This window comes from Mastacembelus armatus, chromosome 9 (genome assembly GCF_900324485.2).
Source record: "Mastacembelus armatus chromosome 9, fMasArm1.2, whole genome shotgun sequence".
Taxonomy (NCBI): Eukaryota; Metazoa; Chordata; class Actinopteri; order Synbranchiformes; family Mastacembelidae; genus Mastacembelus; species Mastacembelus armatus.
In genome coordinates, this window is record NC_046641.1 from 6,085,603 (window position 1) to 6,325,748 (window position 240,146).

Below are 240,146 nucleotides of genomic sequence, written 5' to 3' on the forward strand. Positions count from 1 at the left end.
TAGCCATCACCAGTTTGTCGGTTTGTATCTGGAAGTCCCACAGGATCTTAGCTCGGTCATTCTCCCTTACCTTTGGAGGCGTGTCCCATTTTGACCTTGGGACCTCCAGCCCATACTCGGCACAGATGTTCCTGTACACTACGCCGGCCACTTGGTTATGGCGTTCCATGTACGCTCTGCCTGCTAGCATCTTACAACCTGCTGTTATGTGCTGGATTGTCTCAGGGGCATCTTTGCACAGCCTGCACCTGGGGTCCTGCCTGGTGTGGTAGACCCCGGCCTCTATCGATCTTGTGCTCAGGGCCTGTTCTTGTGCTGCTACGATCAGTGCCTCTGTGCTGTCTTTCAGTCCAGCTTTTTCCAGCCACCAGTAGGACTTTTCGATATCAGCCACTTCTTGTATCTGTCGGTGGTACATGCCGTGCAGGGGTTTGTCCTGCCATGATGGTTCTCGCTTTTCTTCCTCTGCATCGGGCTTCTGTTGCCTGAGATATTCACTAAGTATTCCATCGCTTGGGGCCATCTTCCTGATGTACTCATGGATCCTTGCTGTTTCATCTTGGATGGTGGCTCTGACGCTCACCAGTCCCCAGCCTCCTTCGTTCCTCTTAGTGTAGTGTACATACTTTTCCTCCTTTTCTGGCATAAATGCAGTGAATTGGGCAAACATCAGTCAGTGTGGAAACACTGCTCAGTTACTGCATCTGCCACTTGGTGGTCAATTTGAAATAATATAGTTGGTGTTGTGTATGCTGTCATATTGCATTAAAATCAACAGCAGCTAGAATGTGCAAAATATCTTAATAATAAATTGTTTTTCCCTATTCTATCACCATATTCATTACTGAATGAAAACTGGAGCTCCTTGTTACAGACCAAGAAAAGGCGTTCTACAGATGATGTCAGTAGAGATACAGGATTTGTATATGCAAATGGATGTGTCTTTACCTGACATTCTCATTGAGATGTAGGGTTTAATCAATAAGGAGAATAGTCTCATGAGAGGGACAGTTTATTGAAAACAGAATATCAGACTCAATGTGATATGTGCTTGGTAAGTACAACATACAATATAATACAACATCCTTTGAATGCAAAACAATTGAGCATTGCAAATACATGAAAAGCAGCACCAGTAGGTCTAGCTCACTTTGCAAGCACCTGCAGCAATCCTGTGTGAGCACACATGTTTAAACATTGGAGCAGTAATTAGCAATAAACTATAATGTATTGCTCAGTTCAGTGTTCATTTCTGGTTAAGCAGTTTCTTAAAAGTACATCTTCTAAAATCATCATAGAGTTATGTTGTATCTTAACAAAACTGTCCAACCTTGAGAGCTGGTTTTGGTAATAATAAAAGTCTTTTCATTCATTTTCTAGTGCCCCAGACTATAACTGTAGGTACTGACAATATTATACATGTTCACCATTTGAATTTGATTTCTAGAAGATTGTTTTTATTATAAGACATTTGTATTATTTTCATTATTTTATTTTATTTTAAATTATGCATTTAAAATTGATTTTAAATTAAAAAAAGATTTTTGCACACTGGGTGACAATGTCACATTTACCCTTACATTATTTATCAAGACTTCACTGAAGCTATTTTGAGAGACCATGTTTGGTCCATGTTTGTGCAGCTACACATAAACAGATATCCTGAATGTGTGTTGCATATCATTTTATATATTTTTGATACAGGATTTGTAAATGTCTAGTATTGTATTTGCTCTGTAATATAGAGACATGATATGTTAATTGTAAGGCAAAAATACCTGTGGATATATTTCTTTTTTTCACTCATACTGTATAAAGGAAGTGAGTCTTTAGGTTTTTGATTAGTAACAAAAATATAGTTTTCTGTATACAAAATTAAATATTTCAAAGTGAAATGCTTTATTTTAGCTTTTGGTTCTCCCCATGGGTTTGACTGTCCCCATTGTGTTCATTCCCATTACCTTCATTTTTTTGCAGAATTTTCTTGTAAAAACACATGTGAAATCAGTGTTCAGGATGGTGGTTTCTAAAGCAGTGCTTGAGCGTTTTTATTGTCCTCTTGGCAAATCTCACCTTCCCTCGTTTCTTCAATGAGGCCGTGTACTGATTGGACTTGAGTTTAGAGTAATAGTCTGAAAACTTGTTGAAGAGGATGGATATGGGTAGGCCATTGAGTATGATTCCAAAAGCGATGCAGATGAAAGCAAAGAGACGACCCAGTACGGTCTCTGGGTAGACGTCTCCATATCCCACAGTGGAGATGCTGACCTGTAGCGGAGTGAGAAGAACATGAATCACAAATCAAACCAGCAGCAAAGTGGTTAGAAATGTAGGGGGACTAGGTTTGAAACATTGTAAACAAATGTTATAAGACCACTGGCTCTACCAAAGCCTGATCAAATTCCAGTCACAATGCAAATTTTACAACATTAAGTCACCACTTTTATTGTAGTCTTTGGGAATAGGTGGTGGTGCAGACAAGATGTTAGGGGTAATCTGGCGTGTCACACCCAAACTGTCAGGATGTCCTTGTTTCATGACCCCCTGCCTAAAGAGTTTTGTTAAAACTGATTCATACTTTTATGAGATTTCCTGCTAACAAACTGCAGCTAAATGTAACCAGAAGTGGGTGTGATTTAGAGATGACACATAATTTTTCTACTTCTGTTTATATGAATGCAGCAGGAACTGGTAGTGGTGAGTAGTCCTCACAGCCTTCTTTACTATAACCATTAATATAATTACAAGGATTATCATTCCTCTTCCCTGGATTAAAAGTTAGAATCTACCACTTGGTCAAAGGGGGAGAGGAATCATCTGTTAATAGGTATATTCAAGGCAACAAAGCAATCTGATGGCCTAATTGTATTTTGTAAGTCAGGCAGTGCTGGAGTGTACTCTAATAGTATTACACAATTAACGCACCATTCAGGGACAATGTCAGCATTAAGGTAATTCAGGGACAGCCCACTTTATTTTACTTACATAAATACGTTACTTAGGTTTGTTACTTTTGTTACTAGAGTCTTGTCCTCCTATTCCATGCTACAAAGATGTACTCACAGCTGCCCACCACCATGCATGAGGAATGCTGGTGAAGTTTGTGTGTGGCATGTCATGCTCCACAGTGTAGACCATGGCAGAGAAGCTGAAGATGCCCATGGCGATGAAGAGGAAGAGGCAGCCCACCTGCTGGTAGCACTGACGTAGAGTGAAGCCAAAGGCCCGCAGACCTGTGGAGTGTCGCGCCAGCTTCAAGATACGAAAGATTCGCATGAGTCTCATGATCCTCAACACTTGTCCCAGCTTCCCCACCTGGCCCACTGCCTGCATGTCGACCTCGTGTTTCATGTAGTTCTCCTCCTTGTCAAAGAACTCCAGGACAGCCTGCAGATACTGGGGCAGGATAGCAACCAGGTCCACGGTGTTGAGCACACTCCTGCTGAAGGCCTTGAGGTCAGGAGTGGATACCAGACGAAGCAGGTACTCCATGGTGAAGAAGGCAATGCACATGGACTCCACATATTCCCAGTATGTCTTACCACTGAGCTGACCTGTGGGAGTTCTGTATTGCATCTCCTCAACTGTGTTAAGAGTCATGGCCACCAGTGAGATCAGGACAAACAAGCTGGAAGCCACAGCCATCAGCTTGGCTTTGATGGATGAAAATGGCTTCTCCATCAGGTTCCAGATAGCTCGGCGCCTCTGGCCTATGAACATGTCATGAAAGAGCTCCTCATTTTCCTCGATCTCCACCTCTGCTTCCAGCTCCCGTTGGATCTTCAGCTGCTCGTTCAGCTCATCCTGCCTCTCTTCGAAGGAGATGCGACAGCAGCGGTGAGTGTTCTTGATCCTGACACCCCAATAATTGATCTCCTCCAGGAAGTTGCGGGGACATAATTCATCCTTGATCCAGAGCACACCAGTCCTGTAGAAATTGAAGATACTGTAGAAGACATCTGGATCCCTGTCAAAGAAGTACTCATTGTTGGTCACTGTGTAGTCATCGCATAGGTCCAGCTTCATGTTGTGGTCAGTGTAGGTGGCCAATCGTCCTATTCTGGTCTTGGGGTACTTGGCAGCCATCTTGTAGGATATCTGGTAGGGTTTCCCCCCAACATTGATGTTGATCATATAATTCTTCTTTGAAGATGATGTCTGCTTGGAAAGGTTGTATGGAGCAGTTTCATCATCTTCATCCTCATACTCGGCATAAATGTCGTAGATGTCCTTTCTCAGCTCCTGCATGGAGTTCCATGTCTTCACACAGCTTTCCTTGGCAAGTGGGTAAACAATCTCAGAGGGTCTCCGATTAATGTCCGAATCTGTGACTTTGTAGTTGGGGAAGAGGCTCTGTCTCCTACTCCATAAATTGACTATATTGCTACTGCTCCCCATGTTGATCCCCTCAGGCTACAAAGCAATCCGAGTACTCAGACCAGCCCAGCATAACTGCTGTCTAATACCCCCTTTACCTAAGCATGGACCAGGATGCCTCATGACCCCATTAATGTTGCTGACTGAGAGGATCCGTGTGCTTACAGGACATCTAAATACCATTATCCCCTGCTGAACTGCCTGGCTGACATGGCATTGGCTGTGTGGGCATAGCTCAACATATTCCTATCATGAATTCACCTACAATTAATCCTTGTTTACAAATATTTATATATAAACCTCAATATTAGTAATTTAAGGGGACTAATTATTTCTCATGAAATGTATGAATACAGTGCCATGCATTCATATTACTCAAGGAAGTCATATTGGAAAACTACAATAATATGCAGTGCATGTCTTTTGTTATGGCCATGTTCCCAGTGACTTATGTGTAAGACTATGTGATTGTTTTTCTAAATTACAATCCTTACAAATTTTTACTTTAATCAAAATCTTTTTTTTTTTTTGACAACTCTCCATAAACTGTTAATTTTCCTTGTTATTTTGCAGTGGTTTAATATTCCTAAACCAAAGGGGGACAAAGGAAGGCTGGAGGATATATAAACTTGGATAAAGACTTTAAGCCTACTTCCTACTTGGAGGGGGGGGGGGGGGCTGGATTGTTTAGAGAAGTCAGTCAAGGCCACATGTGGTTGGCTCTGAATTTTTGTTTCTACATTAAAATTAAAGAGAAACATCTGATTTAAGGCTTTGATATGTCATAACACATTATCTTAACAGTGTAGTGATCAAACCAGATGAGATGTCTATTCACAAGAAGTCTGATATATAACATAACTTTGCTTGGGACTAAATCCTATTACTGGATATCAGATCATTGTCTTGCTGATTAACATTGCTGGTGGACCAAAGATGGCGTTCTGTAAGGCCACTAGCTGATAACCTGATGAGCCATACAGTATATTAGCCTTTATTTAACTGCATGGTGCCAGCTATTGCGGACTATTTAAAACAATTAAACAATTAGGGATTTATGTTGTTAAAGCACTGGCATTTAAATAGAGCTACCAGAATTAAGGTAGTCTTATTAGTGTAGTGTGTGAAAAGAACAGGAGGTGATTGGATTTGTTGGACTGGATTTGTCGTGTAAATCACAGAATCAGCTGGAAAGAAGTAGCTAAAGAAAAAAAACTGAAATGTTAATATATATACAGTATATTCATTCATCCATCCATTATCTATACCCGCTTATTCCTAACCAGGGTCAGAGGGATCTGCTGGAGCCTATCTTTGGGTGAAATGCAGGGGTACACCCTGGACAGGTCACCAGTATAATTAATATATATATATATATATGAAATACACATTATATACACTGAGTGATGTTTGTAAGTACTGTGGCTATTAATTTCCCTTCTATAGAAAGAGTATGTTATTTTTGAGGAAGGGAATAACATACCTCTTGGTCACAAACAAATAAATGTACCTTTACTTAATTCAATACATCCAGAGGTTTGGTTTCTTACACTGGTATGGCCTACTGGTGGTGTATGTTATAAAAAATGACATTGTTTTGTAAATGACATTACTGAGTTAGTTTGCTGTGTTTATGATTCTTTTGTACTTGTGCTGCTGTTACGGTATTTTTAACATAACCTAGAGAGATAGTTCAGTGGTTTAATCATCGTAGTGGACTCACTGGCTTTGGCTCAGCAAAAGTTATATTGTCTTGCTTTAAATTTCAGTTGATAATGTTATTATGGACAGATGTTAAGTCTTTAAGATGTAATTAAATATTACTTATAATGAGTCAAAAAAATGTCAACACTAAATACAATGATAATGGTCTAATGGACAACAACTTAACTTAGCTTAACTTAGTATTTACTGTGTGGCAGCAGAAAGTTTTTGGTGTTTTTTCCACAATAATCTTTAATCAATATTTAGTTCCAGTAAGATAAGCATCGCTATGACAAACATAATGAGCAGAAAAAAACAATCAGTCTTGCTTTTTGGTGCATTCAATGTATTTAACAATGACAGCCCCCAGTGCAGTTCACAGGGCTCATATACATCTCACTACAGTTATTATTGTGCAGGTAAAAGAAGCAAGTGCTTACTTTTATTCACTATTTTCCCTGTATTGCACAACACTGTAAAGACTCAAAATTTGACTCCATTGTAAATATTTCCAATTGTAAATCACATAGAGCTACAATGACGTATAAGATGGTTAATCTTAATTGTGTGCACCTTTTTGTAAATATAGGCATGACGGTACCAGTATATTTTATTTGTTTATGGTAAAATTATAGCAGATTTAATGCAAATTCTGATAATACACCAGCTGCTACTTGACCAGCAGCACGTGTCAGTCAGTAAGTCCCATAAAATACCACATGCACTTAGAATAAACTCATGTACTTTCAAAGATCACGCAAATATGACGTCTGTATTGGATTAAGGACACATCTGCTTTCATTCTTGAATACTTTCTGACTGAGATCATTTGCACCCATGTAGTAATAATTTCCCGCCAGTGCCTGTTCAGCAGTGGCACCTGTAAGCTCCGTATGAGCATGTGTCACTGTGAATATGATTCGACTGACAGATATTGTCAGTATAAATGTGTAATACCGTCACAGAAAGCATTCAAGAGAAGAGTAAGATTTGATTGTGTGGATACTGTTTAACAAACTACACTATTAAATTTGGTGAGACTGCATCTCTCTCCTTGCCATAAGAACTATTGGCAAACTACATTTACATTGTAAATTTTTATTAATTAAAAAATTATGTTGTTTTACATTACAGTGATAAATAGTAATTGTATTTAAATTATACCTTAATCAACTCAAAGTAAAAATGCATGAATGAAATCAGTTAAATTATGAAATAATTTTAAATAATATAAATAATGATAAGTCCCACATGTGGCAGGGCAGTGTGAATCTTGTATATCAGCTGACCCTCCTGGATTTTAAAATAGACACAATATCTCCAGTGCTGAATAAGGATTAGTAATGCTGGACAGTTTGTAAAATATCTTCTGGTGTGTCTACCTGCTCTGTACTGGTGCTACGTGTTCCTCCTGTGTGATTTCAGTATGTACATTACTGAACACATTTAACTTCTCAGAATAAACTACAGATACAAGGATGTCGCACAGCAGGGCCTGACAACACTGAGAGCTGCGTCAAGTTAGTTACACCAGACCAGAGATTATGCGATTATGTGAAAATAAAAGCATTTTAGATAGATTCAAAACAATATGAGTTGAACTGATTACATAGTTAATGCTGAGGGTGTAAACTAAACTGTCAGGTCAGATGATTTGCTTGTGGGTTTCTTTTATTACTTTGGGAGGGAAAGAAGGTGGGCTTTATGGTGAGGTGGACCCTTCTCTTTTGTATGTGCTTTGCAGTATATCTGAAGGCACTTCGGTGCTCCTTATGTATTATTACTTTATAGCTGCTCGTATTAAAACAATGCTATCTTGTTAAAATATACTAACATTGCCTTGCTTTTGTAATACGCCTGAAGCCATTCTTACGCAGTAAAACTCTCATGTCTTATTTTGAAAAACAGAAGCGGAAGTCCGCTGTGCACTAGCCTGGTCCTCTAAGAAAACGCTGTTTTTAAAGGGAAACCAAGGTTGTTGAGGTCTGTGGTGGGCAGAGCAGGTTGAAGGTAGGTGAAAACTCATTTTTGTGTGCTGTCCCTTCCAGCAGTGTCGTTGTTTTCCTTCTCCAAACGTCTCTCGTCGAGCAGCGTGTCGCTTTGGCTAGCGGAAATCAAGTTGCGGACAAGTGTGAAGTCAAGACAACTGTAAAGTGCAGCTAACGAGCTAGCTAGGTGGAAGCTAACCGGCTAACGGCGCTGTTACCCGGTGCAGCCGAGCACACCGCTGAAGTCAGCGATGCTGCTCCGTGTGTTTGGTGACAGTGGTCGACTGTGGAGCAGTGGATAAACACAATTCTGTTTTCTTGTAATTACTCGTCACAGTTGTGTCGAGCCTTACAAGTGCAGAGTGTCTGCTCTGACTGATGGGGTGGGGGTGTAATGTCCCCTCCATCCACACAAAAACAGTCCAGTTTTGGATTAACTTGTCCTGGCTCTCATGTCATAGTCCTTATACTGTAACTGTACCTGTCCAACATCTGCAAAGTCTTTCAGATCTTTATAATATGCTATAAGTTTAGCTACGTGCTCTGTGGACATTGTGGGTTTATTTTGCTTTGGTAAAAACTAGAAATAGTCTCTGCCATCTCTACAGCTTGGTACATCCTTAACTGCACAGACACAAAATTAACCTTTTGTCAACTGACATAAAAACACTGAAGCAGTTTCATTTGTAAGTATTTATGAGCTTCTTGTAATGTAATTTTCAAGCCAAGTTATTTTCTTTGAGGTAAAGAACAATACACTGTTACAGTCTTACGATCTGATGATTTATTTCATTATATGTAATGACACAAATGTGTTTGCAGAGCCAAAGGTGAGATCTTTACATATGTTGTTGTGTTCATCCAGCCATCAACCATTAAAAATAGTTATTTTATATCAATTGACTAATCATTTAAATTCGAACTAATAGAGTGAAGTAAGGATTTTAAGTTGTTTTTTCTGAAAGTGATAAATGGTGTAACATGATTCCTTAAGGCACCATCTTGCCTGGCCTGTGTCACCATTACTATAGAAATACATGCATACACAACAGTGCACATCAGCGCTCATGTTTTTGTGCCTGCTGTGGGTGAGCTTTTTGTATGGGTGACCTGATGGCTGGGTATCTTCTTGCTGTGATTTACGAGCTTCACTGTGTGGTCCAAACAGCATAAATCAACCAGGACTTTGAGCATTGTGGCCTTTGCTCAGAGCGCCACGTTGCACAGCACTTCGAAAGCCTCTTGCAGACCCTCTACTGCTGACTGTGTACATTCAGAAGAGGAAGCAATTGTCATGTAGATCAAATCATATGAGGAAACAGCTACACTGTCCAGAAGAGCAACATGGATGAATGAAACGATGCTCTGCATGCACACACAAAAAAGAAGAGAGTTTGAATAAAGGGCATAGATTGGAAATAGAACAAAACATGAAATGTAATGTAGACTTCAATTGCATGTGGTGGAGTGTGGGGGGACAAGAGAACAGAAATGACCACAAGTGTAGATGCAAATACATTTTAGTTTCTAATACAGTTTTACCTCAGTAGGAAGGAAAAGTGAATACTACTATTCATTGTTTTGTAAAAGTCAGCAGATATTCAGGCTGGCTCAGTGTTTTTATTTTGGAAACAAAATATTTCCCAGAACAACCTATGAGGACCCTGTGAAACTTATTTTAGTGGATAGAGAAGACAAAAGAGAGATTAATTGTAAGGGCAGTAGTAGACTCTAAACAAGCTGATTAACAAAAGCTATTGAACTGCTGTCAAATTTGAAGCTGAGAGCAAATGTCCAGAGACTCCCTGTGACTCAGCGTCTGTTTGTTTAACGATGGCCATGCAGATGGAGGAGCTTGTGTGGCAGATGGGGGTGGTCATTGGGGCGGGTGACTCATTGTCTTCTGGAGTATGTGGGTGTCAATAATAGGCATTATGTCAGTAAGCAGTCTACTTTAACCTTTAACCCCGCAAAACCTTTCCCTTAAAAATGTATCCATATTCCTGGTGACTTCTCAAACTCATGTGCTGGTGCAGTTCGTGGAAATAGAAATCAATCAGTGTCCAACAGTGATGTGGATTATTAAGTACAATCTTTTCAGTAGTGCTGCCTTTCAGTTCCTACTAAGAACAGATTGGCTTCTGTGATCAGTACCAACCCCCTTGCCCTTCCTTGTCAACAAACCTTTTCTCCATTTTCTCTATAAGAGCTCACAAATCTGACTTAAAAACATCAGAACCTGCTTTTGTCCCCTTACCATTTGTTTCTTCGAACAGTCATAGGCTGTAAAATTTGAGAAGCTGGAATCAGTGAATCTTGATATTTTTTGTGTATAAAATGCCTTAATGTGACTAATGCGTCATCAGATAGTTTCCAATTAATTTTCTGTCACATGATTAATTAACTAATCATTGCCACTATGACAGTCTCAAAAATGAATATATTTCCAAATAAAGCTGAAAGTGTCACAATAAGTGATGAAAAATTAAAAATAATAGGCAAAGCTGATTCCACTAATTCCAATGAGAGCAAGGATGAAAACTGCTGGATCCTTAAATGTCACTGTTTCATACATTCCTAGAGTATCTATACAAATATAAAATTTCTATTTGTATCAGAAATGATTTTAAGGTATTACATTTCTTTTGGAACGTTTAGTTGGATTTATTTACAACAAGTTAATCTTAGCACACTGTATATTCCCTCTGTGCAAAAATCACTGTTGTAACTGTAAACCATGTCAAACGATTCAGCCTGTATTGTCCCACACTTCCATCCACCAAAGAGCTGACCTTGGCCTCATACACACAAGAGAGTTAGTACATTTAACAACATTATCTTGGCTGTTTCTTCTGTCATTTAGGGGGACTATGGAGACTTTTTAATATATTTTCAGAACAAACAGTACAAATGGGTTGCATAGTGTGTTTGACTTTACTGTAAACAGGTCGGATGTTTAGGAGAAATTCATCCAAAAGGTTATGTTTCCAGTTTGTGCCACTAACTAAAGTGACACACCAACCATGAGCCTGATTTAACATGAACCAGCACCAGTTTCAATAATTTTTACATTAGAAACATTTGTATTACAAGCTTAGGAGAACACTCTTTACTCAAATGTGTGCTTCTCTCTGTAACATACCAATCAATTATTTATGTCCTATTTGTACATGCATGGCTTACAACGTACATGCATGTCAGTTGGCTGTTACACAGTGGATTTTCTCATGTGGAAGTGCAACGTGTAACAGGAGATGTGATATAGCTGGTCTTTGTTGCTTTTTATTCTTTGATGTCAGCTTTGGATATCAACCAGGTGGATCCAAATGTAATGATACAGCTGCACTACATGCTGTGTATTGATAGAGGCACAAGTGGCACTGTGCCTCAGTGTAGGAATCAGTCACTGAAACAGACAATTAGGTAAATTCAAGGAACATACACACTTAGAAAATTATAACTTACACCCCATTACGTTATTTGCATGTGATTGCAGTACAAATGTTTGTCTGACTGTGTATTTTCCATCTATTGAACCTGCATCATATATACATGCAATACCTCCTTCCTCTCAGGTTGCTGGTGGGTGCAGGGACCTGAGGAGCAGAAGAGCTGTGCCATTCCCCCTTTTGTCCTCTCATGTCCTCCCCTGTGTGTATCCCTGTGCGATAGTGAACCCACACCCCCACCAGCCCCTGACCTGATCCCTCCTGTCCCACCTCCCTACCTCCAGCCCAAAGCCTTCCTCTCAACCCATGCTTGGGACAAAGCCGACACACTGCCAGCCCAATGACTGCCTGGATCGTCTTACCTGTCAGCCTGTCCGCCTTCTCCATCACGGGAATATGGATAGTGTGAGTTACAGGAAAAACCTGTCTGTGTTTTGTGTGCTGTCATATTGAAACATAATGTGTCAACATGATCAGCACCTACAAAGAGAATTTGAAAAGAAGAATATGTTGATGTAAAAATATGTATTGATATATCCACACTGACAACTAGTGTTTGAGCACTGAATCACCATTTATCATAAGCCAGTCTGGTGAGTCTGTTTGTTTCCTCATTGTTTGACACTTGACATTTCTGGTTCTGAATTATAGCGTGTTCTTCACCCCACAGATATGCCATGGCTGTGATGAATCACCATGTTTGTCCAGTGGAGAACTGGTGAGAGATTTTATTCTGCTGAGCTGAGGAAACTGCCTCAAAACTTCTTTTTTTTTTTTAATTTCAAAACTGAACGTGGTTTGATTTCACAGCTACCACAACTGAACTCATTGTGTCATTGTGTCACTGCTGCAGGTCTTACAACGTAACATGCACAGAGGAGCTGCCTCGACCAGGTTTCCCCAAGACATGCTGCACCATCCAGGACATCCCCCTCATCAGGTCTGCTGTTCCACCTCTCCTCCCCTCTGTGTTTCAGGCCTTTGTTTCTGCAGAGTATAAAAGCACTTTTGTGTCAGCGAAGGCCCTGAGGCATGAATTAGCACCTTGTTACGTTGTGTCTCTGACAGTCATTAACCCACGCTTTGCATAAACTGCTTTTGTGTAATCCACAAATAAGCCTCTAACCGCAGGCAAGTACAAAAGCTGTCTTGTAAAAAGGCATCATGAGACTCACAGTTCACATATTAAATTATACTCTGTAGCTGTTCCTGTGTATGATGTGTGTCTGTGTCTGTGTCTGTGTAGGCAGAAATATTAATGGTACTGTATACCTCCTCGTTCTAATATAGAGTTGTTTTGTTTCCATATCATACAGTAAATGTGGCTCCTACCCTCCTGAAAGCTGCCTGTTCAGCCTGATCGGCAACATGGGAGCCTTCATGGGTAAGACTTTGATTTTACTGAATTCAAAACCACACACACACACTGTGAACAGGGTACTTTAAAAGGATTGATTCCATTGGCATGTCTCTACTGTAAATATGAAGTTATAGCTGAGAGGTGGAGGTGGAGGTGGAGGTGGAGGTGGAGGTGGAGGTGGAACTATCCCAGGTAAAGCTCACTGTTAAATTAAAAACAATGCGGTTTTGGAGGGAGGCTATGTGATGAATTATTTCTGGGTTGAGAGTCGTGACGTCTTGATGTCTCCGTGAGGTTGCCAGTAGAGACTTCAGGAAGTGACGTCATCCAGAGAAGAGAAATGAGAAATAACTCCTCCATAAAACCACGACCTGCCATTTTTACACTTTTACCCTTTGGTTTTAATAAAGATTTGACAAACAAGGTAATTACTGTGAATTAAGCTTTGGAGGTTCAACTGGCAGTTTACTGAACTTTAGACATAAGCAGGTTTGCGGTTTCCACACTTTATACTAAGCTAGCTGTCTCCTGGCTGAAGCTTCATATTTAGCATACAAATATGAGTGGTACCAATCATAGATCAAGCATATTTCAAAAATGTGAAATTATTCCTTTTAAAAATATATCCAATTTGTTGATTATCATCTTGTCCATTACATTGTGGTGTAAGGGGGGGTATCAAAAGCAAACATTGTTAGTATCATTCTAATCTTGGTGGTTGAATCTGATTATATGCAGCCCACAGTTCAGAGGAACTAATACTGCTGTTTTCTGTGCTTTAATCAAAGCACAATTAATGGCTCAAGCTGAGGAGAAAGGTGTTTCTGTCCATTGTGTGTGGTTCCCAAAGACATAAGCCCGGCCTCCAGGAGATCCAGAGGAGCTTGAAATAGCCTGTGCTCTCTAATCAATAATAAATGCGGTTTTCCTTCCACTTCCCCCACTCCCTCTCCCCTGCACATACCCTCCATGGCCTTCCTACAGCACAACTCCTGTCTTGTTTGTCACCACACTGTTCTGCCCCAATTTTGTGTTTCAGTTTTCCAGTCCTAATGGACTTTGTTTCTTATCTTACAGTTTAGTTTCTATATTTCCGTTGGTCCTTTTTTTTTTTTTCTCCTCAATGTACTGTATAATCTGTCTGGATGATTTAGTTCTGACCGTTGACTTCCTTCCTGTTGGTGGCTTGTAATGTTGATCTGACTCACTGTTTAAGGACAGACAACATCATCAGGGTTTATATAGTGTTCACTGACGTTAATATGGCAAGAGTATTGTCCGTTATGCCAGCAGAGATGTCGTAATTGACAGAACACCCCTGGTTTGCGAGCAGTCAGAACTAATCAGCTAGTCGTCATATCAGCAGGGTGGGTGCAGTCACATGTCTGTTCATCAGCTGTAGACAAAACTATAAACAAACAAGACCACCATGTTTAAACAAGGATTTTGAAATCTGAGAAAAAAGTCAAAATATGTAATACCCTCACAGTGTTGTAATTCAGTACAGAAGCAATGACCAGTTCCTTTTCCATTTTATAACTTCATTATCTGAATTATGTAAACCATGATCTGTTTTTCACCAGCCTACAAAGACTCATATCAAAAGGCTTTTGCAGTGGCACCGTGCAGTATTACTTGTATTGTAAGTGTGCATGTCTTTGCTTGTGTCCTGCAGTGGTGATGGTGTGCTTTCTGCGGTATGCCCAGGTGATTGAACACAACCACCACTGCTGGGTTAACACTAGTGCTCTGGTGGCCGGCTGCACCAACGCTGTGGGGCTGGTCATGGTGGGCAACTTCCAGGTAAACATCAGCACATAATCCATAGTCACTTAATTCAGATTTTAGGGACATTTTGTTTCTTTGTTGACCTCTGACAGCACATCCTCATCTGACAGGTTGATCACGCCAAATCTCTGCATTATGTTGGAGCCGGGGTGGCATTTCCAGCGGGGCTGCTGTTTGTGTGCCTGCAGTGTGTGCTCACTTACCGAGTGGCTGTGACTGCTCTCGACTACTGGATGGCCCATTTCCGGGTGGCTCTGGCCGTGGGCGCTATGGTCTCCCTCACCCTCAGTATCCTTTACACGCTAGTGTGACATCCTTCAGAGGTAATTTTTAGGATGAAAATGTTTGGTTTATTATGACTTCTTATAAACATATATAATCAACTGACCTTTTGCACAACAGACATTTTGACATTATACAACAAAAGCAGGATGCTAATAATGACCGCCTCAGCCAGTTCAAGGGACCTGATATTGTCTGTGCACACTAGACTGGGACTGAGCCATCATTAAGATTATTGATTACCAAAGTTCCTTCAACTCAGTGTGTAAACACCTTTTTATAGATCTGCTAGTGAAGGACTCACAGGAAAATAGCTACCATTGCTGTTGTACAGACATGAGTTTCTCATGTGGTGGTGTTCCAAATAAAGCAATAGGGAGTTGAGCTTGGATGTGTGACTGCCTGGTCTTTTTTGTGCTGCTCTGTTATCCCTGTAATGGCTCCATCTTCCATCCTGAGATCAGTGCACTAAATCCAATCAGGTAGTAGCATTCAGATAAAACACCAGTGACAGTATTCTGCTCCTTATCTACTAGCCTTGAGACAGTCCTGCACAAATATATGTTTGTCCTTCAGCACCGAGACAGGGCAACAAGGCCATGATTAAATCTGTCTGGGCCCCTTCTGCATTCTAGTGAAACCAACAGAAGGGTCTGTCCCATCTACCTCTGACGTCCACAACTCTTTCCTCCACAACGTCTTGTCCTTTGTTCCTCCTTATTATCTATAAGATAATGTTGGTGTGTTACTGATGAACATACTACATTCTGTCATTCTGTATGTAAACCACCTGTCCAGTAAAGCTGCACCCATGATTAAGGAGGTTGTGATAGATCATTTTAATCCAAGCTAAAAAACGTTTATTCTATCATTCCTGTGGCACTATAGATTGTGTTAAATAGGAAAATGGGCTCTGCTTGTCTTCTTCATACGTGTACCCGAGATGTTTGTCCTCCTTAACTTGCCCTCCTCCCAGGCGGCATCTTCTTCATCCACGAGAGCTTCGTCCTGCAGCACGCAGCAGCTATCTGTGAGTGGGTCTTCACCGTGGACATCCTGGTCTTCTACGGCACCTTCACCTATGAGTTTGGCACCGTCACCAGCGAAACCATGATGGCAGGCTTGCAGCAGAGTCAGCACCATGGCTCAGGAGTTATCATGGGCCCCAGGGGCCGGGGTTCGACTCTAGGTGGGGCGACCAAAGGCCTGAAGTCCCCAGGAGGAAGCAGCACATCCACACATCTCAACTGTACCCCAGAGAGCATAGCCATGTTGTAGCTGTGCATCACAGCCCAAAGGTCTGAAATGCCAGATGCTTGATGGGCTCTCCCGGGAAGGTAAGACGAGCGAGGCAGCATGTGGGGGTAGAGAGGAGGTTCTGATCACTGAACCTATACCAGGTTATACTGTCATATTTTTTTCCAATGTTGGTGCAAGCTCCTACAGTCAGATGTCCTGTTGCATTTCTGTAGCGATTCTGGAAGCAGGGCTGGCTGTATGGAGTCAGTTTGAGTACTGTAACCATGAATGGCTTTTGGCCGGTTCGTCACTAGAGTAGGACATTTGAAGAATGAGAGGTTTTTAACTAATTGTTCATCACTGGTGTCTTGGTAGAAAAAGAAAGTTCCTCAAACCTTCAGAGTTTTCCCTCCTCCCCCAAATGCTCCTTCATGAACTGTCCAATGCTTCGCGCAGCCCACCTGTTTTGGCCTTTTGCTTCTCTCTGCACGGCACACTTTTTGAATGGGAGAATAAACATTTATGTTGGCATTTAAGTAGAAAATATCGAATGTTTGAGAAATTAATAGTTACTTATGTATTTTTTACAGGCTGTAGGTATATGGCCTTTTTAATCAATCAAGCATCAATTGTGTCAAATGAGAAAATGGCAGAAGTCCAGAATTTAAACTAACCATTTGATTTAGTTGCACAGATGGTTTGAATGCAAATGTTGGTGTTTTTAATAATAGTTTCATGAATTAAGTATGTATGTATGTCAAACCACTATTGTTCTCAATGCAACAATTCATTTCATTGACGCTGAGTGCAGGATAGCTGCATATAAACCACTGTTGTGTTGTAACAGTTAGAACCACGTGCATCTCAGTCACTTTTAACTTGAGGTTGTTTGTTATTGTCCCACATGATGCATGACATGATGATTTCTCCCTAACATTGACATTTCATGCTACTGTACCTTTTATTTCAACAATTTTCCTTTCCCAGGCAATAATCAATCATTTGAGGATTTACACTCCCCTGGAGTGAATAATGCCTTTTCTGTGTGTTGGATTTGAACACATGGCTCCTTTTGCATTTACAATAATGACATTTAAAATCTTATAGTAAAAGTGGATGTTTGGAGGTAAAACTATAATTGACCTCACACATTCACAGAATAACACAGTTCTTGTTCATACACTGATTTGATTCCAGGCTGGACCCCTGGAGGCCTTATTTGAGTTTTCTGTTAATAGTGATGTGAAACTTTTTTATTGGCTGTTCACAGGATTTAACTGAGAGGTCAGTAGATGCTAGTAGACCTTGTGCCATAAACCCCATGACGTTACAATGGTGTCAGTTCTCAACTAGACCATACCACACAGGTTTTAGACTGAAATGAAAATGTGTAATAGATTTTGTATGATTTCCAGTTGCAATAAAAATTATAATTACAGTTTTGAGCCAGACTGCCACAAACAACCACTGTTCAACGGAAAGCTTACTAATGCTACCCAGTTTTAATTTTTTGAGTGAGTGAGCTATTTCCCTGTGGTCCATTTGAGATGTTTCATAACACACAGACAGTATTCTGCCCTCTATGTAGTGTTAATACTTGTCTAACCACTGGATGCCAGCAATACACATTTCTAAAGGGTCACATCACCTACCTCTTTATATTTTGTGGGTTTGATGTTGTTGAAAGACTAGAGTACCAACATGTTCTCCCTCTCCCAATGGTGTAAGGTACAGAGTGTTTAATGACAGGACAGTGGATTTGCTGTTACATGAAATGCGCAGTGTGGTGTTGGGTGAATTTTCTTTACTTTTCATGCAGATTATTTAACTTCCCATGTTTTCTGGGATGGCAGCAATCTTGTCTATTTCTGCAACTCTTTGCCAAAAAAAAAAAAAAGACTGTACTTCTCTGGAGTTTTGGTTGGTTCCCTGTGTCAGCGGAAGATGTATGAGTGCACTGTTTTAGCCTTATCCCTCGTACTGTGCCAGGGAAACATGTTTAAATCGTTTTGTTTTGTTTTTTAAACTTGTGTTGAGCTGTAGTCTATTTCACCACACTGTAACCAAGTCACAAAGTGACTACAAATGGCAGCTTGTTTGAGCCCTCACATGAAAGTTGGATTTATTCAGTAACAGCATGAATTCTACAAAACCATCTTCCATAAGCCAAACTTTTACAGCCTTTTTCTGTCGGTGTGCACTTCATTAAACTTCAGTCATATGGTGTGTATGTTTGTCAGAGTCTGATATTGAAACAGGCTGCCTGAACTGTACATCAACACAGAAACTATAAAAATATATTAGTATCATTTTCTTGATTTGAAAAATATGTAAAATAATGGTAATGGATGACAAGAGAAATCTCCAAAAACATGTTGACACAGATTTTGTTTCCTTTTATAAATTCTGTAAATATGTATGATTTGTCAATCATTTAGGTATTTTCATTTGAAAGAGATTTATATTGAAATATGAAATAAAAATGATAAATTATTAGCAGATGGTTAGAGTGGTCTCTTATTTAAATCTGCCTTTCTTTCATTATAAACTGCAAAATTGTTAGTAATTATAAGCTACAAAACATATGTGAAGAAGTATGTGCCAGTAGAAAATGAATTGGAATAATTCGTAATTGAATGTGAATTGCTCAGCTTGAGTTACTACGCCGATAAACTGAATCTGAAAAGCTGCATTTGAAGTTGATTTTTTTTTTTTACTGAATTCCAGTAAGCTTGAAACTGAAATGGTGTTCACATCCAGTTTATGCAAATGACATAACTATATCTCTCCAACTCATTTTCTATGGAAACATCCTTCTGTATTTACCAGGCAGGGACAGTCTAATATAAAAATGCATATTAAGAAGTGTAGAATAAAGTGTTTCAGACTTGCACCAGAGACCACAGGTCAGGATATCTTGACCTCTGCCGTTTCAGTTTTGACATTACTTCTCTTAACCTGTCTTTAACGAATGTCCAAAATATATGGAAGCATACACAGGACTATTCATAGTATATATTTGCTGCATCATTGACATTCTCCCACATAATAAACATTACTTTAGTGGTAAAAAAAAACAGTTACAAAAGGCTGACTCTCATTTACAATATGTTCCAGTCTGTAAATAATTGATGTTAATTAACACAAATGTGGGTCTTTTGTGTGTATTCAAAGCCCAAATATAGGAAAAAAAGAATAGAGATTGAACCGAAATGCTGTCAACAGCAAAGACATCTTACATTACACTAATTAACTAATCAAAAAAAAAAAGCATTGGTCCAACTTACAGATAAGTGACTTCAATTTTCAGTGACCTGATCACTTCTTCTGCATTTGCACTTTAATGGAAATTACAGAAATTGCACTGTCACTCTACCTGGAGTGATCACGCATTTTATTCCAGGATGGTCACCCCCATCACTGGCCATATGGTTATACCAGATAAATGAAGTCTAAATTAGGTATTTATTATTACACATTTGTAATAGTGGGTTTATTTAGACTTTATTTATTTAGGATTTGCCAACTATGCCTTTAATAGTTCTGTAGTCCTTTTTGCCAATTGGTAGATCTTGTAAATGCCAGACATCCCTGATATTTCTAACTCATGGCTAAAAATATGAGGCAGAGAAAGATGTTATTTCCTGTCCCTGTGATTAGAATTACAATGTGTACAAAATAGCATGAATGCAGCAATATACATTTCCTGAATGTATCGTTTTCCCCTATATTTTTAGTCGAATAAAACGGTGCCACAAACTTGTACTATCATGTCATGTGTACATGGCACCATGTAGGTCCTCCAGCCTGTGCTCCCTCTGTTTTCTTCTTTCCTAGTGGACAAACAAAATTATTCATTTAGGGACTGATGCCATAAAAGATGAGGAACAATTGCACACTGGATTTATGTTTACAAACCTTGTCTTTCTTAAACTCCTCATATTCTGGATTGTCAGTTGGTAATTCAAGTCGGCACAGTGGACAGGAGTTAGTCTACGATTTAAAACAACAAACAAACAAAAACAGAATCATTTTGGCACTTTTGTTGCAACATATTGTAGAACCAGACTTTCAAATTCACACACTTTACCTTGCCCAGCCAGGGCAGTATACATCCTGAGTGGAAAAGGTGTTTGCAAGGCATTTCTCGAACCGTCTCCTGTTCCTCGAACTCCAGCAAACACACGGGACACTTAAGACCTTTGTCTGTGAGAAACAAGAAAGGTTTGCAGAATATGCCTTTACTGCAGCTGTATTCTTCACATCCACACAATGAGGGCCCACCAACTTTCCCTCAGCCTGTCTGTAAGCATGAGCTCTCCTTCTGCTATCATCAGTGTGTTGCACTAGATAAGTCAAACAGTTTTCATTTAATGTCTATCACCTGCTTGTTCTGGAGAAATGATGACCACAGTGAGGGTCTGAACAGCAGTTTTGGCAGCTGGAGGCGGGAGACGCTGATCCCAGTCCGACAAGTCGAGCACCCCTGAGTCAAGTAAGTCCAAGCCCTGCATTAAAGACCTAAACACGAAGTCCATCGGTCTCTCAGACTGTAGAGCATTACAGAGTAAAGCCTGACTTGTCTCTGCAGTGTGTTCAGCCTCACCTGGCCAGTTCCAGCAGTGCATTCTGGCGATACTGCTCCTCAGGGTTGGTGGGCTCGCAGTCGTGTTCATCGAAGTAGGATGCCATTCTGGTCCAGCTGAGTCCTCTGTAGATGAAGACACCTGGCAGACATATGGACATGCCGCTGAGGGGTTCACCCAGGACACATGAAGAGAAGGGACACCCCCACTAACAAGTGTGTTCTCCTTCATGCTTCTTCTGCAGTTTTCACCAAATTAAACGTAACAGGACCTTTTGAATACTGCAGGTATTGTTTAGCCATTAGTTTTCTCAGCCACAGCTGAGGAAGAAATGTGAGAGAACACACGTTCAATCCTATCGGCAGTAACATCACATCCCCACTTGTCTATAAAAGCTAATATGTTGATATTTAATATGAAGTTAAAATAGGACTCGGTTAAAGGACTACACATAGCAATAATAATAATAGCAATAACAATTGTTTCGCATTATACCTAAAAATGTATTCGTACCAAATACCAGTTTAAAAGTTCCGCTTATAAAAAAATGTTTGACCAAATAACCGGAACAAAAATGCAAATATGCTCAATAAGGGTTCAGTCTGTAATGAAGGACACACTCGAGGTTACTCTGAGCCGGCGGAGTGTTTGCTGCAGCCTCCATAGTCTCTAACCTGGACGAACAAAGTCACAAAAGTATAAAGTCACTTTTATCCAGCTCGACTCACCTGAGTGTTAGCGACAATAAACACTTGTCATTCTTCCGGGTATGACGTCGTTAACCACGTGGCTCTTTGCCCAATCACACTGTGGTTTCGCTACCTCTTTTTCGTTTGTGTCAATGTTGCGTTATCGCCGCCCACCGGTGAGGAGGTGTAACTGCGTCATGAACCTACTGACTGGACAGAAACAGCTTTTGACACAAACACCTGCTTTACTGTCATGTCTTTAGCCTGCCAGGCTGAAACAGAAGCACCACTGTACAAACTGATCGTTCTTCTAATCTTTATTCAAACTACAAAACCAACATTACCTTTGCCTTAATGTCTGTAGTATTTGTGCAATCAAAATCTCCTCTCATTTAATCTCCGATTAGGAAGAGAATGAAGGAGGTCCACAGATGAAACCGATGAGGAATACATTTTGATACCAAAAACAGACTTTATTGTGTAATCAGATGAGAGGTGAGGAATCTCACTATTCAGAACTACTGACATTTGAAGTGAAAAGAAAAAAAGGTGAACAGACACAAAAACAACTCAAAGAAGGTATGGCTTTGGTTAAATAACTCTCTACTAAACTGATTTGAAAAGAGAACTGTTGCATGATCTCTTAAATAGAGCGAGTATAGATTTAAGGCTTTAGAACTCCCTGAACAAGACAAAAGGCCCAATATATCTGCTGCATGTCCCGACTAACAACGTTCACGCCCAGCCTGGTGGTCATACAGTAGGTGCTACTCAGACGCTGAGGGAAATGAGTCATCTTAGTCCTATGATTTATTAGGACCACCAGGCTCTCATCTTAACAACCTGCATTTTTCAGTGGACTCACATGACTAAAAACTTGAAAATGTAACTTTGGACTATTGACCTGCTACCAGCATTTTGCTGATTTTGCCAGTGATACTAGACGTGATAGTGACAGAATGGCACAGACAGCCTGTTACTTCAAAAACACGTAATGATGCTGAGATGCAAAGCTGTTAATGCACAGTTGCAAAGAGTTAGTGGAATATCACAGGCAAAGTTCACATATTCTTCTGTATGGCATATTTCTTATTTTAAAACAGTGAACATTCATCAGCTTCTCAAAACAGTAACAACACCAAAAGTATCCTCACTTCGCCTTCCCACCAGCCCTCTCCCTATTGAAACGACTGGTTATTAAACATGTCGACACCTCGCTTACAATGTAGCTGCATTGAATATTTACAAAAAACTCTCAAGATGTACTCAGAAACAGTAGTGGTAGTTTAAAAGTAGCATAACATGCTGCCAATATCTCTGTGTGGCTCCACTACAGTGAGACACCTGCAATAAACTGTTTCCAGATTGTTGTTGCTTTTCTTCAGTGAAAAGACAAAGGAATGACTTGGCAGCAGAAAAACATGAGGTTTGTTCAAGCATGTAACTCAGCATGAACACTGCAGCTGGGGGTGGATGGCTATATGCTGAAGGTCTTCAATGAAAATGTCCTTTGGCTAAAAATACATGTGCTTGAGATTCTGATTCTCTATAAAACTGATGCATTCAGCTGGATTTATCTATAAAAGAAACCAGCTGTTTTCTTGGTTCTTGAGTGTGTCTGGAGACACTATTAGTTTCACACATACAAAATAATTGCTCAATATCTGCTCTGTCCATTTTATACTGTGGGAAAATATTTAAAAGCCTTTTACCCTCATCTTTTGTAAAAATAGTTTATATCGTAATTCGAAAAATAACAGGTGATCTATTCCCTGGTATACTTTTCAGATTTGTATATATTTCTTTCAATGGTTTCTAAAATGACACACTCAACCAGTGAGCAACAATGTCAGACACACAAACATGTTCATGGATTTCTACAGTGTAAGATTTCACCACCTTCTATAAAGATAAGAAAACACAATTATGTGATCCACAAAAAAAGAATGGCAGCCCTAAGCCAATGGGAAATATTCAAATTCTGCTGAAGGAAAACCTTTAGTCTTCTGCACATCAGTGTTTATCCTTCTAATGTCATTTTTTGTGTTGTAAAATCTCCTGCGTTGTTTGAGTGTCAAGCATATCTGCATCCCACTGTGGGCTAGAGACCAAATGCAAAAAGCTTCAAATTTAATCTGCTGTCAATGTAAAAAAGGAGACCTGATCCATACACATTTCCAACATCATCAGAAAACTTTCTTCGATACAAACATAATTCCTTTTCACCCCACCTCTACTAAAGATGCTTTAGATGCTTATCCAAGCCCTGACCCACACACGGTACCATGAAACTCCCTAACTGAACAGCTTGACGAAGCAGCCGTGGCAGTAGGGCTTGTCGTTTTGCTCTTTAAAGGTGCCTTTGTTGAGCTGTTTCAAGCAGAAGGCACAGACAAAGTGCTCAGGGTGGAACTTCTTGGACATGGCTGTGATACAGCGGCCTGTGATGGGCTTCTGACAGCCGGAGCACAGGGAACCACGACGCTCATGGTAGTGCACTTCACAGTAGGGCTGGCTGTCATGCTCAAAGAAACTTCCATTGACAAATGGGGTGAAGCACTCCTGTAAGACACAGGCAGATGGAGATGCTCTTATTCTGATCATATTCAACGTCTCACTCCAGACATAAAAAGACCGAGAATCAAAAAACCCAACAGAAATAAAGGATACAAACCCTGCAAACAAAGCACTCAGGATGCCAGAGGCAGTTCAGCGCTGAGATGTAATTTTCCAGGATGGCTCTGGCACAGCCGCCACATTTTGGTGCAAACATATCAAAGTAATCCTTCCTGCAATAAGCTTTTCCATCCTTTTCATGAAAACCTTCACACCGACAGACAACAGATTCCAATCAATGCTTAAACACAAACCAAGTATTTTATAATTACTACTATGAATGTCAATATACTGAGCAATTATTCTCCATAAAGAAATCACAATACCCTCTGGGCCAAAGAAGGATCCGCACTGGGCGCAGAAGAAGTGTTCAGGATGCCACGTCCTATCCAGCGCAGTCACAACTTTCTGCACAGACGTGACAACAGACACGACCACATCTATTGCTGGTTGACTGTAACCTACAACATGCATGACCACACATTTATCCAACAACAACTCACATCGAGTATGGGCCCGTTGCAGTAATAGCATCGTGGGGAGAACAGGTTATGGTAATCCTTCTCACAGTAGGGCTGTCCATCACGCTCAAAAAAGTTCCTGGAGCCGATTTCGTCTTGACAGTGGGTGCACACAAAGTGCTCAGGGTGCCATGTACGACCCATAGCAGTCACCACCTAGGCACACCGAACAGTGGACTGAGCTTTAACATGTTCATGATCATGATTATACATTTATATTGTAGGTACATTATCTTAAGAGAAGCATCTGACCTGTCCCACAATTGGCTTACAGCAGGCACCGCAGACTCCTTTAGCTACTGTCTGCACACCAAGTTTGTTGAGGTCTGACTGCAGACTGCCAAGCATGTTGTCCAGTTTGTTAACCTGTGTTGGGGGTGCACCAGGAACAGCACCCTTCCCTTGGGCCATAATCTGAAATGGTTCAATTATGAAAACAGTTATGTTTTGAAGATGCAAACAGAAAAAAAAAAATGAACTATGCAACGTTCAGATTAAAGATAATCATGGAAAAACAGAAGGGATAAGAGACACGGGTTCATGCCTGCGCTGGAGGGAAGAATGGGTCATACTCTGTTTGGCAGGCAACAGACACCAGGACTTTGGGTGGAACCAGCTCCACTGGTGAAGGTCGGGTAAGGATTTCAAGAACAGGAGGAGGGGGCTCTGGTTTGGGGGCAGGGGGTTCCTGGACTGGGGCTGGTGAAGAGGAGACTGTTATAATCTGCCGAGGTGGAGGTTCCTGGATGCGGGAAGGTTGTGGAGGGGGAGAGGGAGGTGGTGGAGGAGGTGGTGGTGGTGGAGGTGGTGGTATAGGGACCGGGGGCTGCTGCAGTGATCGCCTAAGTTCTTCTACAATAGGAGGGCGACGAGCAGCAGGGGGAGAGAGAGGTGGGAGCACCTTCCTCACAGGGACAGGTGACTCTGGGGGAATTATGATCTAAAGAAGAAGAGATAAGCACAGACAGGATCGAGCAGACAGAGAGGAAAAGGTGCAGAGCATTACAGGTGAAATTAGGTGGGAAAGGAATAAGTGGAAAAACGTTTGAGCACACTGAAGCCAACCTTGTCAACCTCACTGCCGGCCCCATTAGGACGGAAACGCTGGGGTTTGGATGTGATGATGACACCCTCGGTCAGCCAGTCATCTGACTGTTTTCGCCGTCGCTCTGAGCGGCTAATCCCGAGCTTTCCCTGAAGCTCCTCTATGAGCCGGTCCTGAGAGCTGTTCTTGTTGACAATGATGGGTCCCATCTTCCTGCGCAGGTGACCATCTCGGTACATTGGGTGCACGTTGGGAGTCTCCTTAGTGCGTCTAATCACCGATTTTATCTAAGGAGGATGGTGAGCAGCTTATCATATGTCCACAACAGTCCTAAACCAGCAGAGCTGTGCGGCAGCAGGTGAGTCACATTAGTTAGGACTCTTAAATCAGGATGCAGTGGTCAGAGTCACACTTCATGCACTTCTCACACGATTATGTCAGAGGCCTTTAAAACCCTGTTGTCGCCATCCAGGACCCGCCCACCCAGCACACCACCACAACGCGTTACGTCCTTCCTACACAACTGATCCCCAAGGTAACAGGCAGTCAGAGGACAGTACGCCATGTGCCATGTAAGGGTCGGCAACATCACACAGTGAGTTACTTGTGTAATCATAGCAGTAGGGCTGCAAATGATTAATGATGTAACTGTGTCAGGTCTGCAGGACACTGCTAATCAAGCCATGATTTACTGAATACTAACAACACAATAGTTATTTTGTTAAAATGACAAAAGGCTCTAGATGATCTATTGAGAATTATTGGGAATATTGAGATTTGTTATGTTTCAGCTTTTGAACAAGGCATGGGAAAAACCCTCAAAGCAGACACCAGTTTATAAAGAAGCATCAGTCTCACAAGCAAAGGCAAAAAGTTAAATATGAGCACAAACAGGATATTTTGCATCAGCCAAGAGCTGAGATGCGTACATGTCCAGATGCAGAGACCCTGTCTATGCTGGGAGTCTGCAGCAGGGGCAGGTCCAGAGAAACGTCAGGGGTCCCGGGGCAGGAAGACGGGGTCATGGACTCATCCATCCAGCTGGCCTCTGTCAGTGGAGTCAGGCTGCCATCTGTGTACAGCCTCTCAGTGCACGGAGTCATGGTGCCATCCAGTCCATCGTGGAAGGACATGGACAGCTCCTCATCAGCCCAGTCCAGCTCTCCGTTTCCATCCATGCCACCATCCACTGAGCCGTCTGTGATGGTGTTAGCAGCACTGGTGAAAGTGTCAGGCTGCACAGTGTTTCTGTCCATGGGCAGGATGAGCTCTTCATGCACCTCCTGCATTCCTCTGCCCAGGCACTGTGTCTCCATTGCCAGCTGTGGCTCCTCCACATGTGCTGTGCTGTGATTTTGTGAAAAACTCATTGCGAGCAGTTTGTCTAGTGCCTCATCCAGGGAAGGCTCTAACATGGGGGGTTGCTGTCCAGCGATGGGGCTGGCTCTCTTCGCGGAGGGTGCTGGCTCCAACAGCCGTGTGCTGGGGCTAGTGAGGGCCAGTGGACAGGAGGCTGTTAACAAAGACACTGGAGAGTGTGAGGGTGTGTATGAGGAAGCAAGTGCAGAAGGTGGACACAGAGAGACAGCAGCGGGAGGGGTGAGGCTTTTCGAAAGTGGTGGATTGGAGAAATTCAAATCCAGGTCATTAAAAGAAGCATACCCCTTGCTCACAGTCTCAGCAGAACAAGAGAGTTTAGCAGTAGCTGAGGGTGAGACCCGCTCTACAGATGGACTAGGAGACTTGGAGGACTTGTGGTCTAGGACAGTGTTAACTGAGGTAAGTGATGGGGTAGTGGTGGTATTGGAAGGACTTGGGCTGTTTCTCATCAAGTTGGAGTTAGAGCAAGCGGACTGAGAGAGGACTAGCAGGGACTTGGTTTGGGATGACAGCATGGATGCAGAGACATCTATGACAGAGTCCAGGTCTAGGTCACTGGCTGCGGACAATGAGGACAGAGGGGTGTGGGGAGCAAGACGGCTTGGACGGGACACTGACACGCCCCCGTCTCCTCCATCCTCATCTATATGCAGCTCTAAACCAGCAGGTAAAGAGAAGAAAGGAGAGGCACAGGCAGATGGCTGGGAGAGACTAAGGAAAGGAGAAGCCACTGGGGTGATGGAGGAAGAGACTGGGGGATGAGGAGAGCTGGAAGATGCTCCTGCTGGGTCCAGCAGAGAGCGCAGAGAACTAGGCTAGAGAAGAGAGAAATGTGAGAGTAAGCAGAGAAAGAGGACAGGAAAAATAACTGGGAAAATGACAGCACAAGTTACACAAGACCTCCTAAAGTGACATCTTTCCCAATTTTATTTATGCTGCTCTTTACCTTAAAGTCAGACAAAGACGCCATCAGCTCATCCAGCTCTCTTGTAGCACAGGAAGCCGAAATTCTGGTCTGCTGCTGAGAGGACGTGTCCAAATCGCTGTGATGAGTGGAAGGGCTGGAAAACACATTTTATAATTTGAACTATGTGAAAAACTGAAACAGTAGAACTGAAAAACATATTGAACAAATCAGTTATTTAAACTTTTCTTTTAAGCTCGTTTCATTCTTCATACATCCACGTCCAATTTTTGTGTTGATACAAGTGCAACAGCATGAATGTATTTAAGGAAGGACAGAGAGTGTCTGTCTCCCTTTAATCCATCGTGTCTGTTTTGCCTTCCAATCTGCTCATTTTCAGCTTAATGCCATTCAACCATTCACATAGACGCATGTAAAGTTGTAGCATGAAGACTGACTATACCTGGGTGAAGGCACTGAGCCCTCCAGCTCATCCAGCAGGCTCTCCACAGTGGGTCGGCTCTCCTCCAACCTTGTCCCATTCCTCTTGGACTTTTCCTGAGTGGGAGGGCTTACCATGATTTCAGGGGTGCTACCGTTCTCGTAGTGGGTGATGCTGCAGGATGGTAAAGGTGGAGCTGCCTCCTCTGTGGACACATAACCGTACAACTAACTCTGCTCACTACAAACAAAGCTCACAAAGCAGAGGACTTTGTGTCTACCTGTGGTCGGGAACGAAGGTGAGCTCTGCTGCACAGCGTTGAGTTCCAGCAGCAGCCTGTCGAGCTCCGACAGGTTACTTCCCAGGGCAGAGGTCATGGCTGCTGTTGACGAGTCAGATGACTTCTGTTTGTTTGGAAAACTGAAAGGACAGAAAAGGACAGAAATTTGCAATATAACACACAATTCAGTTGTCCTGCTATGATGCTAATTAATAAGTGGTGGAGGTAAAGCACATGAAAGCATTGTAATAGGGCAAAACAAGTGAAGAAGCCTAAACACTGACAATCATTGAACAATATTAAAGTAAAGGAAATGCATTTAAGCGAAATGAACACTGACTGTAAAAATATCTCTGGATTATTTAGAAAAAATCTCCACAGGGCCTGTTAATACGAAGAACAATATAAGGGGTTTGGAAAGCTACCTGTAGACGTGGTCCTCTTCAATGTGAGACAGCGGAGAGCTGCTACTGTCCCTGGACCACGAGCTCTTCTGGGCTGAACCTAATGACTACAGAGGATACATAAGTCACATTAACCAAAAGTGACAACCAGTGGTTTTCTTAGACATGTTGTGATTTTTATATTGATATAATTTGTTTGCCTTTTCCCCTTTTCTCTGTTTGTTAAACGTTCTCCATAGAAAACCTGGAATAATGAGTTAGGTCGCCCTACAGTGACCTCGTGTGACATGACATACCTGCTGAGAGGAGTGGTGGGAGTCCGACTGATCCACCAGGGAACCATTCAGAGCCTCAGCTGAGGGAGGGGGAGGGACTGGAGGTGGAAGTGACACATCCTGGTAAGAGTGTCCACCGGTGGGGATGGAGTAGGGGGTCTCGTCAGGTAAGAACACAGGTCGCGTTGAGATGTGGGATGTGGTGGATTCCAGGTCTGCCAGCAACGCGTCTGAAAAATATGACATTTATGGCTTATGGACTGATAGGGTTAGAAATCATTTATTATGTAACAATGCTGTACTGGTCAAATAAATAAATAAAATGTTGCAGCTGCTCTTAGTAATTCATTACACCATGTTTTACTTTCATTTATATAACAAGGCAGTTCAACCTATCGCACATGGCTGGACTGGAGACCAGTTAATTCTTTACTGGGACTGGCGAGTGCTTGGATGTAATAAGCGAACAATGGCAGCGAGTCTGAGCCAGTTTCTCATTCCAAGCTGTCATCACATAAAGCTGTCAGGAGTAAGGCTAGGTCCGGTCACCATCACGGCATAAACCCGCTTCATAAAATAACCTTCTGAAATGTCAAGCATACTTTTTCCATCAGTCCACACTATAAATACAACCTTGCTGACAATGGCAGATACCCGTGTATGAGCTTGATTACACTTTATCTGCTTCTGCTTCTCTGACTAGTGTGAACTTTATGAAACATACTGATGCCAACAAAGAAGCAGACACACAGAAGGCCTTTCTGAATCCTGTCCAGGGTTGAGGGGGTACACTGTCACCCTGGAGAGTGTCCCGAGTTAGGAACGCAGGAACAAAATAGACTCTTACATCACACGATCCATCCATCCTCAGCCTGTCCAGAACAGACTGAGATCACCGGCTGTCCCACTACAGAGGCCTGGACCTGTTAACAGTCTGTTTCAAGGAATCACGTCACATTTAAGCTTATTTATATATGGCTCAGACTCTGCCATTGTTCAGACTTATATATACTATAACTTATAGCTTATATATGTATATAAGCTATAAGTTATAGTGCAAGAAAGGCAGAGTAGAAAATTTGGACACTTTGGAAATACAATGCTACACCGTTTTTCTGCTGTCATCTACGTAATGCAGCTTCCACAAATACTCCATCATTTATACACAAAGTTAGTCCTTCAGAAAGTCATAAAAAGTAAATATTTAACACAATGTAAAATCTTAATCTTATTTATACAGCATGAACCAACACTGCCTACATACTAGTCACCATAAAATACATAAACATGTTTATGGAATGGAGGAATTAAGTTTTATTCTTCACCTTTGTAAACACAAAAATATCTACCTCAAAAAGCCTTTACAATTTTGTATAATCCTATAAACATACAACTGGTAAATCAAAGTAATCTAGCCACTCAACATGTAGCTGTTAAATCATTAGAAGCTCTTACTTACTTATCATTAGAAGGCAATACTTTTCCAAATTGTTCTATCTGTAATATCCTCCAGGCAGGCTCATGTGCGTGTGTGTGCATCCATCAGTAGTTCATAGACAGTGTGACAGCAACAGGGAGTGTTAACATGCTGCCGGTCTACTGGGAGGAGTGTGGGAGTGGTCTGAGGGCCCAAACTGAGTGTCGGTGTTCATTCAACAACATCATCCTTTCAGTGCTACACTATCTTAATAACCAATACTGATAAATTACCTTGTCGGTGCCCTCTCATTCACAAATCTGCATTTACCGAATGAATACGACCGTCAGGATTGTACCTTCAAATGTCTGACAATTATGTACAACTGATTAAATATTCAACTACGATGAACCAGGATACATCGAAAGGCTAAGTGAACCCTCACACATCACAACATTACTTCTGCTGTTTTAGGTCTCGACTCTTCGCCGTAATGTTCAGTCCAAAGGGAGATCCTGCCTAGAATTAAATGTTTAAGTCATGCAGGTTGACATAAACCACAAGGGAGCACAGCCTATTTAAAGCAGGAAGTTCAGTGAGTGGCCCATGTCTGTGCAAATGTGCTGAAATATCATGACCAGCTCAAAATAATCTGCACCTGGTGCTGACACGTGAAACAGGGTCTTACTGAAGTTGACTTTGTCACTCATAAAACAAAGCCTCCAGACAGAAAAATACCACAACTGCTTTTGGGTCAAAGGTCAGTTAACTAGAATACAGTGTCAGATTTGGATTCAAGTTTCACCTATAAAGGATCTTTAAAAAAAATGCCTCAAGACTTACTAATTATGGTAATGTGTTTCCTAGAAAGGCTTTCATGGCCTTGACAGAGAGCACAGCTTGAGACGGGGCCAGGTTTTTGAGAGTCCCTCTATAATAGTGCCTGTGCACTTATTATATCCCCTCCCACCTGCTGATACCACACATCTATGACTCAGGTCCAGTAACTCCACTACAGATCTTCACAGGGGACATCCAAAAAAAAAAAAAAAATGGTGAAATGAACAGCTATCGTTTGTTTCAAATACCCTCGGGAAAGTATTACAAGCTTTTGTTTGCAGAATAACATATCAGTCCCAGTCTTTTCATGATCGACTGGTCTTGAGTCTGGACTGGGAGCTGTCCTGGTCATATTAGTTTGAAGAAAACATAAATTAGAGAGGAACCAAAGGGTCAAATAATCAAGGCACTGAACTCATTTTTCAAGCAAAACTACGAAATATTCTCTAGTTCATAAAAGTGTATTTCTCACTTTTTAAAAAACTGTGTGTGTGTGTGTGAGAACTGTTTAAATTTTGCTACATTAAAGTACAAGGACAAACTCCAAACTTTCCAGCTTCTGTCTTTTTATGGCCTTTGACTAAGCAACTTACATTACACACGCTCCTTTCTTTGTGACCATTACAGGCGACTCTTTTAATTTAACTCAGGTCATAGAAGACTCAAAATTGAAGATGTTATTGAAATTTTCTTGCTTCCCTAATTTTTCTGAGGAGGGCAGCACAGTCTGTGACAAGTTTGGTCCATGAAGAGTTAGCAACATTAAGAATGCAAACATGCACTGTAAGCCAAGTTACAGACTAATCTTTTCCATTCCAGACAGGGGGTAGGAGCCACAATGGACAAAGTCCAATTCTGCTCTAACAGCCTCCTGACTCAATAAGCCATTGTACAGGGTCTGGAGGAATAAAGCTGTCATCACACAGAAAATGACACTGACACTAATAATTCAAGATTATTCATCAAAATTAATCAAACTTCAGCCAAACAAAATACAGATGAACTTTTAGCAGCAGCTCACTCTGTCAGGGTAACCATCTGTGGTCACAGTGTTGTAACTAATCTACAATATGAGCAACAAACACCTCTGAATTTGTGTGGATAGTGCAGACATTCTTGTGCCAATGGGTACGTGTACAGTCTTGCCTGTGCACACCCCCTCCTCCTGCAGTGTTTATCAGATGGGAGTGAAGGTGCACAGGGAATTCCACACATTCCTCCGTCCGTTTTGGACACAGGGATAGTGGGTCTTGGAGAGGTACATGTAGGTGCCCTAATCTAATCAAAACATCTTTTGACATCCAACCTGTCTCAACTGGAGTCAAAATGATGCTCTGAAATAAAATCTACTCAAACAGACCACACATTCTTCCAATACCACAGGATTCTACGTAGAAAGCTGGTGAGGAATGTGCTTCAATACAGAACACCATCTGTAAGTCCACGAAATAAAAATAATGTGTTGACAATTGCAGGAACCATTCCACTGTAACTACAGGATGCTTTGAATTCCAGGATAAGGAAGATGTTGGTGTTTTTACTGCCCTTTTCCTACAGAGCCTGGAGTACAGTGCAGGCATACAGGCACTGAAGAAATCACAGGCGTCTAATCTTTTCTATTAACACGTGGGCAACGGCGAAGGGCCATCAGGGTCCGCAGCTCACCTGTTTATAGCTGGGGAGCAAAAGAGCAGAACTGCCCACAGCCCCAAGCTGAAACCCTACCCCATCAGGCCAACCCAACACGATATTTATATCAAACAAGATGGGCAGGGGCCAAGAGAGGGGGTGGAGGGTGAGATGCCAGTGAGACAGGCAGGGAAGGTTAGGTAGAAACCAAGGACAGTAGCACAGAAAATCAGAATGCACGGGAGAAATTGAACATTCGAAGATGAATGACATTTAAATAAATGTCAGGCCTTACAGCTCAGGGATCGTATGACACTGGCACTGTACAGACAAAGGATGAATGAGTGTAACAGAATATGTTCAGAAATACAGAAGCATCTTAGGGTGATTACTTCAAAATAAACATACCTAAAAATACCCGGCCAAGCGGCCCCATATCTGAAAGATGACACTCCCCTTGAGAGGGAGCGCTGGGCCAAAATAAAAGTAGTTCCCCACAGAGCAGTAAATCAGAAGACAAGGGAAATGTCTGATGTAACAACCAGTCAGCGAGGACACATTCATAGTCCTGCAGTGTGAGGACTGTATGTCAGTGATGATGGTCTTTTGTGCCATAAGAGAGTGTAATTTAGTAGGAAGGGAAAAAGCCTCAGAGAAAGGATGCCTTGTCCCTCTTGTGCTGAAACAACCAGCTGTGCTCCAGACTGGTAAACATCCCATAGAAGAGCAGGACATTAAACAGTCATCCTGGTGGGTTCAGTCACTGGGTGATGAACCAGTCTGTCTTTTAGCCAATAAGGCTGGGGGTCATTTTACATTTTTTGCATGTGTGATGATCAGTTTATCATTTTTAGGTACCTGACTTTATAATTAAATAGAAACAAATTTTACTGCCCTGTTCTCGTTAATATGAGAAACCAGTGGGCAAAACTCAAAGCACAGAAGTGCTTTCACACAAAAAGAGTTGATTACCATAAAAAAATAGAAGTGAGATTTCCTGTGTTGTTTACACCCCCTGAAGTTCTCCTGCCTTTGAACATAGCCTCGGGTGTCCACAGCTTCACTAATGTAAGAAGGAGCCAGCAGGGGCTCGGATTCCTGCTACATTACCCAGACCTGTCAGGAAAATAATCAGCACTGTTCTCTGAGCCACGTTACAAGGCCAGGGAGAGGAGGAAGGTGCAAGTGAAGCAACAACAGGGCACAACAGCGTTTAATAGTGAAAATGTTGTTGCAGCAGCACGACCACAGGCTGAAGGCCCTGTACCAGTGTTTGTTGGCCTTCAGCACTGACTCTGCTCATTGTTTTTCTCTACTGTTTCCTCAGGATGTGGGGCAGGGGCTGTTGCCTAAGCAATGAGGTCAGCCATGTAGCTCTCTCTTCCCCAGACCAGGGACAGGATGGGCGTGGGACTTGGGAGTAAGACTGATTTACAGCTGGGAGCTTCCCCATAGCCGAGCGGGCGAGCCCACTGGTTAGGGTCGGTATTCACTAACCTTGCAGCTCTCGTGGGGTGATGATAGCTAGACTGGTAACACTAACTCTCCCCTGCCGACACACTGGGACACACAAACCACTAAAGACCTTCTAAGATGTTTTGGTATGCTGTTCAAATGCTGTAAACATTGTTGCTTATATCTCAGCCAAAGTTTGCTCCTGCCTGGAGAATAAGACCCTCCATCTGCAAGGTGAACAGCTAAAACAGAGCAAACCCAACGGCACTGCTGTGTGTTTACGAGAATCATGCTTTTCAGGCGCTGCTGCTTCAGCCCACATGGCCACCTCCTGTAAACACACATGGGTGTCTGCAAAAGCTATGTGGCTCAGACTGCTCTGAGGCGTGTCTGCTTCTTTGTAATACATAGTGCCTGTTCTCTGCAGTATTCCCTTTCAGATTATTGCAATAATAGGCCATGTTTGTACACTGGTGGTTACTGCATACTTTTCCTTCTTTAATCTATCTCTGTTCAATCAAGGCAAGTCCTTCACAGAAGCATCACGACATCTGACTATTACCAGATACACTATCATCTATAATCATCTGTTGTTGGTTTTGTATTCTGTTGCTGAAACACCACTCTAAACAAATTACTTCAAATCTTCTGTCACATTCTGAAAACTGACCTAACAACACAGTCTTGATTTGATCTGGTCTAGATGAACCCATAAATTCTCCCCTCGAGCTGAATCTAGTTTCACATAGTTCGGCTGGTCATACTTTCATTACGTGTACTGTAAAGTATGTACTACTAATCTGTAATTATTAGATAATATGATTATGGTTATCACCTAAAATATTTTAAAGACTAAACCTAGATTTTGTGAGCTATGAGCCTAAAGATTTGTTAAAATTCAGAAAGTGTCTGCCATGGACTTCATTTGTTGGTAAAGAACAAAAACCCAATTAGTTGGGAGTCTATCCTTCTACCTTTAGTCATTACACTCCAGCATATGTCTGCATGTCTGTTTTAATCCGTTTTCTTCAGTGTTAAGCTGCAGACATGAAGCAGGGCCTCCAACGCCCAGTATAGTCAGTCTGTCTGTATCTCACATGATCGTGTGAAATTAAAGTGGTGGCTTCAAAACCCCACAAACACGAAACACAGAAGCAGAACAGAAAACAAAACAGACAAGATGCTGTCGTGTGGTTTAAAGATCACATCTGGGTGAGGACTTCTCCCTTGGGCCACATCTGTAACAACAGTGAGGCGGCAGGCCTGGCTGCCACCTGGCCTGGACTCTAAGAGACTGCCTGGAGAAAACCTCTGGAAAACTCTGACTCAGAAATACAAACTAGAAGAGTGCTCACACTCTGCTGAGGGAATCCCCTTCCTCGAGAGGTAAGCAACACAGGCGGATCAATACAGAAAGAGTCTGATCAGGTTTCCAAACAGCTACATGTAAACCTGTCAGTCATCAATGACCCTCAGCAGCAGGCAGGACCTGTGGGGGCATTTTAGCTGGGGGTTTACTGGAAGTACAGCAAACCACAATCACCGACTATTTACAAAACATGTTTTTTTGTTTTTTCTTGCAAATTTTAGAGAGCACGTGGGAGGGGTTTGCCACATGATGCATGCAAAAATGCATTACAGTAGAGCAGATGAAAACCATTTAACTTCATGGTTCTGTGATTGTCAGGCTACCAGACCTCAAGGCTGAAAGACATTTCTAACAATCTCAAAATGTCTGCAATTACCAGAGGATTCATGTTCGAAGAAGACAGACTGAAACCGACAGTCGTTCCTCTGGTGGCAGCAGGCACGGAGCTGAACGCAGTGGTAGGAGGTGAGTCATGACCCAGAGAGTATTTGGCCTTGGACCGACACCGAGTGATGTTCAACATTCCTCAACTGCCTCGCCCCCTCCTTCAGCCCGCTGTTCACGCTGCCTCTCAACCAACAATCAGCCCTTTCAATGGCCCATGGCCACTACAGCATCCAACGTGCCCCGGAGGAATTCTCACTATAGGCCAAGCTCAAAATGTGGCCCACCTCGTCTCTCCACTTACACAATGACAAACGCATTTTATTACCTTTCAGCTTCAGGATATCAGCACAGTGTGAGCAAAGTAAATATAGTAAAGTGACCAGCTGGTGAAAACTGTAACAACAGAATTAGAAGTTTAGAGGGTCAGTGCCAAAGGTCAGAGACCAGTGAACTCTGGTTAGTGAGGCACAAGAAGTAGATAGAGACAGACCGTATGAAGCTACATGTACTGGGTATATGTTACTGTCATTAATGTAGCACAACCAGAAAAATAAGGGCCAGTTTTGATAACTAGTTTCAGTAACTAAAGTAGGAGGATTTCCAGTTCATCTCAGATTAAAGTGCTGTGAGTTAAACATCTTCAACACTTTGAAATGCTATTGAAATAGTTTTGAAGATCTGAAATGATCATCTCTAATATAAAGGTCAGATCAAAAAACAGCCATCACTGTGTTGAAAATATGTTTTAGTTGCCGTCCCAACTTATAGATACTGGTCAATGTCAATGACGCACAATAACATGCTGCAGCACCAACAATCAGTAAACTTAACACTAATTTAAAAACAGCAATCAATGAAAAAAATCTAATTGCATGTGAATGTCACTGTTCCCAGGAATATTATCTGTTCTCTTTACATGTTAGTTAATCATCCTGTACATTATACATTTAAAATGTATTTTGGACTTAAGATTTTATTTGGCCAAATATACAACATACAGTGTTGTGTTGTATGTTGTATATACATATATTCCTTTTATACCTTGTTGCTTCCTCTCTGGTGGTTGCTGTAAAACTATAAAACTCCCTGACAGCAGGCGGCCAAACAGCCAAAAAAATGATCTGAAAGTCTGACTGTGTAATGATAACAGATCAGTCAGTGAATTTTCTATTTATACATATTTCACAGACCAAAGGTAGTTCATGTCTTTTAAAGGCAATTCTAAATCTGAAAGTAAAATAATAAGTAGGACAAGTGACTCTGGACCCCCCCACCTGTTGAAGGTGCATACACAGCAGCAGACAGACACTGGCATTATTTTATTCCTACTGAACATACAGATCCTGCCCTGTAGCAGAAATCAACAGGATAATACAGCACAGAGTCGGGAGTCTACCAGCAAATACAGTCACAAGTCAGAAACTACACGTCTAAGACATTTGATGTTTTATCATCTGTTCAGTTTCCATGGAGTGTTTTCTTTCTATTTAACTCAGGCCCCACGTCTTTTACAGTCAGTGGCACATCAGTCAGGGCTGTGAATGGGAGCTGTAGCAGCTGAATGAGGAGGCCTGTTGACTCCAGCACTTCAAAGCTGGAGTGAGCAGCCTGGGGGTAGAAGTTGAGGAGGTAATGTTAAAGCTCGGTGTGAAGATGTCAGCCAAACATCATCATCATCATCATCATCTCCTCCTCCTCCTCCTCCTCCTCGTCCTGACACACACACACACACACTGGTCAGCCCACGCTGCCTCCAGTGAAAGGTATCATTACCAGACACGCTACCACAGACAGGCAGAGTTTAAGGAGGAGGAGGTGGGAAAGACTAACGGCCGCTAAGTTACTACGATGCGTATTTACCAACAAAGTGCGTAAAAAGTGCAAAGTGGCGGACAGTCACTGTGCAGAAACAGGTCTGGCAGACTGGTGCTCGCTCCTCTAAAACAAGGTGACTGCACAGGCCCACAAACGGTGTTTTCAACATGAAATCTCGTCGTAACGTTGAGTCCTCCACCCCGCTGCCCGCTCCTCACTGAGGGCTGACAGAAAACACGGACACCTCTACAAACACCACCTCACCACTTACCTAAGTCGTCCATGGTGGCTGCCTGGCGTCGGCCGCGTCGCCTTTATGTCCGCCGAACTCCTGGACTTGTCGAAGTGCTGATTTTCCCCTCTGAACTTCCCAGGCTGCTGCCCTGGAAGTTGCTCAGGATCTGTCGTGCATGCGCCGCAGTGTGTGCATGTGGACTTAACCAAGCGCGCACCCGGCCCAGCGCTGTGGTGAGCGACATCTAGTGGCCACAAGCTGGAAATACCCAGAGCCAGGAGTGTTGTCATTGTACACACGGAACAATCAACTACTTTGGAAAAACAGACAGACTATCAGAGCTGTTGATCATAAAAATAATTGTCTGTTGCGGCCTGACAGTTCTTCCATGCTTGAACAATATTACCCTACCTTGAATTTTTAAAAACAAGACAAACACAACTTCAAAACAAATTACTTCCAGTGGTACAAACCTCTAATTAATTTGTGATTAATCAGAACATTTAGACCCAAATTATATAAACTCCATGCGCTTTAGAGGCATATGGAGGTCTGAGGCCTATGGCAAGTTGCCTGCTTTGTTTATGTAATCCAGATTGATCATTGCTGTTTTTAATATTTAGTGTTCATTTTAATGATTGCTGTTGCTGCAGCATGTTACTGTGCATCATTGTCATTTACTAATATCTGTAAATTGGAGAGTGTCAACAAAAACTTTTAAAACGACTATCAAGACTGGTTGCTTTTTGATCAATCACTTTTCTTTGACCATTTCAAATCTTCAAAACTGTTTTGATGGCATATGAAAGAGCTAATGATTTAAAACCATAACAAACCGAGTGTTTGAATTCCCAAAGATGTTTAACTCATAGCCATTTAATCTGAGAAGAGCAGGAAATCCTCCTACTTGAGTTACTGAAACTAGCTACCAAAATTGACAATTATTTTATGGTTGCCCTACATCAGGGGTCTCCAACTTCAGTCCTTGAGGTCCACTGTGCTTGTTTTCCAACCATCCCTGCCCCAACAGTTTCTGATTGGCTGAACACCTGATCCAAATAATCAGCAGCGGGAAGGGCACGGATAGATGGAAAACAAGCAGGACAGTGGACTTCGAGGACTGGAGTTGGAGACCTCCACCCTACATCAATGACAGTAACTACATTAATATATAGGCAGTTATGAACAGGTACTTAAAACGTGACTGTGTATGTGAAGCTATGTAATAATATGACCAGAACTTTGAAAATACATGTTGATAACATACACTTTGTACTTTCAGGTTCTAACCTTAAACATTGGAGCTAAAGTGAATATTAGTACCAAACAGGAATGGTGGGATTTGTGTTTATTTATGCAATTTGTTGCTACATGACTTGTAGCATCTTCACTTTATTCAAAAACATGACCATCCTCATCATAATCATGAAAAACAAGAGTAAACATTGAAGACACATGACAATGTACTGATTAAATTATAGTTCATAAAACACCTTAGAATGACCATGGTTGTCATGCCATCCTCCAGAGACAATACACTAAACAAAAAGAAGTAAAACAGATTTTCAGTGGAAACATGTACATCCATGCCATTCATTCACACAGTCTCATAAAAAACTTCAATAAATATTCAATTAATGATAAATGAAAAGAGATTTAATTTTGTCTCTTTGTCTAATTTTCTCTCATATAAAAAATAATACACCATTCTAAAATGTCATTTTATGTTTATCTCCACTGTTGTGCTAAAAAATACAGGTCAGGATAATTGTCAAAACTCTACTGATTTCAGCTTCTTCTCCTCCTTCTCAGTAAGTGGCTGCTGGGACAGGATTTTGTCATGCAGGCGGTGGTGTTTCCCTATACCAAGCTTTGGCAGGCCCCGGTTCAGGCCTTCCAAGAGCACACATGCCTTGCACAGAGCCTGGCTGGAGATGTAGCCACAGCGGCTGCAGGTCCCCTGGACAGGCATCTTCACGCCCTCTCGCACAGAAAGGTTCTCCCCAGAGTGGATTATATCCATGATGACGCTTGGCCTTATACTTTCCAGGTCTTTTAAAAAGGTCCTTGCATAGCCGCGATAAGCATTTGGAGAGTAGATACATTCAGTGGAAAAGTAGTCCAACTTCTTAAAGTAGGCATATAGAACAATCTCTTTCTCATACGCATATTTGAGAGGCTTACAGCGTGGCACGACGCCTTCACCCTCACTGGCTGTGGAGATGGCAGTGCAGCGGCGCAGACGGGCTATGTCGCCTCGCAAGATGTTCATCAAAACTGTTTCTGCCACGTCATCAGCATTGTGACCTGTGTGGAAAACATAAAATTTATTTAACAGGTGATTTTAACAAAACATTTATTCTTTGACAGCAACTCTTCTAATCTCACTTTAATATTGCCATTTGGATTTGACCTGTACATATCTTGTCCACTTTCAGCATGATGGCTCCTCTGTCTAGCGCCTGCCTTCTGAACACTCCACAGAAGGTGCAGTTATTTTTCAGTCCCACCTGCTTCACAATAGCATCCATAGTCCAGCCATACAGCTCTTCATATGACACAATCTTCAGTGGAAGTTCATATTGCTGCTGATTCCTCTTTACTGTCTCCAAAGAGTCATCTCTGTAACCAGTGATTCCCTCATCCACTGAGAGAAGCATAAGCTCTAGGCCATAGTCGTATCGTTCATTTAGGAGCTTCATTACATGTGCAAGAACTGTGGAGTCCTTTCCTCCTGACGCAGCGATCCCTACTGTCTCCCCAGGTTTGAACAGCTTTGCTGCCAGGATGGTCTGATGCACCTCCTCCTCAAAGGCCCAAAAGAAGCAAGCCTTACACAGCGAGTGGCTGGTTTTTGGACGTTTTAGCACGGCACGTTTTTCAGCACAGCTGCTGCACAGGACAGGCATCTTGAATAAGCTGGAATAAGTTTATTGAACAAAGTTAAAAACTAGTTCACCAAATTTCATTTTGGTTTAGTCTGTTTTAAATTTGAGTCTGTTTGTTCAGCTTTTGAATCTTCAGTCTAATATGAATAAATTTGTACTTTGTTAGAAAAACTGACGAGGTTCATTTATCTTTGGCTCTAAAGTTAAACTTAGGTCAATGCAAAGATTCAATACGAACTTATTAACCTAAAACTCACACAACTGTTTTATATAACACATGAAAACCACAGATATGTCATTTAATTAGCATGAGCTATATCCGCAGGATTATCTGAATGAAATAACGTAAATACGGTCAACATATTTCTCAGGTCTAGCCTAGCTAAGCTAAGCTAGGCTAGGCTAGGCTAGGCTAGGCTAGGCTAAGTGGTCACATTTATATTTCAGATGTTTTCATACCGAATTTCCGAAGGACCGAGGTCTGAACTGAGAACTTCGGAAACACGTACACTCGAAAAATACTTAAAAAGTAGAAATTCTCACTCAAACAGTCTGAACATTATAAGACTGATAATAAAACAGCGTTTTTGTGTCGCTACCGCTCCTTTACACGACAGCAGGAAGTGACACCAGGCGTCAGCCCCTGCTGCGCCACCTACTGGTCGGAGTTGGCCAGTGCACATGAAACTGTAGTACTGACAGCTCTGAAAGGTTTTTATGGTACTTTGATCCACCTTTCAAATCATTCACCATTACCTGACATAACTTTGAATAACATGTTAAGATGTGAAAGAAAAAAAACACACACAAACAAAAAAAGCACACACATGTAAGCAATAGGGATTTATTATTTAGCTTCAACGACTGTCACTACTGCACAGCTGCAACGTATATCAAAATGCTGTAGGGTGGAAATGAAGGGCAAAGGAGCTTCTGTGGGAGTGGAGTAAGGCAGAGGGAGGTCAGGGTTCACAGCAGTAAAGAGTCACAAGCTTAGTTGACTGGGTGGAAAGCACCCCGCTGATGCCACCGCATGTCTCTGATGCGCCGGACTGACTGGATCTGAGGAAACTGGGCTCCGAACTCAGTGCTGTCCTTGTACTCCCCCTTTTCAAACAGACACTGATAGCCTCTGTAGCCTGGATACTGATAGCCCACCCATCTAGAGCACCAGAAGCACAGAAGGAGAAAACAGACAACAGATAGGGGTCAGAGGGCAGAGTTATGAAACAGGTAGCAACTATTTTCAGTATCACACAGCATCTGCCAGGAGGATGGACTCACGTGCCGCTCTGAACCCGAACGGAGGAGACCTTCTCCTGGTAGCCGTGTGCATGAAAGCTGGGGACATCATCGTCTATGATTTCTATCTTCTTTCCTGCAAAGCTGGGGTTTTCATAAAGGACGATCTTGTGCTCCTGGCTGTCCTGAGAGAAGAGTAAAGCATTAAAGCAGAGTGATGTGTTAAGCAGCTGATGGGATGACTGATGGGATATGTCACTGTAAAAATGTGCTTTTGTACCACTTTAATCGGGCGGAATGCAGCAATGGTGTCACTACGCCTGCTGTTGGTCCAGGAATCCCAGCGAGGATACTCCCCCTTCTCAAACACATACTGCTCCCCCTTACAGTTGGCCTGCTCGTATCCCACCCATCTGAGACGGCAGAGGAGAAAGACACACAGGGCTGTGCTTGGTGTGGGGCCAAAGCAGCAAAGACAGCTAGTGAAATAATGTGGAGCGCTTTTTTTCCTGTCTGGTTTTGTCAGTGACGTCCCATATTTATTCACAGAGTCAGTCCCTCTTCCTCTGTCTGTTGAATTATTTTCTAGTTTTCTGTGTGTTTCTGACCCACACTCACGGTCCACACAGCACCAGTATCGAGCCCACTTTCTCGAAGCCCGCCTCCTGGAGGTTGTTACACAGACTAGTCAGCTCATGGCAGCGTCCCTGGAAGTTTTCCTGCTCATAGATAACCAGCTGTGCATCAGTGGGAGAAAAGAAGAGAAAACAGATATTTTTTAAACACACCGAATGTAAGTTACTGATCTAAAATTATGTAAGTCCGATGTTTAGATAATGCAAGGATGTTGTACATTGTACATTTGAAGTGAAACAGCTCTGTGCTTTTCTGTTGCATTTTCTCTGACCTTAAATGCACTGGTGCCCGGCTGCTGCTGCTTGGGTGCAGGGTTCTGGTGGTCTGTGGCCATAGTGAACAGATCAGCAAGACTGAAACTGAAAGGAAGCACAGCCAAAATGATAATGTTATTGTTTCTGGTAAATATTTGAGGAGGTCTAAATGATACATGTATACAAAAGTGCCATTCACAAATGTACGAACTTGAAATTCATAACCTGCACACACGTACAGAACTATAAGAAAACATCATGGTATATAGTTTGCAGAGATGAAGCCTAAATCCTACTGGCATGAGAGAAACAAATACTGATGAAAATATAAATGCAAACTTTATAAAATACAACATGACAGACATGGAGCTCTTACCAGTACCTGTCTGTGCCAGTCTGTTTGTGATGCCACGATGAGCTCAATATATATGGGACGCCCATGGGTGGACACTCTGCCAACAGCACCCACAGAGTCCAAGCCAGCCTGCAGATCGGCCTGCCATAGGCCCAGCAGACTGAAATGAGGGGTTACAGTGTAGCCTCCCCCCACCCTGGGGTGTCACACTCCCACAAAGTTATTTCATTAGTTGTCACTTTTGTCCAGTCAGTCATTGTTTGATATCCACATGATTCAGCACAAACAGTGCCAAGAGTCCCACATCTACAATGAGTTAGAGACACAGAGAGAAGGATTGTTAAATGATGGGGTTTACTGTGCTGGAGAGATTGAATAACTGATATGAATGACAGTTTAAGAGCCACAAAATATTTACACAAGTGCACTTTTATTTTCAGTATTTCATTTCTAGAAAAGCGTATCACTGTTAAATCTGAAAATCAGTTGTAGCTGGTGTTTGCAAAGACAAAACAAAGCAACTCCTAAAGTTGGATTCAAGTAAAAGCACCCATATCACATTTATTCCCATTGGCAGAAAAAAAATGTCAGTGACAAAACATTTTATTTAATTTTTACAATGTCAGTGGCAGAAAATAATTCCAATTTTAAGGTACTTGTACTTAACTAGAGTATTTCCTGTTTAAGCTACTTTCTACTTCTACTCCAAAGAAAGAAATCTTACAGTTTTTAGTTCACTATAGTTTTTTGATATTTGTAGTTATTAGTTACATCACAGATTAGCATTAAAAATAAAGATGAAATAAAGCACATTGTTAAAGATAGAGACCTCTTCACTTATGAGCTCTTTAAATAAAACAATGTCTTGAAGGGCACATTTCAGATGTCTCTGTGCTGTAAACAGCCCAGACAAAGACTCTCACTTCCACTAAGCACAACAGTAAAATTCTGTTTGTGTACAGACATCAAACAGTATAGCCAATATACTAATCAGTCACTGAGGACACTTTAGTAAAGATTCCTGATAATATATCTGTATTTTCAGACTTTTACTTCACTATATTGTTACTTTTACTTGAGCATTAATGCATCTTCCGCCACAGCAAAATGGTATTTTCTCTTTTATATAATTTAAATGACCTTGCATCTGCAAATTTAATGCGAATGAGAAGCATGAGACACTCTGAAAACAACTATTCTTAACACAGAGCATTGTGTTAGTTTATGTTGTGGCCACGTTCCCCTCATATGCTGCTCCTGTGCTGCCTACAATTCAAAGTATTCAAAGTATATATTGTTAAACAGACATACAGTGCAAGTCCTGGATGGAGACTATGAGGAACATAAAAACCACCAAACAGTAAGAGGGTTGGTCCATCGTCATTAATTCACAGCCACCAAGGGTTTCATGAAGTGTTCACGGTTTGATGATGCGTTCAATTGCTGTTTTATCATTTAATGAATCTCACTGAAGGCACACTGAGGAATATGCTTTTATAAGACAGATGGTCAGGTTAAAAACCAGGTCTCTAAATTTAGTGGTGAAAGATGTTCTGCTGAAACTAGACAGTCAATGTTTTGTTTTTTCATTTCATTTCAGTTCATTTCATTTGTGACGTGTAGGACTGAAAGGGACTCTACATCCAAGAAACACACAGCATGAATAATTAAAACATATCAGAAATCCATTGAAGCTAGAACTTGACCCCAAAGTGAACCCATCTAAGGGTGATTGTTGTTAATGTGTACAGATGCTACAGATGTGTTTTCTGGTGTGGACTAAAGGCTTCGTCTTAATAACATTATGTGGGGGATGATTTCTAATTTTGAATATTACTTCAACATTTGCTAAATAGTAGCTTGCATGTGAACTTTTATTTAATATTAAAATATAATCACCTCACCTATGCAGAAGGAATCTATTTAGATTGTGAAACATAGATCTGCACCCATGATCATCAGACTTTATGATCTTTTGGTGAACATGCACCATTAGGATCATTAACCACCAAATGCAATGATGACTATGGAAGGGAATGTGGTGCACTCGGTTTTAATAGCAAGCCCACATACAGTATGACATCATTTCTATTGCTGTTAAGCTGAAACGTATCCACATATTCACTAAATAAGTCATGTGCTCCTAAAGCTGGATGAGCTGTCTGACTAAACCTGGAAAACACAAGCAGTAAAAGTGGCACATGTGCCTCGAAAGTAAATTCAGTCCTAAGCACATCTGGAGTTTGCCTTGAGGAAAAATATCTGTCAAATGTATACTACATTATTTCCACATAGATGTCAGTTTTACATCTCTGATAGTGGGTTTTCCAGATCTTTAGTATCTCAGTTAAAGCCATTTTTTATCTTGACTTAAGAAGCAAAACATCACCAACAAACGGGGCCAATTCCAGGTCAATCAACTTTTATTTGCCTCACTGGGCACAAGCAGAGTTTGCCATGGTTAGGTTAAGGCAGAGGGCAGGCACTGTCTGCAGTGTGGGGGAGGCTGTGGGGTACAGGTGAGAAGGTAAGGATCCTGCTCAGCTGGCTCCAGCTGTGGCAGGTGGGGCAGGAGGTGCTGGGGCAGGATCAGGCTTGGGTCTGGGGCCAGGAGCTGGATCTGGGTCAGGAACAATGAAACAGCCCCTCTTGTGCCACTGCATGTCCCGCACACGTCGGACAGACTGGATCTGGGGTGCAGGGGCCTCCCAGTCGTTCCAATGCTTGAACTCTCCTCTCTCAAAAATAAACTGGCGCCCCCTGTAGCCTGGGTACATGTAGCCGACCCATCTGTGAGAGGGGAAATCAGACAACTCTGATACTTATCATAGAATATTCCCAAAGTAGTTGGCAGAAGATTTATTTGCTTGGAGTTGGATATATTAAACAGATAAAAACGAGAGTGAACTGCAGATGAAATGTCGATGTAGGGAGGATCTTACGTTCCATTAAAAGCCTTGACACTTGCTACACGATCCTGAAAACCATGACCCCACAAACTGGGCACATCATCATCAATAATCTCCATCTTTCTGCCAGTAAATCCAGGGTTTTCATACAGGTGTAGCTTGTGTTCAGCACTGTCCTATAGAATAGAAACAGACACATGAATACTTCCTCAACTGTCTGCAGTAGTTGTTGATTTGATAAAACAACAACACATCGTGTCTAGGGAGATAAAAAATATGTGAAAGTAATGTATGGGTAGTTTATATTGTGTCTTGAGAACTTTGTAGGATCATGAGTCAGGTTTGATGATTGAGACTAGTTACCCACCACTTTGAGTGGCCTTAGGGACAAGATGGAGTAGCTGTTCTGACTGTTGGTCCAGGTGTCCCAGCGAGGATACTCGCCTTTCTCCAGAATAAACTGCTCCCCTGTGAACCCATGCCGATCATAACCCACCCAGCTGAGACCAGACAGGAGAACACAGGTGAGGAGATGAGTTTAGCTGACACCATGTCAAACATGACCGCATTAAGTAGCAAACTACTTGTACTATCTATGTTCTTTAAATGAACTTGAAGACATGAGTTAAAGTCTCTAAGTGAGTATTACTTACGGTCCTGACTCAACTATCACAGATCCAACCTTCTCCAGTCCTTTCCCTGTCACGTCTTTACACTCCGCAGAAAACTCCGCCTTGCAGCCCTGGAAGTTCTCAAACTCAAACAGCACCACCTTAATCACATAGAAAGATCTGCATGTTATTAACAGTGCACCAACACAGGATCTTCATGAAGTGGCGTACAGTGCACTGTCCACTAAGTACACAGACTGGGCTGCCCCTGGAGTGAACACAGTATGCATGGAAGTGATGTTTAAATGTGAGCCAGTAAGCAATTATTCTCTGATCAAACCAGGCTTTCATCTCAGGACAGAAGCTGTTGAAATACCTTATATGTGGCTCCAGCTCCTCCCTGGCTCTTCCCAGCAGCCAGCTGCTCAGGGGCACTCTGCTGCTCTGACATCCTCCTGATCCACTGCTCCTCCACTTTGGCAGCAGCACACAGAGAGATGTAAAGCATCATCCATCATGCATATACACATGGGCACAGTTACAGTGTGCACATGGGGAAAGGTCAATGTCTTTGTTCCTGTGTATAATTCAACCTTGATAAGGAGTACTGTTTGCATCATGACCTAAGGTAGCAATAATTTGCATAATATTCTGTTTACATTATGTAAAACACATCTGTAATACAATAATAAGGATTTTGGCTTTATTTTTGAAAAGTATACAGTCCTTCATCAGCTTACATTGCTATCCATGATACTAAAATCCTCCAAACATGGGTTTGAGTGATGCAGCACCATGCAAAGAAATAAATACACCACTGCTATTGATTCCTGTTTCCAGAAAGAGGCTTTTACCTGGTTATGGCTGCTAGGAAGTGGTAGTGTCCCTCTTTCTCTGTGCCACTTGGTGTTTGGTACGGTTGAGCCATTAGAGGGCAGGGATGGGGGGGGGGGCGGTATTTATGGTTTATTTCTGGCCACAACAGCAGAAAAGGAGGAGCTGTTGATACAGCAAGTCTGTCGCTCACATTGTGTCCATAACGCTGCCTCTCAATAGGCAGCTGCGTTGGCACACGCTCCGTGCCGGTCTGCCTGGCTGCCAGAGAGCACTGTGTGCGGGCACAGGGAAAGAGAGCCAAGAGGATTCAACAAACAGCCCCACTCAGCACAAACACACACAAACATACACACACTTTTGGACTACACCTGATCTCAACCACAGAATTCTTCCTTAGACCTTTCGTGCAAATTTAGGTTAGTACAATCAGCAAGATCAAATACATTTACTCACAGGTTTGACAAATGAACCCAAGTAACTTTTACTACATTCACCAATGGGAGTGTGATTTGATCAAAAATTATGAGCAACTCTCCAATCACAGAAAATGATTTATTTTAATGTTCACAAGTGTCAGCTAAGCCAAGCAAATACTAGGCAGAGGCTGTATCTCAAATCAAGTAAATTTTATTAAGAATTTATTCACTTTAGGACACCGGTCAGTACAACGCAGTGCAATATACACCTTTATTTTCAAATAAAAAAAGGAACAAAGAATGACATAAAAAATAAACCCTCAAATGTTATGACAAAGTAAAACATCCATGTACATAGCAGACCAACAATACAGGAGACATGGTCACCAAGAGGGGGCAGAGGTCAGTGCTGTAGTGCATCAAGTGACAAAGTGCTGTATAGACGTGCAGAGCGAGTGGGTGGATGGCAAACACAAGGAGGAAGGTTACAGTTAAACTGTAGAGCACGTGCAAATAGTCTAATTTGTTCTGAGTATTATAAAGGGGAGAGTGTTTAAACAATGTAGTGAACAATCCATCCCTCCATTGGAGTAGTGTAAACCAACACCCTGACACTCTGAGCCAGTCAGTTTGAGCAAATCCTGGCGTGACAGCAAAGATTGTGCAAGCACATGAATGGGGACAAAATAGAGGCAAAAATTGCACATTCATTGGAGAACCATTGTCCAAACATGATTGACAAGTGTGTGAGGGCTAGAAGGTCAAAGTATGGCTTTTAATGGATGCTTACAGCTACAATCGTTTAATATATTAAAAGGGGGGAAGACTGATTAGTGTTTCTATAAAAAAAAAATCAAGATTGTATTTGTGCTGAATAGGAGTGTGACTGACTGAGACAGACAGACGCAAAGTCACTTGGCCAAAAGTCCCCTGTTGATCTTCCATAAAGACAAACAGACACTTAGACAAAGACATACAGACCAGTATGCAATACATGTGACACTGTTAGGTTATGGAGTAAAGGCTGCGGAGCCTCTACTGTAGTGATTCATCAACATTTTCAAAACTAGCTCTCTGTCTTTGTTAAATCAACAGTAATACAAATATAATATCCCCTGATTACACTTACTAACATGATATACATTCCAGCTGACAATCAAGTCAGTGGGGATTTGTTCTCTACGTTCAAAAATCATTAGCGTCTGAAATGTTATCCTCTGGCAATGCTTGTGTGACTTCGATGAACACACAAGTACAGTGCAGTAAGGAAACTAAATGCAAACATCTTTTGGAGGAGAGGCTGGATTGTCTTCCAGCATCTGATTAAACATGTCCAGGAGAAAGAGGCATTGTGGTCCCACAAATTAACCATTTCCTAACAGGAAATAACAGCCGATAACCTTCCCCATCAGCGATTCCTGGTCCCTATTAAAGTGTTCATGTGAAGTCTGTCCTGCTGCAGCATGACAGAGCACTTGCACAGTGTCAAGCATGAAATGGATAAAGCAGAGCAGCCTGATGTTTTTTTTCTCCTTGCTCTTGTTTTTCTTTTTCCATAAGACAGAGACACTCCATAAAAAGGCACCATGCACATTTATCGACCCAGACGGGAAGAGAACACAAAAATAAATAGAAAACAAATAGATCAGCAGCTGTAGATTCACCTCTCCAACACTCTGGGTCAAACATTAAGGCTTCTGTTTCATATAGATTCATCTGTTAAGGCAACCTTGAGGGGAGAAGAAAAGGATCGCTGTAAGAAAATGGCTATACTGAGCTTGTGTTTTTATGAATACACAGTAAAAGAGGGAGAGAACACTTACTCTATCTCACCTTATTTACTTAGCTTTCAGTTTCATATTGACTCAAGCGCTTCTTGGACTTCAGCTCTTTCAACCACTGGGGTGAGTTCTCCTCACTACACAGATAAGAGACAGCATTAAAGAGTTAAATGCACAAACACCGCCTGCAGACAAATTAGCTTCTTTCCAACTAGTGTCTCACCCATTTTCTTTCCCACCAGGTGTGGGCAATACACGCGCTGCCCGTGGAAGGAAGGGGGACTTGGGGGAGCGAGAGAGCTGTGAAGGAGATGGAGTAGAGCCATCAACCTGACTGTCAGAGTCGCCCCTCTTCTTCAGCTGTGCCTGACAACCAGAGTGGGACAATTTAAGCAACTTTAGTAAGGTTAGTAAGGTTAGCAAAGCCAACTACTCAGAAACACTGTAACAGTGACTGATTATTAGCATCAGAAAGGACAAATTAAGCTACAACTCAAAAGCTCAGGTAAACTCAACCATTAAAGCTGAAGGGTCCATGCCAGGGAACATGGCGATCCTCTGTGGCTGTGAGGCCACAGCAGGGCTGAAGTCAGCTACTCTGCTTTGCTCCTCAGAGTCCGAGTCATCATCCTTATTCTCGACCTTCACCTCTGTCAGAGGGGAGAATACAAATATTATCAGATGTGGCCGTGCAGTATAGTCAGGTAAAAGGGGGATGTGAGATGATGTGGTTAAACATTCAGTTCTCCATTTCTGAAAAAGAACTGAATCATCAAAATAATTTCCACATACATTTAGTGTATAATGAAAAACATGGTCCTGTGATAGAAAATTATTTTATCAATATTTAAGTTGGTTTTGTTTGGTATAAAGAAAACAGACACAAGGACTGAAGTTCTAGGCAACATACTAACCTGTGGAGTCTCGGTAAAGCCACTCCTCATCGGTTCCTGTCGCTCCCTCTGCCACACTCTGACGGACAGCTCTAGAGGGCCGTGTCCGCGGGGCTCGTTTCTTCCCCAGCTGGGCTCTGGAGCGAAGAGCACTAGTGTCTAACAGAGTGGTCGGAACCTGGACATGGAGACCCAGAGAGAAAATACATAAGCTGCTGGAACATACAGCAACATCATAAACAACATCAGACATTACAGACCAGTTAAGGCACAGGTGGGGATATACAAAAATAAAACTGGGGTTAATTCAGGTGACACTCACATCAGGGAAGGGACTCTCAGATGAGGATGAGGGAGGGAGGCCATCAGGAGTCTCAGTTTCCAACTGTGAACCATGTTCATCTGGCGTGTGTGGGGGGGTGGGCTTCCTTGGAGAAGGGCTGAGGTTGCTTTCTGAGCTGGGAGTGGCAGGAGTGAGGCTGTAATAAGAAACGTCAGGAAACACCTCTGACAACTCAGTAGTTACCGTAACAATCAAACAGAGTGTGAGTCATATGATTTCTTTTGTTCATGTCAAGACTGTAGTGAGTTAGGATTTAGATGACACACAAGTGCTTCATATAAAAACATAAATGTAAAATGGTAAATGTAAATAAATGTAAAAACAAATGTAATTAATGTAACTAATTTTTGCACACATTGGAATTGACTTGCTATCCATCCTTATCAGTGTAGGTTAATGTTGTGAAGTTATATTCTGACCACAGGAGGTCGCCACTGATACAAAAGAGTCTGTATAACAGTCCACCGCTAGAATTGTTTTATTAAAATTATATCAACAATTCTACACAGAGACTCAACAAAGAATTTATCTTGCTTTAAAGACAGCTTTCTGTGGCACTGAAGTATCACTCTTGATCAGGGTGTGGATATACAGGCAATCAATGCAATGCCTGATTAATCGCATTGTTATATGTATCAATATCAATAATGAATTCAAAAGTAGTGTTTATTTTAAAAGTACTGCTATATGAAAAAAGAGCAATAAAATTTGGTGTGCAAACACTTTAAACAAGTAATGTGCTTTTTAACAGCAGTATTTCCTTTGCACAGTAGCAGTTAAATAAAATATTTCTTGTAAATCTCAAAACCAAAGCTATTTGCCACTGCCAGGGCATTCATGTTTTATCCTGTTATAGAAAAACAAGTTACCCACAGAGTTCAGAGTCACAGTCGTAACATTTGTGTTTATCTGCCAGTTCTTTTCTTTTCCAATTGCAGAAATCTTACGCCCACCCCAAATGCTCTCATTGGTTGAGACGTGTGATGACGCTCATCCCAAGCCAGTACTGATCAAGATGCAGTTCCTTATCAGAGCATCCACACTTAAGATGGTCACTTCCAAAAAGACTAATTTCACACATAGCCATTAGTCTGGACAGAAGTACGTCCACGTTGTTGGTTTACTTTAACCTTGGACATCACACTTACACTCTAATGCATTACACTCAACTGCACAATCTCATAATAACAATTTCTTATAGTTTCTGGTGATGTAGCTGTGTTTGCTGGGCTTTTTCTTATGCAGTGGACAGTTTGATTTTTATGCTCAAGTATTTATTTTATTTCACTCACAATTTCTCAGGAGTGGTCTTGTATCCTTAATCTCTGCACACATCTACAGTACCTCAAATATTCTTACATATGCATATGCATATAACACCATATTCTGTGTATGTCCATATTTTAATCATTGTCAGCTTAGAAAGAGGCTCTTACTAAATGTTGTGTGCATGTAAACACACTGAACACGTGCAAAAGCATCACACCTCTAAATAGCAGGGAGAGAGTGTATGTTTACCTGTCATCGGTGCGCAGTCCTGTCTCCCAGGTCCCGTACTGACTGTCGGTCTCATGGACTAAAGTCTCTGAGTCCTTCCCTTCCTCTTCACCTCTGACACGCTGCTTCTGCTGCACCTGGAGGATAAAGGGCAGGAGGGAGAGGCGAGTAATGAACGTAGAGGACTTACACTGGATCCCATGTAACAGACTATACGGAGACTATACAAAAGTAGCTGTCACTTGACACTCAACATCTTTAGTGGACCAGAACAGGGTCAGAACCCCTAATTCGTTTATTTTAAAATGTGTGCACAGTCCATTTATATCTTTATTGCAACGTTGAGCTAAAATTTTGCTTAACTGACACAACAGTAATATATTATAATCAATAATAAAGTGCACTTCTCAGTTAATCTATGTCATATGCTGCGAATAGATCCTGTCCAGTAGGATGCACAATGAAAGGTGAAGGGATGAGTTAATGGAGACAGGAGCAGAGCGGGACAAAGACTGAGATGGCTGGGTGGGTGTGTTTGCTATCTACTGAACCATGCCTCTTTTAATGAGGCTGGTACAGAGGACATACTGTCTCAAAACCACACAGAGGCACGCCTGCACATGAACCGGTAACCCTGGCCTATATAGGGGGGAAAAAAAAAACAAAACAATAGAAAATCCTTCTGTCTTTCAAAGCTGCCTCAGGGGTGGACAGAGAAATGTGATACACCTGGCTCTGTAATTGCACAGGTTCCTAGACTGAGAGCATTTCACTTATGTTTATATGAGCAGCAACTGTATCAATCAATCTTAGAGCTTCATGAAAGCTATCCTTGTTTTCTTTGTGTATGTCAAGCACTGATAACAGGAGTAAGGCAAAACGATTGCAAGACAGTGAGGTAGTGACATGTGATGTGAGCTAGAGTTGAGAACGTGAGAAGTTTTGATTGAAGGAGCATGACACAGTTGAAGAGACTGAGGAAAAACAGCGGTGCAGGATGTCATTCATCGGCTGAGCCTTTCCTGAGTGGAAAAAGGAAAACAGAGAACAGTTTGAATGGTTTCAACATGCTCCTCGCCCCTGAGAAAGCTCCTGTAGTTAAGGGCACCCCCTTCTCAAGGACCTACAGCATTCGTACTTTTCAAGTAGGCATCGCGGGGTCACACTGCTTACTCTTAAATACACAAACTTGTGAGTCCTGCTTCCACTGACAACAATGAACAGCCACAGCAGCAACCACATACTGCACTTATCTTAGGGTTATTTGACAGGGCAAGTGATTCATTTACTGTGACAGCAACAGAAATAATAGATCGATATCTATTATTACAAGCAATGGTAACAAAAGCCTACAGATCATGACTAAATGTGTCATGGATGATTTAACCCTCTGGGTACTACCGGACCCCTGGCTAAAGGTCTAACTCTATATATGAGCAGTGGTCTGCGGTAGGCTCTGAAGGGTTTAGGGGCCTAGCATGGGACATCACTGAGCATAACATGTAATTGCACCATTTTTGGTTCAGTTCTAACTGAAGACCTAGGTATTACGTCATACATCTCTCTTATACCTGCCACTATACATTGTTATTACTCTTTTTGAGTTTTTGTAGATTCCTGGTGGTAAAAATTCTTTCCCTATGTGTGCGTGTGTTACTCAACACACCCAGAACACAGCCACACCTGATCAGCAAAGAGGACGAACATTGCCTTTGCTGGAACATGTTGACGAGAGGCGCCATTATTCTGCAGCCCAAAGCAGAAGCCTTGTAGAGGCTCATTTATAATCTCATACCATTTATTAGTCAGAAAACCTTTAAGCACTAAGACCGTTCAATTGCTCGGCTGAATAGCAACTCAGGTGTGGGCTCTGGCATCAAACACAAAAGTGGAGAACATGGTTGGTGAAGGAGGCCTACCGAACCAACAGGTTGAGTAGCAATGATTTATAGATGTCAGGAGCAAGGCTTTTCTTTAATAACATTAACTATAGCCAGTTTCCCCTAGACAGGAAGGGTGTGTTGGGGGAAACAACTTAACAAAGAGCGGATGAATGGAAGGATGGAGGAGAGAAAGGGCTGATCACTAAATAAGGTTAACTGATAATCTGAGGAGGAAGGTTGGAACAAGGCTGTGGAAACTTCGACATATTAATGTACTGACCACACATAACCTGACGACACACTCACACAGGATGGAGTGGTCTGTGAATTCCTCCCATCTGGAAAGTGAGTAATTGCATCGCTGTTGCCTGACAAGGAAAGGTCTCTGCTACAAAGCACCTAACAGGTCATACTGGTCACATGCCGAAAAACCGTGCACTGCTACTGAAGATATAGTACTGTAAGTGTGTTTAAATGAACATGCACATGCTTACAGCCCAGTTAGTGACCCTGTAGGAATGTGTGTCCATCTCAGGACTCCTATCCTATCCCTAAGTCATTCTAGTCAAAATGGATTCTCTAATCTATAATCAGACCAAGAAAACCATACAAGTTTAAAACAAAATGTTAAGGTAGTTCTATACTTTAGTACTGGAGCTAACACTACTATCAAAGTGAGGTTGATCATGATCATGACATGAGCTTGTCCACGCAATAATAAATAGGATCTGATGTGACCACCAGAAATAAAGTGGCTACTAACAATTATTATTTCATTGAAAACATTATACACTCTCCAGCTTCCACTCATGATCTAATCAATCTGGATGGGATAGAGTGGGAAAATATTCTTGGGAGTGTAGTCATGCACGCAGCAGTAATCAATATAAATATCCACCAAATATTCAAAACACCTGCTCCCACAAGCTATTCTCATGTCAACAAACAGACAATTATAGTGATATAGTTCTTACACTAAGACAACCTCTGGCAGAAAAACTGAACAGAGTTGTGTTATTCTTTCATTACATAAGCCGTACATACAGACAAGGGTTTAGGACTGTATAAAGCATTTATTCACAACGTAGGGAAAGAATGTAAAAACCTGACTTGGCTTAAGACTCGGGCAGTGCTGAAGCTAACTTACAGGATTATTCTGATTACTTTCAGTCTGGGGTTTGTTTTCCTGATTTTTGCCAACATGACAATTGCTTGAGTTCATATTTTGGTCAGGTACCTAAATCCACTGTTAGATGTATCTCTGTTTTTGTCAATACAATCACACACAGAAGTTGTATATCATGTTACAAGCAGTGACAATCACACCCTTACCATGACTTCTCAATTATAATCATACATTTCATATTTTTTTTTAGTAATTCTCACATATTTCCTTACACTCTGTTAGCTACCAGCTTTGTCCATGCTCAGTTTAAAAAAAAAAAAAAAAAAACTTAATTTGTGCACTGACACATTTAAGTGTGTTTACAAGTCTTACACAGCACAAATGCATGTGTGAAAAAAAGTTTTTGGGTTCTTCACTATCCAGTCTTAAGTCAATAAACTGAACTAAGTGAAGCCACATAACACATGAACTGTCAGCAGATTAGCTGAATGAGCTTTTAACAAGAAAATGTGTGGAATAAAAAAAATGAATTACATTTAACATTAATTTGAGTTGAACTCATTTAGATATTTTATGACTTACTACTGGTGGTTTCCATGCTTAATGCTTGTACTGACATGCATCCACACATCATGACACCAGGAGGATGATAGAGTTACAGCTTATATTTAGATAACAACTGGCATTAACAAATACCATGTCAGACTATGTAAATTATACAGATATATTGTCATTTTGCAAAGTAATTTGAAATTATGAGCGATTGAGACGTTCTCTGTGAGAGTCAGCAGGGAAACTCTACATTTCAAAGACTAAAAGGAATTCAAAATATAAAGAAAAACTGGTTAACTCCATTGGCTGAATTTCTGGTAGTGCTGCCATTTGACACCGCTTCATACCAAAAAGCATACAAACAATGTAAACAATAGGATTAATCACTTTCAGATGTCATACATAACTACTATTAACAACTATAATGACAGCTAAAGCTATTCAAAGAAACCTAATATCAATTAAAGAACTGTAGTCACGCACATGAGAGCCACAGGACAGGCAGTTCTGACAAGGTATAAAACTAAACAAGAAACTTAAATGTGGCAGAGATGAGGCAGGTTTCTGTAGTATTAAACGGCTCAGAAAGAAATGTCTACCTGGCCACTGTCCATCCATTTCAACTCACTCTTTACTGTCACTACACCACTTACAGCCAGCGCTGTGGGAAGGCACGCAGCTCTCAGCAACCACAATCACAGCTGGTGATATAAAAGACTAACTAAGGCATGTCAACAGATGTCATATCTACAACTTGTGAGTCATGAGGGGCTGCATGGCAGTTCAGCAAACAGGCGTAACCTAAAGATAGGAACAACGTCAATGTTTCGTGGATTTCTAAATCTGCCCTTTACATAATGCATAAAACCTAGTTACTATGGAAGAAAGTGACGGGAAGCCAAGGAATCCCAATTTTTGCATTTGCAATTTCTTCTTTTCTTCTTCTTTTTGCCAATGCAAATACTGTGATTCATTTTTAGAAGTTATACTGCTAGAGACAATGATAAAAGAATGACCTGACGAACCAGTATAACAACAGCTTTTCTAGACAAAGAGACAAAGAAAAAAGGCTTAGTTTGGGCCAACAACATTAGATGAAGAAGTGATGAAAGCACAGTCAGGAAGAGGAGAAACAGGAGCGGCTGTGCATAATATGACAAATGATAGGTTCTTGAAATGTTTGGCTAGAAACCAAATAGTTTATGAAGGAGCAGCTGTGACATGACAAAACTGCGCAGACATTGCTGCAAAATGACCTGAATTCCACTTTATGTAACTGCAACACACAATTAATAAGTCTACTGAGCTTATGGACATAATAAACACTGGCTGAATTGGTCAAATAATCAGACTGGTTGATAGCTCACTGTTATTATTACTATTTGTTTGCCTGTATTTTAAATGTGTGTGTAATCTTACAGCAGTGGGGGTGTTGGGTGCAGTGCGCCTGCGTAAGGACAGACGCTGCTGGCTGCGCAGTGAGAACCTGCGGATGGATTCCCTGCTGCGCGAGGCCAAGGAGCGCAGGGAGCTGGTTCTCTTGAAGTCCCCGGTGTCGTCCTCTGCCCTGCCTCCTCTCTCCATCGAATTGGATAAAAAGCTGAGTGCCCCGTGAAGGGAGCGGCGAACATTTCCCACCCATCCAGACACCTGAGAGTGAGCCACTGACAGCTTGTCCCCCAGATACTCCATCACTACCCAGTACTGGCAAGATCTGCTGTGTCAGAATAAAGTCTGAACTGAGCTGTGCCTCTTGTTATCACAGCAGCAGGAAATCATTAGAGTCTAGTTATTGCTGGGGAGGTGGCAGTCCAGGGACAGTGGCATAAGTATTCACTGCTGCTGGGTCAATACTGCAGCAGTGAGGAACAACAACAAAGCTCAGCTGGTTCGATGTGGTGATGTTGGTGGTGTTTACTGCTTACAGCACTGCAGCACAGAGAACACCAATAAGTCCCTGACTGTTACGGGGCCGAGCTGCTTCTCAATTTCACTTCTAAATGGCCTTTCTACAGTGCAATCCCACGGGAGCTGTCAGGACTCTGTTTCAACTCATCACTGTCAAGGCTCCAGACTGGCGGCCTTAAGTGAATTGTGAAGCTTTCTAATGTCTATTTCGATGAACACGCAAAATGCTAGCTATGATATGCCTGGCACAACAGCCAAGTGGACAAGTCAAGGTTATGTGAGGCTAACACTTACGATTAGTTACACAGGGCACCACTCAGTGAGACAGCCTGAAAAACTGCTGCGATGTCTACCAACAGGTTTCTCAGCCATGTTTCCCAGGCTTCAAGTACGCAAAGTACAAGCAAATATTCAAGTGCAGAAGTCACGAACAATAAGAAAATTAGACTCAGAAGCTCAACTTATGATTTATGTTTGGCACAGCATTCAATTATCCAACTACGTCATATAGGTCAACTGTGTTAATAATCCAGAGTAGGAGAATGTTTTTCTTTACATAATACTATGTGACACCTCTGTCAATCCTCTAGGTGTGAGCTTCTTTGTCCTGACCTCAGACTTGATTACAGCCGACCTGACAGCTTTTCCAGAGCTGATGTTGATCTGTTTCTCCTAATACAAGGCCCAGCTTATAAGTTGAAGAAACTGTCCATCCAAAAAGGCTGCATCCCAGTGGTTTGTAGTGCCAGAAGGTAGTATTATGCTATCTTCTGGCAAAAAGCTACGAGGAGAAATGGTGCAGGACAGCTGGTGTCAAAAGGAAAGGTGCTGTTGTCATTCATATTCCATAAGGAAAACCAGAGGGCAATCAACGCTGTGCCAAGCAGAAGGAAACAGGAGAGAGTACTGTGGTGAGGAAGTCATATCCAGAGGAGAAACGAGGAACAGAGGGAAAATGTTTTTCTTCTTGCCTTTTTCTACAGGTATGGGCAGGTAGCAGAAAATGCGTCAGCAGTGCTGGTCTCTGTACTCACCGCTACAGAACTCACCGTCAAGGAGAAACTGGGTGGAGAGTGTGCGAGTCAGGGGGAGAGAAAGTGAGAGAGAGAGAGAGAATGGGAGGTCCCTGATTCAGAATGGGAGGGAGAGGGGAGGGTGATATATGTTCTGCGGTGCTCTGTCACTCCAGTGTGATTCAGTTTCAGGGCAAGACACTAAAGTATTACAGCCAGTATTACAGCGGGAAAAGAGAGGCAGAATAAAAATGAAAGTAAGAAAAGTCATATTAAGCTATTAAGTACCATCTTTATTGCAAACAGAAAGAGAAAGCTAGAGAGAGAAAGTGAGGATGACAAAGTGACATTATCAACTCGGAATGTACAAGTGAGTGAGCATGTTAAAGAGAAAACTATAAATAGATAATTAGATATGCATGATGATGAGAAAACAGGTGCAGCCCTTCCAAAGAATTGAGACTGTAATGTCGCTCATCCACCAGTTTGTTAGCGAAGTGTAGCCAAAAGCAAGAATCACAGCAAATGTTTGCTTGCTTAAATCTGACTCAGTCAGACTGATGCAAACAGCATAAAGTGACTTCTGACTTCCTGATACATTCTACCAACTTCAACAGATCTTATAATGTGGTGCCAGTGATCAGGTACCCTAAATAAAGCCATGGTGCCACTTCAGACACACTTCAGGGAGTTGACGTCAGAGCAAATTTGGACACAGGGGCTCACAAAGGCTGAAACCCTGTCACTATGTGCCCCCTACAGGTAATCTGATTAATTTTTCTTTAAAGTGGCATGCTTCTTTGAGTCAGCTGCAAAGGTCTTGGTTCCCAACAGCACCCAAACTCCTACCTTAGTTTTTTTTTTTTTTTTCAAGTTCAAGGTAACGCATCTTGAAAAATGAATTACTTCTTTGTGGAATCTTTGCAGATGGGAAAGGTGACTTTACTACTTGACATGAGTTTTACAAACTATTATTTTTCTATTAATATTGTGCATTATCTCAGGATTCATGCAATCAGTTTATTAATCCATTAGTCTGTCAACAAAACAATTAGATGATAATTAAGAAAAACTCTCAAATGTGAGGAGTTTGCCTTTTATAGCCTTGTAAGTATCTCTGGGTTTTGGACTGTTGGTTTTTAAAAATGTCACCTTTGCCCGACTAAACAATAATCATGTATTCAAAATGAAATACTGGTTCATTAGTCCACAAAAAAATGCTTCTTATTTGGAGCCATACTCAACAAAGAAATTTAAAGTCACCTACAAATATGTAATACCTTACCAAAATGAATGAACTCATTTTCACAGTATTTTCTCACCACCAGATATGGCTGGCATGCTTGGAAGTACTCAATTTCCACTGGTGTCAATAAAAGAAGGAAATAAAGAAAAGAACATAGAAAGAAATTCTAGAGGTCTAACACAAAAGCAATATAACAAAATGGATTTTACTACTGTCCCAGAGTTTCCTAACGCTATACATCACCTAATGGAAGTGACTCACAGCTGCTCATGACTTCCCTTCTCCTGCTGACATCATCAGTCTGTGCACAGCCCGAGCCAGAAACCACACAAAGGACATGATACAGGATGGAGTACATACAATATACTGCACACGATAACTACCTACTGTACACATTCGGCATTATTAGGACGAAAGCGTTAACAGAAATACGTGGAGTAAGAGAGTTGTGCTCTCACTTACCCAGAGGCAGTGTTGAGTCAAGCAGCATGACCACATGTACAGCACAGCTCTCAGCCTGCTGCCCATCTCTGCTCTGTCCTGCTCACCAGCCTCAAAACCTCCAACTAATGATGTCACCACTCAGCTATTATCTCATCTGTGTGGGTCTGATGATGCTTTCACCAGTAATACAAGTTAAGGAAATTAATCATGTCTGATGCCTGCTGAAACTGGATTTTTGCATTCAACATTATTTGTAATTTCTGTAAATCTTGAAGACAAATTCTCCCATAGACTTAAATACCCATTTTCTAGAATTCATATATTTTTGAACATATTTGTGGTGGTACTGTTCTAGCTTTATAATATACTGATTATATCACCTGAATGCTATATAATTTTTAAGATACAGTAAAAGAAAAAGTATCATTAAAACAGCTGAAACAATTATTTACTTAGTTGATGGTTACAAAGTAAACCAGAAGAACGGTATTGTGTATTTACTATTTTTATTTTGCCATCCTATCACTTCTTTCTTCGGGTCATTTGTACCATTAGAGAACAAAGTCTTTAATCCAGTGCACCTCCCACCATGTGCAATATTTTCTAAGCTGTAAAAAGCCTCATGTCGCCCTCCTTGGAACAGAATGCATTCTCCATAGATTAAACCAGTGTAATAAACTCCACTAAGGCCAGATTTTAAAGCTGCCCAGCAGTTCCCATGTCAGCCTGCAGATCACTGAAATTCAGCTGCTTTGAACCAAAAAACATGTGCACTCGCAAAGACGACAGAGGACAACAGACAATTACAAACTGAAACACAACCACTAGATGGTGGTAGTGATCTTAAACTCCCGATGACTTAATCTGAGCATTATTAGCATGGCACAATATGCTGTACTTCTGGGCAGGGCTTAAACCTGGGACTACAAGTTCAGCTCAATGCAAAGAGTCAACTGAACCCAATGCTGTTCATCTGATATAGAGTACTGAACATGACTCAATGCAAATGATTTAAGTGTGTTTGTGAAACGTGTAGTAGCAAGTACGCAGACAGATTTCAAAATCTAAACAAGTTGATATAAACTACAAGGTTAAAATTTAAGAATGACAGGTGTATACAAATGTGTATAGAAATTGCACAGAGGCACGCAGTCACTAAAATAGTACATGTTTGCGAGGCTGTGGGACACATGATCATTACAGGCCATTTCACTTCACAGCTTTCCTTTAGCCATGATGACAGGTTTGAAATAAATGAGCAATGTACTCATTAACCATTTGTCTAATTCAATCCTGAATTACAGGTCTGAGAACGTTTTCAGCCACCATTTCCCTAGACATGACGTGGGAAGGGAGGAGCTGAGTGTAGGAGTCCGTGCCATCAACATTAGTCAGACTCTTTACTGCTCAAAGTACAGCAGTTTTCAGCTGTCAATGTTCAGTCAACTAACTGCATTCCACTTTCCACTGTATTTGAATAAGACACACATGATATTGCTCATACTCAAGTGCACACCGATGCACTCTGTACGGGGCTGTGAGAGAAACAGACCAAACAAATACACTGATTGTTAACAAAGGGCACATGGCCACTGATCAAACAGAAGCAATGACTTGTGGAGCAGTTTTAAATTTCATTAAGTTAGCCTACAGCTTTTCTGGAACACAGTTTACTGATGCACAGATGGGTCTGCAGTCTGACTCACCCAGCTGTGGCGGTCCTGCTCTCTGTGAGCGCTGCGACTCCTCATCCTGGGAAGGCTTCCCTCCACAGCACTGCCTGAAGGAGCTGATCGCCGCGACACACTGCGAGACCGCATCCTGTTTGGTGTCTAATAGTACATACAGGGACTGTAGTGAACTCCTCACCTTCATCACCTAATACATCTCTGAAAGTTCATTTTGATTATACAGTGTTATAATCTACTTTTAATTTGCTAAAAAACAACATGTCAAACTCTTTAAAGGAGTTAAACTGTAGTACTTTTTACATAAAAATTGTCTGTCTCTTTGACTAACCTGGGATCCCTGTGACCTCCTATGGTTCTGGACTTCTCCCCTGCTGCCTTGAGGATGTGGCTCTCTAGGGAACCAGATCTGCTCTTGAAATGCATTGCTGGAGAATCCACCAGAGGAGCTACGAGTTACGGCCTCAGGATAAGAACTCAGGTGAAGCGGCTCATCCAACACAGTAGACCGGTGTCTCTGTGGAGCCAGCAGTCGCTCTTCATGTCTAACGAGGAGTTGCTCTGGGCTGAGTTTGTTGGTATGTTTTCTGAGTTCATCTATAGGCTTGTCCACAGACATGTCAACAGGTTGCAGCACCCATGGGTCCTGAGGAGATGTTGTCCATAATGGGCTTGAGAAACCTACTGAGGGCACTTTCCAAATAGCATCTCTCTCTGATGTAGGCTGTAATTTAGCTCCAAACCCTGAGTCTACTCCCTGAATACCAGAACCAGAAAAGAAGTCTTTACTAGGGGAGAGCTGTGTTTGAGATGTGAAAGCATCTATGTCTAGGATGGCAGGTTTATAAGACTCTTCTGCTCTGGGAGACGGCTCCCTCCATCGAGTAGCTGGGTCACTGTGTGGAGAAGTGGCCTTCGAGACCGTTTCATTTCTGAACACAGAGTCCAGATCCACCACTTGAGGCCTTAGAGGTGATGACTCCAACTTCGCCCTCTCCTGCTCCTCTTTCTTCTGCTTCTCTTTCAGGCGCTGTCTCTCTGCTTCCTGCTGTTTGGCAACCAGTCTCATTTTCTCTGCCTCCTCCCTTTCCATCTTCTCCCTCAGTCTGCGTTTCTCAAGCTCAATAATTTGTTGTCTTTCTATCTCTGCCTGCTTTAGCTTTTCCAACTCCAACAGCTGTTTCTTCTCCATTTCTTTTATTCTCTCAAGCTCCTCCTTCTTCTGCCTTTCTTTCTCCAGTTCTCGTTGTCTCAGCCTCTGGTTTTCTAGTTCCTGTCTCTCAATATCTAGTTGTCTCTGTCTGTCCCTATCTAAATCTCTTTGTCTCTGTCTCTCCAGCTCTCTCTGCTTTTCCCTCTCAATCTCCTTCTGATGCTCCTTCTCAATCTCCCTTTGTCTTTCCCTTTCTTTTTCAAGCTCTTTCAGTTTTAACATTTCCTGTTCAATTGCCATCTGTCTAATTTTCTCTGCTGCCTTTCTCTCATTCTTCTCTCTAAGCCTCTGCTTCTCCAGCTCGATAATCTGCTGTCTCTCCATTTCTTTCTGCTTCTGTTTTTGAAAGTCTAAGAGCTGCTGTCTCTCCAACTCTTTAATTCTCTCCAGCTCCTCCATTTTCTGTTTTTCCTTTTGGATTTCCAGCAGATGTCTCTCCTTGTCCAGCTCCCTCTGTCTCTCTTCCTCCCTTTGTTTTTGCCTCTCCCTTTCCTGCTCTCGCAGTTTCTCTCTTTCAGCCTCTCTCTGTCTCTCCAATGCTTGTTGTTTTTCTCTCTCAAGTTGCTGTTGCCTCTCTCTTTCCTGTTCTCTTTGTTTATCTCTCTCTAATTCTTGAAATTTCTGTTTTTCAAGCTCTATCTGTTGCTGCCTTTCCAGTGCAAGTTGTTTCTCATTCTCAAAGGCTTTCTGTCTTTGCCTTTCAAATTCTCTTTGCATCTCTCTCTCCTTCTTTCGTGCATATTCTAAACGTGCTTGCTTCTCTAGTTCAAGCCGTCTCTGTATTTCCCTTTCAGGCTCTTTCATTGTAGCCTGCTGTCTTTCTGTCACCTTATACGGGTCTCTTTTCTTTTCATCTTCCATAATTTCCTCTGTCATCTCTGCATTCAAAGCTGATCTGATCTCCCTGTGTGACAAGGGGTTCCTCATCAGCGACTCCTCAGCCTGATCTTGAGATTTAAGGGTTTTTTCAAAAGCTTGATCTAAAGACGGATTTCTCCTAAAAGAAAGAATCTTCCCTTGAGAGCTGAAAAAGGCAGATCTCATAGTGAAATCATCAAAGAGCGCAGTCATGTCTCCCATATTTGCTTCTGTGGTTATAGGAGAAACTGGCTCCTGTAATTGTCCCGTCAAAGCAAAATAGGTTGCCCTGGGTTTTGGCTGATCTTCTGCCTGCAGAATTTTCAAACGTTTAGGTGCTGCAGTCACTTCCTCCTGCTCTGCCAGTTTCTGTCTGTCTTTGTCCAAAGCCACATCCCTTTGTGATTCCTTTGGTGTCCCTTTCTCCATATCTGCATCTTGGTCGAGATCTGCTGTGCTCCACTTCTGCAAAGCTCCAACTCTCAGATACCGTGGATTCTGTTCTGGTGTCACAGCCAAAGCTGCTTCTCCTTGTGCTGGACCGATCCTCTCTGCCACCAGCCTGCTCCCTTCTGAGCGTCTGGAGCGTAGTGTCATGGCCTTGTCCTCCCACTGAGCTGATGGGACGTTCTCACTCACTGCCCTGTTCTCTTCGACTGCCTGCACTGTGTCAAGGGCGTGTACGAACCGCAAAGGGCTTGACGGTGATATGGGCTCCTTGTAGGTGATGGTGACTAGAGTTCCGTCATGCTCACTACTTCCACTCTTAAACGACGGGCTGCTGAGCAAATCCTTGGTCTTCTTTATGGGCTTGGCCTCGTCTGCCATTAGAACAATGTGCCTCTCCACAACATTTTCAAACAAGGACGCTCGCACTGTTTGCATTTCACCACTGGGACTACTTTCTTTGGAAATGGCACCAAACCACTGTCCTGCCTCAGGCCCCGAGGGCATGGAGGCCTTTTTGAGCTGCTCCTGGAAATCTTTTAAATCCACAAATGCCTTCTTGTCACTGGGGGTGATTGCTGGCTCCTCAGTCTGAGAATTAACAGATATAATGAGAATTGTTAATTGATAACAGTAAAACTTGTAACTTGACTATTAAATAATCATGGTTTTCTCTCAAACTTTTTCACCAAATAACACACCATGTAACAATAACCAAAAATCTGAACTGAAAATGTCTTTACTATAAAACCTGAGGTGAGAACAAATGTGCCTTGACAACACATCAGGAGAAAGTGCAGCAAACAAAGAGGCTCAATTGAACAACTGTCAGTATAAAAGCGGTATCCCCTTGTTCTATGCTGGCCTCATAACAGAGGGTGTGGTGCAGAGGTGGTAATCAAAGCCTCTCTGTGCTGACCTTTTCCCAGTAATCTCTTCTATGCCAGTTCCATAAGCGGCAGCCACCAGGGATGGTTAATGTGCTGGTTGTCTTAGGTTTCACAGTTTTGTACATGTGTGCCAGTGACAATTTCTTTTTGCTGTGGTGCCCTATTTCCTCTAGGGAAATTTACCTCAGAATGCACACAGAGGTCGACAGAAAATGTTAGCTGTCTTTTCTGCAAAAAGTATTTCACAATGATTTTCCTATTCCCAAATAAATTCAGAGTAGTAACTATATAGGTGGATACACAATTAGGCTCATCCTATTGACTAGCATCTAGTCCACACCATATCATTCAGATGATTTCTGTTAATAGTGTGCAATTGTTCATAAGCCCTTACTCTTTTCTTATTTTTGATACATGTCTTGGATTTTATTTTGGAAAATAATGACAACAAACATACTGAAATGTAACTCTGTTACTCTGTTTATAGCATGTGAAAACTTTTTCCAGCACCAAGCTGCAACACAGCTTCTCATTGTCATTCTCATTTGCCTGCTAAACATAACCTGAAACAGAAACCAGTTTCTATCAAGCTTCGTCCCTCTCTTACCCTCCACTGAGGATCTTTGCTGATATCATGGCGGTCTGTTGCCTCACTGAGGGAAACACTGTCCAGGTCTGGTGACCTCTCAGATGAAAACCTGATGAACATACATCACACGAGACAAAAGCCATGCATGACAATGGAACACAATGGACAAAGACGTGGGACAAAAGCAAACTGAGGAGACATTTAGAACAGTTCTTACCTTTTAGTTAGGTCGAGGGGCAAGGGACGTGGCTTCAGGGCTGGTTTCAAAACAGGACTTGAGGTTGGTGCTGTATCCTCTGTCAGCCTCTTGATGAGCTGTTTAACACCAACTGGTGGCTCGGTTTCAGGGACCGGCTGCACTGGAGAGAGAAGATCGGACCCTTGGCCTGTGGGACCTGCCACAGGAGAGGAGGATAAATCGAGAAGGAGACTAATGCGCGACTTGATGCTAGGCCCTGGCTTACTGTTGTCAGCCTCTTCTATAGTGATTTCTTCTGCCGTTTTAGTGCTTTGGTCTGACATGGCAGAGTTATCTATACCTTCAGTACTTTGTGGTATGGTTATCTCCTGCTCTCTCTTCTGTGGCAGTGCCTTTTCCTCTGGAGTGTTCTCCTTAGTGTCTGTCTTAGGAGTTTTACGGTGCAGAGAAAGACCGATAGACTCAAATTTGGATGTAAGATCAGCTGAAAGTGGTCGTCTCTCAGGCAAACGGGGGGCAGGAATTGGTCTCTCTGTCTTGGTTGGACTATCAAGGAAAACGGCTGACACAGGTCTGGGCCTAGAGCTTCTGGGCTGGGGTCGCAGTGGGACAGGCTTAGCTTTTCCCTTTTCTTCTCCCTCCTCCTGCTCTACCTGAAGGAGAAATCCCATGGACTTTGCTCTGGTAATGGAGGCCCCACCTTTGCTGGGTGTCATTTTGTCTCTCACATCTTCCTTTTTAGTGGTTCCAGACAACTCTGCAACTGGGGGTTTTTTAAGGCTCTTGGAATAGGCCAGGTTTGATGTACCAGCTTTCTGCCTCGCAGCTGGCACGGGAGGAATAGGTTTGCTGGGGTCTCCAGGGTCAAGAGGAGTGGCAGGTTTAAATGGCTGGACCACAGGCTTGGTTGTTTGTCCATTGTTCAACTTATTAGATGTTTTAAAGGTGGTAGGGGAAGGACGGGCGGGGTTGGTTGACACTGGCCTGGGTTTGCCACTGGCAACTGTTTGCTGTGGTTTTGGACTGTATGGAAGCTCTGGTTTACATCCAGCAGGGCGAGTGGACTCTGGTCGAGGTATAGTTTGGGGCTTTGGGGCAAGTATAGGCTTAATAGAGGGGTTCTTATCCACCACAAAAGGTTTGGGAGTGAGTCGTGGCTTGGGGGCTGGGACAGGTTTGTTAGCTTCTGGAGTGACGATATGAGACTGGCTGATGGAAGGGATCTCAATGAGGCTCTTATTGCTGGAGTCCATTAGTGGACTCAGGTGAAGATGTCCTCCTGCCACTGTCCTCCCTACCTCCCCAGTCTGTACCTCCACCTGAGCAGCCATCCTCCTCAGGAGCACCTTTAAATAAAAAGAAAAGACTCTCTCATGAATAATCTAACCACACCTGATCTCTGCTCATTATCACTTTTGATGTACTGTAAGAGTGTGACATCAAAACAAAATCAACTCATAATTAGCTGCACGGTACTAACTCTAACTCTAACTCACTATCTAGCCATTACTGTGGACTTTGTTATGGGAGTGCCATTCACCAAATGAGTGAGAAAGATATTTGCACAAGATTATTGATCACTTGGGCAGGTTAGAGCATGTGTGCTGATAACCACTGACTGTGTCATCCATATCCACACTGATAACAAAATGTCTTATCCACAGAAGACACTTTGACGTAACACAAGAGAAGCACAGGAGTGATTGTCTATACAGTAAAGGCCTTTTACAGATCAGACATTTTGCCTTATCATAGCAGATAAAGCACTGGTGGATATAATGACATTAACAATGGCTTGGGTCCATTTAAGTGTACTAGTAAGCCAACAAAATATTTCCACCAGCCAGAAACAAAACTAACCAAGAGGTAGTAATTACTTATACTATACATTATGCCTGTGAGTTTTCTGCAACAACATAAAAATGTCCTGACGTGAAAAGGACTACTGTTTCAGGATTAGTTACACATTAAGTGACGTTACAATAGGTTTTAAATGTATTTTACATACATTTTATTTATTTAAATAAACTGATCAAATGAATTAATGGAAAATGTACTGGTGTATCAGAGATCAGCACTAACTACCTTTGAAGGTGGATCCTGAAACGGGGTGGGGCTGGACAACCTTCGTGTTGTAATACTGGCAAATCAGGCTTCAAGTTTGGGGATTCCACTGCAAACTTACACCAGACTGCCATTAAAGATTTAGCTCCACCCATAATGAACTTTTCTATGTTTATCTTAAACAGACTCTTCAGACTAAAGGAGGTATAGTGATAAATAAGAGATAAATGGGGTCATCTGGCTCTGATCTTTTGACACACTATGACAATCAGTACTATCAGTTTCCACTGTGAGGAAAAAAATATATATATATATAACTCAAGCACATCTGTGTTATCCCTTTAAGAGGCTCCTCTCTTCACATCTGCTAATGCTTTCCACATGTTGCTATGTTGAAATACTTTGCAATACAGACCAGTTCAGAAAAATAACATGCTGGATGAAGCTGCTATGAATAATCCCAGCATATCTTACCTGACCAGATGTCAACCGTCTGCTGTAGAGCTCTGGCGTTTGTTGTAACCGAGCAGAGATATCATATCAGACAGGAGAGTGTAGGTGAAGAAACCTAAGAGAAACACAGTCTCTATCAACATGTGTTTCACTCCTCAGGGCTGCTGCACTTAAGATTTTGGTAGACAAATCACAGCAGAGCTACTGTGGGACTGTCCTAAACCTCCTTTATTGTGCTGTTCTCACGCTTCCACGCAGAAACAAAAAGATGACAATGTTTACAATGACGCAGACTTGAGTAAACATAGTCACACCCATACATTTGCCCTGAGCCATATGTCCAGACATAAAAAAAAAAAACAACAACAACAAAATGCACTAGGAAAGACATTAACTGAATTCTGGTATACGTTCATGTATCCTGTTGTTACGTTTGTATCATGCTCTGGATCACTAGTCTCCCCCAGTCATTCACACGTAACATAGAAAAACGTATGTAAATCCATCTGCACATGCCGTGAATACTGTTAACACTGCTGTTTACTGTCATTTTATGTACGTAACATGACTTAACATGTTTATTCTTATTCTGTGCATCCCATTACCTACATCATCTGCTAAGTTATACACCAACTACTTGATTAATTATTGATTCAGATTCTGTAAATTTTCTGCACAAATATGGAATATGAGAAAAACTAGTAACAGAAAGATGCTGAGATGGTGCAGTGATTTGTGCTCATCTCGCCAAAATCACAAAGTTGAAAACTTGAACTTTAGATGTTGACAGGAAACGCCTTCGCTAAGAGGAATGCTAAACATTCGCTGTGATGGTGGGTCCAACTACACAGCAGGGATCAGGGCTGCCTTATATAGTCTTATACATTCAAGTATCATACACAAAACCCATTAACAAAAGCCAAAAACAGACAAGATGCAAGGTTTGTACTTTTGATAGCGTTGCCCATGTGCATGCTAAATTATTAAAAACACATGTCATTGATTTCTAGCAGGAAGTACATACAGAAATATAGCAGGGACTAAAGTAAGCCAGCATGGTGTTTGTTGTGTTTTGGCTCAGTAACCAGCAAAAGATGGGCAGTCAGTAACCTGGCTCAGCCAGTTACACAGAGAAAACGTCCTAACACAGATAACAGACTACTTAATGTAAATCCATGTATTATCAAATAAAAGAAGAAGCAGCGTTTTTCTCAAGTGAGGCCTCACATATTGTTTTTAACAAAACTTTAGATTACAAGCCACAACATAGCAGTGCACCACCTACTGCTGGCTAAGTTCCTACTAAAGTTGTCAGCAGAGTTCAATGAGCCTGTAACATCACTCAGCACTGAAAGGAAAATGATCCAGTAACGACTTTATGTTTTCTGTCAAGGACCGAGTTAGACACAGAGGAGAGCACAACATGGATGTGTGGACCCAAACAGCATAATAAACACATCATTACTGGCACAGATCAGCCGCAACTAAATGCGAACACGGTCACTGCAGTAGATGAACCTTAATAACTACGATGCATTGTTTCTATAACAGTCCATGGCATTAAAATCAGTCTGTCCCAGTCTCAAGTTTGCAACAAGTGTTATCTCTCCCTCCTGTCCTGTCTGCTCACCTCGCTTTACCTCGTATCGGACAGTACCCGGTCCGGTTTAGCTCGGTCCAGAGCCGGCCTGCACTGAATTGCATCAAACCTGTGCACAGGTAGTGACTGAGGATGGTGCACCCGGAGCAAACAGAGCTCAAGCTGTCTAAACATTACGCAGACTTCTCATCAAATGAAAGCAGACGCAACAGCTCTCTGGCTAGCAGCCGTCGGCTAACAATTCAAGAGGCTGACCTCGCTAAGTGGAAACAGTGACCGGACCGAACCGGACACAACTTACCAAATGGGAAACTCAGTCGTCTTTTCTCTGGGTGAAACGACTTGAACTGCGATATATTTAGCCAACTTGCAAAACAATTACGAGCCTGCAGGTGGTTACTACAGCGGCTAGCAGGGCAGCTAAGTTAGCTGGCTCACTCGGCTAGCCCGCTGACTGTCCCGTCTCAGGTTGCAGTGTTGTTGACAGGCTGGACCAGACGGAGCTGAACAAGCCGTCTGACTGGTTTGTCAAGCCGGACAGCACCGCCTGTGTGCCCCCGTGTTACTTTCAAAATAAATATAACACGGCCCTAACAGGCAGAAATGTGTGAGCCAAAGTGGCACTACAGAGGCAGCACCCAGGGGTGTACTTCAGTATACATGAGACAAGAGGCTGTTTTAATCCGCAAGACTTTTCTCTACCCAAGTGTCTGATTTAAACCCTTATTTTATTAGTGCATGTTACTCAGCTTCCGGGTGGATGCTGACCTGAGTGTGAACAACTTGATTTAGGCTGATGCTGGACTGAAAACGAGATAATGTGATTGGAAGAGAATTATCCAATCTCAGATATACACATTTAATTGATTATTTCTAGGTTGAAAATAAACACACTCTCGGGTTTAAAACTGCACAGACTAAGATTAGGGCGAATTCAAAATTGAATGAGACTATCACTCTCATATAAACAAAGAAACCCATGTAACTCGTGTATTTCAATAAATCTATGCATTTAAATAAAGTCTGACTAAACCTATAGCCTGGTATTTGTCAAGCAGTCTATATAAAACACACTGGTCCAGTAGCTGAAATAACTTTATAACTTGTTTGAATAATGCACATCAGGCTTGGTAGGACTGCCCTCAGCTGGAGAAAACTTAATACTGCAACACTGAGCCATCAGCCACTTTACTACTGTGATTGTGACTCCTAGCGTTTGACCTTAGAAAACATTTATTACGGTCCAAGGCATGAGCAGCTTGCAGAATTAAACAGTCAGTTCCTTGATTGTGCATAATTGTTTATTCATTTCAACAGACTAGTTATGCTCACTAGCCTATATATTTGCCCAAAATTAAAGGTGAATATAGAGCCCTCAGGCAAAACATTCTCAATCCACCTTTCTTCAGGTTTGACAAGCTTTCTTTAAATGTCAGCAGTTCTCTAACTTCACACATTTCAACACTGAGATTAAACTGGGGAATTAACGTTAAAGGTTAGTAAATGCTCCACAACAGAAGATGACCAAGAAGAAACTGAATGAGAAGAAAGTGTGTTTTTGTTCTAATCAGGCAGAATATACTGGAGCTCTGTTGAAACAACAGACCTGATCTCTTTAATACAACACTGTGTTTTCACCTCCCCACAATGGCATCAGAACATTACGTATTAGCGGTGTAATTACAAAATACTGGGGCACAGATCTCAAAGAGGGAGTCCCCAAAATCCATCTGCTTCAAGGGTGATGAAGTACTACCCAAAGATATTACCTGTGAAAAACACTGGAGAAAAAAAAAAAACTGTTTCCATCTGTTTAGATGTAATTTCCACATTGATAATGTCTGAGCACCAAATGTCTTGGAAAGATTTAAAGGTGCAACATACCTGCAGCTGGCTGACTGCTACTCTAGTAGAAAGCACCATAGAATTATCTTATCCATATTACACATGGGTTCTAGATGCAATGCACAGATCTACTTTGGACAAGTCACACATCATACAGCAGCTGCTGTGATGCAAGTCAGATATCTGGAAGCCATGAAAAGCCTGAAGCACATATAATATGAGAGCCACAGCTTGTTACTCCTTTCCTTCCATAGCATCTGAGCTACATTACCCATAACTTTCAGTATGACATGGGGTTGCTGCAAAGCTTTGACCTAGTTGTACAACAAAAATTGATGTAAAGTAAACAGAATAATATATGGTGGATCAAGCCAACGGAACAACAGCTAAAGCAGCATGAACTTTGGCTACTAACTAAAACCTTAGCTTATAGTTCCATAAACAATCTGCATGGAAGTCAAAAAAGCAGTGGGAATATCAACCCAAGAAACAAGATGATTAAATGAACTTCAGTGTTGTCTACTTTGTGTGAACCATGGATGTGCTGAACAGAAGTTTCTGCTTTTTCTTTTTCTTCTTTCCTCCTTTCTCATCTGAAAGAGAAGACACCAAGGATGAGTGCAAATCTGTGAACAGACACCATGGCTTTAGACAGAAATATCAACATTGAATCCACTTTCTACAGTTAATTCAAAGATCCAGACCTGGGCCAACCATGGGTTGTGGAGGAGAAGCTGGACCACTATCCAGCTGCAGAAGTGCTTTCTCAAAGGCCTGGCTGAATGAGTTCTGAAAGCTGGGCACTGGGACACGGTCCGACCCATCACTCTCTCCATCACTGTCTGCTGCTGGGGGAGCTAGCAGCTTATCTGCATGGCACAAGACAACACTGACTTCACGAACCGATTCTGTTTAACGGCCATTTAAAAAAGAAAACTGGTTTTACAGGCTGCAGGAAGTTTACCAATGCACCTATCAATGTGTGGGTGAACTTATCACCACTGCTCCTACACAAGCAACACAGTATACAGATTCACAACACAAACATGAGAACATTCTACTGCCAGTGCAGTAATTCTTGAACAGAGAACCGTACTGCTTCATAAACTGCAGCCTCACAGACTATTTTAGAGAAGCATGGTGACAGTTTGTGTTATGTTTTACTGATGTAAGGCTCAATGTAATGACAAATTATAACAGTTCTCCCTTTCTGATATTTTAGCAAACCTGTTAAAAATACCAACAAAATTGAGTGCTTTTATTCAGCTAACGAGGTGGACTGATTCTTTTGCCACTACATTAGCTGTTCCAGTGAATTCTGGGGTTGGTAAGCAGCTGCAGCTCATTATAAGAAGCCAGCATGCAGTTTTCTGTATGTGTACAGTAAACCCCCAAAATTCACGGGCATTATGTTCCTAGAGCACCCGCGAATTGTGAGAAACTGCAAATTTCGGGTGTGGTTAAAAAAAACAAAACAAACTCAAACTCAGTTTTATACATTAGTGACCTAAATTAATAAATTATAGTTTTTAATAATTTAGCATTAAAACATGAAAAATTATATATTGCCACAAAAAAAAAAGACATTAAAAATTGAGGAAGATAATTGCAGCTTCAGTGAAATTGCGGGGGTTTCCCCGAACAATTATTACTTAGGGTCTAAGGAAAAATCTGCAAACGACTGAGGCCACAAACTCTAAATCGCGAATTCGCGGGGATATACTGTATTCGATTTTTAAACATTTTGTGCACATTTATCTCATTAATACAGGTATTAAAATGTTTTGCCTCCATTAAAATTACACAAATAGCTACAAATTTAAACCTTAGAGTCAATGGAGATTAATTCTGTTTAGGGTTTTTATTTCATGAGAGGTTGTCAGGCTAAACAAATACAAAATTACAGTCAACTTCTAATAAAACATTGCAGGTGTTTGAATCAGCACTATTTTTAGGATTTTAAATTAAGATATCATGTTACTATGTTAACATGTCAAACTGTGTGATGCCTAGTCACAGCATCTACACTACCTTTCTTTGGAGTGATCCTGGGCCCAGCATCAACTCTGGCCTTCCCATCTCTTAGCATCTATACAAGACACAGCCAGGGTCACACCATGTCTAGTATGCAACTTATGTGCCACAACATTAGCACTTCAGTTACCTTATATGTTACCATTAAGAAAAGAGCTGTTTCAATCAGTAGCTGTGTGTATGTGTACACACCTGTGCAAAGGACATGCAGTGGGAGTCGTCCTCCACACTACCCACAACGGGTGAAGGGCTTTGCCCATTCAAACTCGGGAATCTCATCACATCTAAGGCAACAGAGGAAATACTACTAATTCACATCTCACATCGTAAGCCATGAAGAGCTGATGAGAGTAAAATATGGGAAATTGAAGTAAACTGAAAAGGAAGAAGGTGCTCCTACCAGAGGAAGGACTGCTGCTCAGGGGTGAATGAGGGACACAAGTGAAGTCAGGCTGGGTCGGGAGACTGCTGCTGTGAGGTGGAGAACCAAATGCTGGGAAATGCTGAAGGTTCTCCAATCCAATGTGCACCTCAGGATCTGTGGGGAGATGTGAGTGCAAATATATTGTCATGGAGTCCTGGATAATCATTTATAGCTGGCATTAAGAACTGCTCAGCTGTACTTACATTTTCCCTGCTTTTTATTTTCCTCTATTTCAATTCGCTTCTCTCTGCGCTTCTCGTCCCTCGCTTTCTTCTGCCTCAAGCGCTTCCTTTTCTCCAAGTCATCTAAAAGGTTGCAGAGACATTTTCTATGAAATCTGTGCTGAAATTGTAAATTCACATCATAAAAGCAAGAAAAGCGCTCTGACCTGCAAACATGTCCAGAGTTTCTTTAGACAGGATTGGTGGCTGTAGGGCTAATTCACAAATGCTGAACTCGCATGTGAGTGGCAGATGAGCCAGGTAGCGATGCCGACGGCGAATATCCTGCAAAAAAAAACAATATAATAGAAATCATTCAAAGCAATAATAGTGTGTGCCATTGTCAAAGCACTAATGCTAAAAAATTTACATTGTTCAGAAAACAAAAACAATTCTATATTTAAGCTTGAAGTACACTAACTATTAAAGTATCCACTATGGCTACAATAAAAATGTATGAACATTATAATATTGATTTGTGTTTCTTTGTTTTCTAACCTCAGTGACTGTGTGTCCCACTATCTCTACCACTGTACCAGTAATAGAGTCAGGACTGGCCTCCAAGCTGCCATATTCGCGCAACAGGCAGCGTACATTCACAGGATGCAGGAACATCTGCTGGCAGTCATCAGCTGGATCAAGAAACATGCCAGAAGAAGGAAAGGGTGAAAAGAAAATGTCTGAGCCAGTACTGAAACTCAAAACATGAGGAAAGAAACAGGCCAGAAAGCCAGGAAAAATAAACTTTGTGCCACTTTTTAATGGTCAAAAACAAGGACATTCTGGATTGTTGTGATGACTAATGCATACAAGGTTGCCCAACTTTTAATACTTAAATAGAATTTGTCCCAGGTCTTGGAAGTTTACAATTCACAATTTCTGCAAAGTAACATTTCCCTCTCAGCAGCCAAGCTGGACACAAGTTCAACTTCAGAGTTTGGTGGGCAGAGCAAACCCTACAAAGGGCCAGAGTGCAGGGAAATCACCAACCTTGGTAGAAATAATAGTAAGGTCCATGCACCACACTGGTTGAGGGGCGGCCTGGCTGCGCCTGGTTGGCAGGGCTTTCCTCATCAGACTGGGGCTCTGGGACTGAATCCATCAAAGCCTCCGGGGCTTCTTCCAGCACACACTGCAGAATGCCTTCAGGAAAACCTGGCAGCTCTGCAGCAGCATCCCCTTGGGCCTCTGCAACCTCATCATCAAATGCAGAGGAGTACTGCAGCACAGGCTGGGAACAAAAAAACACAGAGGTACCTCTTAACAACCATATGTACAATCAGGCATACCATATAAAAATTAATTATGGGAACCAAGTACCAAGTAAAATAATTTGATCCTATCACCTTTCAGACATAATAGAGAACAAAAAAAGTGTAGCAGAAACCATGCATTTTCAGTCTCACCTTGGCACAGGTGATGTTAGTCACAACTTCCTCTGCATGAGAAGAAGGTTCTTCCAGAATAAGAGAAGACAAGTCAAGGCTGTCTCCTGCATTTGCTTTCTTCTGCTTCAGAAGCATTTCCTCTCGCTCCTAACCACAAAGATCTGCAGTTAGTTAAATGCTCAGTTTGCAGCTTGCACGGTTATACTCTTAGTATAGAGACATACAAGAGAAAATGTATTGGTTTTACTCTCATTAGCATGGTAATAGCCCATTTTTAGCTATATAAGTGTTTTTTCATAATTATTTTCATGCCAGCTTTACTTAATTTTTTGTTCACTAGCTACTGCCTATTCATTTACAACTGCAGATAAAATAACCTAAATGTCTACCACATAGCTTTGGTTACCTGCAAGAGACAAAGGGCACTCTGTATGAAGCAGCCTTGTGTGTCGTCCTCCTGGCTAAGCTGAGCCTGCAGGGCTGCCTTCTCCTCGGCTACTAAGCTCAGGACCTGTGCTGGGGAGGTCAGCAGCAGCTTGGAGTATGGGCTAAGACATGCGTCTAGGAAACATACAATAACACAGGCTTAATGACAATGGAAAGGAAACTTCAAAACCATCCTGTCACCTTAATTATTACACATGTATACCACTGAAAATTATAAAGCGGAAACACCTCTCCTGTAGTCCTATCTACAAGACACAATAGTGACTCATTCTGTAAAATAAACCAAATTCTTCTGGGACATAAAATATATGTAAAAACTGCCATTCAGTTTAATTACTATAAAACATTCTAATGACAAAAACGCTAATATAGAAAAATATCCTTCACTCACCTCCAAAGCGAACAGGCTCTTCCACCTTCACCCACTGAGAGCTAGGCATGGCTACCAGAGCCCCCTTTTCCCTCTGCATCAGGCGCATGGTGATTACATCACCAATAGCATGCTGCCTGGTCTCCATAGCAACCACACTGCAATAAGAACTTGAACGTTAGAAGCACGAATCTTTAAAAGTCAATGAGGTGAACGTCTTTTACGTGTCAGTTACCTCTTGAGGTCAGCAGTGTGAACGGCCTCATAGCAGATGGGACACTTGGACCAGCTCTTGTCACTAAGAGACAGGTAATGCAGCATGCATGGCCAGCAGAAGATGTGGCCACAACGGGTGATGCGAGCCGCCACAGGAGGGTAGAGGCAGATGGGGCAAGACGGCACCTCGTGACTGTAGATGCGCTGCATACAGACACAAAAGGGTAATCAATATGTGCATTACTATTTAAAAGAATGGGGCCTTGATTATACTGGTAGCACAGCGCCACAGATGACGAGCACTTACCACTTGCTGCACACAGTCCCAGTTAACCAGAGTGTCTGGATCAGTGAAGTGAGCCTTGTAGTCCTGGTCATCAGTCACAACAAACTGGCAACTGAAACACACAAAGCTGTGTTGACCACCATTGTTCAGCCTCTATGTTATGTTATTAACAGTATGAGGGGATGCTTACTTGGCCTGCAGAAAAAGCTCCTTGTTGAAGGGCTTATGCTTGTGGCCCCATTTGTTTCGGCGGCCCCAACAGGAGTGACCTCCATCTCCAACACCACCATTACTTCCACGGGGTTCAAAGGTGAAGTTCAACAGGTGGTTCAAGCTTATCTTTTTCGGTCCAGCAAACTGAGCCGGGCTAAACTCGGCCCGGCGTGTTTCTGCTACCTGGAAAAGCAAGAATGACGAAGTAGTATTCTTTTTAATGCATTGCTTCTTCACAGAGTTCAAAAAGTCACTTATATTTTTTTTAATTACTCAGCAGAAATATTTTATATGTCAAAGAAAATGTTTTAACCAGTATATACAACGCTGCCCTTTTAAAACCAACCTCCTCACGTCGTCCTCCACCTGTAACTCCATACTGTCGTCCTCCACCTCTCTGAGGGGGTCTCTTGTCAAAATTCTTGCTTTTCTGTGAATTGGTACGGCGAGGGCCTGGGAAACTGTCGGTTTTAGGAAACGAGGGCTCACGCTTGCGGCTGTACCGCTTAGAGCCTCCATTATTTTTGCCTTCTAAAATTGAAGTAAAAGCATGGGTTAGTTACAGGAATACAGAAACATCATCATTCAATATAAACATCTGCATTTTGCAGCTGTCTGCATGCATGTTGTTAAAAAATTCACTCTAGCTGGTGATGTGCTTGGCAAGCGACCTGTATGTGGATTGTGCATTTCCAGTTTCAAAGTGAGGTGTTCACCATTTGTTGAAACCACAATCAAATATACATCTTTAAGAAAAGTTTTATTAATCCCCAAAGGGAAACTCTGGCTATTCGTTCTTAATGATCATATTTAGACATTCTTCACTAGCAAAGGAAGAGTATTTTACTCACAAAGTCAACACACAGGGACATAAAAAGTATATATAAAGTTAATTTATTCAGACAAAAAAAGTTGTAAACAGGAATGATAAACAACCAGCAGAAGGTAAGTGTATATTTATGCACCAGATGACTGTTAAACTGTGTCGATGTGTCTTTGCATCCATACAAATGATAACTGTGGTGCTTAATAAATACGTGGGCTGTGTGGAAACAGATACAGCTCTGGGTGGTTTTGACAGCGTCAGCCCCAACAGATAAACACCCTGTGCACTACTGCTAGGCCCCAGCAGGCCACAAAGCGTCGAGCGTGTTCAGCCTCAAGAGCAAACATTGAGTTTGGCAAACATTAAGTGGCATTTGTGCTGTCGACTGCGGGGTTTTCACCTGTTTTGGGTTTAGATTCGCCCGGTGTGGGGCCTGTGGAGCTGGAGCGGGGCGGAACCTTGGTGCTGGTGCTGCTGTTGGGGTTTTTCTCCATGTCTGTCTCCGTGCAGTGAGCGGTGCTGAGGCCGAGGTCCGGGCAGAGAGCCGCCGAGCTCTCTAGCATCAAACAGAAAAACGGAGGAGGAAAACAGGCTGCTGTGAGTGCGGGTCAGGCGACGAAGGCCCTGATTCATTTCTGTCAAACGCGGAGACCCCATCACGGCGACATTTTGACAAACAAACCCGAGAAAAAATATAAGAGACACGATTTCGGCGTCTCAAGTTATGGAGGTTGTTGAAAGTGAGGACGAAAGCTCACCAACACGGGGCCAAGACCCCAGAGTTTAACTTTTTTCTCGCTGAGTAAAACAATAAGCCCTTAACAAGGCGTTAAATGTTTTCCAAAGGTTGGAAAACGTCACAATAAAAAGATTTTAGCCAAAAAATATATCCGCTAAAACGAGCTTGCACTAATGGCGACGGGTCGCCAGACAAGAACCTGAGAGACCCGGATGTTGCCTATACTGCCTGCAAATCTTATTTCGCAGAGACCCAGCTAGGTATTGTGGGAAATGTAGTGTGTGAGCTACCCTGCAATTTCACTTCGAGAGTACCATGGGTAAAAAAAACAGGCTGAATTTCATATTTTTAAGAGTCAGTGTCAATGCCACTAAAGTAGAGAAGCTAATGCTCACTGAATTTACGTAACAGTGCTATTTTTGACTAAAAATATAAATACTCAGAGTTGTGGGGTCCAGACAAGATTAGACTTTAGCTAGTTAATTAACAGTTAGTGGTGCAATATACTGAGACTAGGTCAGCGTTGTACTCTGGTCTTGAAGACATTACATGACACTACACTGAGCCTCAATGTAGGTATCTGTCCATTTTAATAAAACATGTTTACCAACTGTACACCATTACACTGTCTAATATTTTAATGGTCTACACAAGTGTGTGCAAAAGTTCATTTTGTGGACACCATGACAAATACATTAGATTCAAAAATAGCCCTCCAATTTCAAAACAAAATACAGATGAGCATGATACATAGTATAAATATAAAACACACTCATCAAAATATATAAACTGCCTCTTCAGAATTAGGCCATAGTCATGTTTTGCAATATCAGCAGTGTTATTTACAGTGACACTTAAAACAACTAAGAGATAGTAATTTACTATTAACATTAGCTATGAGGATCAAATGCAGACAAGCAGTCCACCCTGCCAACCCAAACTATTTATGGGACAAACATGAAATAATGTGTCTGTTTAAGACAGAAAGTTTTCTTCAGTAAAAAAATGCACTGAGCAGCTGCGACAAACTATGTTTCCTCAATAGTATATGCTTCATATCTTCCTTTGTGTCAGTCCTGTAGCAAAAAAGTCAGAAACAAACAACTACATAGCTGCTGTTTCTTTCACTGCACGTTTTGAGGTTACTCCTCTTCATCTTCCTCACTTTCTGGTTCATCTTCAATTGTATCCTTATTTCCTCGAGTTAATGAGCAGCTCAGAATTGCTTTGTGAACCTGCCGTTTTTCTTCTGCAAATGAAAACAAAGAGCTGAGATCAGTCAAATGACACCTTTCTTTGTCAAATTTGAATCCAGTTTCCAGGAAAGACTGTAATGCAAAGTTCAAATGGATCTTATGTTAACCTCCTGTGAGATTTATGTTCAGCATTGGTAAACATTTAAAGTTGATAGCATTTTATTATTGAAGAGATGAAAAACCAGATAAGCAAACAAATTATTTAATGAACAACCAACTATAATTGCAGAGTTCAGTATGAGTAATTTTAGATTTAAATTAAATCCCATACCTTCGTTTTTACATTTGGGGAGCATTTGATGGAGCTGCCGGGTGTTGTATTGGACCAGAAACTTCTGGCATGTCCTAATAGTTCCTGGGAAAAAAATGAAATCATTCCTGTTCAAATAATAAACTGAAAACTATGTCTGAGAATTTATGAAATAAATGTGGACATTTTTCTTACCTCCCACATGCAAACAGTTCAGAAAACATGGGATTTTCTGTCTGTGCGTTTCAACGCTGGTAATAAAAGGCAACGCAGACCAGAGGAGTTTGTAACACCTTTTCGGGAATCTCAGGAATACTATTCCAGTGTGGGCATTTAGATATTTTACTAAAAAACAGGCACGACAGACGACATGGAATTGCTGTTAATACATCAATGCAGGAGAGTAATATCAATCAGATTCATTATACATAAAAGATTTTTTTTTTTAAAACAGCACAAAGTAAAACAAACCGGGACCATTATGATGAGGGAACATTTTGTATAGTTTTAGTGTATTTTCTGATATCTATACTTTTATTTTGACCCCATACCAGAGAATCTGATGCTGCAGAGCGCTGCTCCATAGTCTCCGTGTATGCGGGCCACCGCTGCCTTCACCGCCGACGCTATAGCTCGGTCATCCAGCAGCAACAGGCGGCTCCGGTCTGACACGATGACTTCGCACAGTAAATACCTGTCGACAAAAGAGGTACCGTCAGAAATGCCCTGTCGACACATAAATCATAAGCAAATGGTACGCAAAGAGCACGTTTTACCTAGACTTTAGTCGCACCATGACGGCTGCTGTCTTCTTCCGTGGGAACTTCCGTCAACAAAACTGTCTGCTTCCCAGAGGGGCCCACTTGCGCCACACGCTGGGCACTAGTAGCGGTGCTGTACTCGCTAAAATCAGTACGAATTCATCAACACACCCAGACTGTTCTCCCAGCCGTGGACCAAACCCTAGGAGGCTAACATCACCCCACAACATAGAAGGAGTCGCAGATAACAGCTTGTCGTTTGGGAGAAAACTAACAGGAAACGGGAAGGCCTGGGCGTTAAACTATTCTTGCCCCTCGGTAACTATGACAACCGCCATCGTTCTCAGCCAATCATAATCTCTGGTTTGCACGTCGCGTACACGTTTAACGCCATCTTGAAAATACACCCGCAGTCTGAAGCACAACAAGTATTTTCATCAGAGCCGCAGGGTCCGGTATGAACGGTCCTCGAAATACACCGGCGCAAACAGTCAGCAAGGGACACACAAACGCAGACACCAGCCCGGAGAAGGACACCAGGGAGCGAAAGACCGGGGGAGGAATGCTGAAGAAACTGAAGTCGAGACGCAGTCAGACGGATAAGTGGCCCGCGATCACGGAGGATGAACTCCGGGCTCTGGGAAAAGATATTACCCCGGACCACGTCCTGGGTCTCCGGGCTGTCACGGAAGGTAAGTTGTGATACTGAACGGAGTCTTTAATCTCGGTGAAATCCCCTGCTCCACGGGGCATCGTTTACTCAATGCTAACTGTGGCTAAGTACTCAGTTATTAAATAAGGTTAGCTAGGTCTACTAGGTGTGATAAATGTGACCAGTGTTAAAGTAGGCCACAGTCAGGCCACTAGTTGTTTTGAGTTGGCCCATCCATATTCTCATTGTTTACCAAACATAATATGTTCCCAGAGGCGTAGCTAAGAATTTGGGATCCCCAGAAGGAACATTGTCCTCAGGACTGAATGGTGTTAAAAAGAGCAGCAAAACTATATATGAAGTTATATATGTTTTTCATACACTTAATGACAGCTTAATATATGATGTTGATACAGGCTTTATTTTAATGTTCTCTTTAATAATAGCCGGTTAAGCTGATAATCATTATTAATCCATTTAGTAACCAAGGACAGGCCAAGATTAAACCTGGGTTAAAGTGCTCTCCCAAAGCTGGTGTCCATTACAGAGATAATTTGCCAGGTAGGAAGGTGCACCATGAGTTTCTGTAGTTCCAACAGCTCCAACATAGTGAAAAGCCTCGTCTTTACTGGAGCACTTAGCATCTTTTTCACTTTCTTTAATTTTTTTTAAAATTTTTTTAGAATCTGAATCACAATCAACTTTATCAGCTCAGTATAGTTAGGCACACAAGGAATTTGACTCCTGGACAGCAGCTCTCAATGTGCTTCATAATCAGAAGAACTAAAAACAGGGGAGAAAAAAAACTGTTATAAAAGAATAAAGCTAGAAATATACTGTTCAGCATTATTATACATTTAAATTTAAGCCAATAAACTTATTGCCACACACTACATGGTTACAAAGCCAGCGTATTACAGTGGTTGCCTGTCTCCCAACATTAAGCAAGCAAAATAGATATTTTCATACAACTTTGTTTCTGAGCTGTTGAAATTGTCATCACCTTCCACTGTAATAGTGACTGTACTGCTTAAACCCTCTGAGTCTTAGTCCAGGGTCTGTCACCAGACACTGTGTCTACTACAGTTGCAGCCAAAGCTTAATGTCTCCCATTGTTCTTGGCCTTTTCCCGGACCAGGCGAACAATGGCGCTACTTCCCTTCAGTCTCACTACACTTAGCTGAAAAGCTGGGGGCCTGTGCTATAGCATTAGTCACAGATACTGCAAGGTGCAGGAACCAGAAAAAGGATAGTGAAACCCTAGCTGCTCATCAAGCACTATCTCAGTTCTCTGAGTACGGGCAAGCCGTTGTACTTCAAAGTATTTAGTGACTTGTCACAAAATTCATCATATTGAACTAGTAAGTCTAAAAAACACCAAAGATTAACTTTGTGGGAAACTGGACAGAAGAACTATTGTTACCTTGCTGTCAGATAATAAACTCATCTGTAAATGTTTCTCTTGACATGAACTCTCACTTCTAACGTCTTTATTTATTACTACAGACTATCTTTGCAAACCTGAAGACAATATCTACAACATTGATTTTACACGTTTCAAAATCAGAGATCTGGAAACAGGGACAGTGCTGTTTGAGATTGCCAAACCTCCTAACAGTGGTAAGTGATGTATTAACTTTTGATACTCCACCAGGCTTAATATTTGTAAATTATCTGACATACTCAAATGAAATGCTAAAATTATGAGTTCCCTTATAGATCCAACTATTCATAAAGTTTTGCTCAGACATATTTAGTTCTTTCACAAGATATTTTTTCTTGTACAGCCAAAGTTCCATGAATTAGTTAAATGTTATTTCCCAGGTTACACACACTGTCACACCTTGCTGTTAACCTTTTCTAAGATGGCCATTTTAAAGACGTATCAACACAGATAAAGTGGTGATGTGCCATCATAGCCTCTAGTTGTTGTACAGTCAACAAAGTACTGTTTCACCAAGCATGAGAACGTCGGTTTTCCTCAGGGGGATGCTGTATATTTGCTGTATCTGGTTTGCTTTCATCTCCAGCTATATTTATTTAAGGAAACACAAAGTCTCACGAATGGAAAGAACACTTCAGCAGTCTTGACATTTTTATTGCTTCCTTTTTCCTTGGAACACATACAGTTGCTTCAGAAAATATCAAGATCCTTTTTTGCACTTTGTGGTGTGGATTTTAATTTGACATTACTCTTTCATACCACTCTATATCAGTGCACTCAGTTTTGTTTTTCTGAATAGCTTGTGGATGAATTATGTAAGTAATTTTTTCAACTTTTAAACAGATACTGTAATGTGTATCTTTCAGGAAATATGATAAATTATGCAGCTATATGTGCTTCCACTTGTAATGTTTCCCATTCTGTTCATATTGGATGGCAGACAGCTTAACGTGTTTCCTGTATTAGGTCCAATGGAGAGTGAAGAGGAAGGTGGAGATGTAGACATCAGTGCAGGACGTTTTGTCAGATACCAGTTTACACCAGCCTTCCTAAAACTGCGCACTGTTGGCGCAACGTACGTAAACCCTTTCACTGCATACCAGTCAGCTTTTTGTGCCGTTGGTCTCCTTATAGTCGTTTGTAAATTTTGTCACTCTTCTTTGTGTTTCACAAATACAGTGTGGAGTTCACAGTGGGCAACCGGCCCATTAACAGCTTTCGTATGATTGAGCGCCATTACTTCCAGGGACGGCTACTGAAAAACTTTGATTTTGACTTCGGATTTTGCATTCCTAACAGCCGCAATACATGTGAACACATTTATGAATTTCCCCAGCTTCCAGACGACCTCAGTGAGTTCTAGCCTATTTTAGTCAGCCATTCATGCTAATGGGTCAATATTATTCACAATAATTCACATTTTAAAATTTGTTCCTTTGTTTATCTTCCCATTCTAGTTCAACAAATGGTGGCACATCCTTATGAGACCAGATCAGACAGTTTCTATTTTGTGGACAACAAACTCATCATGCACAACAAGGCAGACTATGCCTACAATGGTGGTCTGTAATACCTGAATGGAAAGATTTGTGCAATACCTCCAAGGGAATGGTTTGTTAGATTGCAACCGTCCAAATGGGTGGGGTGGGAGAGAATTTTTTTTTTTTTTTTTTTTTTTTTTGTCTTTATGAACACTCCTGTGAATGTGACAACATTCTTGAAAATCAGTGGACCACATCTGCCTTCATATGAAATAGTCAGTCCATTCATCAGTACCTCATAGAGCTCAGTTTCTGGGACTCAGAGGAATGTTCTGTTAAATATTTCTGTGTTGAATTTGACTGAAACCTTTTTGTTCCATCTCTTGCTTTGTCATACAAGGATCATGTTACTGCTTGAACACTTTGCCTTAAGTTTCTTGCCGTCTCTGCTGGAAAGGGACAGTCTAAGTCAGAGACCTCTCATGGCAAAGCCCATAGTTTGTGTTAGTTATAACTACATTTCCTTAACTATATAGATGTTATCAGTTGATCTTTATTTGAACTACCTTTGGCAAGTGACAATTGTGTTTCCTGTGTGGAAAAGCGAGCATTAACTAGCCGGTTTACAGTATTGTTAGTTGTAGATGATGATGTAGCACTAATTGACATTGTTTGAGAGTCTTTACATATCCAAGTACTATATCAGTTGTTCATGTCAGATATTTAAGCTTGTTTCCATTTTGTATTGTACATTGGTAGGTCTCCTTAGTAGGAAATTTTAAAGTTCAAAACAGCATGTGCTCTCTTACGATTTCAGGTGTCATATTCATCCTGCTAAAATCATTTACATTTACATCTTGATACATATTGGTTTATATGGCCTTCACTCATGTGTCATCAAAGTTTCATCCCTTGAGGTCAGTCTTTTTAGTTAATTTGGCATAACAGCACTGTGAATCCCAGTCACCAACTGTTTGGTATACTTATTAACCTGGTTATTGAGTGTATCTTCTGCTGCTCTGCGCTCAGGTTCTCAGTCTACCAATGAATTACCATAGTAGTGCACAACATGACAGTACAGAGTGATGTAGCTTGATATATTTTTAATGAGGCAGTAGGGAAGATACAAACATTGACTGGTTTCTATTCATGGAAGCCCTGTTAAAAGGACCATACTTGTGGTTTGCATATTTTAAGCTATTTACTACAAATTGCATGTTTCCAGTCTGCTTTACAATCAAATGCAATTTTGCATCAGCCTTGCAAAAATCCCACTTGAGCTTCTGATGGACAATTGTTGATAATTTATCAGAGAGGTGTTGAAGCTCTGGCCATTTAGGAGGCTGCCATGCTGTTAAATTGTTTTGCATATAACCTGATGTATAAGTTGCTGTTTAGCTGATTCTGATGTTGAATGTCTGTAATTTACTGAACACGGTAACAGACACTGCTTGCAGTGTCATTTCCAGTCTAAATAAATTTATATCTTTTTGATTTTGCCATTGTGCATGCAATACTGGAAATCACTGGCTACCTAAAAGACAGGGAGTAATTCTAAAATGATCAGTACTGCTCTAACAGTAGTATATATGTAATTTGCAGTAAATCAGCCAAATTATGTAAAACCACTTGAGTATGAAAAAAATAATTTTTTTGATGCTTAAATGATCTGGACCTCCTTTTACTGTGCATTGTAACATTGATTCCACGTGCCTTTTGTCTAGGTGCTCATTGTGTGTGTGTGTGTGTGTGTTTTAATTTATGAGAGCCTAGTGCTTCAGCCACCTGCAAGGCAAACTGATCTTTCTCCAAACCGAGGAGGTGAAGGGAAGACATTTCAGCTCGTCACTGAGTCAGGCTGTCTGATGGAGACATCATGCAGAGTTTCTCAGTACTGCCATGTGTGAGATGGGATGTCTTAAAACACGTGTTAAGACATTTTATATACTCATCATGTTCACGCTCATAAAGAATGAATGTTTTACAGTGACAACCTATTACAAAGCCCAATGAATGACCTTAAGACATGTGATATCAGGCATACACTTTGACAGCCATAGCCATACAGCCTTGGTTGTTTTGTCAGCTGGACTCGGTGAATGTAGCTCAGTAGGACTTCTGGTTAGCAGCACTGGTGGTGTATCAGCTGAGAAGACTAATATGTTTCACCATATTGTATCAGTCAGTGGTATTGGATCTTAAATTATGACGATCTGAATGCCTTGAGAAGTGGGTACACTTTGTATATCTGCACAAAAAGACTAAATAACTAACCCTAAAATGTTATGGATCCTGTTGCATGGACTCCTTTTTTTATATTGATTGATATTTCAAATGATACTTTCATGTTGTAACAGATTTATTGTAAATAAAAATGGCTGATTGTAAAACATTCACATTGAAAACGTACTGCTTATTACATTAAATTGGATTTACAAAACATTTATTTTTCTTCATATCTGCTCTTGTTTTAAAATTCCTCTTAAGTCGATCGATAATAGCACGTAATACATTTTTGACCACACAGTTAATCTCTTGACGAACAGACTACGTTACCCAGAATCCTCAGCTTAAAACACAACACCAGCAACACGTGTTTTATCATGGCGGCTCCCTCTGGAAAGACGGTTGATGTTTCTGAGTCGAGCAGCAGCAGCAGCGACGACGACGAGGAGGAGAAGAGGAGGTGTCAGGAGGCGGTGTGGGAGACACGGATTGACAAGAACCAAGGTTCAGCTGTTTCATGTGTTTGGACAGAGAAATAAACCAGTAACTTTATTTCTTCCCAGGAAGATAAACAGACAAACACGACATTAGCCTGATGAAAGCCACGCTCCTGTTTCTAAGTTAGACAAGGGGCGATGGTTGGAGCTGCATGACTGACAGAAATAGAAATATTAGTAAACATTCATGGGTCTGTAAGTTAACCTCTACTTCTGCTTTTTAACTTTAAGCCCCTCTGCCCCTAACCCTGCTGGTCCACAGTGTCACATTACTTCATCACATGTGTTTTATTTCTTTTGTTTGCTGCTGCTTTCTTTCTTTAGATGAGGACAGCAGTGGGAAACAGTCCAAACGGTGCGTATCCTCCTCATAATAACCACAGCCACTGTGTAGGAGGCAGCAATAATAATAATAAGCTCTGTATGTTCAGCACTGGTACCTTAGATACTCAGCTTTTTAGCTTCAGATATGAAGGTGTGTGAAGCTAAATGTACTCCTGTCCTAACCAGCTGATAGATATTAAGACTTGATGAATGGTAGATGAAATGTAAACTCAAAAGCTTGAAAGATGGTCTTGCTGTGCGACAGTGTTGTTGTAGCTGACCATGAACATGACGGCAACGAGCTCCAGGTCACCCAAGGGTTTCGAACACACGTCGCTAAAAAGCTGGGGCATCTCCTGGACAGGTAGTTTATGCTTTAAGCATTTCGACTGATGTATGGTTTCACCTCGTGAAGATGCACGTGTCTCATACATGCTGTGTGTGTTACTGTCAGTTACGTTACAGAGATGCAGACAGAAACGTCATCTTGTGTGGCATCAGTAAAATATGGTGATGATGATGATGAAGGTAAAGTTTCTTTTTTTTTTTTGTTGTGGACTGAATTGATGGGAATTTAGCTTCACCACTTTGCACACAAGCCTATCCAGGTCTTTTTCTTCTTCTTCTTCTTTCAGGATTTCGTTTGTTTTCCACTTCAGTCCCAGGACAGACAGCTCAGGATACTCCAGCCCCTGTCAAGCGTCGGCCTGTTCCCAGCTCAAGGTTCTTCGTCTTTTAGATTTTCTAAAATGTTTTGGTTTTTATACTGCTGGATGTAACCGTCTACCTTTATCTGTCCCTCACAGCGATAGTGACAGCGAGATAGAAATGAGGCTGAGAGAGGCAGCGGTCTCTGTCAAAGATCTCTTCCCCCTGTCAGCACAGTCGTCTACGCTGTCACCTCCCACAGCAGAGCCTCCCTGCCCGGAAAAAATAAAGAACAAGAAAAACGTGGCAGAGGGAGAAGAGAGCCAAGAAAAAGTGAAGCAAAAGAAAAGGAGGAAGCGGGATCAAGAAGAGGCGGTGCATGCAGACTCTGCAGATTCACTTCTTAATTCTCAAAGCAATGGTGTGCATGGTAACACAGAGAAGGAGCACACGCATATCAAAGTAAAACGGAAAAAGAAAAAGAAGGAAACAGGGAAAATCTTTTAACTAAATTTGTTATGACTCATCTTTTGCTGTTGAATGGGTTGTTTGTCCATGTTTGTTACAAGCTTGAAATCATTGGATGGTGAAATATTTTCAAGAAACTGTAGAAAGCATTTTTTTTTTTTATTAAAAATCTTTTAATACCATTGTCAGTGGTTTTTCTTGAAACAGTTTTTACTTTGTCATTAAAAAAACACTCATAGGAGTTTGAAAAAAGCTTCAAGGCTGTGAGTTAAATAATGACAGCAACATGCATTATCTCAAGTTTCAAGTGAATTTCCACTTTCTGATTATAATAAAACATTACTTTAGTAAAAAGTAACATTTCCATCTTGATTTTCAGTTGATTGTCTATCGAGGGCAAGTCTTCTCTAATGTTGATCCTTGTTCGTATTACAGTGGCATAGGGTGTTTGAGTCAGTCTGTCAAACATCGAAGCTGAGCTGTCTCCGTGGCCCCTGACTCCAGGTTTCTCTGGAGTGGCATCTGTCCATGTCCACCTCACCCTCCACACTCCTGAGCCCAGCTGACAGTGAGGAGACTATGTTGCCAGAGCACCTCTACTGTGCAGTAGAGACCATTTGTGTAGGAATGTATGAGCTAATGTCTGTTGGTGAAGGTGATAGGAGGTGAGACTGATGGCTTGTTGTTGTCTGAGAGGCAGGGTACAGCTCCAGGCTGTCTGAAGAAGCTATTAAAAAAACAATTAGATCAGTTTATCTGCGCTAAAAAGTTGGTAGCCAAACTGTTTTGATGACTCACAGCCAATGAACAATTAGATTCTATTAAATAAAGCTGAGTCAAAATTATTAAAAGGTATCATATAAATGGCATAGGAAGCATATTATATATTATACAGAGAATAACTGGGTTAGGAACACACTGTAGTCAATATGCTGCTGAAATATAAACACACCACTAAAGGAAAGAAAAAATAATATTCCATCAGGGATCTGCATTCATAGGCTTTTTGGACAATACATAATCTTTTAAAGCTGGTTTGCAGACAACCTATAAATCTATAGATAGTTTACATGTGTTGCACCAAAAATATATTTTAATTAATTTCCAGCTTTCTGAGTAGGCTGATGATGTGTTTTCCCCCACAGACTTACAGCTGCATTAACACATTCCTGCTTGTGTCATGCTGAACAATAATGTGGCTCTGAAACTGTCAAAAAGTATTTATAAGTTGGAGGCCTCTTTGGATTTGTCCTAACTAGACATGACATTGACTATGATGTCGACATACAGTTGTAGTAGGTTGTACTGTAGGTCTGAAGGAGTGAAGCTGTATTCACAGTTTTCTACCTGGCACAGGTGTGTGTGGTTGCAGGTGTAGAGAGCCTTCCTGTAAAGGTGGGTCTTCTGGCTCCTCGTGATCTGCTGTTAGAATCTAAACAAAACAGTAATGAAGAATGGGTGCAACCTAAAAGGGATTATTTGTGTCCTAACAGACAGACCCATGTACCTGTCTGACAGCGGTGAGGCTGGTCAGAGTCCCCAGGCTGCTGCTGTCAGTGATGACCATGGCCTGAGACAGCAAGCTGGATGAGTGGTACTGAGGCGACTCTGACTTGTACACTGAAATGAGGTCCAGATGAATGAATCATACTCAACATAACATAATAAACTCATGTCATTTTGTAGTTGTAGTCTTACTGTGACAGGGCAGCTGTGCCATGGTTGCCATAAAAGGACTGGCACCCATGTGACTCTGCAGCTGCTGCGATATTGGCTGCTGGGGAGAGCCGTGAAGCTGCTGCTGGAATGAGATTGGCTGGAGAGTGGTGAAACCAGCTCCCACATTGTTTATGACGGGCACAGTCTGAGGCTGTGTGGAGGCTAAACCTGTGAACCAACATGCAAAGACACTGATCTCCAAACTTACTGTTTTAATTCTTACACAGAAAAGAAAGGAATCTAGAGAGCCAGTGTTACCGATGAGAAGTGAGGACTCCCCCAGGCTCATGACACTGGGCAGTGAGGCCATGATGAGACCCTGCGAAGATGCGGGGGAGGCAGACAGACTGTGCAGAGAGGTCAGAGTGCTCACTGGGGGCAGGGGGCCACCACCGGACACCTGGGACCAGAAGACAACATGATTGTGGTAGCAGCCCTGGATACAGGTGGTCTACATTATACACTAATGAGGAATCATGACACATGCTCTCACTGGCTTGGGGTTGTGGTTATCGAGGAGTGTGTGGCTGGGCTCCAGCTGGACGGGGCTGACCACCAGTCGTCCTGCTCTCTCACCTCCGCTACCTCTGGCTGAGCTCATGGTGTCACATGGTATTTGCTGGCTGTATTTCACACCTGTAAAACAACAGAAATCAGTTCCCACCACACTGACTGATACTTCACACATACATGGAAGCGTGTATATGAATATGAGCAGTGCAGTCATGTCTGTAGGTGTGGGCTGGTTTATCACCAACGGATCAAAAAGACAAGAAAGGCTAGTGATCCGACATAGGCAAGTCGTGACAGAGCACTCCCTCCCTCAGACAGAATTTTATTTCATTCTTAAATTCCACTTTGTCTTTTAACTCCGTTCATGCTCGGCTGGAGGTTGTTAGGGTATTACCATGCTCAGGACTTGGTGGAAGGTTGGGGTTAGAAGATGAGATGGACTGGTTGGTGAAAGGCGTGTCGAGGGCCAGTTTGTGACGGAAGGCCTCTTCTTTGCGGCGGTTAGCGAACCAGTTGTACACCCGGACTTCGGTTACCAAGTTGGAACCAAGTCCTGCCAGCTGGGAGGGCGACACTCCCCTCTGGAGACACTCTGCCCTAAGAGACACAGAGCACACTGGTACATGGCTTTACATTTGACAGGAGTTTTGGAGATTTTTTTCCCCAAAATATTGTGTTAGATCAGTGACCTGAAGTTATTTAACATGGCACAGACAGACACACCAGGGAAGTTAGTTACTCTAAAAGCACAAACTGAACAAAGTTAAGAGTTGGAGGTGATTTTTGTGTTTCTGTTTTTGTCTAAGGCCTTTTTGCTCAGTTGGAGAAAGTTGGTGTCAAGTATTTAAATCAAAATGTGAGGAGTTGTGCGGTTGTTTATGCTGCACTGTTCTGACTGCATCTACACAGTCGTGATGTGTTTTTAACTGTGTAGTCTTTGTCACCGATCAGAAACTTTGATTATTGCTTATGTAGTCACCAGATCTCACCTGTTACACTCCTCCACCAACCCCTCCCTCTCCTCCTTGCTGGGGTTCTTCTGTCGTTCGTAGGCATGGAAGAGGATCTGCAGGGACGCTGGACCCCACTTGAACCTGTTCCTCCGTCCTTTCCTGGTGTCTTCTCCTTGCTCCTCCACAGATGCAAGGCCGTGTTTGGCATTGGTAAATTCTAGAAGGAAATTATGTTGTTCATGATGTTCACTGTTTCTTGCGTTACTTTTTTATCTCAGTATCCCAGAGAACTGATGCATGATGAATATCTGAACTCAGAAATTAGGATCTTTGCAGCTCCACAGCTGCTTGTGTACTCACGCTGGCTGATCTCACACTGCTTCTTGACGTACCAGGTGTACAGAGCAGCTCTCTTCTGGTTCTTCATGGGTGTGCCTTTGTTGAGGTGCTGGGAGAGGTGGGACTGGTTGAGTCCAGTGGACTCCACCACCTCTCTCTGAGGGAGGTTGTGCTGCTGCATGTAGCTTTTCACCATTTTTGCAACATGCCAGGGGTCTTCCCTATTCAAGACACACATATGTTTCACTTGAACTTGCCTGCTCCGTATTTTTGTGCCTTTCTACTTATTTGACTAAAGTGTATCACTTGTTCTTCTCCAGTATTTTTATGGTAATCCTGACAGGTAGTAAGTGCTTAACAGGCACAGTTTGTCTCAACGTCAGACATAAAACATGGCCACTGAGAGGGAAGTAGAGAGACGCTTATTGACAGAGAGAGATAAGGTAAAGGACATGGGGGCAAAGTCCAACCCTCTCAGATCACTAAAGGCGACACTGTGTAAAAGGTTTGTGAAACCTAGTTTAACACTTTCTGTCAAGACGGGAGCAGTAAAAATACACAATTGGAAAAACATCTTTAACTTTAACTCATTTAAATTCACCCCACAGATGTTTTAGAGGTATTGTATTAGTTAGTAAAATGTAATGTAGCTCCTTTTCAAGGATTTTTAAAAAGTTAATAATTTAGTATGTTGTCCAATAAATGTACTGTGCATCCAAATATTCAAAATCAGGTCTTAAAACTGAAGGGAAAAATATTACTGATGTGTTGTGCAAACACAGCCTCACATGACCCGCTCCATTAATCTTCACCAATGCATGTAGCTTATTTATTAAGAAATTGCCAGAGAATAATGATGGGGTGGGTAATTAGTAACTAGCAAAGGAGGAACCCTCTTTAAATTCCCCTCAGAAGCCAGACTGCAGAGAGAGAGAGACAGACAGAGAAGCAGGAGAAGGAGGGAGGAATGGTAAAGACAGGGGAATCAAGTTTAAGAAGAATAATAAGGAATAGAGAAGTTTGCAGGTAAACTGTTGTTTCAAATCTCAGTTGCTCAGTTTTGACAGTGTACAGTTGAGATTGTTGTGTGAGTAGCGTTTAGTGAGAGATTAAGGTGATTTTTGCTGTTGTGGATCTGGGATCTACTTACTGCAGTAGCTGGTCGACTTCAGTCCTCAGTCTGGCCGTCTCCTCTGGGGCAAGCTTCTCAAGCTCTCGGAATATAGGCGGTGGGAAATCCATTTCTCCTTCCTCTGAGCTCTCTCCATCCACCCTCTCTCCCCGCTCTGTGCTCGCACTCAACCTGTCCCTCTCCAGTTCACCCATGGCTTGGACCAGGATTTCCTGGGACAGTCCAGACCCCAGCAGGGCCCAGATCAGCTGCTCTTGCAGGGCGGTCAGACGGCTTGGCCTCGCTTTGCCTGCCCCAGGCTTCTCCTCTCCCTCCATTAGTCTGGTGCCTTGCCTCGCTACTGGCTCACAAACAAACACTGCTATCATGTGCACTACTACACTCAAATGGCAGCCAGTCAGCCAGCGTTGGGCCTCATTATGTCTGCAGTGCCTCTTCAGCTTAAGAGAACTCGTACTTTCATTTTCCCCTGTGTTGAATTTCGTCCCGATGTGTCCTGAGCTGCCTGGTTTTAGCTCTCCACCTGCTGTTTTGCTTTCAAAGGTCAATTTTCCTTTTTTTTTAACCTTCCTCCTCTTCACCCCCTCCTCCTTACATGCGCCCTGTGAACTTTGTCCTCGCTCCCTCAGTCCCCAACAGTGACCAAAGTGCAATTTAAAAACAATAAATAAATGTGAGGCGATGTTGCAGCTGAAAGCAGTGCTCCAGAGGCTACAGCACACTTCTCATAGCAGACAGACAAAGTCAAGTAAAGAAAGGGGGAACATTTTGAGGTGCGCGTACGTGTGTGTATATTTCTGATTTCACAGTTAATCAGATTTTTGTGAAATACAGAATAGCTGTTCCAAAGATGTTCTAAACTTTAGTGTTGAGACATGAAGTTAAAAATGTTTAATCATGATGATTTTAGGCCAATGTTTTACATTATAAAGGCACAGACTAACATTAGATTAACTAGCAGAGACATGGCACTAGAGGGCGCTGTTGGGTCATGTACACATGAGAACCCAGTTTCGGGACACACCATTACACCCAAGTTACTCAGTGTATTTGTGCTGAGGTTTAGTTCCATCACTTGGCGTGAGATTAACAGAGAGGTTAAAGGTCAGCAGTGTTAGTGTATGTGACTGGTTGGTATACGTATGCATGTATGTAATCCACACAGTAGGTAACGTGGTGGTGGAAGACGTACAGAGTCTCTGTTTAAGTAAAAGTACCAAGACCACAATGTAAATATACTCCATTACAAGTACCATAACATACATTTACTTAAGTAAAGGTATAGAAGTAATATCACAAAATATACTTAAAGTATCAAGTCTGTGTTATATTATTATATATATATGCTGCTGTTTGATTGTAAACACTACAAATGTATTTGAAAATAGAATTTTATACTTTTAGTTGTTGATATGGATCAAGGTTAAATGACTAGCTGTTTAAAATATCTGTAAAGTGTAACTTGTAAGATTCACAAGATAAATCTGAGGCATGAGATGATTAGTGGGACAGAAAGGAAACATTTTTTAAAGTGCTGTAACACAAATCTGTATTTGTTTTCAGAGCCTCTAACTTTAGCTTTTATATTGAAATAGTTGAGTGGGCCTTATTGAAATGAAAACATCTGAGAGGTCTAGAGGGAAAATGCTTAGCAGAACTGCTAACAACTCATAGACACATGAACCAGACACTGCTTTAATAAGCACAAGAATAAAATGGAATCACTCCAGATGCTGTAAGTACAAGTACCTCAAAATTGTACTTAAAGTAAAGGACTTGAATAAATTGGTAAAATTAATGATTTATCCATTGTGTCATTAATCTTTATATTTTGCTATTCTCAGATTATTTGGTATGAATTTGTATGTGTATGTGGGATCACTGATGGGTGCTACATAAACAAACTACTCTAATGACCAATATGTTATTAATTTATGCTCCACCTTGTCACACATTGATATTCTGTGTTTATCACATCGTCTTGTCTTTGTTACTGCTCATCTCCACAAAATCTATCTTTCTGTTACTTTCATGACTTTGTACTGAGGACTAGGCAAACTGAGTGTCATGGACTGCAACTATAAATGCAGTTGACTGACAAAAAGGTTGTGACTGCAGTTGTTCTTCAAAACTCAGAGACAAGTGACATTGAATTCAACATTTTCTGCTGTAACTCTTAAATGCCCCTATTTTGAGCTAGATTTTGCGATCAACATATCCATGATTTCTCAGTCCCTGATCTACCTTCCTGTTTTTTGTCAAAGTACATTTACAGGAATGATAAGTTGGAAGCAGACTGGAAAGGAAAGAGGGCAAACTGAATGGGAGAAAACCTTTGAGAGTTAATGTAGCCCTTTATCTTTTCTTTTCTCTCACTTTTTCAGCCTAAAACATTCACTTTCTCTGCCTGGATCACCTTATACCATTCTCAGGTTCAGCCTATCAGCACCTTTTTGTGTAGAGCTCGTGTTACTCCACCCCACCCTTGGGAAGATGGCATTATACTGTATTTGGAAGGGTAACAGAGCTCCCTCTATCTCCCTGAGACATGCCACTGACCTGTAATTAAGTCCCATTGTACTATTCAGAGGAAACTCCTCACCAAAACAGACAGAGGGCAGTGTGTGTGGATTTCCAACAGCTCAGATACCACTGTGAGTAATGCTCCACCACACAAGCTTTTTTATCAAAAAGGACCACATGCAGCACACATTAGAGCTTGCATTTTCCCTCTCCAGAGAACTCAAAGCTATGTTGATTGGTAATGAGATACAACCCATACTGTCCATCCCTCATTAGTGAGCCATTGCTGGCTGCTTCTGCCTGTGTTCTCACTACTAGCTCTCATTTTGTCTCTGCCTCGGTGTCCCCCCAACACACAACCACCACCTCCACCCCCATACCCAACACTGCCATTCAACCCGATTGATCATGCATGCAGAAATTTAACACACCCCTTAATTCCTGTCCAAATCGCCCCGTCCCACTTCCAGACCTTCCTCTGTTCATCTGGAGAGGATTGACTAAGCCTGCGTGGCAGCAGGACACTGGCTGCGGCACTCAATGAGGATAAATCGTGTTAAAGAGAACAATCACAAATCTAAACCTGTGCCCAAACATAGGGCATTTACACACCATCAGCACCATACATTTCTTACTCTTGTGTGTGTCAGCATGCGCTAAAGTCTTGAAATCTCATGGTGCAAACTTTGCACCTAACTCTGAGCCTCAGGTAGGACAGCATCTGTTTCGCCCCTGCTGTAAGTCATTGCCCTTGTATGAATTGCACAGGCTACTGATTGGCCTTAACATTAGTTACCAGGTCACATGTTGAGTTGGAGCTGAGAAGATTAGCCCGAGCTGGCTTTGGTACTAATTAAATACTTAAACCCCAGCAATGAATGAGCACACAGCACACAAATGTCCTGTTGTTCCCCAGTGCATGAGCCAGTTTGCAGTATGGAAGGTGTATTAACACAGACAAAAACTGATACAGATCAGCTTTTCACAGATATTTACTCAAAAAGTAGAATAAACCAGCTGACAAATGTGAAATGTGAATTGTAAGTCATCTTTCAAGCTCCTGAGACAGATTATTATATGAATGTTACAGGAATAGTGCGACTCTATATTTGAGAAATTGGGCTACACTTTGATATAATATCATTTAAACATAGTACTGGAAGTGAGGATTGATCACTAATTTCCTAACAACTGTTGGCCAATAGTTGTGAAACTGATTCACATTGTTGTTTGACTATTGCCCTCCACACACAAACTAATGTTAGAGAAGCCTACACCTCACTCTGTTAGGAGTGTCTGTATTATTGTATAACAGATTAAATTAATGGCACATGCTATTAAATTCCTGACAAAAAATAATTACAGTTCACATTTACTTTTTCCACCCTTTGACGTTCACTCACACATTTTACCTGTAACTGATATTTAAGTTTTGAAGCCTAGTTAAGACATTATTACAGATCAGATCTCCTAAGTAAATATTGTTAGCACTTTTTCTGAACTACAACGGGATTTGCATCAAGTTAGTCAGATTTACCCAGAATGTGACAGGACGTTCATGGATTGTACCTTCATAATAAAGGCTTCTTTTGTCATTGTAAAAAGCACATGGGTGTAGTTATAAAACCTAAAGCGATGAGAATCAATTTCAGTGTCAGATTTTATGCTTTTGTTTAGTTACATGCTTTTTTTTTTTTTGTCACTATGGTTGTTTTGCAAGTACGCTGTAACTTTCATTTCAGTGAGTTAAAGATAACCTTTTTTCTAATGACAATTTTTGGACAGCTCTGATTTTTTATCATATATGAAATCTCAGAAAACAATTTTTGGATTTTGTTGAAACTTAAATTTATTTTCCTTAGACTATATCAAATTTTGCTTCAGTTGAAGTTAGTGACATCTGTCGTATGTCGACATATGACATATGTCGACATAAAAGAATATGCAGTGAGTTACTTGTTTTATAAATTAACCTCAAGGACCACAACATAAGGCATTTTTAATTAGTTTTAAGTCCTGCAGCCAAAAAATGCAGGATTGAAAAGTCAACCCAGGAAAAAGTACAGGGAACAGAGAACAAGCAAATAGTTATAGGTTCATTTATCAGCAATGAAGAGCAGTGAAAATGTGATTTCATATGTAACTGTCGCAGGGCAGCACTTTGCATTGGTTTTATAGGCTACTTTATATTGTTTCATAGCATTTACCTAATTTTCACTAAAACTGAAACTTAAAAGGTTGTAACTGAATTTGCATTATTATTCTTTTAAATATTTATAGATGTTTTTATTTTATGTACATGGCAAAATCTAAGAAACCTTTAATACATGTGGTTGTAAGCAGATATAAATGTTGACTAACATATTTGTAAACAACTATAACAGATTCTGTGGGCGTCCACATGTGAAGGCTGAGATATAAACAACGGACAGGCCTATAAAAATGACAGGACAAATTAATTGTTGACAAATGCTTTTTTATTAACAAATACACAAAAATATCTCTGTATGCGCTCACAGCTACATTACAGCATGTTATAATCCATTTGCAAACACTACCTATACCTGGCTAAAAGATTATGTCTGGTTAGTTGCAATTTGAGTAGTTATATTTGTTTTGCACCTGCTTTTACTAGTTTCGTATTTTTCCTCTTTTTGTATCTCTTAATACTCGTTCTCTTGGGGCCCCTGGGCTGGTGCCCGGTACAGGCTAATTAATCCACCCATGCCACCGGGCATTTATTTCGAAAGGCCGCACCGGAAGCGGTGTGGGTGATGTCTGTGTCTGGGTGGTGGGATGAGAGAGAGGGAGACAGCAGCCGGGACTGACGGACTGGAGGAGGTGGAGGAGGAGGTGGAGTCTGTCCCAGCCTGCATCTGTCCCGCTCCCCTCTCTGTCACCCCGGGCCAAACCCGCCCAGCTCCTCTCACTCACTCTCCGCCTGTTTTTACCGCACGGCTCGGCCCGGACACTCACTCACATACACGCACACACACACATACACGCACACACGCAGCGAGGAGACGGAATGGAGACGGAAGGGAGCCAGAGCAGCCTGTCCACCGCGGACTCCCCTCACGACCCCTGGTAATGAAACTTTTTCTTTTTAAACACTTTGGTCCAGCTGAGGAACAAACCTGGCTGTCTGCGAGCAGACCCACGCACCTCCACACTGGGAGCCTTCATTTAACTCATACCCTGAAAATCTGCCAGGCTTTCAACCTCTCAGCGACAACTCACGCAAACATGAAACTCACCGAACTCTTCTTTAATGAAAACATAAATATTTTCTGTCTTTTCCCCCTCACAGCAAAATGTTCATAGGTGGACTCAGCTGGCAAACTACACAAGGTAAATCTTTTCTCATAAAATGCTAATAAGTCTGTAAAAATCCTTAGAGAATCACACACAAAAATCCTGTTTTTCTGAAGATGTGTGTGTGTGTTTGCTTATATTGAATTTGTTTGTTTTCTCTGCTTTTGAGCTCTACATATGAAACCTGCTCCAGCATGAATGCCCCCATTCAGAAGCACCATAAGACAAATAGATTATTTTAGGATGTAATAAGATGGGAACATTTGCTTGGAATTACTGTGTATGTATATATACTAAAATGTAGAAAGAAATTCTATATATATAATCTATCTATATATATATATATATATATATATACACACACACATTAGGTATATATATATATAATTTCTTTGTGTCCTGATCACTTTATGCATCTACACATTTAGTTCCTGCACTGTGGTGAAGGAAATCTCAGCAGAGTGAGAACTCAGGAGCCAAACTGTTTGCTCACTTGTTAACCCTCTTGATTCATTAATTGCTGCATCCTCTTCGCACCTTGTTTTGTTTCCCAGAGGGTCTGAAGGAGTACTTCAGCAAGTACGGCGAGGTGAAGGAGTGTATGGTGATGCGAGATCCGGTTACTAAGCGCTCGAGGTGAGCGAGGGAGCTGTGAGCCCGGCTCCTGTGCTGGAGCTGAAAGTTTATCTGACCTATGTGATTCTTTGCTGCTCGTATCATTACATGTTGACATTGGTTTCTGTGTCATTAATAACACCCCCACCCCACCCCCATCCCCTGATGTCTGCAGAGGGTTTGGATTCGTCACCTTTGTTGATCAGGCTGGCGTGGATAAAGTTTTGGCCCAAACCAGGCACGAGTTGGACTCCAAAACAGTGAGTTCTCTGTATTTACTTCCCACCACCAGCTAATCCCATCACTCCAGTGTTTGATTAGTGGATTTTCCAATAATCCGCCTGAGGGGTGTAACATTGCTACATTTTAGTGTGTTTACTAAGGTTCCACCATGCTGCTATTTTTCTCAAACCGTGTCTGTGTCCGCTGCCACACCTCAGATGTGAGCACTGTCCATGATAAACATCAGTAGTCGACAGTGGAGACACATGGGAGGCTGTGCTCTCTCTTCGCTCTTCAGCCAAACAGGCAAGAAAATGTCACCCAGTGTCAATTTCCATAGAAACAAGGGGAACCAGACAGGGTTGCATTCACTGCCAATCTTTGATTTGGTCTCTAGACAGAGTGAACTCAAACTTTCTTTCTGATTTTTTTTTTTTCTGTTTGTATTGACCCCAAAAAAAGTTTGTCAATGTTGCGAGCGAATGCAGTCTGAAACCGTCAAGGTGTGAAAGCAGCAACAAACAAACAAGCTTCCTGTTGATTTCAGTAGGAATGAAACTGTGAGGGTAGTGATGTTAAAGTCAGTGTGACGCATTCAGGCCTGTCCACCTGTGTGACTTGTAACTTAAAATGTATTAATCGCCTGTGTTGCAGTGTGTGTGTGTGTGTGTGTGTGTGTGTGTGTGTGTGTCTCTTTTTGTCAGTAATGAATGTGGGCTGGTCTGGGAACAATGTGGCCCGTTGGTCGCCATAGGGACCACTGCCCCCGCCTCTCTCCTCAGTGGGAGTGGTGATGGCTGCGGGTTAGTCACTGTATTGAAATGAGGGGAGGCTATTTCTTTTTTTCCCCTTTTGTGCTCTGAGCGATGCACCTTCTCAAGTATTTGGAAGATAAGTGCAGGTGCTGAACAGGGAAGTAGAGAAGAAAAAAGCAAGTTGTTTGCTGCAGAACGGAAATGAGAATTTGTTTTGTTAATTTGAATCTAAAACGCGTGAGGCTGGAAGTTGTGTGACAGAAAAGTCAAATTGAATTCAGTTTCTGGTGTGTTTTCGGTTTCCCCAGTGCCCTACTGCTATAGTGTCACTTGTAGGCATGACAGCTATGACAAGTAGCGCCATCATGGTTGGACGCCACTAACTCACCATGGGGTTTGTTTCCATAGTGACTCCCTCCCCAGCAGTTGAAGAATGGCTCTGTCACAAAAGAAAAAAAAGAAGATAACAATGCACATCATTTACAATCATTTCTTAGATACCAGAAATCAAGACAGCATGAACAGCCACACTCAGGTCATGATACTGATGGTTTATTGTCATACTTTATCCTTTCTCCTCCTCTGATAAGCATCTTATTAAGTTTATTCACACAGACTCCCTTTTTAATCTGACTCTTCCTCTCATGTTGTTTGTGTGTTGGTTCCACACAGCCCCGTAGGCCGTGTCAGGGGCCCTTCTGGCTGGCAGTTGGATAGGTGGCTTTTTGGTGGGAGCTGTGGCAGCTGCAGAGCATGTGTGTTTGGTGTGGAGAGGGCTCAGTGATCAGCCACAGGGGTTGGATGGTGAGTTGAGTAGGCCCTTTAGGCTGCTCACCCTGCCCCCCTCTTTCCTCTTTCTCTCCTGCAGGCAGGTTATCCTGTTAGCGAGAGGAGAGAAAAGTTCTCCAGTGGCAACAGAAAGAATGTGCCATGCTGTGACCGACTGAACCGCTGCGGCACTCGAATTAACAGAGCTTTGCAAAGCCGAGAGGCTGAAGAACAAATACAGTGCTGCAGAGGAATTTATTGGTACTTATTGTGTGGAAGGACAGATGCGACCCGGTTTTGACCAGTATAGGGAGGCAGGTTATACTGTGATTTATGGATGCTGCTCTGTTAGTCGCCCCTCTGGGTGCCCTCTCGGCCTCCTGCTATATGTGAAGTTAGTGACGGCCGATGCAAACTGCACCTTTGTGGGACAACGTTTCCATTCAGTTACAGCTCCAAGGCGCACAGTGGAGGGGTTTATAACAAAGTCACGCAGCTCTTTCCCATGTTGCATCAGGCACACTCATAGGCCCCGTTAAGCATTTCCATGCTGGGGGAAGGATAACCCCATCTGTGGTTGGTATGACTCTCCTAAGTATAATAGGATTGGAAGACAACAAGCTTGAGTATCTTAGAGATGTTGCTGCCCAATCGCCATGTTGCGTTAAGTGTGTTCCCAGTTCAGGCTGTGACAGGCAGCTCGCTTGGCCAACTGTTGCATAGCTGGGGTGTAGCTGGTCAAAGGGGATTGGCCTAATTTCATAAACCTCGTCAGCTTCTTCCGTTACCTTTCTATGAGCGCACAGAGGTCTCTGATCAATGCTTCACATCTTTAAATATGAGATTTTTTTCTTTTTGCTTTTTTATTCAAAGATCACTTTTACTGATGTTTAATGACATTTAAAACAGATACAGAGATGATGGATCTTATATAACTGCTTCCTCTGCACATCGAAAACTCCAAAATCTGTGAATATATCAAACATTTAACTGCTGCGCACAAGATATCTCCTACTTCACTAAAAAAGTCAGTTATTAGTGTTTGTGCAGTGTAGACTTCAGGTTTCCACGTCCTACTTGTATATGTTTCATTTTGGACCATGATTAGCTCCAAACTCTTTAACAAGAGTCACAAATCCTGCTCGTATATACAGAACAGATCTTCAGTAAGTACAACGAAACACCCTCTCCAGCAGATTAATGTGGAAAAAAAAAAACCTAATCTGCCAGTGAAGCTAGAACATCCAAGTGACGGAACAATAACCAAAACACATTTTTCAGCAGAGGGAGAATTTAAATACATCTTTTGCTATGATCATCTTTTTTTTTTTTTCCCATGAAAGAAACGGTCTTCATTAATAAAACCACTTTATCTGTTTAATGTGCACAATTTCCTCCCCACGGATGTGCTGAGTGCTGCCATGTGTTTGATTTTGTTTGTGTGTGTGTCTGTTTGTTTTTGAATGTGCACAGGAGTGTTGGACATCAGGAGGGTTGGTGACCGGAGGTGACTATCAGAGTAGTCTAGCCGTCATAGAAACTAAACAGTAGACTCTGCATCTGATCCTCCAGTCTTAGCCTATAGTCTTCTCACTCTGCTCTCTAGAACAGAAAGAAAATAATAAAAAGAAGAAAACAACTTGCGGTTTTGTCAACTCTCATTAGAAACAACACTGTTACCCTTACTCTGGTAAACGCATGTGGTTTACCATAGAGGCTCTAGCTCTTACTCTAGTTCAACTCTACCCTCTCATGGTTACGGACTAATCTTAGCGCTGTACTGTCTCACCATCTGTTAGTGTAACAGCAGTACAGTGTGGAGTAGTCTAGTTGTTCTCTAGCTGTATTAGACCAGTATAGACTAATATAGAGGTCTCAAATTTCAGATTTACAGCCTGTCTATGATTACATCCTCATGGCATGGTGTGGTTCTTTCTTTACTCTTAACCTTGGTAATATTCAGTGGGCTTGGACACATTATATATCAAATTCCTATTGTTTTAAATTTTTTTTCATAGTTGTAGTCATCAAAAGAGGTATAATGCAAAATAAAGGTTAAGCTTGTCCTTCTTCCTGGATGTAAATGTAAGGAACTGCAGGGCAGAGGACGATCCGGATCACCTGAAACAGTACAGGGTGATGAGTGGTCCCTGTTGTTGTCATCACTTCCGTCCAAAGCTGAGGGAGTTAAAAAAAAAAACAAACAAACACAAACAAACAAAATTGGGTGGATTTGCTGTCAGTGTGGTGTGATTGACAGCTCCCTGTCCTCTGTCCCGTCCTCCTCTCCCTCCCCGTCCCTCTATTTCACCCACTTTCTGACGTGCTTGTCCTTCCTCTCGGGGTCCACTCGGCGAGGTGAGGTGTGTTTGTGATTGTAGTGCCTCTGTGAGATTCCAGGAGATCACATGTCACATGGTAGTGACGAGAGAGGCAGGGGTTCACTGGACATTCTCAGGATTTGCACCTGAGTACAGCTGCACACACATGCACACACACACACACACACACACACACACACACACACACACATATAAGATGTGTAAATATATCAAACATGCAGTTGTTGCACACCATTCACACTTAGGAAGGAAGCACACATACAAAGAGGCCTGTAGAATAAATCAAACTGAGGTTCTTGTCAGTAGTGGCACAAACCTACACTGACAGTAAAGTGATTTGAAAATGCAGAGCAGGCAGTCGTCTAAATTCAACTTATACACATTTGTTAAAGATGTTTCTCCCTGTTGGTCCCCCAATCGGATGAGTGACAGAAAATAAATTCACATCAATTTGGGTAAGATTAGCTGGTTTCATCTTCTCAAATATGAGCATGTGCTTTATCATTATTATTATTATCATTAGTAACTGAATATCTGAATTTTGCACTGCATTGCAAAAAGAAAACACGGAGTATTATAAAGGACCTTTTTTATTGTTTCATTTCACAGCCAAATGATACATCAGTTAATTACAAAAATAAATAGAATATTGAAAATCAGCACTATCTGCAACCCTAAATGTAATATAATATAAGTTTTTGTAATGTGAATTAAAATAACAAACTGATGGACAGAAATTGTGTGAAAATAAGGAATTTTAAATGATAGATTGGCAATTAAATGAGAAATAAAATGTTTCTAATAAACCCTTTCCAAATTGTAAACAGAGGAAGATGAAATGTTGTCTAAAACTGGCAAAAGTAGATTTGAACTCAGAAACAGTCTGAACAGGTGACATTCGATACCAATGGTACTTGTTTAGACAATTTCAGATATAAACTCATTTAAGTTTTTTTTCATATACTGGTCATAATTTACCCTGATGGGTAGCACAGGTTCACATTATAAGACACACATACACAACAACATACAGCAGTGTTGTGATCTCAGTGTGTTGATGTCACAATAGAGTGAACATTTAGATTTTGCTCCATGGTTTTTAATGATGTCATTCTGTTTCCCAATAGATTGACCTGAGTACAATAGGCCTTAAAAACAGGTGTCTTTGGCATCATTGCTTTGATTTAGGACTGGTGAATACATTGTGCAGGGCCAGGAGGATAACATGGATATATGACACCTTCATTGCTGAGTTGTTAAAGAAAGAAAGCTGAAGGTGTGATGTTAGAGCGCATTAAAGAAAGGCGACAGGCTGCTGGGTCACCTGTACCATAACACATGACACTTACCAGCCCTCTGTTTCTATGTATTCTCTCCTGTAGATCGATCCAAAGGTTGCATTTCCTCGAAGAGCTCAGCCCAAGGTGCGTCCCGTCGTCTTCTTCTCCTTCTGTTAGTTGTGTGTAATTGTTTGCAGCAGGTTAGCGTGTGTTGACTGTTTCAGGCTCTTATTTGGGCAAATGCCTGGTAATATGATGAACATGAGCAGCACTGAGCTGTTACGAGATCATGTTTTAACAAAAACTTTCACAACTTTAGAATCACACAGTATTGTTAAACCCACCCAAAAATCTGTATCATATTTCAAGTACACTCTGTCCCGATCTGAGGCAGCTTGTCTTAACAACAATTCACAGAGAAACAAAACGACGAGCTTCATGAGGCAAATCGGCACAAATAAATTCTGGTAGTGATACAGTACCATATAACATTTACCTAAACACAACAGATTGGCAGAAATGGCTGTGTCATTTGGTGTTGCATTGGCCCTGGTGACCCATTAAATGTCCCATGTGGAAACTGTGTGAACAAAACATGACACGGTAAAAATAACAAAATTATCTTTACATAGAATTAACAACATAAATCACTGAAAATGTTTTTATTTAGATGTTTATACATGTCCCATAATGTGATGCATCATAGAATAAAAAAGTTTTTTAAGAGTTGTATCTATAGAAATGAAAGAAAAAGGTGGTGAGTACTGGCACAGAAACAAATAAATTAAATAAAAAGTAAATCATACAATAAAAGTCATGAAAAATATTTGTATATTCTATTGTTTGTATATTTGTATGCTGTTTAATGTTGGTGTACTGTAACGTAACTTTTACATATCTGCAGTGTTATGGGTCTGTTTGCCCTCTGACCATCTGAAACTGATGTAGGTAACATTAAGAAATAAGAAATAACATGTGTTGTACATGTATACCCAACTTCAAAAATAATGTTACAAATATAATCTTGATGATGTGCGTCTCTATTTAAGATAATTACAGTTTGAGGTCACGATGTTTGGCCATGTTTTTTTTGTTTTTTTTTTCATAACGGGGCATGTGATCCTCTAACAGTGCACACATGCATAGACAGCTGTGTTCAATAATGTTTTGAGAACAGTAATAAATTTAACTAGTTGATTAATCCGTTAGTTCATCAAAAGAAAATTAATCACCAGCTTTTTGATAACCAATGAATAGTTTATATAGTCATTTTCAAATGTTTGATGGTTCCACCTTTGCAAATGTGGTCTTAAAATGTTTATTGTGGGTTTTGGAACTAACAAATCTTAAATCTTAAATGTCGTTTTAAACTACCATAATAAAAACAGAATTTCATTAAATATGTATAAAAAGATAACTGTCTACACAAAACATTTGTTCAGCATTTCCTTTCTTCCTCTTGCAGTTGGTGACTCGAACCAAGAAGATCTTTGTGGGAGGCCTGTCAGTGAACACAACTATCGAGGATGTCAAGCAGTACTTTGACCAGTTCGGGAAGGTAAGTTATTTCTAAGAGTTGTCAATGTCGATGTGGTTGACGATGAAAAAACTGCAAGGTGGCTCGGGACCCAAAGCGAGGACTGCTTTGTCAGTTACTGTGGATTCGCACAAGTTTGTCTGGTGGCATCAGTGTAGAAACAAACCGATGGCTTAGAAACACGTAGAACCAAGTCCCACCAGCTCTGCCAAGTCTGATTCACCACAAATTCTCTGAGAAAAACTTCACTTGGAGTCGCTGCCGCTGCCTGGAAGAGAAGGAGTTACTGCGGGAAGAGGAGGGTGAGAAAGGAGGGAGAGAAAAGGCTTGAAGAGGGGAGGAAGGGGGAAATAACGAGGCTGAGAGGGTCCGGGAGCAGCAGACGAAGTTCTGGAGACGACAAGAGGGAGCAGGGGGAGGGAGGTGTGGGGAGAAAAGTTTTGTGGTGAGTGTATGGTGATGGTGAGGAAGGAGGGGGGGGATTATCAGAATCTGAATTAATCTGATGTAACAGCTGCTCCTACCCACAACCCCCTCCTGGCCCGTTACCGTGGTGACCTGGCTTGCCCATTGTCCCCAAGTAATTCTGTGGGTTAGGGGTTTTGTTCTGAAGGAGGAGGGATGAGAGTGTGTGTGTGGGGTGGGGGTTAACTCAGGAGTTTCGTAACAATAAATACAAGTTGATTAATGCTCAAAATCCTCCAAACGTGTCTCCTAACCTTTATATAATTTCCCCAATGTTTGTGTTTTGTTAATATATTTCTACATAAAGTTTGGCCCAAGTTTCTTATATTGTGGGGACCCTGAAAGGCATGAGGCAAAGAATAGATGATGGATAAAGACACCGACAAGGGAGGGAGGGCCTGATTGAGAGAGGCTCGCAGAAGCATAAGAACTGGGAACTGGGGCAAAGATGGGGTGTGTGGAGGGGATTTACGAGGGCAATTATGCCTCGGTACAAAGCTAGACAAATATTTTGTTAGTTGGTTCAGAAGGTATTTGCATACTGGAAGTTTCTGGGTTGTTCGCACTCCTCAATGTGTCCTCTAATATGAACCTGTACATCAGTAATATGTGTGATTACTTCTTCATGAGGTTTGGTTCAAAACAAACAACCAAAAAAAACCATCCAGACTATTTCAACACATTGTAGGTGGACAGTCTGCACCACAAGCCCCTAAAACTTCAGACATGTGAAGGCTCCGTTCTGCGGTTTCGTTTCTGACTGTGTGGTACTTTACTTTCAGATCCAAAGGTTTGGCCTCGAGTTTCTCTTTGCTCCCTCCGCAATCATAACGTTTAGATGAATTTTGCCGGTAGAGATATCGAGGGATGGATGGTGAAATGTAGGCTCCAGCCATCCATGGAAGTTCCTGATTAGACTGCCTCACTGGACCTTTTGTGTCCCATCCTGGTGAGGACAAAGGAACGCGGAGAGGGATGGGCAGGGGATAACAGGAAAGATGAGAGATGGGGAAAAAAAGGAAAAGAAGGAATATTGTCCAGTGGTACGCCATTAAAATGCCCCGCGTTTGAAATATTGAGCAATGATGTGCGATGGACTCAGCTAGCAGCGGAGTGTGTGCCGTTTCAGTTTATGTTGGGATTCTGTAGGTTTTTCTGTTTGCCTTGTTAAATCAGAGTTTTGAAGCCTTCACAGCTGATCATTTAATATTTTGGCACTGCAAAAAGTTTTCAGTGTTGAGCTTCTTGGGCGAAAGTGTCAGCTGAAGGGCAAAGCTAAAGAGTGTTTTGAGTGCAGAGATCCAGGGTTGAACATGTTGCAGGCGCTGAGCAAATGTCAGGCTGGAAGGAAGCAGTGACTTGAGATGCATCAGCATAACAGGTCCCCTTTCACACTGACACTCCTCACTCACCTTTGACCTTTCTGTAGGCAAACTGCCCTTGGGGGGTCCACACATACACATACACACACACACACACTGAGAGTATGTGACTATGATAAATTATTCAGTGGACCATATCCAGTAAACTTATTATAGACCAGGAGTACAGATTCACTCTCCAAATGTTTCTTAGGACCTCTGTGTGTAGACTGAGGAATAAACATGACAGCTAGTGACAAGTGCAAGAGGGAAAGAAAGAGTAGGTCAGCTCTGTCATAAGAAACTCTGGGTGTGTGTAGAATAGACACCTGTGTCTTTGCTGTATAAAGGGAGGCCAGACCGGAGGGAGAGGTCAAAGGGAGAAGAGGAGGAGGAATTATGGCTGACTGTGCCAACAAACAAAGCCTCCAGGCCTCTTTGTTCTCCGTCTCTCTTTGTCTCTTCTTTCCCCTCCCTTTCCACTTTGACCCAATCCTTTTTTTCTTTCTCTGTCTTACAGGACTCTCTGTGCTCTCTTTCACCATATCTCCACCTGTTGCTACTTCTCTCGCTATCAGCTCTCCCCTCTCATCGAGTCTCCACCTGCTCACAGGATTCACCTTTCTTCTTGTGACTGGCTACGTTCTCTTTGTGTGTGTGTGTGTGTGTGTCAGTGTTTCTCTCTTTGCGGCCCTCTTTGTCTCACTGGCACTTTCCCACTATTCATAAAGCATATTTGATGTTGGCTCGAGCTCTTTTATAAGGACTTTTTGTACAGTTGCCATGGGAATGTCAAACTTTGGAAGGGAGAAAGGGGGCGGATTATGGGCTCTCTGTGAGAAGGATTGTGACCGGGGCAGTTTAGCAGCAAACACAACTTTCAACTTTCCATGCCACCCATTAGGACTATTTGTCATACACAGTATTTCTTTATATTTTCCTGTCTTTGCCCCCTCAGGCCCCTCTTTGTAACCTGTCGCTCGTCTCCCCCCTGCCTCCCTCTTCCCCCTCCTTTCTGTCCATCTGTTGCTGAGCCTCCCTGCAGAACTTGAGACGGGCTGAGGTCAGGCAATATGTCGCGTGGCGAAAGAGAGAGAGAGCGTCACATTAAAAAAACTGTGTTGTTTGTCTGCCCACAGGTTGATGATGCCATGCTCATGTTCGACAAGACCACCAACAGACACAGAGGTGAGACGGGCTGACCATCTCTCCATTCACTCCCCATATCTCTGCTTTTCCTCTCTGTCTCTTCCTTGATTTAATACTCTTCCTCCAGTCCCTCCTGGGTGTCTATTGACCTCCTCCTTCCTGTGGGCTGAGCTGGGGGAGACGAACAGGGCTAGTCTAATTAGCCAGTCCGTTAATCGGGATCAGGATAAAGCCTCCTTAAGCACCCCCTCCCCTCCCTGGGACTGATCGATTATGACAGCCTACCAGCTTTGCCTTTAAGGGAGGGAAGAAGGATGAGTGTAGAGTAGCAGTATTGAAATGGAGGGGCAAACGGGGTAAATGTGTTAAGCGGCTGTTACAGCACTGATTACTTGAGACTATTAGCGTATGGTCTAAATCCACCATACGGTGTGAAGATTTTGATATTCATGTTGTCCTTGCCAGGGTTTGGCTTTGTAACGTTTGAAAACGAGGATGTGGTGGAGAAAGTCTGTGAGATCCACTTCCATGAAATCAACAACAAAATGGTGAGCGGCTCCATTTGTGAGCAGCACTCTTAACATCAAATTCTGTCAATTGGAAACTAGAAGTGCTGATGTGTGTTTTGTCTGGATAACAGGTGGAGTGTAAGAAAGCTCAGCCCAAGGAGGTAATGTCGCCCACGGGCTCAGCCAGGGGGCGCTCTCGGGTGATGCCCTACGGAATGGATGCCTTCATGCTGGGCATTGGTATGCTGGGTAAGTTAGTATTGATCAGGACAGGAAGGATGTCGCTGAACACCTGAACCCGACAATAGCTATTCCTGCACTAAAGCTCCAGCTGCCTTAAAGGTCACATGGTGCCTCATGGGGAGAAAGCTGACCACTGACCTCAGCTGATCACTTCAGACTGTAACTCTCAAGCATCCAGCCATGATTATCTAGACTTCAGACTTTCAAAGTGACCAAAGAGATTGTGGTAATGAAAAAAAAAACAACACTTTCAACATTTCCAAACTGCTAATAGCCATATACGCTGTAGTTACACATTACCAGTGGTTGCAATAATTTCTTTAATGTTTGTTTAGGAATTTAAAGTTGCAATTTCATGAAGTTTCAACTCTAGAAAGCTCAGACCACATTTTACAGTCATTTACAGTCACATCAGGCTGTGTAGTATTCGTCACATCCACTAAACTGAATAAATGGCTTTATTCTTTTCTTGCTGCCTTGCAGATAATCCATTACAGCAGGGCTAACTCATTAACAGATCTTTACTGTATTCATATTAGACAGGACCTGTTTGTGCAACTGAAGCTAAACGTCCATGCCAATGCTTCCACCTACTGTACTGTCTGAGAACTGCAGCTTTTTCTTCAGCATTTCAGTGATTTAATTAGACAGCATAGGTGAGAGAATATGCCGCCACACTCTGAAAATAAATAAATCAACAATAATAATAATAATAATAACAGCAAGCTACTAATTCTTGTCTTGTGAAGAAATCCAGACCACAGGTGCAGGATATTACAGTCTTTTAGGGGGCAGCACAACCACACACACTATGTTTGTGTCAAGTGTTTTCTTTTAATAACAGTACCAGTGCTGGTACTCTGCAATGACGCAAATGTTTTTCTCCTACCACATGTGCCATTATAGGTGCAATAACACCCTGTGTACATCTTGAGTCTTTTGCAGCGGTCCAGCTGTTACCAGTGATTTTGTTTCCATAGGTTATCCAGGCTTCCAGACAGCTACGTACACCAGCCGGAGCTACGCTGGCATCACTCCTGGATACACCTACCAGTTCCCTGGTAATCACAGCACGCTTTACGCTACTGACACACTCTTGAGTTGTTTCTGTCACGTTAGCTGAGAAATCAACACGCAGCCATATTTAGTTAGCAGGTGCAAGTAATCACAACTGTAGATGCATGGCGCTGAATGTGCCATGAAAGGAAACTTCTTAAGACTTTGGCTCGGTGGTCACCTGTAGACAAATGAAGGCACAGACACTAAAATCATCCTTTGCGTCTTTCTAGCCTATTCACACTTAAATATACCTTATATTTTATTGTTAAAGGGAACAAATGTAATTTTACTGAAATATTGGGTTACATAAACTACTCCATATGAAGTAGTTTGTGGTGAATGACTGCACATCTAAAAATGTGATTATTCACTGAACAGCAGATATGATGTAAATATGCTTGAATGGAGAAAAGGAAACAAAAAGGATGAATTGTGTTATAGTGCTCTTATGAAGTGAATACATTTGAAGTGTATCCATAAACAGTCAATAGCTGGTGTAGTCTGATGCTGAACTGAAAGTAGCTGCACTGTCACAAATACAAACATGTGCCCATAGAAGCACATGAAACAACTGAAAGTGAGTGTAAATGGCTGCTTGTAAATATCAGAGTGGAATTGCATCTGAGCTTGTGGACAAGTGTGTGTGTGTGTTTGTGTGGATGTTAGCACGGTGATGCGTTTTACTGGAGTGTATGAACTTGATCTGAGAGTTAATTCCAAAAGTAGATGTCCCCTACAGAAACACCCTGTTCATGAAATCAAAGCACTCTTTTAAATTGAAGCTATTATGTTGTATAAAAAATGTAATACTTGATATACATATATCTAAATGTATTTTTTGCTGTTTTATAATCATTACTAGTGTATCATATTTAAGAGCACTTTTTGACATTATAACATCCTTTAACTCCTGTTTGATTTCCTCAAATCCTGTGTATGTATTTCCTCACCTCTGAGGTATGTCCCTCTGAATGTGTGTGTGTGTGTGTGTGTGTGTGTGTGTGTGTGTGTGTGTGTGTGTGTGTGTGTGTGTGTGTTTTCTCATCCTGCTGCTGGTGGTGTGTGTCTCAACACAACTCTGATGTTTCTGTTTTAGAGTTCCACTTAGAGAGGACTCCCCTTCTGACTTCACCCCACCCCCCTGAGCTCACAGGTCAGTCAGTCCCTCCTCTGGGCTTTACAAGCAGCAGCATGTGGTCAGTCATACACCTGATCACTCTTTGGTTTCCATGTTTGTGTTTGTCAGTCCTCCTCTGTGTCTAGCTGAAGGCAGGATTGCTGACAGCAATGACAAAGCCTTTGTTGTTAGCTTTAAAGTCTTCCCCCTCTCACCTCATCAGTTCCATGTTTTTAATATGATAATCAGCAGCACACACATTCACAGTTTTTACTTCTTCTTCCATTTTTCAGAAAGTTCCTGCTGTCACAACACAGACTCTAGTATGTATTAGTGATTCTGAACTTGCACACTGCAGAATTTAATCTGAACATTGTCTTGTTTGTTTCTTTAGCCATTCCTCTCACAGCGTACGGACCAATGGCAGCAGCGGCAGCAGCAGTAGTTAGAGGTACGAATATTGAAAAGCTCGTAAAATGAATGTCATGTAGGCTTGAATGTAAAATGGATTTTCAGAGGTATTTTTACCAAAATAGCTCCCTGCTGCTACTGAAAATTAGACTGCTGAGCAGTGAGAGTGAAGTAAAATGGTAACGTTGTGGGATGGAAAACCAAAACTATGAGCTTAAAGACCCTAAAATGCTCCATAGAGCAGAGTGTGTCAATTCTGTGTGGGTTTGTCAGTACGAGTGACATCTTTCACATTATACATTGACACTGGCAAAATTAATTATAGCCATGCACTTTATAAAAGGGGCTAAATGTGGTCTTTCTCAGGCAAAGAAAATCAGATTGCAGGAATGTTACATTAGAAAATTAGATTATTACATGACTAAATGTGAATTAAATGCATATCATTTGTGTGTGACATGACTTCAAAAATGTATCCACCTGAAAATTGTTACAGTAACACGTAACAGCAAAAAACTGTTTTTGACACTGTTTTTGTTTTGCTTTTAGGTTCTACACCATCTCGTTCAGCTGGATTTTTAGGTACGAGCAGCCCGGGCCCGATGGCAGACCTTTATGGAACAGCCAGCCAGGAGTCAGCTGTCAGCAGTTACCTCAGCGCTACAAGCCCTGCGCCAAGCACTGGCTTCAGCCATAGTCTCGGGGTGAGATACTGTCACTGTTCATTATGTATTTGTGTTTCATAAGTTTATGTCCTGTTCTTTGAAATGAGAGGGAGACGGGAGGCTCAAATCTTTGCTTTATATAAAAGCCTCCACCCATCAGCTGTCTGGTCTAGCTCAGCACGGAGAAGGAGAGCAGCTAACTTGGCTCTGTCACACTATCACCAGAGACCATTTAAACCAGAGCCTGACGTGTTTACCAGTGATTGACATCACTGACATTAGTACTGGTGCTGAATCTACTCTGCTATCAAAACGTGTGAGGGTGCCAGGGTGATATTTCAGTGCTTCATACCTGTGTGCCATCATGACCTGGGTTGTGTGCAGCTTCTTTTTTTACTGATTGGCATATTCAACCTGTCAGAAAGAGTATAAAAGAGATACTCAAAGTCAGTGTTTCTCTAGCAAACAAGTGACCTTCATGTTTATCTGCTTCCACCCACAGGGCCCGTTGATCGCCACGGCCTTCACTAATGGTTATCACTGAGAGTGTGAGTCAGCCAGTCATTATTTTTCTAAACATATGGGATCATTTTAACTAAGCTGAGAGTAACTCAGATAGTTTTTTGTATCAGTACAGAGCTGTAGACTGAGAGCTGGAAAGGAGTTGAAGCTGTTTTGGAGCTGATCTGACCTGTCTCTGTCCAGTCCACCTCTCTGGCTGGGGCCACTGAACCATCACCTCCTCGACCCTGGTGTCAACCTGGGCCCAGCCGACCCTGCTGACGTCTCACCAAACCCCACCTTCTGAGAAAAAAAGAAGAATCAGCTCCTCACAGGAGTGAAAACCTTTATCACTACATAAAATAGCAACACATGCAGATGCTGTATTTTTAGCGTTTTTCTCTTATGTTTCACCATGCTGTTTTTTTTCTTTGTGGTCTGTCTGTTTCTGTTTTGGCTGTGTTTTAATCGAACCTGATCTCTCTCTGATGAAAGGAGTTAAATCTCCAGGTGAAGCCTGTTTAAAGGTCAGGAGCTATGATTTGTACTGGAAAACTGTATATTTGTCACTAGTTCATACTGAATTTTAACAAAACATTTGTGATTAATACTATTTCTTGAAAATGTGTCACAAATTGTATATCTTGGTAGGTTTTTAACTAAGACTTGGTAAACTAATCATGGTCAGATGACAAAGGTCCTTAGTCACAGTTACATAGTAGGCCTACATAAGCTGTACAATTTTGTAAAATATTGTAAATATGACTCTGAGTGGGGATGGGGGTGGGGGGCAATATTCAGCTGATCTTTGTTTCTGTGAGGTGGGAGACTTTGGATTGATGAAATGATTGTTCCCTTCATCAATCCTGTTAGAAAGCTTGACTGTTACATACCATAGTTTCACAGGGAGGTCAAGAACATTTAATTTTGTCTGTCAATATAAGAGCAGCCATATGCTGTATTTCTGTCCAGGCATTTATGAACAGTGTGTCACAAGTATGTTTTTTGCATTCAGAAGCTGCATCTGAGTGGAAACATGAGACAGGCTGAGTCTGCAACAAAACTTTACTTTGGGGATACTTGGGCGTAAAAAAGTTCCTCTGTCAGGAGAGAGAGAAAAAAAAAACATGTTGATTTCTTACTTTGTCCTCTTGTTGTTTTAACTGTGATTTTCAATATGTGATGATTATGAAGGAAAATGAAGGACTTGTATGCAGGCGCAGTCATGCACAGCTAACATGTTTATGACTGATTCACTCTGCAGGTTGTGTTGATGTTTGCGTGAGCATGTCGTGGTTTTTTTTTATACACATTGATTTTCAATGTGCCATGTGCTGTTTTTTTGGGGGGGGTGGTACCTCAGTTGCAAATGTGAAGTTTTAATCTGACTTTTTTAATGATAACATTAACATCAATGTCAAAGTGTGGATGGTGGTGGTGTTATTAACTCTTTACTTGTCCCTAATCATCACTCTATATCCACTGGAGGTCACAGACTGTAGCAGTGTGACAGCTATTTTTAGACCAAAATGTTCAGAGCTACTAGGATGTTGCACTGGCCGATCACAAATAATGTATTTTCCTTCGAATGTTAGCTTACGAACAAAGCACTCTCGAGCTACAGAATACCCAGTTTTACATTTTGATACACTTGCACTGCTGTGGATTACATGGTAGTTCATACTTTGATGCTGAAAAATAACAATCTTGTCAACACTGTAACATTTTCTCATTTTCTTTTTCCTGTCACATTTATTCCTTTGGGAAAAAAAAACCTTTTTAAAATTCCTAATAAATTATTTTAAAACATTCCATTTACGTGCCCCGTTTGACTTTTTTTTTGCACTTAATGTTTGTTTTTCTTTTTAATGGAAAAAGAAAAATAAAGTCAACAGAAAAATAAAAGGAAAGGATATTTGTTTTTACATTTACAAAGCTATTGTTTGTTAAGGTTTATAGGTTGTGAATGTTTTTTGGTATTAGCTGCTGCTGTGCACAGTGTGCTCCTCACAGTGTGTCCACATTTGTCTCAATAGTCCACGCTACATACTAAGTTGAGAGGCTTCCAGGACGTTTTCATGCCACGTACATAAAATAGACGCCACCATAAAGAAACCTCATTTAGCATGATGGATTTTTGTCTTACTTTGAAATTGTAAACTGAAAACAAAGGGTGCTATTCTAACACATTTGCTAAGTCTCTATAAATTTGAATAAATAGCTAAAAAAAATGATGTAAATTACTATATTTTCTGAGTTTTAAAACTATAAACTGTCTTTTCTCTATTCAATTTCCTTACATTGTACCTGTGGGTCACTGTCTGTCAGCTGGCCTGCATCTTCAGTCTGCTCAGACTCCTCAGACCCCAGCAGGCCTCTGAGTCCTGCTCCTACCTCCCTGCTGGCTGATTTCTCTCTTCCATCATTGCTGCTCCACTGCCTTCATTTCCACACTCCCAGGGTCCCATGTCTGTCGCTTTGTCTCTCTGCCTCATGAACTCCAACCTCTCGCTGGACAGTAGCTCTGGCCGGACACAGGGCCTTCATGGCGGACACAGGGCTCCAGGGATCCCGTCCCTCCGAGGACCTCACCATGTTCACCAGTTTCTGCCCTGTATGACCCATCAGTACTGTGCTGCTGGTTTTCTTTGTACTGGTGATCTAGATTTAGTTGTTTGCTATCTTTTTCCTCTACGACATGTGAGGTGACCTCTTGAGGAGAGGGAGGAAGTGGAGGGGAGGTTATTAAAAACTAATGCACTGCTGGTTTTCTCTAGAAGGGCCAGTCTGGTTGAAAATGTGATTATGTGCACTGCAGTGTGCTCCAACCATCAGTGGAAAAGGGGACTTTTCCCTACTCTAAAGAACCGATGACTGCGTCTGACTTTTATTTTGACCATGTACAAGGTTTAAATATCTGAAGTACCTGAAACCAAATAGCTGTGAGAATGGCTCAGATATGAAGAAATCAGATATGGCACAAAGACGCTTGTGTTTTGCTGAGCTGCAGGAATCTTTAAAGGCTTAGGATAGGCCAGTCAAAAACCCATTCGAAAACACAAGACTGGCCAAAAATGCCTGTAAAACTGTGTAACTGTGTAGTTTTATTCTATTGAAAGACACATTTAAAATAGAAGATACATTTAAAAATAAAAGATATATTTTAAAATATGCCACCTTAACATGGACAAATGTGTCCTCAGCAATTAAAGGTTATTATCTGTGTAGCAATTTTCCCTTTCCGGATTGATTTATGTTTGAAGACCTGTTTTCATCACATTCACAGCAATAAAAGTCACATTTAAGGACCCCTAATTTTACTGTGCGGCCGCTTGGGGGAACCGCGTCCCCGACGTTGAAAACCACTGACTGATAGCTGATAGCTGGAAAATCCTATTTTCTAACCAAAGACTGTTGTAGAAAAGTACATTTGCAGACAGGCCCCGAGTTAATCAGTGAATATCATCAACGTGCTCACGGGTTAGACCTGACGCCTACAGTGTGAGGACAGGAGGCGGAAGAGGTGTGTTTTCTACGCTGCACACACACACACACACACACACACACACACACACACTGAAGTTTCCACTAAATGGCGAAAAGGCACAAAGTACAGCAGAGCAGATGGCGTTAGGAAAGAAAGGACGGTAGGAAAAGGGTGCAGACAGTCTGAGGTGAAACCGCTGGACCCTGAACCTGCTCCGCCTCATGTCCGCTCCTTAATCCGAGTGAGGAAAACTTCTCCAGGTCAAAGACGGAAACAAACAGCGATCGGGTCCGTCGGACGTTTTTAAAGCCACAAACTAATGCACGTTAGAGCAGCGACTTGCTCTTCAGACGACCAGGACATTTCGGTGAGTATTGGCTTTGTGTAAATTGTGTATTCTCGCTTGTTACCGAAATGAGCCCAGTAATCCCAGTTTCGTTGGTGGAGTGAGGTTTTCCAGGAGGCCACATGTAGAGAGGCCCCTGAGTGTCCCAGGGCAGGATCAGATGCGGACTAGCTGCTGATGTGTGTCTTGCAGAGATGGGGAACAGCAGCAGCGACAGGTCCACCGGGGGTCAGGGGGACAGGTCATACCGAGATGGACAGCAGGGAGTGAAAGAGACACGTCCCAACATCCTGATGGACAGCACAGAGGACGCAGATCTTTTCCAGAGAGAAGAGCCAAAGGTAGAATAAGTGCTGGTGTCCCACACTGTGGGCTGTGTGTAAAGAAAACAGCCTTTAATGACTTACGAACTGTTTTCTACTTATTTCCATTACAACATAACAATCACACTAATGTCCTGCGTCTTGTTGCTCATTCATTCTTAAATCAATGCAACAATTTAAAATGAAGGTGTTGTGGTGAGGAACACTGGGACAGGATAGACCTACTTTCATTAACATGGCAATATGTTGACATCATGTTATCCAGGCTCCACAGGAATTACAGGAATTTCTGGCCTGGCAGCACGACCTGGAGAGTAACAACAAAAATCCATCACAGGCTAGACCAACCGTGTTCCGCTGGTCCGGGGTCGCCAAAGACGTCTTTGTGTCCGGCTCTTTTAACAACTGGGCCACCAAAATCCCTCTTAACAGGAGGTACGTTCTCAAGATCCCACATGCTTGAACTGAGTTTGTTGGTAAAAATGTAACACGTGATTGTCCATCAAACCCAGTCAGAAAAACTTTGTGGCTATAGTGGACCTGCCCGAGGGAGAACACCAGTATAAGTTTTGTGTCGACGGTCAGTGGACCTTGGATCCTACCGGGGTGAGTGAAGACTTAAAGTTTCAGGGTAATACCCTGATTTCTCTTCTTGGTAAAAACACACAAGCGTCTATATTACGTTTCTCTTTACTCAGGCTGTGACGACGTCTAAAACTGGAACAGTCAATAATGTCATCCAAGTAAAGCGAACAGACTTTGAAGTCTTCGATGCCCTCAGGATTGACTCCCAGGATTCTGCGGACGTCTCAGGTACTGGCACCTGTCTTCATTTAATAATCAGCATATTCAGTGTCTGATCAGGTGAGACCCTTGAGCAAGGTACTGAACCCCCAACTGCTCCCTGGGCGCTGCAGCAATGGCTGCCCACTGCTCTGGGTGTGTGTTCACGATGTGTGTGTTCACCTTGGATGGGTTTAATGCAGAGTTTGGGTCACCATACTTGGCCACAAAGTGACTTTCACTTTTCATGTGGGCTATATTCATCAGCGACATTTTCTAAAACATGCACCTTGAGGATCCTAATTCTTTTAATATGAGGCTGTGTTAAAATTGTCTTACACAATCATTCTTCTCCAGACTTGTCCAGTTCCCCTCCTGGCCCCTACCAGCAGGACGCGTATGTTACCAAGTCAGAAGACAAGCTGAAAAATCCTCCTATCTTACCCCCCCACCTGCTGCAGGTGCTGCTCAACAAGGACACGGGTGTCTCTGTAAGTACGGGCTTGATGTAGGGATTTGTGCATGTCTTACTGTCCTGCACCGCAACATACAATGCAACAGGACACATTTTAGTTGAAGTCACCTCTCTGTTTAAATCTTCTCCAGTGTGACCCGACATTGCTTCCAGAGCCCAACCATGTGATGCTCAATCACCTGTATGCCCTCTCCATCAAGGTAACAAATGTTCCTATGACATATTTGCTTTTATAAGTTGCTGATTAAATTAGAAATGATGGCGTCAGACTGTGGGATGTATGCGTCTCACTGGTTACCATAAACATTATGTGCAACATCTCATGCATGCGCCATCAATTGCTGGAGGAGAGACATGTATGACTTGTGCTGTGTGAAAGGGCATAAATGTTCAGTGGTGTTGTTCTAAACTATATTATCTTGAATGTAACACAGCACCAGGACATTTCTGCTTCTTCTACAACCCTCATTTGCATCTAAATACCCTTTTTGTGTTTTAGGATGGGGTGATGGTTCTCAGTGCAACACACCGGTACAAAAAGAAGTATGTGACCACGCTTCTGTACAAGCCAATATAGAACCACATGATCCAGCCCTGTATTTTGAATTAACATGTTTTTTGTTTTTATTCAGCTGGTGTTGCAAACAGCTGACATTTGGATTGTTGTTGAAACTGGACCTAAGAGTTTTCCTGACTTTTGTCAAAGCTCTTATTGAACCATCCTGTAATCTCATATTTTACATATTTTAGTTGCTGCACAATGTTGGTGCTTTTTTTTCCTCCAGCCATAACTACAACCTATAGGCCTCCTTCTTTATAATCAGTGTACATACTACATAGAACCCAAGAGACTGTCACCTCAAAACAAAGCCTCAGTAGATTCACTGATAAAAGACGATGCAAATGTAAGTTTCCACATTTAGGTGACAAAACTGAATGGGGGAAAAACAGTCAATAAAAGTATCTTGGTGAGATAAACACAGCTGGGAGCTCTGCTACATAAGCCCTGTGTTTATGAGCAAACAGACATGAGGTCACTTAGAGGGTGAAATTCAAGTGGAAGGCAACATGAGCCTCATGTTTTAAATTTTGTCTTTATTTTAAATGTCTGAGTGACATTTAACAGTGATGAAGATGAAATACATTTTCTGACATTTGCTTGTGCATTTTTGTCGGGGGATTGTATAACTCAGCTGGCACAGTGGACTTTGGGATCCAGGTTCTTGTTTTCAGGGTTGTATGTGGCCTGTGCAAAGCAGTGAGCTGCCACCCGGTCACACTCACACACAGCAGCCTGGCACTTGTTGTTAGTAGCTAGAAAGAGACAGAGTTAAGGAAATGAGAGAATACCTGCTGCTCAGTAACGGCAAAATGTAAAGCACACGCTGCCTCCAAATAGCCTGGTTGTGTGCTCTAAATGTATTTGTTTGTAGTGTGGGTTTCATAGCTGTTTAAACAGACTGTAGCTATAGACCAGTCTACTGATAACAGCCTTGTATAAGTCTGTTATTCAGTGAATACTGTACAGGCAGAAATGACTGAGAGTTTGTACAATTGTGAAAAATAGAAGAAAAAGTTTTTCTTTCCCTTAGCTACCTGTAGCTCTGTGTGCCATGACCAACACTTCACAACCAGAGATAAATACAGGATTTTATTTTGGTGGAGGCAGGTTGAAGTTTATTTCTTACCAAAACCGGAATAAGAAAATGAACCTACTGTATGTGTCATCACAGAACATTCCCAGTGTGGATACTTGGATTTGACAAGATTTAAAGGGGCTGCAACCAGCATCAATTTTAATACCTGCAGGAGTCTGTCAAAACACCTTTAGTTTGTCCCTGGCCCAATTCGTACCTGAGCAGGCCACTTGTTGATTTGAGCAGGTGGAATCATAAACCAGGACGTAGGGAAGGTCAACAATGGCTGTGCATCCAGGAGTCTTTCTGCTTGTTTCGTAGCATTTGTCATGAACTTTACAGCACCTAGGCATACAGGTGGGAAGGGAATACACAGTATTTGAGAAAGTCACAGTTTTTTCCATTTATTGTTTTCAAAAGTATGATCGGGAAACTGCTCCATACATGTCCACTTCATCCCGAGGGGTTCCCCTCCCCCCCACGCCACACCAGCAGCCGTAATCATTGTAGTCTAGAGGGCTAACACCAGGCTGGACACACTGGATCATCTGCCCAAACTGCCACAAGGCCTTTGGCAGCAGAGAGCTACTGGCCTTACAAGCTGAAAAAGATGAGAGGCAGGCAAATAGCTAATAATCTTAGCAGTATCCTAATGAAATATACAGACACACCTTTTAGAATAAAGGTTACTGTAAAGGCTTGACACATGTTTGTATGGTCTTACCTGTGAAAGGCAGCAGCAGCAGCAGCAGCAGACGAGCTGTCAGATTCATGACTGCAGTCAAGAAGCTGAAATTTTGGTGCAGTGTGCTTTTATAGAACAGGAGGTGAGGGAGGACGAGATAAGAGGGAAACAAGGGGGTGGGAACTTCAAATGAAGAGTTGCATGAAATATATTAAGAAGGGAATAAACATTTTAAAACATTAAAACAATAAGTGAAGAAAACGGGAAAAACCATGCCCTAAAATGTTCTAGTCAGAAGCCAGGCTGAAGATGTAGGGTGCAGGTTTCATTTGGAAAACATTAATACTGCCAGCTGCTCTGAGGCAGACTGACTTAAGAGCATGAAAACTAAAATCTGCCTCATTGAAGACTTGTGCCAAAGGCCATGACGTGCCGATTCATTGCCTCCCCTTATACATTAAATGCCAAATGTCTTGGTCAGTCTCAAGAATTCATGAGGTTTTCTCAGTTTTATGTCTCAACATCAGTAGGTTTTTTTTTTTTTATTTGTTTTTTGATTTTATTGTGCCATGGTGTGAGTTTCATGTTCATATCATAGAAATCAATGATGAAAAGTTTAAAAAATGTTTACATTACTAAAAGCATAAAGACCCCTTGATATGTGTTGAGTAGTCTTATTAACAGCTCTGGTTAATGTAATCATTCCTTCATGCTTCAGTGGCTGCTGAAGCCTTCAGGTAAATTCAGTGCAGTGATCTGTCTGTTCTGTCTGTGCTCAGTTTGCTTCATGGTTTGTCTCTTCAGACAGAAGCTGAATTTAAAGTAACCGTTATTTACACACAGCTGTGTAAATAACTTGATACTTGACCAGGGTTCCCATGACTTTGCGTTAGACGATGGTGGCATATAAGGACACAGTGCCTGGTGCCACATCACAAAAATACCACAATATTTGTATAAGAGGTGAAGATGCTGTAAGTTCCACAACCAGAACCACACAGATGCAATGTATCATCCCTACACCGAAATACACATCACTGTCACCTGTTGAGTAAGTGCAACAATGTCACAGAAAAATCTACAAACTGTAATACTAAGGGACAGAAAATTAGAAAAGCAGCATTTATAATGGTTTTATTGTCTAAGAAAAGCTTTACAGAAAGGTGTTGGTCCTTTTCTGTGCTCTGCTCCATTAGATATAATATGAGATCCAAAACATATTTTGAGTGTTGACCCATTTTTTCCAACTTGTCAGGCGGGTCATGGTGTTGAGGTGTCAGCAACTGTCTGTCATGCCTTGACTTCACAGATGTACTGGTATTGCAAGTTACAGTCCGCATCATTCCACAACTTGCGTTTGCGTCTTTGAGAGGCATGCAGCTGCCCGCAGTCCTCTCCGTTCTCTCTGTAGTCCCAGTCATCAGGCTGACCTTGATCCCAGAAACTGAACACAGAACAGGTGAAGCAGGAAAGATAAATATGTCCCTTTGTAAACATGTGTTTGTCTTTGTGGTTGTTTGGATTTTCAAGGTTTTCTTACATTGGGGTTGAATTAAAGTCAGTTCCGTCCACCCAACTCCAGTGTCCCTCATGCTCTCTCTCCACAAGTCCAATCCAGTAGTTGAATCTAAGTTCAACAATTTTTGAAATATAGTCCTAGAAATAAAAAAGCAACAGATGATTACTAATCGTATGATGGTTTTGAGGGGTGTTATGCTCTGTGTGCGTCCTCCTTATCAGTGGCCAATGTACACTCATAGTCAGTTCATACTGTAGATCCACTGAAACAGTACAGATACAAACTGGAGTAAACTTAAACCTCACCAGCTCCTCCACAGTGTTCAGAACCAGCAGGTGTCCTCCATGTCCCTGGCACTGCTCCTCTGCTTTTCTCCAGGTCACAGCGGTGGTGGACAGCAGGTAGCAGCTTCTCTGAAACGACGCCCAACCTTCTCTACATGTTCCTGTACATGTTCAAAACAAGTCAGACACTCTGACTGGGAAAAACACTGGATTCTGGTTGAATTGATATTATTCAGTTTTTACCTCTAACTGGGACAAGTTTCTGAAAGTAGACATCCTGCACAGTCATTGCGCCTTTAGTTTGGAAAGCCACAAAAAAAGTTATATAGATGGCATCAGTTGTACAGCTGCATCATTTTATCCAGAGCTCAAAAGAGTTTTGTAATTTTACTTGAACTGGATGATGATGGTTTTCCTCCAGCGCTGATTCTCTCAAGCTGGAGTTTGACATCACTGATTTCTTTGCTTAACTGTGGGACTTTAAAATAAGATATTTGTAAGACAATATTAGGACGACTATCATATACCAGTAATAATGAACCAGTGCCATCTGTTTAAAGTCGTACATTTTATTCCCATGACCATCAACAGAATTAACAGCAGCAGCACCAGGATGCTGTACAGCACAAAAGCCACTATCCTCTTCATGCCTGTTAAAACATTGTCAGACCAGTGTAAGTTGACATCTCAAAAAATGAATCAAAATCAAACGACCTGTACATGTTTTACCTGGTTGTGTGGTTATGTTGTGCACTCCAGGACTGGAGCTGGTATCCGATGATCCAAATTGGTGATACTGAGATTCCATTAGTTACTGAAAGAAATCAGATTCATTTGAATTAAAGGTTTCGTCATCACTGTTAGTGTAGTATATTATTCTCTCTGACTGTAATATTGTCATTTGCAGTTTGGAAAAGCTTAAACTTAATCCAAATATTCAGTCCTCGGACAAACTGAGATTTTCAGTGTGTGGTGGCAAAAAAGAGGTCAGGTGTTTTCAGGTCAAATATGTTAAATATTAATAGCTCAGTAAAGAGACTTCTGCTGTTACGAACTAAACATTTTCAAAGATATGCAGCAAATTTTACTGAATACCTTACTAAATTTAAATTACACCATTAATGCATTGCCTTCATTGATATCTTAACGCTTCAATTATTAATAAATGTTTTCATTAGACACATGACAGTAAATAATACATATTTCTATAGAGTTATGAAATTCTCTAAATGCTGAAAAGGATGCTAAGACATTTGAAGAACAGAAACTCTGCTAATAATGTGAAGATTTATGACTCACCTGTATCAGCCAGAATATCCCTAAATTTCTTTGTTTGGACTCTGACCAGGAGATAAGAGAAAGTCCTCCCCTTCTGAATTTTAATGACAGGACATGTTTTCTAGTGGACCTTAATTATTAAATCATTAATAGTCAGGGTGTTCCCTAAGCAGAAACAGTGAGTTATGATGTGAGCTGTCCACCATACATTTATTTTGCTTTCATCCATACTGCAGGTTTGAGTTGCCACTATGCATGTCTGTGAGTGAAAACATATTGCTCCTCACCTTTGAACTGTCAAGTCTATTTTAATAGTAAGGATTTAACATAAACAGTGGTTCTCCTGTGACCACTTACAGAGTGCATCTATAAAGTATGTATGTATGTAACTTTTCTATTTTTAGATCGAGGTTTTAAACCGAACTGCAATTCTTGACTATTAAGCGAAAAAGCCTAGTACTGATTTTCAAAACTAATCACATTTAGCCCCCAAGAGTCATCTTATGACTCTTGTGCTAACATCAAGTTTAGGAAAGCCAGTGGTGATTAGAAACAGATGCTTCAAAGCTTTACTGCTTAACTTGGGCAGTTAATATATTTGTTACATCTCGTCAGTTTATTTTCTAACTTACCTTGTAGTTGTCATTTATTTTCCTGTAAATAGTTACTATCATTTGAAACTTTACATGATATATAACTTTTAAACACAGTACAATAGATATTCATAATGGATATATTTTTGAAGTTATTTATCAGTGCAGTGTTAGAATGTAATTAAATACATTTACCTTGTACTTGTGACCCCTTATAAGCAGTGACTAATTATCACCTTTTAGATGTCTACGAGTTATTAGCTGTTCTAACATGAATCAAGCTACAGGCAACATTAACAGGTTTAGACTAGCTCCACCTTTTTAGTATATACTAGATATAAAATATCCTTAATGGTTTATTTGCAGGAACCGATGTGCTTTGTATTAGTTTTAAAAAGAAGGGTTTTAAATATAATTTGTGTTAGTACTTCTGCACAATATTTTAAATGCAGCTCTTGTTGCAACAATCGATTTTATTTTGTATTTTCCTTTTTTCTTATTTGCTGAAACTCAACGTCAGTTCTCCGCGCCGCCGCTGGGGGAGCGCTGTCCAGTTGTGACCTCACATGTATTTATCGATGACGTCTTCCGGTTTTAGCGTATCTCAGAAAGGTTGGAAAATGGCGGCTGTTGGTCGTTTGTCCCCTCTGTTGTTGAGGTCTGTTTTGACCCAGGTGCGGCGTCAGCTCTCTGCAGCTGCTGCTGGACACGGGGAGCAGTCAGGTAGTAGTCGTCTCCGGTTTAAAGTCACCGGCTGAGTTTAGTGTAACGACGACAACGTTACGTTTTGACAGTGACCTTGCTGAGCTAGCGTTAGCTGAGCTGTTAGCTTCACCTTATTGAGCAGCCTGAAATAATTATGGTTCTAACTTTATACGTCGTGGTTTCAGCCTGTCGTTCCGATAAGTGTCGGTACTGTCGCTCAGGAAGCCTTGGCGACACTACATTTCACTTTGGTACTTTTAAGGTTAGAGCAACAGCATTGTCATGAACTGCTTTACTCGTCTGTCATCGTCTGTTTTCGGCTTTAAGAGGAATTAAACCAGTCTGCTGCCTTTTACTGGTTTAACTGGGCAGTGAGAGGCTCAGTCTGGGACCTCTTTAACGGTCTGCATCGACCTTAGTCTTTTTACAGCCAGACCAGCGTTTCCAGGTCTGCTGCTGTTTGTGTAGATTAGTCCACGTTTTATATGGGAGCTCGAATGATTTTCTGCATATCAGCTGCTCTCCTACATTAGAGTTTAGTCAGGAGCAGACTAGTGGCATTAAGGCTTCAAACCAAACGTACCATGGTGCAGATTCATAACAGTGTAAAGGAACTTAATTGAATATAGTATGTAGAGTCCTTACGTCCCCGGGTATTGTTCGGATGTATAATGTTTTTGTTTATTAAACTATCCATTGTCCTTATCTTCTAGCCAAGACATGGAAGCTACTGACTTTCCTGGTTGCCCTGCCTGGTGTTGGGGTGTGCATGTTGAACACGTTCCTGAAAAGCCAGCACCATGGCCACGAGCAGCCAGAATTCGTCCCTTATCCCCACCTTCGTATTCGGACAAAGGTCGGTCTTTGTGCAACATAAATAATTCATATTGCCATCTAAAGTGCCACTCTTGTGAATGTTTAGATTTAATAATGTGGTTTATTTTACATTCTTACAGCGTTTTCCTTGGGGAGATGGCAACAAAAGCCTTTTCCACAACTCACATGTGAATGCATTGCCCGATGGCTATGAGGGCCACGAGTAAACCCTCACTCCAGACCTCATCACCGACACAGGGACCAGTCTTCCCTCATAATTTGTTACTGGACCACACTCCCATTCCCAGTCTACTTTTCCATCTTTGTTGTGTTTACCTCCGTGCTCTCAACATGGGGCACCCGAACCAACAGTACCTTGGCTCTGGACCATTAAACAAAATGTCAGCTTAAACCGAATTCACATAAATAAAATAACTATTATTACCTCAACTCATATTTCATTTATTGTGTTGATGTTATGGAGTTTGATCATGGTTCTGTGGTTATTTATACAAATAGCTTCTTTTTCACAAGAGACAGCAGTAGAAGAAACACGAGCATGAGTGAGCATTGGTTTCTGTTTCAGACTCATGATATTGTGCCTGATGGCTCATCCTGACACACTGGCTTATACTGGAGACATTGCTTATGATTCTAGTATTGCCTTTGTCTTTCCTACTCTGTGTCTCCTGGCAAAATGGTTTTTCTGCTGTCGTACAAGTTAGCAACATCCCTCACTATAAGTAGTGTGTTCTTCCAGATTATTTCACAGTGCTTCTCTGTGAATAATGCTTGTCCCACTTTGACACTCCCCAGGCTATAAATGCTTCCTAAGCTAAGAATACAGCACAATGGGCCTTTTCAGCATCAGATATTGATTTGGCAGGTGTTAGTGATAAGACATTAACGATGGTTCAGTTCACTGTAACTGTCCCAGAGAGCCAGCATGCACAACACCATGACCCTGAGTCTGAAGCAGCTGAACGGAAGCCATTGTTAATTTTATTTGCACTTGTGCTGTGCAACAACACATGCAGCAGGCCTAAACCTAACCCAGCCTGCTTGACCCCTTTGAAATGTGACAGCAGACCAAGCATTAAAGATACAGTACTCTTAAGTGGACTTTATTCATCATAGGGCAGTGTTATTATGTTTTATTGTACACAGTATTTTTAGCTGCACCAAAGTCCCATGTGCGACATTATTTATTTCTGATGCTCTCGACCTGTCACACGTGACTGGCTTTGTTACAGACTCCACCTCTGTCACATGAACGCGCCTTAAGCCGAATTAGAAAATCCGGGGTTAACAAAGCTCCTCGATACCTAGCTTCATGACACCGGCTATCTTTTCCTCGGTGCCGCCGTTTGGACAGTCATTTAAATTGTGAGGCATGCCGCAAGTAGCTGTCGCTTTGATTAAACTCGGGTTTATTGCGTTTCATGACCGCGAGTGACGATTTGATTAGTAAATCTAGCATTCAAACATCTCGGATAACTGCGCGCACCCGCTCCGCCATAAAGGGGAGATCAGTCGCTCGCCGAGACCCGGATCACAGTTCATGAACACAAACACACAGGTGAGGAGACGCCGCTCATAATAAACTGCACAGAGACAACTTTTCTTTACTCTCACGAATATATGTTTACAGTTCTTCTCCTTCTGTGCTTTATAGATGATGAAAAAACACGAGAGGGCTCATTTTTTCAGCTCTAAGGAGCAGGAGCTCATTCTGAAGTTGTATGAAGAAGAAAGAGAAATACTCACAGCCAAATCCAACACTACCAGCGCCTCTAAACTGAGAGAGGAAGCCTGGCAGAGAATTGCTAATAAAATAAATGAGTAAGAGGACTTATTAAAAAAAAATCATATTCTAATTGAACTTTACTATTATAAGTCAAGTGAGCTAATGAGTAATATCAGCTTTACTGACACATAAAAATTGTCTTATTTTTCATGATTTTCCAGGGTGTCGGACAGTGGCTACAAAAGGACGTGGCAGCAAGTCAAAGTCAAACATAAAAATATAGTGCAAACAGGTACCCTTGTTACTGCAAGTCTGTATTTCCAGGGATATAACGTCCAGGACAGTGTTTTACGTTTCTCGTCTGTCCTCATGCAGCAAGAAGAAGAAGGGCCGAGGTGATGAGGAATGAAGAGGGGTCAGCAACACCGTCGCTGACCTCCGCCGAGGAGGATGTGCTGCAGCACAAAGACAGCAGGCTGAGGGTGGAGGTCCTCCCTGGGGGTGCCTGTATTGAGCCACTGACTGGGTCTGATAGTTCTTTCATTAGTGGTAGGTGAAGTTCGTCTTTCATAAAAGCCCATCTGGAATTGACCACATAGCTTAATTTAATGTTGGCCCCGCCGCTACAGTGTCAGGCCACCCTGTGCTCCTCCTGCCTGTAACAAAGACAGAACCAGAGAGCTTGAGCAGTGACGAAACAGATGTCAGTGATACACATTTCGAAAGGGTAAGTGCCTCTGAACATGTATGTTTTTAAGCTTTGGTTTTTGAATAACTGACATCGGGACTTGGTTATTTTTGTAGGATGTACACAGCAGCAGCTTGCAGGAGAGGGCATGTGCTACGGCTGATGACAGATGTGCAGAGGTGAGGCTCATGGTTCATCAGTAGTGGGCTATGGGTACAACAATAAGAAGAATATGAGCACATATGTTGTTTCATTTCTCTTACAGAAACAGACAGAGGACATTCGGGCCCTTTACTGCAGTTACCTCAAAAAGGAGATAGAGAACCGTGACCAACAGATGGCATACAGAGCACTTAAAATGAGGAAGTTGGAAAAAGAAATCTTATTACTTGATAAGCAGCTGATATGACTATGTAAAGAAATCCAGGTGTATTTTTTATCATACTATTGTAACATATTAAAGCAATATTGAGATAGATGAGTAGTTAACACTTACTGTAGGCTACTCAAGTACAGCCCTGTGCAATATCACAAAAATGGTAATTAGTCATCTTGCAATAATTGTATTGTGTTAAAGCTGAAATGTAGGACATATAATCTCATGTATAATTTAAAAATAAACTGGTTAGATAGACTACATTGAAAATGTAGGCCCCAAAGTAAAACCTCATTGCAAAAAAAATGCAGTGATTGGTTTTAGCAGTGATTTCTACTTAAGGCTAATTAATCATAAATTAACCTGTGAACACAACAGTGATCTCAGCTTTGGCCTGGGTTGTATCTAATGCAACATGGCCAGATAGCTTATTTTAATGTCAGGACGTGAACATGTTAAAAACCAGACTGTGAGACTTCATAAAGGTGAGAGAAGTTATAAACATCATTAAGCTATGGAACAATAAGCTGAAACACAGATGCAGCAGGAGTTAGGAGGAATAGAAAGAAAAGCAGAAAATCACAATTTACCCGTCCTTGCATTGAAAACAGATGGGTAAGTGCTTGTGACCATGCACAAGCATTAGCTGTGTTTAATTTTCACAACATTTTTCCAGTTGTTTCAGTAACTGATCAGAGATTACAAAGGACATGAAGTGATCTTCTGCAGGCAGCCCTGAAGGAAGAAACCATTACCCACAAAACAACTGTTCTGTTGTAAGAAATTGCTTCAGTCACATCATCTATCAGGTAAACTCATGTTGCCTTCACCAAACACACACATAGTTTGCGGAATTTGCTGTTCTGCTACTAGGTTGATTAAATTTCCTACAGTTCATCAGAGCCTTTAGTGTTATCGCAGTATTGCACTGTACACTCAGCAGTGTGTATTTGACAGGACATCAAGATGAATAATTTATTATTTTCTCTTTTTTGATACCTATCTCTACATTTCAGGAGAAAATAACTGGTTATAACACTTAAAGAAAGTAATTTCATATTTGGGTGCAAATATTTTGTGGTCAGACCGTTAGTAATTACCCTGCTGAGGCTCCGTCAGGTCTGCACTTCTGCCATCCTCACTTCTAATTTTAGAGGCTTTTGTCTTTGAGTGTGCTCTTCAGCAAATGAAGCACATGCTCAGTTGTACTGAGGTCAGGCTAGTCAAGACCTTTGTGGTTGTCTTGTCTATAGACACAGACCACATGTCACTCAGCTTTAATACTTGTAATAAAATGTGGAATTTATAACTAATGTGAAGAATAACAAAAATGAACTTGAAACTGATTTCCACCACCAGCAGCATATGCTTTATATATCCTGCATTAGAAATGATGCTATTGCTGTAAATCATATAATTTCCACTGTGGAAGGTCTCCCTATAATAATAATTATAATCTATTTAAATGCTGATAGACACTGTTAATGTTTAACGTTCATTTGCAAATGAATTCAGTTTGTTATGTTTGCAGGTGCCACATGCTCTGATCAGCTTTGCCTTTCTGTTCCACTTTTCTGCAAAGAAATGAATTAAACTCAAATGCACTTAAAGCTGTTTCATTTTACTGTCACACCGAAAGCTTCTTTTCACTTCTGAGTTATTTTAAAAAAACAGCCCTTTGTCCTATTTATTAGTTTGATATTGCTTCTAATTATGTCTATTTAAATGCATGGATGAATTAATGTGATTGACGTTTTTTGTTATTTATATTTGCATGCACTATAATGCAGAGGTTTTTGAGATGTGAATCGAGATGCTGTGCACTTTGTTCAGTATAACACCAGTGGCCTGTGAAAATGATGATTTTGGTTAAAGGTGAATTCTGATCGGTTTTAGAAAATACTGTAAATAAAGGCCGTTTCATGTGGAGTGAGGTTCTTATTGCAGGCATTAGGCTGAGGAAATGTAAACATGAAGTGAATCCCATCCACGGTGCCCACTTCTCGGTTCGTGCGTGTCTCGGCTGCAGCAGGTGACTGTCACACAGGTCTGGGCGGCTCCGCACTCACGCACGGACACTGAGGTTTGGGCAAATGCAAAATGGCGGAGTGGACAGGGGCTTGTCGGGGACACAACAGGCGGATTTAGGGTCTAAATACGTACATTTGTACTCGAGCTCTGACTTGTGAACAGATGCGACATATTCGCAAAGCAGCTGGCTCCAGTTCGGTCGAGCTTTATGCAGCCATTGGCTGAAAGGGCTGTGCGCGTCCACCACCAGACAGACATCCACAATCCAGCACAGAGAGCAGGATCCATGATGGCTGCAGGGGAAGGCTCTTACACTGAAGCCTCGTTTATACACCGTATGTTGCCTTTTAATATCGCAGTGCATGGTTGTGCTGTGCTTGTCGTGCCTGTTATAATCAGCGTTCATTTGTATTTATTTAATGCAGACGATATGAGAAGCCCGGGATGTCCATAATTATGACAACATATTATATTTGATTACATTTTATTTGTTTACAGCTATTGATCACAGAATATTCACTTATAGTTGAATTTGAAGGATAAAGACTCGGGACCTTTAAACTCATACGAACAAAAGACTTTATATTGCAGAGATGATCACAGTCAGTATCCACATAGGCTACATTAAAAAAAAAAATCATATTCAGAATTTATATTTACTGCACTGTCAGCCCCTGCAGTTGAAATGGATGAGGATGAAACAGTTCCAGATGTTGCAGAGAAACTGTACAGAAATTGTGCAGCACTTTGGCCAACTTTGTTGACTTTTATTTATTTATTTATTTAATAGGGATAGTGCACATTAATGTACATCTGTATTAAGATGTAAACATGCCGGAATACAGCTAAAATGCTAATTTGCATCAATAGTCCCTAGGCAGGTAATAATAACATGTAACAACTAAGACATATGTACACATATAGGACATATAATACATACATAAATGTGCTTTATAAATACAATTTGATTAAAGATGAATAAACTTATCAAATAGTATGTTAGAAATGTAACAATAACACATTAAAACTACTGCTATTACTACTAATACAATCAACAACAATGATGACAATAATATAACATTATTAGTGTAACCTACTCAGTTGCTGTAGGTCACATATGTACAATATCAAAGTAGTCCGACTTAATTGTACTTTAAATTGAAACATTATATAATGTACTTCTCCACTATGTTTCAGAGGCACTGTGAACACAACATATATCTCATATCATTTCTACACTAGTATAACTTCATAAAATATGATGAATTACTATGAGCTGGAAGTGCTCAGGCATATATATAGTCATTTATTCAGTCAGCTGTAAAATGCTGCCTGCACAGTAAAAGTTTGAATGCAGGACATTTGACTTTAATGAACCTTGTGCACCAGGGTAGTGCTATTTAAATCAGACAGAGTAAACTCAGCCTTACAGTAACGGAGCTGTGTTTGTGAATGGCGCACTCTTTTGTCCCTTTGAGCTTGCCGTACTTTCACATGACTTCCACTACTTGTGACTACTTGAATCCAACTAACAGCCGAGGCTTTGTTTTGGCTTCGTCTCCAGCCTGTTGGACTAGAAATACACGGACACCAGGCGACTGATGTCTGAGAAGCTTTTTCGTCGGTGATGGCTGAGCTTATGCCGTCAGACTCAAGAAGGTATCGTATAAAAAGACGCAGTTCCTGATTCTGATTGTTTACTACATATAGGCCCATGTACAGGGTGGACACAGTCAGTAACATCAGACATTACTGTACCTCCAGCGTGTTTAACACGGGACACTTCATGGTCAATGAGCTGCCATTCACAGTGTGTCTGCTTTAATATCCACCACACCTGGGACATCAGCCTACTGTAGCATCACAAGACCAACTATAATCCAAGTTCACATTTGGCTTCTTGTAAAGCAGAAGAATAAAACAATGGAATAAAACATCATCTTGTCTATAAATTCTGTCACTGTGTACCAGATACACTGCTCTGAAGCCTGTGAAAGCAAACCTGACTGATTTTTAGTCAGGAAATGGAGAATTGATTTATTATTATCGTTTTCAGGTGTAGTTATTTCTTCCTGTATGATGGATCCAAGGTCAAAGGAGAGGGCGACCCCACACGAGATGGAATCTGCTACTTCTATCCTGAAGAGGTTTGACTCACACATGTGCTGCAAGTCTGGTTCTGTGGTGGATGGTTAAATGATGACTATGATGAGGATTTATATTTGAATTCACAGGTGTTATTTCTGTAACCTTAAAGTTGATAATGCTTCTGTCAGACCTCTTTGGATAAGCAGGAGCTGCTCTGTGGACAGCTTGCTGGGGTGGGCCGCTGCGTCTCTGAGCTTTCCTCCTCTCCTGTGCGTGTACTGAGGCTTCGCCGCAACAAATTCGCCATCCGTATGAAAGATGAGTTCTTTTGGGTGAGTCTGTCCACAGGTGGTCCAGCAGCAGCTTTTCAAGATTTCTTACTTTTGGCCTGAATGGACCTGATGGTTATTTTGGGGGGCATGTTAATTTTTTCCCTCCCAGGCACTGGGCTGCTCAGCAGAGGTCCCCACCATCCGAGTCTGTGAGCTCCTGGATCAGCTAATAAACCTTTTTTGTTTCTACAATGGCTCCGTCCGACAGAGCTACCAGGTGCAGTCTGCAGTTTTGTCAGTTTTGTCCTAGAGCTGTCTTAAATGTTGCAAGGCTGGTCTGTTCCTCTGGAGTGTCCTTTTGTTAAGGAGTACTTGCATCAGCATCACAACACAGACATAGGTCATGGAAAGAGCAACTCACAAAAGCTAGAAGTCAAAATCCCAATAAAAGAGAAACAAGGCACCAGTTTGCCTGTATATTCTTTCAGACATGTAATGTTTATCTCTGTACGCTGTCGTTTGAACTTTGCTTTGCACTGTAGCGGAACAGTCGAGAAACTCTGGCTGCCCGCTGGGCACAGTACCTCTCACACCTGCAGTCTGGATCCTCAGAGCTCCAGCACATCTTCAGCTGCTTGAGGACCATTGACTCAACCAATGTACGTACAAAGTCCTGCATTTATTCTGCAGTGGCTTCTCTAATGCTGCTTCTGCTTACAGACAGGATATGACCATGTCACAGTTTCCTCTGGTGTTGCATAGTCCCTCATTATGTCTTAACAAAGACGCACTTATTGTACTGAGATAATACAGTTAGATATGCACAAGCTGCAATTTCAATAAATCCTGGATTATTCTGACCCATTAGCACTTGATACATGAAATTACAACATATGCTTTATCTTATCATCTGGTTTTACAAAACCCATTGTGAGACGAGGCTGTCACATGACAGCATAAATGATATAAAGACTTAAATAATTATATCCCAACATTCACAAGTGTCTTGGTGATAGTTATTTTTCTTACAACTTGTTATATTCCATATTTCAGTTCATGTGTTTAGAAACCGAATATGTTTGTTCTCAGGTTGACCCACTTCTGCTGCTCAAAGCCGCCCTCATCCTTCAGGCCTGTCAGCGCTGCCCTCTGGTGTTAGCAGGCTGTATCCTTTTCAGAGGGAGGTAGGCTGCATTTTGACAATACCCACCTATTAGCAAGAGAGTTTTCCTGTGTGACAGTTTGAAACCAGAGTTTTTTTGTGTTTTCTCCACAGAGTTGTAAGCACACAGATGTCTCCAGAGCTCACGATGAAGGTCATGGTTTATGAGAGTGAGAACTACGCCAAGGTAGGAATTAAGTCCAAATGTAAAACTGTTCTCATGAAAGGCCCCTAAACACGTCACCATTAGAGCAGCTGAGGATAAAACATTTGAAAGAGTAAATACACAGTATATACACAGTCTTGGACTAACTTATTTATTAAACTGAATGATTGCAAAAACAAACTATTTACGCTACGCTAACCAGCTGCTGGCTCCTATTAATCATCTTTAGATTTAATAATGAACATTTCTGCAATCTGTGGATGGATTCATTTGTCCTGTATTCTAATGTTACCATTTTCACCCTTGTAAATGTCGATTTCCCCCATTTTTCCTCCAGCTCTTCGTTTTGGAGTCTCAAGATGTGTCTCAGTTTTTCCATTACAAGTGTTTTTTAAAGCAAATATTAGGCATTGGTCCTTTTTCAGGGGCACTATCCTGTCCTGGTTGCTTGTAATAATACATTTATAATATTACATGTTACTTTAACATGATTTTAACTGTATATATGTTCATTATTTCTCATTACGATCTTCAGAGAAACTACATAGATAAAATGCCAAACTGCTCATCGCTCCAGCTTCATGTATAAATATGAGAGTGGTGTCAGGACTCTCACCTAGCTCTCAGCGAGACACAACAAAGATTACTATTCCTTTAACTGAACAGGTGATGATCCAGTTTCATGGTTGTGATTTAGGTCCAGAGGCCCAACGGACCGAGCACCTCTAGCTCATTCGGCGGTGACGTCAGCTCCACTACAGTCTTCCTAACCATGTCTGAGCTCCAGGACCTGCAGTCTGCTCCTGTCGACAAAGACTTCAGGTAGCGTCCTCCCTTCCAGTTATTTTGGTTACAGAAGGTATTTGACTTAGAAAGTTTCTTAAAACAGGAGACCTATGTAACATTTCAAGAAACTTTATATTTCAAACTATTTTTCCACTCATCCAGTTCCCATTCCACTCCACACAAAGACGCGCACCCAAAGAAGACCCGCCTATCAAGAACCTTATCTGAACTGGCCTTCTCGGGGTCAGATTCATTTGGTCCAGGTTCCTCCCAGTCTCCCCAGAAGGTGTCCCTCAGCCATTGCTTATCAGAATCGGATAATTCTGTGTTTAGCCCAGCTGGATCACAGAGCACCGCCGATCCATTTAACCCCTCACCACAGCCTCTGAAGCATCAGTTCTCAAGTGGAAACAACTCTGAAGACACACTATATGAGTCATGTTATCACAGTTTTCACAGTGAGGGAGCTGGAGGCAGCCGGATACATAGTGAAGGAGGAGACGGCTCTGTGTTTGAAGAAAACTCCCACCTCAGTGCAGGTGGAGGGGATGGAGATACAGCTTGTGAGATGATGGTCAAGTGTGGGAATGAGGAGTCATGTGACGATAAGGTGATGGTAGGAGAGAGCGGGGCTGGAAATGAGACGACACAAGACCACAGGACAGACCGAGATCCGCCTCCTCCTTGCCCTGACAACACAGACGAGAGTCCTCTGGTCCCGATCACACTGTACCAGCACCGGGTTAAAGGCCTGGTGCTGGCTCTGCTGGTGGAGCCTCACTTTTTGAGTGACACACCTTCTATGGAGGAAGTGGTGAGAAACAAAACCTTTCTACTAACTGATCTTTTTACATTATCACACTGAAGGTTTCACCTTGTTTCTTTTGTCAAGTGGAACAAAAAGAAGCCACATGACACAGCTAATGTAATGCATTACAATGTCTGCCACTATGTTTCACTGCTGGGACTCATTAAAATTTGAAACAGAGACATCAAGTTACTTGTCTCAGTTTTTAAGTAGGAGTGCACTAATGTGCCTTTGTAATGCTAATATATATATATAGTTCTGTCAGCCAGTCAGCTCTGCCTTTATGTGTCCAGTATCACAGCAGCCTGGCATCACTCAATGGACTAGAAGCCCATCTCAGGGCCATCTCTCCAGGGGCCCCGGGCACTCCAGGACCCTACATCTTTGCCCATTATGACAGTATTCAGAGCACGCTGACAAGTAAGCCCCCAGAATACTCACACATGTCTCTTTTTACTGTCTCTTTCTGGGGGGTGGGGGGGGTACTTTATATTTGTCTTTGCATCAGCTAACGACTGATTAGTAAGACTGTGATCAGCAGGCCTTTGTGCTGCAGGCAAGCCTGTCCAGGTTAATGTGCCCCTGTTAATGTGTGCCTCTGCAGCCAACCTGTCTGGTCGACCAGAGGGAGCCCCAGAACATCCTTTTGTCAGAGCCACCTCACTTCTTCACTCGCATTTCTCTAACACTGAAACTCTGCAGGAGGCTATTATCAGGTCAGTACGGTAGGGACGTGATGGTTGGGGGGTTTCTCATCCTTTTCATGGCTCCTCAAGTCAAATTCGGGGGTGGGGGCTGGATCTCTATTTGTCTGTCATCACATCCCGCTCATCCTAAATGTCCTTCCTGTGCTTGCCGTGATCACACTCCAGTAACTCGCATTTACCAGAAAGACAGAGCTTTATTATGTCTCTTTATTATCTCACTCTGCTCTTTTCTTGTTGTATGTCATTATTCTGCATGCTTGAAATCTAAATGCCTGTGACATTTTCACCACAGGAGTGCTGGCGCAGCTGTGTATGGGACTAGTAGCGTGGCTCACGAGACTTATTTCCAGCAGCACGGGGGATCACTGAGGAATTCGGGCATCCCTAACCACCAAGACAGCGCTTTCTCACTGCCCAGCAAGGCTCGACACAGACTGCTGAAGCACGGAGTTAACCTGCTCTGACACAGCAAACACTGTGACGTCTGCTGTGAAGAGGAGCCGTGTTTGGTTATGATATGAAGAACTGCTCTGTGAGTAACCTTAAAATCAACATAGAAAACCAGAAGATAAGACTTAATCTGTTTCCCTGTTTTGTGACTTTGCTTTTTTTTAAAAAAAAAAACAACTTGTATCTTGATTATGAATTTTCTACAGGATGTTGGGTGAACATTAGATGAAGTGAGATCTAATCACAGCTTTGGTTATTTCCATTGTTTGACTACAATTTGTTGAGTTTTTATACTAAAACACATGAGCTTTTCTCTCTTAAACTGTAGTTTTGCAGTAATAAGCTACTGGTCTCACGCTGCACACTTTTTCAAACTTTATCACTTCACAAATATTTTTCCTGTTGAGTCACATCCCAGTGAATTTAAGAGGAAATGTGGACTAAAGCCAGATGAAGTGGCTGTGCTTTTGTACAGAATCATGCTTTCCCTTGATGCACATACTGTAAAACTGTATTTGGTTTATTACAAAAAAATATGCCAGATAGTTTTTATAAAATATATATTTATTTCAGATCAACTGCCTGGTAAATAAAACGTGTTTTAATTATTTGGATACAGTTTTTCCACTGAAAGCGCAAATTGTTAAAAAAAAAAAATGCACTCCAGAGTTTGGTGCAAAGAGATACACTGAGACTGTGGGAAATAAATGACTACGTGATCCTCTCACTGTTGAGCCTCATGTGACTTTGGTACAACTTGTTGAAAACCACGGGGGGTCTGCCGTTCAGGGCCATCAGCGGCCTGCATGTGACCCTGCAATCTGCCCCGCTTTGTTTCCCACCTCAGACTTAATGCCTCCTTTCAAAGTGCTCACAGATGACTGAGGGAGGACGTGCGCAGGACCGTACTGGTAAAATGTTCTTATTCATGTCCGAAGGTTTGCGCGGTACATGTGTTGTAAATGAGGCTGTTCTTGACGATCCAAATATGGAGTAATTAGAGTCATTAGCTAAGTAGCTGAATCTGAATGGATGGGCTCTGCGCTCTTTGGGGCGCCTCATTATGCAGGCGCACTGAAAGAACGCGGTGGGGGGCAAATTGGTGGCTAAGGGCACGGACAAAAAAAGGGGCAGGGACTGTGCGGAGGCTCGGGATTCAAATTCTAAAAGGTAAGATGTCCCCATTGTCAGTGGGGTATATAGCAGGCGAGTTTGAAGAGCTGGCACCGCAGTAAGGTGCTTGTTACTCATCGCTTAAGACCCAACGCGAAGATAATCGCCATGGCCTCCACGCACTACATCTGGATTGTTCCATTTTTACTATCGATAATGACGTTTGAAATTGGAGTATTTGGTCGTGTAGTGAACACGCAGGGATTTGTGTCACAGTCGCCTAAAACTGCATTTGAATCGTCCGGACCCACTTTACGCACGGACGCGTTGAGGCGGTGGAGGCGCGGGATGATGGAGACGCACCGGGAACGATGCGCAGAACTGGCGGCACCGTGGCTGGGAAACACAAGACGTCCAGAGGATAATGCAACGATGTTGCACATTCGGTTCCGACCCTTTTCCCCGGGAGTGTCCCGGGGCCCGCTCTTCCCAGGAAAATCTCTTTTCAGCTTTGTCCGCCGGGTTTACCATTGCTGTCAGGAAGGACTGAACTGCAGAAGAGTTAAAGGGATTCAGGGCCGCTTTCGAGGAGGTAAGCGAAAGTTGATTTGGAAAATTTCCCTTGTGGTAAATTATTTTGTTATACTGTGAATTTTAAATTTGTTGGTTGTTATGGCTTGGTCAGGAGCAAGCATGGCGATTTACAAAGAGACGCACACGGGCCCCTCGCGGCTGCAGAGCCCAAACAGAAAAAAACAAAGATGAGGTTTATTTGGTTGTAGCTCAGTTGAACATATTTAAATAAGATAATGAAACCAGACCAAGCGGTTTCGCCACAGGGCCTGATGGACAGGCCTCTCCAGATTATAAACCACTAACATTGGTAAACACTACTATAACTCGCTGTTACCCAGCATCCAGACACGATTGTCGTCAAATTCAAGGGAAAATTGATTTCTTGACCATAAAACACGCTAATTTAGATTTGGTAGTCATGTCATTTTTTATTTCGCAGATGAAGGCCATCCCCAAGCCAGATAGCAGATAGGTTCCAAAAATCAGAGGTGGTCATGGTTGCGTTAAGGTGTACTGTGAGAGGTGGAGCCAGTTTTACAAAGCAGTTAGTTACCAGAAACTACAAGTGCAAGATCTTCTTTACAGCTAGTGACATCCATCCAGTCACTATAAAGAGATTGTAGGGAAGAATAAATACACAACCAATCAGCCATATGCAAACACACATGGTGTGAAAGGAGTGTCACAGTGCAGGAATGTCCTCTGGTACTGTAGCTGTAGAAGGAAAAGCTGATGTGCTTGAAAAGCAGTTGGAGGAAGTTAATGGCCTGGTTAATGCAGCTGTATAGTGGGCTGTGTTATCTGCATACAAATGAGTCCTGGCTGCCTTAATGTCCCCTCCAAGAATTGTTGAGATGCCCTGCTGAGAGATTAACAAGGTATCAGAGTGAAAACATCACATCTGTGGTGAACATGCTTCTTGGATCTCTGGGATTTATCAGTATGGAACCGGCATGAATGTGCTTCACATGAAATACTTTGTCTTTAATTGTACTGTGACTGACTTTTTTTCAAATAACTTCCTTTTCTTCTCCTCCTCCTCAGACACAGATGTGGAGTTTCTGCTCACCAGGGACATTTTATCACTGACAGTTGTAAGGGCAGAGCTTCACCTCCAACTTTCCAACCCACAACATCTGGACATCTGGCCTGTGCTTCTCTCCAGGGCAAAGCAAAACCTTCCTACGAGGTAAATTCCAGGCCTCCACAGACACAAAGAAAGTCATAACATCTGGGAGTCTCAGGCCTGATCTTGTTGTCTCTCACCTCCTTTAGGTACAGTTTGTGGACACAGGGTAACACAGTGGAGCTGAGAGTGGACCTGCTGTTCCTTTTCCAGAGTCTGCAAGAGGTGGCAGGTGGTGCCAGAGGAGGTCCCAGCTTAGTGAACATGCGGCGGGTGGTGTTCTCCTCTGGGGGGGATCCACCCGGAAAAAAGCTCGCTCCTAATGCTCTGCAGGATGATGGTGACGTGTGGGGGGATGGTGTTGCCGACACACTGCGTGCTACAGAGCTGGGCTTGCTGCTGGGTTGCAGTCAAGCTGGATCAGGAGTATCCTGCAGAACTGGCAGCGTTCATCTTGTGCACACACCTTTCATGGCTCTGTACTACAGATAACACCAAGCTGAGACTGGGCTGCTTTGTGCATGGAAACCTTTTACTTTTACTGTTTTTTACCTACAACAACTTAAAACCACATCAAAACTCACAAGAAAATTATGCACTTTTATTAATTTATGAATGTTATATTGTGTAAATATGTAAATAGTGAAGATGATATACTTTTAAGTTTATGGATTCATTCTTTGTTTAATAAAACTCTTTAACAATGGCTCATGACAAATGTGCGACGTCGTCTCAGGTGGAAAATGTGGTTCAGCCTGTTTTGCTCAGCTGTCATATTCTGGCCCCAACACCTTTTAGATACGTGGCTCTATTTTAAGAAGTTTTCACAGTTGGTAGGAAAAGGTGGTGGGGGGGAACAACACCTGAACAAACAGAGGACATGTACGTTTGCTGTGACCCTACTGAACTTCACTGTGACTGTTAAATTCTTCAAGAAACATTGTAGACTTACATTGGAGTTTCAAGGTACCTAATCTTTCAAAACATTTCATTTTTTCCCAAGCCACATTTAACATAAAGCTGTGGTTAAATATCAAATAACCTTATGATGTGCATAAAAAAACAGCAGCAGAACAGTTCTGATAAAATAGCACATTTATTAAAAAGAGACAGCGATTATCAGCATTTCCCATTTTGCAGATATATGCCACATCTGAGTAAGCTCGGGGTCTCACATACATTTCAGTCCACCTGCTGCTGCGTACAGCCCTCAGAATGCATTCATTTATCCACCACACGTATGTCTATACAGTAAGACTCATTCAGACACACACCGTCTCACTCACACTGTGGGATCACTGTTTGTGTATGTGGTCTGCTGCAAGGACGACAGACAAGCTGGCTGATGTTTCAATGTTCAAATTTGTCTCAATTTAAATTCACTTCACATGTTCAGTTGCTTAAAAGTGAAGATCAAGTTAAAAAAAAAAAAACAGCAACAAGCCAAAAATGGTAATTTCAAACAAATAGACATTAATTGCAGAGCAGTTTTAATGACTTTTAGGATGAAAATATCAAGAAGGTTGGGTGTTACGAGTTGAGGAGTTAAGTACTGATGACAAAAAAAATCCTGACGTGACACATTTGCTTCCTCTGGTTTATTCATTACTTCACCAGGTCAGGAAAAATGAACAGAGCGTGTCATGTTAGGATGCTAAGAATTTGAGCAGAATGATGACAATTCTTTGGTTCTTGTGAGGAAAAATAAAAAACAAACAAAGGAAATCTTTATTCTACTGCAGCTAATTCAATTGTGAGTTGTGCTGACAGGTCAAAAAGGCAGATGAAGAGCTAAATATGTTAGAGAAAGACAAAAAAAAAAAAAAGAGTCCTGAACATGTTCTCTCACAAACCTTTCCATTTGCTTTCGAGCAGTTTTGAGAAAAGCTGAGGTTAACTAGAGTCTTGTGGTGTGTTACCTCTGATGACGGGCGTCATTCACTCATCTGTGTTTCACAGAGAAGAATGAGAAAAAAAGAAAAAAAAAGACTAATAGGATATACGCCAACAAAAGAACATCGTCAAGGCAAATGATGGTAAAGCACAATGTATTCAATAATTCAAGGCAACAAACACAAAAAAAATTACGATTTTCAAATACATGAGGCAGTGCAAAATGTCACACCAATAAAACACTTTTTAAAAACTCCAAAACAAAACAGATCCTGAGGAAAGTAATTCAAACATACTAATCAAAGCATATTATAAAACATCTCCAGATCAGCCCCACTCTGATTTAAATTAAATGTAATATAGAATGGAAGAACCCACATTTTCACACAAAATCTCATCTATTTGATTTTCGGGCAGTCGGTTCATCTGTCTGCCTGTACAACTTTTTATTTTTATTTTTTATATACTTTGTACCAACAACCATTTCTCTCAGGAAGAAAGGCCACTACGTCTTCCTCATCAGAAAAATGTAAAAACCCTAACACCTCAGCCACAACACAAAAGTGAGGAGAACAAAACTGCTGTCACACGATAAAAAGTGTGAGCTTATACCATATATACACACGCAAGTGTCTAGACCAGGGGTCACCAGCCCTGGTCCTCGGGGCCCACTGTCCTGCTGGTTTTCCAACTATCTGCGCTTACAGTTTGTGATTGGGCGAAAACACCTGATCCAGGTAGTCAGCAGTGGGCAGGGCAGGGATATCTAGAAAACAAGAAGGACAATGGGCCCAGAGGACCAGGGTTGGTGACCCCTGGTCTAGACTTTCAGAGGGACAGAACATAGTGACTTTGGTTCTGAATAAAACTAACTTTTTGCATCTTTTCAGAGGAAAACATATACCTATATGTCTTCAATGATTTTAATTTCTAACTTAAAGAAATAATAAAAAGGAAGAAGAAAACCAGCAAACCCCTCAAAACCACCAACAATTCACTGAATATTTTCTAGCACTTCTTGTCCACCATCAATCAAAATGGGAAGATGAGTAAGGATCCACAACACCTGAATTATGAACTGTTCTTCCAACTACTGCATATGGCAACAACATATCTGTCAGGGGGAGATGGGGTGACATTTAAGACATATTAGTGAAATAGGCAAACTTAAAAAGAGTTGAGCTATGCACTTCAGGGAGCGAGGTAAGTGGATACATAAATAGAAGAGCAAAGCTGCTTTTCAGGTTGCATGGGAAAAAAAAGAAAAGAAAAGAAATCACTGTAAGAGCTGAGACTAAAACTCAGTCTAAGTGGAATCTGATAATGGGGCCATGTTTTTAAAAAAAAAAAAACAAAACACAAAAACAAAGAATCAAAGACTACATTTTGTCCCCAGTTTGCTCAGTCCATTCAAGGACCAGAGCTTAACTGAAAGTTCACACCAAATTAACACAATTGTAAAGTCCATGTCAAAACGTTTTTTTTAAGACAAGATCTGAAAAGGCAAAGTGACAAGTGTGGAAAATCAAAGGTGGATCTATAACAGCTAGTAAACATTTGATTTTCTACTTATACTGATGTTGTGCTTTCTCATGTCCTAACTGCAGCTGGATGAGCTTATGGTACATATACAGCAGCTCAGGATTAAAAAAGTACTGTTGGCTGATTTAATAACACTGAGCTGGAGGGCACAGTATGCCCAGTGTTGGGTAACAACAAGGACTGAGGTTTATGGCCAATCAACACAGAATTAGGCATTAAATCAAAGAGAAAAAAAATTTATGACAAAAAAATAAAATAAAATAAAATCTTTGCCCAGTTCAACCATTCACTACAGAAAAATCTCAGAACAGAAGCAAGCTACTTATCAAATTCAACAGGTCACCAAGCTTTCCATTTCTAACAAAAATAAAAATATACATTCTTTGGTGAAACAAACAGGCAGACATGCAATAATAATGAATGAACAGAAAAGGCAAAGATCACATAAAAAAAAGAGCATGTAAAGATCCTGACGCATTTGAGCTTTGACAAGTCAGGAAAGACAAAAATGCAACAAGCTGAGCTTCTCAAACAGCAACTGTATTTCTACTAATTGCCTGAATCGTGGTTTCCATTCTACGTAAGCAATTTCTAAGCTGCACCGTTTCCAATTTGAAGGTAACATGTCTGATCAGATACTGAGGCAGGAGTGTTAAACAGAGTGTGCTTCCTCGCCACACCGGGTACAAAACAATGCTCATAGGTTATAAAACAGGCCCAGAAAATCACTCCTGAGCATCCCTTAACTGCTGAAATGTAGTTTCAAACAGTGAAGACTGGCATTTGTAAATCATGCCAGGTCTCTGAGTGGAAATGATTTAACATTGTTCAAAAGGGTCAGCGGATGTGGATGCGAAACACATTCACAAAGAAGCTCAGAGCATACACTTCCTACATTTCCTTTTCTTTCACATTGGTACAATTCGACAGCAGCGTTTGCTTTATCTTGGAGTGGCTTTCCGTAAAGTTATTGTCACGTTTTGTCCTCTGGTGTCTGATTTTCTCCAAGCCTCCAGCTCTCTCCTCTGCGTATGCTTTTACCTGTGGTGCTGTTGTCATCGTGACCCCTCCCCCTTTCTCTCCCTCTCTTCATAGTCTCATGACCATCTTGTCCTCCTGACGCCTCCGTGACCACATGTTTGAGCTCACAGCCGACAGAGGCAGAACAGTGTGGGGATGAACACCCCGAAAGCCACAAGAATAGGAAACATTAGGCTGCTGTTGTCGGCAGCATATGGGTTTGGTGTTCGGGGGCCTGACTGGACCTTGTACTTAGAACCTGCTGGGACTTTTTTCTTCCCACCAGGTTCCTCGCCTCCTTCACCATCTTCCTCTTCTTCGTCTTCTTCCTCAGGCTTCAAGCCAGGGTGAGGCTGAAGTTTTGGTACATCTGTCAAGTGAAAAAAACAAAAACAAAAAAAATAGTAAGAGAAGATCAGGGAGGTTTCAGGTTACACATACGCAGAACGGTACATAAAAATTCTTGTTATGTCTAAGCACTGGTCTTTAACACTGTGCAAAATACTAAAGGTTACACAATGTTTGCAGAACTCACCTTCTAATGTCCCCTTCATTACATAGAGAGCGCAGATCTTGGGGTTGTCATAATATCCCTAAAACAAAGAACAGGTTAGCACACACAGTACACAAAACTGTGTCAAATGCAAGGGAATAATACTATGGTGGATGTTTCATTTGATAGCACACCGGAGTGATGATTAGGATGGATAACAAAATTAGGATAATTTATTCAAAATGTTGTAATTTTGCCTAACTTAAAAAAAAAAAAAAACAGCCATTTCATTATTATAATTTTTACTTAACCTTAAGATAACATTAAAGCCATTATTACAAATGCCTAAGTCTACATAATTAGTGACAAAAAGAGCACAGGGTCTCCTGTTGAACAAAGAACACAAAACAATCATACCTCTTTTGTCATTTCATCTCACGCCAATATTTTTGATATTTGCAGAAAATAAAAGCAGATGGTGTGTGCCACTTGTATGTTTTTAGAGGGAATGCAGACAGGTGCAGTAAGAAAGAGGTCATTGCAGAAAACCCTTTCCAAAGTGTGCCACCCTACAGCCACATGTTCCATAAACCCACTAACAAATAGTTAGAAACCAGGTTTTAAAAGGAAATGATAATCCTCTCTGGAAGTGGAAAAGAACAAATGACACATCTTATTCCTATGACATACCTCATCAGTGTTTCTGAAACAGAATCAAAAGTTTATCTCTCTGGCTGTTTTTCTGTGTTGTAGTAGTGGTGCAAAAAAAATGAGATAAGAAAACGGGTATGTGTCAGAAAAATGGTGATAATTACAACAGAAAGTCATTCTGTTAGGGCATCCAATGTGGTTAGGACTCTCGCCTCACAGCAAGAAGCTTCCAGGTTCAAATACAACTCGACTGAGGTCTTTCTGTGTGGTGTTTGCATTTTGCTCTCTGTTGTCTCTGTGGGTTGGGTCCAAGTACTGTGGCTTCCTCCCACAGTTCAAACACATGTGGGTTGGGGTTGGGTTAATTGGTGGCTCTTGTCTATAGGTCTGAATAAAATAAGATAGGTCTGTGAGTGTTTATCTGCCTCTGTTCTCCAGCCCTGTGACAGACTGGTGATCTGTCCAGGGTGTACCCCGCCCCTCACACAACGTCAGCTGGGATTGGCTCCAGCCCGTCTGCCTCCCTAGATGTTCCAGGATAAGCGGTATTGAAAATGCATGGACGGATGGATCACACACTGTACTTTTGGCTCATTTATAAGGTAATCCAAGATTAATTTTGCTGTAGTAGCTTAAATTAAATCTACACCGATACAAAATCTCACTTCACTGAACACAAACGTTCAATAAAATGTCACGTCAGTAGTAACATAAGCATGGTGCTGTGCAGAAGGTAAGGACAACATAAACAGAACTGTAAAACATGATCTGCAACTACACCACAAAATACTGAGGATGGATAAGACGTGAATACCATTGGTAAAAATAAACCATATCAATGGAAAGAAGTCAAACAGTGAAGAAAACCATTACAAATACAGCAACAGGTAAGCTGCTGTCTTCATTGACAGACTAAAGATGATGAATTCACGGCCCTCATTATGTATTTTAAACCAAATGTATCCAACCATTGTCCTTTTCTAAACCCTAGTAATGAGCTATCATAATTTTCTATGTGAAAAGAAAATCAAGGCCAGTGAATATTAGCTTGACAAGATAAATAGCGGAGACTGAAACATAATTTAGAGAGAGGAGGTGGTTTGGTGAGGACAAGGTAGCAAAACTACAAGCTACAGTACTTGACAGGTGTATAAATTTGATACAGGCTAAAACAGATAAGGGACTGTTATTTGTATGACCTAGATAGACAGAGTTATGCAAATCTGCCTTCAGTTTCTCATAAAAGTCATTTTACTAGATTGGACGTGGAGACAATTCTCTGACACTTCCCAAAGGGCTTAAGTCTCAAAGGATTGCAGGTTAATAGACAGATAGTTAAATAGGTGAACACTATAATAAATTTGTCACTTCTCATGCATAGAGAAAATTTAATGACAAAACCACTCTCCTGCTTTTTAAATTTTTTTACACAGTAACAACAACTAGTTTAATAATCTCTGTCCATCGCATTGTTGCCTACTGTGATCTTAAAATAATAAAACACTAAATGGGAAGAAAACAAACTGAAAACAACTGCAAAAATAGTTCTACACGCACTAACACGTATTGCAGTCAAAATAAAAGCAATGCTTAACTGCAACACCATGATGTAACAGTGCGCGTTCTGCTTTTTTCAGATCCATTTTCAATTCATTAAACAAAATACAGAAAAATTACTCATCAAAATTGCAGAAAGGGAAATTGATCTTTACAAGAATAAAGAGCTGCAATTTCTCCAGTAATTCAAATAAAGACAGCTCACCTTTACAAACTCGACAGCGAGTTTGCCATTGAAAGTAGACACTTCGTCTTGCACGCTCAGCTTGCCACGTCGAATAGAGAAAGGCACGATCTCGTCATGAGCAGTACTGTGGCCCACTCGCTCAAAGATATCCAGGTCCTTCACCACCACATGGCCATTAAGACGGACATCAAACACCTAGAAAAAACATACCCAAATCAATAATGACTAATACACACACACACACACACTAATATTTAATAGAATACACTCCAGCATATACATATACATATGAATGTGTCCGATTTATTAATTGCCATACCTTTTGCTGTGACTGGGCGAAGTAAACTTCTGCATACTTCATAACTAGTATATAGTCTCCTTCCTCACGAATGGGAATATCATACCCAAACGTGTCCTCGTTGTAGCGCTCCGTCTGGTACAGGATCTGGTCCTCTGGACTGGAGCGCAGTATTGGCAGACGCATCCCATAGTCAGATGCTACAAAGGATAATAGCGTCAGGCTCACTGGGCATCATAAGACCATATTAATTAGTAGATGAATTACTGGAAAACTGACCCTGTTGTATATTAAGAAAAGCATCACATTTACATGGCACAACCCTTGACCTTTTCTTACACTCAGTGAAATACACAGGTCTTCTGTTTCAAATAGCAAGTTACCACCTTGTGCCAACTTGCCATTACTGTATCTCTGTCTCTCCAGTCAGTATGACAGTGTCACCACCTGCTTCCTCTACACGGTACATGAGGGGCGGAGCTGAGTCTCCTTAATGCTGACTCCTCATTAGTCTGTGGCTCCTTGCAGTGCAACACTGTGCACAGGTTTGTTCTGTCTGCAACCTTTACCCTTACCCAAACACAAACACATAAACCACGAATAACATCAACTCACCTTTGCCAATTTTCCCTTCCAGTGGATCCTTTTTGAAGTGAATACCGTGCACGTCTACATGCGCGTCACCCCCGGCATTTACAGCCCAGATAACCCGTTCAGCGAGGCTGGGGCCCCCGCCGTCCGCCCAGCACTGCTCTGCCAACAGCGACAGCACCGCTGCGACCAGCCCCGCGACGAGCTGCGCCGTGACCCGCTGCATTGCCACACACAGCCCGGTCCTAGACACAGAGACAGCGTCGGTACCAGCCCGCATGTAGCACCCACTCAGCCTGTGCATGGACACGTTACATTACCCCGTACTGTTAGCTAGCCTGTGATAGTTAGCCGCTATGCTAATGTTAACGGCACCGGCTGTAACATTAGTGCACAGGCACGCAGAAAATAAGAGTGAAATAATAAAGAAAGTACTCCTGCTTAACGTTAGCAAACTGAAGACATGTCCTTAATGGAGACAAAATAACGACAACTCAGCAATGGCTGAGCTAGCTAGCTAACCTACCTGTCTAACCAGAAATACGCGGCTAACGACCATGCAAATGTCACTCACCTTCCCCTTTCTCCGCTCCTCGCTGCCTCCCTTGGCCAATGTGGACGCTGATCTCCACTAACAAGTGCCTGCGTTGTGCGCCGTGAAATAACTTCACTGTGTGCAGAGATCCTGCTGGTGGTCGCAGCTGAGCTCCACCGACTTTCATTCAATGTTGCATCTGACTAACACTGACTACCGCGGCTGGCAGGCTGCAGGAGGCGGATCGGCGCTACCTAACCTTAGGCTTCCCTGCGGCCAATGAGTGGCAGACTCTCTGTCGAATCACAGCTTCCTCAACCTCATCCTCATCGCAGGCCAATCACAACCCACTCTGTCACAATGCTGTACGAATAATGTATTTTACTCCACTGACTAAGAATAGCAAAGGCCGCGCACGTCGAGGGCTGTGAAGGATGTAGGGCTCGGTGGTGGACGGAAACAGGCACACTGAAACCCGGTGGATTTTTTCCACGTCAAGTGAATCGTTTGAGGTTGTTACGCCCAGGGTTTAGTCTCTCAGGCAGCAAGCTTTGTACACACCCCCTGTCTCAAAACAGAAGAGCAGGCGTAATGTTAATCATCGACAATCCAAAACTAAAGGTCACCAATAACATGGCGGAGCCTTTCAGCAAATGTTTCAATAGAAGGTGATAACAGGATAAAAGCCATCGCTTAAAACACACATAAGAACTTTTCTTAAACCATCGGTATTCACCAATTCTCTTTCTACTTCCGTCTTTATGTTGTTTGCTTTATGTTTTTGTAGATGGCTTTGCCCACCGGTTTAATTATTGACTCCAGACTTTAATGAGCGTGTTTGAAATAATCGGAGTCAACAACCAGTGATGTCCTCAACGTTACATTTTCATCATTACTATTCAAAGGACGGACGTGTGTTTTTTTTATATAGACTGGTAATATTACACGTGTTGTTTAAGACTGTCACTCACCACTTCTTCCGGGAGTCTCGTCCAATCATGAGAGTCCAACGCAGCGCGCACACGGTGCGTTCGAGAATTGACAAGAGAGGAATGAATGAAGGTAGTTGCTATGGCAACAGCACTACCTCCACGGTGACAGGTGTTTCATGGTCACACAGCGCCAATAGACAGGTCTGAACATGAAGCAGCTAAACAGTGTTGTAGATCTACACCTGACAGATCTGCTCCTCAGTATCTGCAGGACATTCTCAGAAAACCCCCCGACAGACGCATAAACGATGCAGCAGCGTTTCTCCAGATGTGGCCCAGGGCAGCATGTACTGTGCCAGTGTAGTTTCATCATGGGTGTCCTCCTCTGTTCTTCGTAGATGAAAGCCAAGAGTTGTAATGTGGTTATTTGAAAGGTTTAGTATCATTTTACAATGTTTTACCAAATAGTTTTACACAGCAAATAAAAATAATGAAGTTGCCCAATTAAATCACAAGAGCATGGCCTTGTGATAGATTTTATACCTGCTGTGTAAATGTGTAATATATCTTTTTTAATATGTCTGACTACCAAATATGAGTGTAGTATAATAATGTTTTATGAAAGCCACATTAGTCAAAGGTCACACAGGGACACATCACAGTTATTTCATTTGGTGACTTGTGCAGTGCTGGTTCTGCAATGTTCCTGCAGGGAAAAAGCACCTAGCCTGCAGTCCTACCACAGATGCTTATAAATAATATATATTATCATGAGGTTTGTCCTCAAGACAACACACAGTGCTATATACTAATATGCAGACAATGACATTTTGACAGGAATTAGAAACTGTATATTTTCATCTGATGTCTAAATATCAAGCCCAAGACAAATTTCTCCTGTACTGTCTTTAACAATGTTGTCACACAAAAGGGGGCTCAAATGTAAACACCTTTTATTTTTCTACAGTTAACTTGGCGAAATATTTCATTTACTCTGTTTGACAAAAATGCAAATGTGCATACTGATTTGAACATGTTACTCTCTTTGGCATGCATCAAAATTGCTTTGACAACACAGATGTGTGGAAACTTACCGCAACTACATTCATAGTGACAACGACATACAACACAGGTACAAGATGATCACATTCACTTGTAAAGACAGTTCATGTATGTCATTCATGCCGTATGACCTCAGAAAGGGCAAAATTGAGTTTTAGACCTTACTTGATCCCAAAGGTAAACTAAAGACTCTGGGAATTTAGACGTGGGAGCATTGAAAGCTTTATTTACGCAGCAGGCTAGTATAAGTGAGCACTTTGGTTCTCTGGGTTTAGGCTTTGAAACCAGTGTTTCAGCTGCCCTTAATCTAAGAACACAGCAAATAACATATATGAAATGTATATCAGACTTCTGTCTCCCATTATGTGAGACCTGCTTCTTCATGGCATGTAGCTGTCAGACAGTGATGCTTTTGTCAGACTGGACTGGCACAGTGAAACATCACAGATGGTTACACAGTTACAAGTGTGATATTGCCACATGGACCCCTTGTTGGAGCACCAGTGTCACACAAAGGACATTCAACTTACAGTTTCTATTATAGTACATACTGTGTGAAAACATACAGTGCACTGATCTTTTACAGCTTTTCTACAGGCTTTCACTCTCTCGTCCTCACTTTGCTGATAATATCATGTAGAGCATGAGACAAGACACCATCCATGTATCCACACAGGAAGTTATTTAGTAAGAATTAAAGTGCAGAAACATAAGTTCAACAATCATCAGCTACGCTACAGCAAATTCTGCCTCAGTTGAACTGGAGACTTTTCAGGAAGAACACTTATTGATTGAAAGTGTGAGGTGACTCATCGCTCCATAACATTCGAGGAGGAGTAATTCCAGTGTCATTCAGATTTGGATGGCTCAGAAGATCTTAGCAAGTCCCCTGTTGTACTTGGTCAAGTATAGAGAAGGACACAGCTTCATATTCAGGACCATTTTATAATTTTATGTTCTCTGATCTTAGCGAGACATCATTCGTACAAACTCTGTGAAAAGAAAGGAGAATGACAAAATGCAATGCAATGCTGTTATTGCACCACTTTCTATCATTGTAACTTAAGTAGTTTGTGAAAGACGTTTTACCTTCAAAGTCCACAAGCCCATCACCATTCAAGTCAACATCCCTTAGGATATCTTCCACCTCCTTTAGACCCACCTGGACGGAACAGGTTGAAAGAATTGAGTGGAGCACCACATACGGTGGCATTTTGTAGAGACTTTTATATTGTGATTCACATCTCACCTGTTGGCCCAGCAGCTTCCTCATTGCATCTCTGAGCTCAGTTGTGCTTATGGCACCATCTCCATTCGTGTCAAACTGTGAACAAAAAGCAGAGAAACAAGATTAAAAATAAAAAATATAAATAAATTGTAAAAATCTCACAACACCAGAGCCACAGAGGTGAATTATGTAAATCTGAATCTAGAGACTCTCACCTCTCTAAATGCGTCTTTTAACTCTTTTATTCCAATCATGTCTGCAGTTTCAGCAAGGAGTTTTGGGCCCATCAACTCTACAAAATCCTCAAAATCAACATGACCTCCCACTTAAAAAAAAGAGATTTTGGTACAGAATTTCAAATCACAATATACACAGGGCATACAATAATATGCATGACAAACATGAGTTAAGTCCTTACAGTTCATGTTTATCTGCTGGCTCAGTTCGATCAGCTCCATTTCAGTGGGCATGTATCCCATGGTTCTCATACAGTTTCCTAAGTCCTTACAGCTGATGAAGCCATCTTTGTCCTTGTCAAACTCTTTGAAAGCATCCCGCAACTCTGTTCAGCAATAGCAGAATTATTATTAACATACTAATACCATTGTATGGTTTGTATTTTACTTGAATGCTATTTTTTTACATATTTAAATACAAATACTGACCATACACATTGTTCTTTTCATTTAATTTGACTTTTATATTTGTTTTGCAAAGCGCAGTGACAAAGCTGTGTTGCTAAGACATTTTAACTTTCATTTTGATTGACTGCTTAGCTACAGGAAAGAACATTAAAGATACACTTACCATCCATTTCTTCTGGCCGCAGCTCTCTGTCCTATTAAGAAAATGACATTTAATTAGTGGTCAGGACAAAAACAAATTCACAACATACAGCCATGATGACAGCACTTTATAACAAACACACTTTTCACGTATGAGCTACATGCAAACATACCGCTGACACTGCTGTGAATCGAGTGAAGCCAGAACCTAAATCAGCAGTCTTCTCCATAACAAATCTTTCTTGTGAGCCTCAACTTTAGGATGCCCAACAAAAGTAAAAGCTTTTAATAGAGGACTATCTCACATCTTGATGACAAAACCTCAAAGTATGAACAGGCTGATTCCTATCAAGCAAGACTGGGAATCATAACCCCCGAGTTCACAGAAGAATGTGACTGTTTCTATTTTTTCAGCGCTTGCTTACAATGAACACAACCTTTAAAGGGCAGTGAGCGAGGCAGACATATCCCAGAGCCTTTAGGGGTTAACAGCAGGAGCAGTGAGAAGTCTAAACACAACACTGAGTGCTGACGTCAGGCCCGAAGAACCGTCTGACCGGAACCAGTGGCAGAAAACACAGGAGGCACATAAAGCTGAGGCAGCATAACCAGCCAATCCAACATGCATACACAGCGGCATCACACTTCCTCTGTACATCATCCATCATCACTTACACTGACACGCCTCAGGACTGATCAATTTACCCATGTGACTGTGCAAAAACCTTCATTAGAGTGTTGTTTTCATTGACATGAAAGTAAAATAATTAAGGCCACTTGCTCTTGCAGTGTAAGTTGTGTAGATAGGGCGCTCTATGAGCTGTGGATTATGGAAATGGGCTTCTATCAGAATAACAGGTAACTGTTTCAAAGAAATAGTTTTAGGAAATGTTTTAGCTTTCTGAAAAGCTGGATGCGAGTGTTGATACCACTTTCAGAACTATGGGCTAAATATAACCCTACAAGAAAATACTGGTCAACTTAGTTTGGCATAAAGACAGAAAGCAGGGTGAGACAGCTAGGCTGACTCTATCCAAAGGTAATAAAATCTGTCTACCAGCACTTCTGTTGTTTACAAATCTCCTTTTGTTACACAACGGATATGATGACCTGATCTCCAGGTCTAAAGAAATATGTTAGCTGCGTCTCTTTGTTTCCACTACTGCCACTAAATTAAACAGCTGGTGGCTCCAGCAGTATCTTTACTATATTTTTATCTGTATAATGACAGTATTATCAATCTTCTTATCTACTTCTGATCAAACAATGTATTTCATTGTGCACTCACTGTATATAATCCAGATATGTGTGTCTGTGAGAGGTGACAAGTGGAACAAGGCATGGCTGCATCTGTTTAACTCTTTATTTTCTTTAAGGCTAAAAGGCTGAAAAGCTCTGATTTAATGTGAGCAACAGATGTTATGTTGTTGGATTTATAGCCACTACATTCATGCACAAGCTCAGAATCACTATTGTGGTCATTTCTGAGCTTTTACACTGATTTACCAAACCTGTGTGTTCCCTACTGGCAGAAGACAAGATACCAGTCAAAAGCTGCAAGAGCTGGGACAGTTAAAAAAATAGGGTCTCTACAACCTAGTAGTGACCATCATATTGAATATAGTCCTACCCAGGTAAGTTTTTACTGAGATGAACAGAGAAAGAAACGGATAAAAAGGATTTGTCCAGACTTACGTACAGGCTGCCTGTACATGGCCATGCTTTTACTCAGGAAGACACAGGTTTGCCCAAGAATGTTGCTCACATGAACGTAGTTTTGTGTCATGGATACAATGGAGTCCTGATAGAGCCCAAGATACCCTGCAGGACCCAGCTCCTCACAGGACAGCACCCCTCTGACTCTCCTCTCAGCAGCCTGAAGCCTCTTTCCAGAGGGGTGGAGAGACATTGTTAGAGTGTTAGAGATCTGCAGAGGCCTCAGGGCAGAATGGAGCAAAGATACAAGCTGAGGGAGGACATATTTCTCTCTATATTCTGGAAAATAGGCAATAATTAAAATATTTTGCTATTATAAGAAATAACAGCACTTCTCTGTATTATATAAGTGTGTGGATGTTGTGCAGCTGTGTATAAGAGGGGATCAATGTTGACATTATGAAAATAAAGGCAGAAAGGTAAATACATCAATAAAATAGCATCTTGCCAACTTTCCACTGATTGTTCATAACAGTTTACGTGCCGCGCTGTACAGACTGGCACCTCACAGCTATACACTGTCTAAGGAACAGTAAACATACTCAGAAGCATGAAGAAGATGTGCCAAAGCACAAGAAAACACACTGCATGTGCTCTGAGCATAAAGATTTTATTTTCTTAGGCTGTTAGGACACATTTTCTTCTGTGACACATACAGTGAATTTTAGGAAAATATTTTGTTTTGCACACCAAAGATCTACAGTCTAAATCCATGACTCTAACATGAGTTTGATGAAATGCACTAGAGAACCAACTATAGATAGTGCAGTGGAAGAATAAGCTTCAGTTCCATTACACACCATCAACGTTAAACTATTGGTATTAAATCTCCTTACTCCTCATTCTGAACCTCAGTATAATCAAGACACGTGCTAAAACTGACTTCTTTTCTTAAAGGTATTTCCCTCAACAACAATGTGTGTGAATGTCATGAAAAGCAGTCACACAGATAAAAATGTTCTGAATATTCTATAGGGCTTTCAGTGATCATCACGCTTTTGAGCTGAGAAAACAAAAAAACTTCATGCAGCCATGCAAAAGCAGAAGCAAAGTTTCTAAGAATACCACACTAATTGTCAAGGTTCAGAAAGAAAGCAACACAAGCTCCTCTAAACAAATTGAGAAAGACCAGGTGTAATCACAGAAAACAATCCTACCGTTCGCAGCGGCCAGTCTAAGCAGTTTCCCATACCAAAGGAGAACAGAGGCACCAAAAAGGACCATGAGAACTTTTTCTCTAGTGAGTTTGCAGTTTGGGCTTTGACAGGAGTGCAAACTCTGGTTTCAGCAAGCCCCATGAAGTCCAGAGTGCTAACCTGCAGCTGTCTGAAGAACGAAGAACTACAGTGTACTGCAGTCTGTAGACTACATGAAAGTAGCAATGGAAAGGGCACCAATGACATGGTGAGCCAGAGAGAGAAAGTGAGTGAGAGAGAGAGAGAGAGCAGGAGAAGGAAAACATGGGTTTGAGAAACTAATTGACAAAGGGAAGTGGACCAAGGAGGGAAACCGTATTATGTCTATTAAAGGAAACAAGGTTTATGCACTGACTGCGAGATATTACAGCCAACTGCTGACCAAACTCTTACTGCATGAACAACACAGACTGCTTGACACAAATTCACAGGTACAGGACAGCAGAATAAACAAGAAGAAGTTCTCTTGCAGGCACATACTAGTGTACCAAAACTGCACCTGACTTTTGCTGCACATAATGCAAAGTGTTTGCTTTGTCTGTGCAATGGAAAGCTCTGCCAGGCAAGTTTACAGGAACACTCTGTATGTAATAACCTATTTCCAGTATTGCCGTCCTCCTCACCTGCACTAATCTGTCAATTTGAAGCCCTGATATTGCATTTGAATTCATGCACTGCACATCATATTGCTGCACAGGCTTTTGTTTTGTCCTCCACCCCCACACATCACATCCCCTGCCCTCAAAACTCAACGACAAGGTCAATCTGACCTTCAGCAGTGACATGGCACCAAAGAGAAACACATTAAAACTGTGAGCGAGACAGAATCACTGAGTTCTTCTGTCACACTGAGGTAAATGTTAAACATGTGTTTATATCTGCAGAGGGAATACAGTCAGAATCTGAATATTTTTTCCTCTGCGCAGTAAATGAACAAGGAAATAGGCTACAGTAGATCTGTTCTTTATAGGTTCAGAACAATTCCCATCCCCGAGTAGCTGATCATCTGATCACATGTATTTCTATCTTGGCCTGTCAAAACACTACCTGCTGCCAGAGCAGTGAAAATCCTGCTGAATTTTGACTGCTTGATGCATTGTTCTGACAAAACGCCAAAGGCAGCATGTGTGTGTGTGTGTGTGTGCGTCTCTCAACCCATGCGTTGTGTTTCTGTCTGCCATTGAACTCCTCTCCATCTAGCTGTCTCATCAAAGACCTTTTTCAGGTCACGCTAATGTTTTCACAGAGCTTCTGGCTGACTGACTCACGGGTTATTTGTAGAATAAGGCTTTCATACTATAAGTACTGGAAGATTTTTCTCTAGAAGCCACAATAGGCGATCTCTGTTCCCGTGCATATTAACACCATAGATGGAAGCAAATAAATTCTGACCTCTGTGGAAGAGACCAGGGACATCCCCACAAAAAAGTAACATAAAAGGAATAAAAGAGAAAGATGGAGCGGATTTGAAATGAAATACTAAAACCAGTTGCTTTAATGGCCTTTAACACCGTGAGCCAAAATTATCCAAAAATCATCACATCACTGATAAAAATCCAAGCATGTTAAGGCAGCACTCATTTCTTTTGTGAAAATGGATATGAGGCTCAAAATAGAGCCTCCATCCCCAGCAGGAACATCAAAGTGGTTCCTGCCAAACTCAGCAATCACTGCAACCTTCCTAACTGAATAATGCAGGGCCATATATTTTTGTCTCAGGCCAAATACATATTAGCACATCAGAGATTTCCACCTCCCTGACATGAGAACATTTTATCTGCCCTAACACATCCACTTCAATAAGAACGGGCTGGCTGATTGAGAAGGTCTGTAGGAGGTAGCGGTACATTTACAAATTACATAAGAAATGATTGTGCAGAAGAAGCTTCCCCCTCTGTAGTGTGTCCAGCAATGAGGGTGTCTGAGCATTATAGAGCACATTAACCTGTATTGATTGTAAACAGGACATCGCTGGAGCCACAGTCAACCACTTCTGCTGCCATACAAGTAACAGAGCACTATTTTTAGCAGAGTGGTTCTGCGGGACAAGCCTCACTGAACTTAATGTCATTAGATTGTTTGAGATGAAGTCTGCAGTACTGTACATTCATGTGGCGTTCAAAACACATCTGTGGCTCCGTTTGGCCAACCCTCTGCTAATTAGTCTGAGATTGCAGATGTGGGTTTGAGGTGTCCCTGTCACAGCTATAATCTCAGCTCATATTTCAGGCCCTTACCTGTCCAAAGAGCGAGTTGAGGATGGTGCGTAAATTGATATCAGATGCAAAAGAAGCAGCGCTGGACCTCCGGGAGCGACGAGAGGACCTGCTGGACAGCGGGACCAGAGAGCATGACGACTGGGATGGACTGCTGACCTGATCGCCGCTGTTTGCCAGGCTGGCACCCTTGTGGTCGCTCGGCTGGCAGAGAGGGGCCCTGTCATCGTTGCTGTCCGATAAAGAGGGCACCCTGGGAACCGTACGGACGTGCGTGTAACAACGACGGGGCTGCTCAGGTTCAGGTGGTCCTGCTGTTGGCGGACGGTCCTCCCGGTTGTGCTTCCTGCGGTGGTGGTGTCGGTGCGTGGGTTTGGATGACCTGCAGCGCTCCCTCACACCTCGGTCCGCCTCACCATTTGGCTCCTGCGGCTCAGGAACTTGGCTGTGAGACACATGTGACTTACACTTGCCCCGCGTGGCTGCATTATTACTACTGTCCTGGGTGCCGATGAGGGAGGGGTGGCACAAGGGTCTCCGGGCACTGATGTCGCACTCGGCCGACCAGGACTCCTCCGCTTTTCTGCCGCTCTGGAGTGCGGTGGGACGATGGTGATGCTGGTGCTGATGATGGTGATGCTGAGTTCTCCGGCTCTCTGCTGTGTGTTCAGGGAGGTGTGTTGGTCTCCTCGCCGCCGAGGATGATTTCAGTAAGGAGGTGGTGGATTCAGATTTTGGAAAGGAGGAGCTCATTGTTGCGGCTCTGGTCCAGTCTGTCTCGGTGGGTTGATCGTCGACATCATTTGTCGTTTTCTCTCCATTGTCGACCCATGTTCAGCAGCAGAGCCTGCCCGCGTTAAGTTCGGCTGCATTTCACCACCTGATTGCTGTGCGGCAACGCGGCCGGAGCGCGCACAGAAAGCGGAACAGAGGGGCACACACGTCGCTGCAGAGCGCGTCACCTCTTCATTGATATGAATGCTCGTGTTTGGCATCACGGCAGTGACGTGGATGTGGACGGTAGTAAGGTGTATCAGTGGTCCGCAAACTTTTCCATGACAAAGACAGATCAAATAAACATTACGAAACAAGACGCTGATGTTGCTGATGTTGCCATACACCCGAGATGAAGACACAATATCCGTAAAAATCAATATAGGCTAATGCTGATTTTTGTAGAGGTTGCGAGGTGTTAATGAAACTGTAAGTTAAGACACTGGCACATATTTATAATCTTGTCCTCCTGAACAGACATCAGATACTGTAACTGCCTAAAAATTATGAGGCAATGAATACACCACCTTGCTTTAAAAAAACTGCTCTTCTGTTTCATCAGGCTGTAGTGTCTCTGGTCCCTGGACCCCACTACAGCTCATCAGCCCACGCAGCTCTTGCTTATAAAAGAGATCTGTTTTGCTGCATTTATGCCCCTGTGTCTTAGAATTAAAGATTCTAGGAACCAGTGACCGTCAATCCATACACTTATCTGTATGAACCAATAAACTGTTCTTCCTCCCCATATTTGCTGCTATTTTTCTCCCTCAACCACAAATACAGCACAGCTTTACTCACATTACTTCACTGAGCAGTAATTTAACAATCACTACTGCAGCCTGGGGCTGTGACGCTGTGTCCACAAAAGCTGCAGTTCATAACATGAAGGTTTTTCATAATTTTCTATGTTCTCTGTTTTCTGGCATCAACGTGTGTGTACCCATCAATCAGGGCTGTACAGTAGGTGCTCAGTTTGAAAAACCCTACTGTAGAGACTCACTCACACTAAAACAGAAGAGGCGACAGTTTTGCCAGTGAAGAGCATGCTCATTTGTGTTAAGAATGATTTTCAAGTGCAAAGAGAAAGATGTAATATCAACCCCCCCCCCCCCTTTTTTTTATATTTGCATGAACCCAAGGTAAATGATAAATGAATAATTACAACACGCTGTTTTTATTTAGCTTGTTGCTATTGCCTCAGCATTTTACTGCTTCTGGCTTCATTTCCTCCTGAGGCAGTGCAGCTCCGACAGGAAATAACTGCTGTTATAATGAGAAACCAGAGCAATGACAACATCATTGCATGCCTACGTCTCCATGTGCCACTGCTATAAAACCGCATTTAGCTGAAGAGAGGCAACACAATTTATTGTGTCCTATTGCTTTATATCATAAAATATATAACACCAGAGTGGCATTTCTGCAGAAGACTCTATTCTCCTGAAATGGTTGAGTGTGCTGCAGTAAATGCATACAATGTAAAGTCTACCTCTTGTTTCAGGTCAGTGGCGTCTGTGTGAAAGTGACACTTCTGACAACAGATGGTTAAATAAGATACTCAACCATTTATTAAATGTACAGAAATACTGTTCAAAATCCACACAAGCATGTTAAAGGGCAGATTCTTCATCCAAATGTAAACAAAAAGGTTGCCCCATAGTACACACTGTATGTAAAGCAAATGCTTTGGGAATGACAGTTTTCATACTCTGAAGTGGATTAACAGCACTCTTGATCTTCAACCTAATTAAGGACAGCTCAATGTGAGTGTCAGTGTGGTCGGATGTTGTAAACAGCTTGTAAATGATCAGACTTCTGTAAACATTAGAATTGAATTGAATAGATCTTGAATTGTGATGGACTAGTAAAGCTGCTAAAGATTCATTTTCACTACCTTTTAGACTGTGCACATATACTGTATCTATGAAGTGCCAGGGAAAGATTAAGGATTGTGGCTTTAATAATGGATACCATATGGCGCAGCAAAATTACAGTGATTCAAATAAAATCATCACAGAACAACAGAGATAATACTTCATAAACATTTTACAGAATACAAATTGAATCTATCAAAATGATGATCATGAGCAGCTTTTAGAGAACGGAGAATGAAATGCAATCACTTTAGCTGTAAATCAAGACAACACAATAGTTACAGCACTGAAGACAATCATTTCAAAACATCTCAGACCGTTCAGTGTTTTACCTCGACCCTATTTACAGAGATACAAACCTGATATCAAATACAACCAAATTACAAGAGTTTAGTAAATTTACCAAAAACACTTCATCTCCAGTGTTACAGCACAGGCCGACTCACACAATTTGACCTAAGAATGTGCTTATCTAACCATGTCTTGTGAAAGCTGGGTTGATTTTCAAAGGGGAGCACAATAAGCTACCACACCGGCAGGAGTCATGACAGAAACATTAGCTGCGTCTGTAAACATTCATGTCATGATCAACATTGGACCTCAGGTATCAAATCACATATAGATGAATTTGTTCGCCTCGATAATTCAGTTGAAACAAATGATCCCGCACTGGCTTATGTAAACAGTCTATACAACCTCATCGCTCTGCCTTGATGTCTTTATTAGAACCATTTGAGCAGAAAGCCAAGCAGTAGTCCAGCAATAGTTCTGCAAGCTTTAGTATTACTTTTGCTGTGATTTGAAGTAAACGTACAATCTCTGAAAACATTCTGCAAGCGGTACAGTTTGCAGTCATTCATAAATATTGAACGGTCAGAGGTTTATCCCACATTTAAAAGTGGGTGTTTTTGAAATGAAAACTGTGCAAACCCACTGACAGTTGTGTCTCAGGTTGAATTTTAACTTTAGGTGTGACTGGATATGTTGCATAATATAAAAACTTGAATGATCACATTTCTTAGCCCTTGCAAAAAAATATGTAGGTGTTTCAGTAAGTGTAAAAGAACTATGTGTTAGATGTGAAAGTGGAAAGTGATACCACTAATAATTTATACAAAATGTTTTTAGGTGTCATTATGTTTTGCCTCCTAATGCCTGTGAAGAGTTTAGACCCATTAATGCTTACTCAATGACTCCAGTTCATTTTATAGCTCATACAATAGATGGGCCTATGGAGCTATATATGCTGTGAAGGTTAACAGTGAGTGACACCATAATGTTTCACTTGCTAAGAGTCTTTCATCATAACAACAGCGTGCACTGTGCACTGTATGGTCAACTCTTTCAAGCAGCAACCACAATGAAACTGATCAGAGTTGTACACAAAACTGGAAATGTAAAAAAATATAACTGGTAGAAGCCAAGTGCTTACTGTTCAGTCATTCATCTCTGGGCTAAACCACTGAACATTCATGTATTCAAAATAAAATAAGTAATATAAGCTAAAATACCCTCCCAGAATACTAAAATGGCTGCATGAACAATCGCATGCCTACTAAATTTTAACAAAATGCAAGTTAAGTACTTTCATTGTGGCTGTCTATACAGCTATACAGGCTGAAACATGAACATGGCTGATAAAAGAGGTCCAATGTTTGGTCATCAACTAAGGAGATGTAATGAGAGATACTGTATGAGCCAGAGAATATGTACACAGTGAATGTGAGAGCTGTTCTGGAGGCAGAAAAAGAGTTGCTCCCCAATCCTACAGACACTTCCCTAACTGCCATCTGTTTCTTGCTTGGACATGGTTTGTCACTCACACCTATTTCCCTTCCTTGTCTTCTAAACGGCCTGGAGTAAAAATGTAGTCCAGGGCTTGTCTCTCAGCAGCAGCCACGTTGGGGTGCCAGAGGTCAACCATGAAGACCACTCTGGGGCCATCCTCTGCGCCACCTAAAAACACATACAGAAACTTAGCAACAGAAAAACCACAACACCCATTTTATTTATATGAAAATGCAGGAAGATCACATGAAAAAGGTCCTCCGATTTTCCTTAGCAATATTGGATTATACCATTTTAGGTCAATCCCTTTTCAAGGGGTAAATGCAAGTGACAGACTGCAATAGATTTTAAACACTTCTTACCCTCATGGAAAGCCCTGTGAAGAAAGGAGTCATCGAAAAGCAGGCAGCTGCCCTCAGACCAGCACTGTGGCTCTCCGCCAACTACGAGCTCACAGGAAGGGGGCACTCTGAGACCTGCCAGAGAACAAATAGCACAAATCTGTCCATGGGACTTAATAGACACAAGACTTTTGGAAACTGTAGTGTTGCTAACCAGCCTCCCAGGTGACATATCCCACACAAAATGTTCTGTTCGTAAAGTCTCCTGTACATCAGTATACTGTTTGAAAGCACCCTGCAAACAACTGTGCCTACACAACTATAAACATCACTATTTCTAACATGTCAGAGGGTACAGATGGAAATAGATTCAAAGCTCAGGTGCACTGAAAATAATAACATTTTTAGTATAAGCCACTAAATTTCAGCCATGTGCTACTCCATGACTCAAGAGGATTCACAATTTCAGTCTAAACACCACAGCAGCTGATTCACAGATTTGCTCCTCTCCTCTAATTAAATATGCTTATTATTGAAATCATCTGCTGCTGTGTTGTGCGATGTCTAAAGCTCATTGGGTTAAACATCCATCACATGGTAGAATGAGTTTCACTGAACAGTTTGCTCTCTTACCCAGGTGGCAGCGGAGCCTCACATTTGTTGGGCCGTAATGCTCAGTGACCAGAGTTCCAGGCGTCAGCACAGAGAAACAGGCGTTTCCAAACACGTTGTTAGCAATAAAGGTGCGCAGCTGGCCCAGCACCCTCCAGGCCCGTGGACATCTCCTGACATTGAGGACCAGAGGGGTACCTTGGTTGACCAGATAGTAGGTCCACCACTGCCCACGAGGAGTGCTGTTAGCCTTCCATCCTGGCGGGAGGGAGGAGCCGCTGCGGGCTGGTGGCTGGTGATAGATGCTCTCAAACTCAGCCAGAAGGGCAGGGAAGCTCTGCTCCAGCAGCTCCACATCGTGTCTCTGTACTTCTCTGGAGAAGAAAGGGGCAGATGGTAGGTCGGGGAGGAAGAAGACCTCTGGCCGCTGGATGGTTGGCCGGCTGTTAAGGTATCGTCCTTGATCACGGACTCCTTTATGCACCCTGCCCATACCTGACCAGGTGTAGCGCTTGGCATAATCCTGCAGGCTGTGATAGAGCCTCTGGTTCAGACTCTCTCCAGCACTGGTACAACGAAAGCACTCTGATGACTGGCAGAAAGCAAAGCCGTTCTGCTCTTCCAACAAGGATCTGTGCTTCCCTTTTCCCCTGGCCCGACAGTCTGAACTCATGAAGCCCCCCACAACCCCGCCAATCCGCCCAGGCCCTGCCAGATACCTCCCACGCAAAGGGCTGGAGCCATGCTCCTGGCCCACCCTGTAACAATACCACATAAAAAGGAGCAGCACACACATGGCTATGGCAAAAGCACAGATCTCACACTCCCTTATAGACTGCATCCCTCCAGCCACCATCTCCCTCACACTCTCTAGTGACCACTCCATCTCAGCTCGTTTGTGGATTGCTGAATCTGATGGAAAAAATGTGCTGATGAAAGATCAGTTAACACGTCTTTTCTTGATTGTGACTGAAAGTACCCTGAAACCACACACAAGGTGTTAGTGAGTCTAGTGTGAAGCAGCTCTTATTGCCCCCCCTGTTGTAAAGAGCCTGTTGATTTGATCTGACACACTCGCTCCTCAGTCCTAACATTTCAGCACTCTGCAACGGGGGAAGGTTTCTCCTTGCATGATGTCTGGCTGTGTGGCATTTGTGCTGCTCCCTCTGTCGTTCTTTCAGACAAATGCAGACAGACACCGCACCTTAGGGTTATCTGTTCTCTGAAAAACAAAGACAGAAGGATAGAAGGAGTGAACAGAAGAGGAGAGGATGCTGAAACTGACATCTGGAGGATGCTGTGATTGGTACAAATGCTCCAAACTGTATTTACTGTTGTTGTCTTGCAATGCAACATATCTTCTTCCTCAGAGTTTGACTGTAAATTCCCATCGTGAATGCACCACATGTAAAACACACCTGCTGAAACTCACCCACACAAACACACACACAGTTTGAAAAATTTGGATTTCAGCTTTCCACACACACCCCTGTACTGCACTGTACAAAACCATGAGTCATGGGCACATTGCTGCATTTAACACAGATTTCTCCGTTTTTGTATTTCTGCGCACAACACACACACACACACACACACACACACACACACACACACACACACACACACACACACACACACACACACACACACACACACAAGGGCGCACTCGTGCACTAAACAGTGAATTATGTAAAACGTAAACAGTGTTGATGCCCACCCACATTTATAATTGGCATTTATAGGTTGCTCAGCAGGAGCTGCATAAATGGATCCTCGGGAGGGAGGGGGCGAGCTGTGGTCTGTATAATCGTATGCAGCCTAAGTAAAATAAAAGACTGGGTTACATGAGTATGATTATATAATGATAAGGAGCAGCAGCCAAAACGCGAGGAGTGCAATGCGTCAACTGTGATCAGAACTCCACGATGCGCTCTCGCCAAAAATGGTCGGGTAATCCTGCTCCAGTAGATCCTCCCCTACATCCTGTCTGACAGCATCAAGACGCCTCCATATCCCCCACACGTTCCCGCTGCCTTTAGGGCAGACTGGCCATCAAACCCAACTATGAAGCCATCGAAATCACACACTCTTACCTTTTTCCTCCAATACTCCTGGACCTGGACAGCACAATTGCTAACACCAGGGCCAAGATGCCATAAAAGTGATGACCAAAATACGACTGTAACCTTCAATAAGCCGAGGCAAACAAGCAGATCACGGTAACTGACTTCGTGTTTCTTTGTCTGGTGCTATGTGGATGTTTTGGTGCGCTGATTCGTGCACGGGTGTGAATCCATACCTACTCAACATTCATGACTATGGCCAGTGGAGAGGAGAGGCGCACAGGTGTTTCTCCAGGCGAAGCTGCTCACCACTGCAGTGCACAGGGCAGACGGATATCACTCGCCAACATTATAGGAAATATTTCCAAAATGCGTCCTAAATGTAACCGACACCCATCATATACTAGAAAAAATACGAAAGCTGTCCTACCGACGCTTTGACTCCGCGTCTGTGTGTCTGTCCGTGGCGGACAGCAGCGTCGGAGAAGCTTCTGATAATATTGTAAATACTGAAGCTCCACCAGGGCAGCCACCCAGCGTCAAGTACCCAGAGGATACAGCAATGTCGCTTCCGGGCCTACCTTTCAAAGTGTTCAAGCAGCAAAAAACAAGACGGATGACCAGCTTAAAATCTGCAGCCTACATTTTCTAACAGAAACAGGGGCCGCCCGGTGGTATCTACGTTTAGACCCTCTGTCATGTTAAATGCTCCCTTCATTTCCTCAGATTAAAAAAAATCCCTCTGCGTCTATAGAGGACAGCTGCTTTTACAGGTTAAGCAGTAAACAAATAAAATAAAACTGTATGCGTAAAAACTGTGGAGTTCCCACTTTGAATATACTGTTCACATCCTGTACATGACGCCAAACTCACCTAATACACACCTGCTGGTGGGAAAAGAAGCTCAGGAAAAAAGAAACAGGGAAATGGACACGTTTAAAATGTAGTTGTTCCTATTGTGTTATTAGGGTTTTACACGAAGCTCCATGGTCTGTATTTTGGTTGCAATGAACATTTTTTAGAATTTTTTTTCTCCATGGCTGTTTACTAAAGCTGAAACTGAAACTATAAATCTCTTTGACAAATGATCAATGAGTTCAGTCATTTTTCAAGAGAAACCTCACTTCTGCCATCCGTCTAAATGCCTTTTGTTCAATTTTATGCAATACAGATAATCTTTAGCATTTGAACTGTTGGTTACATAAAACAGGCAATTTCAATACTTCAACTTTGCACGTTTTTAAATATTTTCTAAAAAAACATAACCTATATCAGACAAGGTAAGTAATAATGAAAATACTTACATTGCCACACAAAAAATAAAATAAAAATGATTTTTCTTGGTTTACCGTGGCAAATTATTTTACTTTGAAGGACAGTTTGCTTCATTTCCGGTATTGTTCTCGTTGTCTCTGTCTATTGACTCAGCTGAAAACCTCCCTCTTCCGTATGTCTCGTGGCTCGCCCATCGACTACTGTTTGATATATCTGCAGACAGCATTTCCCATGATGCACTGCAGCCTGGCTTGGCTTTCACCCACGGTGGTCGTGGAGCAGTATTTTGATGGTGAAAGACAAAAAACGGTAACACGGTCAATAACTTTCCCCTGAAGGGTCAAACTGCAGCCCTGACTCGTCCTCCGGCTCAGACCTGGATCCAGCAGCCACAGTCTGAAGATGGAGGCTCCTCACAAACACAACAACAGAACAATAACAAAGCGCTGACAGCTGTGATTGTGTTTGTCATCAGTGTGTTTGTCGGGCCCTGAGGGTTGAACTTGTTCATCTCTATAGTCTGAAGTTGTTCCACTCATCACACTCTTTATTATCTCCAACACAATCAAACCAGGAAACCTATTGTGAAAAGTAAGAAAAGACACAACTGCCAACACGTTTTTCAAGAAAAAATAAAACAAAATTATAGACTGTTTACTGCAGCAGTGTCCAAATTCCCCTGAAATGTTAAAATCGAAAACAAAAACAAACAACCAGCACACTAGGTTACCTAGATCAGAAATTTCAGGAACACACACCTGAAAAACATAATAACTTCTTGTTTGCTTGTCGTTAGGTTCAAAGACAGAACAGTGTTTCTCTTGCATCACTGTGCGATTTAGGATCCTGATTAGTGAAGTGTGTTAGACCTGCCATCTGTATTTTGAGCCTGCAGCATAAGCCCGCTGAGTGAGAGCCACAGCCACTGAAGCTTTTTCAGGTGAAAACGCCTCAGGCGATGTGTGCCACAACTTCCATTAGTGCCCCAGTCAAAAGGCGGAGCCAGACTGGCCCATGTATGCCCCTTTTGACGGGGATCTGATTGGGCTGCCAGTCAGTCAGTGAAGTTGTAATAGTTCATGGATAATTGAAGAAATAATCCGTAAGTGACAATCATCCCAGTTATTTGGCATATTGAACCATGGCGCGGTCAAAGGCAAAGATATACGGCTGTTGCGCACTGCTGCTGCTGCTCTGCGTGGGTGCAATTGTGTGTATTTTTTTATTTGCGAAACCTAAGTGTCAAAGTGATGCTTTCGCGAGGGCTGCAGTTGCTGCAGATTCTGGGGAATGCTCAGCGATTGGACGGTGAGTGGCATTTTACACTTTTCTTCTGGCTACAATAAATATTGACGTTTGTTCTGGTCAGTAACGTGAATTACGCACAATTCACATGGTCGATCTTAGGCACAAGCTTTTGCATTTACCTCCAAAGTGTATTTATGGCCTGTTTATATTATTTAAACTCACAAAACTGTTAGAGGTTTATGACTTTCATGCGATTAAAGATTTAAAGGGGTAACAACTTTCATTCTAACATGCTCCATTTACACTTTTAAAACTCGGAATCAGCATCAAGTCTACAGAACATTTCCAATGTCCTTACACCAGCGCTGTAGGTGACAAATAGTGGATCACGGGGATCTGCTGGAGCCTATCCCAGCTCTCTTTGGGTGAAAGGCCAGAGTCAGTACAGTTAAATCAAATTATTAGTTACATAGCTACTGAACTGTGTCAGCAAAAATGTCAAAACAGACAGAACAATCTGTCCTCTCTGCTCGGACACATCCAACACCGGCAGCTATGTTCAAGTAGAACACCCATGGGCGCGTTATCTCATGAAAACACATTTTTTCTCTCTCAGAAAAACAGATCTTATTTTTCTCCAGTCAATGCAATAGCCTACGCTTCTGTAACTTTGCATAACCAATCCCTGCAAAATGTAAACGTGCTCTTTCGTGTGTTGCCTGATGTGCTGCATAGCTGATACAGGTTTCAGTGGATGACTGCAAAGTGCATTGCTGTGACTGTGATTGCATGACTGTGAACTCTTTCAGGGATATCCTTCAAAAGGGGGGCTCAGCGGTAGATGGCGCCATTGCTGCTCTGCTGTGCACCTCCCTCATAAACCCGCAGAGTATGGGCATCGGAGGGGGGTCCATATTCACAGTGATGGACAAATCTGGTAAGGCACACATTCATTTACTGTAACAGAACTGAAGAGTCCTGCTCGGCAGACAAAGTTTAACGATAGACTCTGTTGCCTCCTTTCAAAGGTAAAGTGAAAATCATCAGCTCCAGAGAGACTGCACCCAAGACCGTTAAACGTGACCTGCTGACGTCATGCCCCAAGACAGGCCAGTTGATGTCAGGTACTGATCTGACAAGTCGGATCACTAAGGGCCTGCATCAGGCTACTTTTCATTTCCTGATTATTTTGTAGGGAGCCTTCTTTCTTTTTCTGAATTAGGCGTCAGGTTACAAAGTTCCCTGTTTGTATTTCACTATGGTTCCCACCAGGAGAAATTCCTTAGAACTCAAAGGAGCAAAACTGAAAGACCTATCAGGTCTAGGGCCAGAGATATCGTCAGTCCATTTTTGGAGATGCAAATGTCTTTGTTCCTTCTTTGTCATTCTTGCTATAGAGACACACAGTGGAATTAGACTTGTTGCAACATGTTGTTGTATTTGTATAAGCCTGTTTAAGCAGTGATCTAATGAGAACAGTTTTAGAAGAGAAAAGCCTTTGCTTAGTGTTCAGTATCAGTGAGTGATGTATACATGACAGGAAAAGCAAAAAACAATATGGTATGGAAGAAAGTTTGAGTAAAATTCGGTTAGCATCCTTCTGCCTACTGTCGACCAGGCCTTTGCTGTCTGGGCCCTTCAGAATTTACAAAACCTGTCCCTGCAAAATAAATTCACGTTTACTTTATGGCTCTTCCTTAGCGACTAAATATTTGCTATCATTTGTAATTTGTTTTGACTTACTCTTTTATTTCTTATTTACTGGATTTTATTTATATTGTTTCTCTTTAGTGAAAATCAATTTTCAGACTTTGCTTTGAACAATGAATAAAGAAACAGCAAACAGAAAACACATGAATTTGGCTTCACACGTAAACCAACACATGTAGACAAATTTACTCAAACTGAATACAGGTGTAGTATATAAAAGGCTCAACAAGAGCTTAACCAAGAAGTTGTTCAACAGCCTTTAGATAAAAATATGTTTTTAGAAGTAATTTAGAAGAAGATATTACTGGATTGCTTATTGTGATGCATTCCTGCACCTAAAACTGTTGAGATGGGGGTCATTTTAACTACTTTACATACAATTTGGTTTAATCCAGCAGTTCCAAACCCAGAGATCCCCTCCAAAGGTCATGAAATAATAAATGTGGTAGGAAAAAAGTTCCTGTACCTAAATTTGTATTAGCATACTTTCAATTTAAATAATCATTAGAAGCCAAAAAAAGGAAAATGACTCAATATTTGTAGTGTGAAATGTGACAAGGGATCCCAACTAGATACTATTTTTTCCTAAGGGGTTGCTACAGATTGAACAATCCATTGTATTTTATAATCTTATATGTTTTTCTAATGTAAAATCATAGTCTGAAAAGTCATTAGTAACTCTAGCAGTTAGACCGAAGTATTGGAGTATTGTTTCTAAGATCTAATATATGCATTGCAAAAAAAAAAATATAAATAAAAAAGAAATTGATCAAATGTAGTAACTGTACCACTGACATCCCTATCTATGCATCCATCCATCCATTTAGGCAGCCAATGGATTGGGGTCCCAGGGGAAATTCGAGGTTATGAAATGGCACACAAGCTTTATGGAAAGTTGCCGTGGGCCACCCTCTTCCAGTCGGCAATCCAGATGGCCAGAACAGGGTTCCCTATTCCTCAAATCCAGGGTCGATACATCTCATTAATTGACACAAACGAGACCCAGCCACTACGGTAAAAACATTATCCAAAAAACATGATGTACACAAAACTGTATATTCCACCTATTTTTGTATGGGTGATATTTTCTCCCACTGGTCTATCTTTTAGTAAGTTATATTCAGATACGAATGGGAACTTGCTAAAGACGGGCGACATAGTGAAGTTTGAGAAACTGGCTGACACTCTGGAGATGATTGCAAACCACGGAGCAGATGCCTTCTACTCTGGGAGAATAGCAGAGGATTTAATCCGTGACATACAGCAGGCAGGTATTGTGAGACAGGTTTCATCATCTCTTTTTCCCAACCATTTTCTCTCTCTGTCTGGCACAATGATCTAATTACAAATGAACAAATCAATTGGTTCTGTAAGACACTGCAGTCATCACTCACACACTTCCTGTGCGAGCTGCCTGGATCCACTAAAAGTCTTGATTATGTTCACTTTTGCTTTTTAATCCATTTGTTTCAATGTTCTTGCTTAGGAGGAACTCTCACATTGCAGGACTTGGCATCGTATAAAGTTAAAGTGACTGATCCTTGGGTTGTTACTTTGGGAGAGTACCAAATGTACATACCCCCACCCCCTGCAGGAGGCATCCTCCTCAGCCTTATCCTTAACATCATGAAAGGTCTGCACTATACATGAACCCACACTGCAGAGCTGCTGCTCCTCTGCACCTTCACATCACATAATGTGTTTCCTTTGTTGCTAATTAAACAAGAATTTCTTACTGTTTTACATTGTATGAATCATTAACAAAGTAACTAAGCCCAGACACATGGAGGTCAGAGGCAGTGGTGGTGTGACTGTATGTGTATGTGTCTGTTTCATGCAAAGAAAGGTTCAGCTCCATCTTTAGTAGGTGAATTCAGTATCAAATGAAAATTTAAAAACAGAACATTTTTTATTTACAGGATATCACTTGAATTCAGCCTCTCTGAAAGGTGACGCAAAGACTCTGCTGTATCACTACTATGTTGAAGCTTTCAAGTTTGCCAATGGACTGAAGAAACACATTCGGGATCCAGAGTTCAGCTCAGAAAAAGCAAGTTCCACAAAATACACATTTACACATGCTATTATTGTACATAACATTATTTTAAGTAGTTAAGTTGCATTATTGGCTTATAATCACTGATGGAAAAAGTATTTTAGACTATTTAGTTAATTAAATGCAGTACTGTGCAAATCCTCAAAAAGTCCCACATTATCAGAAAAAAGGAAGTTAAAGTATCAAATCAATGTACTTTTTTTTTTGCAGAATACCTGAGGTGGAGATGAATTTAATTTAATTTGCTATTGGGATATTTCATCTATAAAATGCATGGTATATTGTTTGTTGTAACTAGTACCCAAGATCCTGCAATGGACTGGTGACCTGTCCAGGGTGTACCCCTGCCTTTCACCCAAAGAGAGCTGGGATAGGTATAGATAGTGGATGGATAGTACCCATGATTCTCAAATGTAATATAGTGAAATAAAAATGACAAAACCTTGTCCTCACTCTACGAAGAGAATGAACCAACATTTGTATCGCTCCTAGTGAACGTAGATGAACAACATGAGCTACCACACCTGGTTGTAGCCGCTCCTTTGTGTTGTTACTGTGAACTATGAAATGTGTGCATCATGTCAATCTCCTGAAGTGGGAGGTTAGGTATGGGTGTCAAACCCTATTAGGACTGAAAGCTCAATTATATGGTTTAATTTGAGTAGAAGTGACTATATGAAAGACATTTTGATGCTAGTTACACCAAAAACTCACTGAAACCTACTGTTTTATAATGAGCTGTCATATTTAACACTGTCTGTTTTGTAAGTGGAAATTTCAAGGCACACCCATTGACTATATACATTTTTTGTTGCTATTTCTACAAAGCAGCTAGGCGCCTGACATGCAATCATAACATTGCCTTTAAAATTATGCGTTTTTTGTGACATATGTGTTTTTAATTGCTCTTTACTCCTCGCAGATGGCAAAGAAATTCACAGAGGATGACTTTGCCAGCTACATACAAAGCCTAATCAGCAGCAACAAGACTCATGATCCCCAGTATTACAACATCACCCCACATCTGGACAGCATGGGCACCACGCATGTGTCTGTGCTGGCTGAGGATGGATCCGCTGTGTCTGTCACCAGCACCATCAACAACATGTCAGTATCTAAAAAACACCACTTCACAGTGAGAAACCAACTCAATCCTCAAATATTATTGTTGGATTGACAATAGAAGATTGAGAGGATTTAAGAGATCATTGCAACAGGCCTCTAAGTGTCATAGTGTCAGGAACCAGGGCATTCAGTGTGTTTTCTTCATAGATTTGGTTCCAAAGTGTGGTCTCCGAGCACTGGCATCATCCTCAACGACGAGCTGTCTGACTTCTGTCGTAGAGCCGATAGCATCTTCCCTGGTAATCACTTCATGGCTTTCTGCTTTCATTTCAGGCATGATTTTTTTCACATTCATAGAGCCAACTAACTGTTCCTTGTTTAACCAGAATTGTGGATTTACACAATGAAGGTGTACACACTCTCATAGGGGTCTTAACGAGCAGCTCCACCAGCTGGTGCAAAGATAAATGCCTTTGTTAGATGCTCTTTAACAGGAACTTGCAGATACAGTGTTTTTGTATCTGTGGCGCTAGTTCATGTTTTTCTTGGTGCTGTGGCATCATTTTGTATTATTAATTTGTTTCATCCAATAAAATAATAATTATTTTAATAATAATAATAATTTTATCCAAATTGTATATATACTTTAATTTGACCTTTTTCTGCCACATGATTTCAAATGTAAGTTACATCACAATGTCGTCAAGCAATGTTGTTTGTTGATGTTGCTAAACTTTAGAAACACAAAAAATCTGTCCTCATTTTCATTTTACACTTTATTGAGAATTTGTCTTCTTTTTATAAAAAGAATGTAACAATCAAAAGAAGTGATTCATTTTTTAGAGGGTGGCACATTGATTTTGCCTTAATAATCATTGCAGTCCTATGTCATCTTGTGCCTTTCCCTTGAACAAAGAGAAAAGTGACATGTCAGAGTTAAATAAATGCCCTTCACCCTCTGATGGGTGCCTGTGATTCGCTGCATTCACAAGCGCTCTGCTGATTGCATTTATAATCATTTTCTTCTTGTTCTTCCCGCATTGATGAGTCCAAATTGTAGCTGTCTGTTCTGTCAGTCAATTTGTTGTGTTCTCAGGGGAGCAACCTCCCTCCTCCATGGCCCCCGCTGTGCTGAAGTCTGAGTCGAAGACGCTGGTGATTGGATCGAGTGGAGGGGGTATGATCACCACTGGGATTGCCTCGGTACGTGTCCATGGCAATCGCACTAAGTGCCATTTAGATAAATTGCCACAGACTAATGCCTCTCACTGTTGTTACTGCAAGTGCTGTCTTCACAAGTGTTTTTCTGGAAGCATTACTTTCACGTTGCAGATGGCAACGTTGTTCTGCTTTACTCTTCCAGGCACTCATGAACCACCTTTGGTTTGGAAAGAGCCTTAAGGACGCAATTGCTGCTCCAGTTGTTTTTGTTGACTCTCAAAATGCGCTGAAGTTTGAAGATAACTTTGATCAGGTACTGCATTACAGCATTTATGTCATAAAGCAGCGAAATCTATTTTTCTTCAATCAGAGTCTTTTCTCCTGGTTTCCATTCAGAGTGTAACAGAGGGCCTGATAAATTTGGGACACAAACATGAAACTGCAGGAAAATTCTACAACGTGGTCAATGCTGTGGAGAAGGATGGCAGCTGTATACATGCAGTTTCTGATGCCAGGAAACTGGGCAAAGCAGCTGGATACTGAGACCAAGAGTCAGTGGCACTGATCATGTGGGACACAGTAACACAGTAGCTGTTAAACACGCGGCCTCTGAACAGAATTGCCTGTAACCAGAGACACACTGGATTTTAAAGTGCAAGAAGCAACAGCTGGCTGTGACTGCAGTATATCTGACCTTGATAACACATTCATGTTAACATATAATGCACAAAATACATAGCAGGCTATTTTAGACAGTCTGATTAAGTATTTGTTATTGTCTGGTATTTCAACTTGGGAAGAAATTTGGATATTATTTGCAATATTTAAATAAGAGACTGCATGCTTCCTTTTCATATTAGTTATATATCCTCTAATGGACATTATGATAAAACATTTATTACACTTTCCATTCATAGGAGCAGTTATCATGAATTAGCTGTAAACATCTTGTTGAAATATTACTTGAATAAAAACATAATCTGTGCCATGCTTACATTGCCTAAATTGAGTTCACCATAGTAGAATAAATGTTGAAACTGACATCATATGTTTTTCCACAGAAAAAAAAAAGTTTGCTAACAGAGTAGGGGCGAAGTAAGTAAACAATAAGTGGATAGACACTTGTACTGTACAAGAACGATTATCTATAAAATCTATGACAAACAGTCAAACATGACTGTGTTTTTCTGGCTCTAGCATAAGTTTCATTGAACTGGGATTAGTGTTTTTGAAGTTTGTATCTAACCCTCTGTACCATAATGTATTCTGCACTCTGCGTGACTTCCTTGCAGTCTTTCATAAATTATTTTGCATTTTTGTGCCTGAGCATGCAGCAGCTGGAGCAAAATAATCAGATCTAATGACTCAAACAAACAGGGGAGCAGTTTCCTGAAAGGAAGTTTGTTATGAAATATGATGCACTTTCTGTCTGTTCTAAGGCCCACTTGGGACAGATTTTCAATTCAAACAATATGTAAAAGAAAAAAAAAAATCTTTGTGGTTATTTTATTTAAAATCTAGGTCAACAAATCAATTCTGAAAGGAAAAGGTCAGATAGTAAGATCCTATGGTTTTTCAGGGTGAGGCTCTGTTGCCCTGTCACATGGTATTTGGACCTCAGGGGGTGTGACAGTCACACTGTGCCCTGACCTTATAGGAGCCACCAGTTGCAAATGCCACATTACCATGTCTGGCAGAAGCAACAAAAACTTGCCAGGAGAATCATGGGTAGGACCTCATGTGATGACCACCCTTGCTTTCCCTGGCAAACTGTGGCTGCTCAGGCATTTCCCTGATACCACACAGTGGCACAGATGATCCGCTGGCTCAGAAACATGTACAGCACTCCAGCAACCAATGCCAAACAGCACAGTCCAAGCTGTTTTCTTTTCTTGCCCTATTTACGGACTAATCTGCATCAATAAATCCACTGTTTGTTTCCGTGAGCAGCTGCAGGCTCTGCTTGTGACCGAGATGTTCTAAATGTTCAATGCACTCGTTTTATTCTGAAGAGCTTCAGATCAGAACAAATGCAGAAATCACTTGGTTCAGTTTGTTTATTGGCAGTCGGTGTTCAACAGGAGACAAATACACAGAGTCTACAACCAGGAAGAGTTGGACATCGACACACGTAACATAAACCACAAACCAAGAGGACAGTGCTCTTTGTCATTCAGATTAAACATTGGACATAATAGGTGCCCGCTCTGATTGTGAATTACATTAACTCCCATTATACATTTAATCCCACCTGCCAAGTCCCCTGTTGTTTATGGTTCAAACTGACAGCAGGAGGTCACTGAGCTCACTCTCATAGTCATTAGAATCATTATTATAATCACAGAGTTGGACAAAAGACTAGACACCAAAACACAAAATAACACAAATAATTACAGCAGTAATCAGACATTTTACTGTTACACACACATGTAACACACATTTAAACATTTATTATATATTTGGTAATGTTTTAAATCATCCTTCTAACAATCATGAGCCTTTTGGTTATCATTTTACCTTAAAGAGGTCTGCCCTCAGCTTTGATTTTGTGAATTCTGGCTATAAATAATGTACACACAAGTATATGCTAGGAGAATAAATAAAAACAAAAAAGAATAGTACCATAAAGTGCATTGCAGTGTTTCAGTCAGTCCAACTTAGTCATTATGTGCTACTGTGGATGGACTTTAACCAATAGCTAACAGTCATGGCTATGTTTCATGTCAGTGAATTTAAAGAAGAGTAAATGACAACATATCTGCAGAAACAAATGGGAGTAGGAAGGGCAGCCTGAGCACTGCTCAGACTCTGTGGCCCATATTAACAACAGTAATTTCACAAATACACTGAAGCTTTATGGTGATAGCTCAATAATTCCAAAGATGCGAATATCAGCATTTTAACCAACTACAAAATCAATCATTGACAGCTTTCTGTTGTTGAGTCCTACCTGTTGTCTTCTGAGATTTCTTTGTTCACCAAAAGTGCACAAAATAGCCTGTGAAACACAACAGAGCCATGTTTTGTGTCCTCATTTACATTAACACAAGGGCTGCATGGGTATTCACAAGTTGACATTTGGAAAGGGAGGGGAAACAGCAAAAAGTCTTGACCTAGCAGTTTTGCCGGCATCATGTGACAGGTCATCGGCTGTATAGTCTGTTGAACTTGTGTCATGGCCTTTGTTGAGAGATTAACAGAGAACACACGATGTGGAGCCAGGCCCTGCCTGCCAGAGATAGTCTCAGTCCTGGCAGAGAACCCAGAGGGACCTACTGTTTCCAAACTAACTCGAGTTCTACTTCAGCTACCGCCGGGATGCTGCTCCTCCATCCAGCCAATTGATCTAAATTGGCTCCTCAGCTGCCACTGCCACAGAGCTAAAGAGAGAGATAGAGGAAACAAGAAAGAGAGCACTGGTTCATTAACTCTTCCAGTCCCCCCTCCAATGAAACCGCATCTTATTCCCAAGAGCACCATCCACCAACACAGTAAGTCCGCCATCATGACTGTCACTTCACTATCACTGTCTTGCGTGGGTTAACTCAGAGATGGTTAGGGATAGCTTGTTAGCCGTGTCGGGACGAGAAGCTCACAATGCTGGCAATGGTCTTCACTGTGCCTCGAAGGGTGACTGGGCTCGTGGTGTGAGGGCAAGAGGGCAAAGGAAGTAACGGAGTGCTGTGGGACAACACTTCAACCACAGCTGAAAGAGCCACAGAGAGAAAATACCACATCACCTCTCACAGTAGTGAAGGGTGAAGTCTTTGGAGAGCTGCTTCTCCCCTAAACCCCAAGGCTCCAGCTCGAATTTGTTCCCTACATCATCCTCGTCATCCTCCACCTCTTCTTCTTCCTCCTCTTCTTCCTCATAGTGGCTGGGCTCCTCGATAGAAGTCTCGAGGTGGTAACAGTAGGGTTGACCCTCTGTGTACTCATAGATGGTTGGTAGACTGCTCTTCAGGCTGCAGCGCCGACGCAGTGCGACCAGCAGCGGCTGGGGCATGGTGAAAATATCCACATTGTTGCCCAGGTCAATCCAGGCCAGGCTGGAGAACTTCTTGGGGTCCTTGAGCATCTCAGTAAGGTCCTTCAGGATAGCCAGGGTGAGGCGGTTGCCGTTGAGAGCTAGGGTGCTGAGTTTGGGCATTGTTGCAAGAAGAGGCAGGAGAAGTCTCAGGTTATCATCCTGGAGTTCGGTGAAGCTGATGTCCACAGACACCACACTGTCTCTGTTGTTTTGGAGGTAGAAGGCGACTTGGCGGACATCACGAGTGGACAGGGGGATGCCGGACAAGTCAACAGTGTCACTGGAAAGTTTTTTCTGTAGGGTTGTCTTGAGACTGTTGGGGAGAAGGGAAAGAGAATAATATTACTTGATGGCTCTTTGATATGAAACCAAGAATATATTTAGGTTTTTAAAGTAGAGGGTAATTGGAGTGAATGGCTGACACAGATACTTCATCATGGGGATTTATTAGTGTTAACAGTGGAGCCAAAACATCCGTGCGAGCCAGAAGCTTGAACTTAAAACACTGAAGGCCAAGAGCACAGAGCTCCTTATAGCTCACAGCCAGAACCATTTACTGTTTAAAAGGCATGTTTTTAGAAAGACATATCACTTGAATAGAAAATGCTTGTCTGCTGTATTTTTAGGACAGGAAAGAAAAAAGATGAGTCTATGGAAATGTTACAATATTCAAAAACTACAGTGGGAAAGTCCACAGTTAAGATAATGTGATGACCTCCACAGAAAAAGTCAGGCTTGTACCCTTGTGGCTTTGTTGTTTAGAGTGATGTCTCCCAAACCAAATTACAGCTGAAATTTTATGAAATCTGTAAACATTGGTAAACAGCAGGGACACAGGACGTGGATGTAGCATAAATTGCTGCGGCTCGCCATTATTAAATAACTATGAAGTCACTATGACTTTAGGTGAGTAGTTAACCTTTAATGGCTCAGCAGTTAACAAGTGTAAGTCAAAGTTTCATCATACATGAATCATTATTGTTTTTGAGGTGAAGTGTAGCAAAGAAAAGAAAAGGGTAGTTTAGGGAAGTTTAATTATGTGACAAAGAAAAGCTGGGTATTCATGCTGGATCCTGGTATGATTTTCCAACATTACTAGAGACGGTTTTAGTCGATTCTTGGATGATGCAGCAACACAATCATAAATACATGTGTCTACCAGCTGGAGCGAAACAGCTTCAACATGGTAGGAATTGTTCCTCATGTAAATCCTCATGTTTTTTCACCCTCATTAAAATGAGTTACCTGGTTGTTTATTAGTGCATATTCATAAAAGTTTTGAAACATTTTCCATTACTAAAATATCACATTTACAGGACTGGCATAGGTGCACACTGATTGGCTGCTTTCTAGTTGAATCCAATTTATATTATGTATATATATATATATATATATATATATATATATATATATATTGTGTTGATTTATTCAGTGAATGTCAGTAATAAAAGAAAACTTAATTTATTAATTTATATATTTATTATATATATAATATATAATACATATATATATTATATAATATATATTATATAAATATATAAATATATAATATATAATACATATATATATTATATAATATATATATTATATAAATATATAAATATATATATATATATATATATTCTGTGTAGGATCTCCATAGGCTTTAATGCACACACTAACGGCACAAGCCTTTGAAAACATCAAGCCCCTTTAGGGATAATGTGTAATACAAGCAGGATTTGAATCTGAATCTGGATTAAAGTGTTATTCTTTCTGTAGCATTAGCAATTGCTTAACAGAGCAACTAAAAAAGTTCCTGCATTATTTACTCACTCTGTTGCCCTTTTGTTTTCAGTCAGTCCCGTTTACCGGTGCTTATTTCACACACCCCGAGGATTCGGTGTGTTTTAACTTGTGCTGATACTGAAGTGGCCTGTAACGCTGATTCGGTGTCAGAGTGAATTATAACATGCTCCGAGGCCCACTGACTTATTGTGACGTCCACTGCGGGACCTGTCACTTGTGATGCTTTAAAGTGTCTTTTTGGTCACATTGAAAAGGGATGTGCCCGCAGCAGCATTTACCAATTCATTTTAAGGGCAGGTGATGGGTTGATGAGCAGAAATGTTTGCAAATATAAAACCCTCTCATAAAGCCACTCTAAAATGGAAGTGTAATCAGCTTTGGAGCACAGGAAATATGAGATCAAGACATTTGTCAAGGCTGCTGTCTCTTTATCAACGTCTTGTGAGCGGCAGTCCTCCCTGGTTCTATTGTCGTGCCCTGGCAGCCTTTTATATCTCATCTTCACCAGAAATCTTAATGGCTACAGCCTAGCAGAGGCTCCCCTGCAGGTGTGAATGGGTTCTGATCACACAGCTCTCCCCCTTTTAGGCAGACTCGTCCTTTTGTGCTCAGGGAGCAAAAATGGATGTGTCCTCACTGGAAGCCTCTTTCATCCTTCCTCCAGATTAATCTGATACCAGAAATAAAGAGACCCTCTGATAACTAGAAGATGGCTCTTTGTTGTCTTTACACACACAAGCACAGACAACAGGGCTCAGTTTAAATAACAATTTACATGTAATCGATTAAGAGATTAAAAAAGAAACGATGTGGATGTGTGCTGCTCCCGACTATGAATCAAATCACATTCAGTTCATGGCACTAAATAAATGCCCAAACCAGCAGCAAGAAAGAAATGAATCCCATTCTGAACACAATGAACTGAAGCCAGTAATAACACAAATGGCATCAAATTTTAGTAATGGTCCTTATCAAACTACATTGACAATCAAGTAACCTAATAAATATCCATTACATAATTAGCGAATCAATTAAATTTACATTGTATAATGAAGCCGTCTGTTAAGTATTCCACAGAGGAAGCAGAGCAGATCTCTGGACTCCTTGAGTCTCCATGTGTCAGTAATTTACGATAATGAGGCAGCATTTGAATTCAGCCATTCATTAACATAAATATTCATATCTAGAGAGTTTTCTGATGATAATTAAGATAAGGTGAAAATCTCTTTATAAAAAATAGAAATATACTAGTTTTTGAACATATTAAAGAGCATGTGTTAACAAGTAATCTTATTTTATTTCAACTTTAAATAAGTATTTTCCAGGGGTTCATTTCCTCACATAGCTCGCCCCCAGGCTCCTGTTGCATTGCTCACTGTTCAGTTTTTTGCAGAGTCATTTATGGTAAAGCTTTGCCTTATTGTTCATTTAGCCCTCTGATGGCTTTCTCACTTTCTGCTGTATTATATACATCATATTATGGTGTGTGATGGTGTAAACTGTGATGTGATCAGGGATCACACACACACACATACTCAGACCACTGCATTGTCCTTCATGGTGCAGGGACTGCAACCTCACAGTTCAGTCTGTATGGATAAAGGCAGCTCCTGCACATATTATAGCCTCCATTTCTTTTAGAGTTGGGAATGTTTTGGTGCAAAACTTGAGCTGAGGAACTGGCTTATTTGCTTTGTCCTTTCTGTGAGAACTGCATTTAGTTTTGTATTTCCCTGCGATGGTACTTAAGCTGAAGCCATCAGTAAGAGTGTCTGATGGCCTGCTGGGGAAGCTTTAGCATGGAAGGAACAATGCATAATATAAGGGATATTATTAAATTGAAGCACAGGTAAAAAAAAAGAGAATTTATTATTTAGTCAATGAAAACAAGTGATATAAAAAAATGCAGCATCCTGCCTCAGTTTTGGTTATTATGGGCCTGAGCATTCAGGTGTAAAAGAGAAAAGAAAGTTGTGAGGTCAAATAAGGTTGCACGTAAGTGTTGGTCATTTTTACACTCACATGAAATCACTCTTAAGCTGGAGGCACCTCAGCAGCATTTCTGGGTCACTGCCTTCATCAAGCCTATTGTAACACTCTACTCTTAAAGTAAGAAAAAAAAACATTTCTAGCAAACCCCAAACAAACTAGTTAGATAGATTAACAGGATTAGTGAGATTCAGACAATGATTCAATGTGGCATTTCAGTCAGAAATGTGTGTGCAGTATTTAGAGCGACTGGTGTGCAGTGCTAATGCTGGATAATGAACAGATGAACAATTCAGTGGCATTAAAATGGGCTGAACTGTTTCCCCAGAAGAAACCTCACAGAGTTGAGGCTGTTGTATTTTTACCCAGATGTGAGCAGTCTGCCTGCAGCTGAACAGAGATGGAGGTGAATGGACATAAAATCCACCCTAAAACCATATTTATGACACACTTCTGTTATCGTGGACGGTTAAATCCTTATTTGATAAAGGAATAGCTCAACATTTTGGAAGGTATGATAAGTCACTTTATTGCAGAGTTAGAGAGCAACCCATGTCATGCGCTTACACAGAGTGTGCAGTTATATATGCCTATCTTATCTTATCTCACCTTAGCTCAGGATAAAATCTGAAAATAGGGGTAAGAGCTGGCCAGGCTCTGGGCTCTATAAAAAGTCAAAAAAACCGTAAAGCTCACTGACGTAGGCTACATGTTGTATCTTGTTCGTTTAATGTGAACAAAAACCAAAATGTAGTTTCACAGGCCAAGAAATATTCCAGCAAAAGGCCGCCCATAAAACATACACTATTTACACCTTGTTTTTCTGCTGCCACACAGAACCAGGCTAGCAGTTTCCCTTTGTTTTCACTGTTAATGCTAAGCTAAGCTAATCATCTGCAGGTTGTATTTATCATACAGACGTGAGAGTGGCATCAATCTTCTCATATAGCGACGAAGTGCATTTCCCAAACTGTTTCTGTAAAACAAACAACTGCTGAGCTTTTCCACCCCCACAGGACCAATGTACAATACATTACACTGCAACCTGAGCGGAGCTGCTCTCTTTAATAACAGTAAGTGGAAAACTAACTATCCACTCGGGGAATACTGGTGTCATATTTTAAATGATTACCTAGCTGTTTTTTATAAAAGTGCTAGAGTAGACAAAGTATCTGCACAAATTGAGTATGTGAGATGATTTTCCTATTCAGTCAGCAGCAGACTGGCCCCGTCTCATCTCTTTCTAGCTCTGACAGGTATTTGTTCATGAACACAACATCCATGCAAAGCTGCCAGAGCTCACAGCAACTATTGTATTAATATTCTGTTTTAGGGTGGGTTTGTGTTTGAATGATTCATGTTGCTCCTGCTGTCTCAGCCAGTGTCAGACTGTCTCTCCCTGCAGCTTTATGAAGGCAACAACAGCCCCTTCAGCTACAGGAATTTAGCAATCGTATGTATCTGCACATTTTCAGAGATGCTGTCAGCATCAGTTAAATCCTATGTCTTTCTGCTTCTGGGTTAAATTAAACATCCAGAGGGCACAACAAAGCTGCTCTTGTGCTGCTCGACAGCAAAGTGTCTTATTCTACCAGATCCCTGTGAATATACTTTTGTTTTCCTCAGATTCTGCACGATGATACCTCTGACTGACTCATAATGAACCTGCCTCATCTCAGATTATTTTCACCTCCAGAAAATAAATGAGTGTTACTTGCAGCATCTCTATAAGGGATTACGAGTTTCTGTTCATGAACAGAATTACCAGGCAGCATGTTGACACAGAAAAAAACCCATTTGTGCACTAGCTGATTCTCTATTCGTCATCTGCACAACAAAAGCAGTTCACTCCTTCATCAACATGAGTGCAATTACTAACTAACATAACTACCTCAGGCTTTCCTCAGCAAAAAGAGGGGCACATTTTCTGCTGCGCACTTTTGAAAAGAGAAAGGCTAGTGAGAGCACACATCCACTGCACAGACCTGAGAGCTTAAAAAGGGAGATGACTGACAGCTGTGGTTACCATGGCATTCCCATCAGGTCAGCCTGTGGCCAGCTCTGCCCTAGTTCAATGTCAACTACAGAGATGGAAAGCTCTACAGCTTGACATGGAGCCGAGCCCTGTTCTCTGTTTTTGCGACGTGGCAGATTTATTACAGCCTGGATGTCTGGACAGAAGGGCTTACCAGGCCTGGGATTTCCGTCTGGACATGCTCTGCCTCAGCCACTTCGAGTGTGGGGTCAGGTGGTAGATCAGCTGTCTACAAATCTTATCAGAAGACTTTATGGTGTCTGCATCCTGTAGAAGGGAGTGGTTTTCATTATCACACACAGAATTTGAGAGAAGTGAAGCAGCATCTTTTAATATCAGATTTTCTGCTTGAAAAAACATCTTTGCAATTCATTATTTCACAGTGTCTAGGCTTCTATTTTCTAAAACTTAGCAAACTGCAACTGTAATGCCTTTCACATGTGCAAAAACAAAGCTTTGTTATCATTTGTGACATCCTGAGCTACTCCTGAACAAAACACAATTTAGCTGCCTTGCTGGAGCAAGAAAATCTAATCACATGCAGTGTGCATTAGGATGGGGGGGAACATAGGAAGTACACAAGAGGGGAGATTCAACACAGCCACTGGTAGGCACAGTAATCGCACAGTTCATTAACCATGTGGAGAATACTGGTGGGCCTCGCCTATGTCAAAATAATACTGAGTTATACATTTATTAAGGCTCATAAATGTAATTGTTTTTCAGATATTTACTGCAGATTTGAGTTTTCAGGTAAATGTTTCTTGAAAATAGTTCCCCAGGAGGGAATTTCTTTCAATTTTCTATCTGAAGAAATGTTAGCCATTGTCATTGATCTTGAGAACTCAACCGAACAAAAGGAAACCATCAGCGGAATATTTTTAGGAGAACGATTTATCTTGCAGAATATCAACACCAACTCTGGTTCTGTGTTATGGTAAGTAGAACACGGTAGAAGCTGACCTTTTTAGGACACTGCATCTCCCGAGCCAGGCTGAGCAGAAGCTCGTGTGAGATCGGGTCCACGAGGTTGAGGAAGGCAGCGTTTTTGTACAAGATGTCGTTGAGTGAGGTGCCTTCCAAACCCAGATCCTATAAAAATAGGAAAAAAAAATGACACAATCATAACTAGGTGAAACTGCAACCACAACACTGATGCTACTACTACTACTACTAATTACTAAATAATAATACTAATAAGTATTACACGTATTAGTTATGGATACCAGGCCTCGGCTAAATCAAGGACACTATGACTCAAAATGGAAAGATAAAAGAAATGTTTTGCTTTAAATATTCATTAAAAAAGCCTTTTCATCTTCAGTAGAAAAGTAAAAATCTCCGGGGAGTCACAGGGAATGCTGTGTTTTGGCATATATAATCACACCTCTGTTGCACCAAACCACCGTGCATGTCCAAACATGTCACAGCACATACAAACACATCTAATGCTGAAGCTGTCGGAAATGATGTTTACGCAATCCTCCTGTTTTCAAAATTATGCACGCTCTATTTTACTTGATAATGCAAAAACGCTCCTGGAAAAATGAATTTAATCCTTTAGCTGCATGATATGTTTAATGTTCCTCCCTAAACAAAATTAGGGCAATTTTGTTGGTTTATCATTTGATAAAAACATGGCAGTATTAGATTCTGAGTAAATGTGGTTTAGGAATCTGTGTAGTACATAAATACTGCGAACCGACAGCTGTCATGGCATAAATACGACAAATCCAAAAGGGTCTGCAGTAAAGACAAATCAGACCAACGAAAAAAGGACAGATGACCTTTTGAATGCCAAGAGACAAGTAAAAGTCAGCAGTGCAGCTGTGCGCCCTGACCTGCACGATCTGCCTTCAACAACACATCCAACCTCAAGGTCCTAATGAGGCAAACTACAATGACAAGCACTTATGCAGCCAATGCAACTTCAATGAGAGAAGCAAGCCTTTGAAACATACAGTATGCACACCCAGACCCCCACACATTTTCAATTCCCTGAACACAATCAGCCATGATTGTTATGGACAGTTTGAGTGGGAGGCTGGCAGTTCCCCATTAACTGGCTCCCCTTTTAACAAGGGCACGACAGTCTGAGCCCAAGATGGGAGAAGAGCTGCTTGTGCCCTTCTGAGAAAACAGGTATAAAAATATCCCCATCTGAGTTCAGACACGATCAGCTGTCGTGTGCACACGCAGCATGAAGCCACGAATCCTTCCCATATCTGCAGCAAGGCTCAGATGTTTTTCATATTTGAAGCTCTGCTCGCAGTTACACACCAATTAAGTCTGCCATGAGCTCCTTTCACATTCAGAGAAGAGAATCTCTTAGACATCTGCCTGCTTGCAATGTTGTGAGTAAAGATAAAGTAAAGCTTATTTAATAAAATGTGGATAGAGCTCATTTAGAGGGAGTGAGCCAGTGTCCCCTGTGATATGGCTGTCATGGAGCCTAGCCCAGCCAGTTTATCTCCTCGGCTTGATTAAGGAGGTTCCACTCTCTCCTGTGTCAAGCCTTCAGAGTAATTAACAACGGATTGCCCGACAGCTAAAAGACAGACGAGGGCCTGAGGGCGAGCAAACAAATGAAATCACCAAGGCTGCTGTCACATCCTCAGTGCTCTTACATATTCTTTTACACATGTTTTAATGCTACACGTCCCACAGCAGAATAGAGGAACAAGCTTTGAAAACAAACCTCTGACTGGACTTTGTGGAACATATTCTAGGTCACGACTACTGCTACTTGAAACTACTCTCACGGTCATGTGGAAACTGCATCAAACGTACTGCAACAAACGTCCTTTTTCAGAAAACAACAGCACTGTTTGAGGCTTTAATGGCCGAAGTCAAAGATGCTAAGAAAAATCATATTCTACTAAAATTACATGACAAAATATGAAAAAGACACTATTAAAGTAATGACTGCAGTGTTTTCATTTAAGTAAGGGTTAATACAAGCTTCTGGATATGAATAATGTCTTGTACTGTGGAACACAACACTGTTGCATCTGGAGCACGGGCCATTACTGAGAGAAAGAGACAGGTTGCCCTAATGGGAGCATCACAACAGCCTAAGGGGAGGTGAGGCTGGCCACAGCGGACCAAACAAGGACAGACACAGACAGGATGGTGGAGCAGGGAAGGGACTGTGGTGGAAAAATCCAAATCCCATTCAAAGACGATGATAATTTGGGATAACGTGCTGACACGCTGCATGCATTTGAACCATTTCCTCTTTTATAGTTTATCCCTTCAAATCAAATGTCAACAGGGAGCATGTTTAGCCCACAGTGAGAGTGAAAGCTGTGGTGAGTCACATGCTGTGTGTGCCACTGAAACAGTGTGTCAGGTACACTGCTCTGCAAGTGGCCTACTTTCTAAAAACAAATGCTTCTGGAGGAAGTGCCCACAGGCCTGCAGAGTGATGTCAAGGTGAGGTCAGGGGTTGGAGGAGAGGCTAAGGAGGTGCAGGAACAGAGCCTGCGGGGGGGATGGAGGCCCCTGTGGGGGACTCATCACACTGCTCCCGCCTCCTCTCCATCTGTTGCTTTGGGACGTGCTAAGGACAGCTGCGCTCATGGTGTGTGTAAACACATCCGACTGCACTTTCTCCTTACCTTCCTCAGTAATTTGAGCACGTCGGTCGCCTGCTCTATCCTGCGGTCACGGAGCAGCTTCTGAATCTCTTTGATCCACGCCACTCGCCTGATGTACGGGCTGTGGTTGGTCCTCCGCAGCATCCCAGGCAGTTTGTCTGATTTCAGCATCAGAGCAAACAGAAAGTCCCCGCCGCCCCGACCGCCCCTGTCGCTCTCCCCGGTACTATCGAGAAGCTTGCGTCGCTTTTTGGAGAAATTCTCGTTGTCCAGGCTGCTCTGCCTGCTGAGCCTGGAACCCATGGTGTTGTTGTTTCCCCTTGCAGACGCAGGCGCCGTTTGCCTTGCAGTTCAGACAGTATTACGAAAAGGACAAACCCATGATCAGCCTCAGCTTTTCCGACAGCAGATGCTCCTCTCTTGATGTTGCAAACAGCGCCGTGCTGTCTGGCGCTGCGTCGCTGGCTGGTATGTCAGCAGACTAGGGAGCCGGTGCAGAACCACACAATATCCCCTCCTCACTCTAATTTATCACAATTAGCTCATGCACACGTCCCACCTTGGTACTGTGATCATTTTTCTTCCTGCGTCTGGCTCGGATGATGAGGATGCTCCGGCTGCTTCATCCTCCGGTCGTCTCTGCTTTACACTGCTGTTTAGGTTTGTGCAACGTGGAGCATCCGACCAATCCCAGCATCTGGTGCCCGCTGCGCGTCTCTCCTCCCCGGCTCCAAATCCCCCTCTGTTTTTGCTGCAATCGAGAGTTAAATAATAAAAGATGTGTCATTTTTAGTATCTCAGGCCACGACAGAGCGTGTTTTAAATAACATTTATGAGAAGGTTTGTTTTTTCTGTCCTAAAGGTTTGAGTGATTCTTCAGCAGAACTGAAAGTTTATATCTCCAGGCGCCCAAATGTTTGCTTTGCCTTTGGCTCCATATAAATATGAATTTCTCCTTTGGCAACCTTATGTCACTCAGCCTTAGGATTCAGTCTTACCATAAGCAGGTCTCTGATTTAGTGTCTCTAATGTAGTTTTCTGGACTTTGATCCTGACTTGGCCATATTTTCTGGTATGGTTCAGGTTTTCACTTGCGTGCTGGAGCAGGACAGCTGCTCTGCTGTCTAATAAATCTTTCCCCTGGCACGACTATATTCTCCCCAGTGTTGGCCTACTGGGCATTTTGCTAGATGTTGTAATTATGACTGACTGGTGGCCTTAATTGAATGTATCACCCTCCTGCTACTAATTTGTTTTGTCAGAGCTTAGACTCTACAAGCATCACTGATTAAATAATTGGTTTTTACTAAACGTGCTAAACAAAATTATTTATCTTGCTCTTGTGTAAATTTTGCAATCCACATGAAGGAGAGAGTCCTGTGTGGCTTTGTGGTTTTCAAAAATATATTTTATCCATCAGTGTGAATTAAATCAGTGTAAGAATCAAAAAATAAACAAGGATGACCAAAAATAACGATAAACACTTCTCTGTCAGGCAGCTATATAATAACCTCTCTCTGAATAGTGTTAGTCAGCAAGCTAATTGAACTGCAGACGTGTGGTGAGATGTTCTAAGCTCTGTAAAGAGACAGACGTACAAGTACCGACAATAGCGAATATATGTTGATACTGAAATGACAACAGTGGAAAGAAAAGAAAATCATCATTCTCAAGAGAGCACACAAATCATGCAGAGCAACAGGAAGCAGCATAAGCTTGAAACAGCTGGGGTTCCAGCATAGTTTAAACAGTGACAGAAACACTGCTGCAATAATTTATGGTCTGATCATAACTCATGAGCACGTGCAACATTTCATTTTAAGAGGCCATAAGCAGAATGTCAGGGAACCTCTGGGATAGAGATCTGTTTTTTAATTGATTCATGCACGCAGTCTAAAAACACACTTGTCCATCCTTGCTTAGAAAGAAGAAGATGATTTTCCAACTTACAATTGCAGCTCACATGACAGCGTCTGTGGAGCATCTATCATTAAAGGGCTGCAGCCACATGTAAAAACAGATGACATCACCTCTTTTTCCACTATGACCATGTCTTTGCCGCTTAGAAACAACATCTGGGCCTGACCTGATTTGCTGCTGAGTAAATAGACATAGACACGACGTTCCCTTTATTGTGTGAAAGCAGTTGGAGGGGATCCTGGTGGGAAGGAGTGTATCCCTCCCAGAAAAGTCAAACTGAAACATATATGCCTCTAGCTGAGTGTTAAAAATAACAAGCTCCTGCTTTTATTTCATCAAACAGCCCCCATCCACTGACAGTGATGAGCACACAAAAGCTGAAGAAAGGCTTTTGTGATCTGCAACAGATATGTTATTGTCCTCTTCCACTATAAATCAGCTCTACCCATTAAATAAACTCCCCTCCTTGGGGCAGCTCTGAACCTGATAGATCCAGACCAGGATAGCAGTGATTAGATTTAGACACAGAGCTGCAACAGTCACAGCAGCCCACAATCTCCTTTGACAGCACTTTATCACAGTGGCCCAGCAACACAACTGCACACCGGATTAGCTGTGGCACTGCAGAAGGGCATTTGCTGTTGAGAAGCCCAGTCACCGGTGCTGCCAGCTTGGACCTTAGGTGCTGGTTTAAGGCTCAGACATCTCGATCAGGCTGAGGACACCTGCAGAATAAACATGTGACACGGCTACTGAGCATGGCAACGCTGCCGGCCGAGCCAATCACAGATCCCTGAGTCAAGGCTGAATGCTGACTGCATCTGCAAACAGATCACTCTCACCTTCACTTTGGCAAACCTGCCAGATTTATATCAGGGTGAAATAGACAGGTAAAAAGGACTAAAAACAAAGTCAAGTTTCAGTCTAGAGTGATGAAGGGAGGCATCCATCATTTGAAAAAGCACACACTCAATATTCAGTTCAGTTCATCCATCCATCCATTATCTATACCCGCTTATTCCTAAACAGGGTCACAGGGATCTGCTGGAGCCTCCTCCAGCTCTCTTTGGGTGAAATACTTAATTCAGTTCAATTCAATTTTATTTGTATAGCACCAAATCACACCAAATCATCTATCTTTAGATGATTCATCTATCTTATGGGCAGACACTTGGAAAAGAATTGCTTGTCAGCATCACACTGTGATATCAGCGCTAAGTCACCTGAAAACCAAAGATGACACATAGTGTTTATGCACCGATGACTGAAGCTACTTAACACTATGTCATTAGGCTACTGACAATACGCAGTCTGAAAGTCAGCTGAATGGTGAACTCCTGTCTCCTGTTCTTTTTTTTTGTCTAACACTTTCAATCTGTGCAAAATCATTAAAGCAAAAGGTGAGTGAAAATTCTCTCTTTTACACTCCCTTTTTTAAAGACTTATAATCAGTTATGTTTTCATGTTACTGTAAAAGGCTGCCACTGTGAAAAGGATGGTGTGTGGAGTAGAAGACACTTGTTCCTGAGTGGAAAGGTCCTCTCTCTGACTGTGAAGTGTCTTGATTTTCCTGGGCAGAAAAATGGTTGGGAAGTCCCTGATTGCTGGCCTGGTGGTCCTTCTGGTGGCTGTAGTGAGCCTGTTCCTGGGGGTGTTCATGAGCTTGGGGAAGAAAAACACGCCTCCCCCTTTGAACCACTTCTACTCAAATGCTGCTGTGGCTGCTGATGCCGGAAAGTGCTCAGAAGTGGGGAGGTAAGAACTCTAATAGTCTCGACTTTTCTTTTCCCAGTGTGAGACAGAAGAGTATTATTACTTGATCTGTATGTTGTGTTTTCAGAGATATTTTGAAGAAAAATGGTTCAGCTGTGGATGCGTCCATCGCTGCCCTGCTGTGTGTTGGCCTTTTGAATGCTCACAGCATGGGCATCGGAGGAGGGCTCTTCTTTGTTATCTATAACGCTTCCACAGGTGAATACCCATTACTGGTTAGAGCTCTTAAGAGTGTTAACTGAAAAATAAACAGCCTCAGCAATCCGCCTGTATTTTCTGCTCAACAGGGAAAGTGGAAACCATCGACGCGAGGGAGACAGCACCCATGAATGCCACTGAAGACATGTTTGGCAACAACACCAAGCTTTCTCGCACAGGTAGCACCTATCTGTGAGCTAATGACATTTTCCTCAGGCACAGGGGACAGAGACCACTCAGTGCAGATCTGACTTTATTGTAACATTCAAACAAAGAGGCATTTAAAGAAAATACATAATCTGGTCTTAAATCTATCCATCAAGCTCTTCTAAGATGTTCTTTTATAATTAACTTTCTGTATCTTCCCTTGCACCTGCTGCTGAATACATAAAATGAAAATACTAAAGCTGGACGTGCAGTATACTAGATCTGTATATGTCCTTGCATGCCTTAGTGTGCTGGTCCTCCATGCAGAGAGAAAGAGCTTGTGTATTTCAAAATAGTGGCTCTGTTCTTTCTGCCTGACAGGTGGACTGTCCATAGCCATTCCCGGGGAGATCCGCGGTTATGAGATGGCACACAAGCGGCATGGCAGGCTTCCATGGAAGGAGCTGTTTGAGCCCAGCATTGCTTTGGCTCGTGAAGGCTTTCCTATAGGAAAAGCTTTGGCTCACGCCATCTTCAAGAGCAAAGATTCCATTCAAGGCGATGCCAACATGTGGTGAGGATGAAGAGTTAAAGGAGAAAACAGAGGCTGGGTTAGGCTAACAGTCTTCTGGTTGTAGCACCATGGATGCATTGTAAGAGCTGAATCAAGACTCAGGGTGGTGCCCATCTGTTTGACTACAAATGGCACAGCCAAAATAGGTCAAAGAAATTTCTTCCTTTCTGGTTTGTTTTGAAATCATGCAGGCCACTGCACATGCAAATTAGATTTTCTCCCCCTGACTGCACACACTCCTTTTTTACATTGGAACAATGTCATGTAGTTGAAAATAGCTGCTTTTTGTTGGGGGAAAGCTCTGAGGTATAGATCTTATCTTAAATCTCGTATCTTAATGGTTAAATCACAAGGGTTAGCGAATAATTTTTATTGCAGCCGGAGTTGTTATGTTGACATGTCTGACAAGAGTTTGTTCTGTTGTTCAGGACTGTTTTATAAGGTGTTCTATGGGGAAATTTTTTTTTGGGCCAGACGAGGTGTTTACTTGACAACAGTGCTGCTTTTAATGCACCAGTGGTAGCTTCAGGGACAGACATCAATCTTCTCACCTGACTCTCTGGAAGAAAGAAAACAAGTCCATTTCCCCAAATGTGGAAGTATTCCTCTACAGCCACTATCTGCTGATTTATTCTGGCTGGACCAGTTTTTGTTTCTAGAAAAGATACAGAGAGTAACTGTATGCTCCCTTTCAGCACATTCATCTAAGTTTGATAACAAGTTGCGTTGTCTACCATAGTGGCTTTTTTGATGTTACCACAATCAGGCGCTAAAATACTCATCTTTCTCTCTTCATCTTGCAGTGAGGTGTTTTGCGATTCTCAAAAAAACATCTTGAAGGAGAATGATATCGTTAGATTTCCAAGGTTGGCTGACACATACCAAAGAATAGCAGAGGAGGGGCCTGATGTGTTTTACAACGGGTCCATGGCACAGAGCATTGTTGAGGACATCCAGGCTGCAGGTCTTGTGTTCTTTTCTTGATTGTTGTCTGTAGAGATATAAGAATGAATACATAGTCACTATACTTAGAATCAAATTACTTATTACAGAAATCAAACTAAGTTTTTAAAAAAAAAAAACCACAATAAAGGGCAATCATGAACATGAGCACTACACCTCACTTTAAATTCATCTTCGTTGCAGGTGGCATCATCACCTTGGATGATTTGTTGGAGTACCAGCCTGTGCTGAATGAGAACCCTCTGAAGCTGAACGTTGGGGAATATACCATGCATGTCCCAGATGCCCCCTCCAGTGGCCCCGTGCTGGCGCTCATACTCAACATAGTGGATGGTGAGCAGCATGGCCAAGTGCCGGTGCAGCCATGCAGAAGAAAGGATGTCAGGTTTCCCCAGGTCGTCCCAGGAATATTCCCCTGCCTGTTTTGGAAGAAGAAAAGAGAGCTGCTGCTCAGCTCTGCTTGCCAAAATGAATTCACTGCCCATCTGTTCAGGCAGAGAATCCTTAGTCATGCTTTAAATAAAAAGTGGCATCATGCATTTCAAATGAGGGATAAGATTCATTGTGTTCATATATGACTCTGGAGGAACACGTTCCCACAGACTCGTATTTGCTTTGTTGTTATTTGACCTACATTTTATTGACCTTCCACTGACAGAAATGACCTTTTAATACAATGATTGAAAAACCTCATTACCTGATTAGGTCATGTAAATATTATTCTTCATTTACTCCAGACGTGTTTTTTCCTGTGGATATTTTGCAGGGTACAACTTCACAGACACAAGTGTCTCTACAGCAGAGAAAAAGACTCTGACATACCATCGTATCTTAGAGGCTTTTCGTTTTGCTTATGCCAAAAGGAGCAGACTTGGGGACCCACGTTATCTCAACATTACTGATGTAAGCCTTGATGTTATTCTTCTCATTATTATTACTATTCAGACCATAGGTTTAGAGCATTTCTGGCTACAGTAGTCTCCTGTTGCCTAAAAGCAACAGGAGCATTTATTGAGCCCTTAAAAAAATCAGTTAACATTTTTCGGACTGTTACAAACTCCAGGAAAAGTGCTCTGAACAATTGGACAATTTTTGAAATGATTTTTGTGACAAACTGTCAGCTTGTTTTGCTCTCCTCAGCTCATCCAAAACATGACCTCAGACTACTTTGCTGATGGCATAAGGAGTAAAATTACAGATGACACCACCCACCCAGACAGCTACTACGAACCAGACTACTTTGTCCCAGACAACCACGGGACAGCTCATCTGTCAGTGATAGCTGAGGATGGGAGTGCTGTGGCAGCCACTAGCACCATTAATTTATAGTAAGAAGTCAAGCAATCAAAAAATCTCAAATGTAGTTGCTCCTTCAGTATAAAACGTACATTTAGTGAACCTGCATATGTCAGTGTGAAACCATATTGCTTCTTATCTGTGGCTTTCATTAAAAGAAACGTATTCTTCCCTAGCTTTGGATCCAAAGTCATGTCTCGATCGACCGGAATCATTTTTAATGATGAAATGGATGACTTCAGCTCTCCGTACATGACCAACGGGTTTGGAATCCCTCCCTCGCCCAACAACTTCATCCAACCAGGTGTGACTGAACTGAATTATTACCCTTGTATAGTTTAGGTTATGACTTTTGGACACATGCCTGTTTTGATGGGTTGTAGTGTTTTTCTAAATTAAGCCCTTTGTTTTCACAATCACAAAGAGGATGTTACTTTATCCTTTCTCCGGGGCGGATTATACAGAGGTGATGTCTTTGATTTGTTCCTGCATTTGTCATTGTCAAGAACGCTGCCAGCTTGAGCTCACAGTGAAATCCTCCTCCATTAGAAAGATATAATTTGTAATCTCACAATGTGGCCTGCTGCTCATCTTTGGTTCATTTCCACTCTTTGTAAATGTGTGTCAAATTAAGTGCTAATGCATTTCACTTGTTAAAATGCAGTACGGAAAAAATGAAAGCACAAGCTAACAAGTATACATTCATTTATTAAAGCAGTCACAGCCACATTTTGTTTCTGTTCCAGGCAAGAGGCCGTTGTCTTCCATGTGTCCCACCATCATCTTTGACAATGAAAACAGAGTAAAAATGGTTGTAGGAGCATCCGGGGGCACAAAAATAACCACAGCCACTGCTTTAGTAAGTCTATTCCATCCACATGCATCTCCACCATGTACACTTTAATGCTCAATTGTGTGAAGCTTGATGTCTCACATTTTGTGACTGAACACAGGTCATCCTGAACTCCCTGTTCTTTAACTATGACCTTAAGAAAGCTGTGACAGAGCCACGAGTTCACAATCAGCTCAACCCAAATATGACAGTGGTGGAGCAGGGCTTTGAAAAGGTGGGTCACGCATGAATCTTGTGATGCAAGCATACAACATCTAGAAGATGAACAGCTTTTGACATTGCAAAGACTAAAGAGACTCTAAACCTACAGTTTTCTTTTAGCATATTCGGTGCTTTTTTACTGACGTCCTAATTTACAGGCGATCAGCTTTTCTGGTTAGTTGCTGAGATCACACCAAACCCAAACAGCACCAACAAAGAACTTTTGAAAACAGTTTCAGCTCTCATCTGCTTCACTATAAGACAATAATCTGTTTATGAAATGAAAACATGAGAAAGATTAGTCTGTGGCTGGAACTGGGTGCTAAACTGAAAGTTACTGTGCTAACATGCTCCCAGAGACAATGCTAAAATGCTTAGGCTAAGATGGTATGTTTCCCATAATCATTACCTGTCATCATGCAGTCATTATGATTCATCCTCTGATCCTCCAAGCACCATCAATATCTGTACATTTTTGGTCTAGCGTGGATAAAAAACTGAAAATAATAACATATGAAAGTGACCAACTATTCCCTGGGATAGATTGTCTCAATCAAGCTTCATATGTATTTATGATTATTTTAATAGCATACAGAGTGCTAAGAAGGTAAGAAATACTTCTACAAATCCTGTATGTGCCATGTATTGGAAATGCTAATGTTGATTCATGGTTAATGGACTAGGGTTTAAAAAAAAACAAAAACATGTTCCTATCAATACACCTGTAGCTTTACTCACCTAGAGATCAGACTGGTAACAATATAACCCCCAGCACAAGGCTTCATATTGCATGTGTGTGTGTGTGTGTGTGTGTGTGTGTGACAATGATACCATGACAGAGCGTCCTGGAGGGTCTGGCCCAGAAGAACCATGTAACACAGCTGCTGAGGACTCCAGACTCTGTGGTGCAGGCGGTAGTGCGGCAGGGAGAGCAACTCTGTGCCGAGTCTGATCCCAGGAAGGGAGGCTACCCAGCAGGATATTGAGCATGATTGCAGGCCCTCCTGTGCTCCTGTCAGTCTGGTCTGTCTCCTCAAAGACTCTTGGACAGAACCACAACACAAATGCTGCAGACTCAGTATTTAAGCTTCAGAAACACAGCCCCCACCCCTCCTTCTCTGAGGTGGATTTTGACATACTAAGACTTTGAAAAATAAGTCTTTAACTCATATCCAATTATTTAGCATGATTTTTTTTGCATTATTTTATGTTTTGAAGGAAGAGGTGGCACTGAGCTTGACTCCTGTATCATCACTACTGGATAGTGGTCAGGAAGGAGACTTGAGGAAGTTCAAAACACATCTACTGTCTAAAAATCTATTTTATGTACAGTACAACAGTGTCTATAATAAAAACAATCAAGCATGTACCAAAAATTAGGGAAATGAAATGTCATAGCAAAAAATGTTCATAGGTCTCATCACTGTCATAGGTTGTTGTCCACTTTATGTAGTATTTTTCTTTTATTGTCTAAAAAAGAAAAAACATTGAGAGTATCTGAACAGTTTGTCTGAAAAAGTTTTTTTTTTTTCATGTCAAAACTAGTGAGAAACCATCAATCAAATGCTGGACCCAACAGCAGGTATACTAAAAGGACTCCTCAGGTTGTTTGCCTATTGGCCAAAATGTCTCCCCACACCTTTCCTGATATAGGTTGATCCTGAAACAAGCATTATTTAGAGGAAACTTACTGTATTGTTTACTACTGTGCTTCTGTAGGCAAGATATTTAATTTTGAATTGTAAATGTTTAATATCGAATAGAGGTTAAGTGAATGTATTGTGTATTCAGAAAAATCCATTTGCAGATATATTTTTCTAAACACGCATTGTTCTTATGCCAAGTTTGTTGCAATGCTTGTTATTAAACATTTTGAACAAAGATGTTATATTTTACCTTAGAAACTGTGCTGTTCCTGTACTGAAATATTAGCTGTGAAATCACTGTATTTCTTTGGTCTGGGGTTAGTCAGACTGACTGAGTCTCATGTATTGGGACAAATAAATTCAAACCAGGGCACATAAGTATCAAAATGATTCTACATTTCATTGATGGTACAGGTAATGGTGCATTTAGCAACAATTAGTTTTACTATCTATTAATTAATTATGAGTTTTACCATATGCCCCATTTTGGTTTGTTAGCAAGCTAGCATGCTCAGCACAGCTGAGGCTGATACATTAGCATTTTATGTATTTGGTCAGAAATGTAACATATTGCACAAAAAAAAAACAAAAAACAAATCTTGATTTGACTGGTCAGAGGATCTCAGAGTCGTCATGAGGGGAAGATTCATGCAAAACCTCAGTCCGTCTGTTGAGCCATTCATTTCAGTTATCAAAGCACCGGGCCTTCTGACCAACTACGCCACAAGCTTTTTACTTCCGCTGTTTAGTGAATTTAAATCTTAGTAAATATGTCCACTTGTGTACTTTTTCAGCAAATACAAAACAAGTAGCAGCAACAAAGAGAATGTTTTGTTGCTTTTGGATAAAATCCTCAATTATAAAACTTATGAGTTAAAAAAAAAAAAAAAATCTTTTTAGCTGACTAACTCATTAACTTTGAAAGTGCTTCCACATCCTGTTGATAATGAAATTTTCTCAACATACGGAAATTACTCTGGTGCATTAAAAGCACTTTTTAACCAGATGCATCAAATACAAACAGGAAGCCCTTTGCTGTAAATGGTTCTGTAGAAACTCGATGGATAATGTGGTTTGAATTCCACAGACGCAAATCATCTCATCATAATAAGACTGTTAAAATAGTGAATGCCATCTGCTCAACTCTGTGCTTTAACACACATCCTCCAGTATCCTAATCAGATACTCTACTCACCGTTAGCCGTAATCAGTCCGATCAACTACTACTTGATGTCGTGCCCGACAACCCCCAATAAACTACAGTCAAAAGTTCTCACTGTTGAGGAAAGAGCAAGTTACATGACTTGAAATGATATTTAGAAAGAAAGTAGGGCAACTTTTCTCTATGCATCACTGGACTATAACCGCTTAAGAAGTAAGGGACATAAAACACTTATTATGCACTTATTAAACAGGAGCTTTGAAGGGGGCAGCACATTGCATGGTAAACAAGAGAGAAATTTCCTGATAAAAACCTCTGAGGGCTTCAGTCAGCCACACCACTTTAAATATATATTAACAAAAGGACAAATAATAGATCCCTGCCCCAAAACATAGAGATATGGAGAAGTGAAGAGAGCCTATAAACAAGGACACTAAACTTCTGCTCAACTACTCCTCACGACTATGCCTGTACCTGTCAAAAAAAAAAAAAAAAAAAAAGACAAAACACGTCATTTACTTTCTTGAAGGAAGTGCTTTTTAGAATCAGATTAGAGGTGCATCAGAACATATGAATGTAACATTACCAGCCAAAATAGTTCAAATTCTGTCAGATGTAAGCAGAATACAGATGCAGTATATTCTGTTACACTGCCATGGACCCATTCCAGTTTAAACGTGATCACAATTTCCTCCCCCGGATTCCAGCTTCATCAGTATTCTCCTGGCGACGTATGAATCATCCAGGCCGCTGAAACACATTAATCTTGTAGCTAACTGCGATATTACCCTCATTCATCAAGTAGCGGTGGGTAAATCAGCAAGGCTGTGACAGCACCTGATAAACCTTCGATGTTTCTACCACACCAGTGGCTGCTGTGTATGGCTGTCAGAGAAGCTTTGAAACCACGTTATATTTAATAACAGGCCAACATTCAAATACGCACCTGACCATGAATGAAGAGACAATAGATCTAATCTTGATCTACTAGAAACTCAGCCTTATTTATGACCGTTGTCATTGTCCTGTTCAGTTATTTTCGTGCAAAGACTTCCTGTTACATCTGTTTCTAAATATTTAGAAATGAAATGCTGCAGCACTGACAGAGCAGGACAAAGCTTCGACACCATCTAGTGGCAAGCTGCAGGACCTCAAATTTAGCAGTTGGTGGTGTGCCATTTTCAGCTGCCAAAACATTTAAAGTTTATGGACATAAAGGGAGCAGTTAGAGCCGCATGTAGACTGGTGGTGCTGGTGACTGCAGCTCCTGGTCCAGCAGCCGGAAGAGCATGGCACTTCTGTTACACTGTGAAGTCTGCCCCAGAGAGCGGTAGAGCTGAGCCTGCAGGTAGTGGACATCCCGCAGTCGCTCCTTGCAGTTCAGCTTAGAGAAATATGCTGCAGCCTCATTTAGAGTGTCAACAGACACAGCTAAACGTGAATCTGCGGGGAGATGGGCAGCAGTAAGCACTGGTGTGCAAATGTCAATGAACAACCACGCCACACTATGAAGGAAGGATTGATGTAGGATGGGGGTTGGGGAGCTGAAGCCGTTACCTGCTTGGCTCTGTCCGTTTGGCCTGAAGCCAGCCACTGCCATCTGACAGTGGGCTGCCAGCAGCAGGGCGCGGCCTTTGTCCATGATTGCCCCGTTGGCCAGTATAGGCTCAATGGCTTCATGCAGGATACTGAGGGCCTGCTCAGGCACCCCCAACATCAGCTGTAGAAAGGAAAAAAAAAAACAACAAAAACAAACAATAAGCAAACTATGCATGCACACTTGTGCTATTTGTAATTTGCATATACAGCAGCTGTCCTGCAAATAACAGTAGTTAAGTGAGGTCTGTTTATTTGGCTGTGACTAACCTGAGTGAAGGCCAGATGAAGGATAGTCTCTGAGGCCAGGGACTGTAGATGGTGCTGTCTGGCCAGTGCCAAGGCCTGCAGGAGGAGAGGAAGAGCTGTGGAGAAGCCAGATGACTCCCAGTGGAGCTCAGCAGTGGCGAGCATCACTCTGTATGACGGCAGAAGAAAATAAAACTGTGGTGCCTTTTAAAACCAAGTATGCCTGGAAATGCAATGTGGCAAAAGCATTTGTTTCTATCATTTTACACTGCAACACTTAGCTCTTCTTCAGATGATGTGTAATGCCAACATCGTACATTAAATATTTATGGTAGCCCTGAAAACAGAGTCAGTCCAATCCCACAAGTACACTCCAGGAAACTGGTAATAATGGTACTAGAGCATGCTTTATCAAAAAGAAATAAGTAAGTAAAGCAGAAAAGCCAACTACCTGATGACCATCTCTGTACATTTCATCTTCTCACAGTGAACCTGGAGTCGCTGTAAGATGCCGTATGCCTCTGTGCTCCGTTTCAGAGCCTTCAGAACTTGAGCTTTCCTGCCAGCAAACACACAGTTATTGCTAATGCACAAACTGCCCATGTACAACACAGCCAATGTTAAGATTAGATCTCAAGATTTGTGCTTTGGCGTTACCTGTAGAGACCTTCCATTTTGTTTAGGGCAGAGATAGCTGTGACTAGAGGCTCTGCTAAATGGCATTTTCCTTCATTCATATGTCTCTCAAACTGGATTTTCAGATCACAGAGCATCCAGAGCTGAATTGGGGTTTAAATAAAATAATAAAAAATGATAATTTTTTTACACTTCCTCTGATAAATTATACCACATTGTTGATGAAAGACACTATTTAGCCATAGACAGCTTTATCTTCACTCTATATGCAGTTGCGGCTCTCCACCTTTAACATACTGAATACCGCAGTATGGCTGACAGACCCACCTTGGCATGCTGTGTATGAGGAGGAAACTGTTCTTTCAGATGCTGGAGAATCTCTGAAACTGCACCGTATAGTCCCTGAAACAAAAACAAATAGTTAAGTGCTGAACTCCGCCCAGGAGTTGGAAAGCACACCTGTTTATTATAATCCTACAAAGCCCGGTCAACCGACTAATGAATACGCAACAGCGGGGCAGAAAGCAGACAGACGAGATCAAATAAAATGTGTTACCTGCTCAGCGTGCAGCTCGGCCAGGTGGCAGAGAGCCACAGCAAATGCCTCTGTGTTGTTCTGCTGGACCCCGAAGTTGACTGGTTCCAGACTGCTCATATTGAGAAGCAGCTGGGCCTGCTGCAAAGCCATTGTGCTGCATGAAGCACAGGACACATTAGACAAAAATGCTCTTGAAGAGTGAGCAGTACAGATCTTGGTAGCCCATGCATAAAACCATTATACATTTTAGTTGTGTTTCCCAGACTTGACTTAATGCCAGTGGGAGAAGGTTGTGTGCTACCATGTGGCCTATTGTCACTAACAGTGAACAGAACTGACAACTGTGTGTTTGGGTGTTAGGGCGAGGAGCCTGACCTCTTGCCGTACATCCTCCAGATGGACGTAGTCTGAGCCAGGCTGATCTCGATCAGCTCCGACAAACTGTGCTTCCAGTGCAGGATGTCTGTGTCCTTCAGGGCATCCATCAGTTTGTGGGCAGTCTTACCCTGTGTCGCCCCCTGCTGGACCAAAGACTGAATGCCCAGAGATGCCAAATACTGTAACAAAGATGAACTATCAGTGTGGCAGAAAACAGTACAAATTAAACATGCAAAGACAATGTTAAGGTAGGTAACATAACTGATAAATTATGTTTTGTGTTTCCTTTAATGGATCACAAGCCATGTTTTATTTTGTAACTTTCTATCTTCATCTTTAAGTTTTCTATGTATTCCAACATGTTACTTTATGAATTATTCCTGACTTCAGAAAAACAATCAGAGTCAGGAAACAATTATTAAATAAAATCCATAAAATCTAATTGGAGGTGTTAACATGCTGCTGAAAACTAATGATTTTCTAACACCCATTGGGTAACAGCTATACAAGCTGAATAATTACATAAAGAACACCTCTGTGTAACAATATTTGACTTTGGCTCTGCTATCATAAGAGCTTTTCTGTGCAAAATTCACTGCAAAGAGCCAAATTTACTTGTACTTTCAAAGACAAAGTGCAAATCACACGTTCAGCCCTCAGAATAGAAACGTCTCCTATGAGAAGTTCCAATGCTTATGATTACTAAGTGCACAGAACTAGAGCAACAAGTTTTCAGGCATTTCTCCTCATTTTAACATAAAAGCTAATTACTTTATCATCTTTAAATGTATAGCAATAGTGTAGAAAAGGAAAAAGTAAATAATGAGTTATTGTTACAATTGTGATTTCATGTTTTGCACATCATAGCATTCTAGTATTAATATACCTTTCTTCAGATAATTAAACCTATCCTGGATTTATATATTGTACTGTACTGTCACTGATTCAGACCTAACATCTGAGAGCTATGGTGCCAACATTATTAAAAAATATATATTTTGTTCACTCAAAGAATACAACTTTAACATTTTGCATCAACAGTTTACACCATTCTTTCTGCAGAAGTTGTACTCACTGGCAGGCAGAAATGAGCGGCCATTTTCACTGAATCCTCAGTTAACACGGTGCTGTCGGATCCCTTCATCTGCTCCAGTGTGTAGAGCCAGCTCTATTACAGAACACAAAAGACAGATAAAAGATTGGAGGTTCACTTTCAAATATTATAAATAATAAATAATAATCATTGAACGACAGTGACGTAATGTAAAATAGCAGCAGTAGGTAATAAAGCATCTTACCAAGCAGTGCTGCAAACACACATGATCATTGGACTCCTGGGCAATACGGATGGCCTCTTGTAGAGCAAGGTCAGCCAGCTGACTGGGGGCAAAAAAAACAAAAAACAAAACAAACAAACAAAAAAAAAAAAACAGTGTTTAAGATACTTAAAATGAATAATTTTAATTTAGACTATAGCAGCATCTGTACTCACTAATGGCCAAAGCGACAATGCAGGCTTGCCAAGTTAAGAGCAGCGTAGCGGAGACTTCGTCCATAGCCCTCATCCCCATTGCTCTTTCCCTCGTTTCCAGACAAGATGAGGCGGTCAAAATAATGCAAGAGACTGTGGGTGGAGAGAAAGATGTCCTGGACCCTCATGCTGTTCAAGTAGTTTAGGTAATGCTGAGGAAAGAGCAAAGCACACTGAGCAGATGAAGGAAAGATCCTCCCCTCTGGACCCTTATTGAAATCGATATGCTGAGAGCAGACAAATAAAAATGACAGTGAAAAGTTAGGGAGCTCAGCCTCACAGCCTCAGCAAAATCTGGGTTAAACTTCAGCATGTTGTTGAGCTCCTCCTGCAGTGCAGCGGGCTTCAGAGCTTTGTTCTCATCGTTTTTCAGAAGATATGCCTAGAGACAGATGCATTTAAAAAACATATGCAAATGCATTTTATTTACATTTAGATACAACAGCACATAAAGGACTGACAGTCTGTAGAATGTGATTTTTTTTTTGTCTGTTGCGTGAAGTTGGCTTACAGAAGACACTGAGTTCATTTCTAGCTTGATTTAAACACTAACCTGTCTTGCAAGAAAGTACTCAGCTTGTTTTTGTGACAGGGGACCTCTGCTTGGTGTATTATCATTTCTAGAGCAAAGACAAAATAACACACAGTGATCTGCTGCCCTCGTCACAATAACATAAAACCAAATGTCTTTCCAGTAACCAGCTATAGGGGTTGAGGTATGGTATAGACTGCTGGCGTGAATGCATGTGACAAAACAGCAGGTGTACATAGCCAGAGCTTTCAATCCTTAAAAGTAAAATATCTTACACAATATCAATCAAATGATCTTATCCCATAACTGCATCACTAACCGAAGCTCTGACTCATCCAGGGTGATGTCCAGCTCCTCTTTGTCTATTCTGTCACCGACAGTATCCTCAGTGCTGGTGAGGTCCATGTCGGAGTCATCAGCAGCCAGTGCTGGTAAACCCACCTGCCCATCAGTAGGCTTGGCATAGTGACTGTGATAGTAGTGCTGTAAGGACTTGTACAGCTTGTAGACCTGACTGAAGGACAGCTTGTTGTAGGCCAGGAGCATGTGTCTCATAAACAGACCTAGAAAAGTAGACGCAGGTGAGACTTCCCTTAATGCCAGTCTTCATAATGGGAAATGTCAGGGTTTGCAGTCGGCTGTCAGATAATGTGTACTACCCACCTACAACACTGGTTTTAAAACCCTCAGAGTCAAACGCAGTGAATGGATTGGTAAGAGTGGAAAAGAAATACTCCATGTCTTTTAGCTCTCCATCAGCCATTTCATGTAGCCTTTGAAGAAAACAACAGACTCAACATATTATATTATATTATATTATATATATCTCAATAGATGTAACATTATATACATACATTATACTGTCTCTGTGTGTTCTGGGTGCTTGGTAATTGCGTCAGTATAAACCAGTTATCACACCTGAGTTTGACAGCATAGGCGGTCTGAGGGCAACACTCCTCCACCGTCTTCAGGAACTGGCCCAGAGTCAGGTCTGTCCCCTAAAAACCCCACACAAACACAAGACGTGACCATTAGGTGCCAGCTCCCAACAGGCTCAGAGCCCAGGGCCAGTAAGACCAACCTGCTGCAGGGGCAGGATCAGCTTGTTGAGTCGTCTTATTCCCGGCGCTGTAATTTTGGCCGCGGTCATCTCATAGAGCAGCAGCAGGACGGAGATTTTATACGGAGTCACCCAGTCTTTGATGCCGAACACGTTAGCGTGGACCACCCCGTTCGTCATCATCGGGTTAAAATACAAGCTCTCATGCACACTCGCCATCTCCACAGGGGATGATTACCTGAGCTACGGCGGAGAAAGACAACGCTTCAAGCCCCACAGCGCTCACATTAGCCGGGACGAAGGTAATGAGCAGTGGAACAGGCAGCTAACGCTAGCTAACAGCTAACAAGTTCACTGGAGAATAAAACACTAACAATGTTTAGGTTCTGCTCTAACCCAACAGCAGGCAGTCACTTAATCTGCACAGATACACTGGTTTGTCTGGAACATGTTGACACAAAAGCTGCTTCTTGGCTTTCAAACACCCCTCCTTCTGTCCCCGGAAATAGACGTCATAAGAGCGACACAAGATTTTTTTCCCCACTAAACTTTATTAGCACGTTTCAAACGAGGGACGACAATAACAACATATACACGGGAATAATGATAGTAATTGTGTTGAAACACCAATAAAAGTCGCTTCTGTAGAGCACAGTCTGTGTGAGTGCACTATTCCAGTTGTCACAGTAAGTGTAATTAAGTATGATAAGTCAGGAAGTATAATAATAAAGTATATAATTATAATTTCAAGATTGAACAAATGATCAAAAGTAGGGTCAGCAGGTCATCTGTAGTGAGAGCAGGGAGCCGATGGAGGAAAATCTAGAGAGGTGGAGGTTTGCTCTGGAAAGGAGAGGAATGAAGGTTAGCTGCAGTAAAACAGAGTACATGTGTGTAAATGAGAGGGACTCAAGTAGAACGGTGAGGTTACAGGGAGTAGAGGTGAAGAAGGTGGAGGATTTTAAGTACCTAGGGTCAACAGTCCAGAGCAACGGAGAGTGTGGAAAAGAAGTGAAGAGACGTGTGCAAGCAGGTTGGAACGGGTGGAGGAAAGTGTCAGGTGTGATGTGTGACAAAAGAGTGTCAGCAAGAATGAAAGGAAAGGTGGACAAGACAGTGGTGAGACCAGCAATGTTGTCTGGTTTAGAGACAGTGGCACTGAGACAAAGACAGGAGGCAGAGCTGGAGGTAGCAGAGCTGAAGATGTTGAGGTTCTCTGGGAGTGACGAGGATGGATAGGATCAGGAATGAGGACATCAGAGGGACAGCTCATGTTAGATGTTTTGGAGAAAAAGCCAGGGAAGCCAGATTGAGATGGTTTGGACATGTTCAGAGGAGGGACAGTGAATACATTGGTAAAAGGATGCTGAGGTTAGAGCTGCCAGGAAGGAGGCCTAGAGGAAGACCAAAGAGGAGGTTCTTGGATGTAGTGAAGGAGGACATGAGGATGGTTGGTGTGGGTGAGGAGGATACAGAGGATAGGGTTAAATGGAGGCAGATGATTCGTGACCCCTGAAGGGAGCAGCCGAAAGTAAAAGAAGAAGAAGTTAAAACTATGTAAAAATACTGGCAAGTAAAGGCTGTGTCACTTTACACATTTACACTTTCACAATAAAATTCACCTTAATTTGCAGATTTTCTGAAAGCCCATAGGCAAATAAATACATCAGATTATAAAGTTACCATGATATTGCTGATGTTGTTTTGTTGGCATATAACTGACAGCTGTGGGACCGCTGGAGGAGGTGCTCAGCTCAAGAGATGTGCTGGAGAGAGCACATCCTCCAGCAATATGTAGTCACCTGTTGGCTCTGTACGAAGCTCAGCTGGTTCCAGATCAGCTTTCAGCTAACAAAGTGAACACAGTGGGGAGCATATAATGTTGAACATACATGATATATTTGGGGAAACATTTTCATTGGAGGAGCAGGGGACCAGGAAAAATAAATCAGAATCAGATTCAAGAAAAAAGATGGAGTGTGACAATGCAACAATGTGAGAACATGGTACAATAGGCAAATCTTTCCAGAAGATGGCAGTAATGAACCATAGCTCATATAGTCTGTTTCAAAATTTCATGTCATTAGGAACCAGTCAGAAAAGGGCACGAGCCAGTACAATCAACGTGTATTTACTTTATTCCATCCACCCACAACATCGCTCTCTTTCTCTCTCTCTCTTTCTCTCATCAGAATGGCACCTGCCAGATAAGTTATTTTTGAAAAGCTTAAACAAATTGACTGCAAAGGCCTCTGTCAATGAATGAGTCATTGCAAACTAACATTACCAACTGTATGACTGCACAGTTTGTCTTCAACAGATCAGCACAGACTCAGATGGTTTTGTGAGCAATGGGTAACAAACAAGTTTCACTTTGACACTGATGTCTGTCTGTCTGTAGTTTCTACAGTGTGACATTAAAACAACAATAAAACATTAAAAGAACAATAAAATTTGAACACTTAGCTAGAGCACCACACACCTGCCATCAAAGACCTTCATCAAACTGTCCCCACAGTAACTCTAAGCATTAAGTTATGGTGTCTGAAATTTACTCTTAACAACAATAAGTTACAATATCAGACTGTACTAACCATCATATAAAAATTCTTATTTATTCAAACACAGATTTACGTTATCTAAGGGTATATTAGTTAAAAAAACACAAAAAAACAAAACCCAAATGGAATAACATAAAAAATGTCATTACCTACCATTGTTTCAGTAGTCACGTCTTATAAAAGTAGGATATTAAACTTTATAAATGTCTCTTTTCTGCCCTGAGTGGAACCAACTTAATAAAAATCATGAAAAGTATTTTTAAAAAATAGTTGAAGTAATTACTTTGTCTGCCAGCTGGCACACCATCGGTGACAAAAAACTTTGCAGGAGTGACTTATCTGGAATTTCTTCCAGTATTGGACCTGCTTTCCTTTCACGGTGTTAGATGAAACGATTAACACCACTGTGATGTATGTACAATAAACATGACACAATCATCAGAAGCTGGTTAGCATATCTTAGCAGGCTTCCAGCAAAATGGCACAGTGAGCGGTGGCACTAGATTGAAGTACAAGTGTGTTTTTTTTCTCCTAAAGATGCAGATTGACACAAACAGGTTTGCAGTTTTTGAAATTACATACAAAAACATAGGGTGTGCATCTAGGATTATGGGAAAATAAGTAGGCTGAGCAAGGAGAAAAAATACCTAGATTAGAAAACACCAAAAATGAAGTGCCTAATAACTGATAACTAAGAAGTCTTAGAGCCAAAAGATTTATCAAACCAGATTGTTCAGTTTTATTCAAAATTGTACCATTCGGCTCAAAATATGCTTTTGTTTTTTGGAGAAACCATGGGTGGGAAAAACTCCAGGATCAGATGGTCTAAATTTAGACATCGGTTCTTTTGGAGTGATATTAAAAATCTGTTGTTTGAAGCATTTAAAGGCGACATCTCTAAACATGCCTTATTACCAAATATAAAGCAGGGCTTACTGTTGTTATTATTCTTTTGCCAAAACAACAAAACAAGGCAAAGATAAATGCTAGTTTGTAAAGATCCAGCCTTGGACTGAAAATTTTAAAAATGTTTTGAAGAAAAGTTCATCTATGGTTAAAGCTGGTTACAATGAGACATCTCCATATTTGGCAGGATGCTACTTTTTAAAACAGAGATCATGAACATTTTATGAGGCTCATTTTTAGTTGGATGAATAAACACGTTGTTATTGGGGAAATGATATGGTGAAGCTTGTTGCAGACAGTCATCCTAATGCACCTGTTTTGAGATGATATGATTTTGATTCTGTTATCACAAGACACAGTTATTTTTATATTTTCTGACCAAAAGTGATCCTCAACCATCTTTTAGATGTCACATAAACATGCTTGTCACGAGCTGCTGCATTACTTCTCTTTCTTCAGTAACATATGTCGTTTCTCTCACTAATTTAAGTTTGACTCACAGGTTTTTAAACTAGTGCCACACACTGTTTTTCCATTTGCTCCAAACCTCCGCAGCCATTTTTCTGGCCATGCTAAAAGTCACAGCGACTGCTGTGCCCCCAGCCAATCTTGCACCACCTTGGAGCATGGGCTTTTTAATTAGCATATTGAACTCCACCATTTTCAAAAAGTCATTTTTCATGGATTTTGCATAATATATTCTTATATCAAGTCAGCGATGTTCCTGACAGAACATATACCATGCATTTTTGTTTTTTCAGGCACTTGTGTAACCTCGCTCTGAGTAGGCTTTCATGTTTTGCCACCTTTTAATCATCGACATATCAAAACAAGATGATCGCATTTTTCTTGTGCTTCTCTGCTCTTTTTTGTCTGCACTTAAGTGTGTGGAATAGATTACCAGAGAGAAACATATTGTGCCTCGTGTGAGAAATGACAGACCTCTGTGTACACCGACCCTGACTCAGTTTCCTGCTGCTTACTCAGTGTCTCTAAATGGATTAAACTGTCAGTTGGACAGCCCATCTGAGATTTTTAATATCCAGCCTGAGGTATATCAAGAAACTGTCTGCCAAATGGTATCAGAGGGATTTACTTCGGTTTTATTGCAACTTTCTCCCTCTCTCGCTTTTCTCATCTAAGATATGGGCATGCCCTCTGTGAATCTTTGAGGGTATTTCAGTTGTACATTAATAACATATTGAGCAGAGTTAATAAAAATGTATTCCATGCACTCCAGAGCGAATATTACATTTTATAACTGCCATTTAAAGCATATATGAAGTAAGGAGATTAAGACCACTGCTGCATTTATTCATTTCTTAAATTTATTTTACACCTTGGCAGGTTTCCTTCAGGTTGGGTTGTTTCCACCCACCCACAGATAAAGATAAAATAAGAGAATCTTGACGACTTAATGGATTTGGGAAGAGACACAAAACTGACCAGAAGCTTACTGACCTTAAGTAAGAGGACACACGGCTCAGTGGACCGTAAGTGACACCCTCCTCTCCATGTATGCAGTAACTGCCCATTTCAGCCTCTTTGCAGGGGTTTAACCTCTTTGAATGGACCTTGAACGCTTCCTTGACTTGCTCTATTCATGGTGCTGAAGTGCCATGGTGCTGTCCACAGTGCTGAAAATTTAAACAGTATAGGTTTGAAGAGCAGAGTGAAGTCTGTGGAAGAGCATCTGGCCCTATTTCATTACATCAGGTACCCACAGAGAGAAACATGTCAGTTGTCTCTGTGTGTTTGTGGATTTTCTTTTCTGGGAAATGTGTTTGGTTAGTTGAGCCTGTTGATTTGCGCTTGTTTGTGTATCTGTGCATGTGTTTGTGTGAGTGCATGTGTGTTTTTATATCAGGAAAATATCTGGTAACAGTTGCTGCTGTTCGTGACAGAGCCATAAACCAAAAAGCCTGAAAACAAAATTCAGTAAAACTTTTTAACATCAACTATTTTTTAACTGACTGCTTTGTGAGTTAGATGCGGACTGTTATAATGTCTTAAAATCCCTGAAACACTGTATTGTGCAGGATTCATAACCACAATGGGTGAAGTGATTTGACTTGTGAAGCATGTGAGAACTAATTCTGCATAGGGTTAGGTAGATTTTCTGTGTGCCAACACCGGATGGATGGACGACATGTAACTTGATTTGATTATTTTTCCATTTTTCCAGTAGATTAAAAACATAATGCAATACATATAAGGCTAAATCCACGTGGAGCAGGTAACAATACAATTGGATTAGTGAATGAGTGAAACCAATGAAGAAGAAAGAAAGAAGTAAAATGCACATATACTAAATATAATTTTTTTGTGCAAAAACAGGAACCTTTGTTGCATATGTGATAGTTATGTAGCACTAGAGTTTATATTTGGCCTGCTGTTTCTCCAATGCTCTTCCATCAATTATTCATGCCTAAATATGCACCAAAGTAAAAATAAACAATCAAAGCATCGTTCAGTATTTTTTTTATTGAGGTTTATCTTCAAACACTTTTCATCAGGACTGTGATGGTGTGCTTTGATCAGGTATGATTGACAGGTGATGCAAACACCAGTTTTCCAGTTGAGCCCCGCCCAAGTCAAAAACCAGTGAGGAGAGAGGAATCAATAATCATTCAAACTGTCTGGCAGAAAATACTGCGTTCATGGAAGATCGCAGTACTCACAATAAGACGCTGATTGAGGAAATATGCTTTCAGGACCTTTAATGCCTGAACACAATGACTATAAATATGTGTGTATAGAGACATATTTGATGAATTTGGGGCCTTTTTGTGTGGAGTGTGCAAGTTCACCTTGTGTCTAAGTGGATTTTCTCCTGATGCTTTCTCCCACAGTCCAAACACATGCAGGTTAGATTGATTGCTGACTCTAAATTGCCCATAGGTGTGAATATGAGTGTTAGTGTTTGTGTGTCTCTGTATGTCAGCCCTGTGATGGACTGGTGATCTGTCCAGGGTGTGTCCCGACTCTCACCCAATGTCAGCTGGGATTGGCTACAGCCACCTCTCCCTACAAAATAAGGGGTTTACATATAGTTGATGGATGAATGGATGGATGGATTTTCACTCCCCTGTAATTTTCAACCACTTGTTACCATGCTCATGACCTGCTGTGTACGTTTTCATGGTTGAGCTAGCAGGTAATTTGATTTTGGGGCAGTTAAGTACTATTTTCTTTCCTAATGAGTCATTCATGTAACTTTCTAGAGAATTAAAATTCAAGTTATCAAGTTTAGTTACTGGAAAACTGTGGGACTGTACAATAAAGTGTTGCCACTTTTTTGATGGTTTTTAAGATAAAGCTTTAAAGCTTTAAGATAAAGCTCCAATGAAAATATGTAAATGTATCTAGGTTGAATTCTACCTCACTGTTTGCACTGATGTTGTTGGAGATCATGAAACTTTGTAAGGCATCAAATTCACAATATGAAACCATTTTTATATTGGAGCCAGAACCTACAACAAACAATCAGAGAATAGAAAGCCACATCTGAAATACTGATTACCACATCTAATTCTACTGTAACTACAGTATCTGTTAAAATAACATTAAACATAGTGAAGTATCTGTAGAAGTTGGGGGCTATGGTAAATACTGCAGGCAAATAATGAGGAGCTTTTCACTCCACAAAACAGAGCTATTTGAAATAATGCAGCTTGTTTTAATCCACTGTGAATTTTCCTTGCATAAAATATCTCAAGGATGCTTTTCTCCAGCTCCCACCCACAGATCTGCACTCTCCTTGTCTCACAACACTCAAGGTAATTTATTTAATACATTGCAAAATCATTTATCATTTTCAAAGAGTGACAAGAACAAGGCAGCAGCAGCAAAGGCTACATGATTCTTGATGGTAATGAAAGAACTTTGGGTCTGATTAGTGTCTCCTGTCTTTGAGGTTTTAAAGCAATGGGGGGGATTCTGGCAATGCAGCCATAGCATCTCAGTCTGCGTTGACGGTAATCTCTTTCAGGACCGTTTTCAAAGTGACTGAGGCTTTGTCAAGCTTCTCACAGCTGGAGGTTAGCTCAGTCTTTATTTTGACCTGAAGTAACAGCATCACTTTTCTAATATATAGAACATTTTTACAGTTTTATATTTAAACATCGAGGTCCTTTGACTACTTTTATGAAACACATATTCTAACATAGCACTTGCTACTTAAAAAACAACAAACAATATATTCTACATATAAACTTAAAATGGGCAGCACAGTGGATAAGTGGTTGGCACTGTTGCCTCACAGCAAGAACGTTCCTTGTTTGAAACCCACCAGGGGCCTTTCTGTGTGGAGTTTGTATGTTCTCCCTGTGCTTGTGTGGGTTTTCTCCAGGTACTCTGGTTTCCTCCCACAGTCCAAAAACATGTATGTCAGGTTGATTGGTGACTCTAAATTGCCCATAGGAGTGAGTGTGAGTGTGTGAGGTTGTTTGTCTCTATGTGGCCCTGTGATGGACTGGGGACCTGTCCAGGGTGGACCCCTGCCTTTCACCCAAAGAGAGCTGGGATAGGCTCCAGAAGATCCCTGTGACCCTGGTTAGGAATAAGTGGGTATAGATGATGGATGGATGGATGGATAAGCTTAAAGTTAGTTTTACAGATTCTATAAGTTCTGAAATATCCCTTTAGTGAAAATATTTAATTACACCTGCCAGTTAGTTTTTCCAGGTGATACTGAAACTATACATCATCTGATTTCAACCGACTTACCTTTCTTATAATACCACATTTCTGGCTATAATAAAGCAGCAGTATCCGAATTAAGCCTGCCTGCAGAAATGTTTGCTTTAATTGTAAATTATGACATTAAATGTTGAGTGGAATTCAACTGACTTTGCATAGTAACATATTTTTATGAATTTTTAAATAATCATCCAGTACAGACAGGTTTATCTCTTATGCTCTTTGGTTTAAGTTAAGTTTAAGTTTGTTTTTTTTCACAAGCTTTTGCTAAGCACAGTGGCTTTTAATGTAAATTGCCCACACAGTGAAAACTTATAAGTAGCTGTTTATGGTTCTAAATGTCATCCACTGTTGCAGTCCTTTCATACAGGGTCTTTTTCTGCTGTGCCAGCATCCCTGGGACTGCCATTAAATGGAGCTGAGCAATTTGAAAATATCTCCTTGTTCTGCTGATGAACTAATTGTACTCGTATGCTGTAATAACACTATTAAAATGTAATACACTTGGGATCATTACTTCACATTTGATATAGTAGTGTGTTGCAGGACAAAGAATGAAAACAAGTGCTTCAGTAACAAGTGTTTATGCTTGTGAAGAAATCAGTTTTTCAGACGAGGAAAACCATCTGTCCACATGACGGTAAAGGGAGGTGTGTGTGTGTGTGTGTGTGTGTGTGTGTGTGTGTGTGTGTGTGTGTGTGTGTGTGTGTGTGTGTTTCTTCGTTGTTGAATTTGTTCTTCATGGGTGCACTAAATAATCAGATTAAATAGATGGAGAAAACTCAGATGAACTTACATTAATGTTTACATATCAGCATTAATTTGAGGGTTGTGCAGAAAAAAGGCATATGAAGCTGCTGGAAGTGAATGATACTGTGCTGTCATCTCTTTGCTTTGATGAAAGATCTTTTATTTTCTTGGTCACTAATGGGAATTCTAAGTGTCAGTGAAGCCCTTATTTCAATCCTGTGTTTAATTCATCATATAAGTTCTTCAGGACCAGTATAATGAAATGTTTGCCACAATATTCTTCCTTTTTTAGGGACTTTGAATTAAAATTGCATTCATCTATCTTAGCTGTTTTGGAAAATGAAACTAGGTATTTTAGGAAACAAAGGCTATCATTGCACACCTACTTACCCCAGCAACACATGCAGACAGACACATTGCCAGAAACAAGAGAATGTAATGTGGTATATGTCTGTTTTGAGGCAACACTTTGGCTTGAAAAAAGTAACAGAGTAAAGTTTAATTTCCTTTTCTGCCATTAAGGGACATTCACTGACAAGGCCTTTAAACAAAGTTCAGCTTTGTACAGCGATCACGGCTGTAATGTCCCAGCATTTTCAATAAATAGCAACTGTAGCAGTGAGGAAAGGTCATTGGCAAGTTCAGTGCACTCAGTGTGAAAAGACATAGGTTTTAAATTTACATCATTAGCCAATAGGCAGCAGTGACCCTGGAGCAGCACACCTGGATAACAAGTGATCAAACAATCTCAGTCTCAGCTCTTGCAGCTCTCTGTGGAAACTACCTTATAGCTCAACCTCATTGACTCTTTCAGACGTTGTTATATATTCCTTTTGATACCTTGCAAGTGTGCGGCTACATGTGCTACATACACTTATACTTGTTCAGCAGTCATGAGTCATGAGTGGTTTTGATGTACAGCCCTGTGACATCAACTCATTTCTCCTTTCAGTGGCAACAAACATTACATATTAATTTAAATGTTATTCAATACTATTGATTTTATGAGAGCTGTTGTTACAATACTTTTACCTGGAGTGTTGGTTGGTCAAGGTTGCCTTCATACTTCTACCATTGAGTAGAAGCAACAGGACATTTTAACCATATATTTATTACTTTCACATATCTTTTAAAACTATTTATCAGATATATTCAGTCATTTTTATCATTTTCACTTTAGTTCATTTATTACCTTTAGTTGAGTCTGTAAGTCTGTTTTTCATGTTAGCAGCCTCTTTTCTCTTATTGAACTGTGCATTTTCGCTGTTTTTCTGTATTTATTCTATTTAACTTACAATTAGCTCTTTAGATTTCCCTGCTTGCTTGTTAACTATTTTTCATATGTGATTGCTGATTTCAACAATGAGAAGGGCCATGCTATGTCTACGTGTCCTATGTGTGAAAGTCTTAATGATATAATTTCAGCTCACTGATTTGCAGTAGATTTGGCTTAAACAGCGTTTTCTTCCACTTTTCACTCTGTTTGCTTAGACTGAATAACAAATGTGCCTACAATGACCAATACGTTATACATTTAAAAAGGTCAAAATATAAAGACCCATCTGAGTCAAATACACTTTGAGAGCAATTTATTTAGAGGCTCTTATCAGTTAAATTATGCTGTTTTTCTGTTTAGGGAATCCAGGTGCAATCACTAAAGGGGGTGGAAGTGAATCTGTATCTTAATTTATTTATGTAAACTTGGCCTCCCTCCAGTTGCAGCAGATGATTTCATTTGTCTGAGCAGAGTGCCTGATGTAATAGGATTACAATCTGGCTGTTGGAAAATTGTCTGTGGACCTCTGTGTTTCTGAAGACTTGAGCAGGTCTATTGGCCCATGTAGGCATCTTTGTGTTTTTTATTCTCAAGCTTCATCTGATATTTGAAATAGACATATAATATATGTTCACACTGTAGTATAAGTGTAATATTTACTCCTAAGGTCAAGCATTAACCGGATCAGTGAAGTATTCATTGGTCTGAAGTTGAAGCACAGGAGCCAAATTGCAACAAGTGTGTTTAGCTCTTTAGATGCAAAATGCTCTGTTCCATTTAACAACAAGTTTTACCAACACATTTTTCAAGTTTATCTTCATAATGTGATTAATAAGAGCAGATGAAAAGTTGTTGAATGCTGGACTTTTATTTAATTTTACCAAATTTAAATAGAGACATATAACTTCACTCGAGTTGCCTTCTGGGAGATGTTCGTCTGGACTGTTCACCCCATTTACCAAACTGTCAGTGTGTCATGGTGGGGAAAGTGCTGCTTTTAAAAACACTAATGGCTGCAACTTTTTTTTTGCCAGGCTGTCACTCACCCAATGATAATTTATGATAATGAATTCTTCCTAATCCTAATCTGTTTTCATCTGCTTCAGACACAAAAATGCCAGAAAATACACCATCACCCGGCAGGTTGCTTCACCGTAGAGGCACAGTTTGTCTCTTTCACTGTTACTATCCACCATTACCAGTGAAGACAGCATGGAAATGAGGTTCAGTAGGGAAAGTCTCATCAGTCTCCAAGGCATGTTCAGATGAAGGGTTCCCTGGAGACACTTTTCTAGCTTCAGGAACGTCCTCAAAGTGGGATTAAGTAAAAGTTTTTTTACACCAGGGACACATCCACATGATTTATTCTAATCTTTCATTCAGCAGGTTCAGAAACTTTATTGCAGTATATTGATGTCAGCATTAAAAGGGAAATATGAACAAATTAAAGATTTTTTGCCTTTTACTCTTGTCATGATAATTCAGGCAATTTTCTGTTTTTTGAACACGGTTGCCTTATTATTAGCTATTACTTTTAAATTTTATTTCATTATTCTAAAATAATCACATCCTGACTGTGGTTGTGATTATATGCAGCATGACTGCAAAGTTATTTTATCTTTTCTGTCAATGTCAAAATCTTGTGCTTATTAATCTTTGTTTTTCAAGCACCACAAAACCATTTAAAATGAAATGTTTTAGCTATTTGTGCCTCCAGTACACACACACACACACACACACACACACACACACACAAATACACACAATACCACATAATCCTTGAACAAATACACAAGTCTTAGAATATCTAAAGGGATCTCGTGCATACCTTTGTGTTAAAATTAAGCACTGCTGTCATCTTACAAGCAATACACTGCACAAGGCTGAGCATGAATGAGTGTACAGAGTAGCAGAGGAGACAGGAATCTACATTTTATTCCCTAGGCTACCTGTTCTGAAACACAAACTCAGATACTCAAACAGGGTGAGACCCAGAGAGCAACGAGGGTGAAAATATCTTGCAGGTGGAAGATATGACATGATAGATATGCTGCAAACAGAAATGAGGAGCAAATAGAGGAAAACAGCTGCTAAGCGCTCACTCTCAAATAGACTGAGGGGTTCATTTTCTATTTTCTATTATCACTGGGAGTCTGAAACTACAACATGCTATAAGCTTTATGTTGTTTTATTCCAGCAGACACAAATCCTGGATGACATGGCAAATCCATCCATCGGTGATTAGCACCAGTGACGCAAAGAGACATTAATTTGTTCTTTGACTTTAGGCCTGACCACCTACACACACGCTTACCGTGTCTCTTCTCTCTCTTCTGGTGTTTCTAAGAGCCCACTGAGAGCTCCCCAAGCACTACTTCATCTAGGAGGATGTCAAACATAATGTTGACAGTTAATGTGGTCATTTGGTGCATGGCTGGCAGTGATGGCTTTTCAATTAATACAGCCCAAATGGCAAAAATGCTCAATTAGCTTTAATGTATTCTACCCTCTGATGAATGCTGTGTAAGTGGATGAGGGAAAAGTAATTTATCTGCTGCATTTTACCTATAATGAGTAAACCTAAAGTTGCATTGTTCAGCAGTGCTAGAAGACCAACTTTTATTTATTTATTTTCTTTCATGATGTGTCAGCCTAAACCTCAGGACATGATATAGACTGTTGCCTAAAAGACTTACTGTTCCCCCTCTGGGCAGTGTAATGGACAGAGGAAAGTTAGACAGAAAGATCATTTGACCATGCTGGGTAAATGAAAAGTGAAAGTTGAGCTGCTGCACAAAAACTTCGAAAACCCGTATGGACAAAAGGAACAGATGTAAACTTACTGGTAAATATCAAACACGGACAGCCTTCAGAAGCCATGTGAGACTGCAGTCCCCCAGAGGGTTGACTACAATTGGTTGGCACATGCTGCTCGTGCTGTATTGAGTTCTCACTTGCTGTTATTTTTCTTCATTCTCTCATCATATCAGCCCTTAATGTGTGTGGTGACAACAACAAAGATTTTAGTTTGAAAATGTCACTGACCACAGTTGTTCTTTTGCTTCTCATGCATATTTCCTCTCTGAATATGCAATCCTCAGCCCTGGCAAAAACATAGCAACCAGCAAGCGTGGTGCTTATGAGAATCAAGATGGGTAATCCCCAAACTGCTTCTGAGACCAGCCTTCAAGTCGTCCAATCTGAGTCGGATTAGACAGTGCTAACAGGATTGCCTTAGAAACATAATATTAATTTTAGTCCCCCAAAACAGGACAGCTACACTTCATGTACTGCTGCTTCAGGGCAATGTACTGCAGATGTTGAGCCGACCTTCCTCCTCTTTAAAGTGTCTACCAAATAGAGTTCTTGGAAGGAGAATAATTCAAAAAAAATCAGTGAAACTCTCCTTGAGCATTAGTTCCAGATGTTTGGCCTCAGACGTTTGGATTCACATTGGACAGTTTGGGTGTGCGTGAGTGTCTGTATGCATGCATTTGTGTGCCAATCCATGATTTATCTGCCAGTGCAGTTGAGCGAAAGCCAACAGCAGGTGTGAGATTATGGTTCACTCTTATTTTGAGGTGAGCAGATGTGGTGCTATTAAGTCTTACCAGATACAAAAGCTGATCTTTTGTATAATTCTTATCATCCATCTAATCACGTCTAGGGCTCCAACATGAAGCCAGCCAGCTGCGATGATGGTTTTGTTGTGATGGATTTTAAAAAGTTGCTGCTCATATCCAAAATGGTATTTAAGAAAACCCTTGTGAAGGGTCTTACAAACAGCTCTAAGAGGAAAATGCTTGTGATTTTCAATTTTATCTCTAGTGTTCTGTGTTTATGCTAAAAGCTGCAAATGTGCTAAAAACATCACTGGTGGATAGTCCATGAATGTGGGAAACTACACCAGAACACCAATCCAGTTTTGTATTTAATACAATCATTTGACTTTTTACTTGTTTACTGTGCTCACAGAAATCATTGATTTGAAGAAGATCTGGATAAAAATACTAACCAGCCAAAATGATTCCAGAAGAGGTTTTGGTGAAGAAGGTTTTAGCATGGACTCTTTTTTTTAAAATCACATTTTGATGATGGCAGACGTCTACATGGAGCAGAATTAGTTGGCACTTGGCACCTTATTGAATTCGCTTTGTGAATATGAATTTTAAATTTAAGGGCAGTGCAATTATGACTGGGTCATCATTGTCCATTTTTATCCATTGTTAGTATAAAAATATTGATTAGAGCTCATGCAGGCATTTTAATGAATTTCTTTCTATTTCTTTCTATGACTATTTGACCATACATTTTATATTTAAACTTTTAGCATTTCAGTGAATATAAACTAGCACTTATGAAAATGATTCACAGTGTGAATCATTATTTTTCTGCCTAGAGACTGACACTTCACTTTCTGCTGGCATAAATACCATTAATTTGTCCATAAGTTCCTTACCCGAAAATGTAGAAAAGGCTGATTGGTGCTTCATCTCAGACAAATTTCCTCTCCGCCACTCAGCCACTGAACAGCTCGCAGAGGTCTCGGCTCAATGTTCTGGTCATTAGTTCAAGACCATTGACTTGATAATCTCACCTGGGAAGGACAGGTAATGGTTCCTATCGGCGCAATTATGGCTACCCACATAAACAGCCATCAGTACTTGTCATGTATATACCTGCTCACTTTCTTTGACCTCGGGAGCTAAATGGTGGTGCCTGACATCTGGCACAGACCTGGGAACCTCGTCACAAAACGCTGTCCAAGTGTTTCCACTGTTTTCTAAAGTTTTAAAAAATCCTTCAATGCATCTTCAATCATTCAATATAAAAATAACTGATGCTTGGGTTTGTTACCTATAACTGCTATTCAATAAGTCAGTGTGTGACATTTTTGTGAGAAACCCAATTAATTCAACGATCGATTTAAGCATAATTTTTTTCATCTTCACTGTAAGTCTCCTCCTGTTTGTCACATGACAACCAAGAGCATGAGTGGAGTTGCTTGAATGGTAACTTGAAGTGCTTGAAACCATAATTATGTTATGTGTTTGAAGCTGTGATTGATGGTACTCTGGGCAGCAAACTATTTACACAAATGCCATATGTCTATTTACTATGGTATGGCTAATTGGCCTCTTTCATTACGATATATCCACACCAGAATACACATGACAGTTAATTACTGCTGTCAAATGTTTGTTCCCGGTGTGTGTATATATATATACACACACACACACACACATATATATATATACAGTGGGTACGGAAAGTATTCAGACCCCTTTAAATTTTTCACTCTTTGTGTCATTGCAGCCATTTGCCAAAATCAAAAAAGTTCATTTTATTTCTCATTAATGTACACTCAGCACCCCATCTTGACAGAAAAAAACAGAAATGTAGAAATTTTTGCAAATTTATTAAAAAAGAAAAACTGAAATATCACATGGTCATAAGTATTCAGACCCTTTGCAGTGACACTCATATTTAACTCACATGCTGTCCATTTCTTCTGATCCTCCTTGAGATGGTTCTGCTCCTTCATTGGAGTCCAGCTGTGTTTAATTAAACTGATTGGACTTGATTAGGAAAGGCACACACCTGTCTATATAAGACCTTACAGCTCACAGTGCATGTCAGAGCATATGAGAATCATGAGGTCGAAGGAACTGCCCAAGGAGCTCAGAGACAGAATTGTGGCAAGGCACAGAGTGAAAAATTTAAAGGGGTCTGAGTACTTTCCATACCCACTGTATTATATATATGTACACACACACATATATATACATATATATATATATATATATATATATATGTCACACTTCGTACAGGACTTTAATTGAAAAGGCAAAATGATCAGGAAGTTAAACTTTTTTTACTTTTTTGTAATTCATTTTCTGTTACTCTTCTGTTAAAGGAACCTCTGTACATCTTGCCATTGAACTGCAGTGTTTTATCAGCAGAGAATTGAAGGCGTTTTGTTGCTGGCGTTTAAAGGTTTACAGTGTCCTATAAAACAAGGCATGCAGTGAGTAAGTATCAGGATTACACATAAACAAATACAGAATTTGCATGGAATGTAATTTCCACAGAGCCTGTGTTAACAATATATAATCTGCGCAAATATGAGCACAAGTTTAGGGTCAGTCATGCCTGACAGTCAGTAAATGAAGATGATCTACTCAGCCCTTTTTGCATGCTTTCATTTTGGGACATTTGTATATATATATATATATAAAAAAAGCAACTCATCTAAAACATTTCATGTCAAATACAGTGCCACTGTACAGGTCAGTGTCTGCATACGAACACAGACGAACAATAATTCAAAAAGGACAACTCTTCTGTGCCTTTTGAATTATTGAATATATTCTTTGGTGCCAGAGAAGCGTGATGTGGACACACCAGACATTACAGTAGCTGATGCATACTTCTCCTTCTATTAACTACTGTACTGAGCTGGTTTTCCCCATACACTGACATGCCTGTATTATTCCTTATTTGTATTGTGTAGAGGCCTCCTGTGCTTTGAGACATGACAGATATAAAATGCTCCCTTAACTTGTAAAGTTACATAAAGCATTTCTGGAAAAAAAAACATACAATTCCACCACAAACAAACACGATGAGATTAGTTCCTGTCAAACTGCAAGTTTCACCCCTCCAACCTAATACAATTACAAAGACAACCAGGATGGTATTGTGACATTTCACAGGGAAGTGTTCAGTCTTTTCTCAACCCACCAAAAGGTCAAGTCCAGTGATAAAGGAAATCAGCACAGTGTCAGGCATTATTTTTGGCTGAAATACATCAAAACAAGGGAAAGAACAAGAGAGAAAAGCAATCTCTGCTGTAACTTCAGGCTGAAGTAAAAAATATAAATAAACTGAAAAAATAAAACACACTTTGATTTTCACAGGAGAAAGTTTAAGTGGTGGGGATGTTGAATGACATATTCTTAATACCTTTACCTAATACAGATGCAATGCGTTATTTTCTTACAATGGTTTTATTTCATAATTTCCAAAGGCAAATAATTTGAAGATTGGAAAAATGATTTTTGTGTTTTATTTCCAAGATCCCCTGGGCAGGGCTGTTTTTAGGCTAGATCCGGGTGCCCAACACATGGTACTTGAGGGCCACTGTTTCCAACTCTCCCTACCCTACTCAAGAAGGTGCAAGAAGGTGGAGGGGCACCAAAGAGGTGGGAGAAATATTTGAAATTAGTTTCAGAAGCCCAGTCTACTTTTGAATAGTTTAACTCTAATATAATCTGCCACCACTTACATTGAAAGAATAAAAAAAAAAAACAACAATAAAAAAAAAAAAACACTCACACTGCACTAAACAGCTGATACTGAGTAAAGACTATAGGGAGACTCTCTACACTCACCGTAACATCTTTAGCCTGCTAGCTGCAGGTTCACTTGAGACCCTGATTTGGTCAAGCTGTAAGGTGTATAATAATTTTTGGAAAATAAAACGTGGTCAGGACATTTCTAAGTAAATGTCTCATAATAAGAAGGCTCTCCCCAGTACAGGAAGGACAGAGACTGTTTAACATGGAGTCAAAGAGTCTCCAGATGATTAGATCATGTTAGAGTCATAGAGAGACATAAACATGACACAGAACACAAGTTGAATAATAAAATAAATAATATTAAAATAATAATAATAAGTGAATAATAAACTATGACTACTAGAACATATAAAACAAAAAGATCTGTCCCCTCAGTGGCGCCAGTGTCTCTGCCACGTGAAATGGCCCTGCCCATGGGGACCATGACTGATTATAGTTTGAAGTAATTTAACTTGTAATGTTTTAAAGACTAACCTTCCTATCGTTTCAGACAAGGCGGCGTATGCGTTTCCAACATGATTGAACCTTTAGAACCGAAATTGACTCCTGCTCACTCCAGTGCCCTACATTTCTCGCCTTTCAGATGGAATGTTTTGGATTTGATTGATTTCCAACTTGATCTAGCTTTGCACCTGTACTCAACCACCTCCATCAACTTGGCAGAAATGCAACTAGAGAGCTATTGATTTTTGTACCCCTGAAATCACTTAGAAGAGGATATATACTTTGCTCTCACTGTACCAAAATAATTTTATCTCTCCAAAATGGTTTCCTATATTCTCAATTTCAGAAACCAATTTAATGCAGGGGAACATTACTGTGGGGGAAATTGAACAGAAGATATAGAGCAAACATTTACAGTGTGAAGGCACAGTGCAACCCATTGTAATCAGTGGAACTTTTCATATATGACTGGAGTTATGTTTTTAATGCATATTTATTGAAGAACCAAAAATAAATGATGACTCGGTTCACAGACTATAGTATGATTGCTGCTTTAATAAAATTTTAAGTGTGAAAACGCCAGTGATGTTAATAATAGGAGTCCAAAATGACAAAATAAAGACGCAGTTCAAAATCAGTTCAGTGACATCACACAAGTTGCATACACAGCAGTTTTCAGCAGTCAAACACAATAGGATCTGAGAGAAGTGGCCACAGCTTTTGCAGCATGTAAGACAGTATTCGCAGAAATTGGAAAAGAAAAGCCCTGCTCCTGCATGACAGAGTGTCATACACCTCTACTGTTTGTGTCAAAGTCACCTTTCGTGTCATGGCTTCATGGAAAGCTGCCCAATGATGAGCTGCCAGGTACAGTATTAAGCATTTTTAATCTCACTTAATCTCCCTCGAGTTTCACCCAACCTTCCTCTTTCAAGGAGTTAAAACTTTATGATTTGTGATTCGCATTTTACGGTTCTCATGTTTCTTTCCTTCCCTTTTCCTTCCCTGTCCCTAAGGTGACATTCTTTATTATATTTAGACTTACTGCACCGTAGAAGGAAATGACCTAGTCTAAGTGGAAACAAACACATTTTTGATTATTGCATTTCACATCTTGTGCAACACTTGGGGTCTGGCTGAAAGAAATATCAAAATGAATTAGCAGTAAATTAGACCTAGAATAATCCGGTTTTGAAGAACTATAACCCCATCGTTTTTCATCAGTAGGTGTTTTGTGTGATGCCCCATGACTGAATATGTAATCTTAAGACCTGAAGACAGAACTGCAGTTGCAGTAGCCAAACTCTGCAGATAAACAGCACAACCCAAGCTGATTTAATTTTACAGAGCTGCATTTAGTCTACACTAGACTGATCCTGTTATTCCCTGCACTAAACAGTGCTGTACATTCATGGCTATGTACAACGCAACACTAAACACACAACCACCCACACACCTGAGGGGTCCTTACACAACTGAAGATGGTGGTCTGTGAAGCCTGTAAATCAAATCTTTTGTTAATTTTCATTCCAAATGATATTACTTTAAGGGGATATAATTAAGTAAATGGATTCTAAAAGAAATGAAATTGTCCAACAAAAACAGACTTGCTGGCTTTGGTGCAGAGGGTGCAGCCTGTATTTCTGCACAGCAATGTTGATCCATCATTTCCTCCTCTAGTCTCTAACTGTTTGGCTTTATCGGTCTCTCCTTTGTGTCTACCCTTTACCTCTGTGACATATTACCTGCAAGAGGCCTCACAAGCCAATGTGGCAATGTTTGGGATGCCCATATAATGCCCATAGGTCAAGTTCTTCTCAGGCGCAATTGAGAAAGTGGATGTGATGTTGATGGGAAAGCACAGCTTGAAGCCGTTCTTTAGATGAGCGAAAAATGTCACTGAAATGGTGACATATCCCACACAGGTTATGATAGAAACACAGTGGAGCTGGGTTTGCATAGTAACTCAATATTGCCTCCAGCTATTCCAAATATTCTGTGCGGCAACTTTTTCATGTGGTGGTTATGAGGTGGATAAAGGAATCACAAGAAGTGAAAATCTTTTTTTTTTTTCTTGATTTGTGTCGAAATAATTGAAGAATTTTCAATGTCATAGTCAGTAAACAAAAATAACCAAAATAGATTTTCATGTCCTTGTTTTGTTTGTGCTCTATAATGCAGAGTAAATTGGTGCAGTGTTCCTCTGCTCTGAAGTACAAAGAGCTATTTGAATTCCTGCTGTGCATAATTATGATGGATATGCTTAGGTCTGGGTGGCAGTGGAGGCGGTGAATCTCTGTGTGTGTGTGTACTTGTGTGAAGTGTAGTAGTTGTCCACAGAGCCCCGGAGCTGATGAGCTGTTACTTAGGGCAGACAGACAAATGCAGAGATTGTGTGGGTGAACTCTGGAGCTGACACGTGTGAGAGGTTTTTTGCATCTTGTTGTAGAAACATTTTAAACAGATAATACGACAGGAAGCACTCAAAAACAACTGACAATTTAGATTTCCTTCCTCTGACAGAGAAGAATGCATTTTTTCTTCCTTCATACTGGTGTGGACAGGCACTTAACAGCTGTGAAATATTATTAGCCTTTGTTTTGGTGAAGGGTGCCATCTTATAAGCCACTCATGTACCGCTGTATGTGTCTTAAGAGGAATTAGCTGCATTTTTTGAACATCTTGTATTATATAAAATTTGTTTTTGAAAGATTCCCTTTTCATTAAAATTCCTTTTGCACAAAGCACTTTGACATGAAATATTTGATTTCCTGCTCATAATTTTAAAATGTTTTTCAAGTTCAGGGCACCAGTTCAATCAAACAGCCAACTTTTCAGCTGCATTTTGACAAAACCAACCAGTATAAGAGTGGCGCATTGTTTTAGCTGCCACCTGAGCACACATGAAAGTATTTTGCATTTGTTGAGCTTGGTGTGGACACACTGTGGTAATCCTTGAGATTAAGCAACATCTTTGATGCTGATTCCTGTGGTGTTTAGTCACTGATCTCTTGCGTTTGTAGATGACACTCCTCAATTCGTTTGTTCAGCCAGTACCGCTGTTCATGTTAATGACTCAGTGACTGATGTATAGAGTTTCTTTAACATAAAGGGAGAGATGAAAGTCCTGTGTTCAGAGTCTTACCTAAGTAAAATACTAAAGTATTATTTGCAAAATGAACTTTGAGTACCCAGTTGTTTTTTTGTTTTTTTTTGCAGCCTCTATTGGCAAATATTCAAATAATTGGAGTAAAAAAGCACAATGTTTCTCTGGAATTTAGTGGGTAGGACTATACATGGCTCAAAAAGTTGAATATTTAGGTGCTTTAACACTTTGAGAAAGTGTTATGTTTGTCCTTTATTAATTAATATACAAACTGTATATGTGTAGTAAAACTTGGTATCCAAATGTCCCTAATATATCTATGGTGTCCCCAATTGAGAAACCACTTGCAGCTGAAAATAATGTAAAACACTGGGTGATAGTGAAAGTAAATAAATAAAAGACTATCCCATCTTTGGAAAAATATTTTTCTTTCTATTTATGAAGTTTAATTCATGGGGACGTTTTAGTTTGATTGACTTGCTTGCTGTCATTTGTGGGTCTGGGCCTAATTAGATTGAACGTAGGTCCACCCAGTCACTTACTGTATGTTTTATCATGTGTGGGGTCAAACCTGCTCATCTAATAAAATACACTTAATATCAACCTGTGACCAATAAAAATAAATTGTGTGTGTATTTAAATCTGCAAATTAGCTGTATTCAATGCTGCTATTAATATGATGTATGTTTGTGTAGGGTGGCACGTTTGGAGCAATGCGTGGTTAAGATGCTGCAGAGTCTGTTTTCCTCATAGTTTGGTTTGGCACTGGTGATGCTGTGGCTTGTAATAAATTAGGAAAATTATACAATTATAATGGTGTAGATGGAAGAGGCCAACCTTATTTTTTGTAGGCCCAATATGATTTCGGATTCTGCCTGCACCTGCATCAACTCATATTGTATAATTTCCTCTTAGCATAAAACTGTATCGATGACTCAATTAACAACAATAAAAACAACATACTAAGACAATTAGCGTTAACTGCATATAGCCAATGTAGCATTGAATAGGGACACGCTGACAGTGACCATATTTTGGGCATTTTACATGCAGCGGGACAGAAGGGTTGCTGTAAAACAGATGTGTTGGCACTTTCCTTTTCACACAAATACAAGACCAGCACATCACATTTAGCCTGGGCTGTTTCAGGAAACAGCAGCTAGCTTGGGCTGCTTTCTGTTTGCCATTTTTAATTGAGTCAAACAGGCTGCTACGTTAAATAGAGATGAACAATTAATTGTTAATTAATTAGTACCTTGTAATTAAAAAGCTATACAAATAATTATGTTTTTTGCCATCTTATTATTTCAGTGGCTGGGGAGGATAGTCACGTTCTTGATTGAAGTGACAATGCAATACTGACCTTTAAACATTCTCTATTAAAAGTGCAGTGTTTGCTACTACGTTACTATGCAACTAGTGTTGCAGTATTACAGTATGTAAGTTGCCTTTACCTGTTGTAGCTAATGAGCTAATTTTAATTATTTGATATACTGCAGAGTAGTTTATTATAATATTATGTAATATTAATCTGATCGACTTATCATATTATGTGTGTAAATTTGTAATCTGTAAAATGACCAGTCAATAATTATAAATTATAAAAACAGGCTGCAATGAAAATACTCAAGTACATTACAATTTAGGTACCCTAACCCTAACCTAATGTATTTACAGATACATATCAATGTAAATTTACAATTGCATGTGCAATGGTAAAATAACATCAGTCATTAACACTGTTCTTACATGCATGAAAATGCACTGATATCTAGAAGGTATCAATTCACATACTGAGTGGAAAAACAGGAAAAGATATTTAACACCAAAGTTGTTTGATGTGAAGAATAAAAAAAAAAAAATCACCATTCATACTGTTTTATTGTCCATTTCTCTTACAGATGACAAGAAACTCTTAAAGTCCTGTATGTGTGGCTATGTGCCTGAAGTGCCTGTGTTCCCGTGTCAGACAGTGTGTCTATGTGAGGGATCGTACTTGGCTGCTCTTGTTGTAATTTATCATTTTGTGGCAGCGATGCACCAGTCAACAGTCTCAAGCTCTCCTCTAATATGGGGGATATTTGTGGTTGCTGTGAGGCAAACAATTTAATAAATCAGTTCATTGCAGTACACACAATGCCCCTGGGCTTTACACACAAGACAACATGCTCCAGCATCTAAAGACTCCAAAAAATAGATGAGAAAACCACTATTATACAGTCTCTTTAAGGAAGGCTAATTTCTTCTCCACAGTACATAACAATATTTGTATTCCTGGGATGGTGCCGAACAAATATGAACCAACAGCTGTAATGGTTAGACTTAACAGTAATTAAAAGAATAATTTAGTTAGTAAATGTAATAAGAACAAGACAACTGGGAGAAAAACAGTCTCATATTCAGATAAAAACATAATTTACATTGGTATTCTGACTGCAACATATTCATTGAAGAATTAAGACACATTAATAAAGGAGCAATTGTTGTATGTAGCAGCTTCATTACACTTTTGTATTACAAGAGTAACATAAAAACATTTTCGTTGCTCAATACTTTTTTAATTGAGTTTCAGTTGGGTTTTATTCTGAGCTTGTTATGAAGCCTAGATAATATTAAAATGTGGCAGTAAATTGGTATATTGCAGCAACAGCAATATCAAACAGTGAAAGCTGTTATTTATCTTTGAATGGATGAGTTATAAAATGTGTGTCATGCTGTAAATACACAAAGAATTTTAAAATGGAGCTGGTTTCAAAGGGGCAGAAGCATTACACAGACCAGCCTAAAATGATACTAATCTGGGGGACATGAGTGGTGTGCACCCAGCCCACATCCCTCTAATGGCCTTCCCTCCTGCCAGGTGTCTGTCTGTAACCCAATGTGATAACATGAGTGAAAACCTGCCTGTTACAAAGAGCCTTTCGTGTTCAAGCTCCTCTGACCCTCATTCATCACCATGAGCTCTAATAGCAAAAGATCCTACTGTTACTTAACAAGGTTCATATTGTAATGGATTTACAATTTAAATAGACAAGCTCGCTGATGAAATGTGTATCAGAAGATGTCCCTCCATAGCCTTTCTTGAAGTTCTTGATTAAATCTGCCATGATAGATTCCTGGTCAAGTGTGAAAATAGGGGGGGAAAAGCCGGATTTCCAAAAGTCATGAATTGCCTTCTGCCAGGGAGATGTAAATCAGTGTCGCAAGCTAAAATTGATGGAGCATCCACTGGTTTTATTCTTGGCTCCAGAGATCACCCAGAACGCCCCAGCTGGTGCATACAGGCACTGAAAGATGGATTACAGGCAAAAATAAGAGGTGTGAAACAAAGAAACTCAACATCAGAGCTATCAATCACATTGATCCGATGCCGGTTTTTGTGTCTCTTAGTTTGTTACACAAACTGTAATTATGGACACAGCTGAATAGGATGCCTGTATCTGTTTTGATCCCCATTGACAGTGCTTATGTTGAGTTAATTGAGCTCATATCCCAGGATACATGATGAGAGGCTGTAACATTAGCCGTTTCCTGCAAGCACCTCATTGGGATGCAAGGGCAGTGCTGGCAGAGTAAACTGCGCCTTGGCAGAGATGCTGAGCAGTGGTGGTGCTGCTGCTGCTGCAGGGACATGACAGCTACAGTCTTCCCAGCCATAAATCCCCCCACACTCTGCATGGCACACAGCCACACCTGTGTATTAAGTTGAAAGACAGCTAAATTCAATCTGCCCCATTGCACCATGTCAGTGGGTGAACTTGGTCCGGTGTAAGACATTTGTGCTGTGCCATTATTTATTCTGTTTTTTTTTTTTTTTTTCCCTGAAATACTTGGGAGGGGTAGTGGGATCTCACACAGTCTCCACACAGTGTGAGCCAAATTATGCCACCCCCTTCTCTTGTCCCACTCAAAATCGAAGCAGTTTGCTCAGAGCCACATTCTGACTGTCAGTCACTGATAGGAGCATGTAATATCCTGAACATTATTATACATCAGGTTTTTTCTTTTTTTTTTCAAAAATCACATAAATCCATCATCCATCATCTGACTCATTTACAATATGGAGTACACTTAATTGTTCATGTCACCTGTTGATATCAACCACTTGCTGCTGTATATGAGGACAGGAGGTAAACAGCTTCATTCAGCAGCTTGCTCCTCTCATTCTGCTTCCCAGCCCAGTGTGATATGACTTTGATTGTCTCTTTGCAATTTACCCAGCAACTGCCAGCTCTCTGTCTTCACCACATCTCATACAGACCTTTTCTTAGATCTCAATGGATTGCCTAGCAACCTTTTTGCTCAGTACAAATACCAATTTGTGCACTGAGCAGTGCATGGTGACCAGTATAATTATGTGAAGAAGACTAATGAGAAATGTAACATTTTAAGAAACAATATAGTTATAGGAATCCCCTAAGACATACAGCATTAAAACAACGTTGGTCTGTCTCGATGTCGATCCACATTATTTCATCTCTTACTTTGCGCAGCTCCTGGGGATGACTTCCAGTTTTTCCCTTGACTAAAACACTGGAAGCTTTTGAAGATTTTTGCAATAGTTTGATGTGGGAACTCACTATATAACACTTCACACGGGACAATGTGTTCGCAGCTTTGTCTTCTACTGAGAGACAGGATGACAACCTGGAGAAATGGTCTCAGATAGCAATCAGAAATGCCTCAGAGTTCAGGGATAAGCAGTGCTATTTGCAGTAGCATCAACACTTAAGCTAAACTAAATATGAGGCTCATATTATGGTCAAATATAAAATAAAAACAGAAAAGAGATTGCTCATGTTAATATACCATCATATATGAGTTCAAAAGAATGTACTTGGCTACACGCATGAATGGATTATTGAATGAGCCAATTGGGCACAGACCTAAGGGCCCAGAGGTTCAGGGGCTGTACAGAACAGCAACAATATTAACACAAAATGGCTACCAAGTGATGTCAAGCATCCACAGAGATGCATAAACAGAACAAAGAGTTCTAAAACATGTTCAGAGACGCAAAATGACCATAAAGAGACATGACTCAAAATGACCATAAACCAAATGTTGTTTGTGATTGTTTGGAGTTTTTTTGGAGTCTGGACGTCTTGCTCCTGCATAGGCGGGGGTGGAGGGACTTTTACAGGTCTGTGCCAAAGAGCCCGTTGTGTCAAAATCTGTCCATGGTAATACATATACAAGGAGGTGTCCAATCTCCTTTAACAAAACACTCCAAATCTTGTGAATGGGAAAGTAGTGAAAATCCTCGGTGGTATTAATTAAAAGTATTTATTGCTGTGCCTTTCTGTTGGTTGCCATAGAATAAATAAAGAAGCTAAATATACTATTGTAAAATGTCTGAAGGTCTTCAGGCTGTCCAATGCTTCCATGGTAAAATGCAGACATTACATTACCCAATTTAGGTTGTTACCTATAAAAAAAAAAGAAGAAAAGAAAAAATGAAAACAAGGGAGTATACTGTACGGTAACTAATGTACTGTAGACCCTGAGTCAGTGAAATTGTTATTTACTGCAAGTATCATACAAGGCCAGCACTCCATTGCAGGTCAGGGGGGCTGGACCAGATCCCACCTGTTGTTGGTGAGGAGCAGAGCACACCCTCCCCAACCAATCAACTAACCCAATTAACCCAAACTGCAAGTCTAAGGTCTATAGAATGTACCAGCAGAAAACTCACCTCACCCACCCCACTCAGAAAGTCCCTGTGTCAAACGGGGTTCAAACTCAGAACATTTTTGCTGTGAGGAGACAGTATACTAGTTCAGCATCCCAAACGTATTTAACATCCATCCATTTTCTACCGCTTATCCGGGGCCGGGTCGCGGGAGCAGTAGCCGAATCAGGGATACCCAGACTTCCTTCTCCCTGGACACTTCCTCCAGCTCTTCCGGGGGGACACCGAGGCGTTCCCAGGCCAGCCGGGAGATATAGTCCCTCCAGCGTGTCCTGGGTCTTCCCCGGGGCCTCCTCCCGGTGGGACATGCCCGGAACACCTCCCCAGGAAGGCGCCCAGGAGGCATCCGAAACAGATGCCCGAGCCACCTCAACTGACTCCTCTCGATGTGGAGGAGCAGCGGCTCTATTCCGAGCTCCTCCCGGGTGACCGAGCTCCTCACCCTATCTCTAAGGGAGCGCCTGGCCACCCTGCGGAGGAAGCTCATTTCAGCCGCTTGTATCCGCGATCTCGTTCTTTCGGTCATGACCCAGAGCTCATGACCATAGGTGAGAGTAGGAACGTAGATTGACCGGTAAATCGAGGCTCAGCTCCCTCTTCACCACATGGACCGGTACACCGACCGCATTACTGCTGCCAATGCCCCGATCCGTCTGTCAATCTCACGTTCCGTCCTTCCGTCCTCGTGAACAAGACCCCGAGATACTTAAACTCCTCCACTTGAGGCAGGAGCTCTCCCCTGGCCTGGAGATGGCAAACCACCTTTTTCCGGTTGAGTACCATGGCCTCGGACTTGGAGGTGCTGATTCTCATCCCAGCCGCTTCACACTCGGTTGCAAACCGCCCCAGTGAATGCTGGAGATCCTGGCTCGATGGAGCCAACAGGACAACATCATCTGCAAAAAGCAGAGATGAAATCCTGTGGTCCCCGAACTGGACTCCCTCCGGCCCCTGGCTGCGCCTAGAAATTCTGTCCATAAAAGTAATGAACAGAACCGGTGACAAAGGGCAACCCTGCCGGAGTCCAACGTGTACTGGGAACAGGTCTGACTTACTGCCGGCAATGCGAACCAAGCTCCTGCTCCGTTTGTACAGAGACCGGATAGCCCCCAGCAAAGAGCCCCGGACCCCATACTCCTGGAGCACCTCCCACAGGATGTCACGAGGGACCCGGTCGAATGCCTTCTCCAAGTCCACAAAACACATGTGGACTGGTTGGGCAAACTCCCATGAACCCTCGAGCACCCTCGAGAGTGTGTAGAGCTGGTCCAGTGTTCCACGCCCAGGACGGAAACCGCATTGTTCCTCCTGAATCCGAGGTTCGACCACCGGCCGGATCCTCCTCTCCAGCACCCTGGCATAGACCTTCCCCGGGAGGCTGAGGAGTGTGATCCCTCTGTAGTTGGAACACACCCTCCGGTCCCCCTTCTTAAAAAGATGAACCACCACCCCGGTCTGCCAATCCAGGGGTACTGTCCCCGAACGCCACGCGATGTTGCACAGGCGTGTCAGCCATGACAGCCCAACAACATCCAGAGACTTGAGGTACTCGGGACGGATCTCATCCACCCCCGGTGCTTTGCCACCGAGGAGCTGCCGAACTACCTCAGTGACTTCGGCTTGGGTAATGGATGGATCAGCCTCCGAATCCCCAGCCCCTGCTTCCCTTATGGAAGACATGTTGACAGGATTGAGGAGATCCTCGAAGTATTCCTTCCACCGTCCGACAATATCCCCAGTCGAGGTCAGCAGCTCACCACTTCCACTGTAAACAGCGTTGGTAGAGCACTGCTTCCCCCTCCTGAGGCGCCGGACGGTTTGCCAGAATTTCTTCGGGGCCGACAGGTAGTCCTTCTCCATGGCCTCACCGAACTCCTCCCATACCCGAGTTTTTGCCTCCATCACCGCCTGGGCTGCAGCACGCTTGGCCCTGCGGTACCTGTCAGCTGCTTCGGAAGTCCCACAAGCCAACCAAGCTCGGTAGGACTCCTTCTTCAGCTTGACGGAATCCCTTACCTCCGGTGTCCACCACCGGGTTCGGGGATTGCCGCCACGACAGGCACCCGAAACCTTACGGCCACAGCTCCTAGCCGCCGTGTCGACAATGGAGGTGGAAAACACGGTCCATTCGGACTCAATGTCCCCAGCCTCCCCCGGGATCTGGTAGAAGCTCTCTCGGAGGTGTGAGTTAAAGACCCCTCTGGCAGTGGGTTCGGCCAAACATTCCCAACAGACCCTCACAGTACGTTTGGGCCTGCCAAGTCTGTCCCACTTCCTCCTCCGCCAGCGGATCCAACTCACCACCAGGTGGTGATCAGTTGACAGCTCTGCCCCTCTCTTCACCCGAGTGTCCAAGACATATGGCCGAATGTCAGATGACACGACTACAAAGTCGATCATTGACCTCCGGCCTAGGGTGTCCTGGTGCCATGTGCACTGATGGACACCCTTATGCTTGAACATGGTGTTCGTTATGGACAAACTGTGACTAGCACAGAAGTCCAACAACAGAACACCACTCGGGTTCGTATCGGGGAGGCCGTTCCTCCCAATCACGCCCCTCCAGGTTTCACTGTCGCTGCCCACGTGAGCGTTGAAGTCCCCCAACAGAATTATGGAGTCCCCGGTAGGAGCACCTTTCAGCACCCCCCCGAGAGACTCCAAAAAGGCCGGGTACTCAGCACTGTTGTTCGGCCCATAAGCCGAAACAACAGTGAGAGACCTATCCCCGACCCGAAGGCGCAGGGAAACGACCCTTTCACTCTGGGGGGAAAACTCCAACACGTTGCGGCTGAGCTGGGGAGCTATGAGCAAGCCCACACCAGCTCGCCACCGCTCACCGCGAGCAACTCCAGAGTAGAAGAGAGTCCAGCCCCTCTCAAGGAGCTGGGTTCCAGAGCCCAGGCTGTGCGTGGAGGTGAGCCCGACTATCTCTAGTCGGTACCGCTCAACCTCCCGCACAAGCTCAGGCTCCTTCCCCCCCAGTGAGGTGACATTCCATGTCCCTAGAGCCAGTTTCAGCATCCAGGGATCGGGTCGCCGAGGTCCCCGTCCTCGACCACTGCCCGATCCACTATGCACCGGCCCCTTATGGATCCTCCTGCGGGTGGTGGGTCCACAGAAGGACGGCCCCACGTCACTCTTTCGGGCTTTATTTAACAGAAATCATTGAAACAAGGTAGACTCATCTGAACTGTAGATAAATATGAAAGTTTAAACCCATACTTTTATGAGATGTGGATTGATTGAGATTCTTCACATTATAAAGAACATATTCCAGCTATGATCCTGAAGGGAGAACGTGCACGATAAAGTGAGTGGCATTCACCCTTAATACAAACCACACACCACAAGACCGGCTTAACTATGGCTCTACTTACCATAATTGATTTGTATATGTGGCACCGAGGGAGATGGATTCTGAATATATTTAAATAGCACCAATTGACTATGCATAACTCAGCCTCTCAGGTCTCAGCTACAGAGCAGAGGCAATGCCTGAAACAGTCATGGCTACATCTGAAATTTTTAAACTGCATTTCATGGTTTATTGTGTTTTTTTCCAACTCCTACTAAATGTGCGTCTACTTAAGCATCACCCTTTCCTGACCCTGGATTGGTGCATCAACATGCCTTTTCGCAATTGGGTTTTGATGAAGCCCAGAAAATCTGTGGAATCAAGGAGAGGCCTATATTGGATTTAGGCATTACTGAATTCTTTATTATCATTATTCCAAGTGATAAAGATGTATTTTTAATAGGATTTTCTTTCTTCTTGCTGCTTGCTACAACAATTCTGTGTTTGCTTGCTGTGTCTGCGCTGGACTGCAAGGCTCTTGATTTTGAAAGCAAATTTGAATAGTGCTATTATGAACAATTTTGACCCAGAATTGGTTTAGGCTTGTGGTTATGGCTCCAAAGTGTTTTCCAATCAAAAGGTGCTATTGCTGCAGGTCTTGTTTTTTCTTGATTAACCCAAGAAATAAATAAAAAAAAATGGTGGAGCCAATAAAAGTTACAATGTTTGTACCTCTGTAATATTCATTCAGTATCTCACACTCATTTTGATTTTGGTGGTAAATTTTAGAGGTACCTTTCAAAAGAGACCAGTGTAATCCGAACGGAGGAAGAACAGTAACAAGCCTGTGCACGAAAATGTGTGGTATCTGAGTCAAACACAAGGTTTGACAGTACTTTTGTCACAGTCCCCAAACAATGACACTGCAGAGGTGATTTGTGAGTTACATAGAGTTCTTTAGACAGTTCATTTGTAAAACAAAAGTTGCTGTAGTTGAATATTAATGTGACTTCACTTTAAAGGTGTTCTCTGATTAATTAAACTTAAAATGAGACAAATATTGACTACACCTTTGTCCCTGAAATGTATTAGGGAAGTAGTTGAGTGCTCTGCAATTTGACAGACAGTTTAAAAATAAACTAGCAGCACAAGTGTCATAGTGAGCCTGTGAGATGGCAAAGGTAATCGCAAAGTGTGGGCATAGCAGCAGAGTAACTCCCGAGGGAAATCAAGAGCTTTCACAGCTGCCCTGCCCGCCAGCAGTTGCAACACAACTCTAAAATGACAGGGCAATGTGCAAGCGGACGAAGACAGACAGAAACTTGAGCTTGACCTTAAATTGAAGTGGTTCAAATACACCATAAACTTGTGGGTGAGACAAAACTGCATGTTTCCGGATAAATACACCGTTGCCTGAAGTGCAGCCAAACATGAAAGTGTGTATACATTTTACCCTGCGGGTCTGAGACGACTTGTACATCTGTTAAGAGTTTTAAAAGATAAATATTCCTGTTTGTTTCTAGTCACATCAACCATTCTCCATTCATGGGAGGAATATAGGTTAGACAAGAGCAACGACATCTGACCTGATTTGATTGGAGTTTAGATGATTAGAGTAAACAGTTGAGTTAGTTCAAAAAGTGCAAAAAGTACATAACATGAAGATCCTTCTGTGACTTGCTCTACCTTTTTCCTCACTGTGCTTTGCCTTGTTAATGTAGAAAGCTCTTTTGATGAATCCCAGAGAAATAAGATCACCGGATGAAATCAATGGAACAGAATGAGAGATGAGAGGATTTTAAGCCCATTGTAATATAAAAAGTTACATTGTCTGACTTATTTTGACAGCTCCGAGGACAAAGGGAATAGCTTGCTTTCCAAGATAGTGCCGACAGATTGTCAGAAGGACCAATATGTTGTCCAGATAGATAAAATGCCAAGTGAGTAACAAAAAAAAAACATTTCTTGACATTACCTTGACACTTTTCATTTCAGAGAATTAAGTCTGTGATAGAATCAGATATACGGCATACTGTAAACAGGCCCAGTCAGCCTCTGTATGGGGCACAAAGCTTCTTCCTTCACTGTACAGCTTTGACACCCCATGACATGAATGTGCATGCACAAAATTGTGAAGAGTTATGTGTTTTTGTTTTTTCAGGCTGTTCCACTTGATACTTTATTTTAGGCTGAATCATTTAAAGTCGGCAGATGACAGCATTTCTTGATTAGAAAAGTTTTTCCTCCTCCCAAAATCTTCTTGTGACCTGTAAAATCATCGATCAGCCCTCCTGGTTTAGGCAGAATGAAAATATCTCGTTCTGCTCCTGTGAGTCACACAGTTGATTTAAGACATGCTGTGGGTGATAATTATTTTCCTAGTTTGTGGGTAAAGTTGTGGAGACAGAACTGCTCCAGAAGTAGTTATCGACTGAAGTATCATGAGTCATCAGCCTGTTGGTATAAATGCATGCGAACACATAAGTCTAAATGCTATTCATCTGCCGCTCCCTCCTGCCCTGATTCTCTCACCCAACGCTCCTCTGAACACTCGAAGTGAGTGCAGCCCTTCAGTGTCGCTGAACTGCTTCATGTGTGCAGCTACAGAGCAGTAAATCCTCCAGCAGTATGAATCTGTCAT

At 41.5% G+C, this 240,146-nt stretch overlaps 28 protein-coding genes and 1 long non-coding RNA gene across 46 annotated transcripts; 12 read left to right on the top strand and 17 right to left on the bottom strand.

Moving 5' to 3' along the window:
• Window positions 1-2,004: 2,004 nt before the first annotated feature.
• On the bottom strand, window positions 2,005-4,398 carry LOC113138540 (potassium voltage-gated channel subfamily V member 2-like). The gene is made up of 2 exons (XM_026321076.1): window positions 3,064-4,398; window positions 2,005-2,268 (listed from the first exon to the last, which is right to left on the bottom strand). Exons 1-2 carry the CDS (start codon window positions 4,396-4,398, stop codon window positions 2,005-2,007), a joined length of 1,599 nt encoding a protein of 532 aa, XP_026176861.1.
• A 3,615-nt stretch (window positions 4,399-8,013) lies between these two features.
• LOC113138672 (transmembrane protein 150A) lies at window positions 8,014-18,686 on the top strand. Of its 2 annotated transcripts, none has more exons than XM_026321294.2 (8): window positions 8,014-8,091; window positions 11,645-11,923; window positions 12,189-12,236; window positions 12,372-12,458; window positions 12,835-12,902; window positions 14,554-14,681; window positions 14,777-14,954; window positions 15,925-18,686. In XM_026321294.2, exons 2-8 carry the CDS (start codon window positions 11,859-11,861, stop codon window positions 16,224-16,226), a joined length of 876 nt encoding a protein of 291 aa, XP_026177079.1. In that variant the 5' UTR covers window positions 8,014-8,091; window positions 11,645-11,858; the 3' UTR covers window positions 16,227-18,686. The 2 variants fall into 2 exon arrangements, with proteins under 2 accessions (XP_026177079.1, XP_026177080.1); XM_026321295.2 differs by having other exon boundaries at window positions 8,045-8,091; window positions 11,742-11,923.
• Window positions 18,296-21,559, bottom strand: rnf181 (ring finger protein 181). Its single transcript, XM_026321296.1, has 6 exons — window positions 21,502-21,559; window positions 20,794-20,914; window positions 20,572-20,708; window positions 20,278-20,393; window positions 20,106-20,180; window positions 18,296-20,020 (listed from the first exon to the last, which is right to left on the bottom strand). The coding sequence occupies exons 2-6, from the start codon at window positions 20,877-20,879 to the stop codon at window positions 19,961-19,963; spliced, it is 474 nt and encodes a 157-aa protein (XP_026177081.1). The 5' UTR covers window positions 20,880-20,914; window positions 21,502-21,559; the 3' UTR covers window positions 18,296-19,960.
• Window positions 21,560-21,910: 351 nt separating this feature from the next.
• pxnb (paxillin b) lies at window positions 21,911-38,651 on the bottom strand. Of its 3 annotated transcripts, none has more exons than XM_026320846.1 (14): window positions 38,513-38,651; window positions 29,351-29,559; window positions 29,076-29,161; window positions 28,651-28,790; window positions 28,392-28,575; window positions 27,971-28,085; window positions 26,574-27,839; window positions 25,665-25,931; window positions 25,144-25,539; window positions 24,852-25,013; window positions 24,582-24,755; window positions 24,405-24,486; window positions 24,137-24,285; window positions 21,911-24,024 (listed from the first exon to the last, which is right to left on the bottom strand). In XM_026320846.1, the coding sequence occupies exons 1-14, from the start codon at window positions 38,523-38,525 to the stop codon at window positions 23,758-23,760; spliced, it is 3,510 nt and encodes a 1,169-aa protein (XP_026176631.1). In that variant the 5' UTR covers window positions 38,526-38,651; the 3' UTR covers window positions 21,911-23,757. The 3 variants fall into 3 exon arrangements, with proteins under 3 accessions (XP_026176631.1, XP_026176632.1, XP_026176633.1); XM_026320847.1 differs by lacking the exon at window positions 38,513-38,651 and adding an exon at window positions 30,789-31,365; XM_026320848.1 differs by lacking the exons at window positions 25,144-25,539; window positions 25,665-25,931; window positions 26,574-27,839.
• A 1,158-nt stretch (window positions 38,652-39,809) lies between these two features.
• ctu1 (cytosolic thiouridylase subunit 1 homolog (S. pombe)) lies at window positions 39,810-41,987 on the bottom strand. Its single transcript, XM_026320849.1, has 3 exons — window positions 41,824-41,987; window positions 40,890-41,395; window positions 39,810-40,783 (listed from the first exon to the last, which is right to left on the bottom strand). The coding sequence occupies exons 2-3, from the start codon at window positions 41,383-41,385 to the stop codon at window positions 40,248-40,250; spliced, it is 1,032 nt and encodes a 343-aa protein (XP_026176634.1). The 5' UTR covers window positions 41,386-41,395; window positions 41,824-41,987; the 3' UTR covers window positions 39,810-40,247.
• A 295-nt stretch (window positions 41,988-42,282) lies between these two features.
• crybb2 (crystallin, beta B2) lies at window positions 42,283-43,949 on the bottom strand. The gene is made up of 6 exons (XM_026320852.1): window positions 43,873-43,949; window positions 43,514-43,601; window positions 43,225-43,343; window positions 42,887-43,019; window positions 42,649-42,791; window positions 42,283-42,526 (listed from the first exon to the last, which is right to left on the bottom strand). Exons 1-6 carry the CDS (start codon window positions 43,935-43,937, stop codon window positions 42,358-42,360), a joined length of 717 nt encoding a protein of 238 aa, XP_026176637.1. The 5' UTR covers window positions 43,938-43,949; the 3' UTR covers window positions 42,283-42,357.
• A 2,378-nt stretch (window positions 43,950-46,327) lies between these two features.
• LOC113138424 (beta-crystallin B3-like) lies at window positions 46,328-48,591 on the bottom strand. The gene is made up of 6 exons (XM_026320851.1): window positions 48,226-48,591; window positions 47,748-47,845; window positions 47,414-47,532; window positions 47,128-47,260; window positions 46,794-46,936; window positions 46,328-46,641 (listed from the first exon to the last, which is right to left on the bottom strand). Exons 2-6 carry the CDS (start codon window positions 47,820-47,822, stop codon window positions 46,392-46,394), a joined length of 720 nt encoding a protein of 239 aa, XP_026176636.1. The 5' UTR covers window positions 47,823-47,845; window positions 48,226-48,591; the 3' UTR covers window positions 46,328-46,391.
• A 228-nt stretch (window positions 48,592-48,819) lies between these two features.
• On the bottom strand, window positions 48,820-71,839 carry LOC113139301 (protein piccolo). 2 transcript variants are annotated; one of them, XM_026322406.1, is made up of 13 exons: window positions 71,613-71,839; window positions 69,733-69,826; window positions 67,213-68,540; window positions 67,014-67,104; window positions 63,330-66,107; window positions 63,017-63,142; window positions 53,160-53,275; window positions 51,621-51,777; window positions 51,320-51,476; window positions 50,922-51,055; window positions 50,629-50,771; window positions 50,458-50,542; window positions 48,820-50,353 (listed from the first exon to the last, which is right to left on the bottom strand). In XM_026322406.1, the coding sequence occupies exons 3-12, from the start codon at window positions 68,523-68,525 to the stop codon at window positions 50,467-50,469; spliced, it is 5,091 nt and encodes a 1,696-aa protein (XP_026178191.1). In that variant the 5' UTR covers window positions 68,526-68,540; window positions 69,733-69,826; window positions 71,613-71,839; the 3' UTR covers window positions 48,820-50,353; window positions 50,458-50,466. The 2 variants fall into 2 exon arrangements, with proteins under 2 accessions (XP_026178191.1, XP_026178192.1); XM_026322407.1 differs by lacking the exon at window positions 71,613-71,839 and having other exon boundaries at window positions 69,733-69,918.
• On the top strand, window positions 59,810-73,867 carry LOC113139303 (uncharacterized). Of its 2 annotated transcripts, none has more exons than XR_003296541.2 (3): window positions 59,810-59,990; window positions 60,238-60,382; window positions 73,757-73,867. It is a non-coding gene; the product is annotated as an uncharacterized LOC113139303 (long non-coding RNA). The 2 variants fall into 2 exon arrangements; XR_003296540.2 differs by lacking the exon at window positions 73,757-73,867 and adding an exon at window positions 60,949-61,652.
• Window positions 72,595-80,539, bottom strand: rnf10 (ring finger protein 10). 2 transcript variants are annotated; one of them, XM_026322408.1, is made up of 17 exons: window positions 79,982-80,539; window positions 79,102-79,286; window positions 78,733-78,938; window positions 78,564-78,654; window positions 78,276-78,460; window positions 78,062-78,198; window positions 77,630-77,784; window positions 77,242-77,370; window positions 76,826-77,066; window positions 76,334-76,467; window positions 76,003-76,120; window positions 75,818-75,919; window positions 75,591-75,728; window positions 75,383-75,474; window positions 75,188-75,245; window positions 73,861-74,025; window positions 72,595-73,749 (listed from the first exon to the last, which is right to left on the bottom strand). In XM_026322408.1, the coding sequence occupies exons 1-17, from the start codon at window positions 80,142-80,144 to the stop codon at window positions 73,676-73,678; spliced, it is 2,373 nt and encodes a 790-aa protein (XP_026178193.1). In that variant the 5' UTR covers window positions 80,145-80,539; the 3' UTR covers window positions 72,595-73,675. The 2 variants fall into 2 exon arrangements, with proteins under 2 accessions (XP_026178193.1, XP_026178194.1); XM_026322409.1 differs by lacking the exons at window positions 75,188-75,245; window positions 75,383-75,474.
• Window positions 80,540-80,887: 348 nt separating this feature from the next.
• pop5 (POP5 homolog, ribonuclease P/MRP subunit) lies at window positions 80,888-82,779 on the bottom strand. The gene is made up of 5 exons (XM_026321290.2): window positions 82,603-82,779; window positions 82,378-82,520; window positions 82,022-82,171; window positions 81,848-81,931; window positions 80,888-81,569 (listed from the first exon to the last, which is right to left on the bottom strand). The coding sequence occupies exons 1-5, from the start codon at window positions 82,620-82,622 to the stop codon at window positions 81,463-81,465; spliced, it is 504 nt and encodes a 167-aa protein (XP_026177075.1). The 5' UTR covers window positions 82,623-82,779; the 3' UTR covers window positions 80,888-81,462.
• Window positions 82,780-82,907: 128 nt separating this feature from the next.
• unc119b (unc-119 lipid binding chaperone B) lies at window positions 82,908-88,608 on the top strand. Its single transcript, XM_026321289.1, has 5 exons — window positions 82,908-83,279; window positions 84,746-84,859; window positions 85,650-85,758; window positions 85,863-86,035; window positions 86,141-88,608. The coding sequence occupies exons 1-5, from the start codon at window positions 83,045-83,047 to the stop codon at window positions 86,251-86,253; spliced, it is 744 nt and encodes a 247-aa protein (XP_026177074.1). The 5' UTR covers window positions 82,908-83,044; the 3' UTR covers window positions 86,254-88,608.
• Window positions 88,609-88,761: 153 nt separating this feature from the next.
• On the top strand, window positions 88,762-90,459 carry c9h12orf43 (chromosome 9 C12orf43 homolog). Of its 2 annotated transcripts, none has more exons than XM_026321287.1 (6): window positions 88,762-88,894; window positions 89,212-89,242; window positions 89,477-89,575; window positions 89,666-89,739; window positions 89,847-89,934; window positions 90,018-90,459. In XM_026321287.1, exons 1-6 carry the CDS (start codon window positions 88,768-88,770, stop codon window positions 90,364-90,366), a joined length of 768 nt encoding a protein of 255 aa, XP_026177072.1. In that variant the 5' UTR covers window positions 88,762-88,767; the 3' UTR covers window positions 90,367-90,459. The 2 variants fall into 2 exon arrangements, with proteins under 2 accessions (XP_026177072.1, XP_026177073.1); XM_026321288.1 differs by having other exon boundaries at window positions 88,764-89,082.
• A 45-nt stretch (window positions 90,460-90,504) lies between these two features.
• Window positions 90,505-95,530, bottom strand: hnf1a (HNF1 homeobox a). The gene is made up of 10 exons (XM_026321286.1): window positions 95,002-95,530; window positions 93,873-94,072; window positions 93,549-93,729; window positions 92,954-93,156; window positions 92,540-92,682; window positions 92,305-92,446; window positions 92,026-92,214; window positions 91,835-91,947; window positions 91,675-91,759; window positions 90,505-91,054 (listed from the first exon to the last, which is right to left on the bottom strand). Exons 1-10 carry the CDS (start codon window positions 95,349-95,351, stop codon window positions 90,924-90,926), a joined length of 1,737 nt encoding a protein of 578 aa, XP_026177071.1. The 5' UTR covers window positions 95,352-95,530; the 3' UTR covers window positions 90,505-90,923.
• Window positions 95,531-100,349: 4,819 nt separating this feature from the next.
• On the top strand, window positions 100,350-117,634 carry msi1b (musashi RNA binding protein 1b). Of its 2 annotated transcripts, none has more exons than XM_026322495.2 (15): window positions 100,350-100,593; window positions 100,817-100,857; window positions 101,376-101,457; window positions 101,612-101,696; window positions 106,906-106,947; window positions 108,269-108,361; window positions 111,306-111,354; window positions 111,781-111,863; window positions 111,956-112,073; window positions 113,048-113,128; window positions 114,223-114,279; window positions 114,638-114,694; window positions 115,204-115,358; window positions 115,822-115,867; window positions 115,952-117,634. In XM_026322495.2, the coding sequence occupies exons 1-14, from the start codon at window positions 100,535-100,537 to the stop codon at window positions 115,861-115,863; spliced, it is 1,044 nt and encodes a 347-aa protein (XP_026178280.1). In that variant the 5' UTR covers window positions 100,350-100,534; the 3' UTR covers window positions 115,864-115,867; window positions 115,952-117,634. The 2 variants fall into 2 exon arrangements, with proteins under 2 accessions (XP_026178280.1, XP_026178281.1); XM_026322496.2 differs by having other exon boundaries at window positions 115,957-117,634.
• A 1,692-nt stretch (window positions 117,635-119,326) lies between these two features.
• Window positions 119,327-124,212, top strand: prkab1b (protein kinase, AMP-activated, beta 1 non-catalytic subunit, b). The gene is made up of 8 exons (XM_026321666.2): window positions 119,327-119,674; window positions 119,846-119,994; window positions 120,242-120,411; window positions 120,489-120,582; window positions 120,675-120,789; window positions 121,117-121,250; window positions 121,366-121,434; window positions 121,734-124,212. Exons 2-8 carry the CDS (start codon window positions 119,848-119,850, stop codon window positions 121,809-121,811), a joined length of 807 nt encoding a protein of 268 aa, XP_026177451.1. The 5' UTR covers window positions 119,327-119,674; window positions 119,846-119,847; the 3' UTR covers window positions 121,812-124,212.
• Window positions 122,310-123,644, bottom strand: pla2g1b (phospholipase A2, group IB (pancreas)). The gene is made up of 4 exons (XM_026321669.2): window positions 123,596-123,644; window positions 123,316-123,472; window positions 123,089-123,216; window positions 122,310-122,548 (listed from the first exon to the last, which is right to left on the bottom strand). Exons 1-4 carry the CDS (start codon window positions 123,642-123,644, stop codon window positions 122,424-122,426), a joined length of 459 nt encoding a protein of 152 aa, XP_026177454.1. The 3' UTR covers window positions 122,310-122,423.
• A 519-nt stretch (window positions 124,213-124,731) lies between the features above and the next one.
• On the bottom strand, window positions 124,732-126,724 carry LOC113138854 (C-type lectin domain family 4 member E-like). 2 transcript variants are annotated; one of them, XM_026321667.2, is made up of 8 exons: window positions 126,659-126,724; window positions 126,089-126,173; window positions 125,926-126,009; window positions 125,751-125,837; window positions 125,603-125,653; window positions 125,381-125,520; window positions 125,097-125,212; window positions 124,732-125,000 (listed from the first exon to the last, which is right to left on the bottom strand). In XM_026321667.2, exons 2-8 carry the CDS (start codon window positions 126,165-126,167, stop codon window positions 124,847-124,849), a joined length of 711 nt encoding a protein of 236 aa, XP_026177452.1. In that variant the 5' UTR covers window positions 126,168-126,173; window positions 126,659-126,724; the 3' UTR covers window positions 124,732-124,846. The 2 variants fall into 2 exon arrangements, with proteins under 2 accessions (XP_026177452.1, XP_026177453.1); XM_026321668.2 differs by lacking the exon at window positions 126,659-126,724 and having other exon boundaries at window positions 126,089-126,255.
• A 1,080-nt stretch (window positions 126,725-127,804) lies between these two features.
• On the top strand, window positions 127,805-129,201 carry cox6a1 (cytochrome c oxidase subunit 6A1). Its single transcript, XM_026321745.1, has 3 exons — window positions 127,805-127,953; window positions 128,649-128,791; window positions 128,892-129,201. The coding sequence occupies exons 1-3, from the start codon at window positions 127,809-127,811 to the stop codon at window positions 128,976-128,978; spliced, it is 375 nt and encodes a 124-aa protein (XP_026177530.1). The 5' UTR covers window positions 127,805-127,808; the 3' UTR covers window positions 128,979-129,201.
• Window positions 129,202-130,027: 826 nt separating this feature from the next.
• On the top strand, window positions 130,028-133,204 carry LOC113139052 (uncharacterized). Of its 3 annotated transcripts, XM_026322003.1 has the most exons (8): window positions 130,028-130,330; window positions 130,427-130,593; window positions 130,720-130,790; window positions 130,874-131,047; window positions 131,128-131,225; window positions 131,303-131,365; window positions 131,452-131,613; window positions 132,239-133,204. In XM_026322003.1, the coding sequence occupies exons 1-7, from the start codon at window positions 130,313-130,315 to the stop codon at window positions 131,593-131,595; spliced, it is 735 nt and encodes a 244-aa protein (XP_026177788.1). In that variant the 5' UTR covers window positions 130,028-130,312; the 3' UTR covers window positions 131,596-131,613; window positions 132,239-133,204. The 3 variants fall into 3 exon arrangements, with proteins under 3 accessions (XP_026177788.1, XP_026177787.1, XP_026177790.1); XM_026322002.1 differs by having other exon boundaries at window positions 131,452-133,204; XM_026322005.1 differs by lacking the exon at window positions 131,452-131,613.
• Window positions 133,205-135,072: 1,868 nt separating this feature from the next.
• On the top strand, window positions 135,073-140,610 carry hps4 (HPS4 biogenesis of lysosomal organelles complex 3 subunit 2). The gene is made up of 12 exons (XM_026322413.2): window positions 135,073-135,252; window positions 135,650-135,740; window positions 135,870-136,013; window positions 136,123-136,230; window positions 136,496-136,612; window positions 137,043-137,137; window positions 137,230-137,302; window positions 137,979-138,103; window positions 138,230-138,881; window positions 139,169-139,295; window positions 139,480-139,591; window positions 139,875-140,610. The coding sequence occupies exons 1-12, from the start codon at window positions 135,221-135,223 to the stop codon at window positions 140,044-140,046; spliced, it is 1,848 nt and encodes a 615-aa protein (XP_026178198.1). The 5' UTR covers window positions 135,073-135,220; the 3' UTR covers window positions 140,047-140,610.
• A 114-nt stretch (window positions 140,611-140,724) lies between these two features.
• Window positions 140,725-143,554, top strand: LOC113139307 (uncharacterized). Its single transcript, XM_026322414.1, has 3 exons — window positions 140,725-141,737; window positions 142,766-142,910; window positions 142,997-143,554. Exons 1-3 carry the CDS (start codon window positions 141,314-141,316, stop codon window positions 143,337-143,339), a joined length of 912 nt encoding a protein of 303 aa, XP_026178199.1. The 5' UTR covers window positions 140,725-141,313; the 3' UTR covers window positions 143,340-143,554.
• A 370-nt stretch (window positions 143,555-143,924) lies between these two features.
• Window positions 143,925-152,567, bottom strand: mlec (malectin). Its single transcript, XM_026322046.2, has 6 exons — window positions 151,654-152,567; window positions 151,104-151,324; window positions 150,510-150,688; window positions 150,209-150,385; window positions 147,838-147,895; window positions 143,925-147,672 (listed from the first exon to the last, which is right to left on the bottom strand). The coding sequence occupies exons 2-6, from the start codon at window positions 151,303-151,305 to the stop codon at window positions 147,428-147,430; spliced, it is 861 nt and encodes a 286-aa protein (XP_026177831.1). The 5' UTR covers window positions 151,306-151,324; window positions 151,654-152,567; the 3' UTR covers window positions 143,925-147,427.
• A 914-nt stretch (window positions 152,568-153,481) lies between these two features.
• cabp1a (calcium binding protein 1a) lies at window positions 153,482-161,615 on the bottom strand. Of its 3 annotated transcripts, none has more exons than XM_026321571.1 (7): window positions 160,771-161,615; window positions 155,644-155,674; window positions 155,255-155,398; window positions 155,052-155,161; window positions 154,858-154,932; window positions 154,698-154,770; window positions 153,482-154,600 (listed from the first exon to the last, which is right to left on the bottom strand). In XM_026321571.1, exons 1-7 carry the CDS (start codon window positions 161,500-161,502, stop codon window positions 154,575-154,577), a joined length of 1,191 nt encoding a protein of 396 aa, XP_026177356.1. In that variant the 5' UTR covers window positions 161,503-161,615; the 3' UTR covers window positions 153,482-154,574. The 3 variants fall into 3 exon arrangements, with proteins under 3 accessions (XP_026177356.1, XP_026177358.1, XP_026177357.1); XM_026321573.1 differs by lacking the exon at window positions 160,771-161,615 and adding an exon at window positions 158,495-158,561; XM_026321572.1 differs by lacking the exon at window positions 160,771-161,615 and adding an exon at window positions 155,795-156,123.
• Window positions 161,616-163,068: 1,453 nt separating this feature from the next.
• asphd2 (aspartate beta-hydroxylase domain containing 2) lies at window positions 163,069-168,761 on the bottom strand. 4 transcript variants are annotated; one of them, XM_026322368.1, is made up of 5 exons: window positions 168,632-168,746; window positions 168,438-168,512; window positions 166,160-167,360; window positions 165,548-165,661; window positions 163,069-165,353 (listed from the first exon to the last, which is right to left on the bottom strand). In XM_026322368.1, the coding sequence occupies exons 3-5, from the start codon at window positions 167,022-167,024 to the stop codon at window positions 165,223-165,225; spliced, it is 1,110 nt and encodes a 369-aa protein (XP_026178153.1). In that variant the 5' UTR covers window positions 167,025-167,360; window positions 168,438-168,512; window positions 168,632-168,746; the 3' UTR covers window positions 163,069-165,222. The 4 variants fall into 4 exon arrangements, with proteins under 4 accessions (XP_026178153.1, XP_026178155.1, XP_026178154.1 ...); XM_026322370.1 differs by lacking the exon at window positions 168,438-168,512 and having other exon boundaries at window positions 168,632-168,761; XM_026322369.2 differs by having other exon boundaries at window positions 168,442-168,759.
• A 1,762-nt stretch (window positions 168,762-170,523) lies between these two features.
• Window positions 170,524-177,701, top strand: ggt5a (gamma-glutamyltransferase 5a). 2 transcript variants are annotated; one of them, XM_026321656.2, is made up of 12 exons: window positions 170,524-170,784; window positions 171,534-171,661; window positions 171,753-171,848; window positions 173,262-173,448; window positions 173,545-173,705; window positions 173,921-174,067; window positions 174,354-174,484; window positions 175,413-175,597; window positions 175,763-175,854; window positions 176,652-176,758; window positions 176,919-177,029; window positions 177,113-177,701. In XM_026321656.2, the coding sequence occupies exons 1-12, from the start codon at window positions 170,618-170,620 to the stop codon at window positions 177,257-177,259; spliced, it is 1,659 nt and encodes a 552-aa protein (XP_026177441.1). In that variant the 5' UTR covers window positions 170,524-170,617; the 3' UTR covers window positions 177,260-177,701. The 2 variants fall into 2 exon arrangements, with proteins under 2 accessions (XP_026177441.1, XP_026177442.1); XM_026321657.1 differs by having other exon boundaries at window positions 177,087-177,235.
• A 2,214-nt stretch (window positions 177,702-179,915) lies between these two features.
• On the top strand, window positions 179,916-199,963 carry ggt1a (gamma-glutamyltransferase 1a). The gene is made up of 13 exons (XM_026322528.2): window positions 179,916-180,207; window positions 193,656-193,832; window positions 193,918-194,048; window positions 194,138-194,227; window positions 194,577-194,769; window positions 195,573-195,733; window positions 195,916-196,065; window positions 196,499-196,635; window positions 196,873-197,060; window positions 197,205-197,332; window positions 197,775-197,887; window positions 197,982-198,095; window positions 198,922-199,963. The coding sequence occupies exons 2-13, from the start codon at window positions 193,660-193,662 to the stop codon at window positions 199,066-199,068; spliced, it is 1,725 nt and encodes a 574-aa protein (XP_026178313.1). The 5' UTR covers window positions 179,916-180,207; window positions 193,656-193,659; the 3' UTR covers window positions 199,069-199,963.
• Window positions 180,141-190,896, bottom strand: lrrc75ba (leucine rich repeat containing 75Ba). The gene is made up of 4 exons (XM_026322529.2): window positions 190,179-190,896; window positions 187,522-187,650; window positions 186,713-186,825; window positions 180,141-181,059 (listed from the first exon to the last, which is right to left on the bottom strand). Exons 1-4 carry the CDS (start codon window positions 190,458-190,460, stop codon window positions 180,453-180,455), a joined length of 1,131 nt encoding a protein of 376 aa, XP_026178314.1. The 5' UTR covers window positions 190,461-190,896; the 3' UTR covers window positions 180,141-180,452.
• A 1,446-nt stretch (window positions 199,964-201,409) lies between the features above and the next one.
• anapc5 (anaphase promoting complex subunit 5) lies at window positions 201,410-207,905 on the bottom strand. Its single transcript, XM_026322615.1, has 17 exons — window positions 207,432-207,905; window positions 207,269-207,348; window positions 207,014-207,123; window positions 206,670-206,913; window positions 206,372-206,438; window positions 206,099-206,200; window positions 205,780-205,970; window positions 205,586-205,667; window positions 205,363-205,455; window positions 204,285-204,466; window positions 203,928-204,063; window positions 203,699-203,773; window positions 203,393-203,514; window positions 203,187-203,294; window positions 202,757-202,904; window positions 202,448-202,610; window positions 201,410-202,333 (listed from the first exon to the last, which is right to left on the bottom strand). The coding sequence occupies exons 1-17, from the start codon at window positions 207,627-207,629 to the stop codon at window positions 202,116-202,118; spliced, it is 2,319 nt and encodes a 772-aa protein (XP_026178400.1). The 5' UTR covers window positions 207,630-207,905; the 3' UTR covers window positions 201,410-202,115.
• Between the last annotated feature and the right edge of the window lie 32,241 nt (window positions 207,906-240,146).

Excerpts from the sequence above, each read along its gene's own strand:
- cox6a1 (XM_026321745.1), top strand. The coding sequence starts at position 127,809 with ATGACGTCTTCCGGTTTTAGCGTATCTCAGAAAGGTTGGAAAATGGCG. Across the intron at positions 127,954-128,648 it reads TGGACACGGGGAGCAGTCAG|CCAAGACATGGAAGCTACTG; the intron begins GTAGTAGTCGTC and ends CTTATCTTCTAG. Across the intron at positions 128,792-128,891 it reads ACCTTCGTATTCGGACAAAG|CGTTTTCCTTGGGGAGATGG; the intron begins GTCGGTCTTTGT and ends ACATTCTTACAG.
- mlec (XM_026322046.2), bottom strand. The coding sequence starts at position 151,305 with ATGCAGCGGGTCACGGCGCAGCTCGTCGCGGGGCTGGTCGCAGCGGTG. Across the intron at positions 150,689-151,103 it reads GGAAGGGAAAATTGGCAAAG|CATCTGACTATGGGATGCGT; the intron begins GTGAGTTGATGT and ends TATCCTTTGTAG. Across the intron at positions 150,386-150,509 it reads TCGCCCAGTCACAGCAAAAG|GTGTTTGATGTCCGTCTTAA; the intron begins GTATGGCAATTA and ends TGTTTTTTCTAG.
- c9h12orf43 (XM_026321287.1), top strand. The coding sequence starts at position 88,768 with ATGGCGGCTCCCTCTGGAAAGACGGTTGATGTTTCTGAGTCGAGCAGC. Across the intron at positions 88,895-89,211 it reads ACGGATTGACAAGAACCAAG|ATGAGGACAGCAGTGGGAAA; the intron begins GTTCAGCTGTTT and ends TTCTTTCTTTAG. Across the intron at positions 89,243-89,476 it reads AGTGGGAAACAGTCCAAACG|TGTTGTTGTAGCTGACCATG; the intron begins GTGCGTATCCTC and ends GCTGTGCGACAG.
- rnf181 (XM_026321296.1), bottom strand. The coding sequence starts at position 20,879 with ATGGCATCCTACTTCGATGAACACGACTGCGAGCCCACCAACCCTGAG. Across the intron at positions 20,394-20,571 it reads CATTTCTCCAGAACAAGCAG|ACAAAGGTCTTAAGTGTCCC; the intron begins GTGATAGACATT and ends TGTTTCTCACAG. Across the intron at positions 20,181-20,277 it reads TACTGCCCTGGCTGGGCAAG|ACTAACTCCTGTCCACTGTG; the intron begins GTAAAGTGTGTG and ends TTTAAATCGTAG.
- ggt1a (XM_026322528.2), top strand. The coding sequence starts at position 193,660 with ATGGTTGGGAAGTCCCTGATTGCTGGCCTGGTGGTCCTTCTGGTGGCT. Across the intron at positions 197,333-197,774 it reads CAACAACTTCATCCAACCAG|GCAAGAGGCCGTTGTCTTCC; the intron begins GTGTGACTGAAC and ends TTTCTGTTCCAG. Across the intron at positions 198,096-198,921 it reads TGGAGCAGGGCTTTGAAAAG|AGCGTCCTGGAGGGTCTGGC; the intron begins GTGGGTCACGCA and ends ATACCATGACAG.
- LOC113138672 (XM_026321294.2), top strand. The coding sequence starts at position 11,859 with ATGACTGCCTGGATCGTCTTACCTGTCAGCCTGTCCGCCTTCTCCATC. Across the intron at positions 12,237-12,371 it reads GTTTGTCCAGTGGAGAACTG|GTCTTACAACGTAACATGCA; the intron begins GTGAGAGATTTT and ends TCACTGCTGCAG. Across the intron at positions 14,682-14,776 it reads TCATGGTGGGCAACTTCCAG|GTTGATCACGCCAAATCTCT; the intron begins GTAAACATCAGC and ends CTCATCTGACAG.
- pla2g1b (XM_026321669.2), bottom strand. The coding sequence starts at position 123,644 with ATGAATCTGACAGCTCGTCTGCTGCTGCTGCTGCTGCTGCCTTTCACA. Across the intron at positions 123,217-123,315 it reads CCTCGGGATGAAGTGGACAT|GTGCTGTAAAGTTCATGACA; the intron begins GTATGGAGCAGT and ends CTGTATGCCTAG. Across the intron at positions 122,549-123,088 it reads TCAACAAGTGGCCTGCTCAG|CTACTAACAACAAGTGCCAG; the intron begins GTACGAATTGGG and ends GTCTCTTTCTAG.
- LOC113138854 (XM_026321667.2), bottom strand. The coding sequence starts at position 126,167 with ATGGAATCTCAGTATCACCAATTTGGATCATCGGATACCAGCTCCAGT. Across the intron at positions 125,654-125,750 it reads ACCATCATCATCCAGTTCAA|GCGCAATGACTGTGCAGGAT; the intron begins GTAAAATTACAA and ends TCCAAACTAAAG. Across the intron at positions 125,521-125,602 it reads GAAACTTGTCCCAGTTAGAG|GAACATGTAGAGAAGGTTGG; the intron begins GTAAAAACTGAA and ends GAACATGTACAG.
- LOC113138424 (XM_026320851.1), bottom strand. The coding sequence starts at position 47,822 with ATGTCAGAGCAGCAGAGTGCCCCTGAGCAGCTGGCTGCTGGGAAGAGC. Across the intron at positions 47,533-47,747 it reads GAGCTGGAGCCACATATAAG|GTGGTGCTGTTTGAGTTTGA; the intron begins GTATTTCAACAG and ends TATGTGATTAAG. Across the intron at positions 46,937-47,127 it reads CCCTAAGGCCACTCAAAGTG|GACAGTGCTGAACACAAGCT; the intron begins GTGGGTAACTAG and ends TCTATTCTATAG.
- LOC113139052 (XM_026322002.1), top strand. Across the intron at positions 130,594-130,719 it reads ATTGCTAATAAAATAAATGA|GGTGTCGGACAGTGGCTACA; the intron begins GTAAGAGGACTT and ends ATGATTTTCCAG. Across the intron at positions 131,226-131,302 it reads GTGATACACATTTCGAAAGG|GATGTACACAGCAGCAGCTT; the intron begins GTAAGTGCCTCT and ends TTATTTTTGTAG.
- LOC113139301 (XM_026322406.1), bottom strand. The coding sequence starts at position 68,525 with ATGGCTGCTCAGGTGGAGGTACAGACTGGGGAGGTAGGGAGGACAGTG. Across the intron at positions 51,778-53,159 it reads GGACTGCGCACCGATGACAG|CCTCACTCCTGCCACTCCCA; the intron begins GTAAACATACAC and ends TTCTTATTACAG. Across the intron at positions 51,056-51,319 it reads GCTTTACCGAGACTCCACAG|AGGTGAAGGTCGAGAATAAG; the intron begins GTTAGTATGTTG and ends CCCCTCTGACAG.
- rnf10 (XM_026322408.1), bottom strand. The coding sequence starts at position 80,144 with ATGCTAGAGAGCTCGGCGGCTCTCTGCCCGGACCTCGGCCTCAGCACC. Across the intron at positions 77,371-77,629 it reads GTGCCCTTTGTCTCTTGCAG|GAGCGAGAGGAAATGCTTCT; the intron begins GTAACCAAAGCT and ends CTTTGTGGTTAG. Across the intron at positions 77,067-77,241 it reads CTAACATCACCTGTGCCAAG|CCTGTGCTGCAGTACTCCTC; the intron begins GTGAGACTGAAA and ends TTTTGTTCCCAG.
- ctu1 (XM_026320849.1), bottom strand. The coding sequence starts at position 41,385 with ATGCCTGTCCTGTGCAGCAGCTGTGCTGAAAAACGTGCCGTGCTAAAA. Across the intron at positions 40,784-40,889 it reads AGTGGACAAGATATGTACAG|GTCACAATGCTGATGACGTG; the intron begins GTCAAATCCAAA and ends TTTTCCACACAG.
- msi1b (XM_026322495.2), top strand. The coding sequence starts at position 100,535 with ATGGAGACGGAAGGGAGCCAGAGCAGCCTGTCCACCGCGGACTCCCCT. Across the intron at positions 108,362-111,305 it reads ACTTTGACCAGTTCGGGAAG|GTTGATGATGCCATGCTCAT; the intron begins GTAAGTTATTTC and ends GTCTGCCCACAG. Across the intron at positions 113,129-114,222 it reads ATACACCTACCAGTTCCCTG|AGTTCCACTTAGAGAGGACT; the intron begins GTAATCACAGCA and ends TTTCTGTTTTAG.
- LOC113139307 (XM_026322414.1), top strand. The coding sequence starts at position 141,314 with ATGGCCTCCACGCACTACATCTGGATTGTTCCATTTTTACTATCGATA. Across the intron at positions 141,738-142,765 it reads TCAGGGCCGCTTTCGAGGAG|ACACAGATGTGGAGTTTCTG; the intron begins GTAAGCGAAAGT and ends CCTCCTCCTCAG. Across the intron at positions 142,911-142,996 it reads AAGCAAAACCTTCCTACGAG|GTACAGTTTGTGGACACAGG; the intron begins GTAAATTCCAGG and ends CACCTCCTTTAG.
- asphd2 (XM_026322370.1), bottom strand. The coding sequence starts at position 167,024 with ATGGAGTGGTCACTAGAGAGTGTGAGGGAGATGGTGGCTGGAGGGATG. Across the intron at positions 165,662-166,159 it reads GAGGCTCCGCTGCCACCTGG|GTCTCAGAGTGCCCCCTTCC; the intron begins GTAAGAGAGCAA and ends GTTCTCTGGCAG. Across the intron at positions 165,354-165,547 it reads TCACAGGGCTTTCCATGAGG|GTGGCGCAGAGGATGGCCCC; the intron begins GTAAGAAGTGTT and ends ATGTGTTTTTAG.
- anapc5 (XM_026322615.1), bottom strand. The coding sequence starts at position 207,629 with ATGGCGAGTGTGCATGAGAGCTTGTATTTTAACCCGATGATGACGAAC. Across the intron at positions 205,971-206,098 it reads ACCCAGATTTTGCTGAGGCT|CATTACCTAAACTACTTGAA; the intron begins GTGAGGCTGAGC and ends CTCTTTCCTCAG. Across the intron at positions 202,334-202,447 it reads AAACGGACAGAGCCAAGCAG|ATTCACGTTTAGCTGTGTCT; the intron begins GTAACGGCTTCA and ends ATCTCCCCGCAG.
- ggt5a (XM_026321656.2), top strand. The coding sequence starts at position 170,618 with ATGGCGCGGTCAAAGGCAAAGATATACGGCTGTTGCGCACTGCTGCTG. Across the intron at positions 171,662-171,752 it reads CACAGTGATGGACAAATCTG|GTAAAGTGAAAATCATCAGC; the intron begins GTAAGGCACACA and ends CTCCTTTCAAAG. Across the intron at positions 173,449-173,544 it reads AACGAGACCCAGCCACTACG|TAAGTTATATTCAGATACGA; the intron begins GTAAAAACATTA and ends TCTATCTTTTAG.
- unc119b (XM_026321289.1), top strand. The coding sequence starts at position 83,045 with ATGAACGGTCCTCGAAATACACCGGCGCAAACAGTCAGCAAGGGACAC. Across the intron at positions 83,280-84,745 it reads TCTCCGGGCTGTCACGGAAG|ACTATCTTTGCAAACCTGAA; the intron begins GTAAGTTGTGAT and ends TTATTACTACAG. Across the intron at positions 85,759-85,862 it reads CTGCGCACTGTTGGCGCAAC|TGTGGAGTTCACAGTGGGCA; the intron begins GTACGTAAACCC and ends TCACAAATACAG.
- pop5 (XM_026321290.2), bottom strand. The coding sequence starts at position 82,622 with ATGGTGCGACTAAAGTCTAG. Across the intron at positions 82,521-82,602 it reads ATGGTGCGACTAAAGTCTAG|GTATTTACTGTGCGAAGTCA; the intron begins GTAAAACGTGCT and ends TTTTGTCGACAG. Across the intron at positions 81,932-82,021 it reads GAACTGTTTGCATGTGGGAG|GAACTATTAGGACATGCCAG; the intron begins GTAAGAAAAATG and ends TTTTTTTCCCAG.
- pxnb (XM_026320846.1), bottom strand. Across the intron at positions 27,840-27,970 it reads CGTCTTTGTCTGACTTTAAG|CCTAGTTCTCTGCGCTCTCT; the intron begins GTAAAGAGCAGC and ends TCTCTTCTCTAG. Across the intron at positions 24,286-24,404 it reads ATCCTTCTTTGGCCCAGAGG|GTTTTCATGAAAAGGATGGA; the intron begins GTATTGTGATTT and ends GTCGGTGTGAAG.
- lrrc75ba (XM_026322529.2), bottom strand. The coding sequence starts at position 190,460 with ATGGGTTCCAGGCTCAGCAGGCAGAGCAGCCTGGACAACGAGAATTTC. Across the intron at positions 186,826-187,521 it reads AGATGCAGTGTCCTAAAAAG|GATGCAGACACCATAAAGTC; the intron begins GTCAGCTTCTAC and ends TCCCTTCTACAG. Across the intron at positions 181,060-186,712 it reads AGACGGAAATCCCAGGCCTG|TCTCAAGACAACCCTACAGA; the intron begins GTAAGCCCTTCT and ends TCTCCCCAACAG.
- crybb2 (XM_026320852.1), bottom strand. The coding sequence starts at position 43,937 with ATGGGCGTCCCATATATATTGAGCTCATCGTGGCATCACAAACAGACT. Across the intron at positions 43,602-43,872 it reads ACTGGCACAGACAGGTACTG|TTTCAGTCTTGCTGATCTGT; the intron begins GTAAGAGCTCCA and ends GCTTCCTTTCAG. Across the intron at positions 42,792-42,886 it reads CATTCCGCCCGATTAAAGTG|GACAGCCAGGAGCACAAGAT; the intron begins GTACAAAAGCAC and ends CTCTTCTCTCAG.
- LOC113138540 (XM_026321076.1), bottom strand. The coding sequence starts at position 4,398 with ATGGGGAGCAGTAGCAATATAGTCAATTTATGGAGTAGGAGACAGAGC. Across the intron at positions 2,269-3,063 it reads ATGCATGGTGGTGGGCAGCT|GTCAGCATCTCCACTGTGGG; the intron begins GTGAGTACATCT and ends ACTCCGCTACAG.
- cabp1a (XM_026321571.1), bottom strand. The coding sequence starts at position 161,502 with ATGAGCTCCTCCTTTCCAAAATCTGAATCCACCACCTCCTTACTGAAA. Across the intron at positions 155,162-155,254 it reads CCAGCAGATAAACATGAACT|TGGGAGGTCATGTTGATTTT; the intron begins GTAAGGACTTAA and ends CTTTTTTTTAAG. Across the intron at positions 154,601-154,697 it reads TGGGCTTGTGGACTTTGAAG|AGTTTGTACGAATGATGTCT; the intron begins GTAAAACGTCTT and ends TTCTTTTCACAG.
- prkab1b (XM_026321666.2), top strand. The coding sequence starts at position 119,848 with ATGGGGAACAGCAGCAGCGACAGGTCCACCGGGGGTCAGGGGGACAGG. Across the intron at positions 119,995-120,241 it reads TCCAGAGAGAAGAGCCAAAG|GCTCCACAGGAATTACAGGA; the intron begins GTAGAATAAGTG and ends CATGTTATCCAG. Across the intron at positions 120,790-121,116 it reads GGATTCTGCGGACGTCTCAG|ACTTGTCCAGTTCCCCTCCT; the intron begins GTACTGGCACCT and ends ATTCTTCTCCAG.
- hps4 (XM_026322413.2), top strand. The coding sequence starts at position 135,221 with ATGGCTGAGCTTATGCCGTCAGACTCAAGAAG. Across the intron at positions 135,253-135,649 it reads ATGCCGTCAGACTCAAGAAG|GTGTAGTTATTTCTTCCTGT; the intron begins GTATCGTATAAA and ends TATCGTTTTCAG. Across the intron at positions 138,882-139,168 it reads CACCTTCTATGGAGGAAGTG|TATCACAGCAGCCTGGCATC; the intron begins GTGAGAAACAAA and ends TTATGTGTCCAG.
- hnf1a (XM_026321286.1), bottom strand. The coding sequence starts at position 95,351 with ATGATAGCAGTGTTTGTTTGTGAGCCAGTAGCGAGGCAAGGCACCAGA. Across the intron at positions 93,730-93,872 it reads GCAGTGTGAGATCAGCCAGC|AATTTACCAATGCCAAACAC; the intron begins GTGAGTACACAA and ends ATTTCCTTCTAG. Across the intron at positions 91,055-91,674 it reads ACCACACACACCTGTGCCAG|CTTCTTCAGACAGCCTGGAG; the intron begins GTAGAAAACTGT and ends TTTTTTTAATAG.